This window comes from Hemicordylus capensis, chromosome 1 (assembly GCF_027244095.1).
Source record: "Hemicordylus capensis ecotype Gifberg chromosome 1, rHemCap1.1.pri, whole genome shotgun sequence".
NCBI lineage: Eukaryota > Metazoa > Chordata > Lepidosauria > Squamata > Cordylidae > Hemicordylus > Hemicordylus capensis.
The window spans coordinates 125,880,558-126,165,527 of NC_069657.1; the positions used below are offsets into that span (position 1 = coordinate 125,880,558).

The 284,970-nt window shown below is 44.2% G+C and overlaps 2 protein-coding genes and 1 long non-coding RNA gene across 20 annotated transcripts; all 3 read right to left on the reverse strand.

The window, feature by feature from the left end:
- Positions 1–2,827: 2,827 nt before the first annotated feature.
- IGSF22 (immunoglobulin superfamily member 22) lies at positions 2,828–59,834 on the reverse strand. 4 transcript variants are annotated; one of them, XM_053267607.1, is made up of 21 exons: positions 59,724–59,834; positions 58,478–58,614; positions 55,470–55,569; positions 55,222–55,261; positions 52,594–52,768; positions 51,235–51,348; positions 49,915–50,077; positions 47,977–48,249; positions 45,460–45,744; positions 44,363–44,487; positions 41,518–41,659; positions 40,088–40,384; positions 38,193–38,495; positions 35,434–35,607; positions 27,706–27,834; positions 26,111–26,407; positions 24,796–24,884; positions 20,840–21,032; positions 18,230–18,529; positions 15,171–15,497; positions 2,828–3,230 (listed from the first exon to the last, which is right to left on the reverse strand). In XM_053267607.1, exons 1-21 carry the CDS (start codon positions 59,806–59,808, stop codon positions 3,166–3,168), a joined length of 3,813 nt encoding a protein of 1,270 aa, XP_053123582.1. In that variant the 5' UTR covers positions 59,809–59,834; the 3' UTR covers positions 2,828–3,165. The 4 variants fall into 4 exon arrangements, with proteins under 4 accessions (XP_053123582.1, XP_053123598.1, XP_053123591.1 ...); XM_053267623.1 differs by lacking the exons at positions 58,478–58,614; positions 59,724–59,834 and adding an exon at positions 57,006–57,145; XM_053267616.1 differs by lacking the exons at positions 58,478–58,614; positions 59,724–59,834 and adding an exon at positions 56,668–56,976.
- Positions 59,835–71,311: 11,477 nt separating this feature from the next.
- Positions 71,312–208,872, reverse strand: PTPN5 (protein tyrosine phosphatase non-receptor type 5). 15 transcript variants are annotated; one of them, XM_053267460.1, is made up of 15 exons: positions 208,761–208,796; positions 169,276–169,376; positions 165,172–165,303; positions 136,231–136,412; positions 135,750–135,866; positions 131,698–131,781; positions 121,423–121,661; positions 115,623–115,812; positions 113,707–113,791; positions 108,577–108,656; positions 107,556–107,693; positions 101,348–101,458; positions 95,940–96,100; positions 87,651–87,764; positions 71,312–71,929 (listed from the first exon to the last, which is right to left on the reverse strand). In XM_053267460.1, the coding sequence occupies exons 4-15, from the start codon at positions 136,390–136,392 to the stop codon at positions 71,833–71,835; spliced, it is 1,578 nt and encodes a 525-aa protein (XP_053123435.1). In that variant the 5' UTR covers positions 136,393–136,412; positions 165,172–165,303; positions 169,276–169,376; positions 208,761–208,796; the 3' UTR covers positions 71,312–71,832. The 15 variants fall into 15 exon arrangements, with proteins under 15 accessions (XP_053123435.1, XP_053123465.1, XP_053123524.1 ...); XM_053267490.1 differs by having other exon boundaries at positions 169,276–169,373; positions 208,761–208,781; XM_053267549.1 differs by lacking the exon at positions 208,761–208,796 and adding an exon at positions 208,362–208,616 and having other exon boundaries at positions 87,651–87,759; positions 169,276–169,373.
- Positions 208,873–218,770: 9,898 nt separating this feature from the next.
- On the reverse strand, positions 218,771–223,219 carry LOC128339701 (uncharacterized). Its single transcript, XR_008313178.1, has 2 exons — positions 223,101–223,219; positions 218,771–220,551 (listed from the first exon to the last, which is right to left on the reverse strand). It is a non-coding gene; the product is annotated as an uncharacterized LOC128339701 (long non-coding RNA).
- Between the last annotated feature and the right edge of the window lie 61,751 nt (positions 223,220–284,970).

Genomic DNA, 284,970 nt, shown 5'->3' on the forward strand with positions numbered 1-284,970 from the left:
GCAAACCAGAGATTACTCTTGCACATTCTCATGTGCATCTCATATGTGTATCCACACAGAGGTGGTATTTAGTTAGGTAGGTAGGTCATTATTGCATTGATATCATGTCACTTTCTCCAGGGAGCTCAGGGTGAAGCACATGATTCTCCGTTCCTTTTATCATCACAGCACCCCTGCGAGGTAGGCTAGGCTGAGAGTGGCCCAAGGTCACCCAGTGAACTTCATGGCTGAGTGTTGAATTGAATCTGACTATCATAGTCCTAGTCAAGCACAGTGGCTCACCAGATGCCTCTGAGGTGCCCACAGGCAAGAGGTATGTGCATGCCCTCTCTCCTGCTGTTACTCCACTACAACTGGTATTGAGAGGTATCTTGCCTCTGAGGCTGGAGCTGGGCTATAGCCACCAGACTAGTAGCCAGTGATAGACCCATCCTCCATGAATTTGTTTTTTAAGGCCATCCAAACTGGTGGTCACCACCACATCCTGTGCCATAGATTAAGTCTGCACTGTGTGGGAAAGTACTTCCTTTTGTCAGTCCTAAATTTCCTGGCCTTCAGTTCTATGGGATTACCCGATTCTAGTATTGTGAGAGAGGGAGAAAAATTTCTCTGTCCACTCCCTTTACTCCATGCATAATTTTATGCACCTCTATCATGTGTCCTTGTAGTTGCCAGTTTTCCATACTAAAAAGCCTCCAATGCTGTAGCCTTGCCTCATAAAGGAAGTGCTCCAGGCTCCTGATCATCGTGGTTGCATTTTACTGCACCTTTTCCATTTCTACAATGTCCTTAAGATAGGGTGACCAGAAGTGAACACAGTACTCCAAATGTGGCTGCACCATAGATTTGTATAAGGGCATTATAATATTAGCATTTTTATTTTCAATCCCTTTCATAACGATCCCTAGCATGGAGTTTGCCTTTTTCACAGCTGCCACACACTGAGTCAACACTTTCAATGAACTGTCCATCACGACCCCAAGATGTCTCTCCTGGTCAGTCACAGACAGCTCAGACCCCATCAATGTATATGCAATGTTAGGGGGGGGGTTGCCCCAACATGCATCACTTTACACTTGCTTACACTAAACCACATTTGTCATTTTGTCACTCACTCATTCAGTTTGGAGAGGCCTTTTGGAGCTCTTCACAATCTGTTGTGGATTTCATATCCTAAATAGTTTAGTGTCGTCTGCAAATCTGGCCACTTCACTGCTTACCCCAACTTCTAGATCATTTATGACTAAGTTAAAGAGCACTGGTCCCAATATAGATCCCGGGGTGTGTGTCCGTCCCACTTTTCACTCTCCATTGTGAAAACTGTCCATGTATTCCTACTCTCTGTTTCCTGTCCTTCAACCCATTACCAATCCACACATGAACCTGTCCCCTTATCCCATGACTGCTAAGTTTACTCAAGAACCTTCGGTGGGAAACTTTATCAAAAGCCTTTTGGAAGTCCAAGTATACTATGTCAACTGGATCAACTTTATCCACTTGCCTGCTGACACTCACAAAGAACTCCAGAGGTTAGTGAGGCAAGATTTGCCTTTGCAGAAGCCATGCTGGCTCTCCTTCAGCAAGACTTGTTCCTCTATATGCTTAACAATTTTGTCCTTATGTATGCTTTCCATCAATTTACCCAACACAAAAGTTAAACTAACCAACATATAGTTTCCCAGATTCCCCCTGGATCCCTTTTAAAAAACTGGAATTACATTAGCTACTTTCCAGTCCTCTGGTACAGAGCCTGACTGTAGGGACAAGTTACATATTTTTGCTAGGCGATCAGCAAGTGAATGGAAGGAAGCATGTTGGCTAGCCATGCTCCTGCACTGACACCCTCTATGGCCATGCTCCTTGCTCCTTTTGCAGTCAGTGCTTGTCTACATACAAATGGCATAATAATAATACAACAGTACATTAGCTGTGGCCTAGTGTCCATTCTGATTTTATGGGGAATATGTGACGTATATGTAAACAAGAGGTGAAAATTTGCTCTTATTCTCCAGCTCACATGTTGCTATGGGAACCTTCAATGTTGAATGCATTTTCTTTCTATGGCTTAATGCATGCTGAAGTGAATGGGACTCAGGAGATGCAAGTTCAGTCCCAGATCTTCCATTGGATATGTACTAAACATTTACAAAGCAATTCACTGGCTGGTAAAAGCCTAGTCTCCAGTGGTGTTTCAGTGAGACAGAGATGTACTAAGTGATTTCTAATTGCACTTCCAGGCTTACATGCTTAAAAGCCATGACGACAATCCTGAAAGAGGTTGCTTAGAATGCCAGTGAAATCAAAGCCGACTTAATGACGCCAATAATTTCTTTCAGCTCAGTCCACAAACCAGATAAACCGGAGAATTTAAAATCAGAATGAAGTCTATGGTACTAAACTAGTTCCAATTGTTCTAGCTAACATTTGCGTGTGTGTGATTCAGGCTGATAGGAAGTCAGTGTGGCTCCAGTGCCATGCCTTGGGCTGCCCCTGACCATGAGGACAATTGCAAAGAAGAAATATGTCACACAGACATCCTGCATCCACTGTGATTGGGTTTTCCAGTCTAGGGCCTTTGATGCTTTGAAGATGTTAGACAAATGTTTCTCGGTTAGATGCAGCTGACATCTTTGTTTTTTCTCCACTCCATTGCAGGTTACAAAATTTAGTTTCCTCTTTTTAGCAAAGTGATGCTTTACTGTTTTTGTTCTGATCTTGGCACAGTGGTGGTATAGAATAGAAATGAAAGATTAGAGGTTGTGCCCCGACTTGCTCTGAGTCTCACCAGCATCAGCACCTACAAATGATAGGTTACATGATTTCGGTGGAAGAGAAAGGAGAACAAAAAGCTTTATTTGGCTCTTTATTTCCTAGGTAAAAGGTCTCCTAGTACTGACATTATTACTCACATATCGCTCAAAGCTTTGAAGGCAAATTACTACACAGCTGTCCTTGTGAAAGATACATAGACAAAGGGCTATGTGCCAGTTTCTCATTTAAAGTTACGGCTACAAGCAATAGTGCAGTCATAGTGATTAAGTCATGCATAGCAAAACTACACTCAATCTTAACTAAAAGGCTAAGAAGCAAAGCACACCAAAACTAAAGCATCTGAATTATTCTGTATGTTGAGCGGAATTTAAAATGTGTTGCTGTAGATGTTGCTCACATGAGATGTTTCCTCTGTAGGCTGTCAGTCACTAAATCTAGAAGACTTTTATCATCTTTGTCTAAAAAAAGAAAGAAAATTAAATATGAACAAATGATATTTTGTTGTTTGGAACCCTTGGAAAAATCTACTCAGGGTTACGAGGTCTAGATCCCAGGGCAGAGGGTGTGTGTGTGTGTGTGTGTGTGTGTGAGAGAGCGAGAGAGAGAGAGAGAGAGGTCTAGATCCCAGGGCAGAGGGTGTGTGTGTGTGTGTGTGTGTGTGTGTGTGTGTGTGTGTGTGAGAGAGAGAGAGAGAGAGAGAGAGAGAGAGAGAGAGAGAGAGAGAGAGAGAGAGAGAGAGAGAGAGAGAGAGAGATCTTGTACTGTTAAGATTTCTGTGGAAATCAGAATATTAACAGGGGACGAAGTAGGTGACCGTAGATCATATAATTGGGATGTGCCTCTGTCAGAGGCGTAACTAGGGAAAACGGCGCCCAGGGCAAGCACTGAAATTGCGCCCCCCTGCCCCCCCCCAACATACATCTGACTGATACACATGTTTCAGAAAACTTTTATTTAAAAAATTTAAAAAATTACCAAAATTACCAAAAATTTCAAAATGCACTACATACTTAGGTTTTTCCTCACAACAACCTGTGAAGTTGGCTTGTATCTCAAACATCAGAATTATGATGCAATGATGATTATTATGATGATGATGCCCCTCCCTCACGCCCTGGTTCTGTTCCTGACTTTCCCTTGTGAGTGACTGTATTTTAACAAAACGGAAACCAAGGACTCCAAAGTAATTTGAGGGACTAGGGTGATAGTGCTAAAGACTCCTTATTCTCCCGCTGTTAAAGAAAGACTCCCCTTTTCTAAAACCGCACGCTATTTACACCAGAAAAGGTTTCAAATGGAGGGGGAAGCATTTATGCATTTATGCTTTGTTTTATGTTACGATTTCAAAGTTAGAAAAACTATAAAAGGGCCATTTTAGAGAAGATATGCACTGCCTTAGTTGCAAATCCTGCTTTTTTGAGATTCCCTGCAATTGAATAAAGCAATAATATACAACTTTGCTATTTAAATTGGTTGGAGAGTATTTATGACAATAAAAAATGAAATGGCATTTCAGATGCAACATTGGTTGCCTAAGACCACTCAGATTTAACTAATCTTCATCACATTGACAAAAAGAGCAATTAAAATTAAAATCCATGACTAAAACCAAACCACTTTGGGGTTGTTTTTAATGAAAGGTGGTATATAAATTTAACAATAAATGTTTAGAAGTATATACTTTCACCCCCTGCCCAACCTACAATTAATTCCAGCTTATTTTCAAAGGGCTTCAAGTTTTATTTACAAATTGCTTGGCAGCACCAATGTTTAAGTAATCGCTAATTGCTCCTAATGATAGTTTTACTTATTGTTAAATTTATATACCACCTTTCATTAAAACATTCTCTGTTCATCTGATTTTCAGTCTGGTTAATTAAATCGGTGGAGGTTTAGACTTTCCTGATGGGCTGAAACAGCTAATCCATTTTGATGATGACATATAATTAAATTAGCTTGCATTACATAGTGAAAAAGTCCAGGAAGGGAGAGATAGGGGGATGTGGAACCCAAGGTTCCGCATCCCCCCATCTCCCCCTCCCTGAACCTTTTCAGTTAAAACGTGGTTAGATTATAGGGGAGGAAGGAATTGAATGAGCAAAAAGGGGAACTGGTTCGGGCGTTCAGGAAGTTGTTCAGAAGAGGGAGTTGTTCAGGAAGTTTGCTCTGGTGCGTGTCCTCCTCTCGACGCATGCGCGACTGGTGGCGGGGCGGCAGGGCGCGCCGGGGAGTGAGAGTCAGAGACTTGGACTACGAAGACGCCGTGGTGCCCAGTGCTGGATGAGAAATGCCAATGGGGGGGGCCCCCGCCGGGACCGGGGGAGGGGGACTGCTCTGCCAAAAATAAATAAATAAATAAATAAATAAAATTTCCCCGGCAAATCGCCGGGGGCACTTTTTGGCGCCCCCTGCCAAGTGGCGCCCGGGGCACGTGCCCCCCCTGCCCCCTATAGTTACGCCTATGGCCTCTGTTTTTAATATGCAGATAGAGGTAGTACAGGGCTCTGGTTTGGAATGGGATTGCCATAGGGAGTAGGGGGCTGCCCCTGATGCATCCCAATCCAGGCTGCAACCCCCTGTGGATGCAATTTTCAAAAGAAAAAGCTGTCATTGGAGCCAGTGTTTAATCCGAGGCTTTCCATCTGTTGTTCTGCTACAACTCCTATCATCCCTAGCAGCAATAAATTGCAATTTGGGATATGGGAGTAGTAGTCTAACAATGAGAAAGGCTCAGGTTGGCCTCCCTGTACCACAGGACAGCAATGAAGCTGTCCATGCTGGAGACATGAAGCACCTGGTGGAGACTTCTCTTATATGTAACTCTTAGGCCATGTTCAGACATAATGGCAAATCATAGGCAAATGTGCCAGAGGTTCATGTTTGTGGTTGTCCAAATGTGTGAAACCAGTTTCGCTACCCAATTGCAGCTCTGTTTTCAACCCCAACCCTGAATTTGAACCTTCGGTTTGAAGTGAGCTTTGCTGTTGAAACCTCAGGTTCTGAAGGGCCATTTTTTTGTCTGAATGCTGCTGCCACCGTAACCTGAGTTTTGTGCTCTCGCTCCTCCCAAAACCATAGAGAGGGCAGCTCAGAGCAGCCAAAAAATGCGTTCATTCTAGGGCGGCCACATTTCTCGCTGGCCACCTCTTGGAGCCAATGCCCTACCCTCTGCTATCTCTTTTCTCCTCCTGCCGCTACTTGGCAATAGAGACGCTGCGTCCCTGCAGATCCTGTATTTAAAGGGAAGAAACACATTGGTGAATGCCTCCTTTCCACTGTGTCTCATGGGCCCCCCCTTGTCCATCCCCAATAAAAGGATGAGAGGACAAGACAGGGGCAGCAAGAGAAGTCTGTAGGACTCTAGTGATTTGGGCACAAACACATGAAACCCTGGTAACACAACAAATTGAACAACTAGAACCACAAAGGGCACATATTCCAGGCTGTTGGAGGAGTGATACTCTGGCGCTTATCAGAAATAATGTGCCAACCCTGTGCACTGGGGGTGGGGGGTGGGGCTCCTATCAAAGCGACATAAGGAACATACCTGTGGGAACCCAGGCCGTGACAACCTTCCTGCAATCCAGTCAGTTAAAGAGACAACATGTAGCCCCACAAATCTGATGTCTGTCTCTGTCCAATTTTGCACCTACCCATCAATAGTGGGGCATGTGTTGGGAGGGGGTGGGAGGCCAGCAAGTCAGGCTTTCTGTGACACTTCTCATGTGCTGCAGTCTGAAAGATAAGCATTGCAAGGGTCCGGCTGGGCAAAGCCTGACTTGCCCTGAGGAAGGGTGTGGTTGGTTTCTTGTGTGCTTGGCACAAAGAGGGATTGAGGACTGGATTCCTTGAGCAACCTGCAATGCACATCTTTGCACATTGTCCGGCATATAGGATCTTCACTTTGAATTACCATAGGAAACATTTTGACAGCTTTCATCTGGGGAAGGAGAAGAGGCACATGCTCAATGAAGCCTTCAGTTCACTAAACACCTGATCTAGCGCAGCTGCTCAGTAAGGCATGATGACATTCTTTTAAAGGTGTTTCATGTGTTGTCTGGTTGGGCAGCAGGACATTGGTTGTCTTGCATGCCTGAACATGCCTGTATTTTAAAGTTCCAGTGCACAGTACTGCTCCCTTCGACCCCAGGCTGTGTTTAAAGAAAGCTCTTGGTTTTTTCAGTGATCCTGTTCTATTCTTTATACCAGTTTGCAGGGGAAGGGTGGTCCAGCCCCTTCCCCTGGGGTGCAAGCATGCAGTCTTGGCCATACCTCATGAGCGGAGCAATCTAATGGGACAAAGGAAGTGAGCTTGAGAGCCCTGTGCAACAATAACAGTGCAATAGATGCTTATGCCTTTCTCCCAAGGACCATTCTCTCATGAGAGTGCCGGCCATAGAGGCATGCATGTGTGTTGGAGGGCTGTTACTGCCCAGTCCAGTTGCTAGTTCAATGCAAACCCCGGGGAAGGGTCCCTCAGCGACACCTTTTCCGGTTCCAGTGACTGACACAAACCAAGAGTGTGAGCACTTCCTCTGGCAGTCTGGTATCCCCGTAACACACATCCATGCCTTTTCTTTTCTTTTCTTTTCCCCACATCGTCACTTGGCTGGCCAGGGCTCTCTCTAATCTGCAGGTACCCTGTGGCTGATTTACATATGCTACAACACTGGTCCCAGCCGGCCTGTTTAGTTCTGGTTGTAGGATCCAACCCTGATCTTTCCTAACTGCCCACCCCAAACCACTTGGACACATTAATAGCACTTCCATTTATATACCGCTCTATAGCCGAAGCTCTCTAAGCGGTTTACAATGATTTAGCATATTGCCCCCAACATTCTGGGTACTCATTTTACCGACCTCGGAAGGATGGAAGGCTGAGTCAACCTTGAGCCCCTGGTCAGGATCGAACTTGTAACCTTCTGGTTACAGAGCGGCAGTTTTACCATTAAGTGGACCAGACTCCTTGGAAGTCTGGAAGGGTTTGACTGGAGAGGGTTAGGGTTAGAGTACAGAGGATGAGTTCTATTATTAACCTGAGATATTGGGAGCCCCACATCATCAGGGCCCCCTATGGCTAGAAGACCTACCTCATGAGAGTACAGTCCAACAGAGAACTAAAGCACATGGTGCTCTGTTGTTCCCTGATGGACTGGCCCTCTCATGAGAAGGCTAATCCCTGGCTGGCAAGCCGGCACGAGGGCAATAGTGTGTTGAGGCTTCCTGGACTGATTGGCCCAGGTCTGCAAATCCAAGAGCATCCTTTGTCACTGTGAGCTGAACCCTGGGATCCTTTGCTGACCCTCATATACATATTCCCTCCTAGGGAGTTGGTAAGATCCCAACTAGCCTTGGACCCTTCCTCTGGTCCAGCACCTGGGGTCCTCCCCCGGGATTCGTTGGCATGTTCCTAGGTCCAATTCCTCCACCTCTATGTACATTTACACAGCAGAATCAAAGTGTCAAATATAAATTCCATTGCTGCTGTTCTCTCCCCTAATACCCCATTGCCCTCTGCAAGTCCCCCCCCCCACACACACCATATCGATAATTGTGCTTGTGCAAGATTGCATAGCTGCAGCGCTCTTGCAAAAAAAAATGGTGCAAGTGGTGTGAGGAAAGGGTTGAAATGTCTTTTCCCTGGTGAGGGTGGACGATCAATGATGAAAAGGCACGATCTCACTGAGCACGCCCTTTCAAAGATCGTGGCCAATGGTTGCTGCTTTACTTATGTCCTGACACCTTATCCACAGTCTGGCGATGTGAGTGGTATGGAGCTTTCTCAGATTTAGATTTGGTGGATCAGGAAGAGGGAGGGGTCCCTCTGCCCAGAAGCCGCAAGTTGCAAAGCTGTGGTTGAATGATAATCTGGGGAATGATTCCTGGCTTCACAGATTAACCGCAGGTTCGTCTTCCCATCTACTTCAGGAAGAGAGCCGGTCTTGTGGTAGCAAGCATGACTTGTCCCCTTAAGCTAAGCAGGATCCACCCTGGTTGCATACAAAAGGAAGACTAGAAGTGTGAACACTGTAAGATGCAACCGGCCTTTTGGCTGGGAAAGCATTCTCTACTAAAGTCACTGTAAGATATTCCCCTTAGGGGATGGAGCCAATCTGGGAAGAGCATCTAGGCTCCAAGTTCCTTCCCTGGCATCTCCAAGATAGGGCTGAGAGAGATTCCTGCCTGCAACCTTGGAGAAGCCACTTCCAGTCTGTGTGTAGACAATACCTATGGTCTGACTCAATATATGGCAGCTTCCTATGTTCCTATGTACCCGAGGTTTCACACAATGTCTGAACTGGCCCTTAAAAAGAACAGGCACCCCCTCAGGGTCTGAATCAATGTGATGAAATCATCTATCTATTTTCACCCTCTTCCTGTTGTCACATTTTCTGCTGTGGTCTGGGGTGTTCAGGTAGGATATGGCAATGGTCTTTTCCATCTGGTGTCTGATTGGTGACCGAGCTATGTTATTCCAATATGTGTGAAGCTACCAAGTGCATTTAAAGCTGGCTTTAACATTCAAAAACTGCAGGGATTTCAGGAGGGTGAGTAATGCATGCTTTTGAACTCCATGTAGCTTTTGAAACAGGGACTCCCATATCCCAGCACAGGCTTGAGATGACTAAAATTATCACAGAACAGCCTGCCTGTTATTACACAGTGACTCATGATAAGTATTTATTTTCATCTTCTAAAGCCAATGGGCATTAATAGGCTTAATGGCTCTGGCCCAGTAAGAGGATAGGCTATTTTCACAGGTGGTCTGAAAAGGTATAAAAACATAAGAACAGCCCAGCTGGATCAGACACAAGGCCCATCTAGCCCAGCATCCCGTTTCACACAGTGGCCCATCAGATGCCTCTGGGGTGCCCACAGGCAAGAGGTATGTGCATGCCCTCTCTTCTGCTGTTGCTCCCCTACAGTTGGTATTAGGAGGCATCGTGCCTCAGAGGCTGGAGATGGCCCACAGCCACCGGAATAGTAGCCATTGATGGACCTAACCTCCATGAATTTTTCTAAGCCCCTTTTAAAGCCATCCAAACTGGTGGCTATCACCACATCCCATGGCAAAGAATTCCATAGATTAATTATGCGCTGTGTGGGGGGAAAAACTTCCTCTTGTCTGTCCTAAATTTCCCAACCTTCAGTTTCATGGGATGACCCCTGGTTCTAGTGTTATGAGTGAGAGAGAGAAATTTCTTTCTGTTCACCCTCTCCACTCCATGCATTGTATACACCTCTGTTTCCCCTTCATTGCCTCTTTTCCAAGGTAAAGAGCCCCAGATGCTGTAGGCTAGCTTCATAAGGAAGGTGTTCCAGCCCCCTGATCATTTTGTTTGCCCTCTTCTGCACCTTTTCCAGATCTACAATATCTTTCTTCATATACAGTGAGCAAAGCTGTACGCAGTACTCCAGATGTAGCCGCACCATAGATTTGTATAAGGGCATTATAATATTAGCATTTTTATTTTCAGTCCCCTTCCTAATGATTCCTAGCATGGAATTAGCCTTTTTCACATCTGCCACACACTGTCGACACTTTCAATGAGCTGTCCACCACGACTCCAAGATCTCTCATCTGGTCAGTCACTGACAGCTAAGATCCCATCAGCTTATATGTGAAGTTGGGTTTTTTACCCCAATGTGCATCACTTTACACTTGCCTACACTGAACCGCATTTGCCATTTTGTTGCCCATTCCATTCCATTCCATCCAGTTTGGAGAGATCTTTTTAGAGCTCCTCACAATCTGTTGTGGATTTCATTACCCTAAAAAGTTTAGTGTCATCTGCAAATTTGGCCACTTCGCTGGTCACCCCAACTTCTAGATCATTTATGAACAAATTAAAGAGTACTCGTCCCAATACCGATCCCTGTGGGACCCCACTTCCTACCTACCTCCATTGTGAAAACTGTCCATTTATTCCTACTCTCTGCTTCCTGTCCTTCAACCAGTTACTGATCCACACATGAACCTGTCCCCTTATCCCATGACTACTAAGTTTACTCAAGCACCTTTGGTGGGGAACTTTATCAAAAGCTTTTTGGCAGTCCAAGTATACTATGTCAACCGGATCACCTTTATCCACATGCCTGTTGACACTCTCAAAGAACTCCAAAAGGTTAGTGAGGCAAGACATGCCCTTGTAGAAGCCATACTAGTTCTCTTTCAGCAAGGCCTTTTCTTCTATATATTTAACAATTTTGTCCATAAGTATGCTTTCCATCAATTTACCCGGCACCAAATTAAGCTGACCGACCTGTAATTTTCCAGATCCCCCCCTGAATCGCTTTTGAAAAACCAGAGTCACATTAGCTACTTCTTAGTCCTCTGGTACAAAGCCTGATTGTAGGGACAATTTACATATTTTTGCTAAGAGATTGGCAATTTCACATTTGAGTTCCTTCAGAACTTTTGGGTGTATGCCATCTGGCCCTGGCAATTTGCTAATCTTTAGTTTTTCAAGACAGTTGAGAACATCTTCCCTTGTCATTTCAAACTGGTCCAGTTCTTCAGCCGCAAAACCTGAAATGCTCAATTCTGGAGAGGGTATATGGTCAGTATCCTCCGTCATGAAGACAGATGCAAAGAACTCATTCAGCTTCTCTGCAATCTCCTTATCCTCCTTAACAATCCATTTCACACTCTCATCATCTAAAGGGCCAACTGCCTCCCTGGCAGGTTTTCTACTTTTGATATATTTAAAGTAGTTTTTGTTATTCCCCTTGAGACTGCCAGCTATATGCTCTTCAAACTCTCTCTTTGCATTGTCTCCTCTCCTTGCATTTCTTTTGCCAGAGTATATGTTCCTTCTTGTTCTCTTCATTTGGGCAGGACTTCAATTTTCTGAAGGAAGTCTTCAGGTATCCCTGTTTGTTCTGGAAATATAATGGACTGGAGGAGGCAGTTCCATGAGATGGCCTCTGCTCGCTCTCCTCTCTTGGATCCTTTTAATTGCAGTCATGATGCCATTTGTGACCTAAAGTTGGAGTTCTCCATTTTGCAGATGACACAGAACTGAAACTGCAGGCTGTTCATTGCCTCTTGTCAGCCAGTTGTGCTGAAGCAGTGGCCACAGAGACAAAAATAAAACTGAACAATTCAGCCAAATACAGACTCTCATTATTTGGTGCTGTAAGCTGTCCCTAGTGCTCTCATTTTTGGGTGCTTTCTAAGCTGTCCCTGGAAACATCATTCTCAGATTTCACTTAAAAAGGACAAACACATGCCATGGAGCCTGGCAGCTTGTGCATAGAGAGGATAAGGAGGATCGGGCAGAATGCAATTCACTCTGGATAAGAGAGATCACATGTAGCCTGCTTCCTCTTTCTCCTGGGACTTCTTCCCAGTGCATCTAAGTGCTGTCATCTTCAAATTATTCCTTCCTCTTCCTTCAAATTCTCTCTCAAACCTCAGCTTTTCTGTGAAGCCTTTGCCCTAATCCCTCAGTTCTCATGTCTCAATTGAAACAGCTTAAGCATGGGTAAATTCGGCAGAGCACAGCCACCCCCTTGTTATCCTGCCTTCTCCCTCCCTTTGCTGTCTCCCTCATAAGGTCACCAGTTGGACTGTAAACACCTCGGGGCAGGGACCTGTCTTTGTTGCTTATGTTACTTTGTAAAGTACAATTGATGGCAGAATAAATAAATGAAACAAGCAGATTGTCAATAAAGGAAACAAACATTGATTGCCAGTAAATAGAGCATAATCTACTGGCAAGCTGTGACCAATTCGGCTTCTCTGCATGAGGACATGTAATGGAATACACGTCTGTGGGTGATAAATTACACTCCGTTTGCATGATATTTCTCACACAGGATGTGGACATATGCTGGTCCCCCCCCCCAATAATATTGTGGAGACTTCCTTCTGTTTGATATGCACAGGTTGAAATCATAGTTTGATCTGAGTGATTAGATTACATATGTATAAGCCATAAATATAAACCACATTCCTCAGAATAGTTGCCACTGATTGTGACAGGGTGAATATTTCTCTAGGTCTAATGTACATCCTCTAGGAGCAAGAATAAAATTCCATGTTCAGTATATATCATGGCACACTAATGCTTAATCTCAGAAGGGGCAATCCAACAGTTGTACATTTAAGGGACTGGAGGGAGGCATTTCCATGGATGCACACATGGGAAAACATTTCCTAAACAGAGCCTCTGACTATGATAGAACTCAAGTGCAATATTTAATACATATTACCCTGGTTGGGGATGCAAGGAAACATCAAAGGGATATCAAGGACATCAAAGAGATATTCAAGATTTGTCTCACACAACTTATAAATCAGTGTTCTTCACTGCAAGGCCGAGGATCCAGTGGCGGCCCCTATCAACCTTATATGCGGCTCCTTGACTAATGGTTTATCGGACCTGTGCAAAGCTTTGGCCAAAGTTGAATACTCTGCACAGTCCCCCTGGCATAATGCGGACACAACCATTCTCACTATGCGATCCAGTGCTGCAATTTGCTCAGGGGGCTCCTTTAAGGTAAATGGAGCCCTCTCGAGCCTCTGTACCATCTTGGAAGATGTGCACAGAGTGCTGGAAGTTAGCCTTCCCATCCCAGTGCTTTCCCCAAGCGCTCTGAAGACAGGACTCCATCTCTCTTAAAAGGTCCTCCCAGCATGGAGGGAAGTGCAGTACTGAGTGGAAGTCAGCACAGTGTTAACTAGCTCTACAGTGAAGATTTTCTGCCAAAGTAGCCCTCACTTGAAAAAATAGTAAAGATCACTGTTCTAACCAAAGCAGATTTTCGCCTTGAAGAAGACACTTTTGATACAAAGAAGATACAAAGCAAGAGATACTTTTTCACCGTTTCATGTGAAAATGCCCAACCATGATGCCTACATTGCAAATATTCGCTGATTTAAAAGAAATTAAACTGTCATGGCTTCTCCCAAGAAATACTGGGGACAGTTGTGTGAAAGTGCCACAAGTCCTACACTGCTTTTGGCCAAGATATTTGAAGGACTGCCTTTTCTCACAGGAGCCTGCCCACCCACCTTGATCTTGCTCTTTGTCTCCTTGCCATCAGAGATCCTTTTGGCTGGGAGGAATGAAAGGGCCTTCTCTGTTGTGGCACCCTGACCTTAGAACTCCCATCTTCAAGAAGCTCATATGGCATCCTTGTTAGGGCACCTCATTGGGCAGCTAAACATTTGTTTTGTCAAACTTTTAGTCGTGTGTGTGTGTGTGTGTGTGTATACACACACACACATAGAGAGAGAGAGAGAGGTTGCTAGGATGTTATGGCTGTAATCCCTGTTTTATTGATGTTTTTATTATATCGTATTTTAAATTAGGTGGTGAGCTGCCTTGGGAACATCTAATGGGGTCAAAAGGTGGGATACAAATAGTTTTAATCAAATAAGCAGAGTTCTTTGCAAAGAGATGCATAGTTCTATCACAGAACCAGAATTCTTAATTACTCAGACAAGATCTAAGATGTCTTATAAGGAGCAAAATGAGTATACAGGGAATAGTGAAAGATTCCAAACTCATTCTGCTTCTTACAAGACATCTTAGGCTGCCTTCCATGTCAGTCTCTGTTCCATCATGGCTAGCATGGTATTGGTGCTAAATGCATTTTAAATGTATTTTAGCATCCCCCTGCACTGAGCAGGGGGTTGGACCAGAAGATCTCCAAAGTCCCTTTCAACTCTATAATTCGATTATTCCACTAGAATTAAAACAGTGGCGATTCTTTTGAGAATAGTCACAAGAATGGAAGCAAGTTTGTAATGCAGGCAAATCCTAAGAGAACTGAAGGTTAATTTCTTAATGTAACTGAATAAATCTTGCCCCAAGAGGAATAAAAAAACCCAATTGCCTATTTTTGCTTAGGTGAGGAACTTATATTATATAAAATATTAGAATAGGATATATATGATTAAGTTAGTTTACTGAAGCCAAGCAGACTTCAGACATAGAGGGCAGAGGGCAGACGGAAAAGAGTAGGAAGGGGAAAAATACAGAAACTGCATAAAAATGAGGAACCAGCTGGATTAGTGCAAAGGCCAGAACAGATGTTCTTGTGATCAGAACCACAGAGTTAGGGAAAAATATATCACCAGACAGATAAGAGGAAAAGAGAAGTCTAGTAGTCAGCTCTTGGACTTTACCCATACTCAGAGAGCATAGGCTGAAAAAACAGGTAAAGTTAATGAGGAGTGGAACACTCCTGAATGGTGTAAAGTTATGAGCCATGTATAGAGTTGGGTGTTTAGGTCTCTGTCAGTTGAAGGATGAGGACTAAGAGGTTACGGCCATGATGCTGACATTGCTTTCACCAAGTGCTGGCCCAGGCCACTCTGGATCAGAGGGCTGGTTTGGACAATAGAGCCAACCAGCAAGCCTCACCAAGGAATGAATTCAACTTACCATACACTGTCAAGGTGCAGCTGCATTTCTCCTGCCCAAGCTCATTCTCAATTAATATGGAGTAGTCTCCGCTGTCCTTGGCTGTGCAAGTGGGGATCATCAGTGTGCAGACCCCACTAGTTGAGTTGTACCAGAATTTAGAATTGGCGGTGATGTTGACATTGCCTTTGTACAACGTAACGACAGGGCGTGGGTTTCCCAAGAACGCACAGCTCATGGCACAATCATGGCCCCGGCGTGCTGCATGATTCTTTAGTGGGGTGATGAAGCGGGGGGCATGGCGCCAGTCTCGCTCGTGATATTCTTTTATCTTGGCATGGAAAAGTTCTGTTGATGAAATACAGTGATCAATAGTGGGCCCAAAAGATGTTTAGTTTTCAGAATTAGGGTTGCCAGAATTAGGGCTGCCAATGCTTGCACAGTTGGAATAGATCATTGCAAGCCCGTGATGTCACGGGCTTGTGACAATCTATTCTAACTGCGCAGGTGCGCTGGAGCGCCTCACAGTTCTCAAGGGCTGTTGGGCCGGCCAGACAGGCCCAGCGGCTGCTCTGCCAGCCACGGTTGCTCCCCCAGCCACCACTGCGCTGCTGCCATGGGGGTGAGGCCCACCCCCTACCCCCTGGCCGTGCACATGGCAGCTAAAATTATAGAAAAGATCAGCAGTTCGGTGCGGCAGGGCAGCGGTGAGGTGGGCGCAGGGTGGTGCAGACCTTGGAGGCCACAGCCCAGGGCCCTGAGGCATGGGAGTAAGAGCGCCTCTGCAGGCAGGCAGGCTGCTCTCTTCTGTGTTTCATTGCTTGTGCTTGTTCTCCCTCTTTCTCTCTCGGTTTCGGCTCACAGACTACCCATGTTTGGCTGTGTTTGCCTCACATCTCTGCCAATCTAAACTTTGAGCACTTGACATTTTTTGGTTCCAGGTTGCCTCAAGGGCTGTAATATTTTTGACTGTCATAACTGCCCATTTCTGACTGTTATCCATTTCTCAGTTAGGAACTGGGAATCTTGAAGTTTGTCCTTAGGATGAAAGTTCATGGGCCTAACTCAAAAGAGGAATACAATATTCCACCCCTCCACAGACCTGTGAAGAGTCAAGCTGTCATCAGATGCTTGACACTCTCTCTTCTATGATAATTGACTCCTGAATAAATAATTTCCTCAGAATGCAGAGCTCTAAATTAAATGACTTTTCCTAGATAGCTCTGGTAATCCTACACTGTAATGTGGCAAGTGAAGGGGAGACTCAAGTTCTGCATTTCTCTTCAATTTTCTGGTTTTTTGGTATGTGGCTGTGTCACAGGATATTTCACAGCATATTTTACTGTTCCTCATTCTTGTATCTCCCTCTTCCCTCCATCGCCTGCCCCCTTCGACACCCCAGCTCTGAAAGCAGGAATGACCCAGCTGGAAGAAGAATGGCCTTGGAGCAATTGCAGGGGAGTATCAGCCAGGGAGGAAGAGGCTACCTACCCCTCCTTCCTGATGATCTCCTAACTCTACCACAAGATGTGGTGATGGCACTGCCTTAGATGGCTTTGAAAGGGGGACAAAAATATTAATGACTAGCAGTCTGGAAGGCCAGCCTTGGGGTTCAGAGGCAGGGCTCCTCTGAATACCAGTTTCAGGGGAGCAATAGTGAGAGAGGGGGAATGCCTTCACTCATCTCCTGCTTGTGGGTTTTCCAGAAGCATCTGATTGGCCCCTAAGTGAAACGGTATACTGGTCTTGATAGAGCTGGGCTCTGATCCAGCAGGGCTCTCCTTATATTTTCAGATAAGTGCCCCTCCTGCTCCTGCATTGCTGTTACCTTGGAAACGCAGGCCCGAGAACACATGCTTGTCATGGCAACAGAGTTCAGTCCACTCTCTGTTAGCGAAAGGCAAACTTCCCTTGGTTTGATTCTGTACTAGCTCAGTTGTTATGAACTGCTTGACTCAGAATTTTGGTCACCAAGTTCACAGCAATCATTGAGAGCTCACCAAGAGAAAGGGGATAACTTTGAAATGCTTTTGTGCACGAACCTACAAAGCAGCTGGATTTTTAGTTCACATAAGCCCTGTCCAGGTGTTTTCAAAACTAGGGGCACTGCACTCACACACATGTCTCGGAGAATGCACTTCCAAGCCCCACTGATACACTCAGACAGCCCCACCCCTGCTGACAGCAGGGACAAGGCTGGCTCCTGAGTGCATCTGTGGGACCTGTAAGTGTGCTGTCAAGAGGACCACTGTCTGTATGCATACGACACAAGTACAGCATCTCCCGTTTGATAACACCTGAGCAGGGCTATGGCTTCACAGTAATCAATGAGAGTTCAGTGAGCTTCACTGAGAGCAAGCAGCTAATGTCTGTGTGCGTGTGCCTACAAAACAGCCCAGTCAGCCTGAGCACTGACTGCACATGTGCAGAATCCCAGTTGACATTCCAAGCTGGAGAAGACTCTTAATTAATTGTAAACCATCCAGAGATGCAGGTTTGGGGCAGTATAGACATATTTTAAACAAACAAACAAACAAACAAACAAACAAACAAACAATAAATAAATTCATAGATCATGTGAGCATTATGAGTTGAATCCATTCAGATCTCAAACAAGGAAATTACAGATGTTGGCAACTTATCGACTTTCAGCTCTCTCCACTGAAAGTACAGCAAGTTGAAAGATGCAATTTTTACAAACAGAAAAAAATGAAAGCAGCAATGACATTCTGAGTATGTCATTGCTGCTTTCATTTCTCCCCCCTGTTCATAAAGTAGTCATTGCAGAGGGCCCCAGAAACCCAACAAAGGCAACGTTTTTTGGGTGTTTTTTAAAAACATTTTATATCCCGCTCTTCATCCAAGGAGTCCAGAGCAGTGTACTACATACTTAAGTTTCTCCTCACAACAACCCTGTGAAGTAGGTTAGGCTGAGAGAGAAGTGACTGGCCCAGAGTCACCCAGCAAGTATCAAGGGTGAATGGGGATTTGAACTCGGGTCTTCCCAGTCCTAGTCTGGCACTCTTACCAGTACCCCACGCTGGCTTGTTACCAGTCTGATTCCAGATGTGCATGCTTACCTTTATCTTTATTAATATGCCAGGAATCCTTGGAATCTAGAGGATCACTGTCCCCAATTTCATTACGAGCAATGACTCGGAAGAAATATTTCCTGCCAGGCAGCAGGCCTGTGACCGTGTACTTGTTGCTGTGAACTTTTTCTGCTGCTGTGTACCAAGTGGCAGTGCTGGTGTCACGTTTCAGGATTACATAGTGGGCGCCCCCATCTTCCTTCACATCCGGAGAGTGATCCCATTTCAGTGAGACAGTGTTTGGCACCTCCTCATACAGGTGCAGGTTAGTAGGAGGCCGTGGGAAATCTAAGGCAGAAATAACACCAGGTATGAGCCAGTGTTTCATTTCTTTCTATCTGTGATCATCCATCCTCTAATTTTGGAGCAGTGTCTCTCATGGGTAGGATAGACCATGCTTTTCAGCAGACCCATGCAGACCAGATCCAACTAATGTGAAAGGCTAAAGCCATATGGGCAGGAAACCATCCATCTATTCCTCTATCAGAAAACTCACTTCTATCTCTCAAATTAATTATACCAAATTAACATCAGTTATGTTCATTAGTGTGCTTGATTTAAAACCGCACCCCGGTTAATTGGGCAACAGATTTTTTAAAATGTGTGTTTATTTCTAACACAAAGGTTAACAAATGAACATGAGCAACTGGCATCAACAGAGGAGAGGCCGTCACCCTTCTTTCACATAGGAGAGAATGAGGTTGTCCTCATGACCAGCCCTACCTGGGTAGGACAGGGCTAGCCCATGTAGGGCTGGTCACGAGAAGGGCTGGGATCGCTCCCGATCCCGCCGCTCCTCCCTGGGCCACCCTGTTTCAGAACCCGGGCCAAACACAAGGTAGGAGGAGAAACGCACACCTCCTACCTCACTGTGTGGTTGTGTGCTTGCTTGGGCCGCTGGCAACTGCTCCCAAGCTGCCAGATGCTATCTGCACTATAGAGGCCAGGTGAAGGAATGTCTTGGCAGCAGCCAGATTTTCCAGTACAATGTGCTGCTCATGTTGGAAGTTAAGGACTTTGCGCTGTCTCTTGTCTAAAAGACAGTGGAGGACAGACTAGTGAGTCAGAGGGCTAGAGGGTCAAGACATTGGTCATCCCTTCTCTACTGCTCTGACACTATCCCTTTGGAATGTAGATTGCTAATCTCGGGGTCACTTCCTCTCTTCTCTTCCTGTTCCTTCTACCTTGCAACATGCAAGCAAGCTCCTCTCCCTGCGCCATGTGTGCAGAGATGCAGAATCCATCTGCAACCAGCTAGCTAGCTAGATTAGAGATCCTAACTCCTCACTTTCTTATCTAGAATGGAGTTCTCTAATAAATGCCATATATATTGATTTGAAACTATGAACTGGCTCCAAGTTACTTTACTCTCAGCATACACACATGCCTAACTAAATCCGCTATGTTGTGCCTCTGTGCACTCTGCTATAATGAAAAAGGGTTTCTCTACCAGAGAGAATTCCCAACAGCTCATGCAGTGCATTGTGGGATATCTGGTAGCCCAGTGGCCTCCCCTCAGCCTCCTGCTTGCCGCTGTACTGCTCATCTGCATGCACTAGTGGGGGAACCCTGTTCAGGCCCTGGATCACATGGGGGAAGGCAGGTAGGCTCCTGCCCACCGCCAGCCTTGTTTGTCATGAGAATGACTTCAATGCCTCTTCTAAGGGCCAATCCGGTCACCAGCACTTGTGTGTTTCTTGAGCAGAAATAACAGGTGTGTGTGTGTGTGTGTGTGAGAGAGAGAGAGAGAGAGAGAGAGAGAGAGAGAGAGAGAGAGATGGGGGGGGCAGCAGCAAGACCAGTGCTGTGGCAAGGAGATGACTCTAAATACATGCTGCAGCCCTGACAAAATGGCCCCTCTGCAGCAGCTATTTGCCTTGGAAGAAAAGGGGCCACTGGCAGCAATAGTAGCTACCCTCCCATAACAGGTAAAGGGGAAAGGGAAACATTTTAATTGGGACCACAGCACAGGGGTAAAGGTTTACTCCTGCCACAGTTCCCCTGCCCAAACCTCCCCGCTGCCACAGTTCTAATCAGACACCTTCTACAGCTGCTATGTCTGCCTGAAAATGTACACCAGCAAAAACGACTTGCTTACAACCTCGGAGAAACTGCTGCCAGGTAGACAATACTGTGCTAGCTGGACCAATGGTCTGACTCAGTATAAGGCAGCTTCCTATGTCCCAATCAGGAGGGTCATGCAAGAGATCTGCTTCCAAAAGGTGACACAGACATTCCAGAATGGCTACTGCACACATCTTCTCACTGAAACAGATGCATTTAACCCCCTTCTTCCGTGTATGACAATAGGTGCACTCTTATTCTACAAAGCACGGGCACCCCGCTTAGGCCCCTGGAGCAATGGCATGCCTGCATGTGCTCTCCTCTGACCCAGTTGAGCAATTTGGTGCTAAGCCAGGAGATCTTCAAATAAGCAGGGTCAATCATATGACAGAGGATGACACCCCCTCTTGGGCTTATAGGGAAGGTGCACCCCCTGCAGTCCCTTTCTGCTCTACAGATGAGCAGAAGAGGAGCAGCACAGGCTCAGCTTCACCAGCTCATCCAGCCCCAAAACTTGATGGTCTGCTCTCATACCTGCTACTTTCACGTGGATGTCGTAGTGAGCTTCCCCAAAGTCATTTTTCAGTACGATACGATACAGTCCAGAATCCATGCGTTTTGTGCTGTGGATGAGGAACTGGGAGTGGTTCTTGCCTTTCGTGATGCTTTCTCTCCCTCTGGTGGTAAGCCCATCCTTTTGCCAGACCACAGTTGGCGGAGGGGAACCCTGCAAGAAACAACACAGGCCAAATGTGTCAAAAACTATTAATTAAGTAGGAGGCACAGCAGGGGTAGCTTCTCCCACCTTACACAATCCTTTCAGCTGCCTCTTTTCTCCCCTGCAGCCTGTGACATACCTGTATTCCTGCTTGCTACACCTAGCAGGGAGGGACCAGATTTAAGGAATGGAGAAGAAATGGGCAGGAGAAGTGATGGCTACCTATTCTCCCACTTAATCAGTAGTTTTATATTGGTAATTCAGGCTGCATGCTGACGTTGGTGCAGCCTTGATGCTCTGCAGTACAGGATACTCTGCAGTACAAGGGCGACATTATGTGCTCTTGGACCTTGTCTATCTTGTATTAAATAAGCTGCCCAAAGGGAGATGGCTGGATGGCTGAGAGAGATCATAAATGTATCTTTGAGGGAGGAGAAGGTGCCATCTCACCTTAAGGAGGCAGTGGCTAAACTGCTGATGAAGAAGCCCTCCCTCCAGCCCTGACAATTACTGGCTGGTTTCTAATCTCCCCTTTCTAAGTAACTGACTGTGTGGTGGTGACTCAACTCAAGAGAGCTTTGAATGACCCAGACCAACCTGACCCATTTCTGGCAGTTTTGGAACAGAACCTGCCTTGGTTGCCATGGTAGATGACCTGTAGGAACATAGGAAGCTGACTTATACCAAGTCAGACCACTGGTCCATCTAGCTCAGTATTGTCTACACAGACTGGCAGCGGCTTCTCCAAATTGTAGGCATGAGTCTCTCTCAGCCCTAACTTGGAGATGCCAGGGAGGGAATTTGGAACCTTCTGCATGCAAGCATGCAGGTGCTCTTCCCAGAGTGGTTCCACCCGCTGAGGGGAATATCTTACAGTGCTCATATATGTCTCCCTTTCCAATGAAAACCTGCTTACTAAAGGGGACAATTCATGCTTGTAGCCACAAAAGACCTGTGCTGGGAACAGGACAGGTGAGGCACATCCCTGTTCATCCTGCTCAACTTCTGGGCAACTTTCAGTACATTGGACCACGGTAATCTTTGGGATAACTCATGGGGCTGGAAAGTCAGGTTCCAGACTGGTTTCAATCTTATCTAAGGGACTGGGTCTAGAAGGTGCTACTGTTCAGCCCTTTGACCACTGGCCTATGGGGTTCCTCGGGGTTTGATCTTGTCCCCCATGCTCTTCAGTAACTACAAGAAGCTGCTGGGGCTGGTTGTCTGGAGATATGGGCTGCAGTGCCATCAATATGTTGTTGATACCCAGCTCTGTCTCACATTGTCAACAGATCCCAGGTAGAAGGTGGATGCTCTGAACCTGGGACTGGAGGTAGTGATGGGCTGGATAGGGCCAGTAAATGGAGGCTTAATCTAGATGAGATGGAGGTGCTGTTGGTCAGTAGGAAAGCCAAACAGGGTTCTCCCTTGAGTTTAACTATTCTGGATTGGGTTGCACTCCCTATGAAAGAACAGGTATGCAGCTTGGAGCTCTCCTAGGTCCTGCTGTTTCACTCTTGAATGTCAAGCTGGTGGATGCGGCCAGGACTGCTGGTGACCAAGCTAATGTGCCAGCTCTACCACTACCTTGGGCAGGCAGATCTGGTCACTGTTATAAGCTTCAGCTAGTGCAAAATGCTGCAGCCACAGTGTTATCAGGGACCAGATGGTGTGACCATATCACCACAGTTCAGAAGGAATTGCACTGGCTGCCAATGCACTTCCAGGTCCAATTCAAGGAGCTGTTTCTAACTTCCAAAGCCTTGGGCCCTGAATATCTGAAGGACTGTCTGCTCCCAGCAGTATCTGTGCACCACATGGGATTGGTTGGCTGGGGTGTGTGTGGGGGGTGCTACTTCAAGTGCCAACACCAGCTGAGGACTGTTTGTCATGCACACCTGACAGGGTCTTCCTGTTGGTTACCCCTTAGGCTCTAGAATGTCCTTTCCTGAGACATTCATACACTCTAGACCTTTTCTGTTTTCTGCCACCCCTTCAAGACCTTGCTCTTTATCTAGGCTTTTAAGGTTCCATTGGATTAATGTTTGGAATCATCTGCTCTTTTAAGTGGTTCTGTTTCTGTCCTTTGAATAATAACTGCTGCTGCTTTTGCTTTGCACATTGCCTGGGGTGGCTTCATTTAATTAATTAATTAATTAATTAATTAATTAATTAATTAAAATTTATTTACTAAATAAACCCGCTGACCCTAAAAACAGTAAGAAGGAAAGCCTTTGGAAGGCCACTGTGTCAAAATAGCCCTGGAAATAAATGGAAAAGGGCCATCTCTTCAGCTAAGTTATTCCTTCCAGCCCTGGGATATTGGTGAGCATCACCAATAGCAGAATCTCACACAGAGGCAGACAATGAATCCCAGATAGCATCTCAATAGTAAAAATCACTTCAGGGAGGCTTGAGGATTTTAATGAATCCCCATCACGTAACCCACTATTAACAGCTGGATCTCACCAATAAAGCTTCATGGCAGGGAAGTGGAGATTACAGGGTTCATAATGCCATGACTAGTCTGGCACCCCAATCGTCATTACTCTGTATAACTGTGATTACTTTAACAGAGATGCATCGATGTTTTAAACACTGCCTATCTCCTGGTAGTTAAACTGAAATGGGGGAGGTTTCACACATGTGAGCTCTCCTTCTATCTGCATGGTCAGTATGCAACCTTGGGCATGCAACCTGTCCATAGACAGGGCTTGGCTGCTGTGAGTAGTTCCCTTCTCCAGCATAAGTGCATTTTCCACAATCGACCCTTAAAATACCTAAATTACTCCATAGCACTCCATGCTGCCATAGCTACTGATGACAATTACTCTGAGGGCAGTTTCTGATATTCCTGGAATAGTGACAGTCAGTGATCACTGATGTAGTTGCAAATTCAGAAGTGCAGGCGCTCCCCATGACAGCCCCCATGGCCATGCCGACCCCAATAGCCAGAGAAGGTGAGAAGTACTGGTGCTCCATCCCTGCACATCCCCCCTGCCCACCCACTACACCCCTGGAAACAAGAAACACAGCAGGAAGGACCTTATTAAGGAGAGAGTTGCAGTTCCAGGAGTTTAGAGCTACCATCGCCATTTGGGCACAGGAGAATGTATTACAATGGTTAGTATAATAATCCATTCACTATTATTGACACAGCGACATCAGTGTGCCTTCCTCACTGGTGCCGGGCAAAGTCTGGCTTTTTCTTTTCTTACTTTTTCTTTGGCCTTTTGGTGTTGAATTGGTTGCTTAATTTTAATCTGTTTCTTATCTGGCTTCGGTTTACGTGGACTCATGTTCTGGTTTTGGTGGCATTGCTAATTGTAATTTGGCATTACAAATTACCCTGCATTTGGTAATTTGCTCTGGATTGTCAGAGAATGGAACAGAAATTGCACACGCATTCCTGATCATATGCTTTGTGAATAATCAGTGCTTTTGATTCAAAGTACCCATTGCTTTCAATCCTACTGTAGTTCAGGGCTTAGTGAAAACAAGGAAATCGCAGAGAAGAGTGAGGGGGTAGGATTTACAAAGGGTGTTGTTAGGTACTTAAAAGATCCAGGTCCTGGGCCCACATTTATTTCTCCCTCAATTTTGGTAATCAAACCTTTTAATGTTTTCTAAAGGAGTCCAACACTCTCTTGCAATTTTTGAAGCCATTAATCACCAACACACTTTTGTTATAACTGGTATAGTTGTCTTAATTTCTGAACTTCTAAAGCATAATTTCCCTGATGAAGGAGTCAATTACAAAGAGCAAGCGGCTTACAGTAAAGGAGGCATGAATACAGAGGGCAGTCCCAGCACGAACAACCATGTGGCTCTTCAGCCTGGCACTCAGATCAAACTTAGGAGGAGCTGAAAGGCAGACCAGCCAAATGAGAGAGAGAGAGAGAGAGAGAGAGAGAGAGAGAGAGAGAGAGAGAGAATTAAAACAATTTGTCAGAACATAGGAAGCTGCCATATACTGAGTCAGACCATTGGTCTATCTAGCTCAGTATTGTCTACACAGACTGGCAGCAGCTTCTCTAAGGTTGCAGGCAGGAATCTCTCTCAACTCTATCTTGGAGATGCCAGGGAGCAGGGCTGTCCTTAAGGCATGGCAAGCAGGGCCACCACCACCTCTTTTAATTCCCATTATAATTAACTGGAAGGCAGAGCAGCAAATATACAGGGAGGGGTTGCTTATATGGTGGGTTTTTTGTTTTTGTTTTTTGCAATTTCTCCCAAGTACAATTACCTGCTAACTGAACTGGCTTTCTTACCCTTCCTGTAGGTGAAAAGATATCAGCTCCATGCCCTGTGGTGGAAAAGGAGACTTGGGGGAATTTTAGCTGACCATGGTCCACAAGGAAAGGCTTGTAGGATTTGTTGTGTGGCATGCACCCTGCCTGCAGCCAGCTGCACTACAATCAGGGCCAGGTGTCGTATAATTAGCAGTACTGGCGGCAATGCAAGGCGGCTATGAACTGCAGCATTCAGGACTGATTTGTGTTACTGGTTAAGTTGTGCCATCAAGTCGGTGTCGACCCCTGGTGACTACACAGCCCTTTGGTTGTCTTTGGTAGAATACAGGAGGGGTTTACCATTGCCATCTCCCATGCAGTATGAGATGATGCCTTTCAGCATCTTCCTATATTACTGCTGCCCAGTATAGGTGTTTCCCATAGTCTGGGAACATAGTCGTGGGAAACATACCATTGGAGATTCGAACCAGCAACCTCTTGTTCCCTAGGCAAGTTACTTCCCTGCTGCACCATTAGGTGGTTGGTTTGCCTTATTGCTACTACTTATATACCACTTTAAAAGTTCACAATGCAGTTTACACAGAAAAAGGATAACAAGGAGAGATGGTTCCTTGTCCCCAAAGGGCTCACATTCTAAAAAGAAGCACAGGGTAGATACCAGCACCAGCCGCTGAAGGGGATGGATTGGGCCTGCTGCTCTCCCCTTGCTAAATATAAAGATAATCACCAGTCTGAAAGGTGCCTCTTTGCCCAGTTGCTAGCAGTTTCTTCCACCTCAGACAGACTACAGTCCTAGTGAAATGGGAGACTGTGCATACTGGACCATTTAACCATTACCTGGAGGGGGCATGGCCAGAACTCCGTTCTTCAACTCAATCGGTTCTCCCACTCCAGCTTCATTCACAGCTCGAATCCGGAAGTAATATTTCTGCCTCTCCTGCAGTCCCCCCACTGTGTAGCTGGTCCCAGAAATTGGAATCTTAGTGCACTTGGACCACTCCTTGGTGTCTGCAGCTCGCATCTCCAGTATGTATCCTGAGGGTGGATCCCCTTCGTCAGGCTGCTGCCAGGTCAAGGAAATGCTGGAGTTGGAGGAGTCCGCTACCTGCAAACCCTTCACCAGTCCAGGAGGCTCTGAAACAGAAGCAAACCATCAGTGACTGATGTACATGGCTATAAAAACATTCCTCCTTATTAGTACCACATTCAGGCCTAGACTTTGAAAAGTAATGTGGCTAGTGATGCTATAAACACATCTGTCTCTTGGGTGTATGAAAAAGCTACAAAATCTGAGAGACACCTCATGGTGGAACATTTTGGTGCAAGCCCTATACCTGTTCACACGGAAATTGCTCCTACAGTGTTCACAGGAAGCCTTTTTCAGCCTCTGGGCTGGTTCATACATGCATGTTCCCCATGTGATGACTAAAACGTCAGGCAGTGACTTAACAAAGTAAGAACCTTCATATTGCCTCAGATCACCCCAAACACAATCAAAGCTTTGTGAATCTGTAAACCACCTTGAGCATTTGGGAAGGCATCACAGAAAATAAGCAAGGTGGGCAGCATTTCGGTTTCAACCAGGGATGGCCAATTTCTGTATTCTTGTGGCACACTCAATCTTTCAGATAGTGGACCAGGGACTGGAGGTGTATTTGGCCCTCACAAGTGGTCAGGCTTCATACTAAAATTGACACTTTAGGACCTGCTAGCTTCTGAGGTGCAACTGGACTTCCTTGGGTGGGGGAGAGCCCCCTGCAGACCCCAGTACATGCAGGGACCAGTAGGGACTCTGGGACAGTCACTATGAACCTGCTCCCTTAGATATCAGCAATCTAGGAACTCCCACAATAATCCTGCAGATCCCAAGAACAAAAATGGCAATGAACACCTGTGTTGGTGGGAAAGGGCTTTGGGCTGAATCAATCAATCAGTCAATCAGTTGATTACAGTCATTGACCAGTAAGATCACACAGTAACTATGGGCTGTATTTGGCTTGGAGGCCACCAGTTTACACTCCTTGATAAACAATGCTTTGCTTATAGAACAGATTGTGCATGGAAGATCATGGACTTCCATGATGTTTACTGGCCTAAATTCAAAAGCAGAGTGGCCACTGTGCCAGTTCAAGGGTATCTGAAAAGAAGGTCACCTTGCTGCAAGCTGAAATTTAGTTGATTAGGGTATTCGGAAACTAGCTATGGAAAGTGACAGGTGCAGAAGTCTTTTAGGCTGGGGTTCCCAAACTTGGGCCCCCAGATGTTGGGCTACAGCTCCAATAACCTCCTAGGTAGTTGTAGTCCAACAGCATCTGGGAACCCCTGATCTAGGCAGAAGAGCCAATGATCCCTGTGTTCTGTGTACACAATGAGCTTTCCATTCTGGAATGTAGTTACTGAGCACTAGGAATAGATTAAGATTAGAAACATACTGATGGGATCTCTTGCCACAACTGAGTTCGAAGCACTGCTGGGCTGTCCAGGTCCTGCTCGGTTCACAGCTATGACTCGGAACTCATATTCCGTATCTTCCAATAGCCCGTCCACTTTGCACTTAGTATCTAAAAATGGAAAGGGAGTTTCAAAAATGCACAGGTTTAATCATTACCAGCAGAAAATCTTTCTGCTAGAAAGAAAAACTTCCAAGCAGTCATCATCCTTTAAAATTTCTTCAGCAGGGACAGCATTTTAACATAATTGTCACACATTGTGGCTTTTTGCTGCCATCTGGTGGACTCAGTTTCACACAGGCAGAGGGCCAAACTGCTTAAACTGATTTAAATTATTTTTATTTTTTAATTGTTGTGTTTTTAATTTTTGATACCAATTATATAAACTGCCCAGAAATGCATAGGTTGGGTGGTAGAGAAATATGCAAAATAAATAAATAAAGTTTGGCCTGGTGTCATATTTTGCTGTTAAACCGCAGCTGGGGATGAGGGGTGGGGTTGTATTGGGAATGCAGCACAGGGGGAAGGAGATTCAACAGTTTATTCCCACCACCATCTTAATCTGGATCGGAGCACCTTACAGTTGCTATTTGCCATTTTGAATTAAACCCTCCCTCCTTCAGTACCATTGTCCTATTCCAGATTGGGACCCTCACAGCTCCTGTTTAACAACAACATAAACCATATACCCAGGACCAGACAATGTGTTCAGTGTCACATCTTGTTTGGCTCAAAAAGGGCTTTGATGCATTCTCACACCACCGATAACTGGCTTGCAGGCCGGCGAGATGTAGGAAATGGACTGGCAGCAAAAGCAGTAAACAGAAGAAATGGTGCAACTACGGCATTGTGTACAGATATTCATATTTCAAAAGATCACGAACAGATTTGGTAACACAATCATGCAGTTTCCTACTGCATTAAAAATGGCTACATTATTCACAGAAGCTAATGGGTGACATATCCCTAGCCCTAAACCCTGCTAACTTGGCAAAGAGGCACCTTTTAACGTGGTGATTTTCTTTATTTAGCAGGGGGAGAGTAACTGGCCCTATCCACCCCCAGCACAGTACCTCCAGCGACTGTTGCTGGTGTCTACCTTGTGTTTCTTTTTAGATTGTGAGCCCTTTGGGGACAGAGAGCCATCTTATTTGTTTGTTATTTCTCTGTGTAAACTGCCCTGAGCCATTTTTGGAAGGGCGGTAAAGAAATCGAATAAAATAAAATAAAATAAAATATCCTGACTAAGGAAGTGCCAGTGCAGTTAGAGGATCAGAGTAGCAGGGTTTCCAGACTAATTGTACTGGTGCACCAAGAAAGGAAGAGGCCATTTTTACTACCTCCCTTTCTCCAGGAAGATCTCAACTTGTTTTTGTTGTTGTTGTAAACCGCCCAGAAACGTATGTTTTGGGCAGTATAAAAATATGTTAAATAAATTTTAATATAAATAAATAAACTGCACAGCCCTCAGGGGGTTGAGGGGGTCTGAGCTGTCAGTAACTGACCAGGAACGGGATCTTGGGGTTGTGGTGGACAGCTTTTTGAAAGTGTTGACTCAATGTGCAGCAGCTGTGTGGAAAAGGCCAATTCCATGCTAGGGTCATTAGGAAGGGAATTGAAAATAAAACTGCTAATATTATAATGCCCTTATACAAAACGATGGTGGGCCACACCTGGAGTACTGCGTACAATTCTGGTCACCACATCTTAAGAATGACATTACAGAAATGGAGAAAATGGCAACCAAGATGATCAGGGGCCTAGAGCACCTTCCTTAGGAGTCAAGGCTACAACACCTGGGGCTTTTTAGTTTAGAAAAAAGATGGCTGAGGTGAGACATGTTAGAGGTGTATAAAACCATGCATGGAGTGGAGAAAGTGGATAGAGAGAAATTTTTCTCCCTCTTGCATAACACTAGAACCAGGGGTCATCCCATGAAATTGGTTGCCAGGAAATTTAGGACCCACAAACGGAAGTACTTTTTCACACAACACATAATCAATCTATGGAATTCTTTGCCACAAGATGTGGTAGCCAACAGACTGGATGGCTTTAAGAGGGATTTAGATAAATTAATGGAGGACAGGTCTATCAATGGCTACTAGTCCAGTGGCTATTGACCACCTCCAGCCTGCGGCACGATGCCTCTAAATACCAGTTGTAGGGGAGTAGAAGTAGAAGAGAGGGCATGCCCTCAGCTTTTGCCTGTGGGCTTCCCAGAGGTATCTAGTGGGTCACTGTGTGAAGCAGGATGCTGGACTTGATGGGCCTTGGGCCTGATCCAGCAGGGCTGTTCTTATGACATATTTTCAGGTGGCACAGAAGGCTTTCTGTGGAAGGGGAGGTAATTAAAACATCTCCTCTTCCCCACTGTACAGTTCAGTTAGCCTGGAAATGCTGTTATTCTGAACATGTCACTGCACAGGAGCTTCCTTTGGCAGGAAGTCAGCCCCTATTTTTTATATATTATATTTTTTATATTCCTGTTTTTTAACAGTGGAACTACAGTAGTTAAAGGAATGCTGTGTGTGTGTTTTTAAAGGGTGACTGAAATAGATCTGAATGGACTAAAAGAGAATAGGGATGTGCATGAACAGGTTCGAACACCGGGAGGTTCAGATGCTCGAACATGGGGGAGGGGACAACTTTAGGGGAGGGGAGGGTGCACTTACCTCCCCTGTGCTTTCCCCTTGCTGAGATGGGTTTGTAAAGATTCCATCCTGTTCCCTCCTTGGCCAGAAGTGTCCAGAAATGCCGGGTGCTGTGCGCATGCCAGGCGCATGCGCACCCGGCACTTCCGGTCACTTCTGGCCAAGGAGAGAACAGGGCGGCAGGAAGGTATGCTGTTGCCCCGCCCCTGATAGGGTCTTTACAAACCCAGCGCAGGCAGGGGGAAAGTGGAGGGAGGGGTAAGTGCACCCTCCCCTGCCCTTAAAGTTGTCCCACCCCCACCTCCGAACTGGCCCCTGCCGCTTCCGTGCACATCCCTAAAAGAGGAAACTAGGGGTTTTGTTGTAATCCCTACCAAGAAACCAAAGGCTGATTCACTTGAGTTAGCATACTTCTTACATCATCATCATCATCATCATCATCATCATCATCATCATCATTTCGCTTTTAACAAAGGTTCTCAAAGCAAAAAGAATGATAAAATTGTCCCCTGTCCCAAAGGGGTTCAGAATCTGGATGCTTTGCTGGGCTGAATAGGGACAATGGCTCTTCCCCCACTAAATATAAGAGATACACCATTAATCTAGTCCTCAGCATGACTAATATACTTCATATGCATTTCTGTTCTGGTCAGTACTGGAAAAAATGAAACAGACTGAAATTTTATATTTAAAATGAAGGTGGTGTGGCTGCTGCTACCACCTGCCATATGTTTAGAGCCTGGTAGCTAAGATGCCTGATTATTTAAGGGCAGGAGCACCTGGGAAGAGAGAGCTAGATATTCTGCTCACTTACATGTTACCACTTTCTTGCTTCCCTTTTCACTCCTGCTAAAAACTAATCTAGAAAGCTTAACATGAGGCAGCAAACATCTAAGGGAAAATGACCTTATCCACATGAAAATAGATTCCCACATAATAAGCCTCTTTGCCAGAGCAGTGACATCTAGCTTTCTCCCTGTAGTGTACTGCCTCTTTAAGGAAGAGGCTTCAGGATGAGAAAGGCCATGTGTTTGTGTTTAAGAGGCTATAACATATAAGTACTGTATTCTAAACCTACACATGGTGCTTGTAGCAATAGCAATAGCAATAGCTAATAGCTAATAGCAATAGCAATAGCAATAGCACTTACATTTATATACCGCTCTATAGCTGGAAGCTTTCTAAGCGGTTTACAATGATTTAGCATATTGCCCCCAACATTCTGGGTACTCATTTTACCGACCTCGGAAGGATGGAAGGCTGAGTCAACCTTGAGCCCCTTGGTCAGGATCGAACTTGTAACCTTCTGGTTACAGGGCGGCAGTTTTACCACTGCACCCCCAGGGGCTCTGCTTGTAGTGGACTAGATGGACCTTGGCTTGATCTAGCAAGGCAGTTCGTATGCACTTAGGTACTTAATGGGCTAAAGTTCAATTTCTCAGTCATTTTACCCCCCAGTATAGTTGTTATTTTGTTCATATATAATATAAGGGGACACAAACTGCTGACCTTCAGAGATGGGCAGTATCTAAAATACATATATTTGAAAATATGTATTTTCAATACTTTTGTATTTTGTATCTAAAATAATTTTCAGAACAGCATTTTGTATTTAAAATACATTTTCTCAGGTATTTTGTATTTTTAAAATACATTGCCCAAACCAAAATACATCAGCCAATCATTGCTTTGGTTTTTTGCTTCAGGAGCTGCCTTTTTATTGCAAGCAAGCAAGCAGCCCATTAGCATCAACAAGTTGAACAACCCAGTCAGTCCTGTGTTGTCCTTGCTGCAACTCAGCAAGTTCTTAGGAGGCACTCATGGCCCTTTCACACTATGATTTGTTAATTAGGAGGAAAGCAAGTGATAACTGGTTTGACCAGTTATTTTCTTTCTGTTTCTGGGTTGCCATGTGCTCATTGACTGTGAGCACAAGTTGGAGAGCTGCTGCCAGTCAGAGTAGGCAATACTTGTCTAAGTGGACCACTTGTCCTGACTCAGTACAAGGCAGTTTTCTGTGTTCAAGGAAAGCTTATGCGCTAGAGCCCCTGCTGTGCATGCAGATTGGGCCAGATTCCTCCCCAGCATCTCCAGGGCGCTTTCCAGACTAGAGGCTCATTAGCAGCAAAATGCCTCCGTTTGGGCAAGTCGCATTCGGGCCGTAAACAGCAGGGGGAGCAGTCTCCCAGCAACGAACAACCCCACCCCCCACCCCAAAACCCAGCAACTTTTCCACGCCGGATATATGGAATCCTAGCTCTACATTGCAGGGATTAAATTCGCAACAAGGCACTGGAAATGTGAACGGCACCCTGCTGTCTGCATAGGGACTGCAGTGTCATGACGCAGGAAGTGTGGAAGCACACGTCCGAGATGCGTCCTGACCCCATTGCAGGGTCTAGTCTGGAAAGCACCCAGTAATGGATTCTCAACCCAGGTAGCTGGGCTGGTCCCAAGAAGTCTTCCTCACACTCCTCTCTGGCTGAGCTCCTGGGCTACCGACCAAGCACATTAAACAGGATTTGGCTCAAGGCAGGGGCTCATCCTTATGGTCTGACTTGGTACAAGGAAGCTTCACATACTATACTTAAAAGCAGAACCAGTTTTAAGTCCAGCTGTGTTAGCTGAGACCAGGAGGCCTGGCTCCTGGGAGCATGCAGACTTCACCACAATGCAAGCTGTTTTCTGACCTGCAACTTAAGAGTTCATGCATATAAATCGGTGATAGAGGGGAGGGGAGCATCTGTGATGACAATGAATTGCTAGATAATTCAATATGCATTAATCAAGCCTTATTAAGTGCTACTGTGCTCAAGTTTAACACTGCAATATATTGTATTAAGAAAAATGTCATTTATCCAAGTTCTCTTGTTATATCTAAATATTTATTAAGGGCAAAAGTGTGCTTTTGGACTCTTGAGAGACAGGTGTGGAGTGAAGCTTTATTGTGAAATGTGAAATTTTATTACATTTATTCGACATAGATTCAGAAAATTGCAATCTCTGTTGATTTTAACTACTTCAATATAAGTGCCTCAGGCTGCAAATTGTTTTTAAAGCCTATATAACCTGCCCCCCGACTTTTGCAATTCCCCCCCAAGACTTTTAGGCTGGCTACAGGCCTGCACAGTGGCTCTGAGAAGCCTACAGGCAAGAGCTGAGGACATACCCAATCTCGCTATTGCCCCCGCCCGCAACTGGTATTTGGAGGCATCTTGCCTCTGAGATACCTAGACTGGAGCTGGCTACACACAACCTTGTAGGAATAAGAGAAATGCTTCTATCTGTCATGCTAGATTGCAGAAATGCTTTGCTATGCTTTTTGCATGTTCATTTTATGATAAGTATTTGGGGATCCTGTGTATGTTTTGTACTTTGTTGTGCTATTCCTAGTATGCACCACTATGTAGGCTAAATGATGAGTTGTCTTGTATTTCCCAAAACTCATTGGTGATGTTAAGCCATCCTGACATTCTAGATGTTGTGGGTTGTCCCATTCTCAGCAGAATCCAGCAACAGAACACTTTCCCCAGAATGGGGATGCCACAGAATGGGCCTTTGTTTGGCTTAAAAACACATTCCAGTTTCTCTAAATTCCAAAAGCCAATTTTGGCCTGGTCCCTCTGCTTTTGGGAATTTCTTGTCACTCACTTATCTTTCAGGGATCTTGCTCCTATTGTTTCAAAACATGCTACCTTGAGGGAGAAACATTAAGCTTTTGATTGTTTTGCCTATCTCCAAGAGATGTTAGTTAACTACAAGTTAGGTATGGGGGAGGACTCTTGAGGTGTTAGTTTAGCTTGAGAGCAGGCTGCATGGTTCCTGAGAGTGTGCAGACTTCACCATGATGCAAGCTTTTGTTTTCTGAACTGCAATTTGAGACCTAAGAGCTACCAAGCCTCCTGTCTAACACCAGACAGGAAGAAAGATACCTTGCTTGTGCATTTTTACCATTTTGCTTTGGTTGCCTGTGAACTGTCCTACTTTTTATATCTACTTATATAAACTAGCTTTTGATTGTTTTAAACTTGATCTGGCTGAAAACATGCTCCACTATGTCTCCCTAAGTCACTGCTCTAGCTACATGCTGTTTAAAGAGGTTTTAAGGCATTTTGGCTATATTTTGAGTTCACTCTGGTTCTAGATAGAACAGGGAAGGTTTTGATGTTAGTTTTGTCTTATAGGAGACTGGTGGCAGCTCTACTGGAGGATTCATTTAATTCATGTTAAACATTTCTTGATTTTTATTTTAGCCTGTGGGCTTCAATTTACAGAGTGAAAAATATTCTATTTTTAAAAACTATGAGATCATTTATTGATGAATGACAGCAGCTTCTGACAGCAGCTTCTCCAAAATTGCAGGCAGGAGTCTCTCTCAGCCCTGTTGCTGCCAGGGACGGGAAGGCACCTGGAACCTTCTGCATGCAAACTTACAGGTGCTCTTCCCAGTGGTCCCATCCCCTAAGGCAGGCCTGCTCAACTTTGGCCCTCCTGCAGATGTTGGCCTACAACTCCCATAATTCCTGGATATTGGTGGATTATGGGAGTTGTAGTCCAGAAACAGCTGGGGGGGGCTGTTGAGCAGGCCTGCACTAGGGGAATATTTTACAGTGCTCACATATGTAGTCTCCCATTCAAATGCAAACCAGGGTGAGCCCTGCTTAGCAAAAGGAAGAATTCACATGGTATCTGAGAGATTTGAGTTCTAAAGATCAAACTAAAATGTTTCTGTGAGAAACACAGCAAAAAGAAACAGGACATTGTGTTTTGGAATTATTTATCTGATTGTTAGAAATCTGTTGAGAGCAATAACAAAATATGATTATTATATATAAATTGTTAATTCAGGTTTTTAGTTTGCTTCATCCTGTTCTATTTTATTTCTGCTTTATGTATTTTATTATAGTTCCTATATGTGTGTGTATATACATCTGAAATGAGTTTGGATAAGTAACAAACATCTCAAAATGTTTTCCTTTTTTCAGGCATTGTGTTTCTAAAATACATTTTCTCAGGCACTTTGTATTTTGTATCTAAAATACAGCCCATCTCTGCTGACCTTGAATTGGATCTTTGGACACAGGGACCCAAAGGTTGCTGCCTTTTTTCCTCCTTTCCACAATGTACCCCATGACTGGTGAGCCGCCATCTTGGGCTGGGGGATTCCAGGTGATGGTCACAGCTTCCTTGGTCACATCAGTAACTTGAGGTTGAGAGGCCTGCCCAGGGGGATCTGGAATGAATGTCCACAAAGACAGATCAGAACAATGGCAGCAGGAATGTCTTTCTTTTTTGCTTTCCCATCAAAGTATACACAAGGCAATGTAGAGAACAAGATTTAATGATTTTAAAGAAATCATTAAATTAAAACTTTAAAATACAGTTCTTTTCATAATGTTTTTCCAGAAAGCTAGCATGGTGTAGTCACTAAGCCCAGGCCTTTTAGATGAAATAGTTATAGTGCTGTTTTAGTGCTGTGTCTAGTTTTGTTGTTTTGCTATTTTAATTATGGTTATTGATTTTATTGTACATCTGTATTTTTTTTTTAAATAGAAAAGTGACCTTAAAATATCTTAAGTAAGTAAGGAGTGTAGGACTAGGGGAGGGGGGAGGATCATGAACTTAGCCCTGAGCTTGGAGGAAGGGCATGACAGACATGACATGAAATGAAATAAATATAAAAACAAATAGCAGAACACTTTTGTACTTAGGTAATGAAACTCAAACACAAAATATCGCAGAAGGTGACCATTATTTTAGAAGACTACCAAAAAAGAAGAAGAAGAAGTCAGAGCAACATTGACCATTTGAAGTTCTTCAGGGACAAAAGAAGAAGCAGATGTGCCTCACACTTGCAGTTTCTGCATTTCTCCATAACATCCAAAGTGGAATTTTCACATCTTTCTTACTGTAGGATGTGCAAACTACAGATGTGAATGCAGCTTGCATATACCACTGAGATAGAAGGGAAAATGGCAAAGCTGCACTTCAGACATTAAAGAGAAATGTGGGGAACAGGAAGCATGAGACATTAGTATATCCTGTTCCTCCAGTATTTATGCATTGTTCAATTTTTATTCCACCTTTCATATAAAACATCTCGAGGTGGTTTATAAAAGTTAAAATACAATAAAACTCCATTAAAAAAACACATTTTAAGACCTTAAAACCAGTTAAACAGGAAAAACCATAAAACACCAAAAAAAACCAAAAAACCCCATAACAAAGACAAACAGTATCACAAAATATTACTTTTAGTAATGCTTGGTTCTTGTAATTTCAGTTCTCTCGTAACACTGATATTATTGGGCAGGAGAAAGAGAGAACATAAACACAGAATCATGTGAAAAGCGACTGCTGACACTGATAAATGGTTGGGAAAACACCATAGCTACTGTCATTTGGACGCTGTGAAGATAAAAATGCATATTTCTGTATATATAGAGAGTGTTGTAATGATTATTAAAACATTTTAGGATTGTTCTGGGGTTCTGAATCCCAGGGTTCCAAGCTCTAGGAAGATTGTGTTCAGGCAGGTCAATTTCTACCTAAGCATATCCAACATGCCATATATACAGTATAGCCCGTAATATACAGAACAGTTGTAGAGATCACAGTGGATCAAGGGGCACCATAATTAATGTAAGATTATCCTGGATAAGTTAAGCAAATGGCTCTTGTACTGTATTGTATTGCATTGTATTTCTATACTGCCTGATATAGAAATCTTCAGGCAGTGTACAGGTTAAGATATAATATAAAAACCATATACAACGGTAAAAATTCATAAAACATTAAAATCTCAAAAAATAAAACACACATAGTATGAAGCTACAAACTCAAGATGAGTCCCTTGCCCAGTCAGTGCATTCCGGTACAAGCCACAAGGCATCTTGAACAAGGGACTCTAGTAGCAGGGCTCAACCCCACAACTCCCTACCACCACCACCACCACCACCACAGCAGGTCCCAGGCAGAGGAAGTTATTAGCCTGCTCTCTGCTGCAGAACATAGTGTTATAATAGGCAGAACCAGCACTGTAGCTCTTCTTCAGCCACGGTGACCTGAGAAATCAATAGACGGGACCCATATAAGAGTTGCTCCAGACTTGGTTTCTTGGCCCTGAGCAACGGCACTTGATTGATCAACAGCATGGCCTTCCCTTGCTTCACCTCATCAGGGCTCTACTTGGTACTTTACTCCAGCCTCTAGCACTTCTGGTCTTCACTTCGGATCAAGTACCTGGCCCCTTTGGCCCTTGTCTACCTGCTCCAAAATTAGAACCCTGCTAGCTGTAGCCAGACTTGAAGCCAAGCCAAGGTCTGGCACTCTTGTCCCTGCTGGTACTATATCGGGCAGCAGCGATATAGGAAGATGCTGAAAGGCATCATCTCATACTGTGCGGGAGAAGGCAATGGTAAACCCCTCCTGTATTCTACCAAAGAAAACCACAGGGCTCTGTGGGAGCCAGAACATAAGAACACCCCTGCCGAATCAGGCACAAGGCCCATCTAGTCCAGCATCCTGTTTCGCCCGGTGGCCCACCAGATGCTGCTGGAAGCCAGGAGTCGAAATCGACTTGACAGTACACTTTACCTTTGTGTTGGGCCTACCCAGGTCACGTGAATATTCCTTCTTGACAAGTATGTGTACACTTGCATCTTGAATATCAAATTAAAATCTATGAATTGAGCCTCCATAAGGGAATGTTAATGCAGTTATCCCGTCTTGAGATGAGGCCAAGCTAAAATATACTCTGTTAAAAAAAATTCAGTTCATACCATTCAGTAATCCTATCCTACATACTACGATGCTTACCAATAGGCTCTCCAGCAAAAATTTCTTCTGTCTCCAGTGGCTCACTCAAACCCTCAGAGTTCACAGCCAGAATCCGGAACTGGTAGGCCTTCCCTTCCTCTACCTTATCTGTGGCAAACGTGGTGTGTTTGCTTTCGACCTCCCCGACTTTGATCCACGATTTCTTCCCAACCATTTTCTTTTCAATGATAAAGTGAGTCACCTGTTTGCCTCCATTATCTTTGGGTGCTTTCCATTTCATTTTGACACACTTCCCAGATTTCTCCAGGAATTCCACTTTTCCTTGTGGTGGTTTTGGCTTGTCTGAAGCACAGCAAGATAAAAGTGAAGAACAGAAATAAATAATGCAGAGAGCCTAATCAAGTTTTTCAAGACCTCAAATGGTGATTAATTAATTAATTGATTTAAAATAATTTAATTGTATTTAATTAAGCTGCATTAATTAACCCTCTAGCCTTTAGACACAGTGCACGGAGATAAATCTGGTTGATAAACTATAGGATCATCAATACAATTAGGTATTATTTTTTAAGGGTTACCATTATTTAGATGCCCTTGATCATGATAGGAGACTGCTGTGTTCAGACAACAAATCAAAGGTAAGTGAACATATGCATGAGTGGAGCAGAATTGTGGTAATTGGTCCTGCTCTTGAGTCTTGAGCTATGCTCACTCATGGATCATGTGAACAGACCCTGTGTACAGTATATGCAAAAACTGTATGTGCACAGACTCTGAGGCTATTCCCACAATCCACGGAAAGCAGGCTAAGGGAGCTTAGCCCACTTTCCATGGATAGTGGGAACCACTGGGCTCGCAGGCGAGCCCTGTGCTCCCAAGGCGGCTACCCCGCCTAAAACACCCTCCCTTTAAATGAGGTTAACGAAGCGAGCGCTCCGTTAACTTCATTTCATTGCTCGTGTGTCGCCGTGATGTGCAGTGACCCACAAGTAGATCCCCGACCGGGAGGCTGCAAGCAGCCTCCCAGGCTCGGGGGTCTCTCCAGGATGCCCCACGCACTCACACGGGGCATCCTGGACCTTCTGGGGGCTGCACGGTCCCCGATCCCCGCAGCCCCCACCGTGACAGAGCCGGCAGCCGTGTGGGTGACCGATCCAGCTGTCCAGCTACAAGTGGCTGCAGGGAGAGTGGGCTAAGCGGGGGAGAGTGGGCTAAGCCCGTTCTCCACGCAGACTCAGAGGAAGCTCTTCTCGTGGATCGTGAGAAGAGCTTCTCTGTCTCCTCCAGGGTGGCCAACCCTGGAGCTCTCTAGTCATCATTGGACTACAACTCCCATCCTGCCCAGTCACAGTTGATTGTGGCTGGGGGTGATAGGAGTTGTAGTCCAACCTGGAGAGCCTCAGCTTGGCCACTCCTGGTCTATGCATTCAGGAACCCTGCAAAAAGTAGGGTCCCCAGGTGGACAGAAGCTGCTATAGAATGCACTTAGTTTGACGTGGAGCCTGTTGCCACAACCCTGCTCCCTCACCGCTCCAGGCACATTTGCTCACTCTGGATATGTTGTCTGAACAGGGCTTAGGGGGAAATGCCTTGTTTGTGCAAGCCGTCCTTTGCATGAAATTGGCGTCCCTAAACAACATACTTCCCTCACGCTGTGATGTAAACAGAAGTACTACCATTGCCCCTCTTCCCCCAATAATAAACAGGTCTAAATCACAATTTCTAATAATAAGAAAAAAGTTGGGTGTAGACAAACATCAAACACACTAACTGACATGAGGAGGAAAACTAGTCACATTTGCCTGGGATTTGATGTGCATAAGAGCAGCTGTGGCAGGCTGTTTTTCTTTGGCTAAGCAAGTTTGGCCAATGTTGCTTATCTTACTACAATTAAGATGTACTGCACTGCCTTAGAGCGTGATCTCAGGACATACCAAGAACATTGAGATGCAAGTGAGCAATAGCTGATCCACAGTCACTTTTCAGCTTCAGCATGATGCTTCCACTGTCTTCTCGCACACAATGTTTTATTGTGAGCAGTGCATGGTCATTTGCTCTTTCCATTGTCACCCTCTCCTCTTCTGTCACCTCGATACCATCCTTGTACCAGCTGACTTTGGGTAAGGGCTTGGCCTTGAATGGTACCTTGATGTAAGCTGTCTGCCCTGCTTTCACAGTCACTGGGTGTGCAGCTAATGCTTCTAGGACAGACGGATCAATTACAGGGGGATCTGGGAGGACAAAGAGAAAACATCTCTTAGAACTGCACTCACAAGTACATGTTGGGAGTATTCACACATGTATATGTATCGCTGAACGGTCTTTGCCGATGACAGCTTAGTCCATCATATGTTTGTTTATTACTATAATGTAGGTCTCATCTTTCTACAATAGAACTACTAACAATTCAAAAACAAAAGCAGCCAACAATTCAAAAACAATACTACAGAAATCATGCTTTTAAAAAAATGTCTCAGAAAGTGGAATTCTGTCACTGCATTTTGCGTTTTCCTGCCGTCCCACAGAATTGCAGTATATACACAGACCCAGTTGTAGCCATCAAGTCTAGGAATGTGATAGGGCTGCTTGAATATGTGAGCACCCCTTACCATGTTAGAACAACCCCAGTTTGTGGTGGGAATAATCCTCCCAACCCTTAAGCAGGCCCTTCCTTGAAGGATCCATGGCTGGCAGCAGTCTGTGCTCAGCCTTGGGGCAAGGTTGAGTCCTGGGCCACCACCCCCTATGGCACACCAGTGACTTCCTCATGGCAACGTCAGACCGGCAAAGAAGGGGCTCTGTTGTGACCTTTGGCAATGCCTCCTTCCTGCTCCTTCCCAGAGGCTGAGAGTGAAGAGGAGGCACTACTGAGGCATTCAGTGGTGCCTCCACCCCAGTTCCACCACCAATCAGTCCCAGGCCTGGACAAAGAGGCCTTGGAGTAAGCCCACTGGCTGATATGGGGATCTTTGCCAGCAGTAAAGACAGCAGTGGCTGTGCCAGACTGTACCCGACTTGTGCCACTGCTGCCTTCACAAGGGGTCCAGCTCCCACTTCTCAAACCAAATAGGGAAGGAGGAATGTAGATGCGGGAGTGGGCTGAGGCCCCTGTGGGGTCTCTCTTCAGCTGCAAATGACACACAAGTATAATTTCTTATCAGGATTCATGGGGACTGTAGTCAAGCCCTATGAACCCTGGAAGGAAGAGATCCTCCTGTGTTAGTTGCTGCCAATCATTGGGTTCAAGCAACATCCATAAATGATTGGTTGTGTTGTTGAAAATGAGGCCTGGATAGGAGGCAGAGAAGGAAGTGGCCAAGGACAAGGAGCAGGTGAATTCCAAGGCGAAAAATCAGTACTGTACCTGCAATGCTGACCGTGGCCTCACTCTCAGCCCCTTTTGCTCTAAAAGTGTATTTCCCTTCAAAATCTTCCCCCATCTTGTCAATGATCAGTTTGTGGACTGCCCCTTGCTTGACAATCTGGATTCCTCTCATATCTGTAATCTGAGGGAAAGGTTAAAAACAAAGATGCTATACAAAATCCTAGTAGTAAGTTGGTGGCTGCAGGTAAGGTATCAAGTTTCAGGATGTTATAATTCTTGGATAAATCTATATATTTAATTCTCTAAGGCAGTGTTTCTTAACCACCAGTACATGGACCGGTGCCAGTCCGTGAGGAGCTGAGTGCCGGTCCGTGCCGGTCCATGAGGAATTGATCCCCCCACAAAACATTTTCAAGCCAGTGGGGGGCCACCGCTGCTGGGAGCTCTCCAGAGCTCATATCTAGGCAAGCAGCCTTCGCTGCTGGGATCGCGTTCATTTCAAGGAAGCTAAATTTCCCTTGGTTGGGCAAGGTGATTGAGAGGGTGGTGGCTGACCAGCTCCAGGCAGTCTTGGAAGAAAGTGATTACCTAGACCCATTTCAAACTGGCTTTAGAGCTGGCTATGGGGTAGAGACAGCCTTGGTCGGCCTGACGGATGACCTTTACCGGGGAATCGGCAGAGGGAGTGTGACTCTGCTAGTTCTTCTGGATCTCTCAGCAGCATCCAATACCATTGACCATGGTATCCTTCTGGATCGCCTGGGGGAGTTGGGGATAGGGTGCACTGCTTTGCAGTGGTTCTGTTCCTATCTCTCAGGTAGATTCCAGATGGTGGAGCTTGGTAACAGTTGCTCCTCAAAACGGGAGCTGTTATATGGAGTCCCTCAGGGCCCCATTCTGTCACCAATGCTTTTTAACATCCACATGAAACCGCTGGGTGAGGTCATCAGGAGGTTTGGTGCTGGGTGTTATCAGTATGCTGATGACACCCAAATCTACTTCTCCTTTTCATCTTCAGGAAATGGCACTCATTCTCTAAATGCCTGCCTATAGGCAGTAATGGGCTGGATGAGGGAGAACAAATTGAAGCTGAATCCAAGCAAGACGGAGGTGCTCATTGTGGGGGCTCAGAATCTGAGGGGTGAGTTAGATCTTCCTGTGCTGGATGGGGTTACACTCCCCCAGAAGGTGAGCAGCTTGAGAGTACTCCTGGACCCAGGCCTCACCCTGGTATCTCAGGTGGAGGTCATGGGCAGGAGTGCTTCCTATCAGCTTCGGTCGATTCAACAGCTGCGCCCATTCCTCAAAGAGGATGACCTCAAAACAGTGGTGCATCAGCTGGTAACCTCCCGGCTTGACTATTGCAATGTGCTCTACGTGGGGCTGCTTTTGTACATAGTCCGGAAACTTCAGTTAGTTCAGAATGCGGCAGCCAGATTGGTCTCTGAGGCAACCCAGAGAGACCATATGATGCCTGTTTTGAAACAGTTACACTGGTTGCCGATATGTTTCCGGGCAAAATACAAAGTGCTGGTTATTACCTTTAAAGCCCTGAACAGCTTGGGTCCGAGATATCTTAGAGAGCACCTTTTTTTAACATGATCCCCACCGCATGTTAAGGTCATCTGGGGAGGTCCGTCTCCAGTTACCACCGGTTCGTTTGGTGGCGACTCAGAGGCGGGCCTTCTCTGTAGCTGCTCCTGGGCTGTGGAATGAACTCCCAGCAGAAATTCATAATCTTAATTCTTTACTGACCTTCAAGAGAGCCCTTAAAACCCATCTGTTTGGCCTGGCCTTTCAGGGCTTTTAATTAGTTTTAATTGTTTTAATGTTAACCTGGTTTTCAGGGTTTTAATTGTTTTGATAGTTTAATTGTTTTTAAAGATGTTTTTAAATTGGTGTTTATATTTGTATTTCTGTTTTAATTGTTTTTAATGATTTCTGTTTTTTAATTGTAAACCACCCTGAGCCAGCTCGTAAGGGCAGTATAAAAATCAAATGAATGAATGAATGAATGAATGTTATCCCAGCAGCGAGGGCTGCCTGACTAGAAATGAGCTCTGGAGAGCTCCCAGCGGTGGTGCCCCCCCCCCCACAGCTTGAAATTGTTTTCGGGGTGCCTGGAGGTGGGGGCGAGGGGGGGCGACCCCTTTACTAACTGCTGGTCCAGGAAACTGTGCACAAAGACTGTACCGGTCCATGGCTCCAAAAACGTTGAGAAACACTGCTCTAAGGCATACCCGTGGCTAATCCCATGTGTGGCAGCTCTCATGAGAGTTTGTGAGCAAAAGCACCTGATTGGGTAGTAGGGATTCCATATGCAGATAGGGAGGAGGAGCCTGTGTTGGTTAAGGTCAGTTGGAATGCAACTGTTAGTGGTCGGAAAATGTTCTTGATTGTAGAGGGGAGGAATCTATATATAGTGGGCATATATAGTGGGCAGGGGTCTACGAAGAGAGGGGTTGTGAGGGATTAAATAGCCCCTTCAGGAGAAGGAGTCTGCCGTTGTGTGAATTAGAAGAGGAAACAAGATGAACAAGATCTGTTAACGCGGGGGGGGGAGGGATATTGTGTGTGTGTGTGTGTGTGTGTGAGAGAGAGAGAGAGAGAGAGAGAGAGAGAGAGAGAGAGGCGAAGACAAACAGAGGCTCTTCACAGTCTGAGGTAAAAATCTGAAGTCATTACTGCATGTCATGATTCAACTTGGTTGGCCTCCTCCACACACAACCCATTCTCACCTTCCTGTGAGAAGCCAATTCCTATTTTAATTCTAACATGGTTGATAATGTTTCTTTCACATACTGACTCTACAACAGCTGGCATCCATTAATCAAAGGGTTTCATACATATCTAGGCAGGTTCCCCTCGTGGCACCATTCCTTACCTCTTTACCATCTTTCAGCCAAACGCCTTCCACCCTCTCATCATTCAGGACAACGCAGAGCTCTGCTGGAGACCCTGTTGGGCCTTGAACATCTGACAGGCCACTTTTTACTGTAGCAAATCTCTCTGGAAGGGAAACATCCTCAGTTAGATAAATAGTTGGTGACAGAGGGGGATGGGGACAAGCGACCACTCCCCAGATAAGGACCTCACTCGACACTTGCCCACTCCCATTGCTGGACTTGTTGATAACTCATAAACTTTTAAATGTAAAGATATCATAGCAAGGCTGCAATCCTAAGTATGAATACCTGAAATGTGACTCAGTCAAAACTAATGGGACTTACTGGTACTTTAGAGTTGTATATGTGGGCAGATGGGCTAATAACTATTGCAAGATTGCATGAACATTGGTTTCTTGACTGTCACCCCAACACCCAACCTCTATTTTATCTAAAAGAATAAAAGACTTAATTTAAAGGGGGTGGGGTGGGGAAGAAAGCATCATGTTCAATCGATGTATTTTATTTCTAGTGTTGCCCTTGGCAATTGACACAGACATTTCAATTTTGCTTTACAAACAGAAAAAAAAAGTTGAGGTGTATAAAAAGAAAGCCATTAGCAGAGGTGCTCTTACCCCTGGACTTCCGGGTGGAAGTCCAGGGCCTCCACACCTCCTGGGGACCTCCAAATTCTCTTCAGTCTGTCCCAGGTGGTGTGGTCACCGTGCCACCTGTTGAAATGTTTCTGCTAATGGATACTTGCATAAATACACCTGTTTTATATTCTTACATTCTTGTGAGTTCAGTTGCTGTGTGTGACCTCAAGAACCCACTTGTTAAAAATATTGCATGTGTCACGGTGTGTGTGTGTGCGCGTGCGTGTGTGTAGGGGGATGCTGCTTAACTTGCAAGGTGGTGGGGAGGCTCCAAAGGCTTTTAGGTCCAAGTTCCAAAATTACCTAGGTGCACCTCTGGCCATTAATGGCTTGCAAATAAAAGCCTGATGATGCCATCTCTTCCTTCTCTGACATCCCCCCACCCCCATCACTTAGAAACAGAGACCTTCTGCTCATTCTACTGACACTTTTTACCTTACCTTCCACAGTTACATTAGCATTGCTGTAGTACTCCGTGGGGTCATTTTCTTGCATGGCAACCACCATGTATTCTCCTGAATCACCGAATTCAGCATCATCTATGATCAGTTCTGCTACTTTCCCTTCATGGGTCATGGTATATTTTTTAGATCTCTCAATCACCTTTCCATTCTTCAGCCATTTCAAGGTAACATCTTTTGAGGTCAGTTCACATTCCAGGCAAGCTTTGCCCTTCTCCTTGACTCGGACATTCTTTAAATTTCTGATGAACTTAATTGGAGTTCCTTGAAAAAGCAGAGGAGACAGAGATTGCTTGCTGTAAACTCTGTACAGCCAAACAGCCTTTGAAAGCCAAGGCCAATGAGCAGCCTGGTAGCTTAGCAACCACAAATTGATGTGCAGCTGATATGGAAAGGGAGAGATAACCCAGGCTTGTAGTTGGTGGATGATGATGATTGAAGTAACATTCTCATTGGAAAAAGAGAACAACTCTTTAAATTTAAATTTATTTGCAGTCTTTAAAATGCTCATATTTATAATGGTAGAGTACTTACAATCCAATGATATCACCCAGCATTTCACAGCTATACTTTTAAACTAATATTCCACTGAAAGAGACATCTTAGGGCAGCTCCACATGTTACAGAGCAAACCTTTTTGTGGCAGGAACTAGGGATGTGCATGAAATGTGATTTCGGAATCCAATTTATTTATTTATTTATTCATTCATTCATTCATTTATATACCGCCTTCCAAAATGGCTCAGGCCATGCCACATCATGCCATATCTCTTTAAAACAACTGCGGTGGTCATGTGCGTGCCAGCATCGTGCGGGGGCAGCTGAGGAAGAGCGCTGCTGGTGCACATTGATAACTGAGGGGAGCATTACACTTAAGGAAATGGCGGCGAGCATCGGAGCAGCTGGTATGGACTTGCACTCCTCCGTGTTAAAAGGGGAAATGGAATCCCCTCATTGTAAAGGGATGTGAAACTCCCCCCATGCTAGGGGAGTGTCACAAGCTGAAGGTTTTGTGCACATCCCTAGAAGGAACATGGCTGCTACACCGCTGTTTCCTACAGAAACCATGCAAAGAGTGGAAGACATACACATGTGCACAGACATATCTTTAAATACTGAAGTACACATAATTGGGGAGCCTAGCCCAATCAGGGTCCCCAGATACATGTACTCAGGTGTTTAAAGATGTGTGTACTACACATGTGTATGTCAGCCACATGTTTGCTGCAGGAAACACAAATACACATGCAACCAACCAACATATTTACTGCATAAAATGTGGGTCTGCTCTTAAATTGCTTGCAGCATCTTAAAATGCTGTAGCTTTCCCATAATATCAGTTCAGATTCTCTTTGAAATCCCATATTAATTGCTATAAAGAATTCTGGAGTCTCTCTAAGGGCCACAGGAAGAATTAAGCCACTGGATCCATGTGGATCAAGTGTTTAAGATAACTCTTTCACCAAACCAAAACAATTCCACTATATTCTATGGTGATGCTATAAAATAAGTGAAATATTGGTAAAATAACTCCTGGAAGATCTTTCAGTGTGCATTAGAGCCATATAATATCATATACTTTTTAAGGATTGTTTTGTTTTATTATAAAGACACTTTGAGTTGTATATGTAAGGAAAGGGGTATATGTTTTTAATAAATAAAGCAAATAAAATAACATGCACGGTAATCATTCTACTGTCTTTTGAGATAAATCAAAACTGAGTGGTCCAAACCACTTCCTTAGTTGACTTCCTTGCCCCCATTTTCCTTTGTTTTCCTCTTATGTTGATCAACGAAAGAGAACAATTAACAGGATATTCTTCTCTTACATAGCAAAGTCTCCTTTGGTACTTGCTTTTCCACTTTGAATCAGATCTAGATTAACTGAACTTCATTAGTAAGGGTAATACGAAAACAGGAATGAGCAGGACATAACAATAATAATAATAAGGAATAAGGAAACAGAACTATTTTTCCCCAGGAACCAAAATATTATGCACAAGCACTGGTTCAAATTCCTCGCTTTGAGTAATGCAAGTGATAGAAAATGGACAATCTCAGCATCACTTTCTCCCTCTGACATAACACTAGAACCAGGGATCATCCCATGAAATTGATTGCCAGGAAATTTAGGACCAACGAACGGAAGTATTTTTTCACACAACACAAAATCAACTTGTGGAATGCTCTGCCACAAGATGTGGTGACAGCCAACAACCTGGATGGCTTTAAGAGGGGTTTGGATAACTTCATGGAGGAGAGGTCTATCAACGGCTACTAATCTGAGGGCTATAATCCACCTCCAGCCTCAGAGGCAAGATGCCTCTGAATACCAGTTGCAGGGGAGTAATAACAGGAGAAAGGGCATGCCCTCAGCTCCTGCTTGTGGGCTTCCTAGTGGCATCTGATGGGCCACTGTGCGAAACAGGATGCTGGACTAGATGGGCTTTGGGCCTGATCCAACAGGGCTGTTCTTAGGTTCTTATGTTCACTTACGCTGAATGAGAAGTTCAGCCTTTGTAATTAGATCTCCAGTTTCAAAACTAACATCACCCACGTCGCTTGGGCGAACATCTTTAATTTTCAATGTATGTGTTAATCCATCTTCTGATGTGATGATCTCATACTTTTCATCTCGCTTTAGCTCTTTCCCATTGAACTTCCAGGCAAAGTTGGGCACCTTCTTAGAAAGACGGATCTCAAACACAGCAGTCTGCCTCTCAGTTATTTTCAAAGGTTTTAGATCTGCCAAAAACTTTAGAGGCTCATCTGTTAAAACAGAAGACAGATAATAATCTTCACTGTCTATATTTGTCCTTTAAAACTGTGATGCTTCTTCAGTAAGGGCCTATCCTAAACTTGTGTACCTCAGTGTAGCTCTGCGGAAGTAATCAAAACTATTATGAGTTATACAAGTTGAGGGTATTGTTGTGGCCACTCTGACTACAGCATTGGACCCAGAGTTACCAACCCAGAATTATATGGAACCCAGGCCTGTGTCTGATTCCATTTTATTAAGGAATCAATTAATGCCTGAATTCAGATGAACTAACCAGTACACGATACCCAGATCTCATGACTGCCTTGGGTAATGGATTTGTAAAGAAAGGGGCAATCTGGCATTGTTTATCAGTGTTTGTGAAACTCACAAGAGACACAATGGGTCAGGCTTGATTACTGGTCTCACATGTATCCTAGAGTTAAATTAACATGCTTTTAAGTAATCCCCTACCTCCACTGACAGGATGCTTCTGCGTTAGTCAAATGTATTGATTAACTTGCCTCAAACCATGCACCCCTTTTGCTGTTACTTTAAACATTCTTTTGTTATAATTACACACTAGATAGTTAATTGCTGTCTCACACAAATAGATCTGATTTTTTCACTAACTCCTCTGACTTTTAACATTCTTGGGACCAAGAGAGGCAAATTTGCTTCGGAAATGACAATAGAACAATACTCTGCTAACAGGAGATGGAACTCAGATCCTGAACTGACCAAATATCCTAAGCTAATTTTGATAATTAAAAGACAATATCCAGAGGATAACAGGAATGGACTTCAAATGAAGAAGCAACAATGGAGCTCACCGAATAAAGAGGCAGCAAACTTTGCCTAACCAGCGGATCTGTGCTCAAGAGCCATCCCAGAGTTTGCTGCTAAAGTCGCGGGGCTAAAAACAGGAACTCTTTCCATGGACAAGAACTGTCTGTGACTTCTGCTGCGCAGTAAGCAGTAAAGACTACCCAGCCATGGTGCTCTTGCTCTCTGCCTCGCTCTGAGAAAACTACCACCAGCCTGCTTGACTGCTTGAAGCTTGCATCGTTCCCAAGCTCCTGCTCTCCATCTCCAGTTTCTTCTTCTGTTGAAGCCTCACCGCTCTCAAGCTTCTGACCCTGGTAATATGCTGCTTCCACAAGCCTTGGATCCCTCTTTCCTTCCCCCTTCTTCCCCTCCTTCTTCCCCCTACTAACTCTTGATGCCAACCATGCCACTCTTGTACCTTCCTTGCCTCCTCTCCCACCCCCATCTCTATTTGAATTATGTTAGGCTTTAGGAAGATTTAATACACACAAACAATAGTTAGGAACACTGGGTTAATGTTGTTGCTAGCTGTGATTGAAATATTGTTAGTAGTACTGATTGATTGTTTTGTTTTCTGCTCAGTTAGATTGATGCTGTTATTCTTTTATACTCAATAAAGCCCATTGAATAATTTAGGAGTGTTTTGGGTCTTCTTTCTACCTTCATGTCCAGACTATACATGGTCACTGTATAAAAGAACTGGTCACTTTGTGACACTGATGAAACAAGACTAATTTCATATGCTAGCTCCGGAGCATATTTGGTATACAAATCAGGCTTGGTTCACAACAGTATGGCTGCCTGTTTCATTTTTTATTTCTCATATGCAATTAAAAATCAAAATTTACCTATTACACGCAGTCTTGCTGATAGTGTCTTATCACCTACTAGGACAGAGTATACGCCCATGTCACTGTGAGTCACATTGGTGATGTGAAGCATAAACTTAGTGCCCATTTGTTTTGTGTCATATTTCCCAAGGGAATACTGAAGACGCAAAGGTTCACCGTCCTGGAAAGGGAGAATATGGATACCTGTGTGACATTTCTGCAAAACCGAAGCCTTTTTGAGGAGTTCTGTAACTGTGAATGGTATACATGATTACAGCACCAAGTGGAGCATGATGGAAAGCCCTGCCTGCTCCTGCATCAGTGCTCTCTTTAACTGCCTCCTGCCACCGCTTTCCACAGTCTCCTGCTAACTGAGCAAGAGGCACCTTTTCAAAGTGGTAATCCTCTTTATTAAGCAGGGGGAGAGCAACTGGCCCTATCCAACCCCAGCACAGCATTTCTCCAATGGCTGTTGCTGGTGTCTATCTTATGTTTCTTTTTCAGATTGTGAGCCCTTTGGGGACAGGGAGCCATTTTATTCCTATCTATCTATCTGTAGATATATTAGGTATATAGATATATTCGTCATATTCTTATAAACAATTTTTGTTTGCAGAGAAGGTGAGAATACCCAAGAGGTGGAGGCTTTCTTCCTAAATGCAGTGTGTATGTTTCTGTAGACAAAAAGGTATATGCACGGAGAATGAGAGGGTGGTGGTTATGGAGCAGGGCTTGCTGGAGGTGTACTCCCATGGGTACTATACCTGGTATACAAAATCCATTATTTTTTCATGCCTGAAAAGGCCTAAAGTAAACAGTTGTATATACATGTCATGCAAAATGAAAAGAGAATTGTCTAAAAGATGGTTTCCATATGCATACACATCATCAGAGCTGACATAAAAGCTCTTTCTATTGTATATTGCAGTGATGTATCAAAATAGCAACAGCAACGGTGAGCAGCATCCAGACCAGTGCTGCCCTCACCCCTGATGGCCCCCAAAAACATGTTGTGGGGGGGCCCTCTGGGACATGCATAAGAGGCAGAAGAGTGAAAGGGGATTGGGGAAAATTGCTGTGCACAGACCACATTCTATGGCAAAGGTAATGTTAGCTTGGATGCTGCTCAGTGAGATAGCACTTTTTATTTTACATGCATTACACAGTGCAACTAAACTGCCGTTTACCCTCTTAGAACACCAAATGTACTGCACTGAATTTAATTAGTTTGCAGTAGTACTTAGCCAACACTGTGGTTTTTGAGGCAAATCTATGTGAGCAACCCCTTACGCTCATTACTCTGAAACCTCATACACCAGAATGAGTACAGAAGGCTACCTTGGACCATATCATCTTCATATTGGGGTCCTTGAGTTCCAGAATAGTGTCAAATATTGCTGTAGTGTCCACCTTAGCAGAAACATCCTCCAGAGGTTTCAGAATCTTTACAGCCTGTAATATATCAATTGATTTAGAATCAATCAAAATGATGGATCATTCCCCACACTTCAGCCTTATTTTTATCTCCCTTGAAGTCCACTTTTGATTTGTAGATTTGGTTACTGATACTTTGTACTGGTTGCATCCTTACAACATTGTTTTACTTTATTTTCAGTACTATTTGTTCTATATAACTGTTATGTGTTTTTATGGCTAAGACGCTAACTGAACTTTGATTTGGGGTGTGTGTGTGTGTGTGTGTGAGAGAGAGAGAGAGAGAGAGAGAGAGAGAGAGAGAGAGAGAGAGAGAGCACAACAATAAGGAGTCATGCAGAATTTTCATGCATAACATATTTATTTTGGTGGGGATTTTTGTACGATGACTTATGCCATAATAAAGTTGTCATGTTTAAAGGGCCTCTGAATTCTTTAATTATTGCTCCAATGGACTAACACAGTTAGTCTTTGAATATGACTGTTCTTTATAGCTAGGCTTTTGCGTAGGTCCTTAATTTTGGAACATTCACCCCAGTCTCTGATTCAATTAATCCCATTCATCTTAATACAGTATATAAATAACTAGAGTTGGGCAAAAATTTGTCTTCAAAGCATCAAAGTCTAATCATTTCCACATCACTTCAGCCCTGCAGGGAGGTAGTGGCTACCAGTAATTACCTCCATGCAGAGCGGTCCTCTGCAGTTTTCTGTGCAGCACTGGGGAGGGCCATTAAAGGGATTTGGAGTGGCAGGAAGTCCCTTGGAAAGTGTGCAGAAAGGCTCATGAGGAAATGTAACCCTTCCCAGAGTTTTCTTCAAAGAGCTCTATGGGAAAAGCACTGGGGAATGACCTTATGTTTTAATTTGTATTTCTAATATCTGGTGGTATAGAAATACAATACATAAATAAATTTCCCAGCACTCCGTGTGCACCTAGCCAAAAGCCTTCCAATAGGTCACTTGCCTTCCCCACAGCTCTGAATCTCTTTAATAGCCCTCCCCAGTGCTGTGCACAAGAGCGGGAGCTGCCTCCTTCCTGTGAGCCCAAAGGAACTTGCAGATGATTCAGCTTTGATGTTTTGAAGCCTGATCTTTGTACAGCCCCATAGTTAACACTATAAATATGCAGAGATCATACTATAGATAACAGCATTACTGGGTTATGACAATACGGAATACATTACTACAGTGCAATTAAGCATTTTTATGGAACAGAAATGCATGTCGTCTCAGCATTTTAAAGTCAGGTGGCGCACGAACCTCAACTTCTACTTTTTTCTTCATCTCCTTCAACTTTTTTAGAAGCCCTCGGAAATCTGTGAAGCCATATTCCATACAGACTTTCTCAAAGTCCTTCTTGGGTACCTTGGAGAGGATCTGCAGCATTTCTTTCTCATCAATCACCTTTTCTTTTTTCTTTGGAGCCGGAGGCCCTCTGAGCACACATGAGATCACATGGCTGTCATTTTGCATACTGTACTGAGGAGAATTCTGACAAAGGAAACATCCTCACAAAATGGCAGCCCCCAAGGCTTTTCAAGGGAGACCATGTTAATTAAACCAGTTTGGAAGTCTGAAGACAAGCCTTTCCTAAACTGTTCTCCTGTAGCTCTCTAGCCATGGACATGTTTCTCCACCCATCTCTTCCTTTCATCAGAGAATGCACTGATCTGTGTGAATGGACTACAGCCTATTTCCAGGCAGGTGGGTTTGGGGGCTCTATGAAGCAGTGATAACAACTGAGGCAGGCTTTCTCCTCATATCCTTGATTGATATTTCACTGCTGCTGTTGTTGTTGTTAATTCAATTTCTATACCGCCCTTCCAAAAATGGCTCAGGGCTGTTTACACAGAGAAATAATAAATAAATAAGATGGAACCCTGTCCCCAAAGGCTCACAATCTAAAAAGAAACATAAGATAGACACCAGCAACAATCATTGGAGGTACTGTGCTGGGGATGGTTTTTGAGCAGGTTTGTACAATACAATCCCCAGCACACAGTTGGGAAGGGGATCTGCCAAGAGTGAGCCTATCCTCTCGTCTTCCACAGACATCCCAACACTCTCCTGGTACATCCCTTTATTGTCTGTGGGGTTGTTAATTGAAATGGCTCCTGAGCTCTAGATACTTGTTTAAACAAGTATCTAGAGCACGTGTCAAGGGGCCATGAGGATGAACAGCCCCCTCATGTAATAAAGGAATGTGCTGGAAGGATGTCAGGAGGACATCTCTGAAAGACATGAGGACAAGCACACTCATGGCAGATCCTTTGGGAAAGTATTGTCCAAACCACCCATTCATATTTACATAGACTTTTAATAAGTATGCAGCCCCTTGAGTATGTTTCGCTGCTGCTGGATTTAATCTTTATTTCAGTGCAGTTCACAATTGGTTTTTTAAACTGTTGTTTAATCAGCTGTTGCAGTGGTGGAGGAAGCCAGCCAGTGGCTCGTGTTCCTCCCGCCAGTGACCACCCCACCCCACCGGCCACGTCCCCTGCATCTGACATCAGACGCAGGGGCTGTGGCTTCGCTCACAAACAGGGCTGCGTAGCATTCCCCGTTTGAGAGCAAATACCGGCCAACACTGCGTTCACCTTTTAAAGGCAAGGAGAGCGTTCCTGGCCTCGCTGTGAATGTGACGCTGGCTGGAATATGCTCCCAAATGGTGCTCCCCACAAATTCTTTCCCCCTGTCTAAGGTGGATGTAATGTTGTGAGCCGCCCCAAGCAGTAACGTACTGGCGGGGCAGGGTATAAATGTTTTAAATAAATAAAATAAATAAATAGCGGAGTGATTCTCCACTTGAGGCCTACTAGCTAGGACGGGCCCACAAAAGACAGTTTGCTAAGGTCCCTTTGAAACCTGGAATTTAAATATTTACATATTTTAAAAAAATAAATGACCTTTTCTTGTAGGGATTTGGCAAATGAAATAGCCGGGCCAGCTCCAGGTTGTGATTTTAATAATTGTGAATTTAATTAACCATGTTAGGAACTTAGGAAGCTGCCATATACTGAGTCAGACCATTGGTCTTTCTAGCTCAGTATTGTCTTCACAGACAGGCAGCGGCTTCTCCAAGGTTGCAGGCAGGAATCTCTCTCAGCCAAGGAGGGAACATGAAACCAAGGAGGGAACATGAAACCTTCTCTGCTCTTCCCAGGGCAACTCCATCCCCTGAGGGGAAGATCTTCCAGTGCTCACACTTCTAGTCTACCATTCATATGCAACCAGGGCAGACCCTCCTTAGGTAAGGGGACAAGTCATGCTAGCTGCTGCACATGCACAGAGGCCATGTGTGTGCTACTGCAGCACCAGTGCCACAAGAGGGGTGTTGGGGAGTATGCTGCCACAACACCAGGAAGCTGCAGTGAGCGGTGAAAGAGCAGGTATGGACCTACTATCCTCACTTTTAAAGGTGCCCAGGTTGAGCTTCGAATCAGTGATCATCCCTAGATTTTAATACAATTTAAAATTCCTAGATGTTAATACAATTTTGTTAGTTACTTTGGAAGGTTGGAGAGGTGGGATAAACATTTTTTTAATAACTAAATAATCCTTTCATTATTTGCATCCCACATTAACCTTGGGAGAGGGCTATTTGTCTACCTGTGGGCTTCTCAGAGGCATTGGTTTAGACTACTGTGGAAAATGGATGTTGGACTGGATGAACCTTTGGTCTGATCCAGCAGGGCTCTTCTTAAGGTGTTTTGACCCCTCACTGTGATGGTATCACTTGTGTATTGGAACAGTCTCCTGTTAGAGCAGCCCCTGCTTCCTGCTCACCTTGTCATCAGTCCAAAAGCCTACTATTTAGAAGAGCTGAACATCATTCCTTGAGAAAGTGTGCTAACTTTAAGTATACTTTGGTGGGGAAATGCATCTCACCTTTTTTTCAACATTTTTTTGAAATCCAACTTTTCTTGACCTTTAAAAAAGTGAAAGAATGAAAATAAGAAAATTAATACAGACCACCATGTGCTGCTTATAGTCAGAGATCTGCAAGTCTAATTACATGGTTATCATAGGATTTCCATATGCTTTAATCCAGGCCTGGTGATACCCCAGGTACCTTACATTTTCCCCTTATGTGATGCCTTTTTCAATCTCTTGTTGGGTACATGCTTGCTACTCACCTTCAGCTACAATCAAGGACACAGTATAGATGATATCAGCATGGTCATTGGAAACAACACATTTGTAATTATCTGCATCATCTGATGTGAGGCTCTCCAACTGCAAAGAAGCATCAACACTCAGCCAAAATGGTCAATAAAAGGTGCCTGCAGACTTTGCACAACCAGCATAACTTTCCCACTAAACACAAAGGGACCTTGTCCCAATTTATGTTGACTAAAAGCAACTGCTTCCTGATAGAGACAGGCCCATCATTTGGTTGGCTCAGGCAGTTGTACCATGATTTTTTAAAAGGGAAATTCAGAACTGAACAATAGTATTCCACAACAGCAGTAGAGAGGGCATGCACAATAGAATTGCACAACAACAGGAGGGAAGGCATGCCCTCATCTCTTGCCTGTGGGCTTCCCAGAGGCATCTGGTGGGCCACTGTGTTAAACAGGATACTGGACTAGATAGGCCTTGGGTCGCATTCCATGACACCATGCAGTGGGAGAAAATTCTCAGAACTGGGCATCTGGCAGCACTATTGCAGAAACAGGGGCAGAGCCATCACTGCGGAATGGGTTCAAAGAACCCAGGCTGCCTCCCTTCAGGAGCCGCAGCTCATGCCCCATCCATGCCCCCTGTGCCTGACACCAGGCGTGGGGGCTGTGGTTTATCTCGCAAACGGGGCCATGTGGGGCCACGCTTTCCCTGCCTTTTAAAGGAGGAAGAGCCGCTCCTGGCCATGCTGCAAACGTGGTGCTGGCCAATTTTGCTCACAAATGAGGACGCACGGGCCCATTTGCAAGCTAAACTATGCTCCCTGCATCTGACATCAAGATGCTGACATCTGACACGGGGGCTGGGCTAGGGGAGCTGTGGTGGTGGTGGTGGGCTGAACCCAGGCCGCCACTGGCCTCCTGCAAGGAGCGCCTCTTCTCACACTTCCTGTAAAAGCATCAAGAACATTGTTTTTACATTTTAAATTGTTTTAATGCTTTAATTTTAGAGACAGCTTCTGGCAACCTTTCCTCCCTCCTGCCCCCCGTTTATATTCAAAGCTTGCAATGATTGGTTTTGAAAGGATCTGGTCCCCACCAGGGGCATGGGGCAAGCAGCATTTTGCACCTTGCCACAGTCAGTAGCAGCTGGTGGGCATTGGAGCAGGGTGCGGGGGCAGGAAAGAACCTGGGCACCAAGGCAGAAGCTTACCGTCCCCCCCTTTCCTCCTCGCTAACCGGCTTGGGTATTTACCCAAGCCTGCTGGCACTGAGGAAAACAGAGAGAGAGAGAGAGAAAGCAGAAAAGCAGGGACAAACGTAGAAAACAGAAATGTTTTGTGGGGTGGGAGGAAAAGGCAGAAAGCAAAAAAGCCAGGGCAAAAGGCAGAAAGAGGAACTGAAGGGAGAAAGCAGGGACTGCATCCCCCTCCCACCAAACAAACAAGCTAGTAAAAGACCAGACTTTCCAGTAGCCAGAGAACCCCTCCAGGGCAGGGAGCTTCCTCCAGCCCCTCCTCCCCTGTCTGCAACTTCCTATTTTGGTCTTACTGGCTGGAACAGCTGCTATTCAAGCTGCTCCAACCAATCTGATTCCTAGGAGGCTCCTCCTTGCACTGCCCCCAGGAAGAAGCCGGAATTGTATTAAAAATATACTCCCTGAAGCAACCAGGAAGTGCATTTTAACCCATTATTTTAGTTCTTCCTGGGGGCAGTGCCAGGAGGAGTCCCTAGGAATCAGATTGGCTGGAGCAGCTTGAGTAGCAGCTCTTCCCACCAGTAAAACCAAAACAAAAAGTTACAGGCGGGGGAGGAGGAGCTGGAAGAAGCTCCCTGCTCTGGAGGTTTCCCTGGCTGATGGTAAGTCTGATTCTTTATTAGCTTGTTTGTTTTTGTTGCGGGGGGGGGCACTGCCCTTACTGACCAGCCACCACTGGCCACAATATCATGGGACACCCCTGCATATATTCAACCCACAACAGTGTCATGTTTCCATTCAGTGGCGCTATTCTCACGATTGGCAAAAATCAGGCTTACAAGCGGATCACCCGCTTCTGTAGCCATCTCTTTAGGCTGGGTTTGCGGTGTGAGCGCTCCTCAAGCGAGCAAGCGAGCACTCCGCAAACGAGCGCTCCACAAACGAGCAAGCGAGTGCTCTGCAAACCTGGGCTATTTGATTGTGAGTAGCCACAGTGCAGCTCCCGGCTCCAGGGGTCCCCCCAGTATGCCCTGCGCACTAGTGCAGGGCATACTGAAGCTTCTGGGGGCCGCATGGCCCCCAAGCTCCCCAGCCCCGCCTGCTCCATCACAGAGCCAGCAATCGTGTGGGCTCCCTCCCTGCTCGTGCGTGGGGAGAGCGGGCTTAGCCCGCTCTCCCCGCGCACTTACAAAAACCAGGTCTCATTGATTGTGAGTTATTCAAAAATGTCCAGTGAGTTATTCAAAAATGGTCAAAACCAGAGTCTGCTATTCAGGAGCAATTGGCAACAGAGGTGGCTGTAATCACTGCTATTTGAAGGCATTGCCAGAGTAGGACTACTGCAAGCTGCTGTGTTCAAGATAACTGTTAGGAAATACTATGACATGGAGGAGAAAAAGAAGCTATAGTGAGAATTTTTTTTAAAACATCCATAAAAGAGCCAGCATAACGTAGTGGTTGGAGTGTTAGTTCAGGACTGGGGAGACCCGAGTTTGAATCCCCAATCAACCATGAAACTCACTGGGTGACTCTGGGCCAGTCATGTATCTCTTAGCCTAACTTACCTCACAGGGTTGTTGTGAGGATAAAAATGAGCATGTACTCCACTCTGAGCTCCTCGGAGAAAGAGTGGGATATAGATATAAATAAATAAATAAAACCCTTAAAATCTTATTTTGATTATTACTTTTATATCCCACATTTCCTCCATAATGGAATATAGGCAGCATATACAGTCTAGGGTTGCCAAGTGATCTCCTATTCAGGCACTGATCAGAGCCAGACCTGCTGAGATTCAGCAAGCTTGCTGCATCATCTGCCTTACCTTAAGAACATACTCCTTATTAATACTGTCAAAAAACATCTTTGATCCTTCCTTGATTGGTATTCCGCTTTCTCTTTTCCAGGTTACATGGGGCTTTGGGTTACCCTTCACTTTGGCTCGAAATACAGCTTTGTCTCCTGTAGTAGGTTAATGTGAGAAATAACAAATAAAATTCTGGTTACAGTCTCTTTGATGCCAGTCTACCTCTTTTGTGCTGGGTTCACTATTTGATCTGCTCAACCAAATCCTTCTCACACTCAGCTGCTCTTTAGCAATCTTATTTCATTTTTGTGTGGCTAATTTCAACTTTGGGGCTTAAAGTTGGGCTTCACACTTCTTCCACAGTGCTACGAGGGCAGAAGATGGGTTCCGCCCTCACAGAGCAGTTGGAGAATAGCTGTGTGACCCTCAGAGAGATATTCCTGGAACTGAAAAAGGTTTTTGGACTGAGAGGATCAAAGCAAAAGTTGCTTCCCCTTCTGCTAGACTGCAAAGAAAAGCCTTCAATGCATCTATTTGCCTGTCACTCTGTGAGGGCACAGCCTTTCTTCTGCCCCTGTAGCAATGCAGAGGTTGAGGGCCAATGGGTTGTATCCTAAGAACCTATTCTGCAAAACAGAAGCAAGGGGGTGATACTTTTCTTGCCCTCTGCAGCTTCTTGTGCCCTGTGAAAATCTGCTTCTGAAGAACATAAGAACAGCCTTGCTGGATCAGGCCCAAGACCCATCTAGTCCAACATCCTGTTTCGCACAGTGGCCCACCAGATGCCTCTGATGAGCCTAGAGGCAAGAGGTGACAGCATGACCTTTCTCCTATTGCTACTCCCCTACAACTGGTATTGAGAGGCATTATGCCTCTGAAGCAGGAGGTGGCCTACAGCCACCAGACTAGTGGCCATTAATAGGCCTGTCCTCTATCAATTTGTCTAAGCCCCTTTTAAAGCCATCCAAGCTGGTGGCCATCACCACATCCCAAGGCAAAGAATTCCATAGATTAATTATGCACTATATGAAAAAATACTTCCTTTCGTTTGTCCTAAATTTCCCAACCTTCCATTTCATTGGATGGCCCCTGGTTCTAGTGTTGTGAGAGAAGGAGAAAACCCCTCTTAGGGAACCGCCGGTATACAGGGTGCAGGGGACTATAGAGGGGAAAATCAGGTTCTCCTGCACAAACTTTATTTTCACTTAAAGTGAACACTTCAGAGTTTGTGATGTTCTGTTCAGAATAAATGAATGTTGCTTACCTTCAGGGGCTGTCAATGGATGAGGTTTCTCTACAAATTCTGGGATGCTCTCTCCTGGAGGGATATTCACTGAGCGGGAGATCATGCTAAAGGACTCCACAGTGGCAGAAGTTTTCCTAGACACCACCTCCTCTGTAAGGCAAAAGCATTCAGTGCAGGGTGTTATCAGTTATCAGTACACTGATGACACCCAAACCTATTTCTCCATGTCAGCATCATCAGGAGAAGGCATAACCTCCCTAAATGCCTGCCTGGAGACGGTAATGGGCTGGATGAGGGATAACAAACTGAGACTGAATCCAGATAAGACGGAGGTACATATTGTGTGGGGTTGGGAGATTATTTTGATCTTTTCTTTGCAGGAGCCCCTGGTGGCGCAAAAAGGAGCCCCTGGTGGCGCAGTGGTAAAACTGCCGCCCTGTAACCAGAAGGTTGCAAGTTCGATCCTGACCAAGGGGCTCAAGGTTGACTCAGCCTTCCATCCTTCTGAGGTTGGTAAAATGAGTACCCAGAATATTGGGGGGCAATATGCTAAATCATTGTAAACCGCTTAGAGAGCTTCCAGCCATAAAGCGGTATATAAATGTAAGTGCTATTGCTATTGCTATTGCTATTGATCTGCCCATTCTGGATGGGGTCACACTTCCCCAGAATGGACTAGTGTACAATCTGGGAGTGCTCCTGAACTCACACCTCTCTCTGACATCCCAAGTTGAGGCGGTGGCCAGAGGTGCTTTTATCAGCTTTGGCTGATATGCCAGCTGCATCCGTTTCTTGAGATGAACAATCTCAGAACAGTGGTACATACACTGGTAACCTCGAGACTTGACTACTGCCATGCGCTCTATAAGTTTCCAGGCAAAGTACAAGGTGCTGGTTGTAACCTATAAATCCCTAAACAGCTTAGGCCCTGGGTATGAGAACAGCTTAGGCCCTGGCCCTGAGAACCACCATAGCATAGTGGTTAGAGTGTTGGACTAGGACCGGGAAGATCCGAGTTTGAATCTGCATTCAGCCATGAAACTCACAGGGTGACTCTGGGCCAGTCATGTATCTCTCAGCCTAACCTACTGTACCTCACAGGGCTGTTGTGAGGATAAAAAAAATAACCCTGTACCTCGAGCTCCTTGGAGGAAGAGTAGGATATAAATGTAAAAATAAATAAAATGTCGTCTTCTCCATGAGCCCCATTGCTCATTGAAATCACCCAGAGAGTTTCGCCTGCAGCTGCCACCAGCTCGTCTGGTGGCTATGCCGAGACAGGCCTTCTCTGTTACTGCCCCGACACTCTGGAATGCACTCCCTGTCGAGATGAGAGACTCCCCATCTTGGACAACTTTTAAAACGCCATTAAAGAATTAGCTTTTCACCCAAGCTTTTTAATTTAATTGTGAATTTAAATTGTTTTAAGGTTTTTACTTTTGTGTTTTGGCTTGTTTTTATGTTGTTGTAGACCATCCAGAGACGGAAGTTTGGAGAGGCATACAAATATTACAGGGTTAGTTATACAAAGTGACTATCCAGATTTCAGAACAATTTTTCAGAAGTACATGTAGTGTGCCCAGGTGTTTAATTTATTTGAAAAAGAATTCATTTCCAAGTGCTACTTTCACTTTGCATATTTATACAATACTCACCAGAGATAATGGTTCATGTAGCGCTTTATAGTGAAACAAATCTTGGTAGTGATGGGCTTGCCTAACCCTCCCCTCCTGCCATCATTATAGGTATAGGTATGGATATAGTATGCATGGCATACCTTAAGAGGATCAACACTACTCTAATGTGATTAGGGGAATGATGTCAAGTGAGATGGGCTCTTCACCATTAATTGTTTGTTCATGCTGAGTGACTCTGGGCCAGTCACTTCTCTCTCAGCCTAACCTACTTCACAGGGTTGTTGTGAGGAGAAACTCAAGTATGTAGTACACCGCTCTGGGCTCCTTGGAGGAAGAGCGGGATATAAATGTAAAAATTAATTAATTAATTAATTAAAAATGTGCATGTCAGTGTTCCCTCTAACAGGGATTTGCAGATGTTGTTGACTACAACTCCCATCATCTCCAAGAAAAAACTATTGCAGCTGAGAATTCTGGGAGTTGTAGTCAACAACATCTGCGAATGTCTGTTAGAGGGAACACTGGTGCCTGTCCTCAAATGGTTCAGTCTGTCTCCAGTTCTTAATAAGCCAATAATCTATTTTGATCTTTACAAAACAAAACAAACAACAAATATTTATATACCACTTTTCAACAAAAGTTTCTGCAGCGGATTACATATAGAATGAATGAATGAATGAATAAATAAATAAATAAATAAATAAATAAATAAATAAGATGGATTATGAGTCCCCAAAGGGCTCACAATTAAAAAAAAGAAACATAAGATAGACACCAGCAACAGTCACTGGAAGTACTGTGCTGGGGGTGGATAGGGCCATTTACGCTCCCCCTGCTAAATAAAGAGAATCACCTTGTTAAAAAGGTGCCTCTTTGCCCAGTTAGCAGGGGCTGATCTTATGAGATGAAGAGCAGTACTGCATAAATGCACCATGCTGGCTTGTTCTGCACTCTTGGTTTGACAATTTAGCTTGTTTGCTAAATTGTAAGGATAGGTACCCAATAAAAGTGGTACCTGAAAAACTCAGGAAGGTGTTTATCGTTTTATAGGGATATTCTGTACTGTGTGGACTGTCCAGTCTCATGGTTATCATAGTCAATGGTTATAATGTAACATGGTTATCATGGACAAGTTTGGACAGGTAGGAGACCAGTGCAGATTGGAAGTACGGATTCATGTGGGATACAAGGAATATATTGCTTGCTTGCTGATGACCATCTGGATATGTACTAAGTTATTACAGGAATAGCCACAGGGATCACATTCTCAAGACATATACACAATTATTCCATGATCTGAGAAAATATAGATGCATGGACACACAAGTCTTAAGATGCATGAAAATGTTGGGAAGGTGCCCATAGGGGGTACTTCTGAAAATAGACATGCATTATCTTTCCCTTGCTTTCATACACCTTAAATTTATAACCATTATGCACAAATAAAGACATTTTGAAAAATTTTCAATGGAAAAGTAGAGAAATGACCTGGAAGATTATCAAAAGGAAGGAATAAAGACTGTATACAGTATGTACAACTTATGTTGAAGAATTGATTGTGTGCAAAACCAAATGGGTTGTAAGTTCAGCAGGGGAGTCATTAAGACAAGGCAGGGAGTATTGCTCTCCCTACATGTTGCAGACACTACAGCATGTGATTATTCCTCAGGAGCAGTTATTTCTGGCCAATTCAGTGCTTCCACACACTGAAGATGGAATTACACACTATAAGAAACACAGGGTAGTCCTCCGCTGAGGTTCCTTCTCCCACTCTGTAATTTCTAGAATATAATGTATCTCATGTTCTGATGTAATTCTGCTGTGTATTGCCTCGTTCCCACTAAATGAAATTGACTGCCATTGTGAGTTGGGAAGTGCCCAACATGATGATGTCAGGACACAAGTTTTCCACTACATATAAGGAGTGGGAGAACTTCACACGATTTTTAGTAGTAGTCCGTTTTTCCTGCAGGGTGCAGTTTCACTGATTATTGTTATGAAAATGTCAATGGACATTTTCATTATTAGGTATTAGGTATGCATGCCTAAGACACAAATCTCTTTTTTCATGAAAATTATGAAGGACCCATGTAGTTGTAGTAGTAGTAGTAGTAGTAGTAGACCTCTGTTGATAAAATTGCAGTAGATATCAGATGTATGTTCTTAATACATTTTTTTAAAAATGGTAATTTAATATGTGATATGTCAGTGCGTGAGCTGTCATGATGAAGGTCTTAACTTCCCCTTACAGAAATCTGGAATAATGCCCCGGTAGAAAAACATGTGTGGAGCAGGTCACCAGAAGCTGGAGTTCCAAATCAAACACTGGATAGGGAGAACAGTGTGTTGCTTTGCTTTAGCTTATGAAAGCTAACTATCCTGTACCATATACTAAGAGAACCATCAACAAACAATTCAGAAGTATAAATTGATGAATGGAAATAACATCAACATCAACACAAGATGATCCCAATCTAGTGAAAGCTAGTTGCAACTAAATACTATAATGAGGATCTTAAGACCTATTTCTGTCTATGAGACAGAGTCATTTTACCTGGATCATAGTTGATGGATTTGGTTTATGATTTCAAAAAATTCTTTAATATACCGTGAACTTCTGGATACTTGCCTCCCATGATTTTGGTAGTCTGAGACATATGCTGCATTGAGCTGGAGACTTCCATAGAGTGATGCTCATGGACTTTGGTTTCCATACTCATGACTGAGGTTGCCATAATGAGCGTCTTTGGTTTTCTGCAGGTTGCTGTATATTTGTATGAGCTGTGGAATAAAAAGCTTGATCATTATACTCAGTCAAGATGAACTGCTTTATCTGTAACCACCTTTCTATTTTTATTTATTTTTAAAATACTGCTAAGTTTCATTCTGAACCAGTTTCTGACATCTTGACCCACTGGACAATGCCCAGGAACAGAACTCCAACATGAGGGCATGCCACAAAAACAACAGGGCTAAGTGGGTAGGGACACCTCCAAATCAATTTAGAATAATTAAGTGATTCTAAATTACTGGGGCCACCAGGAGCAGGATTATCCTCCACCCTAGTGGTGTGTCTGATTCACTAGATTATATTGACTTTCCCAATAGGAGTGGATGGCAAAGTGCTACACTTGAGGGCACTGGTATGTAGGGGTGTGCATAGAACCGGTAATTGCACTCCCAAGAAGTTGTGTGCGTGCGGGGTGGGCGGGAGAGTTGCTTTAAATGACAAAGAAGGCACTGCCTACCTGTCAGCCCCCCGCCCTGCTGCTTTCCCCCTGCCGGCGCTCTCTAAGAAAGCGGGTGTGCTGGGCTGCAGCATTCCTGCTTGCCGCCCCAGCAGCATCGCTACGCTTATGGCCAGCGTGCACATGCAGGTCATGGGCACATGCAGTATGGAGAAGGCGCCCTTATATTGGACAGCCTGATCCTCAGGATTCTGAATGGCAATGGTGGAGGGAGGGAGGAAACACCGTCATATGGATTCAGACTTTACATTCTTGCCTTTAGTGGATGAGCTGCAGTGTACAGGTAGAGCACCTGTTCTCCATGTAAAAGGTCCAGGTCCAATCCCTGGCAGCTCCAGGTAGGTTACATAATATTTTTTCCAGGCTACAAGTTTGCTTTCTTATTTATTTAAAATTCCTAAATCACATTATTATTGAGACCCACCCATCAAGTATATCTATTGCCTAGATCAGGGGTTCCCAACTTTGGTTCCGCAGATGTTGTTGGACTACGGCTCCCATCATCCCCAGTCACAATGGACTCCAGTTGTGGCTGGGAATGATGGGAGTTGTAATCCATGGACATCTGGGTCCTCCTGGCCCAGACTGCAGATAAAGTTTCCATGACAACATTGAACATTACTGGTGGAGGCTGTCGCTCGTATGAATATTGGCTGTGTAATGCAGGTGGTTCTGAGCCGCCCACACCACTGCAGGCATAGAAACCATTGCCTGCAGTGTTGTGGAACAGGGCTGGTGTGCTACTACTTACAGTTCTGCAGTTGTCATTTCCCCAAAGCTACGGCCAGTATTTCCAATGACTGTAGCATTGCAGAAATGCAATTGTGCCATTTTAAATGGTCACACACCAGTCCTATTTTACAATTCCACCATTGTTTTAGATGCAGTGCACGCGGTTCAAACCACCCATATTACACTGCACAGAATGTCAGCCACTGTTTACAAGGTTAGGGCAATTGACATGGTGAGCAGGTCTCAGACATTATGGCTTTTGCATGGTATTACTCCCTCTTGAAAGCATTTCCACTGAGTTCCATGTGTGAACCAGCCCTCATTTATCTAGTTCTCACCACTACCCATGACAGCATTTCAGTTACATGGATGCAACTTCTTCTCTGTTACTATCTCTTTTAGAAGAACAAAATAAGCCCCATTGCTTATTGTGTATTTTATTTATTTATTTATTTATTTATTGTTAAATTTATATACCGCCTTTCATTAAAACAATCCCAAGGCGCTTTACACAAAAATGAAAAACAAGACTATAAAAATGACACAAAATATTAAGCGAAAATATAAAACATGCATGTATGTCATGCATGTAGATATGTAATGCATTAGAGGTATGATGTATTTTAACATTGAGGTGAAATGTTAGAAAGAAAAACAGATCATAAGGAAGGTGCCAATACCACCTTCCCCTGATTAAGCTAGTTAACTCTGGCATGGCAACAGTCCTAAAGTAATATTACAGAAATCTAACTTGCTTGCTGATTAGCTATTATAGAGGATATTCATCTAAAGAATAAATAAGATTGTGCTGTGCATTAAAAACCCCCCGAAGAAACACATTTTTAAGACGAAGCATTTCAATGGAATGAAATATGAATTTTTGCCAACAAAATGTATGAGAGAATAAATGAGGCTAAATGGTACCTTTTCTTCTAGCTGCCACGACTGTTGGTTGTCTCTGTTATGAAAGAGAAGTTTCTGGACTATCAGTGAGTTCTTCTGAGTCCCATAGCAGATGTGAACTGGCTATAGCGTCTTGGCAGTCTCGGGAAGACAGCTGGGGCCCTCAGCATACCTCAAATATGGCTCTGTCTAGTTCAAACTTTAAATACACACTGGCCCCTGGTGGGCTATGTGGTTACATCCATTTCTGTAGCTTCAGCAGTTCCACATAGTTAAGAGTAAGAAGACCGACCCGTAGGGGCAGCAAGAACTGACTTGGGGAGGGAAACACACACCACACACACACACAGAGCAAACAGTCACTAAAGCTTAAATACACTCTCTCACACAGAGAGCTCTAGCGTAGGATTTTTAAATAGTTTTTTTCACCCATCGCTGACTATAAAAAGTGTTTTTTCTTAAATCTGTAATATGACTGTAAAACCTACGTTTACTAGAGCATCCATTTTAAAATTGCTTTAGCCTACTTTCTATCTTGTATTAATAACCTTCACTCAAGAGTGTTGCTAGGTACTTAAAAGTTCTGGAGTCTGGGCCCACAGCTCCCCCCCCCCCCCCACAATTAACCCTTTTCATGTTTTCTAAAGGCCTCCAACACTCTCGTCCTATTTTGAAGCCATTTATCACCAATATACCCAATGCAAGGCAGTGCGGAGGACCAGGACATTAATTGTTCCGGGGCATGTGCCCAAGCAGCCCAACACTGTCAACAACCCTCCCTTCACCCATGCAGAAAATGTCACTCAGATACAGAGATGCTCTTACCCTTGGACTTCAAGGCCAAAGTCTAGGGCCTCCACCTCCCTTGGGGGCCCCCAAATCCTCTTTCTTCTGTCCTGGGTGGTGTGGTTTGTGCCCTCAAGAACCTACGTGTTCAAAAATGATGCTTAACTTGCAGGTGGGGTGGGGCTCCAAAGGCCTTTAGTCCAGGCTCCAAAATTACCTAGGTGCACCTCTGCTCAGATGCTTGGTGTTGCATGTGGAAATTACACCAGATAGTGATAACACATCTAAAATCTTTTGAGGCAATACTTTATTTTTTAAAAAAACCTACACAGCTTTATGCCATGCCCAGATCCACAGTGACCTCTTAAATAAGAGCCTCATTTGTAAAAGATGCACGCTTCTGATGATACCCCTTGTTATATTCAGTGTTCTGAACAAGATGTCTCTGGACCCATCTTCACTGCTGCCCAGAGAGCAACTGCAGGTGAGTGAGCAGGCAGAGGTCGCCGTTGCTAGGAGTGGGCAAGTGGGTGTCAATGGCAAAAGGAGCAACAGCAAAGCCAGCAGCCTCTGCTGGTCAGCTGCAGGTCCCTGATGAGGCATGGCATGCCCAGTGATGCCAATCGCCGATGCTAACCCTGCATACTGTTTTCATATGTGCATATTTTGAAACACAGTCATTGTGCACACCACTTTATTTTGTAATCATTAACTGTTCCTCTTCTGGGAAACTTGCCTTTCATTTCGGGCAAGATGGTGATTTATCAGACTCTCCTGACAACATAAAATCAGGATGAACTGGCGATCTTATCTTGAGAGAGAGATGCTCTTTATTTTGACAGTTTATCAAGGCGTATATGGAACATCTTTTTACCTTACAGTTATCCACCTGAAAAACAGCAACAACCTTCGTGTCCTCCTTCAAAGGAGAGCATGACCATATGGTGATGTGCCAAATGTGGTTATAGAATGGGATACAAGGAAATGCAAACTCTTATCAACATTGTGTGATTAGTACCAGCGCAGCAGGGAAATGCTTGACTAACAAGCAGAAGGTTGCTGGTTTGAATCCCCGCTGGTATGTTTCCCAGACTATGGGAAACACCTATATCGGGCAGCAGCGATATAGGAAGATGCTGAAAGGCATCATCTCATGCTGCGTGGGAGGAGGCAATGGCAAACCCCTCCTGTATCCTACCAAAGAAAACCACAGGGCTCTGTGGGCGCCAGGAGTCAAAATCGACTTGATGGCACATTTTACCTTTAATACTAAGCAGCCCAAACTTTATTGTACAGGTGCCAGTTAGTATTCTGTGATTGGCTTTCTTCATGTATAATTTAGTGCAGTAGATACTGTACTTGGATCCTTCCTGTTGTTGCACTGCTGCTGCAATGTTCTGCTGGAAAGATTCAGAAGCTAGATCTGCGGCAGAACCTTTCACATTTTTCCTGCACTAATCTTGTTGGGATCATTATTGGATTTCCAATCATGTACAGATAAGCAAAGTGCCTGTGCACCTCAGTGACTCCAGGTGCTGCAATAGCAGCAGCTGTTTGGACTAGCTCATGAAACATTTTACAGTGCTTCCTGTAATGCCCCGTATTTTGGACAAAGATCTCACCAAGTCCTTCATCCTGGCCACTGTCTCACCCCTTTCTCCAAAGCTACCAAAAATATAAAAAAAACTACAACCAAAAAGTTCTAGCATGGACACACATAAGACAGGATAGCTAAGTGCCCCTTGAAAGATACAGCTCTTAGTGACATTATGTCTGTCAAAATCCTCACACTAAATTATTTATTTCCAAAGCAAACTGGTAGAAGACTGACCAAAAGTCTTCTGACAGAAAGAGAACATTATAGGAGGAATCTGTGTGCTTCCAAGCAGACTTATTATTTTAACATGGGCCTCTTAGGGTAGATCTTTCACTTATTAAGATATTCTGGAGAGGACCTCTGCACATCTCTTCTGCTGAAAAGCAGTATATAAATATTCATCATATCTGTATCACTCATAATATGAAGTTCTATTCTTACAGCCAGAACATACCCACAGGTGTGTTGTGGTTTTTTTTTTTTTTTAAACACTCCTCATAACCGGACTTGAAACCTACTTCCTCTCTGATCTTCCCTAAATGAACATAAGAGAAACCAAGTAACCATTTTTTTCCTTTGTTCAGTGAACGTTTATTATCTCTGCTTCATGTTGGAGCCTTTTTATTTATTTATTTTAAGCTCCTATAGCCTATTTTCCTTATGCTCATTTTAGTAAGAGACCAGATGACTCTGCAGAAAGAGCTGCTCAGGGTTCTTTCCATCCCCTCCCTGGGGGTGAATTATCACAGAAGCCTTTACCTTATAAGAGTAAAGAAGAAGTCTCGCAGCTGCCACTGGGACTTGAAGAACTCAGGTCGGATGTAATAATAAAATCTTGACTCAGGCAAGCACTACAAATCTTCTCTTCAAGGCACATGCTGTTATAGGAACTGCCTCTCTCTCTTGGGTTCTCAGGTGTGTATATATTTAAGAATAAAGCCTGGAAGCAGGTTGCTTTGAAAGAAAGACTGTGATTGCTAGCACGAGAGATAATATTCCCTTCCCTTCTGTCTCTGATTTTAATATTTAACATTCCTCAACAGAACTCTGGACAAGGAACATTTTATACAAGTAGTAGGAAAACCACTTGGCAAAGCCTTTGGAAGAGGCTCGGGGACCTGTAGTGGTGCTGAGAGTTGCTTGCATTAACCCTCTCACACTGGTGTCACAATGAATGTGAGCCATTGTACATTTGAACATGATTGTATGCTGCTTTGGGGGCATCTGTTGCAAAGTGAACAATATATTTTAATAAACCTTGTAAATTACATAAAGTAATTTTTCTGCTTTGGGCAAACAGGCTCTACAGCCCGTGTCATATCAGCTATATAAATAACACTTGAAAACATGTGTAAATACATCCAAAGCCCAACAGTTAACTCTGGTGATACCTTGACAGTAAGTATCAATTATTTAAGGGGGGGGGGGATCTGTGAAGATGCATCTCATGTTAAATGTTCATTTTTGAACAAAGCGTAAGTTTTAACTAGAGGTATCCATATGGGCTCTCTCTTTTGCTGTACAGAAATTTAAAAAAATCTGGCTAAGGTTTTCAAAAGTGATTTGTGATATTACTGGTTTAGGTAAAAACAAATGCCTTCACCCCCTCAATAAGGAAAGAAAGTTGACCATTGCAATACCAAAGGGGGAGAAATAATGGACATTGATGTAAGTGATGCTGTCCTCTACACATCACAAAAATGGATCTAGGAGCACTTTTGTTAAGCTAGCTCTTAAGGCTCAGATGTCACATGAGAAACAGCAAACGAAGGATTTGGATTTGCAGTGGTGTCACCAGAAACTTCACCTTAAGGATTTTAAATGGAAAATGACATATAAATATTAAAACTCTGTGACATGGCCACCTGTGAAGTTGCCCTGTCCTGTAAAATTATGGTCTGATCAATTCAAAGAATCAATCTGCTAATTTCTGTTCAGTGGTAATACATGGATGGAAGTCTAATCACAGAGTTTGGTCAACTCTTCTAGACAAATGGTTACAAAAGGATAAGGAGGTCATCTGCTCAAGCCACTTTGTACTTCAGAAAGTCCTTCCATACATTATTGTGAGTTACAAGCAAACAGTAGAACACATAATACCAATGTATGCAGATGGCGTCAGATAACCCAAATATGTCAAGTCACATCCGACAGGGAAAACCAGCATTCCTCCTATGCAGGTTGGTAACCAATTTGGCCAGAGTGAAAATCCACCACAAATATGTTGATGAGTTAGACCAATTAACTTTATGGGTTTTGTGGTTTGTGTGGATCCAGGCTCAAGTCATGGTAAAGTGTTTGAGTGCTTATTTATTTGCCCGTCTCACAACTCAACCCATTGTTATTGTGCCACTACAAAATCAAGGCATTATAATCAAGGTATTATAAACAAAATCAAGGTATTATAAACAAGACTGGGAACATGATGAGGCAGACTACATACTGAACTCCCATAGTACACTCAAAATTCATACTGCCATTTTGCTTGGGTGAACTGGCCCTAAGACAATAAAGCATATTCCATGCACTGAGTCCACCCAACAGGAAACCCCACTCCCCTGTCTTTCAAAATACTAAGAAATGCTGTAATGACAAGAAGAACAGCAGATTCAGAATAGTTTCTTTCCCTCTCATTTTGGACTGCAGCTACCTTGTAGGCACTGTTTGTTTTTAATAAGCAAACATATCAGGCTTGAAACATGATTTCAGTATGAATCCACTTGAATCCTTTAATGCAGAGGTTCAGATCTCATGATATACACAGTATCCGGTAGTTTAAAATGTAAAAACAATCAGAAAAAAAAAGGCAAGAGTTACTTTTCAAGCTTAGTAAACATACATTACAGACTTCAGCAAGACATTTATCAAAGAATTTCACACTGTATTTGGATCTAGTAGCAATTCTGCTTTTGCTTAAAATAGCAAATCTGACAGTGAGGTTTTAAAATTTTGTAACAAATGAAGCTACTGATCTTATTTACAATATAAATAGGCCTTTGTTTTGGGGGTGAGGAAGATGATATCCTGTCACATGTTGAAGACAAGCAATATTTTAGCTCTTAAATGCAAAATAAAGCAATATGAAAGTAAAACTATATATATTTATATATGTATAAATAAATATCTTCTTCTCTGAAATTTCCACGTGTTTCTTCTGAGCTCCGTAATACATACAATTCTGGTCAGAGTTCTGTTGATTTGTGTCATAACAAAGTTTTCTGAATCTATTCTTCTGCTGCGGCTCTAGAAAACTGCTTTTCAAATAAGCTCATGACATGATGCACAAACTGATACTGTTCACTGGTCTGGATCATTCCTCCCCTGGAAAGAGAAACGGGGGTGGGGGTGGGGGTGGGGAATGAACACAGTGTCACTTTTGTAGCTGAATAAAAATGACAAAAGCCAGACAGTGCAAATGGAATCTGATCAAGCGACTGATTGAAAATCCAGATAGGAAGAAAATTTCATTATACTAACAACCTGATTGCTATCTGATCCTTTAGAAACAATTATCAAGAACTACAGGTTACTCACCTGTAACGTTGGTTCTTCTAGTGGTCATCTGTACTACACATATGGGCTATGCGCCTGCGCAGAGACCACGTCGGAATCTAACAAGCTCGATTTCTCCTGCTTTGGGCGGAAACCCCGCCCCCCAGCCACTATATGCGGCTGCGCCACTCCTCATCCCCTCAGTCACAGAGTCAAGCTTCAGTGACCCTTGCAGGGAGGACCGGAGGGTGTGTAGAAGTACAGATGACCACTAGAAGAACCAACATTACAGGTGAGTAACCTGTAGTTCTTTGACGTGGTCTCTGTCTTCTACACATATAGGCGCATAACAAGCAAGCACCCAAGTGGGGCGGGGGGGGGGGATGGGACAGAGGCAACAGGTAAACAACCAGGAAGAATTTATTTCAGGACCAGCAGCTCAACAGAAAATCGATTGCAGGACACTCCTGCCAAATACAGCATCATTACGAGCTCTAACACTGATAGCATAATGCTGAATAAATGAATGGGGTGAAGCCCAAGTAGCTGTCTGACAGATAGCGTCCAACGGGACTGCCCGATCAAAGGCCACAGAGGCCGCGGCAGACCTAACAGAGTGAGCCTTCACAGGGGGAGCAGCTGCTTACAGGCCAGTTGATAACACAATTCAATAGTGGAGACGATCCACCAGGACATGGATTGAGCCAAGACCTGAAACCCTTTCCGTGGCCCATTGTAAAAAACAAACAAAGAAGGGGACTGCCTCCACTCAGCAGATCTCTGCACATAAAAGGACAGAGCCCTAAAAGGACAGGCAAAGTGAGTGGAGATGAGTGGTGAAACATGGACACTTAGGCAGGCACTTGACATCCGTCCTGAGTACTACTCTGTCCTTATGGAACTGCAGGTACAGTTGGTCAGCCCGCAGGGCCCGCAACTCACTAACCCTCCTGGCGGAGGTAGCGGCCATCAAAAAAGTGACCTTCCAAGTCAGAAGACGAGGGTCAATAGAAGTCAAAAGCTCAAAGGGTGGCCTTAGCAGACCAGCCAGAAATACAGACAGATCCCAGGCAATGACATGACCGGATCGTCTGGAAACAAGTGTTGCAGACCTTTCAGGAAACCAGATCTTCAGGACCTTTCAGGAAACCAGATCTTTGAACCATGAAATCCGGTCAGAGGGAGAACGGGCCACAATGGCAGCCAAATATACCTTAATGGAGGCAAGTTTCAACCCAGATTCCTTAAGGGACAACAGATAATTACAAATGTCCTTTCCAGACGGATTACAAGCATCAAGCCCATGCAGGGTGGCAAAGGACACAAAGCGAGTCCACTTGTGATTATAAGACTTCCGTGTAGATGGCTTCCTAGCAGCCACCAACACCTCTCGCAGTCTCAAGGGGAAGTTGGGAGGACCCGCCATGCAGTCAAGTGGAGGGACCGAACATCCGGGTGTAGCATCCACCCCTGTTCCTGAGACAACAGGTCCGGCAGGACAGGCAGACGTCTCAAGTCCACCGCTAGGTTCATCAGGGCCAGAGACCAAGGACTCCGGGGACACTACAGGGCAATCAGGATAGCCTTGGCTCGATCCACCCGCAGCTTGCACAGGACTCTGGGAAGAAGTGGGAACAGAGGGAACACATACAAGAGAGGTCCTGCCCAGGACCAGACAAAGGCATCTCCCGCAGAGCCCTCACCCACTCCCCTTCTGGAGCAGTAGAGGGAACATTGTGCAGTTTCCTGGGAAGCAAACAGGTCCAGACTTGGAACTCCCCAATCCACAAAGATGTCCCTCAAAACACCCTGATGCAGCATCCACTCATGGGAGACCACGGTCAACTTGCTCAGGGAATCTGCCTGAACATTTAGGACACCCTGGATATGCACTACCAGGGGTGACACCCCGTTGTCCAGGCATCAATGCCACAGATCCATGGCCAGAGACAGAAGGCTCCTCAAGGAAGTGCCACCCTGGTGACTGAGGTAGGCCTTTGCCGTTGTATTGTCAGTTTAAATTAGTACGGACTGGACCCCCAACAGGGGCAGAAAACCTTTGAGCACGTTGAAAATCGCCAACAGCTCCAGATAGTTTATGTGTTGAGTCTGTTCTTCTGGAGACCAGTGGCCACTCAGACAAAGGCCATCCAGGTGAATTCCCCAACCGAGCTCCGAGGCATCCATCGTGACCACTCGGGAGGGAGGAGGTGCCTGGAAAGGGGCACCAACGCTTAGGTGCCTGACCTCCGTCCACCAGTGAATCGCTGCTCGTACCCCTGGAGGGAGCGAATGCTGAAGATGACCCTGATCCCGAAGAGGATCGAAGACATCCAAAAACCACCTCTGAAGGAGGCGCATCTGAAAATGTGCGTGAGGTAGAACATAAGTACTGGACTCCATGTGGCCCAACAGGCGTTGTACAGAGCACAAGGTTTGCGGCCCTCCGGCCAAGAAGACCACTGCCAGTCTCCGAAGAGTTGTGATACAGGCCTCCGGGAAGAAGACCTTTTCCAAGGCCATGTCAAATATCCGTCCAATGAACTGAATCCGCCAAGTAGCATCCATCTGAGACTTTTGAGTTGAGGGCATGCCCTCTCTCTTGCTGTCACTCCCCTGCAACTGGTACTCAGAGGCATCCTGCCCCTGAGGCTGGAGGTGGTCTTCAGCCCTCCACCTAGTAGCCGATGATAGACCTCTCATCCATAAAGTTATCCAAACCCCTCTTAAAGCCATCCAGGTTGTTGGCTGTCACCACATCTCGTGGCAGAGAATTCCACAAGATTATGCATTGTGTGACAAATTACTTCCGTTTGTTGATCCTAGATTTCCTGGCAATCAGTTTCATGGGATGACCCCTGGTTCTAGTGTTGTGTGAGAAGAAGAAGAATTTCTCTCTATCCACTTTCTCCACACCATGCATGATTTTATAGACCTCTATCATGTCTCCCCGCAGTAGTCTTTTTTCTAAACTAAAAAGCCCCAGGTGTTGTAGTCTTGCCTCATAAGAAAGGTGCTCTAGGCTCCTGATCATCTTGGTTGCCCTCTTCTGCACCTTCCCAGTTCTACAATGTCCTTTTTTAGATGTGGTGACCAGAACTGTACACAGTATTCCAGGTGTGGTCGCACCATAGTTTTGTATAAGGGCATTATAATATTAGCCGTTTTATTTTCACTCCCCTTCCTAATGATCCCTAGGATGGAATTGGCCTTTTTCACAGGTGCCGCACATTGAGTCAACGCTTTCAATGAGCTGTCCACCACGACCCCAAGATCCCTCTCCTGGTCAGTCACTGACAGCTCAGATCCCATCACTGTATACTTGAAGTCGGGGGTTTTCGTTCCAATGCGCATCACTTTACACTTGCCAACACTGAACTGCATTTGCTATTTTGTCGCCCACTCCCCCAGTTTGGAGAGATCCCCTTGGAGTTCCTCACAATCAGTTTTGGATTTCACTATATGAAAGAAATTGGTATCATCTGCAAATTTGGCCACCTCGCTGCTTACCCCTACTTCTAGATCATTTATAAATTACCTAAAACGCACCGTTCCCAGTACAGATCCCTGGGGAACCCCACTTCTTACTTCCCTCCATTGTGAAAATTCTCCATTTATACCTACTATCTGTTTCCTGTCTTTTAGCCAGTTAGCAATCCACACATACTTGTCTCCTTATCCCATGACTGCTAAGTTTCCTCAGAAGTCTTTGATAAGGAACTTTGTCAAAAGCTTTTTGGAAGTCCAGGTATACTATGTCAACTGGATCACCTTGAGCCACACATTTGTTGACACTCTCAAAGAACTCCAAAAGGTTGGTGAGGCAAGATTTCCTTTTGCCGAAGCCATGCTGGTTCACAACCAGCAGGGCCTGTTCTTCTATTTGCTTTACAATTTTATTCTTGAGGATGCTTTCCATCAATTTGCCTGGAATGGACGTTAAGCTAACTGGCCTGTAATTTCCCGGATCGCCCCTGGATCCCTTTTTGAAAATTGGTGTTACATGTTGTTACATATCAGGATCGAACATAGTCGGAGCAGTTCGAGCTGCCATCCACTCGGTAGCGATCATAGGAACCAGGGTCCCAATGCCAGGAGCTGTAGACACACTCCGATTCCAAAAGAGGGGAACGATGCTCCATGGTGTGATAACAATCCCGATAATCTCAGACAGATCCTGCCGATATGCCGAGGATTGCTCTTCTTGGTATCGACGTGGAGGTGATTTACATCTAGGAATCCACGAAGCATTGGGATTCAACTCAGGTAAAGCGTAGGCTTCTTCCTCAGCCGAAGCACAAGTCGGGTTCCCCCGCCACAACCGAGTCCAAAAGCCCCGATGGCACAGGGGAAGCAGGATGCATTGATACTGAGGGGTTTTGCACCAGGCAGAGCAATGCCGTCTTGGCCTTCTTAGAGGTCGGGCCCAACGATCCCTTGGCGTCCATTGATCCCTTCCACTTAGGGGCCTGGGTTTGATCTTGATCTGTTGGGGAATGCTTCTGAGACTTCTTCTTCCTTGTCTTTACCCCTGACGAATTCGGAGGAATTGCAGAAGCCGCCTGAGGCTAGTAAAGAGGGGAGCTCCTCTGACCGCGCCCTATTGCTTGATGCTGCCAAAGGCCGAGCGTCCAAGGGCAATGATCCTGATACTAGGACCTGGTCCTCCATAGTATCGACAGCCGATCAGTCTGCCGACATCGAAGCACCCATTTTCAGAGTCTGTTTAATTTTTAAGGCTTCCGAAGAATGGAGAGCCAAATCCCACAGGGCAGCGTGCAAGCGAGAAGCCCTATTCCTGCGAGTCTGCTTAGTAAACTTCTGGCAATGCGGGCAGGTAGCGACAATGTGGGACTCCCCCAAACACAAGAGGCACTCTGCATGCATATCAGGGGAGGGAAGCTTCGATCCACAATGGATACACTTTTAAAAGTTCTTCGTACCTGGCATACACACCGAGGGCTGGCAGACCACCATGCTCCGTCCCAGCCGGGACCAGAGCTCAAAGGAAAGACCATTAAAAGAAAAACACAAAGGCGAAAAAACGCAACTGCACGAAGGAAAAAAACAAAGGGAAACTAGAGAGCCAACGAGTTGCAGAGCTGAAAGACACCATGATGTTCGCTGAAGCACAGACAAATAAAGACTGAGGGGATGAGGAGTGGCGCAGCTGCATATAGTGGCTGGGGGTGGGGTTCCTGTCCAAAGCAGGAGAAATCGAGCTTGTTAGATTCCGACGTGGTCTCTGTGCAGGTGCATAGCCCATATGTGTAGAAGACAGAGACTACGTCGAAGAAACATCTACCACAGATTCTGGAGTCTAAACTCAAGCACGTTGTCCTACAGAATTATGGCTGTGGAGAGAACTCAAACAACTCAACAGAAGTGGCTTAGAATAGCCAGCAGTTCAGTGACTAACTGGACACTAAAAACACATTATGTTTAACATACATATATGCTGTGTACAGTGCATGCATGTACAGATATGCACACTCGTACAATTATTCTCATTTTATGTTGAATGCATGTGTAGCAGTCCACTTCCGATATGTGCCTGCATTTAACAAGATATATACCTAGGCTCACTTTTAAAATGAACATATATACAGTCATTTAGGGATGCACATGAACCGGCGTTTGGACGGTTCGGTGGCAGGGGAGGGTTACCTTTAAGGAGCACGAAGGGTGCCCCATCCCCCCCCCCATTTCCTCCCTGGCGCTGTCACCAAAACCACTGATGCGGGGCTGCTGCATACCTCCTTGCAGCTCCGGTCAGCGTTGTGCCGGAAGTGGTCAGTGCACATGCGTGACGTGCACATGTGCACCGGCCACTTCTGGTACGATGCTGACTGGGGCTGCATGGATGTATGCAGCAGCCCCGCACCAGTGGTTTTGGTGACAGCGCCAGGAAGGAAATGCGGTGGGGGGGATGGGGCACCCTCCCTGCTCCTTAAAGGCAATACTCCCTGCCACCGAACCGTTTGAACACTGGATCTCTGAACCGGTTTGGCGGTCTGTAAAAGGACCACCAAACTGGTTTTTGTAATCCTTACAGTCATTCAGACAAACATATGTACATGTGTACAGACACCTAAACACATGTACAATGTAACATCTGAATAGGGCTTGGAAGTGTAGGGAACTGTCCTAAAGGACAACAGATAACATTTCCAGGGACACCACTCATGCTTATTCCAATAAACCAGCAGTGATGATTCAATGCTGGTCCCAAAGGAGACCTGTGTGGGCAGAAACCATCCTTCCTGCTTTCTGGCTGCATGTGTCAGAAGTCCTGGAACAGTACTGCCAGTTCTTAAATCAAGGTCCATCAGGAAGTTTCATTCATTCATTCATTTATCTCATTTATTTCATTTATAAACCGCCCCATCCAGAGGCTCTGGGCGGTGTACAACAACATTCTTTTGATGCTGAGATGGCTTATAAACAAACAAACAAACAAAAATAGAAGTTGCACACATATTCCCAAAATGGACAATTACAAACTCAGGTTTCATATTGCCTGACGTTGGCATAAACCTTGCTAAAAGAATCTAAAATAGACCACAGTCCTTCCCCTTCCCCACTTTTTTTGTGATGGACAGAAACCACAAATGGAATCAACAGCACTTCCCTAATGGCTTCTGATGTCCTGGAATAAGTATTACTAATGCTTGCTGGCTAATCCCCCCAAAGACTTTGGCAAGTTAATTAAAACCTAAACAAAGTGGACTACACTCCCCTCTGACTGCCCATCCTCATGATAGGTTGCTCTTCCTTAAGAGCCATCTCTGAAAGAGCAGTAGAAACAGGCTGAAAAGGAAAGGTTCTGCACCACACATCTGGCCCAGAATTTCACATTCTGAAAACTACTGATCCCCTTTTATTTTTAAAAATGACATTTTTAGATCTTGTGGCTGTGGGGGTAAAACTGAAAATATATGTGTAGTACATGGTTAAAATCCCAGGAAGAAGAAGAAGGCTAAGCAGGACTTTAAGGGATGGGGCTTCTTGTTCCTTTTGCATGGCTGGCAGATGGATGTAGCTATCTGACAATTAAGAGAACCTTTAGGCATCCTTTTCCAGGTGCCTCCTGGGTGGCTATTTGACACAGGGCCTTTTTCTATGCTGGCACTCAAATAATGGAATTCTCTCCCTAGACATGTTCGTCTGTGAGTCTCACTGTGTTTTTGCAGGCTTCTAATGGTACCTGAGATCCTTCAATAGCCTTATCTAATATGCTTATCTTTTTATCTGCTAGTTTTGCTGTCTAATCTTGTTGGGTGGAACTGAATTATTGTAAGATGCCTTAGGGATTGTTTATGCTGAATGGTGGGGTAGATACGTTATGCAAAGTATGAACATGTGCATCAAATTGCCATTATTTAGGTGGGGAAATGGGCATTGCTTTTGTGCAGAATTTGTTCTTAAAAAACAACAACCCAACCCAACAAAATATAGACTATGATGAGCACAAGTTACATGTTTCAGAAAGAATAAAATAATATTTTTCTGTGACTGAAAATTCTTGGAAACAAGAGATATCACCCAAGGTAGGCTGGATTTCTTTCTTTCTTTTTTTAAAAGTGAAGCCACGTAACTTACATTCCTAGCACCAGCCATTAGAAGTGGGTCAAGCAAAGTGGAAACACAAGGCATTTCCAAGAAGTCGCACCACTTTTAGCCTACTTTCCTTAAGGAAAGTAAGCTTATGAGATCACCCGACATCCTATGTGTGTGTCCATGTGGCTGTGTGTCCTCCCATCAACTTCGCAATGCCTGGACCAATATGAACCAAATCTACAGTTGTAGGGACAGATTGTGACAAATGCAGACCTCCATCATCTTGAAGCAGAGCATCACCTCTCACAGACCCTCCCTTCACTAATCCCCTAATCTTATCTGACACAGGAGATAGGGCTGCTTTGCATCTCACCACCCAGAGGGGAAGAAATTAGCATACTCTTTGAATTACGGACAGGTGTGAGACCCAGTCGGCTGGGAGCCAGATCCTTCCCTCTCTCATGGCTTAAAGCTAGATGGCAAAGGCCTGGCCCGTGTTCACCTGATCACCGTTCTTCATCTGCATAAATGGGTGTTCAACGGGAGAAGCTGTAGAGATTTATGCTCTCTCAGCCAAGGACCTGCCTACTGATAGACTAAGGTAAACTCAGTGCTTGTCAGTCAGTAAATGCTTTTTTGTATTTTCTTTTCAATTCCTGTATTCCTTTCTTTACTCCCAATTCTACCCTATTCCCCCACAGTTCCTTATTCTGTGTGCCACCCTTGTGTCTTAATGTAGTTTATATACATAGAAGTGGCTTCAGTCTGATTTAACAGGTTCTGGAGGGTTACTTGCAAAGCTCTTCCCCATGTGCCGTGTAAGGTCATTCGCTACTATTGCGTTGTTTTCAGCATTTTGTCTAGGGCTGGGTTGTGTGGACTCTGGCTGTACAGTGCCTGTAAGTGCCAAGCCGGACAGTTCTAGGTTGTTGAAGCCGTGTCTAAGCCTGGTCAGTGGCTTTAGTCAGTCTTCAACTGGTGGCAGCCTACCCTGAAGGAGCAGTGTGCTCCTAGATTTGGGATCAGAGCAATCTCTCTACTGAGGATAGATCCCAGGAAAGCATAGAGTTACCCCCGTTTCATCACACACATCAACAGCTTAGTTTGTGATGATGTCATTCACCCCAATTCAAGATGGTGGACACATAAACATTTGAGGTGCAAGTGAACCTTGCCTAACCAATTTGCCTAACCAAAACTTGTGAACTGCCTTATTTGAACCAAATTTGCTACAGCTGTAGGGAAACAAAGGGACACTTTAACTGTGTAGTTTGTAATGATGTCATTCACCCTGATTCAATTTAGTGGATGCATGAATGTTTGAGGTACAAGTGGGCTAACTTATGGACCATCTAGCCGATTTGAACCAAATTTGGTACAGTTGTAGTGAGTGACACATAGGGATACCTCAACGGTGTAATTTGTGAAGATGTCATCACCCTAATTCAAGATGGTGGATGCATGAACATTTGAGGCGTAAGAGGGCTAGCTTGTGAACCACCAAACCGATTTGAACCAAATTTGCTAAAGCTGATGGGACACCTCAACAGCATAGTTTGTGATGATGCCATCCACCCCAGTTCAATATGCAAGATGTGTGAACATTTGAGGCATAAGTGGGCTAACTTGTAAACCACATAACTTGTGGAAATTTGAAATTTGAAACAAATTTGCTATAGCTGTAGGGACACATAGAGATGGCTCAAGGGCATAGTTTGTAAAGATATTGTCCACCCTGATTCAAGATGGCAGATGCATGAACATTTGAGGCTCAAGAGGGCTAACTTGTGAACCACCTAACTGATTTGAAACAAATTTGATACAGCTGTAGGGACACATAGGGATGGCTCAAGGGTGTAGTTTGTAATGCTGTCACCCACTCTGATTCAAGATGGCAGATGCATGAACGTTTGAGGTGCAAGTGGGCTAACTTGTGAACTGCCTATCCGATTTTAAACGAATTTGCTACAGGTTTAGGGATACATAGGAACAGTTCAATGGCACAGTTTGCAATGATGTAATCCACTCCAATTCAAGATGGCAGATATGTGAATGTTTAAGGCTGAAGTGGGTCTAATTTATGAAGATGGTAATTATCAATTAAGATTATAGTGAATGTAGGCAGATTAGTTCTTACCAGAACAACTTGTTTAGAACTGTTTCCATCCAATACATCATTGTCAAGTAACCTTATTTCTCTGCTGAATGTGGTACTGAAAAATGTATTTCAACCAGCTCATGAACCAAAAGAAATGTTAGTCATCATTTGTGGTAATTACTGTTCATGCAAACCCATCAGTAGCAAAACTATTGCACCCTGAAGTTGAAAAACAGAAACAGCAGGATGGCCTTCTAATTACAAAACCACAGGAAATGAGGTTTCCTTTTCTTACACTGACTGCTAGGATGCTGCTTCCTCTCCTTACCACATTTATAAAAAGCCATCTCTCTGCTTGCTATTTCACAGAAATTAGGTGGGGGCAGCGGGAGGGAGAGCGTCAACATTTCCCTACTATTGTGTGCCAGAGGGAAGAATTCTAATAGAAGCTTCAACAGCTTTGAGGGAAAATACTGAGCATTTTTAAGTGCTGGGCCAAAAGGCCGTTAGAGAAAAATCCTGAATATCTCTTCTTTATCTAACATGTGCATTTCTAAAAGGTTGGCACTGTACTTTTTTTACAAAATAGGGCCTTAAAAAGGGTGCTGGAATCCAAATAGCAGCACCTTGAAGAATAACCTGAAGAACAACAGTGGTGGCCATTGCATGAGACGAGGTGAGGCAGTCACCTCAGGCAGATGACTAGGGCACTAGCAAGGTGGCAAGAGGCCATTCTGCCACCTGCTTTTTTAAAATGGGGGGAAGCAGAGGAGGAAAGTGCACATGGAAGTGGGGGGGGATTTGGCACCCAGCCTCAGACACATTGAGGTTTTGAGTCACCACTGGTACCACAGTGGGATTGTGAATACCACCCTTCCTCTTTTGCACAAGCAAATTTGGACTAATGAAATCAGGTAATACATTAAATCTACTGATCACACTAGCAAAGCTCGAAGTCCCTTTTCCATAAGGGTCACTGGAATCTGTACTTTATCCCTAAGCTTTGGAAAACTTGAGGCATCCTGACATTTTGAAGCAAAAGGGATTTTCCCCTTAAACACTTCCTCTGCAAACAGAGAAGTTAAAGTTATTTTACTATATTTTTAGGGTTTTATGAAGATTGTGTTCACACAGGGAAGGAGAGCGGCCCTCATTTTTTCTACTGGGCCACTGTGTTGACTGCCCTGACGGCAACTAGTTCAGAATGTCACTAAGCTGGGAGGAGTTAGGTGCTTAGTCTGAACTAAGAATTCTCACTAGAACTCTATTTCTAATGGTCCACATGATGCGCAGTGCAACAGCAACATTGCCAATTGGCCAGCACTGCTGCACATGTTGCAGGCAGCTCTGGTGGTGTTGCGCAAGAAGGCCATTTCTCATGGAAGTAGTGCTGCACAACTGTGGGCATGCTATGTTGCACAACTTCCCGCTTATGAAACACTGACAGTGCTGCCTGCAATGTGTGCAGCAGTTCTGGCTGATCAACAACACTGCTTTTGCATCACAAATTGTCTGGGCCAATGTCTGGGATCAACCCTGGTCAATGTGGAGAAATTATATTAGAAGAAGAAATCACATACCACCTCTCTGTCAGCACTGCATAATATGAATACAAATATGATGAATATTTATATACCGCTTTTCAACAAAAGTTCTGAAAGCAGTTTCTAAAGATATCCTCTCTAATAAAACCCTTGGTGTCTGTCCGTGGACGGACACCAAGGCGTGCGTTCGTGCCTCCCTGGCCTGTTCTGGGCATGCGCACAGCGCATGCCCAGAACAGAGCAAGGGACAAACGAACGACAGGACCCGGCGACCATCTTGGGCAGCCAGAAATGGCTGCCCCGAAGAAGCTGGGTAAGCGGCGGTGGGGGACACTGGCCGAGGCGCGGCTGAGGCGGGGGGAGGAGGCGGCGGGGGAAGCCAGCCGAGGTGGTGGCGGAGCCGCTGCCGCGGCCTGGCGCCACCGCCGAGGCCTGGCGCCGCCGCCGAAGCCGGGCGGCTGAGAGACCTTAGGGCCCTTGCCCGGCCGGGGAGACCAGCCGGGAATGTGAGGCGGGGGCGGCCCGGACCGGCAGCGTGGCCATGGAGGTGGTGGCGAGGGGAAGACTGGGCCCGGGCCCACTTTCGTCAAGTGAGTGAAGTTGCCGGGTGGGTGGGTGGTGGGTGGAGCGCAAGAGTCTTCTGGGCAGGGGGGAGGTCAAGAGGGAGTGGGGGAGGTCAAGAGGGAGTGGGGGAGGGCAAGAGGGAGTGGGGAGGGGAGGGCAAGAGGGAGTGGGGCAAGAGGGAGTGGGGGAGGGCAAGAGGAGGAGGGGGAGAGCAAGAGGCAGTGGGGCAGGGGGGAGGAGAAAGGGCAAGAGGGAGTGGGGCAAGAGGGAGTGGGTCATGGGGGAGGGGAAGGGCAAGAGGGAGTGGGGCAGGAGGAGGGGAAAGGGGGGGAGGAAGGGAAAGGGCAAGAGGGGGAAGGGGAAGAGGGAGTGGGGGAGGGGGAAGGGAAGGGCAAGAGGGAGTGGGGAGGGCAGGAGGAACTGGGGGAAGAAAGTGGGAAAGAGAGAAGTGAGGAAGGAAGGAAGAAGAAAGAAAAAGGAGAAAGGAATGAGGGAGAGGGACAAAAAAGGGGGGGAGGAGCACCCAGCCCCAAAGAGCGAGCCCGTTAAAGGAAAAAAAAGAAAGAAAACAGAAAGATGGGAGTGAGAAGAGGTGGAATAAAGGAAAGAGACGGAGAGGGAGGGAGAAGAAAGGAAGGAAAGAAAACAGAGAAAGAGGGAGAGAAAAGGAAGGAGTGAAAGAGAGAGAGAGAAAGAAAAATGGAACGGAGGGCGAAATAGAGAGGGAGAAGGAATAAAGGAAACAACAACAACAAAAAGGTACTAGCGCCCGTTATTTTAACGGGCTTAAAAATACTAGTAAACAAATAAATAAAATGGCTCCCTGTCCCCAAAAGGCTCACAATCTAAGGAAGAAATATAAGATAGACACCAGCAGCAGTCACTGGTAGGATGCTGTGCTAGGCATGGATATAGCCAGTAGCTCTCCCCCTGCTCAATAAAGAGAACCACCACTTTGAAGAGGTGCCTCTTTGCTCAGTTAGCAGCAGGGGCCTATCAGGCCTTTATACCTTTGGGATTTAGGAGTTTTCACGCCAGATGGAAGGTCTTCAGAGCTTTCAGCCGTAGCAGGTAAGACAATACATACTTGTAGCAAGACAATACATACTTGTAGCAAAAATGTATATTGCCCTAGTTCAAACTGCTTTTAAAAAAGAACACATTTTCTTAAGAGCATATAGTGGAGAGCATCATACATACAAAAACAATGTGGGATGTGTGACCCACAGGAACATATCTTTGCATGTGGAAAGGGATTTTCAGGGGAGAGGAGAAATACAAAAATGGCCCCATGCCTCCTTCTGTGCCTGATCTACTGCACAAGAAGTCTTCAGCATAGGGACACTGAAGACTCCTTGGGGACCCACAACCCTTCTTCCATCCCCAGAAGGCTGTGGATCATGTGGGACACTGGGATTTACTTTGTAAACGAAATAACCTTGCATAGGTTATTGTGTGTCTATTACAGTGATTGTACCACAGAATTCCTATAACAGCTGGGGCTCCTTTCATGCAACACCTTCCCTCCCACTTCCTGTTTAGAGATTTTGTCAAACCACAAAGGATACTTTCAAGGGTTCTTATTTGACATCTTGCTCTTGGCTCATGTGAATGAACACAATTTGCTGTGGGTTCCATTCATACACAGAGCTATCAGCAATGGCATTCATACCCAGTGAATTTTATTGTATTATGAAAACGTAATAACTTTTGGCTTGGATGCACCAAGGTCCTAAAATGAGTAGAAGGCACTTCTCTCTCATGCAAAGGAGGGGGACAGCCTGCACTTCTGCTGACTCCCCCCAGCCCCATATCACACACCATCTCAGAATGTCTACTGACCCTCAGAAATAGCTTTAGGAGTGGAGTATAAAGGGCTACAGCCCAATTGCATGAATGGAATTGGGCTGTCGTTCAACGAGAGCTGTGGTTCTTTGGATTCAAGCACTTATTTGAAACTTAGTGGGAATACATTTATTTCTCCACTGGATGCGCTGGCATCCACTACAGTAGACTATCACCAGAGATTCGGCTGGTCTGCATCTCTCCACAGTGGGGTAACAAGCATTTCTTATTCTGCTTCCCACTGAGCATAATAATTGTTCCTCTGTAATAGGTTTTAGTATGAAGTTGAATGTATTTAAATAAAATAAAAACACTTTGGTTTATTTTTCATGAAAATTCTTTACTTGCTTCTATTCATTAGCATTGTTGGGTAGAGTAACACAATGTATTTCCCCATTTTCTATTTCTTTCCGGAACATCCTAGCAACTCTTCTCAAGGGTCTATAGTAAGATGTATGAGAATCTTGATGTGCCCAGTTTTTATTGCCGGGGATGAAAACTGCAGGTGCATAACATCTATGCATGGTCACCCTGTGGGAAATATACTATGCCATGACTTCAAAGGAGTCACACTGGAAGATCAGAACCTTTTGGGAGTGACACTGGTGCTGGATCTTCTGTGTCAGACTCTTCTGCCTTTGAAAAACTTCATAGCTGTTTTCTGCTTCTTGCCTCCTTAGAAAAGTGCAGAAGCATCAAATTTCCTGCCACGTAATTTCTAGTCTTCCTGGTTGCAGAGGTAGTGGCTGTGTATGCCCACTAGGTGGCATTCTGGCTACAGTAGTTACTGAACAAGTGCTAGTTTTTCCAATCTAGGCTTAAGGTCACTTCTCATGTTCTAAGTGGAAGACAGGATCCGTGCTAGTTTCGAAACATCTGTAAAGATGTCTTTCCAGATCTATGTGTGCTTCTGCATGTTTAATTTAATAAGAGCATTCAGAGTCTCAGAGGTCATTTTACTCACCCAATATCATTTGCCCACTTATCACATGGTACCAGGGAACTCGACTAATTTAATCTATTTAATTCATTAAAAGTCTAATCTTGAATTTAGTGGGGCATATACCAAACGTACACAAGATTGTGGCCTAAAGTTTAATTTGTTTTATGTTTTTTGAGAGCAATCCTAAACATTCTATTAAGTCAAAGACCAATGAAGTACTAAGCTGAATTAGTTCAGCTCACCAAATCAGTATTTTTGAAACTATGAATATATTTATTACATGTCAATGCATGAGTTTGCATGCAAATTCACATGTAATTAATTTAGATCTCTATATATAATTCTCTTAGACATACCCGTCGCTAATCCCATGTGTGGCAGCTCTCGCGAGAGTTCGTGAGTGAGGGGAGGGGGAAAGCGACGGTGGCAGTGAACATAAGGCCAATGGACAGGCCAGTGAATGGGTGGGTAGGTGGGCAGGCAGACGGGCGGGTGGAGAAAGAAAGCAGTGGTGGCGGCTGGTGGGGGCGGGGTGAAAGCGGTAGAGGGAGAAAAAGTGGCGGCCGGCCAGAGAGAAAAAACATTGGAGGGGGGAAGAGGAGCGGGGAGGGCTGGGCATGAGGGGCCAAGACTGAGGGAGAACTAGAGGCACAGATGCTCTGCGCCTGGGCCAGCTAGTTTTAATTAATTCTTTAAAAGCTGGTTTTTTGTTTTTATTCCACTGATGTCCCCAAAAACTATAATGTACCCTTTTTTATTATCATCATCATCATCAATAGAATAAAAACTGTCTTCAAGAAAATAATTTTAAAAGGCAAGAGTGAACACAGCCTTAAAGTGAGGATTAAAAGTCATCCTTTCTGTTGTGTACCTAGCATCCATTCCCTATAGCACTTTCCATAGAACACTTTGGACAATAGCCAGCTTGTTCATATGCAATCGAATTCCAGGGCACCAGAGCTCCTTTTTCAAATAACACAAAGAGGCTTCTCTTACCTATCGAGCCGCAGCTGGCAGGTTGTTCTGAGTATGTCAACTGCACCCTCATTCTTCAACTGTTTGCAGCAAATACTTGTGGCAATAAAGCAGCCAGTCCTCCCAATCCCTGCACTGGCCAGAGGAACAACAGAAAATGAGAGGAAAATCTTCAGAATGAGCATTAACATTTATTTAACTATTCAAATTAGGTCTTCGTCAAATGTATAAAGCCAGCAGAACAACTTAAAAGCAAACAGGCATGAGTGTTCAGATATCTACACAGCTAAAATGTGCACAATAGATTTAGCCCCCTTTTTCAGGATATGCTTCCAGTGTGGCTCTTTGTAAAAGACAACTGGCCCACTCTGAGGCATGGGATAAAAGTAAGATATATATCTATACCAAAGAAGGGTCCCCCCACCTAGTCAAACACAATGTGGTATGGTGTCGTGCACAACACCTGCTTTGGACGGGCTTGCTTAGTAAATTTTAAACAGACTGAACCAGAGTCAAACTTATGTGCTTCTCCCAAACAAAGGAGACACCTGATAAGTAGGGGTGTGCAATTCAGATTTTCGGTGTTTCCATTCAGATCTGAACCGAAACACCTCGTTCTGTTTTGTATCCGAATATTGCCCATCCGAATCACCCCTGATTTGATTCGGATCCGAATTAATCAGAATCCGAATCAATTCGGATTAAAAAACGGGTCCTGGGGCCAAAAGAGTGGGGTGGGGTGGTAGTGCCCAATGGGTGGAGGCTACCACCCAAATTTCAGGGGGATTGGCCAAAGGGCTGATTTTTGGTGAATTTTTGAAGTTTTAGTGTTTGGGGGGCAGATTGGGGGCATAACGTGGGATCTGGGCCAAAAGAGTGGGGTGGGGTGGTAGTGCCTAATGGGTGGAGGCTACCACCCCAATTGCAGAGTGATTGGGCAGAGGGCTGATTTTTAGTGAATTGTTGAAGTTTACGTGTCTTTAAGGTTTCCCCCCTTTCGGTATAATGGAGGGTGTATTGCTTCACGTCGGGGAAAGGGGTGGCCTAGAGCAGTGTGGGGTTGGTGGTAGTGCCGGGTAGGGGCAAGGAAGCTACCTGAATTTTTTCAAAGGATTTGGGCAGAGGGCTGATTTTTGGTGAATTGTTGAAGTTTACATGTCTTTAAGGTTTTTCCTCATAAGGTATAATGGAGCTTTCAGCAGCCCCATAAGTGCACTTGGGGGGTGCTGGGGTGGCCCAGAGCGAGTGGTGGTGTAGTGCACATAGGGTGCCAACCACCCCCATGGGTTGCTAACCCATGGTGTACAGGGTTCTGTTGTTTCTGAGGTATTCTGAGTGTGGATTCTATGATAGCAAATGAGATTTTCAATGAGACACCATGAATCCTCCCTCTCCCTCTCCCTCTCCCTCTCCCTCTCCCTCTCTCTCTCTCTCTCTCTCTCTCTCTCTCTCTCTATATATATATATATATATATAAAATTTTGAACAGCAGCTGAGAGAGCCCCTGATCTAGATGGGATTCTGACATGCAAGGTTAAACTTTTGCCCCTGTGGCTGAGCTATTTTCTCTGCTGAGTCATCCTCCCCAAAAGCTGCTACGTGCCCCCAAAGGGGCTACTTGCTCAGCACACTTGAGCAAGTTACTCCCTTCTCAAACTAACCTACCCCACAAGCATTGCTAAAATGGAACAACCCCATGTATGCCATCCTGACCTTCTTGATGAAATAGCAGAATATAAATGTGGTGAATAAACATAAAACATTGTAGAATATTCCATGGAGCAATAACCATTATGAAATGCAGTTGATTCATTGTTAGTGTTCAGTTTGGTGGGAAATGGGATTACCAACCAGGCTGGATATGAACTAAGCAGACTTTCTAGAATCAGACCTGGCTGTCATGCTTACTCAAGCACATGATGGCAGAAACAAACACTTGTTAGGACAACAGAACTGTGTTTAGATAAATACAGGGGAAATATACTGGATTGCTTATGGACTCATCTGCATTCTGGACCAAGCAAGTGAGCTTTTCTAGACAGACGATGAGGCTATTCTCATATGCAGCCTAACCCAGGCTAGGGAAGCCCAGCCTGGGTTAGGCTCCGTGTGAGATCAGCTAGGATGGCCCAGCCGCCTAGCCCAGCCTTTTAGCTGGCCATTAGCTGAGGTTAAAGGAGCAAGTGCTCCCTTAACCCAGGCTTGCTGCTTGTGTGGAAGCCAGGCTGCTTCCAGCCTGACTGCACACAGAGACAGGCTGCTAGAGTGCCCATCTCCGATTGGCAAGCGGTGTATTGTGGGATTCCCAGAGACTGGCCTCCGGAGGTCTGCACTGCAGCACGCAGCAAGGATCATCTGGGAGCACAGTCCACATTCCCAGAAACTACCCATGCTAGTCTGGGGGGAAGATGTGGTGAGTACAACCAGCCTTGCCACCTGCCGCTCCATCCACTCAGTCATCTAAGCGACCTCTATATGTGAATAGAACTATAGTTCCAGGGCTGCAAAGAATTTTGGAGCAGACCATGGTCTCTGAGGAGATCTGGCTGGTTCATACACTGCCTTGAAGCCAAGAAAGAAGAAGCTTTATACTTTCTTTTCATACATTGCCTAGAAGCATAGGGAAAAAAGAATTACCCCTTCATCAGCCAAAGAAAAGCTGTTTTACCAAGGTGCCCACTTGTTCAATTCCTATGCTCACTTTAGTGCACAGGAGAAATGGAAACTGTCATGTACTGTAGATACACATCCTCTTAAGATGGAAATGGGGCTGTAGCTCAGTGATGGGGCATCTGCTTTTCATGCAAAACATCCCAGATTAAATTTCTGGCATTTTCAGACAGGGCTGAGAGAGATTCCCGCCTGCAGCCTTGGAGAAGCTGCTACTAGTCTGTGCAGACCATACTGAGCTAGATGGACCAATGGTCTGACTCGGTATGAGATGGTTCCCTATGCTCCTAAAATGGGCATTGGCCTGCATTGCTGCACATAAGCAATTGTGCTTCCTGCTGCAACACTTCACGCTGCATCAAAGGCTGCTACCATGGCCCCATGATCTTCTAGCCAGGTCTGGGGTAAGCAGAAGAGGCAACAGTGAAATGGGCAGGTTCAGAAGTCCTAGAGTACAGAAAGACGTTCTGCCTGTGGCCCTTTGGTCTTGCCATGTTTTCTAATTTCAGGCGCTCTGAACTGAATAGTGCAGTTAAGTAGAGCAATAACAGAACTCTTCGTCATCCCAATGAGCTGGAAGTGTCAGCTTAGTCCAGGCCTGCTCAACTTCAGCCTTCCTGCAGATGTTGGTCTACAACTCCCATAATCCCTGGCTATTGGCTACTATGGCTGGGGATTATGGGAGTTGTAGTCCAAAAACAGCTGGGGGGGCCTAGGTTGAGCAGGCCTGTTTTAGAAACATATAAACATAGGAAGCTGCCATATACTGAGTCAGACCATTGGTCTATCTAGCTCAGTATTGTCTTCACAGACTGGCAGCAGCTTCTCCAAGGTTGCAGGCAGGAATCTCTCTCAGCCCTATCTTGGAGAAGCCAGGGAGGAAACTGGAAACCTTCTGCTCTTCCCAGAGCAGATCCATCCCCTGAAGGGAATATCTTACAGTGCTCACACTTCTAGTCACCCATTCCTATGCAACCAAGGTAGACCCTTCTTAGCTAAGGGGACAAGTCATGCTTGCTACCACAAAACCAGCTCTCCTCTCCTAGGACCAGCTATCAGTGGCCCCACATCTATTTAAACTCATATGCAGTTTTAGTGCTCTTGCTTCCCACTTAGTTCTAATTTGGTCCCAAGTCATTGAACAAGTGTGGGGTGGGGGGCTGGTGGGCCTCTGCTCCAAAATAAGTGTGAAGATGAAGCTTCACGGTGGTGCTGTTCCTTAAATGTACAATTCTGTGTGTCCCATCAACTGAGTTTATGGCCAATCCATTGTACAGAAAGGCAGTTTAATAAGCTGATGTTATCCTGTTCAGAATATGCAGTTCTCATTTATGTGAGAAATGGGCAAAGACAGGCAGGGGGGAAATGCTGTAACCATCAGCCCAGTATTTTTTCAATGAAAGATCAGTTAGATTAGAGGGAAATGTTACAGGGTACAATGCCAGGCAGATGTTAGGTGAGCCATCTGGCTTCTGTCAGGCCTGATATGTCAACATGTCACTTTAAATAACAGAAGCAGCGAATAACAATTATTCCTTGGTCCAAGAGCTTTCCCCATTTTGCAGGTCTCAAACCGTGCTGGTAGCTTTTCAGTTGAGCTTTCATTTATTGTTGCTTAAATAAATCTGGACAGCAGCTATACCCCCAGGAATAATAAATGTTGCTTGTGCAAAGCCATTTCACCTAAATCTATGGATTTATAACAGGATATAACATGAGCCATCTTATTTATTTATTATTTCTCTGTGTAAACCGCCCTGAGCCATTTTTGGAAGGGCGGTATAGAAATCAAATTAATAATAATAATAATAAAGATCTGACTACTGTTGTCAAAAAAAATCCCTCAGACCAGATCACTGAAAAAATATTGGTCTTCATGTTAATATTTGGCTATTAATTTTGCATTGCATTTATGGGTGCCAATAAGTTTAGGATTTCATTTATTATTTTAATGAGAAATTAGACGCAAAGATGGCAAACCTCCTGCAGGCTGTATAATGGAATAGTTATTTTAAGGACAATTGCTCTGTGCATTTTACAGCAACCTCTTCTCCCTTTAGGTTAAAACACATACTGTCTCTGAATGGCTAGAAAAGGGGCACTGGAAGAAAGAAAAGGCAGTCATCTAAACCATCTGGACATTTAAAAGGATCAGTTAAACATGCTATTAAGAAAACTGTAGATTAACATTGTAGGAGAAATAGAGAATTCAGATAAGATACTTTAGAAAATTGGTTTTGTTGCACCAAGCAAATACATTTTTAAAATAACCAAAAGTAGCATAGTATACTATTACTTTGTGCACTGATATAGCACGTTGCATTCTCATTTGTGGTTTATGTTTATTGAAAAGATTATAAGAAGGAATCTCAATGTTCCTTTTCCTCCCTCATATCACCTATAGGCTGCTTGTGCAAGAGAGGTTTACATTAGGTTTTAAATGTCTCGGTCTTGTGTCATGACATTATATGAATGCTCATTATGCACGATTAAATGCATAACCACTTGTAGTCTTAGCAAAAATGATTTTAGCTTTAAAATGGAAAATGTTCCTTGTTGCCTAACAAAGTCTAGTTGTATGTAAATAAATAAGATAAATGTAAATAAATGTAAATGTAAATAAAATAAAATGTAAATAAATAAAATAAATAAATAAATATTAAAAAGTCTGAGACTTATTTGCAATAAAATAAGAGCCAGTATTGGGCTCCATTTACAGAATGTGCAGATACAATCTCTACAAAGAAATATTGCAATTTATACTTATTGGGCTGGATCCAAATAACAGTGAGCAGAAGTTAAAAAGACACTAGTGCTGTTCTGAAAACATCTTACAAATGAGTTCATGAAGTGCAATATAATAGGCAGGTTCTATAGCTGTTTTCATGGTCCTGTTAGTGCAAGAGGTTGCACAAGGTCTTGCACTAGCAGAGGAGCAGATCTCTTCCCCATTTTTCCTGTGCAGCATTCTAGCACCAAGCCAAAAACAGTCCTTCAGTCAGTGGAAGGCATATAGGCTGTTCACACAAGCAGCCCTAACCAGGATCCTGGTGCTCCTGTGGAGCGCCAGGATTGGGACTGATGCCAGCGCTGCCCTGCTGGACGGCCTGGGTTAAAAGTGAGGTAAGAGGACACGCACACACCCTCCTACCCCACTCCCCAGTTGTATGGCAGCATGAACTGCCTGCAGCCTGTTCTACCATTGGGGCTGGGGGAAGGAGCATTCTGGCCTCTTGAATGACTTCGATGAGCAGCACAGTGCATTGTGGGCTTTCTGGAGGCTGGGTGACCTTCCCTTGGCCTCTCCCTCACTGAGCTGCTTGCTGTAGCAGTGATTGTGACTGTGTGGTGCAGCGGGAGGGAAATCAATGGGCGGTCATGTGGGGAAGTCCACTCTTCCCGGCCCCAGGATAAACAGTCGTGAGAATGACCTTATTTTCTGGATGCAGAAGGGAACCTTTGGATCCAACTCACTGGTATAAGTGCCTGAACTCATTCTACACGAGCATGTTATAACTATTTTTTGCTTTGGAATTTTAATTGCAATTTGCTTGTGCTTAATCTTTTCTTCATTTTTCATGTATGCTTATCTGTTCATAAACATTAAAATAAATATATATTTTAAAATGTTTATCATTTTTATGATAATCAGATTCCCAGGAAAAGTCCAAGCAAGTGTGAAGCTTTCCTATGATAAAGATGATCAGTGACTAAATATGTGAATCTTTAAGACTACACTTTGGAGAAAGAAAGAAGGAATGGGAAAAAACCATGTCAACCAGATTAAAAAATTAATAGCTACATTCTGAGAGATGGTGGTTCAGTTGTGATAACTCAGTTCCCACGGTGGGGAAGTGGATGCACAATTTCTGTCCACCATGCAGCTAATGTAAATTCTGACGTGGGTATTCATATGGACACCCATACTGTATGTGTTAAGGCCAAATTTATTTTATTATTTTTTCAAAAGAAGAGGGGGCATGTGTGCAAATCAAACTTACAGGTGTAGAAGCCTCTTTACATGTTGCATACATCACATTACATTAGATGCATGGTGAAAGAGGGGACATGCCCATTAGGGGTGTGCACAAACCAGTTCGGGTCAAACCACTTTGCCATGAACTGGGCCAGTTTGAACAGTCCGATCATGAACCAAACTGGTCTTCAAGAAGGCTGGTCAATCCACAATTGGACCAAACAAGCTCAGTTTGTGGCAGACCAGTTTGGCAGGCTTGTAAAGAGGAATCCAGTGAGGATTCCTCTTTCCAAGCAAAGGGAAAGCCTTCGCAAAAGGCTTCTAAAGGGTGGCTGGGGGGCGGCAAGACACACTGAAAAGTAGATGATAAGTTCCTCTACTTACTGACCCTGCCCCACAGCGGAGAAGCAGTGCTGCTTCCCTTCAGCAGTCCACATGTGACAATGAGGCTTCAGTAATTCAGCAGTTCTGCACGCGTGGAGGCCATTTACGTGGTCAGCTCATCGATGGAGATAGCAATAGCATAGCAATAGCACTTACATTTATATACCGCTCTATAGCCGGAGCTCTCTAAGCGGTTTACAATGATTTAGCATATTGCCCCCAACATTCTGGGTACTCATTTTACCGACCTCGGAAGGATGGAAGGCTGAGTCAACCTTGAGCCCCTGGTCAGGATCGAACTTGTAACCTTCTGGTTACAGGGCAGCAGCTTTACCACTGCGCCACCAGGGGCTCTTCATTTGCATGCACAGAGATGGCCTCTGTGCATGCAAATGTTGACTCGCTGACCACACATGTGCCACACACAGGCTGCTGAAGGGAGGGTGCACCGCTGCTCTGGAGTAGGCGGTAAGGAGAAGACCTTATCATCTACTCTGAGGTGCGTCTTGCCACCTCCACCCCCAGCCACCCATTAGAAGCCTTTTGTGAAGGCTTCCTCTTTGCTTGTAAAGGGAAATCCTCACAGGATTCCTCTTTATCAGACCGCCAAAATGCGGAACCATTTTGACCTGGTTTGGCTGACTGGATCAGACCGCCCAGTCGGTTCAACTGAACTGGGTCATGGAACTGTTCAAATTTAGGTTGAACTGCGGAAACTGGTTCCATGCACACCCCTAATACCCATAGTTTCACCTCACAAACTGGGCCACTGCCTGCCCAGTAAACATATGAAATGTGTCAAAAACCGCTGTTTCCATGTCTCATTATGCAGTCTAAACTAGTCCATATTCCTCTGGCACAGCAGATTAAGTTGGGTCATATTCTGGTGTTTTGGTTTGTTTGGGGTTTTTTTGGGGGGGGGGTTGTTGGTGGGTGGGTGGGCACAATCCAAGTAGCACAAGTTACCACAGGATTGTCACGTTGCACTACTTTTTTGGCAACCTCTCCTGAAGTTCCAGAGAGGAACTGTAGTGACAAAATGGAAGATGTGTCTCAAAAGTATCACTACCTCAGCAGGGGCAGACTGACAAAACAGCAGTTAAAAGTGTAACACTGCAGGCAAAATGAAGGTGAGTCTTATACAGGACTGTACTGTCTACATCAGTACTGTGAGAGAAGGATCCTTGAAGGAATTGCTAGCAGAATGTTAACTGCCTAAACTTTCACTTCTCTCTCCTCTAAGAAGATCAGGTAAGCTTAATGAAGCATAATTCACCTACCTGCAGTGAACAATTATTGGAGCATTTTTCTCTTCTGCACACTGTATGGCCTCCTCTACTTCCTGAACCAGCTGCAGCAGGGGCGGTGCTTGATCAGGGGTCTTCTGGTCTGGCCAAGATGTATACCAGTAGTGTTTCAGACTTCTTACTTCTTCACCCTTCTGTGAGCCATTTACAAAAATAATAAGAAGCAGTGCAGAACAAGCCCCTTTATTTTCATCTCCAGAATTTAGAAGGCCTTGCCTGCAAGCTGTGTGTCCTATTTGGACAGTCAGGAAATATATTTCCCAGAGGTGAGACCTTATAATAACCTGGAATGTTTTAATCCTCCCTTGGAGTATGCAACACAGCCCATTAACTTGGGTCATCTGGTATTTGTTTACTAGCTTTATTCCTCATTGTATAGGTAAAGTGTGCTGTCGAGTCAGTGTTGACTCCTGGCGACCACAGCGCCCTGTGGTTTTTCTTTGGTAGAATACAGTAGAGGTTTACCATTGCCTCCTCCCACGCAGTATGAGATGATGCCTTTCAGCATCTTCCTATATCACTGCTGCCTAATATAGGTGTTTCCCATAGTCTGGGAAACACCTATAGTCTGGGAAACATACCAGCGGGGATTCGAACCAGCAACTTCTGGCTTGGAAGTCAAGCCATTTCCCCGCTATACCATTAGGTGGTACCTGGATATATATTGGTCTTCTGTCCATACATCTTGGTCCACTCTAGACTATGGATGACCACCAACTGTATTTTTCTACCCAACAGCTAGGATTATTTGGGTGTGGAAGATTTTGCTGAGATGTAGGAAGTTGGACAAGATAACATTTAGATCCATTCTGGTCCTAAACCTTTCCTCCCTCAATGTGTACTACCTCCATCTAGAAAGCTGGTAGTTCTTTTAAATCCAAGTCAGCTTGCCCTTTCTGCTGATACTGACTACCCTGGTTCTAGAGATATGCATAGTTGTGGCAGAACACAGATCTATAATGCGCTAAAGCAGCAACAGAAGCATCTTATGGTAGGGCAAAGTTACCCTGCTATGCAGTTTGTCTACTGCACTGCGATAACCTTTCATGAAAAAATACTAGGTACACACAGGTTGTTCAAATGTAGCTAGCCAGGCCTTTGAAACGCTGCACAGGTGAGCTGTTTGCATAACCAGTACTTTCTCTGCCTCCCTTCCTAGCCCTCTCCACCTCGTTCTGTGACACATGCAACTGCATTAAGTGGCAGGCGGCTCTCTCTGCTCTTCCCCTGACACGACTTCTTGGATTGGCTCACAGCACCAGAGCAAAATCACGGCTCATAGTACTGTACTATGTTGCCACAGCAGCCATCTCACCATTCTAAGCATTTTAATTGTCATATGCTCATGCTGTTATGCAATTAACTGAAGAGCTGTGTTTGAAGAATAATTGTATTCTTAATCATATTGGCTACGTAGACTGTCAAAAATCATATTTATATCCCGATAGACAGATAACTATTTCTAATTGCATATACAGTACCACATGCCACCTTCTGTGAAAGCAGAAGGCATAAGGCTTACTTTTTTTCCAGTCCTCCTGAATCAACAAATATGCTGCTCAGTTCATAGGCGCGCTCATTAATTGTGCATGCTTCCTAATGTGGTTGCCTAATCTTGTGCCTGATTGGAGCTATAGGTCACTGGATTGTTTGCTTCAGACTTTTAGCCACTGACTGGGGCAGTTAACACTGTGCTGAACAATTATCTTCAAATGCAGCATCATCTATGGAAGGATCTGAGAAAACCAAGTCAGTCCGTGTAGCCTTTATTTAAATAAAATGAACTATGCAGATTAGATAATCAAAAACTATTTGGGGTGATTGATTTTTGGGATCTATAGTCTGTAATACTTAGTACTACTCTTTCGAACCAAAACAGAAAAGCTGCATTTTTGTCAATAATGAAAATCCAAAGAGAAAAATAATCAACCATATTTAACCTATAAAACACATAGTTGTGACAGAAGATGGAGTAGCTAAGGCAGCATTGGTACTTACAAAGTGGGAGAGATTTACTGGCTGACATCCAGACTAATGTTGTGCCAATGCACCAGTGTTTTCTGTTGCAGAGCAGGAGAAGAATGGTTTTCAATGATATTTCCCTTACTTCTGCAGCTGCCTGTGCCTCCCAAACATATGTCCCTGAGGGTTGTGCAGCTCTCAAGGATAGTTTCAGAAAGCATAGGTGGCTGCAGAGGGAAAGCAAAGTAGTTGAAAAATCACCCATCCCCCACTGAGCAACAGAACACGCTGGCATACTGGTGCAGCATTAGGATGGATGTTACCCAGTGCTTTAAAAAAATATGCAGGATTGCAGACACAATTCATCCTATTGCCATTAAATTGTCTGTAGGATGGTTAGCAGGTGGATGAGAAAGGATCTTGTTTTCAGCTGGCTGCTCTCTATGGTGCTGAGGAAGGGTGCTGTACAGCACCACTATGTTGCTGGTACATAAAAACACTGAAAATAGTAGCTGCACACGTGTAGTTGGGATTCAGCTCATGCCACAAATGCTACAAGAAGTGAAAAATGGCAGCACTAGTCTACATTTTGTTGCAAGTGGAACAGCAGGGTTTCTTAACCTTGGGCCCCCAGATGTTGATGGACTACAACTCCCATCATTCCCAGCCACAATGGACAAGGCTGGGGGTGATGGGCATTGTAGTTCATCAACATCTGGGGCCCAAGGTTAAGAAACCCTGGAATACAGGATCATCAGGCTGCAATGTATATTACTCAGTAAGAAAATACATAAAAGCAACTGAACATTCTAGTTCCTAGCCTAAAATATAATTTGTTCTTTAATTGCCACTTTAAACTAAATAAAATGGCATATAGTTTCACTTTTAGAAATTCTTTAAAATAATCCAAAATCTTTATTGATAAAAGGTTCAGTAGACCTTGAGTTAGAGTGGAAGGAAGCAAAGTTTAATGCATTGTACAAAGCATGACGCCATTAATGGCTTTTTGAGCGACCATTATGAATCACAACCAAATCCTTTCTGTGGTCTTTGAAATGGAATTAAAAAAAAAAAATCTTATTTGAGAACCCCCTTTCAATACTTCTGCATCTCCATCTCGAAAGCATTATGATAAACCACACCTGACTGTTGCTAAGAAACATGCACTGGGGGTGGAATGCAATAGATAAAGAATCACAAGAAGCTCCTAAAACATTTAACTACTGATATATTCTGCTTTTGTACAAGAGAGGGAATAGTCACAGAACTAGGAGATTACTGCAGCTGATTTCTATGGCTTTCATGGCACTTAGAGGAAAAGTTTAGACCAGTGATTCTCAAACTTGGGTCCTCAGGTGTTATTGGACTTCAACTCCCATAATCCCCAACCAAAGGCCACTGAGGCTGGGGATTATGGGAGTTGAAGTCCAATAACACCTGAGGACCCAAGTTTGAGAATCCCTGGTTTAGACAAAGGTATTTTATATTTTCTATATATTTCTAGCCTCATGAAATTATTTATTTATTTATTTATTTATTTCTCATAGGGCCAGTTCAGGCCACATGGTTAAAGCCTGGTTCCGTACAATGTCCCTGAGCCTTGGAAGCATGTGCTCCACATTCCTGCCCATATGAACTTCTCGAGAATTCTATTTCTGATTTAGGTTAGAAACAAACCAGGATCAGTTGTGATGTCTGAATCAACCAAACTTGGTTAATTCTAACCAACTTGTTTAAAATATAGGCCACTTCCAGCCTCGGAAGCAAGATGCTTCTGTATACCAGTTGCAGGGGCAGGCAACAGCAGGAAAGAGGGCACACCTTCATCTCTTTTCTGTGGGCTTCCAAGGGGCATCTGGTAGGTCACTGTGTGAAACAGGATGCAGGACTAGCAGGACCTTGGGCCCGATCCAGCAAAGTTTGACATGGGTTTTGTACCTAGGTTTATCTCAAGCATGTTGGTTAGAATAAATAAAGATCAGTCAGTTCAGACATCACAATTACCTTGACTTCTCTTTTATCTAATCTGGAAGCCATGTTGGTTTAAGTACTGGCGCAATCTACAGTAGGTGGTGCCACATAGTGCTGGCCACTACCCTTAGGCTCACCACATCTCGACACAGATGCCAACGTTTTGGGGCTAGGTCAGCTGGGCCTACTCCACCCCACCTCCACAGCATGACACTTTCCCCTTATCCCGCCACTTACATTCTGAGTGCACATGGATGATGTTTTAAAACACCCTGTGCACTCAGAAGGATAGCAATGGAAAAAGGGGAAAGCAGCACATAAGACATCGCCTTCCCTTTCTCCCGCTAGTTACCCTCTGAGCAGGTGGGCATGGGATTTTAAAATCTCATACCCACACCCCCAAAAGATAAGCAGTGGGAGAATGTTACAGTAGTATGGGGGGGGGGCAGTGGCATGTGATTGAGGTGTCGCCCATAGGTGGTGGGGATGAGATGTCCACAGGCACTACTTGAGACGGTCACCTCACCTCGCTTCATTAGTGAGCCACCCTGAGAATTCCTGTGAAGTTCACAGGGGAAGTAGGATCACAAACTCCTAAGTCTTGGGGATGTCATGAAAAACCAGGCAGAACCAGGCTTTAATTGTGGTTTCTCATGACACCTGAACCGGACTTCTCTGTGTTCTGGAAAAGCTGATTCACTGATACTTAAAAATAGTAATACTATCAGATTGAAATAGCACATGGGAAAGGAGCTCTTCAGTTCAGCAGGAAAAAAATCCTTTCAGCAGGAAGTGATTATTTTAGATTCCAGGTGCTCTTCTGTACTGTGATAATATTCACATGTCCTGCATGCTGGTTTCTGGGCTACAGCAGGAAAAGGTTGTAATGGTCATAGTAACACCCTCAATTTACCACAGATTTGTGCCAAAATTAAAGCTGGCGTGCCACATATAAACATTGCAAAATCTGTATAGACAAATTTGAATTAAAAGTTGAAAACATAGCTAAATTTGTATAGATAAGAGTTGAAGCTGGGATAGTATGATGCAAACATTATACTTAACCTAAAGCCAATACGTCTAGGATTATTTTTAAAGGTGGATAAGGGTAGGTAAGAAATTATTACTGTGAGAACACGTTGTGTTAAATGACTAGTAGACATTTGTGTAAAATGACTCTCTGTGTCCTTCCAATGGATGAGGACATTTGTTTTACAAGTGGCCAGAAAATCTTCAGATTGCACACAGTCCATCTAAAATGCCTGACTGCTTACATTATTGTATTGCTTACATGTTTGGAAATCTGACAGAGGCATCATCAGTGCAGTAATAAAAAGTGATATTTCAACTGTGCTGAATAGGCTGGATATGATTGGTGACTTGACTGTCCATGAGCAGCCCTGGATGTGATTTTTCAAACTGCTGCACATACATCTGAGTGAACTTACCTTTAGGGTAATAAGCCTTAACCGATAATCATCTGCTTGTATGACTCTGTTAACTGTAATTTCAATTCCTTCATAGGTAACCTGTTCTTCTGGCCAATATTCTGTACATTTCTGGACAAAAATAAAGCACAGTTATAATACAGATATTTGAAAAAAGTTACTTGTTGAACTAAAGCTGAATAATGCATATACTTGAGTAAGTTATACATGCAGATTTTCCCAGAGAGCAGGATATCAGTTATGGACTTCATCTACCAATAGTGACAAATCCAAAAAGCTACTTCAATGTGTTCAAGGGCTTGCTTGTTCCTGTCCAAATGTCATATCAACAAAGTTCTTCTGAAGCTCCCAGGTTGCCAGCTCCAGACCCTGTGGGTTCTCCTACAGGGCTGTGCACAGGCTGTGATTCGGAAGCTGCTTTGAAGATTTGGAGGGGCATGTGATTCAACTTACTGCTTTGGCTTCAAATTGCACTTTGTTTTGACCCAACTTGGCTGGTTGATTTGACTTAGAGGAGATGCTTTGGCCTATAATAAGAATCATGAAAATGATGATAATTTTTCCCTTCCTTGGAAACATGGAACAAAATTTGCACAAACCATTCTGAGGGCATGATGAAGCCTGTGAAACTTCAGTGGGGGAAAAGGTGAAGGAATGTTTGTGCAAGGATATTTTAAATCATATCTTTTATCATGCTAAACAAAACTTCAAACTATATTGATAACACACTAAAATGCCTATAATATTTTCATTTCTTAAAGGAGTGTATTGAAAAGTGCAGGGATGGTAGCCCCTTCTGAGGGCATAAAGGCTGCCAAATTGCAGACAAATAGGTGCGGGGGTTCTGTGCAGGGACACTTTAAATGTTGACATTTCCATTGGGGGAAAAAAAATCAAAACTCAACTCCAAAGTGCTGAATCTGATCCAAACTGAAGTGAGCCAATTCAGACTGATTTGCTTCAGTTCCATCCACTTTGGATAGTAGCTGTTTTGAGTCTGTATGGAAGCAAATCTATCTAAACTGGACCATTTTGATTCAAATCCAGTTTTAGGTCCAGAGCACCCCATAGCTCTTTAATTTAAAGAATGGCATGTAAGGATTACATAGAAGGAAAATCTCATTTGATGCAGTTATTCTCACCTTAATATTGTACGGATGGAAAAAGCCATCCTAGGAGCAATTTTTCAACCAATGCAGCTCAAATAGTTGCACTCTATTATGCCATCAAAGCCGGTTATACACATAACCAGCTTATATACACATAATGAGCTTATATACACATAAGCTGATGGTTTTTACTGGTACTACTAGTTTTGTTAGAGTGCTTGGATTTTACTGTCCTGCTGGATTTGTATTATTTATTTATTTCATTACATGTATGACCTGCCTTCCTTCTAAGGTGGAACTTGAGGCACCAAAAGTGGAGTTCCCAGACAGTCACCCCTCCAGGCACCAACCAAACCTAGACTTGCTTAGTTTTGTTAAACTAATAGGCAGTATAAGGTGTTTTTTTAAAAAAATTACATATAATAAATGAAAACGCTCTTTGGGGTAACCAGAAGCTTCTCACAATCTGGATCTGGCATTCATTCTGTCCTATGCATATATATGCATAACACATTTTTCTGCCCTGAAAAGCTTTGAGAGCAAAGCAACAGTTTACAGCATCCACATTATGGGATGTAAAAGCAGATGGGTCCAATGTACGCACCAGTACAGTCTCCTGTTTACATAATCAAGGCTGTTTCAGAGGTGATTAATCTAGAATGTTTTAGCAGGAATCCAAGGATATTTAGCTACGTAACCTTGCAGTCTGTTCTGGGTCACTTCCAAGTGCTTGCTGCAAGTTGTGAGCTTCAGAGAACTTTACTGGATACTGACTGACTGTAGTAATTGTTACACTTCCTACTCCAGTGCTTGACTGCTTGATATGCAGTGCAATCCTGTTTACTCAGAAGTAAATGAGACTTGCTCCTTCGTAAGAGTGCTTAAGATTGCAACCTTAAACTCACTGAATGTGGAAATCACATATGATGCCTATAAAAGCAATTTCCCTTTATGATTGCTCTAAGCCTTGGGGTGAATAAAGCTGCTCATTCAAATGTTCCTAGAACTTTAGTTATGTCTGATGGGTTAGGGTACACACTCACAGTATCTTACCAAATTTCCAAAATAAACGTGAGAAGGAGCTCCCTTCCCTTGTGCCTCCAACCTCCAAAGTTATTTCAACTCAACAATCTGTCATCTAGTGGCCACAGTACCTGCCTATCATGATTGTGGACATCTGCAAATGTGCCATGTCGTCAGTGGACATTCCATTTCCTGGTCACTCTAGGCCAAGAATGGTATACTCCAGCTCTGGTCCTCCACAGAAAATCCTAATGAAAGTTCAGATTGAAAGGCAGATATGGGCTGCTCATTTTGCTCATCCATCTCTTGAAACTCTCTCTGAATCATGGCTGAGTGGTAGAGGTGGCTAGCTGTTCACCGTTCCCTTTCAGAAGAAAACCCCCAAAGGCAGCACTGTTGTACTGCAGTCCTATATACCCTGGAGTAGAGAGTATAAGCCTTTCTCTGGGCTGCTTTGGACAATATGTCCACCAGAATCTGCATCATTTAGGGAACAGCGTTTCTGCACACATTTCTCCCCACGTCTGGTTGCTGCATAATCATGTGGGGAGGGACAGTATGCTCAAACTTCTCATGTATTCTCCTTAGTATTAAATTGCTACGAAGTATTTAATACGATTAAGGTAGTATTTAATTAGCATGTTGAGAGGCAATTCAGTAGTGGTGGGATGGCATGTAAAATGTGGGCAGGGGTAAGCAGAGACATCTGCACACACTCCATTTCCAAGTGATGTGGAGGAGTCAGCAGGCATAGTGTATCTTCTGAACAGTCCTCTATATCAGGGATTCTCAACGTTGGGTCCCCAGATGTTATTGGACTTCAACTCCCATAATCCCCAATGAAAGGCGACTGGGGTTAGGGATTATGGGAGTTGAAATCCAATAACATCTGGGGACCCAACATTGAGAATCCATGCTCTATATTATACTCAACACAGGGAGGCTATTCCCATGATCAACTAATGGAGCTTACCCCGCTTTCCGTGGAGCATGGGAACCATCGGGCTCGTGGGCAAGCTCGTTGCTCCCAAGACAGCTAGCCCACCTAAAACACCCTCCACTTAAATGAGGTTAATGGAGCGAGCACTCCGTTAACCTCATTTCGTTGCTTGAGTGCAGTGCGTGGTGACACATAAGTAGACCCCCATCCAGGAGACTGCAAGCAGCCTCCCAGGCTCGGGGGTCTCTCCAGGATGCCCCATCCACTTGCACAGGACATCCTGGAACTTCTGGGGGCTGCGTGGCCCCCGATCTCCTCAGCCCCCCGCTGACTCCATGACAGAGCCGGCAGTCGTGTGGGCAGCTGATCTGGCCGCCCAGCTACAAGCGACTGCTCATCTGCGGGGAGAGTGGGCTAAGCTCATGTCGTGTGAAGCGCCTCAGGGACTGTCACCCCCAGGGCAAGTTTCCTCACTCCAGCCTTAGAGCTAAGTATAATTTATCACGTGAGTCATGCCTATATCATCAGGAGTTTCTGCCTGCAATCAATGTTAATGGCATTTGCTAGAACAGGTAGGGAAACTCACAATGTGATGGCCCCCACTCATATAATGAGTTGTATTCAATGATTCACTCTGGGGAGTGGAGGGACAATGTGGACACTGATCCCAGTGGTGAGAGCAACCTATAGATCACCTTTGGGCTGGTCTATAAGAATGAGGTGGAGCCAACAACCCACCCACCCACCCCCAATTTATTACTTCATGTCATTTATCCCCAAATATATGCCAGACTGCATCTAAATCTCTTAGTGGCAAAGCAAGATTGTGCCTCTCCTGCATGTTCCGTTCCTTACAGGGTCATTTAAAGACTTCATTGTTCCCTGCATCATAAACTTAATGAGCAGAGGTTAAACAAAATTCAGCTAAAGGAGATAACACTTTGAGGAGTCAAATTTTGTGTTGGGATGCCACATTACCTGGTTGCCTGTACAGCCCAGTGGAGTCCAGCAGGGTGCATGCGGAGTGTGGTGTCCCTCCTTTGGGACTGCTGTCTTCCCCCTGAAGGGAGCGGGGGTGAGATGGTTCCAGGCCTGTTAGGTCCCAGTGGGGATGAGCAGGTGAGGTATGGAGAGCTGCAGGGAACAGCTCTGGTGGGGCCATGTTGGGAGAGGGAGGATGCAGGATGTGAGGCCAGGGTGGGGGGAGGGCTTGGAATAGGCTTCAAGCCCTGTCAGCTCTATACTAGGGCATTTAAAGCCAAGGTAACTGAAGATGAGGGCTGCTCTTGAGAGTAGGAGCTAGAATTCCCCAAGAGAGGGAACCAGCTGGATGTAGCAAGCCAGGAGGACAATGCAGGTGATGAAGTAACTTCCTCCTCTGGCTTACTAGGAGGCTGACCTTGGCTGTTCTCACCCAGGACTGTGGAGTCAAGAAGGGCCAGGAACACACTTCCTCCCCCTTGGAGTGTGACATTTTGATTTAGCATAAACTATAGCAGCTCCTTGGCTGTTCTCACCCAGGATTGTGGAGTCCAGAAGGGCCAGGAACACACTTCCTCCCCCTTGGAGTGTGACATTTTGATTTAGCATAAACTATAGCAGCTCCTTAGCTGTTCTCACCCAGGATTGTGGAGTCAAGAAGGGCCAGGAACACACTTCCTCCCCCTTGGAGTGTGACATTTTGATTTAGCATAAACTATAGCAGCTCCTTCAAAATCAATGGTGTGTCACAAATTTAGCCCAGCCAGAGAATTCATCATACTATTCCTTGCGTCATTTTCCCCACCATTCTACACCCTGCTACAGCCCCTCCATGCTACAACAGCATTCATTGTAAAAAAACTGTCAAAAGTGCTAGTAGCTATCTATAGCTCAGACTCTGAGCAGCTAAAATGAAGTGGAGTAAGAACACCCACACATTTCCATGGGCTGTCTGTCACTTCAGATTAGACCTGACAAGAGTGCTGGAATACCGAGCCACTAATATTTGTATTATTGGAGTTAATGTATATAGCAGCAACACAAAGACTCTTTTTCTAGCTTCACAGCAGAACAAAGATTTCAGCTCTTTATCGACATATTTTTAAGACACAGTGTTCATACTTTAATTTGAAGCTGGGGGGAAGAAGAATATCAGAGCAGGGATGTTAAGTAAGAAGGAGCTTGTAACATATATTTATATCTGAGTCTCGTGGCACAATTTAATTTTTGAAATAAGAGGTATCAATGGGGAAACTAGACTTAATTATATCATTTATTAATACAGAAACTGATGGAATCTACTAGGTATTTGTGCATTGATGAAGGACTTGTAACCAAATATGTCTTTCAGAGAAAGTGAATGTGTTCATGTCTAGATGTACAACATCCCTAGCTTCTTGGCAAAGTAGTTTTCAAAGCAGTGCTGCAGAGTTTTGATGAAAAGTCTGGAATTAAAATGGTAGCTGACCACAATCCGTCAAGCTCTCTTGGTTGGATAAGAACCGATATACAGGGTTTATTCAGATGGTTAGTCTAACTGGGCTATGTTAGCTCAGTGTGAGACAATCCCTCAAGGGCTAGTTCAAAGTTTTCATGCAATATGTCCATGACTAGCATAGGAGGTAGGAACTAGAAGACCCTTGGGCCAAATCCAGTCCCGAGGGATGCCAAATGCTGCCCCTGCTGCTCACAAGTATGGCCAAAGAGGTCTGGAGAAAGTGATATCAGTGGTAACAGAACTTGCTGGGAGACAACTTTATGGGACAAGGATTGAGGCAATGTCCTGCCCCCCTCACACACTTGTTAAAGTTGCCCTTGTTGAACTGGGCTCTAGTGTAAATGCATTCAAATCCAGCTTTCATTCTTGTAACAGGGCTCACACTTTCCCAATAACAAAATGAAATCCTGAGAAGAATGCAATATCCAAAATGTGGATGTGTCTTCCTCAACCTAGGGCCAGGGCTTACATTTGGTGGACATTTTGCCCGTGAAACCTTTGTATTACACATCAAACACTGACAACTAAAGTGAGCTACAGAGCAAACTAGCTCCATGCACAGAAGCATGTTCCATTCCATTATTTCCTATGGCTCAAGGCATCCATTGTGGGGACATCAATTACACCAGGGGGCAGAGAGTGGGGACACAACCTTACCTCATTCATCTCTTCTATATTGGTAATCATGACAATAATTGGAGAACACTCCTGCCACACCATTCTCCAGAAATCACTGACAGTATTAACTATGGGTCCCTGAGTAGCAATGTACACCTTTTCTTCTCCTCCATAGCCCTGCCAACAAAACAACAAAGGTTCATTAGTATTAAAACTGCACACAGACTTCCAGACCTTACCCAAAGAGTGTTAGAAAATCAGAAATAAATATGCTTGCACACTCTGCCCCCCCTCCACACTTGCATAAAGATAAGCATAGGCCAAGGGCAGAAGGTGCAACTTCAGTTTATACAAGCAGCAACAGTTGCTATGGCAATGGAAACAATTTATGCTACGCAAGATACATGGTGAAACCAAGCTGGATTCTACAGGGATTAGTCTGGCATAATACCCATTTTGGTCTTGCTGTAACTCAAGCACTGTGGTAGAGGCAGTTAAAAAGGCTCGGTTTTACTATCAGACTGCCAAAAGATAGCATTCAGAATCATGGCAACTGTATTTTAAAGCTTTGAGATAAAATAGTGTGTGTGTCAGGGGCAGGCACTGCAGATGGTGGCGGAGTGGGGGGAGGAGAGGGCAGAAAACGAGCCTCAGGTGTGTTGCTCATTCACCCTTCCTCTCCCTGACCAGGCTCCCCACCCCAAACGGGTCTGCTCCACATTGAGTTACAAGGGCTATCATTCGCCCACTTGGGGATAGGAATCCTCATCCCTGTGACTGGGGATTTCAGTCACAAAGTTAGAGATCCCTGTCTCCAACTGGGCGAATGATGGCCCATGCAGCTTGAAGCAGGGCAAAGGCAGAGAGAGAGATAAGTAGCCTGGGCAGGGAGAGGGTGAACAAGCAACACATTTGAAGCTCATTTTCCACCCAGCCACCCCCAGCAGCTATCCCTGGTGTGTGGGTGTAAGAGGAGATTTATGGAATGCCTCAGCTGGTCACAAATAATTAAAGCCTAGTCGCCTACACAGAAATCCCCATAGGTTTGCTTAGCTCTTACCCGGATGTAGTTGGCATTGATGTAAGAACTCAGGGGATCATCTTGATCATCTGAGGTAAGGCACACTCTGCTGTGGGGATCTGGAAAATGTAAAGCAACAGTGGACAGTTATACACTGCAAAGAAACATGAGGAGCTTCTCATGAGCTGTCCACAACAGCAGAGAAGGGATGGGCAGTAAAACCTATACTCTGAACAGCCACATGTGACCTTCAGAATATTCTAACCGTGACTCAAAACCTTAGATTGGGTCTTCAAACTAAATGGATAGCAAACACTATACAACTGCTAGAGAAGCAGGGTGCTCCAATATCCACTATAATGCCTTGATGGTCCTGCCTCTAGTCCTAGTCTAAAAAGTCCTCGAATTCTATTCCTACACTGCACAGAGTCCTTTATGGAGCATTAGCACATCACAGCAGTAATGGGTGCTACTGCAGGCGGACATCCCCGAAGCCAATATTGCTACAAAGGCAGAGATGTCTCCCTGTACTACTTCCCATACCTGTTATTGAGTTCTCTATTTTTCTACCACTGGGCAGTAGAATCTGGCTTCAGGCCACTGGAAATCATTTTCATCTGGTTAGGCTAGCACTTCTGAAGACATAACACACAAAACAACCAATTTCTTCAAAAAGACACCACTCTTTATTAAAAAAAAATTACCCACAACAAATCTGTAAATCTGCAAAAGATATTTCCGACAAAAGAAATATAAATTAGCTGAATTAAAGACTATTATCATTTCTCTCACTAACTGCAATTAACTGTAGAGTTGCAGGCAACTGATCATTAAGTTAAGTGCCTGTTTACCTTTCAGTTCTAACTGGAGTGAACATCTGTTTTAAACAACCTTAGATATTTTTAATTCTTCCCCCCCCCCCTCACCCCTGCCACATGCCAAGCAACACATTCTGCTTTGCAGGCAACTTTTCTAACCATGTACTTCTTGTTCTTTAGTATGAAGATGCAATTATAACATGATTTATGATAAGCTATGTAAGCAAAATAGTGCAAGTCTTTAAAGCTATCTACATGACCTTTAGCTACACTTCATGGCCTCTTCCTCACACCGTCATGACGTGCAGCTGACACTGTGACTTACTGACACACGCCGTAGGTACCAGCCTAAGGCTAAGGCAGATTGTTGTTTCCTACAAGCAAAACTGATAATAAGGCTTGATAACATGAGTATGTTTGGGCAACCATCACCCCTTGTTAATCATGCCTCTAGCTCTCTCTACACGTATCAGAACTACAGCTGTCTGATCCTTGGTCCAGGGATTGCTTCTTCTTGATTATGTTATTTTGTAATGCACCCCATATAGTTATGATTGCTTCAGGGGCATAGGGACTATGGAGCAAGGGGGGATGATTGTCCTCTGGCTGCCAGGGTCTGGGGGAGCCACCAAAGCTCCCCCTCGCCCTAGGCCAGGGTGTCCCCTGGCCTCCTCCCACACCCAGCCGGCGAATGAAGTGCTTGCCGGCTGGAATCATGAGGCACAGCCCTCTCTTCTCCAACCCGTGTTTCACTGAAGTGCTGGCTATGCTGGGGGTGGGGGGTGGGGGATATAGCCAGCTAGCGATTCAATGCCTCTTCAAGAAGGCAGGGAAATGAGCTCCCTGTCGGGGATTCCACGAACTGTGATTGGGAAGGGAAGCTCTGCTGGGGCTGACGGCCCTGTTCTTGGCACTGGCCCTGCCCCCTTGCAGCTGACGTCAGGCATGCACAATAAAACCTAGGGGGAGCCGCCAAAGGATTTTGTCCTCTGGCCGCAGCGAAGCTCCCTACTCCCCTGGATCACTTAGCCAGGTCCACCTTCCTAACCCAAACATGCTTCTCTGTCCAAGAAACACCAGAACCTGCCAAAAATATTTATATATCATTTTTCAACAACAACAACAAAATTCCAAAGCAGGTTACATTATGGTGCAATCCAAGCTTGCAGATACTGCTATTAAAGATTTGGACGTTATCTGGATGTTACAGCTGACTTCCAGACCAAAGTGCATGTGTAGTGACAGGGGAGGGGCAATTTTAATCAATCTCCCTTTTCCTCTGTAGCGGATTGACTTCCAAAAATATGATGCTGAGGGTCACAGCCCTCAGGAACTTATTTTTGGAGTCCAACTATATAGGAAAGGGGAGACTGACAAAAATCGCCCCTGTAGCATGTATTGTGTATTCTTTGTACCAGTGCTTTGTTAATTTGGATGTCAGACTATGTTTAAAAAACCACATATTTTATTAAGGAAGTTGTAAAGTGCTTGCCACATTTTGGATATAATCCCTGATCATCCTTTCCCCTTCCTTGCATGTGAATGAGTAAACAAAATGAAATTAAGGTATCCTCATCATCATATTTCATCTGCATAAACTGGGGGAGAAATTAGAATGAATGAATAAAACAAAAAAAAATGATTATATTAAATTGTGTCAGTTACATGAATGGGATTTGAATATGTTACATCAGTGAGGTCTGCAGCTTTCAGCCTAGGCCTCTAGATAACTCAAGAGGGACTTGTAACTTGGAAGTAATGTTTTAAATTTTTTAATTGCTGTAATTTCTGAATGTTTTAATTTTTTAAATTGTTGTTTTAATAGTTGGTTTTATTTTGTCCCTGTTGCGTTTATTTTTGTGAACCACCTAGAGTCTTTGGAGTCAGGCAGTATGTGAAATAAATAAATAAATAAATAAATAAATATTCATATTTTCGAGGTTTGTGGACCAAATCTGTATTTGGCTGAGCCTATTACATGCTAGGGAACATAGAAGGGAGAGAGGGAGGGAGGAAAAGCTACTGCATGTATAAGAGTCCTGGTTGAATCCCCAGGGCCTCTTATCATTAAAAGGTTTCTGGCAGTAGAACTGGGAACATCTCTGTCGGAGACTCTGAAGCACTGCTACTAGCAAGAGGTGAGAGTACTGGTTTAAACAGACCAATGGCCAAATTCAGTGTAAAGCAATCTCATACAGGTTCAGAGTTTTAGGCAAGGGGTCACAGCTCAGTGAAAAGGCACATGCTTTACATACAGAAGGTCCCAGTTTCCTAGCCCTGCTACCTTGAGATTTTTTTTAACTGGAGATGATGGGATTGAGATACCTGGTGTCGACTGAAAATTAAATCCAGGCAAGATAGAGGTGCCTCTAATCAGTAAAATAGCCAGTCAAAGGTTAAGTGAAAGACTCTTCTGGATAAGGTATCACTTCCGCTGAAGGCTCTGGTGTGTAGTTCATGGGTAATTCTGGACCAGACCTTGCTACTGTATACTCAGGGGGCAGTAGTTGCTAGAGATGCCTATGCCCAGCTTCAGTTGGTGTGCCATCTGTGCCCTTATCTGGAGATAGTAGATCTGTTCTGGGTCACCCATGCCTCAGACCAATTAAGGCTTGACTACTATAACATGCCCTGAGTGGGGTTGTGCTTGAAAAGTGTTCAGGTAGTCCAAATGGCAGCAGCTAGGCTATTCTCAGGATTCTCTTTGTCCCCTGCTAACTAGGCAAAGATGCACCTTACAAAGTGTGAATCTCTTCTATATAGCAGAGGTGAAGATAAGGTGACAGTTTTGCCAAGGTGTGCATGAAAGAAGACTTGACCTGGAAGGATCCAGCTTAGGTAGCCTAAGTCAAGACTGACAACTCTAAGCCATTATTTTCTTTTAAGCCAAGTCAGCAGTCTGATGGGGTGAGAACAATGCTACTTTTTGGATGGGTTAACACTGGTGTATGGACGTTTCAGTGGAAGCTAGTGGGAAGACCTTAACTGTCTTGTTGCTGCCTGAACATAAGCTACCATGGGAGATACCATGGGTCTAGATCCTTCTTGGATACAAAGCTTCTTGATACATTGTTTGTATCAATCTGAGCTTGCTTGTGTACCCACACTGGAAAATTTAGGAAGAAAAAGGACATTATTTGAAAATGACCTGAGTCATGACTCAATACTGAACTTATTCTATTAATTAATATGAATATTGCTAGGTTGGCAAGTGAATGCAGTCAATGGGAGGCCTGAAAGAGTGTGGTGATTTGGCTGGAGGCCTAGTATTGATTGATTGATTGACTGATTGATTGTTAAATTTATATACCGCCTTTCATTAAAACAATCCCAAGGCGGTTTACAGCAAAATTTAAAAACAAGATTGTAAAAAAGACACAATTAAAATATTAAGCTAAAAATATAAAACAAATTTGATTAAAAATTTAAAACAAAAGCATAAAAGCAATGCAGAGTATGTTAAGGAATTCCTTTCAGGGCCTTTGGGCTTTTGTTTGACTAATAGTTTTTCAGGATGAAGAGAAACTTCTTTGAGAAACTCTTTCGTCTTCCACCTTTCCTTAATAATAAAGGAAAGACTGATTTGATATTTGTATTTGGACTTTTAAACCTGTAGTTGTGACTTTCTTGGGAAACTACCTGTTTTATAACCTCGCCTATAACATCCCAAAGGGGTCTCTACAGAGCCCGCTCATAAAAAGATGATTCTTTGATCTGTGGATGAGAATGGATTCTGCATAAACTCTATAGAATGGTCATGGAGCTCCTCCCCTGCGGACTCAATTCTGGGAATTTGTGGATATTATAAATGGCTGTTGAGATGTGAATGGCTGCTAAGGCAGAGTGAACACTTCAGTGCCTAGATCTATTTCAGTGAGAATAAAACACATTTCAGGAAGCATTAAATTTCCCCATCATCCTCCACACGCTTTGTAGGCACATTGTGACCAACCCACAACGGTCTTACTAGCAACTGGTCTTAACTGGCCACTTGGAAATACCATTATGAGCCACCAGGAAGCAATGGAAAAAATATACTATTGATTTCTGTATCAGTAGGTAAATTTCTAATTCCTCCTGATCTTCCCCACTACTCTCTTGTTCATGTTCAGGCATAAAACTTGTTTTGTCATAAGTCTTACTACCTCCTGCTATGTGTACAAAGATGCCACAAATGAAAACAGCATGAGACATTAAGCTTAAGGAATTGCTTCCAGCATGTCTTAGTGGATTCCAGCTTATTTAAACCAGTTTTTGCAGAAGTTAACAAATATGTAAAATATCAAACACTTCAAAATAATAAATGAAAGTTTGGTTTGAAGGTAGGCTGTGATAAGAATCTGGTGCTTACTTGGGAGAATTGTTTTATAGCGATTCTTCCGTACCAAACCTGGAATATCATATTCTTTAGGATCAATAAAGTTCATTGGGATTTCCTGTTGAAACATACACAACAGAAACCATCAATAAAGTCATAAAGGGCAGAGGAAAGCAAATCCTATTATATCTTGAATTACTGACAGCAGTGAAATTAGTTGAAACTCATAATTCACCATTTCTACTAACTCTTTTATTTCCCAAATCACATTGATGTATTCCTGCTTTGAGTGTTGTAGTTTTCCTTTTGAAATTATAAATATCAAAATATGTCTGAAAACTAATTTAATCAGTAAAGTACAGGAATAACTCATTTTAGCTATAGGGAGTCTACTGTGACTAAATGCATTGAAGTCAATGGGATTTAAGCAGCTTAACTATGTGCGTGATTGCAGCCATAGTTCTTAGGCATGGGAACAGTGGATGGTAGGTAGTATGACTGCTTATCAATAACTCTGGGTATTTTAGTCTGTTGCTAGAGCATTAGTCTGTAGCTTCTGGACTGTAAACCTTACTCACATGTACAGAGGTGTAAAAACACCATCTGTCAAGTTTCAGGATGTATTCTCCCTGTGCAATTCAGACACACCCTTTTGGGTCACACAGTGCTGTCAGTGTCAGGAGGCCAGCATCAGGGAGCGCACGAGCCTCAACTCAAGCCACCGCTGCCCGTGCTTAATTTTTTCCTTGGCAAAAGTAAAGTAATGATGGGTGAGACTCAAAGAGCTCTTGTGAGATTCACTACTATGAGGACAGTCGGCAAGATACAGACAAAATCAGTCATATCTAAGTACCACTGAAAGCAATAAGATAAGTTAGTCATTACTAACTAGTCTGAATGCTGCCCAGTGTTTATAGATCTGAGGCTGGAGAAGACCAACTCATGCATGAGATATTATAATCTTACTGCTTTTCCATATCTTCAACATGTGGGGACAACATAGAGAGACTACATAGCTATCAGTTCCTCATCCAATGTATGCAAGTTTCATAGTGCAAGATCTGCAACCCATTCCAGTTTTCACAAATAAAAATAATTGGGCCTATGCGAGATGGGCTTGAGGATCTATGGACACATATAATTCCACTGCCTAACCACAAGTGGAATCTGCACACAGCAGTTATGTGAGAACAGCCCTTAACAATGAGGCAGATTATGTAATAGAACATGCCACTCAAATACTGTGTGTGTGTGTGTGTGTGTGTGTGTGTGTGTGTGAGAGAGAGAGAGAGAGAGAGAGAGAGAGAGAGAGAGAGAGAGAGAGAGAGAGAGCGCTATTACAATGAGGTGGTTGTCATGCCAATGACATGTTGGTTATCATCTAACATTCTTCACTGGAAGTAATTAGGAATATCATCAGACGACTCCAAGACACACTTAAAGGAGATCATACATTTCAGCAAATCTCTATATCCACTTTCCTCTAGCCTTCAACCAATCTTTTCATCCTCTCAGATCCCCAGAAATCAATCCACTCTTGAGCAAAATAATGGTTACACTATTAACTGTGGGCTTCTCACTGCTTTATGTCTGCAAAGTTACAGAAAGCGGTACAGATTTCTGCCCTGTCTCAGAGTTGATTCACATCACTGTCAGGCTTATGGCTTCCTGTTTAATAGTGAAAGAGAATTATCCAACTTATTCATCTCAAGCAGGCTTCTGGTTTTGCATGCCACCACTTAACTATTGTTCCCTGTACAATATGCAAGATCTGCTCATCGATGACTATCAGACAAGCCAATTGCCAGGAGCATGAAGTTTCTACTACTTTTAGATAGATAGATAGATAGATAGATAGGTGCAGGTGCTGTGCAAAACACAAAGCCCACATTGTGTCCAAGAAAGAGGCTACAAATCCATGCCTTAAATTGGAATGTCAGAATACTCACAAAGAACTCTGTCTGGAGTACGAAAGAATCCAATGCTTTCTTGTGCAGCTCCTCTTCAGTGAGAACGTTTGAAGCTGTCTGGAGATATTCCCGTGCTGATTCTTCCCTTGGAGACATGATATAGCCAAACCCTTGTTCAGTACAGCCTGGAGTGCACATGTCCAGTGTGAGTGAAACATTTGAACCCCTCCTGCACAAGACAGTGGCATATGCAGTTATCTGTCAATGCTGGATTTTTTCACAGTCATTAATTGCTTATTTATTGAGATTATTTGTATACCTCTTTTTAGGCCAAAGCTTCTGAAAGTACATTTCCTTTGTTCTCTGGGTAACACACACAATCAAGCAGTTGCAAGTTGTAAGGAAACTGCCTGAAATCCAAATTCTCTAAATGCTATGTAACTCCAAATATCAATATACTTTTCATACTAAATTACTTCCTGACATGAGATGCAGAAATAATACATAGCCCAACTGCTGGAATTGGGTCTAGTGAACGCGAAAAGAGTAGTGAAACAATGCTTTGTTGATATTGAGATCCAAGAAAACTGGGCTGCGCTTCCAGAGTTTGATAGAGGTATAAGAACTAATATGGATCTTTTCCCCGCAAAATATCTGTCGACAATTACTTTCTCTAAGTTTCGATGGATATTCACAAGAGTAAGGGTTAATTCCTTTCCATCCGCAGTTCTAGCTGGGAGGTTTCAAGGTGTGCCTTTAGAAGAACGACACTGCCGTTGTGGATCAGGAGATACAGAAACTGTCGCACATATCCTTCTCCACTGTAATCTCCATTTGTATCCCAGGGAACGCCTTATTGCTCCTCTAATATGTAAACTGGCAGATCAATCCGATGCTAACCTTGTAAAACATCTGCTTTCAGACAAAGATGCTTTAATTTCTATTCCTGTAGCTAAGTTTAGTTATATTGCTTTTAAAAGGTATAATGGGATATCACCCCAATCTTAAACTGTATATATGTATATACATATTTTAATGTTTACTGGTTTTTACACTCTGTTTGGTCAATGACTGTAAATAAAATTACATTACATACATAGTTTAGGTTATCATGAGAGCAGAATGCCTTCACAAAAAGGATCAAACGTTAATTAGCAAAAACATATATATAAGATTGCTGGTTTCCTCCATATTATAACATGGATGATGTACTTTGTGTAGCTGCATCCGTTATTTATTTATTTATTTATTTATTTATTTATTTATTTATTATATTTGTATATTGCCCCAAATTTCTGTCTCTGGGCAGTTTACAGCAACATAAACAAATTAAAATGGAAGTTAAAACCTTAAAACAATTTTAAACCACAAGTCTAGTTAAAAAGCTTGGGTGAGTAAATGTGCTTTTAGCAACTTTTAAAAACTTGTTAGAGATGGGGAGGCTCTTATTTCAGTAGGGAGCACATTCCAGAGTCTCAGGGTGGCAACAGAGAAGGCCCGTCCCTGTGTAGCCAGCAAATGAGCTGGTGGCAACTGCAGACCGACATCTCCAGATGATCTCAATGGATGATGGGGCTCATAGGGAAGAAGATGTTATCTTAAATACCCTAGGCCTAAGCTGTTTAGGGATCTAGAGGTTATAACCACTCCAGCACCTTGTATTTTACAGTGTAGACTACCACTGCATCAGTCAACAGAACTTACCTCAAAACCTTGTTTAAGAGCTAAATCCAAAAGTGCCACTGGGTAGTGATGAGGGGACTGCTTTCAATATCGAAGATGTGGTGCTCTGGCAGAGGGTGCCTCATGGCCTTTACTGATATTATTCCCTCCAAGTTGCTATTAACTCTATGAGAGTGAAGGGTGAGGAGGAAGACATGAACAGCATCTGCACCAGTCTATTTTCCTCTGGGGACCTAACAGCAGCTTTAGAGGCGAAAGGCTGTGAAAGGGCTTTGAAGGAAAGGGTGAAACACCCTCTGCCACAGCACCATATCCACATTTTTCAAAGCAACAACTCCCATGGGACTGCTAATTAACAAAACCAAAAATCATGGGAGATCCTAATCACAGATCTCCCTGTCACTCCTGTTTAGGTCCCAATTTTGATAAAAGTTAAATTCAGTGGATGACAACCGATGACTATTGTTCGGTAGTACAGCTTAAAAAAATTAGATCAAAACTGTACTTTAAAAAAAGATTAACACAGAATAGTTTCTTCCTAACAGGATTTTACAGAGAGCATTATAAAGATAATGAGGGAAGAGGCCCGCATTTGTTTGTTATTTCTCTGTGCAAACCACCCTGAGCCATTTTTGGAAGGGCGGTATAGAAATCGAATTATTACTACTACTACTACTACTACTACTACCACTACTACTACTACTAATAATAATAATAATAGCATCCAGATACAGAAATAACATAACAAAGGCTAGCAGACCAGAGAAGATTCATAATAAGAAATAAAGTATTCACAGGAGTTAAGCTGGAAGAACTGCAAAGAGCAACACAGGCTCAAGATACGGAAGAAGAATTACCAACGGAAGAAGTTGCTCAGGCGCAGGTGGAGGAGGTGTTGGAAATAGAGGATGCCACTGTTGCTGACCTGTTTCAAAATCAAAACAAGGCAACCTCCCCTTTGCCTTCACCTAAAAAACCCAAATGCCATTTAACAGAAAAGCAACAAGAACTAAAGCAAAAAATAACTGAGCACATGAACCAAAGGATTCGACTTCCAGCTCTAAAAACAGTTGCCAAAAGACAACTTGCTCAGGCATTAAAAGATGTCAGTGCTGCACTTGCAGAAATAACAACCAATAATTTGCAAGAAACAAACCGACTAATGTACAGTGCAGCAACAATAACAACACAAGAGCTCAGATATAAGATCAGTGGACCTGTAAAAAAAGAAAGTAGTACATCACCTAAATGGAAGATTAGATTAGAAAATAAAATCTCCAGGCTTAGATCAGATGCTAGTAAATTGAAAGATATGAAAGACAAGAAGCTGAAGAATGAAAACACCAAACAGTATCTGATCCAAAAATACAACCAAAAATACCAAGGAAAATTAGAGAAGTCCTGGAAATAATAAAGCAGCAAATAACAGCAGTGTCAAGGAAGATTAGCAGATACAAAGCCAGAATTACACAACACAGGTAGAATCTCCAATTCCAGTCGAATCAGAGATGTTTCTACCAAAGCATAGAAGGAGAAACTGCAAGAAATGTAGAAACACCAAATAAAGAAGAAACAGTGCAATTCTGGGACGATCCAATATTGGATGGGACGATCCAATAGATTATAATAAAAAAGCAGGCTGGATGAAAGAGGTCAAAAAATGTAACTAACAAATGCAAGATCTAATAATAACACCAGAATTAATAAGTGAAAGAGCAAAGAAAATTAAAAATTGGACTGCTCCAAGTGACGATGAACTGCATGGCTTTTGGCTTAAACACCTAACAAGCCTTCATAAACAACTATCAAAAGAGTTCAATCACATTTTGCAAGGAGGTGATATTGAACAATGGCTAACAACTGGGAAAACTCATCTCATCATGAAAAACCCAGTAAAAGGTGCAGTTCCAAGTAATTATAGACCGATAACCTGCCTGCCAACCATGTTCAAATTATTAACTGGAATAATAGCAGATGAAGTGATGCAACACTTAAGTGATGCAACACAGACAGCTTCCAGTTGAACAGAAAGAAAATTGCCCGAACACCAGAGGCACAGAAGACCAGCTGCTGATTGACAAAATGATTTTAGAAAATTGCAAGAGAAGAAAAACAAATCTAAGTGTTGCATGGATTGACTACAAGAAAGCCTTTGATTCATTGTCTCACGCATGGATACTAAAATGTTTAGAAACAACTGGTATCAGCAAAAACATTCAGATATTTATTTAAAAAGCAATGAGCATGTGGAGTACACAGTTAACAATCAATGGCGAGACACTTGGACAGGTTAGCATTAGAAGAGGCATTTTCCAAGGGGACTCACTATCCCCTCTGTTGTTTGTAATTGCCACGACCCCACTTACACAAATACTAAAAAAAAACCAGGCCTCAGATACCAAACATCTAAAACATCAAGTAAAATCAACCATCTGCTGTACATGGACGATCTGAAGTTGTATGGAAAGTCCCAGTCAGAAATTGAATCACTGCTAAACACTGTCCGTATATTCAGTAGCGATATAGCAATGGAGTTTGGACCAGACAAATGTGCTGCATTAATGATGAACAGAGGAAACATAAGAAAAACAGAAGGAATAGAACTGCCCAATGGAAGCAACATCAAGAACCTGGAAGAGAAAGAACATTACAAATACTTGGGCATTCTCCATGTTGATAACATTGCACACACTGAAGTTAAAAGAAAAATTGGAAGTGAATACATCAAAAGAGTCAGAAAAATCCTCAAGTCCAAACTCAGTGGTGGGAACACCATACAAGCCATAAACACCTGGGCTATACCTGTTATCAGATACACTGCAGGAATAATAGACTGGACCCAGGCAGAGCTAGAGACGCTACATCATAAGACCAGGAAAATCATGACCATCAATCATGCTCTGCACTCCCGCAGTGATGTAGATAGGCTATACCTCCCTCGCAGCTCTGGTGGAAGAGGAATGCTGCAAGTCCATCAAACAGTAGAGGAGGAGAAAAGAGGCCTTGAAGAATATATAAAGGACAGTGAAGAAGATGCACTTCAAATGGTCAGTAATATGAAACTATTCAACACCAATCAAACAAAGCAGGCCTACAAGAAAGAACAAGCCAAGAATCGAGCAGAAAAATGGAGAAATAAGCCACTGCATGGTCAATATTTGCACAATATAAGTGGAAAATCAGACATCACCAAGAACTGGCAATGGCTTAAGAATGGCAACTTGAAGAAAGAATACTGGCTGCACAAGAACAGGTGCTAAGAACAAATGCAATAAGAGCAAAAGTAGAAAAGTCAACAACAAACAGCAAGTGCCACCTTTGTAAAGAAGCAGATGTAACTGTGGACCACCTAATCAGCTGTTGTAAAAAGATCACACAGACTGACTACAAACAAAGGCATGACAAGGTAGCAGGGATAATACACTGGAACATCTGTAAAAAATACAAGCTACCTGTAGCCAAAAATTTGTGGGACCATAAAATTGAAAAAGTTGAAGAAAATGAAGATGTAAAAATATTATGGGACTTCTGACTAGAAACAGACAAACATCTGCCACACAATACACCAGATATAACTGTAGTCGAGAAGAAAGAAAAACAAGTGAAAATAATCGACATAGCAATACCAGGGGATAGCAGAATAGAAGACAAAGAAATAGAAAAAATCACCAAATACAAAGATCTACAAATTTAAATTGAAAGGCTGTGGCAGAAAAAGACCAAAATAATCCCAGTGGTAATTGGCGCCCTGGGTGCAGTTCCAAAAGACCTTGAAGAGCACCTCAACACCATAGGGGCCACAGAAATCACCGTCAGCCAATTACAAAAAGCAGCTTTACTGGGAACAGCCTATATTCTGCGACGATATCTATAACAATTGACAATAAAATTCAGCCAACCCAGGTCCTTGGGAAGGACTCCATGTCTGGATAAAACAAACCAGTCAATAACACCTGTCTGACTGTGCAAATAAATAATAATAATAGATGATCCACCAATGCAAGTATATGAAATTACTACTGAACCTAGAACCTAGACCTTTTGCTTCAAAAGAAAATAAATTAACTTGGTTAGGTTCTTAAGTGTTTCACTCAGAATTCCTAAAACTCCATTTTTCTGTGACAAGCTCCTTGCATTTCTTTAATGGTTATCCTACCTTTCTTGCAGTCCCACAGATTTAACTGTCAGTGTTGCTGGATCTGTTTCTGCTTTCATGTCCATTACACAGTCAAATACTGGCGTCTCTGGCACTGGATCCATATCAAGAAAATCATCTTCATTCTTGTCCTCTGTCCATTCAGAGTAGGTGAATGAAGGCTGGCGGCTTACAGATTGTCGCCTGTCCTCTTGGAGGGGGAATGGAGGACCTGGAGGAGTCTTCACAAGATACCAAGCCTATGGGGGGAAATACAGCCTCTAAAGCTTTCTACATATAAGGTCAAAGACTGCTATGCATTTCTGAAAGAGGAGTTGCCTTTTTGGTGACCAATGGCTTCATTATACTTCTGCACAGCAAAACTGCACTAAAGGGAACAGGAAAATGCTATACAATGAACTTGTTCTTGTGAGTGTCATAAGAGAAACACCTATTATATTTTTGCACTGAGGCAGAGGGCTTTGTAGAACTTGCTAGGCTTAGGCACTGAACGCACTAGAGGCATTCCATGCTTGGAAAGGTTGTATTGATGCCAAATGTGAAATCATTTGCTCCTCTGTATAGAGATCGACTTTCACTACATTCACAAAAATCACATGTAGGTCTGGCTCAAAAGAGATGACTCCTCCCAAACTGCATGTCTTTAGCCCTGTACTCAGGATATTTTTTTCAGTTTGACGAATCGTTGGTTTCCCAAGGTGGACATAGACATCCCACTTTTGTCTTTGATAAATACATTTTTCTTCATATATTATAAACATTGCTTCTAGAACCTGCCTAACCTGTTTAGCAAGAAGTGATGAGGAACAAAAGAAGTGCGGGTGTATTCTATACAAAGCAATGCCAGCACTCAGGCCACTTTCAGCTCTCTGGGCTTGCAGCTGATCACAAGCTGAACACGAATCAGAAGTATGATGTGGATGCAAAAAAGGTGAATGTGATGTTACGCTGCATTAATAGAGCCATTGTCTCCAAGTAATGAGAAGCAATAGTTCCAACTGTATTCTGCAGGTCAGACCTCAACTGCAATGCTGTGACCAGTTCTGGTAGGAGGAGGGCAACAAAGCTGGTCAGAGATTGGAAAACAAGCCCGATACTATGAGGAAAGGTTGGATCCCCCCTTATCACAATTTGCAGTCATCCTAAATTTCCTGATTTTGATACATTTTCTTGAATACTTAGTGCTATTGGACACCATGCAACTAAATTAAAAGACCACTACTATTTGGATAAGCCAATTGATTTAGATCCGATATGGGAGAGGTTTATGAGTATGCGTTACTCCTGGCTGAATTTCCTAGAGTTTAAGTCTTTTATTTTTCACTATAATATATTATATATTATAGCAATATAATATATTGATATAATAAAGCAAGCTAATAGAAAGCTGACTAAGTTTGAAATATTAATATTAGAAACTTCAAAGTCCTCTAAAGGCTTTACTTCTAAATTGTATGATATTATAATAAATCAAATAAATAATCCTTTAATTGGCCGTAAGTTTACTAACTTTACTAAACTTTTCCATAGGTGGTATATGACCCCTTCCAGGTTAGCTTATATGAATAAGAGCATTTCCTCTCTCTGTTGGAATGGTTATGGGTCTAGGGGAACATATTTTCACTTATGGTGGTTATGTCCTAGTGTTCCTTGTTTTTGGACAGAGGTTGTCTTAGATATGAGTATTATTACATAGCAGAGGTTAGATCTGAGACCAGAGTTGGCATTATTAAATATATTTTCAGGGGTCAATTCAGAGCTGTCATCTAAATAACTGATAGTATTCATTTTAACAGCTGCCAGATTGTCCATTGCACAACACTGGAAAACAAAAATATGATTCGTCATTTGGTACCAGCATATGTGGCACATAGCCATTTCAGAAAAATTGACCCACACTATTCATCTTTGATTGGGTCAAGCTAATTCCAATGCTTTTTTACCATATGGTCTGATTTTATTTTATTTTATTTATACATCAGGAAAATTTTGCTCATTCCCCATCTTCCAACTATATTACTACCTGGAAAGATTGTTAAACAAGACTTGTATAATTAAGTAGAAATGGGAGTTTATGTGTTTGTAAAAAGGGATATTATTGCTAGTGATGCTTATTGTTTTTTCTATAAATGACTGTTTGTTTTGTATCATGCTTTAATAAAATTAAATTTAAACCAAAAAAAAAAACGGAAAACAAGCCCTATACTATGAGGAAAAGTTGAAAGAACTGGGTAGTCTGGAGAAGAAATCCTCATAGATCTTCAAATACCTAAAGGGCTGTCACACAGAAGAGAGCAAAGACGTGTTCTCTGCTGCCCCAGAAGATAGGACTAGTTCTAACAGGCTTAAGTCACAGGAGGGCAGATTTCAGCTGAACCTTAGGAGAAACATTTTAAGGGTAAGAGCAGCTCAACAATGGAGCCAGTTACTTGGTGAGTGAGTTGCGGAGAGACTCTCTCTTGACTGAGGTCTTCAAGCAGAGCCTAGTCAGTCAACTGCTTGGGATGCTCGGGCTCTGGGTTTCCTCCGTCAAGCAGGAGGTTGTATTAAATGGCCCATAAGATCCCTCCAAATCGATATGAATTAGGTACAATTAGCCTGTAGAAATTGAGATTTTATATTGACAGTTTTCAAGTATTTAAAACCTCTCAGGACCAAGCTACATGTTGAGTAAAGCATCCAGTTTGGCCCTGGCATGCTTTGTTTAAGATAGCAGCCCTGTGGACCCAATCCGTATGGGGGCCATGGTGTGCAGGAGAGGTCAAGAACTCTTTATCCCTACCATGGTCCCAATCCAGACCAGGCATCTGACAAATGCTATTGTTTCTGGGAGAGAAGCTCCCATTTACACCGACTGCAGCTCTGTGTGTGTGGCGGAGGGGGGAGGGAGCTGATCTGGATCAGGACCATGGTGAAGGTAAAGGGTTAAAACCCAACACACACATACACACACCCCTTACTTCATGGTCTAACACAGGTTGCACCCCATCCTACCACCCTCTCTGTAGCCACCACTGCGCCCCATCCCGCCACCAGCAGCGGTGATCTTTAGGGGTAAAAAGGGGGACCTTCCCCTCGTCCCCCCTCCCTGCAGCTACTGCCGCTGCAGCTTTTAACAAATAATTAATTAAAACCTGTTGAGGTGGGGGCTTGGGGATGGGGGGAGTCCCGTCTCTGCCACTGCCATTGGTAAGTTGAGTTAAAATGCTGTCTCTCTCCCCTGCTGCAAGTTAATGTCTTGGATGATATCAAAGTTGGTTAGCATACTCCTGTGGGTGGATTCTGTAGAAATAGCTTAAACACATGGAATTATGGCTTTCAACTGTGGTTCTGAGCCTTTCACATTTTCAAATGTACATATATATTTTTGAAGCCTAGAAAATTGTTTGGATTCTGTGGATGCTAAAAGAAGCCTGTAGGTTGTGCAAAAACCTCTCAGGCACTGTTTTTGACATTTAAAGTCCTCAACTTGGCCCTAAGCACTTATCTGAAGGACTGCCTACTCACTTTATTTATTTACCACCAAACTGTAACATCTCAAGGTGGTTTGTTTCCAGAAAAAACAGTTGAAAATGGTTTATAAAATTTATTTTTACAATTATATAATTTATTTAAAAAAATAAAATTTATTTTAAAATTATTTTAAAAATTTTATATAAAATTTATTTTAAAATAAGTTTTAATTCTTTTTCATTATTTCTCTCTGTGTGTGTATGTGTGTGACAGTTATGTGTGCACACTGCCTTGATACTGCTGCCCAGAACAAAACTCTTTCTGCTCACTGATGATAAAAATTAGAGGGAACACTGATCCTCACCCATGCTATTTGCAAAGGAACTCCAAGCATGCCTGGGACAAACTATGTGTTCAACATAACCTGCAGCTTGTTCCCCTGGGAAAGGTCTGCAATTTTATTTATTTATTTATTACATTTATAGACCGCTTCATCCAAAGGCTCTGGGCAGTGCACAACAATTTAAAAAGACATAAAGCAAACACCATCTAAAACACACTACTTAAAACAATATAAAAACCAATTAAAAACCATTAAAAACCATTTAAAACCAATTAAAATAGCCCCAATTTAAAAGCCTTGGAAGGCCAGGCCAAACAAATAAGTTTTCAGGGCTCTCTTAAAGGCCGACAGTGAGCCTAAACTGCAGATATCTGCTGGGAGTGCATTCCATAGGGCAGAAGCAGCTACAGAGAAGGCCTGGTTCCGAGTTGCCACCAGACATACCGGTGGTAACTGGAGACAGACCTCTCCAGGTATTCTACCTATCCACAGAGAACAGAAGAAGCAATGCTTTTAAACTACAGTGAACTAGGAAATGCAACATTAACCTCAATCTAACTATTAACACAGTTCAGCCATGGAACAAGCAACTCAGGGGCCAAAATGCATTCTACTCCCTTGGAAGCTCTACAGGACAGTTAAGAGAGAGTTGGGCCCACTAGATTGCTACAAATCCTGTGGTCCTATTACTGTACATGAAGCGTTTCCAGAAAATGGAATTAAAATCTTATTCAGATTTAAGCTGCTAAATACACACACCATCTTAATTTAATACCCTGTAGGGATAAGCTCAAGCCTGCTTTCTTTCAACGTAAAACATGCACAATTTAACAGCTTGCTACAGGGGCTCTACTGTTTAACACACCATGCTACTGCTAATCTCTGGTAAAGTGCCAGGGCTTCAGCTTCTTCTTGCCCTTTAGGGGGTATTCAGACCAGCAGTTTGTCATGTGATTTGCTAAAGAAAATTACACAAAGAGGTGACGCACTTTGGCACAGCATTCCATGATCTGTCATCATTTACATTCTACTTCCTGTTCCATGCAAAACTTGCTTCTCATAAAAAAGAGAGAAGCTTCTGCATGCTTAGCCTGAGACAAGTCTCAGCTGTCCCCTTTCCTGGCCACTGTCCTTGGGTCTCCACAGTGGCATGAGAGCTGGTTTTTTGGTAGCAAGCATGACTTGTCCCCTTAGCTAAGCACGATCCACCCCGGTTGCATATGAAAGGGAGACTAGAAGTGAGAGCACTGTAAGATATTCCCCTCAGGGGATGGAGCCGCTCTGGGAAGAGCAGAAGGTTCCAAGTTCCCTCCCTGGCTTCTCCAAGATAGGGCTGAGAGAGATTCCTGCCTGCGACCTTGGAGAAGCCTCTGCCAGTCTGTGAAGACAATACTGGGCTAGATAGACCAATAGTCTGACTCAGAATATGGCAGCTTCCTATGTTTCCTATGTTTCCCCCTCTGCTCTTATTATGAGAGTTCCCCCCCGCTTTTGCTTCTTTTCTTTCTCAAGGATGAATTTCTTGTTAAGCATGTCTTTTGATTTTTTTTTTTAATTAAAAGTTAAATTTGGGTTTTTTCATGGCTGATATGTGCAGAAAAATATAATTACTATTGAGACAAAGCACACCAATGAAATCAAATGAAATGTGTGCTTCCCTGCAAATGCATATCAGTTATATACGAATGTATACCAGTTTTATGTCCCCCCGCCCCCAATTATGCAAATAGTAGTTTGGTGAGGTGCTGAGGATTCAGTTAATGGTCCCCCAGTTCCCTTGAACTATAATTACAAGAATTCCCTAGAAGGAAGGAATGATTGAAAAATAAGTTTAGAATTGCAGTGTCAATATGTCCTTAATTGATTAATATGCTCCATTGAGGGATACAATTTTGTGCTTTCTTGGCTTGGTGTTAAATGATATGAGCACCATCAGAACTAGAATGCTATTGCATAATCACATCAACCCTCAGGACTAGTGTAATACATTGGTATTTGAGTGGTAGTTGTTGAAATAAGTATTAAGTCACAAAGAGGAGATGATGCACATCTCCAAAACACAGAGTGAAATATGCCCAGAAGTTGGAGCCAATCACTGGCCTTGGCATGTGTCCAAAGCATGTCCCCTTTCCATTTTCCATATTTACCAGAGTCAGAAACTAATGTACTTGTGTTATGTAGTACTGTCAGGAACTCACCCTGATGCCCCTCTCAAGTCTAGGAGGGTGATTTGTTTTTATATTGTTTTATAACAACTTAGTCTATAGGTGCTGGGAATTTATTCAGTTTTTACTTTCTTTCACTGCCACCATATGATTACATATTATCCTGCACTCAGTACTCAACACCTTGATTACATAGCCTCGCAAGCCCAGGATAGGCATATATGTCCAGTGTACAAATGAAACAAAACTTGAAGTGTAGAACAAAAACAAGAATAAATTTATTGTTTACAACTAATTGGAATAAAGATCTCTGCAAGGTAGGACACATAAACCTCTCTACAAAGTTACAAAGTACATCAGCTGTTTAGCTCTCTGAGTGGCTTTTTTCTTCTTGATAACATGTAACGTTTAGAGAGGTGATATAACTGGGACAGAGGTAAATAAAACTTGTTTTGAAGACTTAGTGAATCATCTCAGACTTTCCTGTCTGTCACCAGGAGGTTTCACTTCTAGGCACCTTTCAGATTCAAAGTTTCTTTCCCAGGCTTAACAGTCCCCACTGCCCCAGTACTGCTGGGAGTACTGCCCCAGTGTACTGCTGGTTCCATAGTCTCCACACATTCACCAATCAAGTGTCACACAAACCCCTGAACAACTTCTCTGCTACGCTCTGTCCAACCTCTCACTCCTAACTCTCACCTCCAACACTCCAACACCAACTTCAACTTACTCCCAACTGTCTTCTCCTGACCAACTGTCCTCCTTTTTAAATCCCTCTCCCGAACATTCCATGCCTGGTTACCATGGCAACACACACTCACACTCCAGCTCCTATAAGTGGTCTTCCATCACAACTACTCTGAGCACACAGTCTCAGAGGGAGAGAAGACAGTGTGATGATGGACCTTGACCTTTAAAGCTCTACACGGCTTGGGACCAGTGTACCTGTTAGACTGCATTCGCCCATATGAACCTGTCAGGGCCCTCCTCTCATCATCTCAGGCCCTGCTCATGGCCCCCACCACTAAAAGAGATCTGGCTCGCAGGGACTAGAGACAGGGACTTTTCAATTGTGGCCCCTCTGCTTTAGAACACCCTCCCTAAAGTGCTCACCATGCTCCCTCCCCTCAGTGTTTTTAAAAACAACAACTCAAAACACATATTTTTAAAGAGGCTTTTAAATGTTTCACCTGTTAGTTATATCTGGTAGGTTCTTTATTATTTATTTATTCAATTGCCCTTCCAAAATGGCTCAGGGCGTTTTACTTTTTATAATTCTTAGTTTTTCGCTTTTTAAATAACTTTTAATTTGAAACTTTAAAAACTATAATTCTGACTGATGCTTAGCTTGGATTTTTAACTCGTTACAAATTACAGAAAAGAAACTGTTCACAAGCACAAGTGTCAAAAGCAGATCTGGAAGTCCCACCCCAGCCTGTCAATTATCTTCCTGCTACGCAGCTCATGGTTACATTAGCATTTGTCTAAAGCGGTGAACACCATGTCCACAAATTATTATTTTTTATTTATTAACATTTTATATCCTGCTCGTCCTCCAAGGAGCCCAGAGCGGTGTACTACATACTTCAGTTTCTCCTCACAACAACCCTGTGAAGTAGGTTAGGCTGAGAGAGAAGTGACTAGCCTAGAGTCACCCAGCAAGTATCATGGCTGAATGGGGATTTGAACTCGGATCTCCCCGGTCCTAGTCCAGAACTCTAACCACTACACCATGCTGGCTCTCTAATGGCAGGGGTTTCCGTGATTGGGAAGCTGGGACACCAATCATGGAAAAAGGCATGATCACACTTATGGTGTTTGCCTTTTCAGATGAATGCAATGGAAAGCCTGAAGAACACGGGCAGCAGGGTAAGCGATGGGCCAGGGGTGAGACTTCCAATATGCTTGCAGCCATATAAGCCTATACTGCAGTGTTTTATTGAATGTCTGAACAGGGTGAGGTATGTCTTGGCACAAGCCATTTAGAGACACGGCTTTAAAAAGAATAGTGATTATTCTTTCTTTTCCCAACTTTGAAAGGGATCTTGACTGCTCTTTTGTAGGGGGCATGTGAGGAAATTTCATCTGCCTGTGACTCCCACTCCATCATAAACCTGAATGAAGGAATATGGGTGTGCTAAGTAGCTATAACATTCATGACAACTTCTCTATTGTTCAGTCAGCATGGGTGTGGGAAACCTGCTCTTTGACTTAATTTCCAGTATTTTGCTAAGTTGAGTTTAAATGCAAAAATATTTCCTGGAGAGTAGCAATTTTGTTCAGGGTTTCTTGGAAAGTAGCACGTTTGTTCAGGGAATGGGTTATTTCCATTCCCACACTGAAATAATGTTTTTTAAGGATGCAAAGGGTTCTTAACTCCAAAACACTCCTACTAGGTAATGCAGGAGGGTCATTACCATTATTATTTAACAGATGGTGTTAAATAAAACTTCCAGATTGTGAGTCCTTATATGTCTATTTTATTTTATTTGAACAGCTTTGAATCTCTGGGATTGGGTGAGATATCCAATTTAATACATACATAAATAACTTCAGAGAGAGTAAAATTGAAATAAAAACCACTGACAGTCAGGTTAATGAACATGATATTGCTCCTAAAGCCAGGCTGCAATTCTCTGCATACTTACTAGCGAGCAAACCTGATTGGACTCAGTGAGATCTATTTCTCAGCAAATTTGGTTCAGGATCACATTGTCTGCCACTTTGAGAATCTAGTCTGAATCAGTTCCAAAGACACTCTGAATTTATCTTATATGATGACTTTCACAATGTAACACTCAACCGAGGTAGAAGGGGCACAGTGCAGTGGGAGGGAAAAGCTGAATGGAGAAGGGAAACGAAGCATGTGGCCGACTCACTAAACCTGGTTTATATGTGCATCTGTAGTAGCCTTTTTTCAGGTCAACTTTAAGATTGTGGGACAAGAAAATGTAATGATCATATATTTCATATATTTCATAACTCACTGGAAGATAGTGGTGTTGGGGTGGGGGGGATCTCTTTAAGGACGGGAGAGGGTGCTCAGACTCTGCCTACCACATTTTCCCCACCAGCACTGCCTTTTAAAACAGTCTGGTGGGACGGCAGCGTACCTCCTTCTTGCCTCGGTGCCTCCTTGGACCGGAAGTGACTGGAAGTTGCCGCTATGTGTGCGCTCAGAGCACCCTCCCCCGTCCTTAAAGAGATCCCCTCCTTCAAACCGGCTGAACCGCCCGTCTTTCGAACCAGTTCAGTGCACATCCCTACTGGTAGACTGACAGTAATGGAACTTTATCTTCTCTGAAGTGTAGTGCAGATTGTTAAATTCAACAAATTAATATTAGAGTATTATGCCGAAGTTGGCTTCTTATTCAGGCAAGAGGCAACTGCATTACTACAGAGAAGGGTGGCCTTAATTAGAATAGTTTTGCCATAGGGACATTTTAATAATCTAGCCCCCTGTAGTGTTTACTGGCTGTGTATTTTGATGACTGGCTGACCAAGTGAACTTTTATAGCATAAATGACTTCATAACAACCAGTTAACATTGCAGTATTGTACACCTATAATCAAACGAGGGAATGATTTTGCAGTACTGTATACCTATCATCACACCAGGGAAATATTTTCTTCTACTATTTTGTTTCCTTGTTGCTGTTCTTTATTAAATCTGAGAAAGGAGAACATATAAGTTGGGGAACCCAGCAAGAAATTCAGTAGCACCAATCACAATGGGAGCATCACATGGTGCTTCTTCTGATTTTGGCTAGTTCTATTACTTGAAATGGCTCATTGTACAAGTGCCTTGGATTTTATACAGTTAACAGTCAATTTAGAAGTCCATTCTTTATGCGTTAATATTCACAAGAGCACTACTCTCTAGAAGCTTATTATTTAATCACACAATATATTTGGCTGAGAAAAGCCTTAGCAAAAAGGCAATTGCACAATTGCCTTAGCAAAGGCAATTGCACAGCAAAACTAATCTTGCAGCCCACACTGGAATTCTTATTCACAGCAGTATTAACGTTAATTACCATGCCTAGTGAATGATTTTTAAATACACTTTCTGCAAAGGTACCAGAGAAAATCCTGCAATTGTCCCATGCCGCAAAATGAGCCTAACCACAGTGTATACATAACAATGTTTACTTGCTCAAACCATGTGCATGTGAATTGCTAATGCTTATTAGGGCATTAGAAAGTATTTTTCACCAAATGCAGTAACAGAACATTCTGAAGGTACTCAGAAGGTGTCAATTTATTTAGCAAATCCTTTAATCAGAACTGAATATATTCAAGATGTCAGCTTACCAATGTTCCTATGAGTAGCAAGGCAAGGGAAAACAAAGACAGCAGGAGGTATGCCATAGTAATGCCCCCAACTCTGATCAGATCCTGTAGAACAATACAAGCCCATAGTTAACACAGGAGGTATTTAAAGGCCTAGAGTGGCATGTGAGAGAATGTTCCTGGCATTGCTGTGAAATTAACTATCAATTTTACAAACAAATTAATCGCTATTTAATCCCTCAGCTAGAAATCAAGAACCCTCACTATATGCAAACTTCTCAAACTTTAATAAACGTTGCTATTCAAACTTAGATCCCTATCTATAATTTATACAGTTCCTATGACCAAACTGAAGAGTTAAACATACCCCCCGCACACTTGCTGTTCATGATTCTGATCTAATCTGAGCCCACACAGCTGTTTAAATATATAAATATATAAAGGGATGGGAGACCCACAATCATGGATTTCCAAAGTCTCACATCAGGAAATCATGCACTTAAGTTCTTTATAGCTGTCTTCTAGCCAACAAATAGTACAATACAGCAGAAAGTGAGAGGTAGGAAAGGAGGAAAAATGGGGATCCACAAAGAGATATATAGTTAAAACGGAAGGGTGCTGGGCTACTTTATTCTAACCTCTAAAGCGTGTCACAATATCTTTGTGCAAATGCTTTAACCTGCTGGGTTAGCAGAGTTTGAAAATGTCCTCAGTAATATTTTTTTAATTCCCCCAGACTGTTTAATATATTTATTCAGCATGGAATGCCATGCCAGTGAATAACAGGGAGGCATGAACATACACAGACATGAATCTCACTTCATTTTTCCAAGAACTACCATCCTCTCTATTGAATCCATAGTGAGGGTTTAGTCTAATCAAACTCATGTACAATCAGAACTGAAGGCAAGAACCTGATCTGGACTGATTCACTGTAAATAACCTGAAGATAATCTGAATGCCTCCTGCTGCACAAGGAGTTTGTGATTAAGCATAATGAATCTAATTTAAAAGATCACACAAAAATTCCACTTGTCCAAAGCAAATATAAGGTTATGTAATGTTTGGACTTCATAAATGTGGTTAGGTGAACAAAGGAAGTAGTTTTTACTTTAAGTCAGCTGATACATGAAAGGCAAAGGAACAGTAAGGCCACTGGAAAAACTAAGAGTTATTCACCAGATTCAGTGACTACCTGATTGAGCTTGACCAAGTAACTTTGACTGTCTGAGTGCAATCCAAAGGAAGTTAAATTTATTATTTATTTATTTATTTATTTATTCGATTCGAAATAAGCTTAAGCCAATATGAGGGGGTGCTGAAAAGTTCTCAGCCTGACCCACTTCCCCAAATCAGAGCATAATATTGTCACTGTTGCTGGAAAGAGTGTTCTTTTATATTGTAAAGTGCCAATTTGCAGTATCATAGCGCTAGGTTTTGAATCTTTTTCAGATCACTGAAAGAACCATGTCAACAAAAAGTGTGGAATTTTCAAGTGTTGAACTCGGGGCCGTCATGAAGTTCCTGTTCCTGCAAACTCCAAAAACTCCAAAGGAAAAAAAATACTTTGGAAAACTCCAAAAGAAATCCACTAGTTGATTTTGCAGCATTTTGAGTGATCTAGTGATAATTTTTTGGAACAACTCGTTACTGTTGATAAAACATGGTTACACCACTATGATCCGGAGACCAAACGACAGTCCTTGCAGTGGTGGCACTCGGATTCTCCACGGCCTAAGAAATTCAAGACCCAAAGGTCAGCAGGAAAGGTCATGGCCACAGTTTTTTGGGATAAGGAAGGTATTTTGATGACTGACTATCTTCAGAAGGGCCAAACAGTTAATGCAGAATACTACTCTAACTTGCTGTGCCGATTAAAGGAGGCGTTGAAAGAAAAACAGCAAGGGAAGCTGTGGAAATGTGTTCTCTTTTTGCAGGACAATGCACCTGCTCACAAGGCTGGCAAGACGACGGATGTTTTGAGGAATTTGGGGTCTGAGTGCATAGACCATCCACCCTACTCAGCAGATCTTGCTCCATCTGACTATTTCCTGTTTCCAAACCTTAAAAAGAGTTTGAAAGGGAGGAGATTATTGAATGATTTGGAGGTGATAGCAGCAGCAGAGCAATATTTCAGTGACCAGACATCAGATTTTTTTTTTTTTTTTTGGAAGGGTTAAAGAAACTAGAGAAACGATGTGCCAAGTGTGTTGAACTTCAGGGTGAATATGTGGAATAGCTTATAAGTTTCATGGCTCTAGGTCATTCCCTTCTTGGCTGGGCCTCGAACTTTTCAGCACCCCCTCATAAGATTTTTTGTATTGTTTCCAATGTATTCCATTTCCAATGGAAATGACAGATTAGTAAAGTGGGCTGGGAGCAAATAGAGATGAGGCTTAGAGAGCTTCATTCACCCCCACATTGAAATCTCAGCAGGGGCGTAGCAAGGTTGGAGTGGGCCCAGAGACAAGATTTTAAAATGCCCCCCCACCCCACTGAAGCTCAGCTCATGAAGTAAAGAAATCTTAAATGAGACTGAATAGTGGTAACAAAAAGCATAGTAAAATTTATATATATATATATCTCCTATATGCCACAATAGAACATCATCCTAAATTATTTTTTTTAAGGTTTTGTAAATTGTGGACGATGCAAGTCATTTAATGGTACAAGAGGAAGACATGCTGCTCTGGTAGCTCCAGGTCTTAAACACTCACATCAATTTCAGAGGATGAATACAACTGAAGGAAGCCCGGGCAGGTGCGCAGCTGGGGGAGTCAGTCATGTGACTTGCCTCTGGCAGTGGGCCCCCAGACAACTGTCTCCCCTTGCCCTATTATAGCTACGCCCCTGAATCTCAGGCCTTTCACTAGAAAATATCAAGTCATCATTTACTCTAGGTTTTTTCCTATAGGTTACCAATTTGGTGTTTTTTTTCAGATGGCTACTCTGAACATCTGTCACACAAGAACAGTCCTGGCTAATCTGAATATCTGTAATATTTGTCTGTAACACAACAGTCCTGGACTGATGCAATCCAGGTTTGATTTGAGGAGTGTGAAAATGTCAAGGCATACAGGAACATAGTTGTAATTTAGATATTAGTTTGTGCAATCAGAATATCCATTTATGCTTGATATATTTCAGGAAATGACAATATCTAAAATTGATATTTTAGCGGGGGGGAACACCTCTTTGGGAGTAAAACAACAAAGATGGGCTCAAAGTGGATAATTTTATTTGATCGATCCCTATAAATACCATGGTGAGATCCTAAGCACACTTATTTGCAAGTGTTGCACAACCACCATTTATTCAATGATTTCTGTCTGAAGCTAAATTAAATTTTGGGGGGAAATTAAAGCTGATGTGGTACAGCAGAAATGCTCTCTTAATTCATTATGAACCAGAGAAACTGCACGGTACACCAAACACTATGTTTTGCACCACATCCATTATCTATATACTTAATTCTCCAAGATGTGCCTTTTCACATGTGTGGAGGAACTCACATACGTGGCGGAACTCTCGCGAGAGTTCTGCACACGTGGGCAGCCAGCAGTTTGGGCAGGCGGGTGAAAGCAGCAAGGCCAGACCTCACTGGGCCAGGCACAGAGGAGGCATGAGGAGGCGGCCAGCCAGCAGACAAAGCCGCACCGGCTTGAGGAGGCAGCCGGTGGGAGGAGGTGGTGGTAGGCCAGCCAGAGGTGGCTGGCAGGCAGGCAGGTGGGAAAGGGGAAGGGACTGGGAGGGGGAATGGACTGGAAGGCAGCCGGGTGGGTGGCGAATGGCTGAGGATTTTTTGAAGTGGTGGGGTGGAGAAGCGGTGGTGGGCAGGAAAGAGAAGCCTGGCCACCAAATGGGGAGGGTGGGAGTGGGAAAGTATTGGGGTGGGGGGAGAATGAAATGGGGCCAAATGGGGGGAAGAGTCAGGGAGAAGTGAAGGAGAACTAGGGGCGCAGATGCTCTGTGCCCCGTCATCTAGTTTATATTTAATTCAAGAAGATATCAGCATTTCCCAAGATGACTGACTGTTGTGCTCCATTAAAGCATAGATAAGTTACAGGATGTACCTTGATAGAATCTGCAATCAGCTGTCCAAATGGAGTGAGCAAACTGGACATGTCATAAGCATCCTGAACCACAGGGATGGTCTCACAGCCACCGCACCAAAACATAAAGGAGAAAACCTGTGCAGTCAATCAGATAATTAATAATGAGCTTTCACAATCAGGAAGATCATTTTTTTTAATTTTAATTTCAAAGCTGCATAACCAACTAAATAATATTTTTAAACACCATGTTTATCATCTTTTGTATTTTAAATAGTCAGGTATTATGCAGACTGCACACATTAACTAGAATAAAAAGACAAACAGATTTGTTACCTGGTTGTAAAATGGCACAGCTTTTGACATAATTTCAGCTATATCAGCATATATGACGTGGGAAATCTGGCCCCTAAAATGTATGAATCTAAAAAAAACAAAAGCAACGTTGTCCTTTTCTTTTTTTAGAAAATGATCTCCATCTGAGTTAAGTCTGAATCCTTACCAATATCTGTGATAGGGCGAACAGATACACCATTCCTCCTGTTGTCAATCCATTCCACCAGGCCACCCAGCTACACTGTGATGTTCCCTCAGAACCTTTCTGAGGTTGTTCTGTCCTGCTTTGTTGCTCCTGCTGCCCATCCGCTTCATCCAATGGTTCCATTACCGCCGGCTTGGGAAGACCTTCAGGTACGCAAATGAAAAAATCAGGAGACAAGCAGCCATGTGTGCTTTTCACTTCTTGCTGGGGCTGCAAAAACTACACAGGCAGACAGCAGAAAAAACTGTAGGACCCCCTCAGAAACCACATCAGCAAGTGCAACTGGAGATATGAACATCACACTTCAGTACAGCAACCTTTTCTACCTTCATCAGAAAAATGAAGTGTGGGTGGATTCCTTTCTTTCTGTAGCAAAATAATCTGGGTTTTGCTGTTTGCTTATAAGTCATTCACATTGTTTAATACAGAAAAAGATCCCAGTCCTATTTCTCCTCTTGCCCTGCTTAGTTTTCTGTTCTCTCCTTTCAGCTGCATAACTCAGGATGAAGCATTGTGCCTTGCTTTGAACCTTTACACAGGCTTGCTGCAATGGTAAATCGAGCTATTCGTTTCAAGATACTCACCTAGTAGAAATAATGTTTGCAGTGAGTATTTAGTCCTTTATTATGCTCTTGTAATTTTACACAGACTTAACAGCATTTGGGAGGCATGGCTTTTCATATTACTTTCTAAATGTAATGCTGTCAGAGATGTGACACATGCTACATATTCCAAGGAAGTAATTTAAATCCACTAACATTCCTATCACATGAACATTTATTCAGTAATAAGTTACACTGCAGGATCCCAGGTAAACAAGCATAGGACTAAAGCCCGTACATTGTCCAATATGTTAAAAGACCAACAAATCCAATTAAAAAAAATTAGATTTCAAACCATGCACATAATTTAGAAAAATCGGCAACTGTTCAATCTTTAACACTCAAAGATCTGTCATTCTGGGTCTCAACAGGATCTGTACAAGCACACTGCTTACTACTTAATACAAGCCTTCATAGCTAAAGCATGTGCGAATTCTGTGTAGAACTGGGCTGTAACTTTAAAATAGGTATTTGTTTTATTATAAAAATAACTGATCTTTAGATGAACCAATTTGCTTGAATTTCCTTGAAGCACAAAACACAACTTTCCTTCTCTCTGATGTTACTTTCTGAATAAATTCACAGATTAACCTGCTTAAGAACTCTCCTCTGCAATGGTGAACAACACTGTCTTCCTCCTGCCTCCTCTCCTACCCAGTCCCACCCACCAACGGCCTATTGCAGTCTCCGGGTGAACTAAAGAGGAGCTGTGTGCCAAAATGTTTGAGGAGATTGCTTGACTTTACAGTCATTGCTGAGTCACCAGTCCTCTCCACATTAATTTTCACATTGCTCCCACACAGTCCACCTGTCATTTCATATGGAATGAGAGATGGAGAGAGTGAAATAATGTTCTCTATTTCTCTGTAGTGGACCGTTTTTGCCAAGGGGCCATTTCCCTACCCTTGGGATGAGGCAGATGCAATCTGACTAGAACTCTTTTGCCTAACATATGCATGTAACTAAAACCTACTTTTCCTAGCAGTGAGCAGGGAGAAAGTTAAACACCACCAACTCTTGTTGCTTCTCTTGAAGGATGTCACACGCATACATGTAAGCTGTAGTTCTGCCCTCAGGCTCCAGCCTGCTCATCCGCAGGGTGGAGGTAGGTAGGTAGGTAGGAAGGAAGGTATCTGCTATCATTTCCTTCATCACTGGGAGTTTTATGTGGAAAAACTCCCCCCCAACACACACCGCCCAATAAAACAATTTTAAATCTCAGAGCAAATCTTGCGTTTCAGGTGGTATAGAAATGTATTAAATAATAAAATAAATTAAAATAAATAAAATAAAATAAATTAAAATAAATAAAATCTGAAGGAATATTGGAGAAAATCCCAATTTCTCCCTAGCTTCAAGAATTCTCACATACAAGTGTCACTCTGAGGAAGAACAACACTTTTTGAGACAACAGACTCCTCCAAAAGATAAAAGTAAAAGAGAGCCAGCGTGGTGTAGTGGTTAGAGTGCTGGACTAGGACCGGGGAGACCTGAGTTCAAATCCCCATTCAGCCACGAGACTTGCTGGGTGACTCTGGGCCAGTCACTTTTCTCTCAGCCTAACCTACTTCACAGGGTTATTGTGAAAGAGAAACTCAAGTATGTAGTACACTGCTCTGGGCTCCTTGGAGGAAGAGTGTAAATGTAATAATAATAACAACAACAACAACAACTCTGAAGTTTAATTTCCCTATAAGAAAAGGAAGGAATATGAAACCCTGAAGTTGAATTTCTTATAAAATGAAGAAGAGATTTTGAAATCATCTTTTGAGGTTAAAGCCCTTTTTAAACGAAGGACGTGAACATTTCCTCTAAAAATAATGCAAGACTGTATAAGACATAGGCAAGGCTTCTGAGCTTTCCAGAACTGAATGACATGACAAATTCAACTTTTACAGCCTCCCCGCTAAAAAAAATAGGACAATAATGCTCTCTGGAGGTAAATGAATGTTCACTCTAGGGGAAAGGACTACAGTATAACATTTTTACTGAAGGAAGAAGTTCTCATGTACTTCCAAGAGACTTGGATCAGGGCTCCTGCCTCCCTGCTTTGGTTATTTGGAATGCATAACCAATGTGAGTGTCCTTGCAGACTGCAATAGAATGCACCACATGAAAAGCTTGCATGCACAAGTTTCAAGCACAAGTTTACTTGCCCTCCACACACTTCTACAAGCTTCTGTTCTCTTCACAGCACAAACTGATGGTGTGTTTGGACGCAGAGCAGGGTCCTTGCCAGCTTTTGCTTTCAGAGAAGAACTGATTACTGCTTTTCTGGTTGATGGGGGGGGAAGGCTGGTTCTTCTCCGGTGTTGATGCAAAACACCTTTTGCAAGTGTTGGCGCAAAAGTTGCACAAGGACTCTGCTCTATGTCTGAACACAGCATTAATTTGCACTGTGAAAGAGAACAGAAGCCTGTAGGAGTGTGTGAAAGGTGAATAAACTTGCACTTGAAATTTGCATGCAAGCTTTTCCCATTGCTTATTGCCATTTGGAAGGACCCCGAAACAAGAAAGAGGCAGTGAGTTACCTGTTCAGCATAATGAAATGAAAACTGCATTAATACAGCTTTATGAAGTTGTAGATGTAATCATATCATCTATGTATTTATTTCTCTTAGGTGTACCCGTCGCTAATCCCAAGCATGGCAGCTCTCATGAGTGAGCTGCGGATCAGGGATGGGAGGAGAAGCAGGCGTGGAGCAGAAGTGGCGTCTGCAAGGACGGCCAGCCATGCAGGGGAAGCAGCCGCCACCAGGCCAGCAGAGGGCTGGCTGAGGAGAAGAGGTCAGCTGATGGCCGGCCAAGGAGAAGCGGTGGCTGGCCACTGAGGAAAAGCAGCCTGGCCACCGAGGGAGAACGGGCTGTGGAGGGGAGAAAGAATTGAAGATGGCGGGGGGAGAGACAGGGAGAACTAGGGGTGCAGATGCTCTGCGCCAGGTCAGCTAGTTTTTATTACTCTTCTGGAAATGAATTGTGAAGCAGGGATGGGATGACATATTTCAGTGTAGCGACCTCACTAAAATTGTATAGCCCTTTTCAAATTAAAAAGTACATTATCAGTAGTTTTGTAAAAAAAAAATTACTTATAACAATTATAAATAAACAACAGAAATAAGGGAAATTAGAACATACACAAAAATATTGTTTCTCTAGACAGTATAATACTATAGGAAAGAAAAGGGGCTTCTCACAATTAAATTATGTTCCTGTTACACTTTTGGTACACAATATTCAAAATAATTCTATAGTCTTGTGAGAAACAGAATGGATTATAACTATGCTAGAAAAACTATGGATAGGGTGGCGGGGAAGTAGAGCTATATATTTTATTTTTATTTTTATTTATAAAAACATTTTTATACTGCCCCAAACCTACGTCTCTGGGCGGTGTACAACAAAATAAAAACAAAATAAAACATTCGTTAAGACAAAAATGCGGGGGGGGGGACACATCACAACAATTTAAAAATCTAAAATAATATTTTAAAACAGCATTAAAACCAATTAAAACAACATTAATTAAAAGCCTGGGTGAAGAGGTGTGTTTTTAAAGACTTTTTTTAAGCTGTGAGAGATGGGGAGGCTCTTCTTTCACTAGGGAGCGAATCCCAAAGCCTCGGGGCAGCAGCAGAGAAGGCCGGTCCCTGAGTGGCCACCAGACGAGCTGGTGGTAAATGCAGACGGACCTCTCCAGATTATCTCAGTAGGCGGTGGGGTTCATGCCTAAGAAGGCGTTCCCTTAAATACCCAGGGCCCAAGCTGTTTAGGGCTTTATAGGTTATAACCAGCACCTTGTATTTTGCCTGGAAACATATAGGCAGCCAGTGTAGCTCCTTCAAAACAGGAGTTATATGGTCTCTCCGAGATGACCCAGAGACCAGCTTGGCTGCCGCATTCTGGACCAGCTGTAGTTTCCAGACTACATACAAGGGCAGCCCCACATAGAGCGCATTACAGTAATCCAGCCTGTAGGTAACCAGCAGGTGTACCACTGTTTTGAGGACATTCACCTCAAGAAACGGACGCAGCTGGCGTATCAGCCAAAGCTGACAGAAGGCACTTCTGATTACCGCCTCAACCTGGGACACCAGAAAGAGGCTCAGATCCAGAAGGACTCCTAGACTGCATACCTGTTCCTTCTGGGGAAGTGTGACCCCATCCAGAACAGGCAGACCAAAATCATCTCTCGAGTTCCGACCCCACACAATGAGTACCTCCGTCTTAGCTGGATTCAGTCTCATTTTGTTATCCCTCATCCAGCCCATCAGCGACTCCTGGCAGGCATTTAGGGAGGTTATGCCCTCTCCCGATGATGCTGACATGGAGAAATAGATTTGGGTGTCATCAGCATACTGGTAGCACCTTGCACCAAATCGCCTGATGATCTCTCCCAGCAGTTTCATGTAGATATTAAACAATATTGGAGACAATATGGAGCCCTGGGGAACACCATACAAAAGTTCAGATTTTGAAGAACAACAGTCTCCAAGGGAAACCATCCATGATTTGATTCCGGATGAAGGTGCCAACCCAGTATATATTACAGAGACCTGGCTAGAGGAGTCTGGGGGCCCAGTGTGGTCCCAGCTTCTCCTTCCAACGTACTCTGTTGAGGAGCGGGTGAGGGACCGTAGGTGGGGAGGTGGAGTGGCTGTGGTCTATAAGAATAATCTTTCCCTTACCTGTATCCCTGTTAGAGTGTTGGACCATATCTAATATGTGTACTTAAGTCTGGGGACCAGAGATAAGGTCTTCTGTGACTTCTGTTGGTGTAACCCTAACCGATTGCCCCGCTGCTCAACAGAGTCCCTAACTGAGCTGACGGACTTGGCCTCGGACTTGATGTTGGAGTCGCCCAGGCTTGTGGTATTGGGGGACTTCAATGTCCACTTTGGGACCAATTTGTCCAGGGCAGCTCAGGAGCTCATAGCAGCCATGACGACTATGGGCCTATCACAAGTGGCCCCGGGGCCGACACACACTGCTGGTCACAAGCTTGATTTGGTCTTTCACTCTGATCAGGGTGGTGTTCCGTGGGTGGAGAATAATGTGATTTCCCCATTGTCATGGATGGACCACCATCTGGTTAAGATTGGACTCACAATCACTTCCCAGCTTTGCAGGGGCGAGGGACCTATTAGGTACGCCTGAGAAGGTTATTAGATCCAATAGGATTTCAAGAAGCCTTGGAGGGATTTAGTGTTGGCTCTGCTGGTGATCCTGTTGATGCCCTGGTGGAGAATTGGAACAGCAAACTCACTGGGACAGCAGACACCTCTCCGACCTGCTTCAAAACTGACCCCTTGGTATACGGAAGAACTACGGGGGCTGATGCGGCGAGGTAGATGACTGGGGCGCCAGTGGAGAAAGACTCGACTTGAGTCCGACAGACTGCAACATAGAGCTCATTTGAAGACCTATGCTCAGGCGATACACGCAGCAAAGAAGCTATTCTTTTCTGCCCGTATTGCATCCGCAAGTTCATATCCGGCGGAGTTATTCAGGGTTGTTAGAGGGCTAGTATGTGCCCTTCCTCCCTTGAATCAGAATCTGGAACCATCAATTACTTGCTGTGATGTGTTTAACGAATTCTTTGTGGGGGGAAATCTCTTGTTTTCGGGCCAACTTAGACTCTATTTCCTTACTTCAGTGTCTGATGTGGAGGTGTCCAGCGACTCCTCTTTTGTGATTAGGTTGGATCAGCTCCAGTTTGTGACTCCTGAGGATGAGGACAAACTGATTAGAATGGTGCTGCCTACCACCTGTTCTCTTTGACCCTTGCCCGACATGGCTTATATTATCTGGCAGGGGGGTTGTTGTAGAAGGCCTGGTAGAGATTATAAATGCATCTCTTAGGGAAGGTAGGATGCCTCCTTGTCTTAAGGAGGCAATTATTAGACCACTTCTGAAGAAGCCTACCTTGGATACCTCAGAGTTGCGCAACTACAGGCCTGTCTCCAACCTTCCATGGCTGGGCAAGGTAATTGAGAGGGTCCAGATAGTCTTAGAGGAAATTGATTATCTTAACCCATTTCAAACTGGCTTTTGGGCCAGCTATGGGGTGAAGACTGCGTTGGTCGGCCTAATGGATGATCTCCAATTGGAAATGGACAGAGGAAATGTGACTCTGTTGGCCCTTTTGGACCTCTTGGCGGCTTTCGATACTATCGACAATAGTACCCTTCTGGAGCGTCTGAGGGGGTTGGGAGTTGGAGGCACTGCTTTGCAGGTGTTCCACTCTTACCTCTTCGGCAGGTTCCAGATTGTGTCCCTTGGAGACTGCTGTTCTTCAAAATCTGAACTCTTGTATGGTGTACCTTAGGGCTGCATATTGTCTCCGATGTTGTTTAACATCTACATGAAACTGCTGGGAGAGATCATCAGGAGATTTGGTGCAGGGTGCTATCAGTATGCTGATGACACCCAAATCTATTTCTATTTTATTTTTATGTATTTTTTATTATATTTATTTATTTATTTATTTATTTATTTATTTATTTATTTACACAGTCAGACAGGTGTTATTGACTGGTTTGTTTTATCCAGACATCGAGTCCTTCCCAAGGACCTGGGATGGCTGAATTTTATTGTAAATGTTGTTGCTCTTGTTATAGATATCATAGCAGAATATGGGCTATTCCCAGTAAAGCTGCTTTTTGTAATTGGCTGATGGTGATTTCTGTGGTCCCTATGGTGTTGAGGTGCTCTTCAAGGTCTTTTGGAACTGTACCCAGGGCGCCAATTACCACTGGGATTATTTTGGTCTATTTCTGCAACAGCCTTTCACTTGCAATTTGTAGATCTTTGTATTTTGTGATTTTTTCTATTTCTTTGTCTTCTATTCTGCTATCCCCTGGTATTGCTATGTCGATTATTTTCACTTGTTTTTCTTTCTTCTCGACTACAGTGATATTTGGTGTATTGTGTGGCAGATGTTTGTCTGTTTGTAGAAGGAAGTCCCATAATATTTTTACAACTTCATTTTCTTCAACTTTTTCAATTTTATGGTCCCACCAATTTTTGGCTACAGGTAGCTTGTATTTTTTGCAGATGTTCCAGTGTATCATCCCTGCTACCTTGTCATGCCTTTGTTTGTATTCAGTCCGTGCCATCTTTTTACAACAGCTGATTAGGTGTCTAATCAGCTGTTGTAAAAAGATGGCACAGACTGACAGGTCCATGGTTTCATCTGCTTCTTTACAAAGGTGGCACTTGCTGTTTGTTGTTGACTTTTCTACTTTTGCTATTGCATTTGTTCGTAGTGCCTGTTCTTGTGCAGCCAGTATTAAACCCTCTGTTTCTTTCTTCAAGTTGCCATTCTTAAGCCATTGCCAGGTCTTGGTGATGTCTGATTTTCCACTTATATTGTGCAAATATTGACCATGCAGTGGCTTATTTCTCCATTTTTCTGCTTGGTTCTTGACTTGTTCTTTCTTGTAGGCCTGCTTTGTTTGATTGGTGTTGAATAGTTTTGTGTTATTGACCATTTGAAGTGCATCTTCTTCACTGTCCTTGATATATACTTCAAGGCCTCTTTTCTCCTCCTCTACTCTTTGATTGACTTGCAGCATTCCTCTTCCAGCTGAGCTGCGAGGGAGGTATAGCCTATCGACATCACTGAGGGGGTGCAGAGCATGATTGATGGTCATTATTTTCCTGGTCTTACGATCTAGCATCTCTAGCTCTGCCTGGGTCCAGTCTATTATTTCTGCAGTGTATCTGATAACAGGTATAGCCCAGGTGTTTATGGCTTGTATGGTGTCCCCGCAATTGAGTTTGGACTTGAGGATTTTTCTAACTCTCCTGATGTATTCACTTCTAATTTTGCTTTTAACTTCAGTGTGTGCAATGTTATCAGCATGGAGAATGCCCAAGTATTTGTAATGTTCTTTCTCTTCCAGGTTCTTGATGTTGCTTCCATTGGGCAGTTCTATTCATTCTGTTTTTCTTATTTTTCCTCTGTTCATTATTAATGCAGCACACTTGTCTAGTCCAAACTCCATTGCTATCTCACTACTGAATATACGGACAGTGTTTAGCAGTGATTCAATTTCTGACTGGGACTTTCCATACAACTTCAGATCGTCCATGTACAGCAGATGGTTGATTTTACTTGATGTTTTAGATGTTTGGTATCAGAGGCCTGTTTTGTTTAGTATCTGTGAAAGTGGGGTCATGGCGATTACAAACAACAAAGGGGATAGTGAGTCCCCTTGGAAAATGCCTCTTCTAATGCTAACCTGTCCAAGTGTCTCGCCATTGATTGTTAACAGTGTACTCCACATGCTCATTGCTTTTTTAAAATAAATATCTGAATGTTTTTACTGACACCAGTTGTTTCTAAACATTTTAGTATCCATGTGTGAGGCAATCCATGTGTGAGGCTTTCTTGTAGTCAATCCATGCAACACTTAGATTTGTTTTTCTTCTCTTGCAATTTTCTAAAATCATTTTGTCAATCAGCAGCTGGTCTTTTGTGCCTCTGGTGTTCGGGCAATTTCCTTTCTGTTCAACTGGAAGCTGTTTGTTACTTAATAAGTGTTGCATCACTTCATCTGCTATTATTCCAGTTAATAATTTGAACATGGTTGGCAGGCAGGTTGTTGGTCTATAATTACTTGGAACTGCACCTTTTGCTGGGTCTTTCATTATGAGATGAGTTTTCCCAGTTGTTAGCCATTGTTCCTCCAAGGAGCCCAGAGCGGTGTACTACATACATAGGTTTCTCCTCACAACAACCCTGTGAAGTAGGTTAGACTGATAAAGAAGTGACTGGCCCAGAGACACCCAGCAAGTATCATGGCTGAATGGGGATTTGAACTCAGGTCTCCCTGGTCCTATTCCAGCACTCTAGCCACTATACCATGCTGGCTCCAATTTCTCCATGTCAGCATCATTGGGAGAGGGCATAACCTCCCTAAATGCCTGCCTGGAGTCAGTGATGGGCTGGATGAGGGATAACAAAATGAGACTGAATCCAGCTAAGACGGAGGTACTCATTGTGTGGGGTCGGAACTTGAGAGATGATTTTGGTCTGCCTGTTCTGGATGGGGTCACACTTTCCCAGAAGGAACAGGTATGCAGTCTAGGGGTCCTTCTGGATCCGAGCCTCTCTATGGTGTCCCAGGTTGAGACGGTGATCAGAAGTGCCTTCTATCAGCTTTGGCTGATACGCCAGCTGCGTCCGTTTGTTAAGGTGAATGACCTCAAAACAGTGCTACATCTGCTGGTTACCTACAGACTTGATTACTGTAATGTGCTCTATGTGGGACTGCCCTTGTACGTAGTCCGGAAACTACAGTTGTTCCAGAATGTGGCACCAAAGTTGGTCTCTGGGTCATCTCGGGAGGTGGCGAGAGTACCGGTACGGTAAGCACGGCGGTGGCGGGCGGGAGTGCGCAGAGTGACGCCGAGGCCTGCCGTCTGGCCCGGTGTTGCTTCCCGGCGTACTCTCACCGCCTCCCGCCGCCGCCGCGCTTACTCTCGCCGCCGCCCGCCACCGCCAGGAGGAGAGGAGATTTTTGAGGAGGAGATTTTCTGAGGAGATTTTTACCGTACTTCCCTCTACCGTATGCCTCAGCTTGCAGCCTGCCACCCCTACCGGTATCGTTACGCCCCTGTCTATGGGTCTCTCTCACCCCACACACACACCAGTAAAGCTGCTGCTCCCCAACACTGACCAGCAACAGTCTGTGGGTCTCTCTCACCCCACACAAACACCAGTCTCACTGCTATTGCTCGACATGAAAGATTGGGGCCAATGGTTCTAAAGGAAATGGAGTTGAAAGAAATTCAGGATGGACTTCCGGGTTTGGAGAGTTATGACGATGTTCCAGAAGAAGATGACTTAACTATAATTGAATAAATGTAGATTGTTGTACCACACTTAATAAAAAATAAGACATCCCCTGAAAATAAGCCATAGTGTGTCTCCTTGAGGAAAAATAAATATAAGACAGTGTCTTATTTTCGGGGAAACACGGTATGGTGTCTCCATCAGTTGTTACCAAAGAGGTCTCTTTACCCCTCTCATCAGATAGTGATGGCTCTCCCACATACATTCCTATAGCTCTGAGAATTCTGCTTTTATCACCACACCAAACGCAGAGGCAGTAGGACACATCATAGCCCCATCAGGACACTCCTCAGGAACAGAATTTGGTCCTTTTAATTGAGAATAAAGCTCTTTTAGGAATACTGGGCTGGAACTCACACTTTCCTGCAGGACTGTTTCTGCCCCTAGTAAGCTCCTGACCAATGTTGATGCAACACTCCAGGTTAGATACCTTGATCGAGGTCCTGCTACTGTATTTAACTCACTCTTGCCATCTCTGGCTCTAATAGTGTGCTGACCAAGGTGTAGACTTTGAACTATTGCAGCATGTGTCTTCCATAGCTCCCTAACCTCTCCAAGGTATATGTTCCTATTACCTTGCTTCTGTAATCCAACTAGCACATACCTCTCCTCCTTCCTGAACTTCATGATGTCAGTCTTTTAGAAGATATTTCAGATTCCACAATCCTCCAAAGATTGCACACATTTGTATAATATACTCTTAAGTATATCGTTTAGCACAGATTCTAAGGTTGCTCTACTCCAGAAACAGTAAATAAAGTGTTATCTCGAAGAAATCCCTTCAACATTAAAAACAGAAAATGCTTTAAACACTGTCAATGCTATTGCTAATGATTATTACCAATTTCTCCTTCAGGACCTTTGTTTATTGCATTAAAAAGACAAATATCAGTTGGTTGTAAATACAAACAAATGTTTCAACTTCTATACATCAGCCTCAGACACAGCCTCTGATGCTTTTCCTCGGCCCACCGGCCGACCCGCCAACAGCCGCTTCTCCTCAGCCTGCCAGCCGGCAACCACTTCTGCTTGGCCCGCTTGGCAGCCCAGCAGCGGCCGCTTCTCCTCCGCCAACTGGGTCACCCGTCCTTTCACTAATTGGCAGCTATCTGGCGAGAGCTACCACACATGGGATTAGCAACGGGTACGTTTACGAGAATGATAGATAGATAGATAGATAGATAGATAGATAGATAGATAGATAGATACTAATAATCCTTACAACAATCCTATAAAGTAGCACACACAGCTTAACACAGTAGACATGCTGTTAAGGGCAGGTTCTCACAATCAGAGTTATGTCTGGTAACGGAAAACCCAAGATCCTGGTGATGTGCATGCTCCCATGAAGTGTGTCATTAGAACCTAGGAAAAATCAGTAATCTCAGATTGGCACTGCACCAACCTGCCCTTTACCCAGGATTGTTAATCTTAGATCTGAACTCTGGCTATTGATCCTGAATTAATGTCAGGATGGCGCAATGACAACCCAAGATCACTGATTCTTCCTAGGTTCTGACTACACACTTCATGGGAACAAGCACACACACTGTCAAGATCTTGGGTTTTCCTTTACCAGATATCACTCTGATCATGAGAGTGATCACAAGAACCCTAAAGGCTTTTTTCTGGTGTTTTTCTCCAGGGGTATGCTTGGGCATCTCTACATGTTCTCTTCTTTGTGCATGTGCTCCTAACTATATGAAGAAGAGAGGCACTTTGCTTAATTTCCAATACTTGTGTGCCTCAAGGTTCTATATTGAGACTCCTTTTAATCTATTGCCCCTTGAACCTCTTATATGTTCATTTGGTATTTCACTTTTACACTGAAGATATACAGTTATATTTTTCATTTCCAGATCACAATTTATTGATTATTGCTAAACTTTCTGCCTGCCATGCTTCTGATATTTTTTGAATGTTCACTAGTTCACCAGGTCATGTCTTCAGAGTTCAGTTCATAATAACATAGGAAGCTGCCATATACTGAGTCAGACCATAGGTCTATCTCCCTTAGTGTTGTCTACACAGACTGACGGGAGCTTCTCCAAGGTTGCAGGCAGGAATCTCTTTCAGCCCTATCTTGGAGATGCCGGGGAGGGAACCTGGAACCTTCTGTTCTTCCCAGAACAGTCCTATCCCCTGAGGGGAATATCTTACAGTGCTCAGTGTGGTCTCCCATTCAAATGCAAACCAGGGTGGACTCTGCTTAGCAAAGAGGACAATTCATGCTTGTTACCACAAGACCAGTTCTCCTCCCATCAGGAGGAGAGTTATGCAGTTCAGTTGGCTGCCTAAAGATTTCAGGATTCTGCATCCATGTACTAATTGCTGAACCCAGAAGCCTACGATGTTTCAAGCCTAGCTGACTTCTCCCAGTCCCTTGGGGACAATGAATCAGCAATGCACTGTGCAGGGGCATAGCAAGACCCCTGGGGACCAGAGGTCAAAGTCTCCTTAGGCGCTCCCCTTCCAGTACCCTAAGCCACTCTCCCTGCATCTGACATCAGACACAAGGGGAGGGGCAACCAGCATCTCCCAGCCACTGCCGTCCCTGCCCCCACTACTTAACTGTTGGCCTGAGTGGCGGTGGGCACTGTGGCTGCCTAGCAGGCCTTTCCTCTTCTCTCTGGCTGGCTGAACTGCGCACCTGCACAGTTTGAGAGGAAAGACCCTCCAGGCAGTCACAGAGCCCACGGCCGCAGGGGAGTGGCCTGCCCCACTTGGTTCACACATACACCCCACCGCCCGGAGGCCAACAGTTAAGGAATGGCGGGGTCAGTGGTGGGGCGGCTTCCGGGCCCAGGGACATTTGTCCCTGTTTGTCCAATGAGCGCTATGCCCATGGTACCGTGAAAACGGTGACATGCACAGGCTGCAACTGGAATGCAGCTCCTTTTTAAAGCTCTACCTAAGGGCTGCACTGTGTCCTTCGTATAGTTATGTCCTAACTTTGGGCTCTCTTTGCCAAGTCCTGGTGCACTCTGCGATGACAGACTGACTTTTATCAGAGAATGTTTAACATATGGTTTACAAAAGCAACAGTGAATAGAATTTCCCGATAAAGCACGGCCGCATACTAATGAACGTGTCAGCATTCTGATCCACGGGAGTGTGGCTTGTGCATCCAATGGAAAGAGACAGGCACACAATTTATGCCAACACAACTTCCTAGTGACTGTTCTCCTAACTGAATTTTCTCCTAACGAGCTCTCCAGTCCATGTAGATATGAGATCTCATTGTTGCAAAGAAGACAATGGAATACAGAGAAAATAATTGACTAAACGTGGGTAGAACACTGGCCTAAAGCTTGAAGGTCATGCTGTGTTTAGATTGCTCAAAATGAAATCTCAGAGAGGACAGAGAGTATGGATAATTTATTTAACATAGTTAATTGTTTCCCCCCTCTGTAGCACTGCAGAATTTCTTTGCATTTCAAAAGAAAAACAATTCTATCTTAAAATGGAAACACTGGCCTTTGAAAAAGCAGCAAACAGTATGTTACACAGCACAAGTATGCAGTGATTCTTTTATTCTGCTCACTCTGAACCCTAAACAAGCTTTGTTGATCAATGCTGTATAGCTATAGATTGTCTGTTCACCCCTTTTCTTAATATTTTCCCCGATATGGATAGATCACCAACACAATCAAGGTAAAGAGATCCAGATGCATAAACAGCTTTGCATATCAGTTGCTGGTTTCAGAATTACATTCAAGTGAAGATGTAATATATCTACATTGCATCCTTTTGAATGAGTTGCACATTCCAATGTGCAGGTCAATACACACACCCCAATTCACATGCTTGTGTAACTAGTGGCATGTCAACACTTTGCTTACAAGTAACTAGAGCTGTGCTTGCCTATATTTCTTCCAAGCTGTCCAAAATGAGGAGAAGAATTCCATTGTAATTTCTAGCCTACTTTCCAGTAGGCTTCTGAGATCACCCGGCATTTCGTGTGTCCTTCTGTGTGTCCCCACCCCCCATCAACTTTGTAATGCCTGGACTAATATGAACCAAATCGGGTACAGTTGTTGGGACACATAGTGACACCTCAATGGCGTCGTTTGTGATGATGTCATCCACCCAAATTCAAGATGGCAGACGCATAAACATTTGAGGTGCAAGTGGGCTAACCTATGAACCACCTAACCAATTTGAACCAAATTTGGTACAGCTGTAGGAACACATAGGGACACCTCAGTGGTGTAGTTTGATGATGATGGCATCCACCCCAGTCCAAGATGGTGGTCTCATCAGCTTCTGAGGCACAAGCCAGCTAATTTGTGGACTGTCTGACCCATTTGAACCAAATTGGGTACAGTTGCAGTGAGTGACACACAGGGACACCTCAATGACATAGTTTGTGATGATGCATCCAAACCAATTCAAGATGGCAGACACCTAAACTTTGGAGGCACAAGCGGGCTAACTTGTGAACCACTTAACTGATTTGAACCAAATTTGCTACAGCTGTAGGGGCACAAAGGGACACCTTAATGGGATAGTTTGTGATGATGTCATCCACCCCAATCCATGAAGGCAAACGTGTGAACTATTGGGGCACAAGTGCACTGACTTGCGGACTGCCTAACCAATTTGAACCAAATTTGCTACAGTTGTAGTGAGTGACACACAGGGACACCTCAATCATGTAGTTTGTAATGATGTCATCCTCCATGATTCAAGATGGTGGACTACGTGAACATTTGAGGCGCAAGAGGTCTACCTTGTGGAGCTCAATTTGAACCAAATTTAGTCCATTTGTAGGGATAGTGAAAAGAAAGTAGGCAGATTAGTTTTTACTAGAACAACTTGTTTGTAATTTCAAGTGTACAGTGCTTTCATTACTGCCTGACTCCATAAAAAAGTGAATTATTCTATTCTTGCTTTGTTTTAGAATCCCATTGGAGGCTTCTATAGTAAGAATTTCTCAGGAACTGATAGCTTCCAATGCCTGAAGCAAAATAAACGTTTTTAATTGTACACGTTTAATTGTATTTAATTGTTTTTAGTACAGTGCAAATTATGACTGCAGCTGTGAAATCACTTATAAGACTGAAAATGCTTCAATTAGATTTAAATTAGACAAAAGGTGTGTCAATGACAGCCACTTTTTCTATTCACATATTTCATTGTTTTCACAATTTTCTTTCATATTCTGCACTTTATTCCATACTATTAAGCACTCCCCACTTACCCAAGCAGTGAAAAGTCTAGGGGGCTCACAACACGGTTTAGTTGCCTTTGGATGAGAGTGCACATGAGACATAGGACATTTTTTTAACATGTACCTATTTACAAATACACACACAGGGCATACAGGAAACAAAACAGACACAGAAGTCAAGAAAACTGCTGACCCTGCATCACATTCTCAAAGGAAGCAATGACACCCCAAGAATGCCTCAGTTTTCACCTACTCTAGCCAAAAACTGTCAGCCTTCTGCATTCAAATTGGGCTCTGGGTCATCTCAAGGAGACCATATTACTCCTATATTAAAGGAACTACACTGGCTACAATTCCAAGCCCCAATGGCCCCAAGCTTAGCGCTGGTAGATCTTCCCTTTTGGCCCCACAGTCTCTCCCACTGCCGCCAAACTCCCTCAGTCCTTCAGTCTCGGCACTCCGAACATTTCCAAGCCCCAACAGCTCCAAATTTCTGCCCCTTTCCACTCCTCTAACTCAGTTGCAGCAGACTGCCACTGGTCTGTGTTTCCCGCCCAACAATGCCGGGAACTCTCACAACCTCTCGCAAGAGTTCCGCCGCCAAATCCAGGGCACGCATGCCGGCTAACCGAATTAAATATATAGCTATTTTAAGATTTCAGTGGCACTCTCACAACCGCAATTAATGATCAGAGAAGGAAAGATGGGATGAAAGGTCCCAGACATGGAAAGGGTTACATCAGTACAACTCCCCAATAACTCATTCATGGATTGCAAAGAAGGTGGTTTTTCTTAGAGGGCTATTCCCTCTGCATGTTCCCCACTGCACTGACCGTAACCCACCTTTCTTCTTCCTTCTTCTGTTCATTCCCTCCCCACTTATTTTAAGCTTCCATTGTCATGGCAGATGCAAGACTGGCAATAACACAGTTCTGCTCTTTTGCATGAATCAGGCCTTTCTCCTTTGAAATTCCAGATCCTTCTGGTTCATATCCTGTGGCATGGATTGTAACAGCTGGCTTTCTAGCTCTACATTATGGGCCAAACATATAGTCAGGGATGAGGACTGGAGGGAATTTCAATTACATTGGAGTTCTATAGATTTCAGTAGTAAAACAGAATGCCACATAACCCTTTGAATAGAACAGTTATCATACTGAGAGAGCAAGGAATGGAGCATCAGATATAAGAGCAAGCAGAGCATATAACATACACAGAAACCATCCGGACTGCATTTTCTATTGGACTACATCCCAACCTTGAGTCCCCAGATGTTGATACGGTAGACTAGAACCCATCATCCAGCTATCATGGCCAATCCCTGAACTATATAGAGGTTCTGTAAGGTAGAACCTCATATCGCTTGCATGGGCCTTTCTTTTCTTTGCTTGTATAAATACTGCGAATTGAAACAATCTGCAGGACTACTAATCTGTAGGACTACTGAGGGTTCTGAGCAAGTATGTTGCCTCTGAGTACCAGTTGCAGGGGAGTAACAGCAGGAGGGAGGGCATGCCCTCAGCTCCTGCCTGTAGGCTCCCAGTGGCATCTGGTGGGCCACTGTGTGAGACAAGATGCTGGACTAGATGGGCCTTGGGCCTGATCCAGCATTTTACAGATACCTTCCAGTCTTCTTTCCATTCTCTTATAGTCTGTGCTGAGCATGTTCTGTTCCATTGCTGTGATCTGTTACAGTGGGTACCCAGTTCCTCAATATGGAAACTTAGCAGGAATATGGAACTTGGTGATCTAAGTGGCTGTGTTTATAAGCCCAGAAGAGCCATGTAATGCTGCACTGCCTTGAAGGCCAAGGAGAATGCAGCTGGCATTTACTAGGCAAACTGTCCCACTGATTTATATTATTCAAAAAGCCAAAGTGTTGAAGTTAAATTGAGGCTTCCGCACTTAAGAAAGCAACAATAAATTGGGGGAAATTACTACTACTACTACTACTACTACTATTATTAACAACAATAAGAACACCCTAGATGCACAGAAATTGTAGGCCACTTCAAACAAAGGAGAAGTGGGACACGCATGTATTAAACTACAAATAAAAAGAGGAGAATGTGCATGGTAGGAATAATTCAAGACACTACAGGAAGCATATACGGTTCAGTGGGTACAATGGCAGCTAATAAGTTCAGAGGCTAAAGCACACTGCTTGTTTTGCAACTTACTCCTCAAGTGATACTGAATTAACTAGGCTGACCTCAATTCAACAGCCACACTAGAGTGAGCATTAATCAGTCTCTTACTAATTGTTATGTACACAGCAACTCCTGATTAATAATGATCAGTGTGACAAAGGAGAAGAGATAAGAAGCTTTATAGATAACAGTCTCTAGTTTGCTGTTTCTTTTTTCCTCTATGACAAACACGAAAAGTTGCATCATTAAAATCCCCAGCTGCTGATTCTTCCCTCTGCTTTTGCTTTCAATGTCATAATCAAATTATTATTTCACTGTACTTTCTCTGCTCCACAGCTCACAAACTTGCTAGGTGTCAGACAGCCATTCACCACTATATGGGATATATAAGAGCCAAGTTCTGTAAAATCAAGTAAAGAAACAATATTTCTAAAAGTGGTGTTAAGAAGACAACATTTTGAAGCTATTCTCACGATGGGGGAAAACCAAGCTAAAGAAGCCCAGCCCAGTTTCTCCCCATTGTGAGAACCAGGGGGCTCACAGGCGAGCCCCGTGGTTCTCTGGCAGCTAGCCCGCCAAAGTAGCCCTCCCCTTAACCCGGGCTTTTCCGATCATGTGCTGCCAAGGTGTGGCTCCACACCATGGCAATACATGAGAAGACCCCCGCCGGGAGGCTACAAGCATCTCTCCAGGATGCCCTGCGCACTCGCGTGGGGCATCCTGGAACTTCCGGAGGCCGCACGGCCCCCGATCCCCACAGCCCCCGCTGGCTCCATAACAGAGTCGGCAGTCGTTTGGGTGGCTGATCCGGCCGCCCAGGACTGCCTGTTGATTGTCTGCGGAGAGAGCGGGCTAAGCCTGCTCTCTCCACCTAACCCCATCTGGCGCTTCACACCGATCATGTGAAGCGCCTCTTTGAATCCATAGTATTAAAGATGGTTGTTTCAATGATTTATCAGTGTGACTAAGAGTTTATATGGTGCCACTGATTTGCATGGTGATCCTGCTACCTTCCATGCAAGCACAACCTGGAAAACATTTTGCATTTCTTTTGCAAGTGGTGTTAGTGGCTTGAAGCAGGAGCACCACCACAGGGGGCGGGGGGCAAGGGGCAAGAGGGACCTTTTAGCACAAATTAATAGGTGCTTACCTTCGCTCCGGCTCCAGCTGCAAACTACTCTGAGCAGCAGTGCGCTGCCCGGAACTCCCTGTGGCGGCAGATCAGCCCTGCCAGTCACCTGGCCACTGGTGGGGGATGGGCTCCGTGGCAGCCAGGTGAGTGGTGGAGCTGATCTGCTGCCGCAGGGAGTGCCAGGCAGTGCATTGCTGCTCAGAGTTTGCAGCTACAGCTGGAGTGGAGGAAAACACCTATTAATTTGTGCTTACAGGTGTCTCTCGCTCCCCATCCCCAGTGCCCACACCAGAAGCTCCTGGCTTGAAGGAAATGGGACTGTGAATGAACGGTATGTTTTCTTCGAAGTTAAGACCTAAAATGCATGAACAGGCATGCTAGACCTCTCAACAGTTACTAAAAATAGAACACTTCACAGTCAGTGACAGAAGAGTAGGATATGCAAAACGTTTCAAGCACCCCATTTTGTCTCAAAATGTTTCAAGTGTTTTGAGTGCCATTTTGGTCGGCTGTTTTCCCCCTCCTAATTGGTTTTCTGGCACTGGCTTCCAATTGGTTTGCCATCTCCTTACTTCTTGATTGGCTTGTTAGCATCCAAATCGAGTGTTGTCATGGGCAACTGTGCCCCCACTGGCACAATTCAAAATGTATTCAAAATGACTGGGAGACAGAGAGAGAGAGCCTCTCTTGAAGAATAGGATGCCTCAGGACAGGAGGATTTGTGGTTTTCTTTTCTCATCACTGAGTATAATATGCTGTGCTACTATTGCTGGTATAGTAATAGTATACTGGTATAGTATAGTATCCAGCAAAACTATCTGGTTTTGCTGGATCTCAGATTGACAAAGGGGGGACAAAAAAGGAGGGAATTTCAAAATGTATTCAAAGGGACTGGGAGGCAAAGAGAAGAAAGAACCTACATCAAGTGAGGATGAAGGAATCAAGGAAAGTTTGATTTTGTGGTTTTCTTCTCTCAGCACTGAGTATAATGCTGGGCTTTTGCAGATATGACTATCTGGTTTTGCTGGAACTTCGACTAACAAAGGCAGAACTTGGTGTCCGCCTTCCTTTAGTTGTGGTTTGCTTTGTTTGTGAGATAGTGTTGTGGTGAGAAATGGACAGTGTGTGTGTAATATTTCTTGGTGATTACTCCATGTCTGGCCTTGAAACTAACTTGTGCTTCACTCTCTGCTCTGCAATCTGCATTAAAAAGTGTACTCAGTCAAAATATGACGAAGTTGCTCTAGTTGAGCTTATGCCTATGCTTGCTGCTAAGGGTACTACTGTGGCAGCTGTTGCAATGCTAGGAATATAAAGAGTCATAACTGTGTGTGAGAGAGCAACTTGTGCCAATGATGTTACTGAGGCACTGTGGCTGGCAGTGGATTCTGAGTCAGTGATTCTTTTTTGGCCATTTTTTGGACTGTCTTTGAAATGTGTGTTCTGTGTCAAAGGGACAGATTCCCTTTTACTGTATGCTTCTGCAGTGTTTCAAGGTGGGGTTGTGAAATTGTGTACTCTGCTTATTCGGGCCGTAGAGAACAATGGGGGACTCGAAATGTCTGATTGTTCCTCATGGGTAGCTCTTAGGGATACCAAAGTAGGTTGGGTGGTAGGGCATGGTTGGTTGGCATGGTTGGTTGGCATGGTTGGTCTCATGCTTGGTTCCTGAAAGACACAACTTTTACGGATTGATTATTATCCTTTCTGACCTTGGATTGTTTTCCTGGCTATTCTTTGCCTCATGTTCTGGTCTCATCTCTATGAATCTCTATGAATTCAAAAAATAGTTTAAATGCTGTTCATCTTGCCATGGGACTCTCTCCTCTTCAGATAGGCAAGACCTCTGCCTGCTTTGCTTAAGGGAAAACCACAACTCATGCTCATGCTTTTGCAAAATTTGTCATTTTCAAAATAAACATGGAAGAGCAGGGAATTGCATTTGAGAGCAGCCCTTTACGAACAAGGCTTACACCTGCTGACCCAAATGCCCCGATGCCCTCTATTGTTGGCACCATCAACGGTGACACTATCAAAGTTGGGCTTGACTGAGAACGGCACCTCAGGTGTTACCAATCAAGCTACCTTCAAAAAAAACCCCAAAGGTGTTTCTAAGGATGTCTGCCACAGCCATGAAAACATTGGGAGGAGGATAAAACATTGATGTCCAAATGCCAAAAGACCTTGTCCTCATCTTTGGCATTGGCATTGACATCGACAGCTGTGGGTTTGAGCACCACAGTAAGCTCTACTCCTCTGCCCATGAAAGTTCATCAACTATCCATGTTTCAACCGCTGTCACCAGCGGCTCCATCAACATCGACGTCCCGCCACATGAGACCTTAGACACTTGCCTGTTGCCCATCTATTTCATTGTTGACGATGGTGATTAGATGGCACATGCATCTCTACTACCTCTTCCTGCCCTTCCTTCTTCTGTCACGTGTCTTCTGCAAGATCTTAGAACACAAAACCAAATGTAGAATACACCATAATGGCAGAGACAGCCTTGGTTTCCCCTCCTCTTACAACTATCTTGAGGCTATGGACTCTCCAAGATAACCCAGAGGCCTGGTTTCCCCTCCTCTTATGACGATCTTGAGGCTATGGTCTCTCCAAGATAACCCAGAGGCCGACCTGGCTGCCGCATTCTGAACCAGCTGTAGTTACCGGACTACACACAAGGGCAGCCTCACATAGAGCGCATTGCAGTAATCCAGTCCGGAGGTTACCAGCATACGTACCACTGTTCTGAGGTCGTTTATCTCAAGAAACGGACTCAGCTGGCATATCAGCCAGAGCTGATAGAAGGCTCTTCTGGACACTGACTCAAACTGGGAGACCAGGGAGAGGCTCGGATCCAGAAGCACCCCCAGACTGCATACCTGTTCCTTCCGTGGAAGTGTGACCCCATTCAGAACAGGCAGATCAAACTCATCTCCCGAGTTTCGACCCCGCACAATAGACTCTTCATTTCTTTCTGTGAGGAGAGCTGGTCTTGTGGTAGCAAGCATGACTTGTCACCTTAGCTAAGTAGGGTCCACCCTGGTTGCATATGAAAGGGAGACTTGAAGTGTGAGCACTGTAAGTTATTCCCCTCAGGGGATGAAGCTGCTCCGGGAAGAGCAGAAGGTTCCAAGTTCCCTCCCTGGCTTCTCCAAGATAGGGCTGAGAGAGATTCCTGCCTGCAACCTTGGAGAAGCCGCTGCCAGTCTGTGAAGACAATACTGAGCTAGATAGACCAATGGTCTGACTCAGTATATGCCAGTCTGTGAAGACAATACTGAGCTAGATAGACCAATGGTCTGACTCAGTATATGGCAGCTTCCTATGTTCCTATGATGGGTGCTACCTACCATCCAACCTACAAAAGAAATGGGCATGTGGGCAATTTTAAGCTTTTTAAAATCTTTTCCCCAAACCCAATAGGATTCTTTGGGGGTCTGGTAAAGTGTGCTGTCGAGTCGATGTCGACTCCAGGTGATCACAGAGCCCTGTAGTTTTCTTTGGTAGAATACAGGAGGGGTTTATCATTGCCTCCTCCCACGCAGTATGAGATGATGCCTTTCAGCACCTTCCTATATCGCTGCTGCCTGATATAGGTGTTCCCACAGTTTTAAACCCGCATCCTCTGGCTTGATAATCAAGTCATTTCCCCGCTGTGCCATTAGGTGGTTTTAGGGGGTCTAGGGGAAACTACAGGTTACTCACATGTAACGTTGGTTCTTCTATTGATCATCTGTACTTCTACACAAATGGACTATGCGCCTGCACAGAGACCTCGTCTGAATCTAACAAGCTCAATTCTCCTGCTTCGGGCGGGAACCCCGCCCCCAGCCGCTATATGCGGCTGGACCACTCCTCATCCCCTCAGTCACAGAGTCCAGCTTCAATGAACCCTGCGGGGAGGATGGGAGGGTGAGTAGATGTACAGATAACCACTAGAAGAACCAACGTTACAGGTGAGTAACCTGTAGTTCTTTGATGTTATGGTCTCTGTCTTCTACACAAATGGGCGCATAACAAGCAAGCACCCAAGGACGAGGGAAGAACAGAGGCAATATATAATCAACCAGAAATATTTTTATTTCAGAAACAAACATATCAATTGAAGATAAATTGCTGGACACTCCTGCCAAACACAGCATCATTCTGTGCCCTGGTATCAATTGCGTAATGACAGATAAATGAATGGGGTGAAGCCCAAGTAGCTGCCTGACATATAGTGCCCAACGGGACCGTCTGATCAAAGGCCACAGAGGCCGCCATTGATCAAACAGAGTGCACCTCAATAGTTGCAGGCAACTGCTTATTAGCCAATTGATAACAAAGTTCAACTGTGGAAACTATCCACCTAGACATGGATTGGGCCAAGACTTGGAGACCTTTATGGGGCCCATCATATAGAATGAACGTCGTGGCCCACAAAACTCTAGGGCATAGCCCAGGCATATAACCATGAGGACCCACTGGTCCATAGTCACTTTTTCACAGCTCGCTGAGAACCAGACAGGTCCTGAAGCGCTCCAAGTCACTGTTTCTTCTGGGGGATATTTGAACACAGTTTTTGAAAGGCCGGTTTACTGGGCTGGCCACCCGACTTGTATCTTGGCTAGAACTTATTGCCACAAAACAACCATTCCAAAGATGACTGTTGCTGTGACAGGGCCTTCCACGGTTGATAAGGCGACCACTTAGCAGTCCTCTGCGTCTTGCTAGTCAAGAAAGCATAAGACATGGAGCTCCTCAACTTCTGTACCTTCTGGAGCATACATCGGTCTGCTCAGAGAAGAGGCTAGAGCTTTCGAAGGGCAGGTCCTCAACCCTAGCCCGGGCCTCATAGTGCAGTAGGGGTGTGCACGGAACCGCAGAGCTGCAGTCCGGCACTGGGGTGGGGGGTTCCATTAAGGGCGGGGGGGCTTTACTTACCCCTCCCGCGCTTTCCACACTCTGCCGCCGTAATTATTGAAAAAATTGCTCCTCCGATGGCTCCTCCTCCGATGGCTGACTGTTCCGATGGCTGACTGTTCTGATCAAAAAAATGGCCGCCCCCTTGAAGCCCCAGCCCCCTGCTGCTGCCTTGAAGCCCCCTCCCGCCCCCTTAAATCTCGCCCCGGGCCCCCGACCGATAACTCTTCAGAAGCGGGCGGGCGGCGGGGAGATGTCCTCCCGCCCCCTTCCCTGCTGGGCTGCAAAAGACTTTAGGGAGGCTTCTGCGCGCGCACCAAGTGGGGATGATCCCAGAGAGACCACCTCAGAGTCCTGTGAGCTATCATTGCTCCCATATTCTGGTTCCAGTGGAGTTCCAAGTGTCCTGTGGCATGGGCGTCGCACCCGAAGGGGAGCCCGGCTTGCTACCTTGAATGTCCGGTACCGAAGTGGAAAGTCCTGTTGGCGGCATCTGGGAAGGCAAGGTGGCCTGAGCTATCACCGGAACTGAAGGGGGTGGTTCGTGACACTCTGCACGGCTCCTCGGGGAGCGCTGCGGTGAGCGGGAACGCGGCCTCCCTTCCAAATGTGAGGGGGGTTCTTGCCAACCCCACATAGCCAAGGGTTTCCCATATGTGGGATCCTCTGAGCGGGCACAATCGGAATAGTCAGATCGGTAGTCCACTTTGTATTGACCATACGATTCGCAGTCCCGGTGCCATTCACCGTACAACGGTTCAATTGTGCTCAAAGCGGAGCGATACTCTGTCGCCCGGTATCAATCTTGATAAGACTGTTCACGCCGGTCCCAGGCCTAGTCTTGTCTGTAAGTTGAGGAGCATTCTTCCGGTTCCTAGTGGGTACCATGGTTCCTAAGGGGAATGCACTCCTGTTGGGCCTGAAAGGGTGACCATCTACTAGGCAGCCATGAAGTATCTTCTGCAGGCCTGGTCAGCGAATACACCTCCTCTGACAAAGCATATCCTGATTCCTCCGTCGCCACCGAAAGTTCTCTACTCGACTGAGTTCTATCATGGGCCACGTTGAACAATTCCATCACCACAGGCAAGCTAGGCCGCACCGACATGGACGATTTTTGCACAGTACGATTTAAGGCCACTTTAGTCTTCTTGGCCACAGGTGCCTCCGATGCAGGAACCTCCTCCACCTTCTTCTTCTTGGGTATAGGAGGGAGATGACAACCCACTGGCAAGTCTCGATGTAATTTCAGTTTTTTCTTTTTCAACTTCAGTACCGATCCCGAGGGATCTGGGGAGGATTTAGGTACTGTAGGCACCGGGCACTGATGAAGATCCTCAGAGCACACGAGCTCACTCATAGTTGCTGACATTTGAGCGGCAGAGGACGTTGAAACTGGTACCAAGGCTGAGTTTTCATTCTTCACACATTCAGATTGCATTGACGAAGCCAACTTCATTGACCACTTCAGCAACAAGGCTTCTAAAGAACAGAGAGCCAGATCCCACAGGGCTGCGCACAGGTGAGAAGCCCTATTCTTGCAAGCCTGCTTCGTGAACTTCTGGCAATGAAGACAGGTCTCAACAATGTGGGATTCCCCCAAGCACAAGAGACACTCGGTATGAGTATCGGGGGAAGGGAGCTTAGATCTGCAGCGGATACATTTTTTAAGTTTGTTGTACCTGGCATAAATGCCGAAAGCCGGCTGGCCACCACGCTCTATCCTGGCTGGGATCGAAGCTCCAAAGTAGAGGAACCCCCCCCCCAAAAAAACCCCACAAAGAACAAAAAATGCTACTACACCGAGAATAAAGAAAATAAGAAAGAAATCAAAGAATCAGGAAGAAAAACAACAAGGGGTTAACTGAATCCTACTTGTTGCCAAACTGCAGACTCCATGATGTTCACTGATGCACGGACGAAGAAAGACTGAGGGGATGAGGAGTGGTGCAGCTGCATATAGTGGCTGGGGGCGGGGTTTCCACCTGAAGCAGGAGAATTGAGCTTGTTAGATTCTGACGAGGTCTCTGCACAGGCGTATAGCCTATTTGTGTAGAAGTCAGAGATTACGTCAAAGAAGGTTAAATACTTGTTTACAATTGTTCAACTGCCCATTTCTTTTGTGGTTTGGGTGGTATTAGCACTGATTATGCCCTACCACTCAACTCACTTTGATGCCCCTAGGAGCTGCCCATGGGGGAACAATGGGATTTTCCAAGTTTCCCCATTATTCCTTATGGCCGAAATACTCAAAAAGGTTTCAAGTCTGTTTCATCAAAACAGCTGCTCTGCCACTGTTTCAATTAAACGTTTTGAGAATTTTGCATTTCATTTTGAGCTCAAAACAAAATGCAAGTTCTATTTCATGCACACCCCTAAAGAAGAGGTCAGTGTCCATTGTGTAAGACCCTTTGACTCCTTTAGTAATATGTGAGGAGATACATTATTTGGCCTGGAAAAGAGAAGGTAAAATAACGTCAGTCTTGTGTAAAGCAATTTCCCATCATCATTAAAATGTTTAATAATGAGATGTGGAGGTGGAACAGATCCAGTTCCACCAGTCACTAATGGACAGAGAAGTGATGCAACTAATACGAGGGACATCTGCTGTCCTTCCATATTTCTCCCACTTATTTCCTCAATAAGCATGCCAGTTTCTCTTTCCTAACATTGTGAGGGTTGACAAAGCCCAAAATGCCAGTCATCCTTAATCAGAGTTTGCACACATACACACACAATGTAGAGTTGGAGAATGAAGAACATGAAAGGCAATGAGAGTGGAGACAATAAAAAATCAGGATGAATTTGCATATTTCTTTAAACTTCCTTTCCAGTCTCAAAGTTAGAAAACACAATTTCCCCCACATTTCATGTTGCCCCTCAAATATTCTTGAAATGAAAAATTTCAAGCACTTGATCTTCTCAGTGCCTGAAATCTATAGTTACACCTTTCTTTCACAGCACTAAGTGTTGCGTTACAGAGCATTACAACCTGTTAAGAATGCATGTAAACTCAGCTGAAATACTGGCTGCTAAAATCAGTACAAACTAAGGAGACAGGACATGAAAAGGGAGTGGGGGGGACTGGAGTACAGAAAAAAGGTTAAATCCAAAAGGCAGACCCATACTGTAGAAACTATTCACACTCAGATCACTCGATTCAATATATGACAGAGTTCCATTCCTCAGAAGGAGATATTCCAGCAGCTGCAGCTTCTCTCACTTCTGTAGCTCTCTTGCAATACTACAGCTGTATTGGATAAAAGTCCAAGCTGAACAAGCTGTATTGGATAAAAGTCTACAGAACTATTAAAGGCATAGGAGACCTATCCCTTATGGATTCTGCCAACTCTACATTCCACCCAGAAGTGATGTGACCAAAAGACTGACCATACACAATGAAAAAACTAACTTTAAATAACTCAAAGGTTCATGAGACCTATATTCAATACTGTCAGTTTGATGCTCTGAGTTCATATGTAATGCAGAGCTGCAATTTACTTCAAAACAAATGCAGAAGCTTTCACTCTTCTCCACTTGCATGCAAAAGAAGAGAAGAGGGGGAGCCCTCCCAGATTCCTTCACATAGTAGGAAGTATAGTTTTTCAGTGTGTCTGAACCTGGACAATGTGATCACTGCTTCCTCGCAAGCATGAGCCCAGCCAAGCACAAGACAGATCTGCAAAGCAATTGATTGTGTTGTACAGTATATTGTAGGCTACTCCTGGGAATAATATAAACTGGTTACTGGTCCAAACTGAAGTTTAGAACTCTATCAGCAGATCTGGTAGAAATCTAATCTTTCCACTGAATAGCGGAAAAAGCATTGCATTTCAAGCATGAGCAAGCATGCTCAAATTAGCTGTTTTCTTAAAACCTGATCTTCAAACAACTGAAAGCACCACTGCAGTCAAGGGCTGCAATTAATTCCAGATACTTATCTGAAGTATAGTATCAGAGATGAGGTGTTCTTAACTTCAGCATGCAACTTGGCTCTGGCTATTTGGAAGATCAAGTTCTGCCCAAACAGCTGATCACAAATAGAGCCAGTTGCGTGTATTCCATTATAGCTTTTTGTTAATGGGCAGATCCAGTATGATGCTTCTGGCAAGGGCCATGAACACTCACATCATGATTACACCACCAAAACAGGTGAGAGGGTGGGTCTCCCTGCCACTACTAAAACACACAAACTAAATCTGCTGTTTGGTGGGTGGGTGAGTCAACAAACAGATAGCAGCTCCTATCCTTGAGAACCTCTCCCCTCAACCTTTTCTTGGCTGCTTCAAAATTCCCTCTTCTTATTCATAGCTCTTGCTTCCCTCAATATGATCCCAACAGGGAACACGAAGTCAAAGGCGTTTCTTCCTACTCCATTCACCAGACTCAAAGATCACTCCTTTCTTGGGTTCTCCAATGAGCTGGGTGCACTTGCCATTCAACAGCTTTTCTGCTGTAGCTAAGTAGCTAAATTTCCCACTCAGCTATGGACAGAATATATTTAATGAGTGGTCAGAAATCCCCCATTTGCTGTCCCACCATGCTGTCCATGGTGCTGATACTTCAACCCACCCAGCCAAATCTTGTAAGGTAAAGGTAAAGTATGCCGTCCAGTCAGCAGACTATAAAGTTTTAGAACCAGTTTCATTAGATTTCTCTCCATGCTGAGCCACAGCAGAGAAGTTGGAAATATTTTTGCTTCTGCTTTACGTTGCCTGTATTTCTGAAGTTTATTTGTGTTTTAATAATGAGATCAATTCTTCAGTTAAAAACTTTAAACTAATATAAGTCTGCAAACTCACTATTTATACCTAAGAATTTCAAATTCAGATAATCAGCTATTAGTGTGAAGATTCATCGTGTACAAGAGTGGACAAGCTTGGATTACAGAAATGGAATAGCAGATCTTCTCCCAGAACACCCCCTGCCTAAATCAAGGCTTCAAGCATGTACCAAATGCATGAGTTGTAATGTTTCAAGTGGCTGTTGTAATGAGTGTTTTGGAATATTTTCTCAAGAGCAAAGGAAAAAGAGTTTTGCTTTGTTTTTTAAAGTGGGATCTGTAATAATGCACTCACCATCTCTGACAAGCAGCTCAAATTCTCAGTCACATGGTTAGCTCTCCCAAAGTTTTCTCCAGTACTCTTCTGATTTAAATGTTACCTTTTGGACAATGCCTTGTATGTGCAAATGTTTTGTGCTTTAAAACCCTTTAGGGGGGAAAAGAAGAAAAGGAAAGGGAAAAAGAGGATTTAGTTCCATCATTTTTTAACAATAGCAGCACCCTGATTTAAACACATTTATTTAGAAGAAAGAAAAGCTACAAATAACCACCAGTTACTGGGTTTAATTGTTTGCACAGTGGTATAAAAAAATCATAAAGGTGAGCAACTCTGTGAAGTATATTATAAAGCTAATAATATATTATTATATAATATATTTATATAATAATATATTATAAAATAGTTTATAATAATATATATTGTATATATTAATAATATATTATATATTTTATAATATAAGCTTTATAATAATATATTATAAGCTTTATAATAATATATTATAAAGTTACCTCAGTGGAGGTAGGTGAAACTAGAGAAGTGCTGTGTAGATGGCATCCAAACTTTCTGATTTTTTTACAGGCCACCAGCTTTATTCATTTCTGTGTCTCTTAATTTTCCATTAAACCATTTAATGAAAATTTAAACACTTGTTCTCCTTGTTAACCTATCCAATAAGCATTGAATTAATTCAAAGAATTTGCATAGGGACTGAGATCTACTAGGTTTATCTACTCACAAATTCTTTCTAACAGCAGCTCCTTCAGGCAGCTCCATGAGAATGGACAGTGGGTCTTTAGGGACATAGTGAGACTGTTCACACAACCGAAAACTGGATAGAACAAGTGTCCTACCTAGGTTTGGGAGCTGTGAGTGCTCCCAATTTTTACAGTTGTGTGGGAGCAAACAACTGGGTAGAAGGAGGGAGAAGTGACTGTGTGGGAAACAGGAGCAGGGTAGGACAGTGCCACCCTACCCAGCTTCCATACCCTGCACTTGAACAAAGTAGGAAGAAAAGTTGTCCTACTCAGCTCCTATCTCCCATGCAATCACTTTTCCCTCCTCCTACCTAGTTGTTTACACCCACACAACTGAAAATTGGGAGCTTGCACAGCTCCCAAACCTAGGTAGAACGCATGTCCTACACTGTTTTTGGTTGTGTGAACAACATCAGTGTTTCCTTCCTTTGCTTTTTATCAGGGAAGGTTACTATATGCTCATCTACTATCACACTTATGGCACCTCACATATGGAATGTGGGTGCCAGAGAAGCTTACCTGGCACCCACCCCAATGTCCTCCCGGTGCTAGGCAAAGACTTGTATATTTGTAAAAGTATTCCAGCATGTTGAATAGCTGGTTTGAAGAGTTACCAGTATTTTATGGTTCGGCTACTTTTATTGAATGATGACACTACTGCTTGTGTGTTTTATCTTGTTCTGCCATCTTTTTATTTATTTTTATGATATGCCACTCTGGGAACTTATGCTATTTGGTGACTTATACATTTTTAAAATAAAAAAATTCACAAGTGACTAGTGTTCTCTCTAGACTATAAATTGTTCTGCTCCATTAGAAAATAAGCAACTTTCTATGGAAAGTTGAACCTGAGTCTTCAGATTGAGTACAACCCCATCCCAAACAAATTGTAGTCTTGACCCTGGATTAGCTGACTCCCCCAACAAATAATACTTCCATCTTATCTGTTAGTTTACCTTTCACAAATTCCAGGCACCAATTCAGAGTTTCTACTGCCTCCCAAGGATCAGATGAAAACAAGTGATAGGGTGGAATATAATCAACTTACTGATGACACCTCAGTCCAAATCCCTGGACAACTTCTTCTAGTGGTTTCACATACATGTTAAACAGCATGGAGATAAGATGGAACCCTGTGGCATTCCATAAGCCCATAGAACAGCATAGTAGTCTCCCAGCACCTTCTGGTATATAAGCTCCAGGAATGACTGGATCACCTGAAAACGGTTGCTACTAAGGAGATCCTTGCAAGGTAGCCCAGAAGGATACATGGTCAATGGTACCAAAAGCCACTGAGGAATCCAGAAGAGCATACAGGATCACATTCTCCTCTATGGAATTCTTTTCAGGGGAAATATCCAACAGCACATTTTATCAATGAGAGAAAACCAAGCACAAACCAAAAAGCTTGCTTACTTATCTTCAGAAGCAACAATTCAGTTGAAAGGGAGGAGCAACATACAGACCAATTTCCAAACCCATGTAAGCTAGCATATAGAGATACAAACCAAATTAGTCCAAATTCATTGTTACTGAATGATCATAATGATCAAAATTCTTTTTTAAAAAAGAATGAATGCACACCATCCATCCTCCTTGAAAATGTGAAAGAAAGAAAGAAATTTAAAGGCAAAACATTAAGGGACAAAAAACATTTAGTAATTGCCTATGGCACCCTATGTGGCAGCATAGCACATTCCCTGCCTACACTGATAGTGTGGGAGCCCTGTTAGTCATCCAATGTGCGTAGTTTATTGGCACCATGCCCTTGCTGTATTGTATGATAATCTTTTTTTATCAATTATTTTATTTTTACTTTTACGTAAAAGTCAGACAGCAATCTTCTCATCATCCTTTGCTACAAGGTAGCTGTAATACTACATCCAAAGAACATGGTAGGTAGGTTGTAAAAAAAAAAAAAGCAAGAATGCAAAGAGAGTATGAAACATCAAATTCCGCTCTGCAAAGGACACCTATTTCATACATTACAAAATTATATTTGGATGTCACTTCTATGTAGAAAATTACACAAACCCTGCACATAAATCATGATGTGTGATGTCACTATATGCAAGTGCATCATTGATATCCCTGCTAACTGAGCAATGAGGCACCTTTTTAAAGTGATGGTTCTCTTTACTGAGTAGGGGGAGAGCAAATGGACCTATCCATCCCCAGCATAACATCTTTCCAGTGGCTGGGGCTGGGGTCTATCTTATGATTCTTTTTTAGACTGTGAGCCCTTTGGGCACAGGGGACCATTTCTCTTTATTTACTTACTTACTTTTGTTGAAAAGCAGCATATAACTATCCCTCATATTCATATTCATATAAAGGATCTACACTATCATAATGTATTACAAACTATTCATTTCACTTGAAGCAATAAACAGGAGCCTGAACAAATCTCTTGGATTTGTTCCCTGTTTATACCAGGTCAGAATTAACCATCCTGTTTCATATCTGGAAAACAATTTCTTGCATATACTATATACTTACTAACTAGGGATGTGCAAAACGTTTCAACTCAAATGGGCTGTTTTGAGTGTTTCGAACTCAAAACAAAATGCCCTTTAAATAAAGAGCCTGTTTCGAGCTTAGAACAAAACAGCCCCATTTTGACTGAAATGTTCTGACATTTGCAGCGCCATTTTGGAAGCCTGCTTTTCACTTGCTGGTTGTTTTTCTGGCTCTGGCTTCCAATTGGCTTGCGGTCTCCTTGCTTCTTGGCTGGCTTGTTATCATACAAATCAAGGGTTGTCATGGGCAACTGTGCCTCCATTGGCTGAGGGGAGAACTCAAAAAGAGGGAATTTCAAAATATATTCAAAGGGACTGGGAAGCAGAGAGAACCCTTAAAGTGTGCCTCTCTTGAAGAGGATACAGCAGGAGAGGAGGAAGGAATCAAGGAAGGTTTGATTTGGTGGTTTTCTCAGCACTGATGTTATGCTGACCTATTATTGCTACAATTATCTGGTTTTGCTGGATCTCAGATAGAAAAAGGCAGAACTTGGGTGCCTTCTTCCCTTGTGCTGTGGTTTCGTTTGTGAGATAGTGTTGTGGTGAAAAATGGACAGTGGCAGGTCTGTATGTGTGTGTAATATTTCTTAGTGATTGCTGTGATGAGCTCCATGTCTGGCCTTGAGACTAACTTGTACTTCACTCACTGCTCTGGTCTGCTCTGCAATCTGCATTGCTAGGTGTACTCAGTCAAAGGCCGGGTTCATATGGAACACTGAATCAGAGTTAAATGTGGGAGAGGATGTAATTCCAGTACGTCTGAATGCGTGAAACGGTGGTTTCGTGACCTCTGGTTTGCCTCTGCAAACTCCCAATTCGAACTTTTGGTTTGAACAAAGGCTCACCGTTGAGACTTGAGGTTGGCTGCTGAGGCGTTAGGTCCGACTTTCTAGCCAGAATGGATGCTTAGATGAGAGGGAAAGAAGGCAGCAGGAGACTTGTCCTGCTAAGAGAAAAGGCCACAGATTTGTAGACCTCCTAAGCTGCCCTTGGCCTTTCTAAAGCTCACATCGGCTTCCTCCCATAGAATACATGATGAATCTGCCATTGATGCATTCCCCATTCATCTTTGCCCTTATCTACTGACCATTGCTAGCCCATTGTTATCAGAAATGAGGCAACCTAGGCCTGGATTTCTGAGCAGATGACTGTTGCTACCAATCGAATGCCAGCCGGTGCAAAGAGAGGCTGCAGCACCTCAAGAAAAAATTCAGAGGTGACCAAGTACAATAGGATGTCCAGAGTGGAGCCCAGGACAATGGCCCAGGGTGAGATGCTGGCCTTGGTGGTGCTGGAAAGGAGGGTCAACGGTGGGTACCAGGCACCCTAAACTGGACAGGAAGCTGAGGTCCAGCTGGATATCTGTACTTTCAGCTGTGCAGGGGGGTTGCAGGCTCTCTCCACCATCTTCAGTCATAGTAAGTGGCTGAGCAGCACTGGCCACCGCCACCCCTGCGACCATTTTCCCTCATGTGCCACTCCCCGCTTCCCAGACTCTCATGAGGGAGGCAACCACCTGCACCTTTGGGATGGGGCGACAGCATGCCACCCCTGCTGTGGGACTCTCATCCACTTCTGGATGGTCTGATGGTCCAGTGGCAACAACCACGGTGACCTCAGTGCCCTGCTTCACTGCTGGATTCACCAGGGCTGTGGAGGAGGGGGGTGAGAACAGTCTCCCCAGTACCGCACGACCAATGCCTTGTTCCAAACAGCCGGCAGGAGCACAAGGTGCAGGGGAGACCTCTAGGGATGCCAGGGGCCATGAATGAGTCCACATCTGGTTCGTGGACACCACTGGACACCTCATTGAAACTGACACATACGCCCTGCAAGCTGAGGACAAAGAGGATGATGACAACGCTACCCAAATTGAGGAACTGCAGGATCTTTACTCAGGGGACCTCTTCAATGAGGAGCCCAAGCTGTCCCTGCTGGAAAGTGGGAAAGAGTATTTGGGGGGTTGGGAGGTGGCGGTCTGTGTGACCCTAACTCCAAAAATGTTATTTCTTCCATGCCCATCGGGGCATGGTTATCGGGGGCAGAAGACCCTGTCCAGCTACTACTACCATCACTAGTGATGTGCATGGAACCAATGGAGGCCGGTTCAACAGCCACAGGGAGTGTCTTTAAGGGTGGGGGAGGATGCAGTTAACCCCTGCACCGGCCACATTTTGCCTGCCAGCACGTGATTTCCAAAAAGCCCATCAGGACGACAGTGTACCTCCCTGCCGCCCCGTTGCTACGTTTACCGGATATACCTGGAAGTACTGAATTGCCAGCGTGCAACGCACGCACACACCCAATGTGTATAAGCATGCGATGCGCGCAGGCACATCCGTACTTCTGGATATATCTGGTAAATGTAGCAAGCAGGTAGTAGGGAGGTACACTGTCGCCCTGATGGGGTTTTTGGAAATCACGTGCTGGCGGGGAAAATGTGGTCGGGGGGAGAGCATCCTCCCCACCTTAAAGGTAGACACCCATGCCGTCGAACATTTGAGCCAGCCAGGGTTTGTGCACATCCCTAGCCGCCACAACAGCCAGCCGAGCCAGCCCTGCCCGCCGATCCCCAGCTGCTGGAGGACCAGCCCCACGCAGGCCCATGATCAATGCAGGGCATGTGGCCCAGCTTCACAACCATGGGTGCACAGACCAGCTCCAGCTAGCAAAGGACCTGGTGGCACAGCACGCCAAGACCTCAGGCAACCTGTGAGGTGCTGGGTGAGTTGGACATGAGAGAAGGGGAAAGATGGGAGGAGGACCAGTGTGTCTTTGAGCAGGCCATGGAGCGGGCTACCGAGTGCACTGTATGTGCCTATGAGCACACGAGGAGCCTACAAGGGAGGTGGCCAGTGCCCAGGAGAACACTGAGGGGGAGGTGGTGGCTGCCGTTAAGTGCTCAGATGAGGCTGCGGAGAGGTGGTTCAAGCACTACACATGGTACCTCAAACAAATGGCCCGCTCCATGGAATGACTTGCCAAATAGCCACCAGCCTTTGTCCCCCAGCACTGCTGTACCAGCACCAGATACTGATGCTGATGCCAGGGCCCTACCTACCCACCCACTATGCACCCGCAGCTGCTCCTACCTCCTATGCACTCCCCCCAGCTGCTCCCGCCTCACAACAGTTGTTTATCCCCCACCCCTGGAGCACACAACAGCCCAACAGCCCACATGACCCCAGGCCCATCACAAGTTACATCAAGGGCACTGCAGGAGGGCTGTGTATTGTCCCCACCTGATACTTCTGAGACACACACACACCCCAATACGGGTGTCTGCCAGCCCTGTTGATGTTTGAGCATCAGGCTTCCACCACTGTGCATGCCTTGGGCTTGTTCCCACCACCAGCCCCTCTCCACAAAACACCTCAGGGTAGTGGGGAAGCAATGGAAGGGTCCTCAGGTGCAGCCCCGATGCTTCCACCACGGAACATCCTAGCCAAGACAAAATACTAGCGGAACTCAAAACCACAGACCAGCAGCCTTTCATCCAAGGCTTGACAAGGACGGGGAGGAGGACATATACAGATATGTGCTGCCCTCACCCACTCCTCCCCTAGAAAGAAGCAGCCATCAGTGGAAAGCACCCCTGCATGGGCACACTCATGCCTGGGCCACCCTGGCAAAAAGGGAGAGACAGGGGAGACAGAGGGATCTGGCCATGAGCAGGCCACTGAAACTAAAGGGCTGAGTGGGGATTCTCAGGACACTGCCACCAAGCTGGCCACCAAAAACTAGGCTTGCCACAGCTCCTCTTGGCACCATGGTACAGCCAAAAAGGTTGCAAAGCAGTGGGCATTGTAAACCCCGCCTCCAAGTTACCTGTTCGTTGGGACACTTTTCCAAAGTCCTTCACACCCACTCTATTTTGCACATCCCAACACCTCAAGCCTTCTAGACCCCACTAAGCATGCATTTCAATGCCCATACATCCAAGTTTAAAACTCCCCCAAAGCTGGCTTTGCTCCCCTAAAAAGCTTGCAAAGAGGATGTTGCTATTGTGCCTCTTAATAAATCAGGTTTGTTTGTTCTTCAGTCTGGTGTTCATTTCATCTGTTGCACCCCTTTGGTCCATACCCACTGTCCAAAGGGAGAGGGTGGTGGGTGGGTGGTCAGCACTCCATTCAGGGTAGTGTGCACCCCCTTAGCTCATTTCAAGGTCTTTGAGGGTGCCCCTAAAGGAGTAAAAAGGGGGTGAGCAAGAGCTTTCCAAAAGGTTTAAAGGGGAGTGAACAAAGGGGGGAAATCTGGCCCTCCAATCTTTCAGTTTCCAAAATGCTGTACTCTTAAGGAGGGGTAACTAAGCCCATGTTGCTCAATTCGTGTGGGAGATGAGGGCGGGGCTGCAGCAACGGCAGAGAATTAAGGCTCTTTATAGTGTTTAAAAGAACCAGGGGCCATTTCCTCCAGTGTAGCCATAAACTAGGCATCTCCTGGCACCCCCATTCATGGTGGGGGCATTGTAGCTGCACCTGAGGGCTCTTCAACTGCTTCCCCACCACCCTGAGATGTCTGGTGGGGAGGGGCAGGCAGCTGGGACAAACCCTCAGCATGCACAGGGGTGGAAGCCTGCTGCCCCAAAACTCTGCACCACACCATACAGGCTACTGCCATGCAGATGGTCCTCAGCACCATGGAGGAGGAAGCAATAATCAGAACCCAGCAGCGAAGATGCGTCCTGCATGCCCCATGGGGCCCCATGGTGCAGCTGCGGGCCGTGTGTAGGCTGCAAGGTTGGTCGGGTTCTCCATGAAATGTGAGGGGCTGATTGCGCACTCAAGGGTGGCTGTCAAGCCAGCCAGCTGGGGACCATCTCCTCCACCATCCAGCCCTAGATGACAAGTGGTCCAAGGGAAGGAGGTGGGAGCTGTTCAGGCACAACAGCATGCAGAGGTCCATGGAGAATGCCAACATGTGAGGCGATGAGCGCTTTCGGCAAAGCTTCAGGATGTCCAGAGCGACCTTCAACTACCTGGCAAGTGAGATGGAGCCTGTTTTCCGCCAGCAGGATATGGTGAATCACTACATGTTCTCTATGTGGAGGAGGGTCACCATAACCATCTACAAATTGGCCTCCAACTACCTGACCCTCAGCAACCTGTTTGCGGTTGGAAGATCAGCCATCTGCAGGATATTGAGGGAAGTGGTGGACCTCCTGGTAGATGTGTTCATGGAGGACATGATCAGTGAAGGTGGCCCAAAGGAGATGGTGGAGGGATTTGAGTAGAAGGGGTTCTCAGGTGTCCTGGGCTGTATAGACAGGACACATGTTGAGATTTTGCCCCACCCCCGATGGCATGATGAGTACTATGGGAGGAAGCACTACTACACCATGACCCTGCATGGTGTAGTGGACTCCACAGGCTGCTTCATAGATGTCTACTCTGGGATGTCAGGCAGGAGCCACAACATGGCAATTTTCTGGACCTCCCCTCTCACCTCTAAGCTCTGAACTGGTACCTGGGTAAATGTGACACCCATATGGGTGGGCGGGAGAATGGTGAAGCTTGTGATATTCAGGGACCAGGGATACAGCCTGCAGGAATGACTGGTCACCCCCTACCATGCACCCAGAAATGCCTGGGAGAAGAACTTCAACCACAGGCACAGCAACATCAGGATGATGGTTGAGTGGGCACTTGGGCAGCTGGCCAGGTGGCGCACCCTCTACACCTTGCTGGATATGGAGGAGGATCTTGTGCCCTATGTGCTTGTGGTCTGCTGCATTCTCCACAATTTCTGCGAGATGAGGGGAGACACCCTGCTAGAGGAGCCCATAGACCCGGCTGCACAACCAGAGAGCGAGGAGGACAGTGTGGGAATTGGAGATGATGTTCCAGCAGATCCAGGGGCACAGCCCGAGGATTGCTGGCAGCAGAAGGGCGGCATGGGCTGCGTGAATAGCCTACTGGGACCATCTTCCTCCAGCCCACTGCTAAGGCGGGCAGGTACATGGTGCCGGAATGGATCGCCGCCCTTTTAACCGCTGATGGATGCACAGGGCCATAGCCTACACCTGCAACAACAGGGCATCAGGAGATTGTAAGCACCTGACACCGCCTTGCTAGTGAAAGGACTACAAGTTTGTGGTTGGCAAATAAAGTTATACCTTTATTTCCCAAAGTGCTGTGTTCCTTTCAGAAGAAAGTGCCAAGGTGCCCCACTCACACCTGGCCATTGGTGGCAGGGATAGTGACAAGCGGCTTTGGAGTGTTGGATGGGTAAGGAAAAGACCTGGGATCCCCCTTGCATGTGGCATGGAGGGCGAAGACAAGTTTGATGTGAAGACATCCTGTGTTGGGTGTTGCAGCGAACACAATCAGATGCCCCCCTTTAGGGTGGCAGGGAGGACTGCTGCCATCTTAGGGGTGTTGGATGGGGAAGCAAGGAACAGGGGATTCCCCCTTGCATGTGGTGTGCAGGGCAACAACCGTTCTGGGGGTGGGGTGTTGCTGAGAATGCTATAAGGTCCCCCTTGGGGGTGGCTGAGAGGGGGGAAGGAAGGGACATGGGATTCACCATTCATGTGGCCTGCAAGAAAACAATCACTTTGGGAGTGTTGCTGCAAATGGTGTCAGATCCCTTTGGGAGTGGCGGGGAAGGTAGCTTGTAGCCTGGGTGTTGGATGGGGCTGGTGTGGGGATGGGATCCCTCACCCCAAACCCAGGCTCACCTGGGATGGCACTTTCCACGCTGGGCTTTTGAAGGTGTACAGGGAGCTTGCTTCTTCCCAGTGTGGATGTGGGTGGGCCTGTGGGTGGCCCCATGCTCTGCGCGGTGGGCATGAAGGGAGCGGGAAATGATTTTTCAGGGCAGACGTGCAGGGGAGGAAGGCAAGAGGCACCACTCGGGGTAACCAAGCCTGACCATGCTCCCATGCCATACAATGCCATGCAGTGCAGCACAAGGAGCTTAAAATGCAAAGGTTCCCCTACCCATGACCAGAAACCGCCCACCCCTCTGTTGCCATGTATTAGCCCCGTGATCCACTTTTCTGCTTCAAGTTTATTAAGGCAACATAGCTGGGAGTGGAGTGAGGAAGGCGTTAAGTTGTCATTGGTGCAAGTAGGCCAGGCAGTAAAGCCAGAGCTAGCCAAGCAAGTAGGACATGCCCCCTTAGAGATCATAGCCAATCATGTCCGATCAGTAGACGTGGTGACACTTTGCCCACAGATGGACCGTGAAGGTTGCTGGGAGCTGCCTTGGCGGCCGAGCAGCAGGGAGGGGCTCCCCTCTCCTGGAACTGCAGTTTGGCAGGTGGTGGTTTGACTGACATCTGTGGTGCGATTTGGAGTTACAAACTGAAACTGTGGGTTCTCTAACCTCTGGTTTTACATTACTTATGAACTAGACCCAAAGGTGTCCGAAGTTGTTCTAGAGCCGGGTCTCACGATCAGTGAGACCCGGTTCTTGAGAGTGCGTGGGGAGAGCGGGCTAAGCCCCTCTCCCTGCACATGAGCAGGGAGGGAGCCCTGGGCAGCCGAATCGGCTGCCCACACGATTGCTGGCTCCATGACGGAGTCGGCAGGGGTTGGGGAGCTCGGGGGCCGCGCGGCCCCCGGAAGCTCCAGTATGCTCCGCACAAGTGCGCAGGACATACTGGGGAGACCCCCAGTGCCAGGAGGTGGCTTTTCGTCTCCCCTCCGGGGGTCTACTCGTGCGGGAAGCCCAGGTTTGTGGAGCACTCGCTCCGCAAATCTGGGCTTTGGGAAGAGCTACAAAATTGGGCTAGCTGCTTGTAAGCCACCAGGCTCGCCTACGAGCTTGGTGGTTTACACGATCAGCAAAAATCAGGCTAGGCTCTCCTAGCCCGATTCTTGCTGATCGTGAGAATAGCCCCCTAGTTTAGCTTATAGCTATGCTTACTGCGAAGGGTGCTGCTGTGGCAGCTGTTGCAATGTTAGGAACGTAAGGAGTAATAATTGTGTGTGAGAGAGCAAATTGTGCCAGTGATGTTATTGCAACACAGGTACTGTGTCTGGCAGTGGATCCTGGGTCAGTGATTCCTTTTTCGCCATTCTGGGACTGTCTTTGAAATGTGTGTTCTGTGTTAGGAGGGACAGGTTCCCTTTTACTGTGTGTTTCTGCAGTGTTTCAAGGTAGGGTTGCAAAATTGTGCACTCTGCTTGTTCCAGCCATAGGAAACAATGGGGAACTCTAAACACCCCACTGCTCCCCTTGGGTAGCTCTTAGGGACACCAAAGTGGGTTGGATAGTAGGGCATGATGTGTGCCACCTACCACCCAACCCACAACAGAAATGGGCAAGCAGGCAATTTTAAATAAATATTTAACCTTTCCCCCAAACCTCCATCGGATTATTTGGGGGTTTGGGGAAAAGATAAAAAATCTGTTTAAATTTACCCACTTGCCCATTTCTTTTGTGGGTTGGGTGGTAGGTAGCACCCATCAAGCCGTACTACTCAACCCACTTTGGTGCCCCTAAGAACGATCCATGGGGAACAATTGGGTGTTTCAGGTTCCCCATTGTTCCCTATGGCCGAAACACTCAAAACTTTTTGAATTTTGTTTCGTTGAAACAAATGGTTAGGCCGCTGTTTCGATGAAAAGTTTCGGCCATCCACATTTTGTTTTGAGCTCAAAACAAAACACAAAATCTATTTCGTGCACATCCCTATTACCAACCATTCAGTAATTTATTCTACCACAGTTCCAGGATTTCCCCAGCTGAATCATCAGTTACTAACACCTTCTCCTAAGGCATGGGGTGGGGGACCCAGGGTGGGGGGTGTAGGGAGAGAAGGTAGAGTGCTCTTCAGTGGATATGAATAAGAAATGCATTTTAGAAGTTAAAGAGCAACTCACATTTAGCTGAATCAAAATGCTCTTGTACATTTTGTACATAGAGGGAGGACTGCAGAAATTACAGAAGTGAACAAAAAACAAAAGCAGAAGCCACTTGCAAAGTTGCTAGTGAATTCCTAGAAGAAAAATCCATGAATGAGAAGTCTGCACCCCAGAGATCTCTTAATTAATAGCATCACATAAACAGTCTTGCCCAAGGGATCCACAATGCATACTTCTGTCCTTTGCCCCATACGGAATAACATGAATTGTTCAAACACATGGACAATTCTGTCTACAAAAAGCTGTTCATTACACTGGAAAGAATACGTTTACAAAGCATAGGGGAAAGCATATTATTATTCTATACAGAAAGAGCAACATTTCCAAAGCATATATGTGACTCAGGAGGTGACAAAATAAGTCACACTTTCAAAAATGACTCATAAAATTAAGGGCATAAGCTTTATTCAGAATAATTGGCTGTGCCTGACTTTGCAACAAGGAAGACTGTAGGACTTTTACTAATACTATACCTGGATACAACAAAGCCATTATAGACGTAAATAATTTAACCAGGAATTAAGTAGTAACTTATAAGGAACAAATAAGGAACTTAATTGCGGGTGGGGGTGGGTGTCCCACAGAAATTATGGTGGGCAGATAGTACTAGTTGCATTTAAGTATCCATTCCATTAAGGTACAAATGTTAACACTTGCAAGAAACAGCTTTAAGCAAGGATATTTACTATATACTCTGATTCATCTTATGGCTAGCACACATGGCTGTAGTCTGTATAAAAATGGCTAATATGCAGCCTAATGTCATGCTGGTGGAAGAACATTTCTTGCTGCATGTAGGAGAAGGGCAATCTTCACTGAGTCCCCTCCCCATTCTTCTGCAGTTGCCTGTGCCTCCTGAAAATATGCCTCTGAAGCACCCTCCATGGACATAGTTCCAGGATGCACAGGCAGTTGCAGAGGAATGGAGCTGCGGGGGGTGGGGGGGAGGTGTCAGCAAAAATTGCCTCTTCCACTATGTGTGATGGTCACTCTTTCACTAATGTGATGTTAGTCTGGATGATGGTCAGTATTTATTTATAGGAATATGAGGCAATAATGTAGATTCCGTCTGCATTATCCAATGACCTCTGACTTTTTCCAAGTGGAGGAACTTGATCTCTGTCTAAAGCAGAGTCAGCTACAAGTAGCAGTTCATTATAACCTGAAGGAATAATTGAGACTTTTTCACAAAACTGGTCAGCCCCTTAATTATAAAACCTAGCCTACTTGTGGGCTTCCCAGAAGCACTTGGTTGGCCACTATTAGAAATGGAATGCTGGACTAGATTAATCCCTTGGCCTGACGCAACAGTGCGGTTCCTGTGCTCCTGAGTAGCCTACTACAGAGTCAAATAATGGAGACCAATCAGCCAATATGTGTATGAGTCAACCCACCCTTCAAAATGCAATGAAGGAAATACCTGCAATCAATTACTATTACTTATACATTTAAGCCAGCTTCTAGGAAGTCCATTCACACAGATTACTTCACAAATAAAACTATGAACACATCTACTGGCAATTTAAGAATGACCTGCATCAATGTGCAAGAAAAGAGTGTGAGCCAATTCAGAAATGGTAGTGTTTTCTCTACATGACCGTGCCAGGGGATATATTTGCCTGGAAATTTTCCACACCCGGCTTTTAGCCTGCATCTCCTCCAGAATGGAAGGGGTGCATTCACATTTTGGCCAAATTTTCCCAAAAGTCCCTGTGAGCTTTCAGGGAGCACTTCATACACAATTTGAGTTTTTTACTGCACATTAGAGCGCAGCCCAATCGATAACCGGGGTAAAAGAATCCACTGTTTGTGTTGGGTTTGGGGGGGGGGGGGCAGCTTCAAACTCACATAAAAGCCTCTGCTGTCTAGAAAAGCTCCAGGTAACCTAGTGTGTGATCCAGCTCTTCCACAGATATAGTCACATACTTCTGGAAGTTTTTCTGAAACAGTGGTAACAACATGTTTTTAATGCCACATTCATATGAATTCTGGAAAGCTAGACTGATGCCACTGGAGGCACCAGGGCACATGTTGTTATATTTATTTATTTATTTATTTATTTATTTATTTATTTATTTATTACATTTATAATAAAGCCCCTGGTGGCGCAGTGGTAAAACTGCCGCCCTGTAACCAGAAGGTTACAAGTTCGATCCTGACCAGGGGCTCAAGGTTGACTCAGCCTTCCATCCTTCCGAGGTCGGTAAAATGAGTACCCAGAATGTTGGGGGGCAATATGCTAAATCATTGGAAACCGCTTAGAGAGCTTCCAGCTATAGAGCGGTATATAAATGTAAGTGCTATTGCTATTGCTATAAACCACCCCATCCAGAGGCTCTGGGCGGTGTACAATAACTTTTAAAAAGACATAAAACCCACAATCAAAACAATACTAAAACAATATAAAAACAATTCAAAAATGATTAAAACTATTTAAAACCGATTAAAATACTTTTAAAAACAACAATACTTTATATGTTAGGTTCACCATGCAAATGTTCCCCCTCAAAGAGATGGAATGTATTACACAGATAACTGAAATAACTGAAAGTTGATGCGAAGCAGCCGTATCTGGGGATGTGCCAGACCACACATTACATCTTTTGTGCTAGCAGGTGAATGGCCATGGCTGGGGATGACCTGAGCTCAGTCACATGGAGGAGCATTCAACCCTGAGAACTGGTCCCAAAAGAGATGCCTCCAGCTTGGCAAATCTGGAAATCTAGCTTTAGCTCCTAATTTAGCCAACTGTCAAGTAGTGCTAGTGAAGCTATTTAGGGAGCAATTCCATTTTATAGAAATGTACTTCCATATTTCTTCCAAGAGAGAACTGCTGGAGGATTTCTCTGCTATGTAAACATAGCTAGTCTGGCTAAATATTGCAGAAGGAAAGCCAAGAGTGTCTGTTTTCCATCCATTTACAATATATTCGAGTCAGTTTCTCTTCTATATAAATTTCTTCAAGACCAACATGATTTAGCTATCTGAAGAAGGATTCTACTCTCAGACTGGAAGACATGAAGAGCTAAATTAATGAATGATATAAACAGCATACTAAATTATAGGTTTTATACTCTATTCTAATATTATAATCTAATCTAGTTGTTTTACTTTTTTAAAAACTGTTTTAATTATTTAATTATGTTTTTAAGTGTTGATTTAAAAAAATTTGTAAACCACCTAGAGATATTGAGTGGGCGATTAAAAAAAGGAATGGATGGATGGATAAATAAATGATTTAAAATAGGTATTCTGTTCATGTGTTAATGTTATTAAGCATTAACTATTTTGTTGTTCATTGGCATATGCCTTGTGGAAATCTTCTACTAATCTGCAAAGCTATGAAGAGTGTGCCCTTAATTATAAAATATCACAAATAAACAATCACTCTTTATGATCTTTTGAAAAGAACCATAATTTTAACTACCACAAATGAACAAGACTATCAACAAGCATAAATAACTACTAACAGACTAATATACTGGAAACTGACAAGACCAGGAAGTGGGAATAAAAATAATTTTTTGGTGCATCTTTTAAAAAAGTTTGCATCTTGTTGTCACCTCTTGGCTACCCGCTGATATAAAGGATTTTGTTTAAAGCTTTTACACAGTATATATAGCAGCAGAAGCAAAAAGCAAAATGATAACCACAAATTTAGAGTTCAACACTTCATGACTTGTCATGGATTAATCTGCTTTGACAGATTAATATGGTTGTTGTGAAGGAGTAAACTTTCTAAAGTGCTGAATTCTTTGTTTCAGAATTTAAAAAAGAAAAGGAACATTCTCTCAATTGCTTGTTTACATCTTCCACAAAATACTCCTTGAAACATGCTCAGCAGTGACCATCATTTCCTTCAGCGAAGTTTTATACATCTCACTAAACTTCTAGTTGCTCAAGGCACCATCATAGGCTAATAGTCTGTAACAAAACAGTCAAGCAATGTCAAGCGCAATAAAGAGGAAACGGGCTACACACACGGCAGCAGGTTCCACACTCCTAACACCTCCCACTTACTCCAGTTCTGAGGCTGGCTTATACCACTGGAAGACAACGATGGTTACAAATGAAGATCAAAATGAATGAAAGTTCTATATAAACAAAACTGTTCAACATCTTATCACTGGATGAGAAATTTAGAAAAGGTTCTGCAAGTAATCCAGTCTAATCATCTTCTGCAAGACAAATTATTTTAAATATAAACAAAGTACCACCGAATAATTATGGCCTTATTCTATATATTTTCACAAACATACACACATAAACAACAATCACCAAACCAGATTCCACGGCACACTCCAAAGCACACTCAATTATATTGCTGAACTGTCCCTACAAATTGGAAATGTCCCAAGGTTAAACTAGATTGACTACCCTGTAGTGAAGGGGTAGGCAACGTCCAGCTCTCCTGATGTTGCTGAACTATAACTCCCATCACCTCCAGCCACAATTTATTACAGCTGGGATGATGGGAGTTTTAGTTCAGCGAAATCTGGAGAGCCACACATTGCCTACCCCTGCTGCAGTGTGAAACTCCAGGAGCCTATTCTCATGAACACCCAAAAGTGGGCTAAGGTTGCCTAGCCCGCTTTTGGGAGACGTGGCTCCCATGTGGCTCCCGGCAGCAAACCTCGCTAAGTACCCCTCCCCTTAGACAAGGTTAATGGAGCGAGTGCTCCGTTAAGGTTGAGGTTGCTCTGTTAACCTCATCTTTTTGCTCGTGTGTTGTCTCGGCGCATGGCGACACACAAGTAGACCCCCGACTGGGAGGCTATAAGCAGCCTCCTGGGCTCAGGGGTCTCTCCAGGATGCCCCATGTGCTGCAGGATGCCCCGAGCGGAGCCGGCAGTCATGTGGGCAGCCGATCGGGCCGCCCAAGGCTGCCTTTGGATCATCTAAGATCCAAAGACCGTCTAAGCCCGCTCTCCCCGCAAACCCCTTTACGGCTCTTCACACTGATCGTGTGAAAAGCCTCCATGTATCTTATCCTCTGGTTCTTGGCACAGGGCCCAATCACTTGTTTCATGAGCCCACCATATGTCTGCCACCAGAAAATATTTGTGTTTCAGCCCCTGTAGAATGTGCATATGGGGTGGTGAGGCTGGGCCCATAAGAATTGTCTTGCTAGTTCAGATCAGTCCAGTCCAACATTCTGTTCCCAAGAATAGGCAGCCAGAGGCTTCAAGAAGAAGCATTCTCCTTGTAGACAGCTGCTAAATATTAACAAATCAGTCATTAATCTTATTACTTCCAAATATCCAGTTTCTTCAGCTTTCCCCCATGTTACTGATTTATTTGTATCATTTATTTATTACATTTTAATCTCGCCCCTTCTACAAAGAGCTCAAGAGTGTGCATACAGTTCTTCCCCACCCATTGTTGTCCTCACAAAAAATCTGTGAAGAAGGCCAGGTAAAAGGGTGACTGGCCCAGTGTCACCCAGTGAGAGTCACAGCTTAGTGAGAATTTGAATGTTGGTCTCCCTGGTCCTAGTATGACACTCTGAGTGCTTTTCAACCAGTTCTATGGCTGGTGGTAGTTGTCCTCACTACCCCAGGGTCTGTACGGCACTGCTCTAGTGGCTTGATCCTCTGGAATCAGAGATGACTACGGGCAGCAAGGCACCAGTAACAAGTTCTGGCTATAGAGAGCATAAGAGACACAGGTTGGGCAAGGAGGGTGTAAAGTGAAGAGATCGGGAGACAGCAGCAATCAGAGAGACTGCTCCCTCACTGCGTGGGCAACTATGGCCCATTTCTGTGCACAGAAGTCATCTGGTGGCAGTGAATATGGTACTAGGGGCGGGGGGCGGGGCAGGGTGGACATGGAGTTTAAGAGTCCTACTCTGATTTCTACATCACAGTGGGTCTTCAGAACTGACAGCCCTGCTGGATCAGGCCCACCAGATGCCTCTGAGAAGCCCACAGGCAAGAGCTGAGGGCATGCCCTTTCTCTTGCTGTTGTTCCCCTGTAAATGGTATTTAGAGGCATCTTCCTTCTGAGGAAGGAGGTGGCCTATAACTACCAGGTTAGTAGCCACTGATAGACCTGTCCTCCATGAATTTGTCCAAGCCCCTTTTAAAGCCATCCAAACTAGTGGCCATCACCACTTAAATATTATTAAATAATAATAATAATATAAATAATAAATTCTATAGATTATTTACAGGCTGTGTGGGGAAAAACTTCCTTTTGTTGGTCCTAAATTTCTTGGCCTTCAGTTTCATGGGATGACCCCTGGTTCTAAAGTTGTGAGAAAAATTTCTCTCTGTTCACTCTCTCTACTCCACGCATTATTTTATACACTTCTATCATGTCTCCCCATAGTCACCTCTTTTCCAAACTAAAAAACCCCACATGCTGTAGCCACGTCTCATAAGGAAGGTGCTCCAGGCCCCTGATAATCTTGGTGGCCCTCTTCTGCACCTTTTCCAGTTCTACAATGTCCTTCTTCAGATACGGTTACGCAGTACTCCAAATGTGGCCGTACCATAGTTTTGTATAAGAGCATTATAATATTAGCATTTCTATTTTCAATCCCCTTCCTAATGATCCCTAGCATGGAACTGACCTTTTCCAGAGCTGCCGCACACTGATTCAACACTTTCAACAAGCTGTCCACCACAACCCCAAGATCTCTCTCCTGGTCAGTCACTGGCAGCTCAGACCCCATCAGTGTATATGTGAGGCTGGGGCTTTTTGCCTCAATATGCATTACTTTATAATTGCTTACACTGAACCACTTTTGCCATTTTAATGCCCACTCACCCAGTTTGGAGAGGCCCTTTTGGAGCTCCTCACAAGCTGTTTTGGATTTCACTACCCTAAATAATTTAGTGTCATCTGCAAATCTGGCCACTTTGCTGGTTACCCTCAACCTCTCAATACTTCCCAGTCAGTCAACAGTCCTCTTCCACTGTAACAAGCCAAACTGTGTTTAGCATGTAGAGAGATACTATTGTTCACCAAAGCCTGAATAGGATGCTTCTGTTGATAAAGTCAACAATGGTATTCGTCTTTTCTGTTTTAGAACTACAGCAATGAATGATCTTGTGTTTTACTGTCGTCAAGGAACAATAGTTTAGTATCTATGATGAACTCAACAGTTTTTCAGCCAGAAGACAGAAATGCATGTATTTACCTTTATAACCATGAAAATATATGTTTCTTACTTTCTATGACAATGGTAGAACAGGTCTCTTCCAAATCTGAATAATGGGTAGAAAACATAAAACACCTGTACAGTTCACCCTAATACTTAACAACGTCTCTACTTTAAGAATGCTGATGGCTTGTGCTACAGTATTTACGTTGGGGGGGGGGGCTGGCTATGTGCAACTGCCAGGTTAGCAGGTTTAGATAACCAAACTTTCCAATCAACCATATTACTTCAATCACCCAGAAAATATTCTTAATTCACAGGATGTGATTCACACTCAGAGATACAGTAGTTTGCTCTTTAATAGAGGTGGGTTTTTTTAACCAGATAAGTCGTGACTGTACTGTCTTCGGAAAAAACTAATGTTTCCAAGTTAAAGTGCCTATTTTTAAAAATTCATTAATGTGCACCATGCTATACTAGAGGAGGTTTGCAGTTACCTACAACAGTAGACACAGACACGGTCATTTGGGGGGTCTTTTTTCCATAGAAAGTTGAGCCCCTGTACCATCCTGGCCCAGTTCAGAATTCCAAGGGCATATTTGCCTTCATATTTGCCTTCATTTGCCTACCCCTGCTAACTTGGCAAAGAGGCACCTTTTAACATGGTAATTCTCTTTATTTAGCAGGGGGGAAGTAAATGGCTCTATCCACCCCCAGCACAGTACCTCCAGTGACTGTTGCTGGTGTCTGTCTTATGTTTCTTTTAGATTGTGAGCCCTTTGGGGACAGGGATCCATCTTCTTATTTATTTATTATTTCTCTGTGTAAAGTGCCCTGAGCCATTTTTGGAAGGGCGGTATAGAAATCAATCAATCAATCAATCAATCAAATAAATAATCTTCATTTATTCCAGTGGATGGAGCTCATCAACATGTGGAAAGGAATAAACATGGAAGTTGGTTCAGTAATCTATGGGAAATCTATTTGGTGGGAGGAACTTAAAGTTTCCATGCCTATTAAACCCACTGGAACAGGACACTCACCAATAGAATTTAAATACATTGGCTGATATCTTGACTAAATTTACTAAAGAAAGTCCTATTGAAAATTAGTAGCCCTTTAGAGTAATTCCTGAGTAGTACTACTGAATAATTTAGTCAGAATGTCAGCCATTAAATACAATTTAAACATGTACTTAATATTCTGGCCCCAATCGATTTATTCAGCACAAAGCTAAATCTCTGCAGCCAACCTGAGGCCGTGTGTCTAATGTCTGAGAATATGGGGATTTAACATAATTGATGTAAATTAAATCTGCTCAGTGAAGTTCTGACCCAAATTTGAATTGTTCATATTTTCCCATGTGTCTGCTGTATGCATCTAACACTAATTCAGTGTTAGGCTTAAAAACTTCTTTCTGAAGGCTGGCTGTGGATAATCATTCAGGTGATAAAAGATGTAGGCCAACACTACCTCCTCCCTAATAAAAAGAATAATAATAAACGAACAGTTCTTCCAATGTCAGGAAGAGACTGAAAGAGAGGAATGAAGAATGGTGGCTGTAGCAGTTCATCATCTAGAAAAGGTGTAGTAAGAAGAGTAAGAGACACTACAACCACAAGAAGTAGCTTTAGAGTTGGGCTGAATGTTCAAGCAAATAGAAAAGAAAGTTTTCACAAAGGAAAAAACAAAGATACCTATAATGCTAATGCTATTCTTTTTTCTAAACACCAAACGTTTATATCCATTATCCACCCTAATTTCACTTTAAAATAGGTCCACTGGATGACATCAATTTTTTAAAGAGAGATGAAACAGATAAAGTTATTACTCGATCTCTGGGCTACTTCAGATGATACTCCAAATGGCCCACATAAACACATGTGGGAAGAGTGTGCACATGTATATCTTGTTACTAGCTGAGCTTATTCTGCCTGGCTTTCAGAAGCCGCCCTGTTTACAGCTGCATCTCCAGGCTTGGAAATTGCACTTTCGCTATGCTCAGTAGCTGCATCACAATGTGAGCTCCCGGTTTATGTTATACATGAGGACAAGTCGCTTAGTAAGCAGCAGACTGGTCGCCCCTAGATTTGGGCTGCAAGTAACACAGATTGCAAAGGGGATTAGCTTCACACACCCTCTCCCTATGTGGGGGCCTGGCTAAGCAGACTCCAGAACTAGCTATTGCAAGTTATCTGGCATCCAAGGTCATTTTGGACCCCCAATCCTCTCACAAGAGAGATAACACCTAATGCTAACAAAGCAATTAGGCCAGGAAAGGAAGGCAGATAAGACAAGTGCAGCAGCAGACTCTCTCACAATAGGGAGAAGCCAGTGATGTAACTTTGAAAAGGTGCCCATCGAAACTTTTGATAGAATTATTGGGAGAGTCAGCCCCAACACAGGATATTTGTGAACCGCCCTGAGACCTTGGGTTAGGGCAGTATAAAAATGTGCTAGATAAATAAATAAATAAATAATATTCTTTGATGCACCTGCACACTCTGATTTTCATTGCTATCAGCCTTGAATACAATAGGCGATTCACACACCTTCCTACTCAGGAAGGACGATCAGACACAATGCATTCTAACAAAGCCTGTCTGGTCTCTTCTAGTCAGCAAAATATGACAAAAGAAATATGCTTCCAAGACACATTTTGAGATTATAAATATCTCTAACTCTATGACCCAGTGTGCTCTCCCGTGTCTATCACTGTAGACTCCAACTGCATAACACTGTAACAAGTGTGCTCCCTTGTGCTTTACACTGGGGACTCCACTGCTACAAGTATTCCCCTCTCCATTGGGGCCATCGAGCTGAAATCACTACCTGCCTGGGCAATTCACTGCCCTCATGCCGAGACTCAGCTCATTGTGCCTGGTTTTAGATTGGGCCCCTTGCCGATCTATCCAGCTGGCCTCACGCTGGAAATCTCCTCGTGAGGAACCCCAATAACTCATTCAACTCTCCTGCTTTCCACATCGCATCCCCGGACAGACGCTAGTCTCCAGCTGCCTGAGTTGGATCTTTGTGAGGACAGGTGATATAGCCTCTTGCCCAGCTCCTTCAGGGCTGAACTTTCTCTTATTAATCACTTTCTCTTATTAATGAAACTTTGCCCTTCCATCTTAAAGTACCTCTCTCTAGCCTGCCTGGGAATTTACACATAATTTGGAACTTCAAGCAAAATGTGCCTTACAATAGTCTGTTTTTAAACATATTTGTATTGCTGTTACGTTAGGACTACCTAGTAACTTAGTCTTATTACTTTTATTATGTTTTCTTTCAATAAACTCCTTTTGTTAATTAAAACCTCTCCCCCAAGCCGGTTTTCTTGAGTTCAGATGCTTGCACAAATTAAAACTGCTTGTAACTGTCTCCACTTTTGAGCTAAATTCCCCACATTCGCCCAAACTGAGGGGTGTCGACCAATCATCCCCAAGGCAGTTCCATCAACAATTTCCCTTCCACAATGCGTGGTCATGCCATCACTTACCCACACAGGGGTGTTATCCAAACTGCCTGTGCACTGTTCTAATACTACTTTAAAGTACTATTTGAACAGCCCATAGTGAGGCAGTTCAGACAAACTGCCCCACCCAATGCAATTAGTCCACAATGTGCTGGCTCACTGTATGGGGCAGAGATGTGTCTGACCATGCTCCCTCCCTACCCATTTACAGAGATTGTTTTGGAGTATCATCCAAACCAGCACTTCTTTGCTTGCTTTTCTCAGATGTGGTGATCTGTTGGGTGGCTGGTCAAATGGAATACTGGTTTAGGATTTATTCTGATAGCAAAGGTATATATGTATGAAAGGTTGTTTACTTACTCAAAGCTAGCAGAGTGTGCCTTGCCAACGGAACACACAGAAGGCATGTAGACTGCCATTTTACCTGACATCTGAAGCTGATGAATAGCAAAATCCTGCTGACCACTTGGAGGATAAAAGTGAAAGAGCTGACTAAGCTCCCACAGGTGAGTGAGCTCACCTTGAAACAGTGTGGTCATATTTTATGGATTCAGTGACTAACAGGGTATTGAATAGCACTGAAGAAATATGCTAATATTAAGAAATCTCAAAGGGTGGTAAATACATTAAGGCACATTAGAAAATACAGTTCTAAGGGGGAGGGGACATGATTTTACCTAATGAAGTCTGCAATTGGAAATAGTAGAATAGCTATTTCCAAACACATCAATGCAATGAGAAGCCATGCAGCACTGTTGTTGTAGAAGTCCTTTCTTGCAAAACCCTAGCAGAATTAAATCCCAACCTCAGTTTTGAAGAGGGAAAAAAATTCAGCACAGTAGTGACTTTTAAAAACTACAATATATCCGCAACCCCTGTGTTTTCATGGATATTTTAAATCAGATTTTTATATATTTTAACTGTTAAATTATTAGTTTATTTTATTTTATGCTGTAAACCACTAGACACTTTGGTAGTGGATGGTATACAAATTCATCAAATAAATAATGGAGGGGAAAAATAAACGTTAAGGTCCTTTTCCAAAATAAATTTGTTAGTGGGATTTTGCAAGGTCACTGCAATTGTTCAGTGGCTGAGAGCCACATCGTTCGTTTCTGCTGCCACTTAGCTCTCTGTGGTTTGATATGTCAAAAAATGTTACAGCACCTCAAGTAAGATAGACAGGAAGACCTTGCACTGGGTATAACTCTGCCCAATCCAGAAAGTTAAACTAGCTTCATAACCATTTCCTCTTTTCAAGCAGTGTATTCATCTTGCTCTCTTGTCACAATATCACTTCTGGTCAAGAGATTTTGCAGTTCGATTCCCAAACCTGTTTACCAGAGGCAAGAATACAGGTACATACCATAAGCACACCAATCCCTTTTTCAAACCACCTTCAACCCTTAGGGGTAATGGAGAGGAAACTGTCGTCTCTTCATCCCAAATGTAGCATTACCTCTCACTGGCAGAATTTCCCCTTGCAAATTCCAGAGCTGGCAACCATCAATATGATTCAATCCTACTGCTCCTTTTTAAAAGTTTGTTCTAGCTAGTACTGGCAGTAAGCAATAGTGCAAGATGTATTGGTTTTGGCTCCTCCAAATTACAGTTAACATTTTTCAGACGCAGCAGGCACCAAGTAAAATAACTGACTTCCAGAAACTCTAGATGTTCCCTAGGTGTGCCAGCGTTGTCCTAGAATGAGTCTGGCTGTTGGGTAAAATATCAAATGATCTATTGTTTGAAAAGCAGCAAGTCCTCTCTCTAGGAAATTAGAATTCTCTGAACATATTTTCTTTTGGCCAAATTAGGCCAGACATGCTGTTTCCAGCTATCTTCTTCAGAACAGAATATCAGAATTACAAATCTCTTAGAAAGGGTGGTGGTTTGCATCCCATGTTTGCTCCTGTCTCTTTAAAAACTGCACAACAACCAGAAATTCAACAGGTGCAGGTTTTCACATCTACATACTGTGAAAGCAATCCCTGTTGAATGTCTGACTGTCATGTAGCTTTTAGGAACCCTGTCAGAAAGAGGTGGCAACTATCACCAGAGGCATATTCTTGATCCACTAAACTGTCCGAGCAAGCCCCAGGACAGATCCACAAATCTTGTAGCACTACACTAAATGTAAAGTTGTGCCATTGAGTCAGTGTCGACTCCTGGCAATCACAGAGCCATGCGGTTTTCTTTGTTAGAATATACAGGAGAGGTTTATCATTGCCATCTCCTGCACAGTGTAGTGACTAGCTGTCTCTGCAGAGTAGCCATGCGGGATTCTGTGTCTAATGTCAAGCTTTTAATTTCTGACATTAAATCTTCATTCTTTTCTGTCAAAGTTCTGATTTTCTCTTCTCTTAGATCAGCTTGTTCTCCCTGTTTGCACACCAAAATTCTAAGGAGACTCATTAAAGCAGCCCGTTTGTCTTTGTTAGTGGGAGCTACCTTAATGCAATATCTCTCAAAGACTGCCTTGCAATCCTCAAGAGTATTGATCCTCTGCTTTACAAATGCCAAGTTGGGGAAGGGAATAGCCAGTTCATCCAGTGCTTGTTCCCAGTGTCCCTTCCTAGGTCCCTGAAATGCCAGATCAATATCATTCTCCTCCCAGGACTGAATTTTGGGTTTGCTCTCTTTCTCCTTACATTTCCAGAAAGCCATGGTTTCACCAATATCCTGCTGACTATGCCATAATATGTAGTGAACCAAGCCTGGTTTTGTGCTTAGGAGCTAGCAGATGAAATTAGGCTGGCTTCACCAGTGTCACAAAGTGACCAGTTCTTTTATATGGTGACCATGTATAGTCTGGGCGCAAGGAAGAAAGGAGATCAAAGCAATCCTAAATGATTCAATGGGCTTTATTGAGTATAAAGGAATAACAACATCAATCTAACTGAGCAGAAAACAGAACAATCTATCAGTATTACCATAGCCAGCAACAACATTCACCCAGTGTCCCTAACTAACATATGTGTGTGTATTAAATCTTCCTAGAGCCTAATAAAATTCAGATATAGGCGGAAAATTGGGGGGGGGTAAGGAAGGTTGAGGACTGGCATGGGTTGGGGAGATCAGGAATTAGTAGAGGGAAGAGGGGAAAGGAGAAGAAGGGGAAAGGATAGAGGGATCCAAGGCTTGTGGAGCAGCATATTACCAGGGTCAGAGGCTTGAGAGCAGTGGGGCTTTCAGCTGAAGGAGAGAGGCTGTAGCTGGAAACAGGAGCTTGAGAGCGATGGTCAAACAGGCAGTTTGCTCAGAGCAAGGCTGAGTGTGAGAGCACCATGGCTGGGGAAGTCTTGACCTCACTGCACAGCAGAAGTCACAGACAGTTCCTGTCCATGGACAGAGTTCCTGCTTGTTGCCCCGCAGCTTAGCAGCAAACTCTGGGATGGCTCTTGAGCAAGTATGCTTGTTAGGCAAGATTGCTGACTCTGTCCAGTAAGCCTCATTCTTCATAGTTGTATCTTCCTTTGATCTCCATAGAGTCTATTCAAAATATCCTCACCCTTCCTGGGTCCCCCAAAAGGTGACAATTTGCTGTTACCTTCTGGATAATTATTCAGGATATTAGCTCAGTCCAGGGAGATCTGAATCCCATCTTCTGTAAACTGCTTCTTAGGGGAGAGACATTCTAATTTTGCCCAAAGCAAATCTGCATCTCTGAGCTGCAAATGGGCATCTTCTCTTGTCCCCAGATTTCTGGTGCTTGGTCCCAGAAGGTGTTAAAAGGTGTTAGTAGAGTAACAATTAAAATCTATAGGTGTTTTCTTTGTGTGCATTTACCTAGAGTGGAACTTCTATAGACAGCAATTGAGTATCCCCTTTGGGCATAGTAGGGCAATCATTGTCAAGGATTAACATAGACCTTGCAGGAGGAAGTGAGAGCTCAGCTTCTCACTTCTTCCAGACATTGTCTGATAGTGGGCTAGATTTTAGCATTTTGATCGCTCAGGCCTGGCCTTTGTGTTTCTTTGAGTACCCATTTCACAATGCAATGCTGGATTGCCTCTTTCTTCACAGAGCAGTTAGCAGAGGCAGTCATGAGACTTGGGTGTCAGTTCACCTTGAGTTCAGGCATTAATTCATTCCTTAATAAAATGGAATCAGACACAGGCCTGAATTCCATATAATTCTGGGTTGGTACCCCTGGGTCTAAAGCTGGGGTATGGGTGCTCCCAACAATAGTATGAGAAGATGCCTTTCAGCATCTTCCTATATCGCTGCTGCCCGATATAGGTGTTTCTGGAAACATACCAGTGGGGATTTGAACCAGCAACCTCTTGCTCCATAGGCAAGTAACTTCCCTGCTATGCCATTAGGTGGCTAGCATTACACTAAAAGCATGTACATCTAACTAACATCATGCACCAGATTCCTGTCACATTATAAATCTTTAACCGTAATTAAAACTAGATCCTGGCCATCTTTTAGAGCTGGTTTACAAAAGTAGGGCTACCTATGATTGTTGACTCAAGGTTAATATCCTGCATTAGCAATTGCTATCTGTATGGACAATGTTGTCCAAGATGTTTCAGTTACATTTTCTAGTCCACTGTCTTTAACAAGTCACGGGTTTGGAGTGGATTCTGAAACTGTGAACAGAAAATATTCTCACATTTTTAGCCAATTCTGCTAGGCCACTGACAAGACTAGTGTTAAGCACAAAGCACTAATAGGCTTTGCCCCATAGTAGGGCTCTGAGTATGCCATGTGCTCCATGTATGCTCCACATGCTCCATGTAATCATGGACTCAGATATCTGCCATGAAATAGGGCACTCAATCCCAATTTGTGAGAGGCTGATTGTGGTTATTAGTGGTGAGAGGAAAGCACTCTGTACAAACTCAAAGGCATTTTCTTTCTACTTCCTATGATCTAGGCCTGAACACAGGTCTAAGCCAGGGCTGCTCAACTTCGGCCTTCCTGCAGATGTTGGCCTACAACTCCCATAATCCCTGGCTATTGGCCACTTTGGCTGGGAATTATGGGAGTTGTAGTCCAAAAACAGCTGGGGGGCCTATGTTGAGCAGACCTGGTCTAAGCTATGGGGAGCCCTCACAAAATTAAAACTTGCTCCAACATCCTACAAAGATTCCTTACCTTGATTACCACTGCCTCCCTACTATGAACTTAGTTCTACTATTCATCCAGCCTACAAACTCTGCATTACCTCCATCTCCCTCTGGTTAGCCAATTCTTGCCCAAAAGTTCCAAATACTTTGTGGGAAAAACCTTAAAACTCCACAGGCAGAATTCTGAAAAGTACATCTATGCAAAATTATATTAGTTTTAAAATTCTGCTCATTTATCAGTGTCATTTATTTACAGCACTCTGGGCTATTTTCCGCAGGCTGCTCTCTGTGTTGTGTGTATGTGCATAAAATACATACAGAAAATTTCTGAATTCTACTTCATAATGGAAGCGAGACACTCCAGGCACTGCATTTTAAGGCAATTATAGTGTTTCGCTGGTGATAAAAGCCATTTGGTCTACCTTTTAAACATCAATGGTGGCAATGGTGGCATGGTAACAGCCTAGCAATGAAATCGCCTGGGGTGCTTTACAGCTAAAATGGTTTCCAAGTGTTAATTTGTTGATTTTGGTTATACAGTAGAAGGAATGGATCACCTTCAGGTTTACAGAAGTTGTGCATACAGTAGTTCTATAAAGTGTGTTAATGGCTTTTAAAATGTCAACTATGAACATAGGGCATTTTTATTCTTTTGGACAAAAGACATTCAGCAAGAAGTACTAAACTGCTGTATGCCACCTTTTTAATGGACAGATGTTCTGAGTCTTTAATTGTCCCATGACAAAAAAAAATCAACAGGTAACACTTTCTGCATCACAGCATTTTAGTACCTCGAATCTCTATATGAATTTATATAACCCCAACAGCTGAATCTGTTGAGGTCATTGTAATAGGCTAATTTTCTGGATTTCCACCCCCACCCCAGGAAAAAAGTCTTGCTGATATTTACTTAGATTTTTCTGTGCCAGTTGCGACCTAAAATTGCCATGTAAGACACAATTTTGACCTTTTAAAACCTCTCTCCTGCTCACTCCAGATGATTAGCTTTCTGTGCCTTTTCTTTAAATGGAGGACTTAGCAGGGTGCATTCCCACCCTTTTACTCCAGAATAATTACTCACAAAAAGTTTCAGGGGCTGGGTTTATCATCACAATCACAATTCATCCATTAGGTGTGAAACAACCACGGGATATACGAGTCATCAAAATCTAAGCAGAAAAATGCAATGTTTAAGGTTGATCTCTCTCCTTAGAGACTTGCAGTTTCATCTGTTTCCTAGTTAGTTTCAGCTTCACTACATGGCGCAAAGGGGAAATTACTTGATTAGCAAGCCAGAGGTTGCCGGTTCGAATCGCCACTGGAACACCTATATCGGGCAGCAGCGATATAGAAAGATGCTGAAAGGCATTATCTCACACTGCATGGGAGATGCCAAGGGTAAACCTCTCCTGTATTCTACCAAAGAAGACCACATGGCTCTGTGGTCGCCAGGAAACTACATCAACTCGATGGCACACTTTACCTTAACATTCTAATAAATAATAATAATAATAATAATAATTCAATTTCTATACCTCCCTTCCAAAAATGGCTCAGGGCGTTTTACACAGAGAAATAATAAATAAATAAGATGGATCCCTGTCCCCAAAGGGCTCACAATCGAAACAGCAACATCAGATAGACACCAGCAACAGTCACTGGAGATACTGTGCTGGGGGTGGATAGGACCAGTTACTCTCCCCAGGGGCGTAGCTAGTTATAGCTACGCCCCTGACTCTCCCCCTGCTAAAAAAAAAGAATCACCATGGTAAAAGGTGCCTCTCTGCCAAGTTAGCAGAAATTAATTAAAACCTTAAAACTGTGGTTGTTATATCAAAAGCAAAGAACATTGCAGTGCATATAAACTTAAAATAAGCCTTTCAAAGATCAGGTTTTCCCAGCTGATGTGCCCGGGACACTAGTGGGCCGCAGGACACTGGCTGGTGTGCTACATGGCTGATGGTGTGCCACCCAGGTGCATAACAGAGAAGTCTGCTCTAAGTGCAGGCTGTTTGTAACTCCCAACACTTGGGGCTGACTTCACTCCACTATGCACTTGGACAGCCAAGGCACAGTGGAGCAAAGTCAGCTCCAAGCGTGAGGTATTCAAACTCCCTACACCTGGGAGTTTAGCACCTCATGTTGCACCTGGACAGCCAGCCAGGTGCACATGAGAGTGAAGCCTGTTCCAAGCACAGGGACTGACACTTCCTGGTGTATATGGGATGAGGAAAGGATGGGAAAGGCCAGTCCTACCAGGTGCAGAATAGAGTGATTTCAGCTCCAAGCACTGGAGCCGACTTTGCTCCTTTATGCACCAAGCAGGACAAGCCCTTCCTGGTGCATCTGGGGCAAGAAAGAGGGGAAAGGGATGGTTCCACTGGGCGCATATGGGAGTGGTGTCGGCTCCAAGTATGGCCAAATTATGCAACAGAAATGGAGCATAGTGTTGTGAGCATTATTCTAGATGTATTGCCATCTACATACTATTTTCTTCCCTGGCTTCTTATGATGCTACAGCTTATTGACTGCTTGAGGGCATGCCCTCGACTCCTGCCTGTGGCTTCCAGCAACATTTGGTGGACCACTGTGTGAAACAGGATGCTGGACTAGATGGGCCTTGGGCCTGATCCAGCAGGGCTGCTCTTATGTTCTTATGCTACTTCTAAGCAGCACAGAATAGCTTCAAGCGCCACAAATCTCATTCTCTACTGCCCACAGGTTTCTCTCTCTGAAGCGTTCCTCACTAGTGAGAAGGTTGAAAATGTGTCTGACACTCATTGCAATGAATTCTGAGGGCTGCCCATTTGTCTTTTTAGCCAAGTTTGCTTTGAGTCAAGAGGGTATAGTTCAATGGGGGTTCTTAGCTGTGTTTCAAGTACGTTTAATACCAAGAATGAGAGTCCACCCTTATTTCAGCAGCCGATCTTTAAATGAAGACTTGCATCTTCAAAGACCAAACTTAATGAAGAGCCTGGTCCCCTCAATTCTGACCACATTGAATGGAAATGAATTCCAGACATCACTGAGATTTGTTTCATGGGCTTTCCTCCCTCCCTCCTTTAGGGGGTACAAACATGTCAATTTTCAGATCGTTCAAAAGCTTAGCTCAGTTGAACTCCATACTTCGTTCACCAAAAGAGCGGAGAATCTTTTTATGTTAAGCAGGGGAAGAGCAATTGGCCCTGTTCTGACCAAGCAAAGCATCCCGCTAGTGGCTTTTGCTTGTGTTTCCCTTGTGTTTCTTCTTAGACTGTGAGCTATAGATGCACACGGACCTGTTCAGAGTCCCTTTTATAGGCCTCCGAACAGGTTTGAATGACTGGCTGGTTCAAAGGCGAAGGGGGGATACCCTTAAGGGTGGGGAAGCATGCTCTTACCCCTCCTGCCGCAATTCCCCTGCTGGTGCTGCACTTTTAAAAGGTTCAGTGGGGCAGCAGTGTACCTCACTGCCGCCCCGTTCACTCCTCAGACCGGAAGTGACAGGAATTACCTGACACACATGCGCATGTTGGGCGCATGCAGCGTACACACGCTCACGCTGATGTGCATGCGTGCGCAAGGTACCTCCTTTTCCTTCCAGTCCGACGAGGGAACAGGGCAAGTTCAGCACCGGTGGGGGAAACATGCCAGGAGGAATAAGAGCACCCTCCTTCACCCTTAAAGGTATGCCCCCGCCTTTGAACCAGCCCCCACCGGTTCTGTGCACATCCCTACCGGAAGCCCTCTGGGGACAGGGAACCATCTTATTTCTTTTTCTGTCTAAACCACTTTGAGAACTTTTTGCTGAGGAAAAAGTACATTGATGGTGAAGATGATGATGAAGATGATTATGAAAAAAAGTACATTGATGATGATGATGATAATGATATTGAAGGAAGACATAAGTGTAAACAAACAAACAAACAGTTTAGCTGCCTTACCAAAGGGGTGTCTGTGTGCCCCTAATTTTTTTTTTAAGGTAAGTATGCCTTAGGATGAAAAAGGTTGGGAAACACTGTTCAAGATTAAAGCAGAGCTCACCATAGTTCCTTGGCAAATGTATGCAAATAGTGAGGCTGTTCTCATGCGCAGCCTAACCCAGGATAGGGATGCCCAGCCTGAGTTAGGCTGCGCATGAGAACCACTGGGATCGGGCCTGATCCCGGTGGGACAGCACCACCTAGCCCGGCTTTTAAGCCTGGCATTAACTGAGGATAAAGGAGCACACACGTTCCCTTACCCCCAGCTACCTGCTGATGTGCAAGCACGGGCTGCTTCCAGCCTGACATGTATCACCCACTGCATTGTGGGATTCACGGGGGCTGGGACGAAGAGTCCTGGCCTCAGATCAATCCACCCTGCTCCATGCTGTATGCAGAAGGGCTGAACGTGTGGGTGCAGGGAGCTTGCTCCCACCAAGCAGCGAAGGATCATTTCGGGAAAAGGCAAGGTTTGGGAAGCCTTCTCCCCGCCCACCCACCCATTAATTGGTCATGTGAATGGCCCCAGTATCTGTTAAACCCAAGCATCATAACTTCTATCTGTTCTTACCATAGGTATCCATGCAAGGCTTTAACTCCTTTCAAGCGAGCTGAACAGGGGAAGCCTGTTTACAGTTTACAGAATGGGGCTTAATATCTACTTGTGCCACCTTAAAGCACTGCAATCTGAAACATCTCAATATTTTTATTTTTAGTCTATATTTAGTAATTAGAAGAAATGCAAATGTTAAACTCAGTGGTAGAGTACACGCATATGCTCTAAAGACCACATTCTTTGCTTGTAAAAGGTCCCAGCTTCAATCTCTTGCATTTTCAGTTAACAAGATTGGGGAAAGGTCCATACCAGGGACTCTGGAGAGAAGCTGCCAATCAGAGCAGAATAGGAGTGTGCATGAACCCAAAATCGCAGTTTGGTTCAAACTGAATTCAAAGCCAGCATGGTGTAGTGGTTAGAGTGCTGGACTAGGACCGGGGAGACCTGAGTTCAAATCCCCATTCAGCCACGATACTTGCTGGGTGATTCTGGGCCAGTCCCTTCTCTCTCAGCCTAACCTACTTGACAGGGCTGTTGTGAGGAGAAACTTAAGTATGTAGTACACTGCTCTGGGCTCCTTGGAGGAAGAGCGGGATATAAATGTAAAAATAAATAAACAAACAAAACCACGTTCCCTGTTTAAAACTCGTTGCAAAAGAAAATGGCCACAAGACTCTGTTCAAGCCTAACAAAGAATTTTTGAGCATTTGCATGAATCCTGATCCTATGTGTATTTACTTGAAAGCAAACTTCAGTGGGTTCCATGAGATGGTCCCAAATAAATGTGAACAGGATTTGAACTTAAAAGTTGAGGAATACTGCAACACTCCTATGTTAATAAAGTCTAGGCTACTCAAAAATAGCCAAGCAGCAGAAAACTAAGTTTGGATGAAATTTCGATTTTAAAAAGTTATTCAGTTGGTTTACATAGCAAAAGGAATAATAAGGTAGCTCCCTGTCCCAAAGGGACTCACAGTCTAAAAAGAAACACGAGGGAGGCACCAGCAACAGACACTAGAAGGAGTGCTATGCTGTGCTGAACAGGAACAATTGCTATTTCTCTGACAAATAAAAGAGTAACCATTTTAAATGGTGCCTATTTGTCCAATTAGTCTTAACTGGTTTATGTTCAGCTACCTGAACAAGAATGAGATGTTTCAAATGAAAGAAAAAGCTGTTTGCCAGTCTTCTAATTTCCCCTCTCCAAACTGAAAGTAATGGCACAGGAGTGGTATTGAAGCACACAGGATTTTTAGACGGAGGAAATGTAAGAAACCTTTTCCTAAAGTTAGTTTATGTAAAGGCTGAAGGTTGTGGTAGTCAAGGTGGGAAATTACCAAAGTGTGAGCATGAGTCTTCACTGAGAAAAGGCAAAGAGGAAGAGCCATATTTCTGTAACATTGTGCAGAAATAAGTGCCTCGGTGACTGACTCGATTTGGGGAGCCAAGAAGATGAAAACTCAACAGTTCCAAGAACAAGTTCACCATGGCGCCTGGAAATTTAAGTGAAGCATCTAAGCCAAAAGATGGAGAGATGTGACCAGTAGGAGGAGTGAACAAGCAAGATGGTGGCAAGCAAGGCAGAGAGTCCACCACCCCTCTTGAAGTCGGGGGCATTGCTGGAGGCAAGTGTAATAGGCAGATTAGGGGGCAAGTGTAATAGGTTGATGTGGCAGAAAAGAAGGATAATAGCAAGAGATGTGGCATCCAGAAGCTGGAAGGGCATGGGATCAAAGGGAGGAACAGAGTCAGACAGGGGGTGGGGAGGAAAGGACTGAGGGAAGTGAACAGAGATGTGAGGTACAAAATGTTCTACAAAATTTTCCCATCATTTATTTATTTGAGATACAGTGAGGGGAAATAAATATGGTAGATGTATTATTTGTATTGTATAAATAGGTTAAACAACATGCCAAATCAGATCACAAACTGATCAGGAAAATCTGTATAATTTTGTTTTAAAAAGAAAAATAATAATTCAAATGAGTATGACATTTGCATGGGAATTTTTTCCAGCAATGTTTCCAGTTCCAAAATTTCCAGAAAACCCAGCTCTCTGGAAGTGAAATAGGAGAGCAAGCTGAAAGAGTAGGGGTAGATTATGGAACAGAAGAAAAGATATCACAGAGGATAGTACTGATTCTATCACTGAAAGAGAAAGCAGTATCTTGCGCAGAAGTGAAGCAGTGAGGAAGAAAGCAGTGAGGAAGTCTATAAAAAGCAGAGAAGAGGATTCCTTCAACTGGGACAGATCAGGAAGATGTAACCGCACTGCTTATCCAGAAACATGACAGAGGAGAAAATCTATTATATATTTTGAAGAATTGGTTGGTTGGTGCAAAAGAAAGTCATACTTCCCGATGGCTGAGATACCAAATTTTGCATACATAATACTGCCACTGAAATTAGCTGAATGCACTACTTTTTACATCAGAATATTCTTGGGGAAAATAATTCCAAAATGACATAATGCCCAAGAGAAGCATAAGATCTTTCTCAGATTCATATTGAAATTTACCATATATGGTCATTATTCAATAAAATGAATAATGTTTGAAGTTGAAATCCTCTGGATTTCAAACTGCTTTTTAACTTCCATTTTGCAAGCACATTAATAAAAAATTCCATTACATATATTTAATTACTTGAAATTTCCTATATGTGTAATCTATGCAAAATGTCCAATCAATAGGCCTCACCTACTAGTGAGTTTATAAAAGACAAACCGCCCTGGGATTGTTTTTAATGAAAGGCGGTATATAAATATAACAATAAATAAAATAAACTCAGCTAGTCAGCCAGCTCTTTGGTTCATTTCCAGAAACATTTAGTTGCATGAGAGCATGAATGGAGATATAAAATGGAAGAAGTTAAATAAGAATGGGGATTAGAGGGTGAATGTTTTATTGAGAGAGCAGGCAAATGAGTCTCAAGAGCTGAGATTAACTGGAAACCTCAGTCTAAAGAATGGGCAGAAGCAACTGAAGAAAGAAAAGGACACAACACTTCAAAGAAAGTCCTTGCATTAAAGCACTGCAGGGCATGCATACAGCAACAGGAATCACCCTGCACACCAGAAGACAGAAACATTTATAGTCTGCAGCCAGAATGACGCAGGTCAAGATTCAGGCCCTCCCCACCATTTCCAAGGAGTTGGGGTAGCAGGGAAGAATTAATGACTGTGCATTATGCAGCTGAACTCCCATGTAAAAATCACTTGCATGCATATAAACCAACTTGCCAAGGTCAAGAGCAGACATCTCTATTTCAAAGTAACTGGTATACAGGCGACGCAATACACATGTTGGATCTGTGATTGTGTTCCTCTCCAGACCTTCTTTATTGCATAAAATAAAATTAACACATAAGTAAAACTTAAAACAAACATTTAAACATAAACACGTCAGCCTCAGTGTTCAATATTCCACTGTTTAATCTGCATTCTTATACAGTATTTGAAACTCTCCCAAATCAAATCAAGAGACAGATAACACAAAGCTATGCCTGCTTATCACTAACAAGGGAAGAAACAAGGGGGGAAAGGTAAGAGAACAAATTCTTTTATGCACCCTTTAATTATCTACTTACTTCAGAGTTTCTTTCAGTTCTTCCTTGTCAACCTCAGGTCTCAGTTTGTCTAAATATAACGCTTCTCTAATCTTTCTTTTACGCATGCAATGTTCTGACTCCAATCAAAACATTTGTTTTAAGTCTTACTTATGTTTTAATTTTATTTTATGCAATAAAGAAGGTCTGAAGAGGAACATATTTCAAAGTACCAAATAACTATATGGAAGACAGACAGCTGGATTCAAATGACTGACTGCTCTTATTGCAAGATGTTTTCTATAGCCACCTTTAGCCAGCACCCAGGCTGGTAAATACTCATGTAGCCTGGTTGCTTGCAATGAGCAAAACTAGCTCCAAGTGACCAAACAATAGTTATTTTATAAACTGAAAGCATAACTTGGTTTGGTTTTCTTTCGGGTTCTAAATATACCACACGTTACTAATACAGGCATATGTGGCCAGGAGTGGTAATAAAAACTTTTATGGGCTTGCTATCCTTGTGGCTTTATTTGTGAGACTATGCATACAGTTCCACTGCCACTGCAAATCAGCAATCAAAAATCTCCTGGTGGCAGAGAAGAAGTGGCGATCTGAATCCATTCCAGTTACACACAGATACCCTTTTACAGGCCACAAGCTATGAAACATTGGCCTAGGATAATTTTATTGTTATTTATTATTATTATTATTATTATTATTATTATTATTAATTAAGCATTAATAATAATAATAATTTGATTTCTATAGAACATGTATGTACTGCTTTTTAAGGGGGGGGGTTCTCAAAGCAATTTACATAGAAAAAGAATAAGAAGATTGTTTTTGTCCCCAAAGGGCTCACAATCTAAAAAGAATCACAAAGTAGACACCAGTAATAGCCACTGGAAAGTTTCTGTGTTGGAGATGAATAGGGACACTTGCTCTCCCCTTGCTAAACATAAAAGAGCCATCATTTTAAAAGTGATGCCCAGTTAACAAGGGTTAAAGTGTAAGTTAATAGCACATATCATAAACAATTCTGAAAACCGGGTGTAATGGCGCAACTATGTGATGCATTTCCTGATACGTTAGGCACCGTAGTAGTTAGGTGAGCGCTGCATAATAGCTTTGGGTTTGTGTTCTAGCAACTGTACTAGCAGCATGTATGCATATTCTCCATAGTTCAGAACTGCCAAGTATGCAAAGCACAGCTGCTTAAATCTATGAATCAAGATTTCCTATTGCCTGGGACTTCCCTTGTGTTAAAAAGAAAGACTGCTCATGCTTGTGCCCTTTATGCAAAGTCTGTGGAGGTTATAAGGAGTCAACAGGGATTAAAAAGGCTAATTTTGTGATTTAAGGGACTTGGCTGCAAATTCAGGCAGGCAGAATTCCGACTTTGCCCTGACACTCTTGCAGATCTACAGTGTGCTGCTTGGCATCAGTCTGTTTCTCTCCCATCCCACCACACACAGGGACTGAAAGCTTCACATGCTAGAGGAGACTCAATAGCTAGAGTACTTATTGACAAACGTTATAGCCTGCCAAATTTTGACATATTCAACAATGTGTTTTAGTCAATGTTACAGAGAACTTGCTTGTCAAAAGGCACATTGTGCTACACTTTATTATGTCAACCAAACTGGAAATAGCCGAAGTGTGAATGGTGAATGAAGTACTCTGCCGGAATTACAGACAGTTGGACCGAAATTTGGTAAACAGTCATAAACCAAAAATAAAAATTAAACAATGCACATCAAAATCAGGCTTTACCAGGAAAACATACGGAACTTCACACAGCCTTGTACGATTGTTTCCACACCAGTCCCTTCTACACAATGCCTTGTTATGTAACAGCAGGAGTTTTTCTGCCCAACTGCAAATGAAATATGAACTCTGCTTCACTAAGTTGTGTCTTACTGAAATGCGAATTCTATTGTGAGATGCAAAATCAAAACTTACGCTTAAAAAACTTACTCTGCCTTTTCTAAGGCGTATTTATTTTTATTATAATCTCATGACATCTTAAACAATCTGTTAACAGAGAACACCTAAGACATTTTGGTTTCCTAGGCAAAGTATAAGTTTTGTGCTTCCTCTGCATTGGATCCTGAAGCTTCTGGGCCAAGCAGTTCCTCCACTGCCACCACCATCAGGGGCCCTCCACATATTATGTTTTTAGGTGAACATGAATGAGTTGTTGGCTTTTTAAGTAGGAACAGGGGAACATAGGAAGCTGCCATATACTGAGTCAGACCCTTGGTCCATCTAGCTCAGTATTGTCTTCACAGACTGGCAGCGGCTTCTCCAAGGTTGCAGGAAGGAATCTCTCTCAGCCCTGTCTTGGAGATGCTGCCAGGGAGGGAACTTGGAACCTTCTGCTCTTCCCAGAGTGGCTCCATCTCCTAAGGGGAATATCTGAGGCTGTTTCTGGTGTCTCCCTTGTATCTCGTTTGAGTCTCTATGGGAGAGGAAACTACCTCTACATTTTATTGCTATGTAAACTTTGAGAACTTTTTTTTTGTTGAGAAGCAGCATATATTTACATTTATTATTATAATAAAACCAGCCAGTACATAACCGCAAAAACAAAACAAAACAAACCACCATAAAACTACAAAGCACTTACAGTACTGAAAGCATATGAAAGAGACAGGATCCCTCCCCAAAAGCTATCCTAAAAAGGAAGGCTTTTGCCAGCCTACTGAATACCTTAAGAAAATTTGCATGGTGAGCCTCTCCAAGAAGAGTTTTACAGCTAATGCCATCAAGAAATAGACCTTCCTTTACCTTCCTAAGAGCCACAGTGTGAGAGAACTTCACAGAGTGCTGTACTTTGTCCAGGCTGGTGCAGCCCTTTAAGAGAAATTGATCTCTTTTGAACCCCAACACCATCCTGGTAGGTGTGCATGGAGCACTATGAAGTAAGGTCCTTCTCAGTGCTTTCCTCATAGAACTCTATGGAGAAAGTGCCAGGAAGGACTATACTTCCCAGTGCTCTATGCAAACCTTCCAAGATGGCGCTGAGGCATGAGAGAACTCAATTTCTTTTAAAAGATCCCATCAGTCCTGTACAAAGCGCAGCACTATACGATGGCAGCAGTAGCATTTGCAGGCCCATTGCCAGCTGGTGGCATGGTGTGTGCCTGCCACACCAAAAAATTCTCTTTCCTCCCCAGCCTCACTGACTGTTTTCACTGAACATTTTATAACCTGCCTCCCCTGTCTTCTGCAATCCCCCACAAAAAATTTTTGAGGCTGCCTACAGGCCTGAGCATTTGAGCAATGCCAGGGGCCTGCACAGAGTATTCATCTTGGCTCAGACTTGGACAGACTGACACAGAGGGCAGAGCCAGCACCAGGAAGTGGTGACACACAGCCCCTTCCCCGCTCCCAGCCAGAACTTCTTTCACCAGCTGGGTGCTTTATTTGTCTCCCTCTTTCCAAGCAAAAGAAAGCACTCAGCCAGTGAATGAAGCGTCAGCTGGGAAGGACCAAAAGGCTGTGCCTTGCGCTTCCAGTTTGTGAGTGCTTGGTTTATCGGCTGAGTGCAAGGGGGTGCAAGGGTGCACCATGGTGGTACCCAGGGACATTTGACCACCCCCACCCCCTTGTCCAGTGCTGGCTATGCTACTGGGCAGCTTCATATGCCCCTACTAACTGGGCAAAGAGGCACCTTTTTAATGTGGTGATTCTCTTTATTTAGCAGGGGGAGAGCAACTGGCCCTATCTACCCCCAGCGCAGTACTTCCAGTGACTGTTGCTGGCTGGTGTCTGTCTATGTTTCTTTTTAGATTGTGAGCCCTTTGGAGACAGGGGGCCATCTTATTTATTTATTATTTCCCTATGTAAACCACTTTGAAAACTTTAATTGAAAAGCAATATATAAATATTTGTTGTTGTTGTTTGTCCAAAGAGCCTTCACATGATATTTTACTTCCCTGTCATTGCTACTAACACATAGTACCACTGTACACATGAGAGGTGGGCAAAAGGCAGATTGAGATCTACTGGCAGTAGCTCTCTTGCTGACTTGCAGTTGATCGCCAATGGTTTCCCAAATGTTTAACAATAAGCAACAACAAGAAGTCTTTTTTTCCCTAAGTTAGGCTGATGAAATGAAGAAAGCTTGGAGAGAAACCAGGAGTGGATCTTTGTGTTAAAGAGACTCTGAGCTTTGTCCAAGCACTGAAATGGAATTACTGAGCTGTGTATGTGCTTAGAGGCTGCAAAATCCTTAATTCTAAGTATATGTCTGCCCCTCTGAGCCACTATTTTGCATCTGGCTCTTTGGTGAACCTTGGAGTTCTAGTGGGGAGGGAAACGAGGCAGGTCGTGAAAACCAGATCTGCACCCCCCCAGTCCATATGAATTTTCAGCTCTGGTCACAACAGGTCATACTACCATGGAAACTCTCCACATTAGAATCACATGATGTGGGTGGTGCTACATGTCATGGTGAAAGCAAGGGCATGTCGATGTATGGAAGGCGTTAAAGCAACCTCTGAAAACAACAGTAATGCTTAAACCAGACTTGAGATGTCTACCATGGTATAGCAAATAGCAGATATAAGACGTAATTGAGGATAGATTTTCTTTTTCCAAATAACCTGCTCTCACTATAAAATAAGCTCTTGTTTCACAAATGTGCAGGATAGATATGATAGATGAGCACATCCCAGAAGTTATAGTAGAAAATATGGTTGTTTAAACTGGGTTTTTAAAAAATGACCTAATTTTTAGTCTATCACAAGAACATATGTGGTTGCTGCGCAAAAAAAAAGGCTACCAGACTTTCATGCTCCATCAAGTACTATGTCCAGATTGCAGCTCCTATTGCAAAAACATAATGGATGGGGTTTAAATTTGTTAATTAACAGAAACAACTCCACATTTATTTTCAATACCAATAATTGACAATAACTTAGTACTACAACAACAACAAAACTCAGTGGATGCCCTGCCGTGTCCTTCCTTCCCTCTCCCCCATTCAAATATTTCTAGATCTAGAGATTTTCTTTAAAATAAAGGAACATCTGGACTACAAGGGAACATACAACAGATAGGTTGATATTAACAGAGGATATAAAGCAAAATCAGACTAAGAAAGGCTCAAGAACAGTGAGATCTGGGTAAATTAAGATGTTACTCTTCTCCAACTTTATTTATTTATTGTTAAATTTTTATACCGCCTTTCATTAAAATAATCTCAAGGTGGTTTACAAAACATTTAACACAATATCTTATCACAGCAAGAGATATTTTCCCTGCAATCAATTTGAGATGAGTCTGGAATTGAAGCCATGGTCTGATATAGATCTCATTCACTTGAATGAGATCACTGTAATTTCTGCAATCTTACCAGGAATCCATAAAAACATTTTCAACTGACTGAAAAGTCATCCCTGATTAATTAGACAACTTTTATTTTTAATTTTAAAAAATAACTTTAATTTTAAAAAATAAAATTATTTTAATAAACATTATATATATATATATATACACACACACACACACACACACATTAAAGCTGCATATGATAGACAGGTGAGGCATTCCTCCTTCACTCTCAGAGAATGCCTCTCTCAAGATGACACCTTCTCAATTAGAATTGATTTGATGGGTCAACTAAAATGTCTTTGTGTGTGCGACAGAACTGTGCTTAGATCTTCAACTATGGAGGTAAGTAGTCCTATTGCTGAACACAGGGTGCTCAAAGTTGCAGCAAGACCTTGGGTTCAAATTGGCTCATGGCTGTGAATTCTTATTTGCTTCAATGGGAAGCAGACTAGTATAATGGACCTCTGCAGTCTAAACCTAGCACTGTTTGCAAACCTTGCCCTCTCAGCTAGGGGAAGGCAAAAGCATCACACAACTAGGGGAAGACAAAAGTGTCACCTTATTTATACAGCTTCCATGAAAGGCAGATATTTTAAAAGGCATTACCAAAAGTGTGCTCTTCATACCTAGCCCTTTGAGTCTTTGCAGTGCTACTGCTTGAGCTCCAGCGCTGTTCTAAACCCTTACCTACTACAACACCGGAGAACAAGCAACAAGACACCACTCTTTTCTGAACTGTTCACATTAAACAAGGTGGAATTCTGCTGAAGTTCTGCACTTCTCTCCCAGAGGACAGGAAGGCTGTACCAAGACCTTGCAGCTAAATGGACACAATTCATTTCATACAATAAAAAGCCTGACCATAATAGCAAAAAATGAAGAAAGTATATAAAACCCAAGGAGCAACTGATCTGGCCCAGTAGGAAAACAACAAACAGAGACATTCAAACCAATTCGAACAACTTTGCCCCAGCACGCAAGCATTTGAATGAGAGAAAGATACTACTGTAAAAGTGGGAGGAAGAGAATTAAGATCACACTGTTGCTCCTCCCAAATGAAATGTCGATTATTTCATCAGAAATAAACAATTTTTTGGTCAAGATGGCCTTGTGGACAAATGAGGGTAAAATCATTTTTGCTCGGGCAAGCAAAGAAGCGAGCCTTTGCCCGCCGTCCCCCGCATCCCACCCCGCCACAGGCATCCCCGCTGGCTAATCGGAAGTCAGTTCTTTTAGGACAAATCCTCCCTTTGCACCAACCACAGCCGCACAAGGGTGCAGCACCACAACCAGCTAGATTTCCATTACCTGCACACCACTGACTATGCTGTTCTCAGCAATACCATCTTAGCCTAGCAGAAAGTGATGGGCTACCATGGCGACTTCTGAGTGTCTCATCATCAGCTCGGATTTAGTCACTCCGTGTTATTCCAGGAGAGCATCGCAAAAAAGCTGTTGCCATTGTCCGTATTCTACCGCAGTCAGGAAGCAGGGATCAGGTTCGCGACTCAATGCAGCGACCTGAAAGCCCTGGGTCTCTCCCTTCCCCGGACGGATCTCTTGAAACACACGAAGTATCCCCAAGCCCCCAACCCGCTTCCATCAAGAGCACGCCGACCGAGTCCCCTCTCCTTCCTCCTCGGGCATAAGAGCCTCCACTAGGTATTTTGTGCTCAGGGGGAAGGAAACAGACCAAGAGAAAAGGCTGATCTCCACCGCTGGGGGATCGCTCCGGGCTGCTTGCTTTTCATGCCTCTCGCCTGTGAGATGACAGACAGTGCGTGGAAATGTGGACTGGAGTCGCGCATGCATGCTGGCCCTGCTCTCTCCTCCGCTCCCACCCACGACATTTCCCCGATGTTGCATGCAATCGTGTGGCTCGAGGGTTGCGTTTTTGCTGCCGCTGGCCAAGCTCGCCTAGCCGCCGCCCCCCCCCCTTCCCAAACCTCGGTTTCCTTCCTCCCCAGGATGCTGCTGCTTGTGGGGCATCTCTCACCGAAGCCACGCCACCGCAGGCTGCTAAGAACAGCCAGCCGGCCGGCCAACCTGCCCGCGAAAGGAGAGAAGCAGAGCAGCTCCGCGCGACCCGGCCGCAAACCAACCCGCGCAAACAGCAGCAGAAGCCTCGCTGTGCCTCTCAAGCCGCCGGCGGCGGCGGCGCTTGTGTATCCGGCCAGCTGCCGCCGGCCCGCGCGAACCAGGCGCCTTGGGCTTGCCTTGCTCCTTTTGCCAGAGCTTCCCGCCCACCGCTTTGGCGGAGCTGCGCGCGCGCGCTGCCTTTCTGACAGCCACGCCGCCCCCACCGCGAGCCCCCCGCCCGCCCCCACCTGCTCAGTCCCGCCGCCGAGCCTCAGGTACGGGGAAAGCCGGCAGGAGGGGGGAGAGCGAGACTCACGCTGCGGAAGAGACCACCAGCGGCAGCAGCAGCGGCAGCCCGGCGCGGCGAGGGGAGGAGGTGTGCGCGCGCTCTCTTTCCCCACTGCAAAGCCCCCTCCCTCCTGGCTGAGGCAGCCTAGCCTGCAAAGCCCCCCCACCCAGCAACTCCATGCTGCTGCAAAGCTCCACCACAGCCCCCGAACGCTGCAGAGCTCCACCCCGCGGCACCCGGCAAAGTCCCCCGACGCTGGTGCACGGCGCCGAGCGGAAAGCCGCGCAAATGCCGTTTCCCTTCTGGCTGCTAGAGCCTTGCAGAAGAACTGCGGCGAGCACGTTCGGAAGCCCCCGCTAGCGCCGGCAAGCAACTGCGCCCTGCAGAGTGCCACGTCCTGCTGCTCACCGAACGGCAAGCCTGGATTGTGAAGTGGGCTATGGTTATTCGCTGGTAAGCGAAAGGCACTCTGCACATGCTTAGAATCACTCCCATCTTCCATGACTTCAGGCAGGCCAGAGGTGACACCTGTGAAGACTGATTTGGGGACTAAGCACTGGGCTGGCCGCCCACCCAAACCCCCAGGCTCATTTGTGGAAAGCTCAATTTTACAAACTCTCCACTAACATTCTCTGTTTCACTATGCAAGCTTTAAACACACTGCAGAATTCCAACCCAATAATGTACAGCTCAGTTCTCTCTACATAATGAGAATTCTGGCCAACACACACACACACACACACACACACACACACACACACACACACAATGCCCCCCCCAAACTCAGCTATTTGTACCCCTGAATTTCCCTCCCACACACACACTGTGCCACCAAACAGAGGTGCACCTAGGTAATTTTGGAGCCTGGACCTAAAGGTCTTTGGAGCCGCCCCCCCAACCGCCCCCCCCCCCAGTTAAGCATCATCCCCCCTACACACACACACACACAGAGTATTTTTATCACGTGGGTTCTTGAGGGCACAAATAGCAACTGAACTCACAAGAATGTAAGAATATAAAATAGGTATGTTAATGCAAATATGCATTAGCAGAAACATTTCAACACCTAAATTAACATATTCCCATTCCACATATTTCTTTCCCCACTCCTCCCTCTGTCTCTAAAGCATCCGGCTCAGTTCACAAGCATACTTGGCAGTCCAGGGGCGGTGCAGCACAGTGACCACACCACCACCCAGGACAGACTAAAGAGGAGGGGGCAGGGGGGCCAGGAGATGTGGAGGCCCTGGACTTCAGCCCTGCCTGAAGTCCGGGGGTGGGTAAGAGTGCCTCTGCACCCAAACCCACCTATTGGTACCCCTGAATTTAATACACCAATAAAAGCCTACAAATGTAAATAGCCCTCTGCAGAGTTAAGACTCCCCAGTCTTAAGTTCCCAACTATTCACCAGCCTGATAAAAGCCTCTAGATCCCTCGCCAGTTATACATACCAAAGCCCCCTGACCATTTTGCAGAATGCTGTGCCCAGCCCCGGCTCCCATCCCATCCCCAGGATGTAGCTGAATTTGGGTTTATGGAGTAACCATTCATAGTAGCTGTCAAAGGCAGTTTCCATTAATGGTCTTGCCCCCACCCCCATTCCTTTTCTTGTGCCGGGTCCTGTTTTTGTGGCAAATGAAGAGATTTGGTTGTGTCCGGGGGTGGGTGGGTTTGTTTTTAATGGTGAAAGTCTCGCTCTCCGTGTGTATGCACATGCCCCTGGGAAGGGCTGCATGGGTGGCTGGCGGCGGCACCAACAACAGCCGCCCACATCCCCCATTAAAACTGCTCTCCCCCATATCTCTGTCTCTTTTCAGCTCAGTGGTTTGATTGACAGAAAACCTTTCAAAGGCCGCCCACGCACACGCTCGCGCACAGACACACACACAGACACGTTTCTCTGAAAGAGCTTGGGAGATGGTGGTGAAGGCGAGAAAAACCATGAATGAAATATTCAGGCTGCAGAAGTGCCCAGAAGCAAGAGAAGGCCAGGGAGACAGGCGGGGTGGGGGAAGAACCAGCTCCCTGGAGAACAGGAGCAGCATTTGGAGATATCTCTTTTCTCTTCTAGGCAGCAACAGTCTCATCAACAGTATATCTTATTCTGCATGAAAGACCAATGCATGCACACCACAGAGACACAACCCAAATACATTGCCGCATACAACATTGCTGGTGAATGCCCAAAGAAAAGGTTAGATGTGTTAGAGAGCTTGGAGGAGAGATTTCTTTATCTACCCCAGCTGCAACAGAAATAAACAGTTAAGGAGAGCACTGCTAATTAATATTCTCTGGAGACATGGAGTCAAAGTTCTAAATAAAGTAGTTTATTTAGGAAACCTATCAGGGAGACAGATAAGGCCTACATGCCTGATTGCTTACTTCATACAGGAAGGGGGAAGGGAGAAGAACAAAGTATCTTTCTCCAGGTGAGAGAATGAAACCTGAGACTATCAGTCTGAGGGAAGGAATTCCCTTGCTCACTATCTCTACCGGTGGTCATTAGGGTTTCTGGTGCTAAGAGTCAATGCCATCAGGAGCTGCATCTCCAACAACCCTTCTAATTGTCTCGTACACTGATCCACGACTCCCATCTTCTCTTAAAGAATCTGGAACCGCTCTCTTCGCAGCAGGTTGGTCAGTCCTTTGGCTACCATGCAGAGGTGCTCTTACCCCTGGACTTCAGGGCTGAAATCCAGGGCTTCCACAGCCCCTAGGGCCCCTCAAACCATCTTTAGTCTGTCCTGGGTGTTGTGGTCGCCCGGCGGAGTATGATGATGCTTAATTTGCCGGTGGCATGGGGCGGGGGGGGCGTGCTGCAAAGGCCCTTAGGTCCAAGCTCAAAAATTACCTAGGTGCACCTCTGCAACCATGTCTTGAGTTGGGAAGTACTTCAGCTTAACTAGCCCACTCTCTTGTGACTCTCAAACATAGTGGTGCTTTGCAACTATGTGCTTTATCCAAGACATAGTCCTTTCCATCAGAGAGAGCTGGATACACCCTTGGTTGTCCGCAAACATCTTAGTTGGCTTTAACTCATCAAATCCCAAAGTCTAACTGTGACTTGCGTAGCCATGTGGCTTCTTGACATGCTTGGCCAGCTGATAGGTACTCTGCTTCTGTGGATGAAAGCACAACAATTGACTGCTTCCGGCTAGTCCAACTGATGGCTCCACCTCCACAGAAAAACAGGTGTCTGCTTGCAAACTTGCGATCAGTTCTGTCTTCAGCCCAGTCTGCGTCCATGTATCCCACTAGTCTGGGGTTGCTGTTTGCTGGTATCATATGTTTAAAGTGTGCTGTACCCTTCAGGTATCTTCCCAGCCTTATGCTGCGGTCCAGTCATTCTTGGTTGGCTACTAATCTGGATTTGTAGCACTCAGTGTCTCCTGCATTGTATTTGGTTTTGAAGACCTCTTGACATCCAACTGACTTTCTTCCAGCCAGTAGTTCCATGAGTGTCCAAGTTTTATTTTTGTGTAGAGATTCTATCTTTTCTTCTGCAGCTTTTCTCTAACTTTTAGTTTCACATGTTGGCAGTCTTTCAGTGTCTTACCATGTGCAAGATTCCTGGTCTCTTGCTTTCTGGCCATGTAGGAGAGTCTCCTGCAGGGGCGTAGCTAGCCCGCCGGCAGCTCGTGTGCGGCCGCGGCAGGCGCCCCATAGCCCTGCCCCCTGCGTCTGACATCAGACGCAGGGGATAGCCACGCCCCCGCATCTGATGTCAGATGTGGGGGGAGTGGTCTGGCTCCCGAACGGAGCCTTGAGGCTCTGTTCGGGGGAAGCTGCAGCAGCACATGGCCCCTTCAGCAGTTAGAGGAAGGCTGGTGATGCATTCGCAGCGCAGCCCAGGAGCGGCTCTTCACTGCAGGGAAGAGCCGCTTCTGGGCTGCGTTGCGAACGCAGCACCAGTCTTAGCTCCTGAAGGGGCTGCGCGGCCCCCGCTCGGGAGCTAAACTACTGCCCCCGCGTCTAACGTCAGACGCGGGAGGGGGGTGTCAGGGCCGCGAATGGCAGCTCCTGATTGGGCACGGCCTGGGTTCTTTGAACCCGTTTGCCCAATGATAGCTCTGCCCCTGGTCTCCTGGGTGGAACCCCTTTGTTGGGTTTTTGTGAGCGTCTCACTTCTGGCTCAACTTCTGCTTCCCCTTCTGGTTCACTGGTTAGCTGAAAAAGTGTGCTGTTGATTTGGTGTTGACTCCTGGCGACCACAGAGCCTTGAGGTTGTCTTTGGTAGAATACAGGAGGGGTAGCTCTAGCTTGTGGTTGCCATTGCTAGACAACAGTCTATACAAAAGAGTAATTGGGAAACTTCTGTACATAGCAACTATCACAAGGCCATGCATGTTGGAAGTGAAGGACTTTGCACTGTCTCATGTCTCAGTGACAGAGGGGGACAGACTAGTGAGTCAGAGGGCTAGAGAGGTCAAGACATTGGTCATCCCTTCTCTACTGCTCTGACACTATCCATTTGGTATGTAGATTGCTATTCTTAGGGACTTTCTTTCTTCCTGCCTGGCCAGGCCACTTCCTCCTCCTTCTTCTTTCCTTTCTTCTTCCTTGCAACATGCAAGCTCCTCTCTCGCTGCACCATGTGTGCAGAGATGCAGAATCCATCTGCATCCAGCTAGCTAGCTAGATTAGAGATCCCATCTCTCCACTTTACTATCTAGAATGGAGTTCACTAATAAAGACTCCTTATATTGATTGGAAACTATGAACTGGCTCCAAGTTTATTTTACTCTTAGCATACACGCATGCCTGGGCAGACTCCACTGTTAGGAGTGTGCACGGACCGGTCCGGGGCCATACAAAAGGCCTCCGGAACGGTCCAGAATTCGGCCGGTCCAGCGGTTTGGCGGTGGGGGGAGTGTGTCTTTAAGGGGGGGGTAGTACATGCGTGGCGCCAGCTTTTTCTGTTTGTTAACTTTGAAGACAATGACGGGGGCAGGGGCGGCAGGGAGGAACTCTGCCACCCCAAGAACATTTTAGGAAAGGCCAGCGCTGGAGGGGGAAGAGCGGCGGGGGTGTGTGTGTAAGTACTACCCTCCCGCCCTTAAAGACACACTCCCCCCAGTGCCGGACCATGCCTCCGTGGTTCCATGCAGATCCCTATCTGCTGTGTTGTGCCTCTGTGCACGCTGCTATATTAGAAGGATATCTCTTACCAGAGAGAATTTCTAACAATGCATAGCTGCAGCAGTGGAAATTCTAAGCAGAACAGTAAATGCGCCTCGAGCTGGCTTGCACATGAGCCTACTGCACCAGCCACCAATACCATGTGCCCGGCTTTGAGGCAATGATCCTCCTATGCTGTTGCTCACCCTAGCAAACTCTTATTCAGAGGAATACTCTCTCTGAACACAGAGGTTCCACTCAGTTTCCGTGGCTATTAGCCATTACCGAAAAACATAAGAACAACTTTGCTGGAAGTTCTTTGCTCAGTCCAAGGTTTATCTAATCCAGCACTTTGTTCCCCACAGTGGCCCACCAGATGCCTGAGAAGGGATGGAAACAGGAGATGAAGGCATGCCCCCCAATCCTGCCATTGCTCCCTTGCAACTGGTAGGATCATAGGAAGCTGCCATAGACTGAATCAGACCATTGGTCTATCTAGCTCAGTATTATCTTCACAGACTGGCAACGGCTTCTTCAAGGTTGCTTCTTCAAGGAATCTCTCTCAGCCCTATCTTGGGGTCTCGCTTTTCGCTCTGCGTTGGCGCAAGTCAGCATGGGGCATAGCATGGTGGGGGAAAGGATCTTTCAATGGTAATATCACACAAGTATTAGAAAGAGAACACTCGGACTACTTGAGAGATTTGTTATTCACACTTAAAAAATGGAAGGTTGAACCGGATCTATTTAAAGGATCTCCTCAGTTAAGCAGCTAAGGAAAACAATTTATGGAGAGATTCTAGAAGTGGGTTTCTTAAAACCTGATATAGAACGTAAACGCTACAAACACCGCACTTCACAGTACTTGTTGCAACCCGATCACCCTATCGCTCTCTTTAAGGAGAAAAAAGTCCCTTTCCATTTATGGGAAACAAGGTGGCGCCAGGGGCGTATCTAGGGTGGGGCAGACAGGGCACGTGCCCAGGGCGCCACTTGAAGGGGGCGCCATTTTTAAAAATTAATTTTTAAAAAAAAATGGCCACTGAAAACAAAATGGTCACCATGCATGCTCAAATGGCCTCTGTGAGGCCCTAGGCCATGCCAGGCCTAGCAGAGGCCATTTGAGCATGTGTGGTGGCCATTTTGTTTTCAGCGGCCATTTTTTAAAAAACAGTTTTTTAAAAAAATGGCCACTGCACATGCTCAAATGGTCCCTACGAGGCCCTAGAGGCCAGTGGGGAGAGGGGGAACCTTTGCAGACCTCCCCATGACCTTTAGGAAGCCCCCCAAAGGGGCTACAGGTAAAAAAAATATATAATATGTCACTGTACACATATTCAATTTGGCACTATGTACAGAGAAACAGGGCTTTTGAATACTGAGCTGAACTTTATGAGCTAGGATTGTATTCATTTGCTCTTACTTTGCTTCTTGTGATAAGTGAGTTAAATGTGATGTCTTAATAATATGGCTATTAATGATGAGTTTATCTTTGAATCAGTGTGAAATCCTTAGTATGAAGGGCCACTGGGAGTTTCTTGCTCTCTTTCTCTCATTTTAACTGTCTTTCTGAAATTCTAGAATATATTCCAAGCAGTGACACAGTTTACTCTGCATATCTTTTAATTATTTTCAGAGTATCTGGGAAAAGTCAAATTCTCCATTTATTTTTAAAACTTATGTAATAGTGATGCTACAATGCATAGTAGAGAATTAGACAGGCACTTCTGTTTAGTTTTTCAAGTATACCTCCACATAGTATTTGGGTATTTCATGAGCCCCAGCATACTCGAAATTTGTAGTTTTCCAGCATTTTTTGGTCTGGCTACGTCCACTGCTAAATACTTTTTGAAATATTAAAAGTTTAATGAGCTTGACTTGTATTTTTCAGCTGATATTATGGTAAAGTTATCTTAAAGATGGGTGTCAGATGTTTGTACAGGGGGCGCAATTTCAGTGCTTGCCCTAGGTGCTATTTTCCCTAGATACGCCTCTGGGTGGCACTTATACCATCAAGTACTACCACTTAATGCGGCTAAGCCATGGCTCCCAGAGGACCAGCAAGAGTGCCCTAAAATCACTTGCAAACAGAAAGCTAGTAAGCTAGGTAAAACATTCAGTGAAACCCACTCACATTTCTTAAAAGAGTGTGTGGTAGCCAAAAGAGTGTGGCAGGGTGTAAGCAAGCTGTTAGAGTGGCCTGATTTGGAAAAACAGACTTGGGAAGAACTAACCTCGGGTTTGAGCGATAGAACCTCCTTTCAAGGTCCCAGAAAGAAACCTTCAAGGAAAGGGGATGGAACGGGTGCCCTCATACTAGGGAATTGGAACGTTCCCCTTCTCGTAATCAGGTTAGTAAACCTGTATGTCATTTATGCAATGCTCCTGCATAGGAATAGGGAGGGAAGACGCGACCAAGAGGTTCACGCAGATGAGACAGTAAATCTCTTCTGGAAAAGTTTGTATGGTTATGTGCAAAAAGACAAGAGTATCTCTTCTAAACAGCAATGGGACAAATTGTGGAAATGGATGTCGGACGTAACCCCACCCCCCATTACCTGATGTGCCTTGAAATCCCCCACCCCCGAGTTACAGTACTACCTGCATATACTTCATAACCTTGTGGGTTTCCAAATCCTTGTGTGTAAATCTTTGCAGATATATTATGTACAAACAACCACTTTGTATATAATTGTGCTTTGGCAACGTACTGTATGCTTTGGTAGTTTGTTGGTTCAATTAAAAAAATCTTGTGCTATAAAAAAAATCAAAAATAAAAAAAATCTTTTTCTATCTTGGAGATGCTGCCAGGGAGGTAACTTGGAACCTTCTGCTCTTCCCAGAGTGGCTTCATCCCCTGAGGGGAATATCTTACAGTGCTCACACATAAAGCCTCCCATTCATAGGCAACCAGGGCAGTCCCTGCTTAGCTAAGGGAACAAGTCATGCTTGCTACCATAAGACCAGCTATTCGGATGCATCCCTGCCTCTGAACATGGAGTAGCCTATGTTCATAGACCTATGCTCCATTTATTTATCTAACTATGCAAAACTATCTAAGAATACAGGAAGAATCCTGCTGGATCTGACCAAAGGTCCATCTACTCTAACACCCTGGTTCCTACAGTGACCAACCAAGTGCTTCTATGACTGTTTTATAGTCTTAGTTGTTTTAAATTGTTTGTTTGCTTGTTTAGCATGTTTGTATACCACCCAGAACACAAGTCTCTGGGCGGTTTACAACAAAACAATAAAAACAACAAATAAAAATGTTAAAACATTACAACAATTTATAAAACTATTAAAAATAATCCAACAATTAAAACAGTTTTGTAAACCATCTTGTGATACAGTGGCGTAGGGAGGGCATAGGTGGCCCAAATTCAGGCCACCTGACACCCCTCCCAACCTGGTGACCCCCCCCACCTGGTGTTCCCTCCCCTGGGCGGCACCGCTTCTCTCCCCCCACCGCCCGCACACGTGGTGGAACTCCCTGACCAAGCAGCCTGGGGTAGGCTGCCCTGCCTCCTCCATTCAGCTGGCTGCTGTGCAGGGCAGCCTACTCCGGGCTGCTTGCTTAGAGGGGAGGCAGCCACCTGGTGTCTGTGACAGGGAGAGAAGGGGTGTGTGTGGGGGCAGGTTGCCACCAGGTGCCCATCATATCATCGGCTCCAGAAAGAGCAGAGGTGGCCCCGGCGGCAGCTACGCACAGGTTTTTTAAATCGGTGCACACAATTAAAACTCTGCCCCTGTTGAGAAAACTCTGCCCCTGTTGAAATTTTGACACTAAACAAAAAAAAGTCAACATGCAGCACCTTTCTCCTGTTTGTCATCAGTCTTTGTTATTCGGACGTATACTGCCTCTGAACCTAGAAGTTCCATTCAGCTATAGAGGCTAATGGCCCATAGCCAGATATTTGATGGTGGAGGGGTCAAGTGAATTGCAGAAGAGCCAGAACATTAATGGTGGCATAATCTATTTAACTATCATCTGGATTTTGGGATGGATTCCCCCCCCACCCACCAGCTGCATAAAATAGGGATGTACACAGAACCGTGGCGGGGAGGCTCAAAGGCGGCGGGGGTGCTGCTTTAAGAGCAGGGGAGGGTGCACTTACCCCTCTCGCCACTTTCCCCCTGCCAGCGTCCATTTTATTCCAAGCCCATTGGGGTGGCAGCGTACCTCCCTGCCACCCCATTGCCCCCGTTTTGACTGGAAGTCTCCAATGCGCCTGCATCACTGCTGCCCTGATGAACTTGGAATAAAACGGACACCGATGGGGTGAAAGCAGCGGGAGGGGTAAGTGCACCCTCCCCTGCTTTTAAAGTTAGACACCCCCCACGGTTGAACTGGCAGAACCGCCGGTTCTTTGAACCGATTCGGAGGCCCATAAAGGGCCTCCGATCTGTTTCCGTGCACATCCCTAGCTTAAAGTTGCATAAACACACAAACCACTGTACTCCCACTATGCTCTTGTTGTCAAACTCTTATCTGCACTCTGGTACACAATATATCCATAAGTAAGTATGACCTTCACCCATTATGATATTCATATTATTAATAAAAATATGACACAGAGTAGAAAACTACCCCCAAATGAATGGGCTTTCTGTGGTGGTGTGGTTTCTATCCCACTCCCATTATAAGTCAATTGAGAGAGAAACTGCTCTAGAAATGAATGGGCTTTCTATGGTTGGGTGGTAGCTATCCCATGCCCATGTAAAGCCATTGGGGTGAGGAAGAACATTATTAATACATGTTAAATTATGTTAAATTATTGTGTGTTCTGTGGCCTGAAAAAGTAGAGGGCATCCAATGTAACCAACAGGACTACTCAGTTCTACTCATGTGTAAATAATCATTACTCCGGATGAGGGTTAAAGGTATACATGACTGAACACACACACGGAACCAATCCAATTGAAATTAATAGGGTTTACTCTTGTGAAAGCATACATAAGTTGGGCAAGTCTCCCACATCACTTGTGTGTGCATGTGTGACCAGAGGGGAGAAGAAATAGCTGGGCATCCGGGAGCAGAAAAACTGTAAACTGTAATAATGGCAAAGGACCAAGCAGCTGTCTTGCTGCTAGATTGTGGGTGGGAGATCTAATCCACCAATCCTCCATGTACTGGGCCCAGAAAATCCTGTTAGTACCCCTGTGTGCAGATATGTAAATATTAATTTTATACATAGCTTTTCAACCAAAAATTTTGCAAAACAGTTTACATAGCAAAAAGAAACAAGAAAATAGTTCCCTGTTCAAAAGGACCTCATATGTTGATGGACTACAATCCCCATTATCCCCAGTTACAGTGACCAAAGGGGATGGTGAGAGTTAGTCTAACAACATCTGAAAACCCCAGGTTGGAAACCCCTGGTCTAAATTATGAAGGAGACACCAGCTACAACTACTGGAGGGATGCTATGCTGGACTGAATATGGAAGTCGCTCTCTACCTGCTAAATATACAGTAGGAGAGCTACTGCTTTAAAAGAGAGCCACCTTTAAGAGAGCCATCTCTTTTTCCATTTAACAATCCTGCTAACTGGATGAAAGAGGATTTGATTCTCTTATACTGTATTTACCTGAATCTAAGAATAGTTTTGCCCCAAATGTTTTGGTATTAGAAATTGAGAGGTCATCTTAAATTGGGAGCCATTTTCCTTTTGAGTAAATGCAGGGTATTACCTTTATTTAACCTCTCCCTTTTATGGAGAGTTTTTAAAATATATAATTTAAAAAATATATTATATTTATTGTTATTATCCAACTTAGGTACTCCAGTCAGTCAAACCAACATTTGTACATCTCTGTTGCAGCAGTGCTAGCTCCCGTACTGCTTGAAACACTATTGATTGAGTGCCGTCAAGTTGGTGTTGACTCTTAGCAACCACATAGATTCTTCCCTGGTTGATCTGTCTTCAACTTGGTCTTTAAGGTCTCTCACTGGTGCATTCATTGCTGTCGTAATCAAGTCCATCCACCTTGCTGCTGGTCACCCTCTTTCCTTCAACTTTCCCCAGCATTGTGGACTTCTCAAGGGAGCTGGGTTTTCACATAATGTGTTTGAAGTATGATAGTTTGAGCCTGGTCATTGTGCCTTGAGTGAAAATTCTGGATTGATTTGTTCTATGATCCATTTGTTTGTTTTCCTGGCTGTCCATGGTATCCTCAAATGTCTTTTCCAGCAACAAAGTTCAAAAGCGTCAATACTTTTTCTGTCTTGCTTCTTCAAAGTCCAGCTTTCACTTCCATAGAGTGTCACGGGGAAAACCATGGTCCAAACTATTCTAATCTTTGTAGGTGTAGACATGTCACAGCATCTAAATATCCTTTCTAAGGCCTTCATTGGAACCCTGCCAAGTGCTAGTCTGCAGCGTATTTATTGACTGCTGGATCCTTTACTGTTGATGGCCGATCCTAAAAGGCAGAAGCTATCCACCATTTCAATGTCTTCATTGTTAATTCTGAGGCTGGCTGTTGTACCCATTGTCAGTAGTTTAGTCTTCTTTACATTTAGTTCTAGTCCCATTTTTTCACTGTGCTCCTTGACTTTCATTACTAGTGCTTGCAGATCATCCACATTCTCAACTATCAGAGTGGTGTCATCAGTGTAGCACAAGTTATTGATGTCTCTTCCTTCAACTTTAAAGCCACGCTCATCTTCTTCCAATCCAGCTTCTCTCACTATAGAAACCTATAATACCAGTTTGACCAGAGAAGATGACAAGGCAGAAAGAATGAATGTGAATAGCATGGGCAATATCAGTTCTATGAGAACCTTGAATGAAATACTATTGCTTATAAACAGCCTAAGGCAGCCAGATTCAACAGGGATCATGGCACTGATTTTGGCAAATACACTAAGAGGGAAATGTACATTTGCCAAAATTATCCTTTCTATTTAAGGACTGAAGGTGGAGGAGTCTAATCCTGGCTGGTTCTGGTAGTCCTAAATAGAATCAGCAACTCCTTAATATCCTGACTCACTAAGCATGAAGCACAACGGGGGCCTATTCTCATGACCAAAAGGCAAGGAGGAGACGCACTCCCTCAGCCAGCATTCCAGACCTGTGTAAACTCCCAAGAATTGGTTGTGTGTCATCTAAAATCGAGGTAGGAGGATAGGAAAGTAAAGTGATCATGTGCTAGCCATGATATGTTTGGCCTGGCTTTTCAGGGTTTTTAAATTTTTAAATTTTAAATTTTAACTTGATTTAGGGGTTTTAATTACTTAACTCCCCCCCTCCTTGGCCTTGTGCAGAGGGGAGGGAGTTTGTCCCAGCCTTCTCTGCACGAGGCCCAAGAAGGGTTCCGATTGGCCCTTTTGGTCAAGGGGCGGGGTTTCGGCCAGGATGGGCCGATCCCCGCCCCATTCTCTTTTCAGTTGGGGCCAGGCAGTCACAGGAGAAGGAGCTCTTTCCTCCCTCCCCCCCTCCCTCCCCGGTACAGAGCGGGTCTAGCGACTGGTCGCCTGAAGGGGCCGAGTAGGAATTTTTTGCTCCCAACGCATTGGCCACTGTTGGGGTTTTTTTCGCCTACTCTGTTCTGTGTTCTGGGTGCGTAGTTAGAGTTAGGTTGGCCACAATGGCAGTAACAGTGTGGGCGGGGTGGTAATTTGAGGGTTAGAATATCGGTGAGCACCCTTGGATATGTAAAAGGGTGATTGGTTAATCGCTCCTTTGTGGCCTGTGCAGCACGGGGAAAATTATTGCCATGAAACCTGCTTCAGGACTTCTCCAACCTTTGGGCTGCGCGGTCCGGGGTGGACGAATGCCTAGAAGTATCCAGATCCTCTCTTACAGAAGGGGGGGTTGGCTTTGAAGGAATTGAGTGGGGCGTACCTGCCCATTCCCGAGCCAGGGTGTGTCGCCCAGTAGGGTGATGGGTAGGACTTCAGAGTTTTGACCTGCTTTTATTGGCCCGCACTGTTCTCTAAGGGTGATTAATCACCTGGTGTTCCAGTCTGCCATGCCTGTGTAATAGTTAATAAAGTTGTGGCCCTTTTCATCCATATTAAGTCTGCGTGTCTTCTTGAGCTGGGGTCTGGGGACAATGTTTAATTCTTGTTTTAAAATATTTTTAAATTGTTAATTGTTGTGTTATAGTTTTTAATTTGTTTTAGCTTTTCATTGTTTTACAAGTTTGTTTTAATTGTAAACTGCCCTGAGCCATTTTTGGAAGGGCGGTATATAAATCAAATAAATAAATAAATAAATATGTGTAGGACAGAGGGGGACATGCTTTTCCTTTACCCTAGAGAAAATACTGGGTAAACAATCTTGGTTGGCCATGCCATCCTACCCAATTGGTAGCTAGCATGCAATCACTTTCCTGTCCCCCTTCCTTGATTTTTGCTGACACTGTTGGTTCTCGAGAGCGTGCATGAGTCTGGGATCCTGGCTGGACCCAGCTTTTGGTTGTGAGAACATGTTTTCTCAAATTGTACAGCACTTCTGGAGTGTTCAGAAACAGTGGAAGGTAGGTGGCTAATCAAAAGGTATGGCGGAGGTTACATACAACAACTTATCAAAAACTGTGCGCTCTGCTGATTCATGTTAGTGTAGTTATGCTGGTTTAAACCAGCTGCAGCCTCCTCCGGGTCCCCCTCTACCAGAATATTATTTGAGCAAAATAATATTCTAAACAGTGTGGGTATTAAAACACAGCAAACCATAGTGCAATGTTATTATTGCCTTTTGAGGCCATATTGCATTGGCTGTAAGTTTCATAGATCTAATTCGGCCAAATCTGCCTTCACAGATAAAATATTATTCTAAGAGAAGCTATATAACTGCACAACTTGGATCAAATTCTGATACTAGGTTGGCTGGTGGGGTGGAAAAAGGCATTTGCACTTCTTAGGAAGTTATTTTCAGATATCATATCCAATAGTTAAAAGGATACTGATATAATACAGCTGGGCTTTATACCAGACTCAGCTCTCAAAAGGGCTGCAGGTGTACCCCAAGGGTTCCCAAAATGTCCTTCAGAAACTTATTTTGGAAAATTTCCAAAATGTTATCTCCTTCTAGACCCCAAACCTCAGCACTTTCCAGAGCTTGGGGATTAAGTGTTTTCTCCAACATTTCCATAATAGCAGAATCTGCTTGCCACTGTGCAGTTTTCAGAAATGAATGATCCTGATACATCTTGCTCCAACCTCGGTTTGATGGCATGGATGTGATTAAATCAGCTTCCAAAGAAGAGAATCCCTAGATAAGTCAATGCAGAAGAATTTGCTACCTGTGCCTAGAGGAAACTGCATGTTGTCATAACTGAGGAAACGTTTGTGTTGTTCTCCAATTGGGGTTACAAAAGAGATCCAAAGCTGTGAGAAGTCTTCATCATCATCATCATCATCATCATCAGAAGCATTATTTCACACAGCATCATAGCATTTCACACAGATTTTTGGTGCCAACTTCTGGCCTGCAGAACTCGCTTCACCAGAAGATCTGACTGGTTTCATCCTTGCCAGTATTTTGTCATTTTGCTAAAACAAGCCGACCCCTGCACAGAGCATCTGTGCTTTTTGAGGGGCCGCAGCCTCTCCCCCCCCCCCCCCCGCCCCAGTCTCCAGCCGGGCCGCCGCTGCCTTCTCGCCTGGCCTCCGCGCTGGGCCGGATCCTCCACCTCTCTCCCCCCGCCCCAGTCTCCGGCCTGGCCGAGTGCCGCCGCCGCCACGGCCAGGCCCGCCGCCGCCTGGCATCCGGGCCCGCTGCCACCGCCTCCTCGCCTCAGCGGCCGGGCCGGACCCGCTGCCTGGCCCACTACTTCCGCCGCCGCCGGCCTCTGTGTTCAGGCCAGGCTCGCCGCCGCTGGCCTCCGCGGCCAGGCCAGGGCCCCCACCACCGCCGGCCTCCCCGGCCGGGCCAGGCCCGCCGCCGCCCTGGCCTCCATGGCCCGGCAAGGCCCGCCGCCGCCTCTGTCCTCCACCACTGAGACGCGCCTCAGCCAATCAGGTGCGTCCCTCCGCTCCACTGCCCAGCCAATCAGCTGGGTTGCCAGGACACATCCCCACAAAGGCTGAGGCACGTCTAGGAAAATTAAATATATAGATCTTTTTGTATTGGCTGGCATTTCCCCCTCCCCTTAGCAGACGTTTCTCTATTTGTTGTTGTTGCTGCTGCTGCCGTTGCTGTTGTTTATCCTACATTTCTATTCCGCTCTTCCTCCAAGGCTCTCAGAGCAGTGTACATGGTTATATTTATCCTCACAATAATCCTGTGAGGTAGGTTAGGGTGAGAGAGACGTGACTGGCCCATAGTCACCCAGTGAGTTGCATGGCTGAATGGGGATTTGAACTCAGGTCTCCCTGGTCCTAAGTGAACACTCTAACCACTACACCACACTGGCCTCTGAGTCTTTGATCTGGCCTTATATTTTTTTAATGTTTTATTTGATATATTGTGATTTTAATTATTTTCTGAAAGCTGCTTTGCATTTAATCCCCCCCCCACACACACACACACAACCCAAATAGTTCATTATCTCAGCCATTGAATCCTTGTAAGATAACTGTATCCCCATATTACAGCTGGAATGCTGAGACTGGGAGGCAGAGACTTATCTAAGGTCACCTAGAGAGTTTATGACTGAAGAGAAATTTGAACTGGGGATTTCCTGCTCTCAGTTCAGTCTCTAACTACTATTCTCAGAGCTGGGACAAGGCATTTGTGTACCTTAGTCAAAGTTTGAAAATTACACCTCCAATGCAAGTATGAAGTACACAGTATTAGCTCTCAAAACCTAGATCTCTGGTTCCTGTGCCAGATTCTGAATTTCACCAGAGATTCTCTACTCGACTTGTCACTGACATTTGAGTTGGGTGGAGAATCTTGAGTCTGGTGAAAGGTGGAAACCAGCATGTGAGGTTGGTGGATTCAGATGGCACACTCGCTGGAAAATGTGCTCCTTAGGAACCTCCAGTTCCGTTTTACTTTCTTTCAGGCAGTTAGGTGAACCAGCCCTATATATATCTTTTCTGCCATAAACAATATCTGTATTGCTTTTTTTTGTTTTGGCCATTGGCTGTAAATAAAGTATCTATCTATCTATCTGTATTCCTTTCTTTAGAAGTCGTCAGATGGTGCATACATTTTAGGCTGCAGGATTAGTTAATTATTGTTGAAAGGAGGGAGGGATTTCAAATCAAATCAAATTTATTATTATGGTCCATATCCAAAAAAGAGGAAGGAATTTTTGTTTTATACTGGAGCCCACCTTTTGTAATAGTTTGAGTAACTCCTCCCTCCCCCATACTGCAAATTGCCAAATATCGGTGTGGTACTATTGAATGAAAGGCTTTGGGTTTCATTTTAATGCCTGAGACTTGAAGCATCACAAAATATATTCCATGAAGGGAAGAATTCTCTCAATAGCAAGTTACTCCTGCTAACTTGGCAAAGAGGCACCTTTTAATGTGGTGATTTTCTTTATTTAGCAGGGGGAGAGTATCCTATCCACCCCCAGCACAGTACCTCCAGTGAATGTTGCTGGTGTCTATCTTATGTTTCTTTCTAGATTGTGAGCCCTTTGGGGACAGGGATCCATTTTATTTATCTTATTTCTTTATTATTTCTCTGGTAAACCGCCCTGAGCTATTTTTGGAAGGGCGGTATAGAAATTGAATGAATAAACAAACAAACAAACAAACAAATTGCCGGTTGTTGTGCCTAATGAGTGAGGAGCCCTAGGAGACTCTTGTTGGCCTGTCCCTTGTCCGACTCCCAGCTCTGACTATGCCACAGTAGCTCTCTTGAACAGTCATTCAACAGTGGTGGTCATCTTAGGGATCTTGCTGAATTTTAGGGATTTTAGGGATTTTGGCTTGTTTATGTCATGGACCAAGACCTAACTCGATCGGCGATCGGAGGCCTGGTCTACCCGCCAGGAAGAGGCCGGGTAGACCGGGCCTCCGGTGGAAGTTCCATCAGGCGTCCTATCGTGCGCGCGCACGCACGCGCCCAAGGCCCCAGTTGGGCCCGAGACTTTGCCGAGAGAGGAGCTCTGTTCGCGAGCTCCTCTCTTTTTTGGAAAACAATGTGGTGAGCACTCGGGGGGGGGGGGCGGTGGGTGGGAGGGAGGGGGGGCGGGACGGCAGTAGTTTACTTTTGGCCCTAATCCACTCGCGGGGGTGCGGCGGGGGCAGCTGGTTTCCAGCGCCACAATTATACAGTAGAATACGGGCGCTGGAGGGGGCAAAGAGGCGAGAGGGGTAAGCAAGCCCTCCCGCCCTTAAAGGAAGACCCCGGACCCGGACCGGCCAGGTCCGAACCGGTCTGGACAGTTCGGAGGCCTTTAGAATGGCCTCCAGACCGGTTCGGACACACCCCTACATCCAGGTTGTTGGCTGTAACAACATCTTGTGGCAGAGAATTCCACAAGTTGATTATGCGTTGTGTGAAAAAGTACTTCCGTTTGTTGGTCCTAGATTTCCTGGCAATCAATTTCATGGGACGACCCTGGTTCTCGTGTTATGTGAGAGGGAGAAGACTTTCTCTCCCTCCACTTTGTCCACTCCATGCATGATTTTATAGACCTCTATCATGTCTCCCCACAATCGTCTTTTTTCTAAACTACAAAGCCCCAGGTGTTGTAGCCTTGCCTCATAAGAAAGATGCTCTAGGCCCTGATCATCTTGGTTGCCCTCTTCTGCACCTTTTCCAGTTCTACAATGTCCTTTTTTAGATGTGGTGACCAGAATTGTACATAGTACTCCAGGTGTGGCTGCACCATAGTTTTGTATAAGGGCATTATAATATTAGCCGTTTTATTTTCAATCCCCTTCCTAATGATCCCTAGCATGGAATTGGCCTTTTTCACAGCTGCTGCACATTGAGTTGACACTTACAACAAGCTGTCCACCACGACCCCAAGATCCCTCTCATGGTCATCACCAACAGCTCAGATCTAATCAGCGTATACTTGAAGTTGGGGGTTTTTGTCCCAATGTGCATTAGGCATGTGCCCAAAATGTTTTGGAGGCTATTATAAATGCCTCCGAAACGTTTCAGGCTAGGGGCCGCTTCGGCGCCGGCGGGGTAGAGCTTTAAGGGCGGGGGAGGGTGTACTCACCCCTCCCGCTGTATTTCCCCCGCCGGTGCACTGTCAGTTTTAAGCCCCTTGGGGCGGCAGCGTTCCTCCCTGCCGCCCCGTTTCTGCCCTCGGCCGGAAGTGGCCGGAAGTCGCGAGTGTGCGTAGATCCCTTTTTGAAAATTGGTGTTACATTTGCTAGTTTCCAGTCCTCCTGCACAGAGCCTGATTGCAGGGATAAGTTATATGTCTTAGCAAGGAGGTCGGCAATTTCACATTTGAGTTCTTTGAGGACTCTTGGATGGATGCCATCTGGCCCTGGCGATTTGTTAGTTTTCAGTTTTTCCAGACAGTTTAGAACATCATCTTTTGTCACTGCTCTCTGACTCCATTCTTTAGCCTCCATCCCTTAAAATTCTGGTTCAGGAACAGGTATATGCTCTGTATCCTCTGCCGTGAAGATGGACACAAAGAACTCATTTAGCTTCTCCATATCCGCCTTAATAATCCCTTTCACTCCCTCATTGTCTAATGGTCCAACAGCCTCCCTGACAGGTTTCCTGCTTCTGATGTCTTTAAAGAAATTTTTATTATTCTCCTTGATACTTTTAGCTAAATGTCCCTCAAACTCTCTTTTTGCCTCCCCTATTGTCACCTTGCATTTCTTTTGCACCTTGCATTTCACTGCCACACTCAACTTTAGTCAATTTTTTGTGGTTTTATCTGCCATGTTCGACTTTACTCTGGATTGTTAAAAAAACGTTTTCATTGGCTCGGTGAGTGACTAAAGTTTCGAGAAACTACTAAACTATGTATCTGAAATAAAATGTCATTGATTTACAAAAGATTACTGTAAAGAGCAATACAAAATATTGATAAAACTTCAGTAAAAGATGGCCATATGTAATGATGTCTAACCTTGAAGATGAAATATTTTTCTCAGTCATTCCTTCTGTTGCGGCTATTTATAAGAAATTATAGGCAGTGTAACTGTTTTGTTTTACCTTAAAAATTCCAGAAGAAAACTTTTAAAAATTTAAATAAATATTAAGGTATAAGTAAATAATTTGCTTGAGTTTTAATGTCTTGTTAGTTAAGCAATGAAGGGGGTCGAGGGGAGCACCATTGTTGGGCTGTGCTTAGGGCATCAGTTGCCCTTAATCCGGCCTGGGCTTCCATTCTGTACCTAAACAGGCTCCCCTCTCTCTCCTGATCTCCTGCTAGTTCTGCCCTTCCTTTATCCCTATACTCTCCCTTGCCTCACCTCCTACTATCTTCTGTTGGTTCTCCAAATTGGCTTCTCCTTCTCTGGTTACCCATACTCATTCGGGTGCTTGTCTTTCTCTCCCTCAGTCTCCTGCCACTTCTCCTGACCAACTTCTCTTTCTGTCCTTCCCTGAACTCTCTGGGTTCTCCTCCCTTCCCACTAAGCCTCTCTTGGCTGGTTGTGGTACTGACCCCTCACTCACTCTCCCCATCTTCTGCCGGATTCTTTCACTGATTCCTTTTGCTAAGCAGAGTCAGACCATTCACCACCTCCTCCCTTCCCACATCTCCCTCAATAATAAACATTCATTCAGTAACTGTATAGTAACGCTAAAGTAACAAGCCCAAACACGTGGATGTCTTGCATGTTCTGTGTAACTGGGAATACTATGTGTCATCATATAGCCAAAGCTCTACTTTCTATTCAGTATAATATGTTTTTATTCAGACTTCTAAACGTACCCCTCATAACACTCTTTGCTTAGAATATATTATCAACCAAGTCAGCCCTGGAGTAGAAAGACTTCTTGCTCCAAAGATTCTATTTGTGTGTGCTTCCTTCTTCTCTGAGGAGATTGGTCGTGTGTGTGTGTGTGTGTGTGTGTGTGTGTGTGTGTGTTGAGTTTTTTAAAAAGTTTAAATAGCCACAGAGGGGGCAATCAGACTCAGCACTGCAGTGCACAGAGAGGGAGTATTTAGCTCTTTTCCTTGTGTCACAGTCCTGACAAACATGTCCCCCAAAGCTGCCATTCATCCTAGGAAGGAAGCTGTTATTGGGGCACACAGAGTCCAGCAAGGAAGTTATGACTGGAACTATGTGGGTATCACAATGCAGTGGGAATTCTGGCGGTAGTGAGAGTGTGTTTTGTGTGTGGCTTTTAGGAATGTGGGGATATTTGGGAGTCACTTGGCTAGTTCTTCAGGTATCCATCTGCATGTTATAAAGTACTTATGTTCATATTAATGTGTCAGCATGACTCATCTACAGCACATATTACTGCCAGTGCTGTTGTAGATCTTGTTCTGAGTCAGAAAGTGACTTTGTGACAGAGAATTCTGGTGAGGCCAGTCCTAGTGATTTTCCCAGTGGGGCACACATTGTTAGTAGGTATTGGCATGCTCTGAGTCAGAACTCAGCACAGGGGGGTGAAAGCAGATTTGCACATGAGGAGGTAGGAGGGAGGGAAGGAAGGGAGAGAAGGAAGAGGATGTTCATCATCACGCTGACCCAATAATTTCCAAAAGGATCATTCCTGAACAGGGAACAACATTAATTGTACAATGAAAAAACAAACGCTCCATACTGAAATGTATGCCATTGGTGGCAACAAAGCCTTCTGGATTCATGCAATGTTCAAAGCAGCAGAACTACACAAAGCCTATTTACATGGAAGAGTATTCTGGAAAAAAGAAAGAAAGCAAACACCACATCTCTGTGAGATAAAGCCGGTGGGTATATCCTGCAAGGATCTCAATCTTGTTGAGTAGACATGATGTGTGTGTCTCTGTGTATGCGCGTGCACACACTTTTTGGTCATATCATTACTCCCAAAAGGATTCACAGTCAGGAAGAAGAGACAATAAAATAAGCATTTATTTAATCAAGTCAAATCCATTAAAAACTTCAGTCACAAAACCATTATTCCTGTTCCTCTATCTAGGGACACTGAGCAAGACCAATATTGCCCTAGTGCAGGGACAGCTTAACTTAATATTCTCAGGATCCACAGTGTTCTCCAGACACAGTATTTCAGTACAGAGAGCCACAAATATATTTTGCTGCACACACTGATATCTTCACAGATGCTGTAATAAAGCTGACACCTTCTAGCAGGAAGGACTTCACAGTTATGGAGCGTACATTTTTTTAAAAAACGGATATTTATATAACGCTCTTCAACCAAAGTTCTCAAAACAGTTTACATAGAAAAATAAAGAGTACATAGATAAGATGGTCCCCTGTCCCCCAAAGAACTCACAGTCTAAAAATAAACATAAGGCAGACACTAGCAACAGCCACTGGTGGGCTGTTGAAGCAAACATTGGGCTGTTGAAGCAAAACATTGAACCAGAGCTGGGGCATGACTCTAACCATGTAGTGATGCAACGTGCAAGTGCAGCCTCTTTCTGTCTCTTACAACTTGAGCATGTATGTTTTAATTGCCACTAGGGCTGGATCTACCCCAAGGGCCACTAATTGCCCCAAGGGCCATGTAAGTTAGTTGCCAGTTTCAGAGGGGAAAAAACTCTTCCTGGATATTTCCTGGGTACTTCCCCTCTTCGGTGATGCCTCCTAGTGATATGGTTGAGATCAAAATTAAACCGTGACCATGTCATGTTTATGGATATATCCTGACATTCATAATGGCTGTCTGAAAAACTCTGAATAACCTTTATTCCTTATATTAACTGCTGAAATTAAGGTTTTTGGCTTTTAATTTTAGTATATAATCTATGGCCTTTAATAATAATATAAAAGGTTATCAATTGTTCATCTAGTACGTCTACATACTAGAATTAGCCATTCATCGTTTTATATGCACTTCAGTATGAAATCCCATCTTCTGTTCTAGTTTTCTTCGTTTGCCAGCTTTCTCTAAAATATTTTCCATTTCAGACTTGTGATCTCAAAACAATAGCTCCCATACCTCTTCTAAACTGCAAGCTATCCATGTATGGTCTGTCTGTCTGTCTATCTACCTATACATTCTTTTGCAGTACCTTTATTGTCCCTGAGGACTCCTCTGGCTGGTTCCCTCTTTTAAGGTGCTCTTAACGTAGTCTTATTACTACATTTCCACGCCTACAATATACTCTACCATTTTAATTTATTCATTTGGGATTTCCTTATTTGAATTGTGCTTACAGTTCTATTTTGACTGAATGCATAAACTTCTGAAGGCAAAGGCAATTTCCCTCCATACCACACCACTTCCCTCACCCTTCCATAGTAATGTTTTAGCTATGGGGCCAGACCATTAAAATCTACAGCAAACAGCCTGACTTTAAAATCTACAAATGGTATACTTGATGTTATGGATGAAGTGAAAGCGAACACTCTTCCACATGTCGGAAATGTTGATTTGGCCATGTCTATTAAATATTATACGACACTGCTGGAGAGAGGGGCTCTGATGACACCATTCTAGTTCTGTTGTCATGGTTACTGTGATGTCATCAAAATGCCATGGTTACCAGGATCTTCATTTATTTCCAATATTAGAGGAAATGAGGAGGGGGCTTCCCACCCCCAAAGTTTGAGGCTATATTCTTTTAGAAGAATGTTGTTTTTTTAAAGCAGACTTCATTGTTATTTCACTCATTCATTGTTCACTTGTACAAAAGAAATTACTCATGACTGATTATACTAAATATATTGGTTATTTTGCCTCACTCTTTCAGGAAGGCTTTTAAAAATTCTGTCATTCTTTGGAGGCTGTGTACCTTAGAGAATATTGAGTGGGAAAGCAACAATCTACTCTTAGGTATGTAGCACTAAATGCTGCGATTCCAAACTGGGCAGGGGTTGATACAATGCATTACTATTTAGTGGTGAATTTTATTTTGTGAAAGGATCTAAATGAAAAGTGAAAGTACTCAGAAAGGAAGACATAATTTAGCATGCACAAGGATCTGTTGACCTGAAAGGCTTGATCCTAATGTGAGTCAAGAGATTACTTGGACAGATTATTTCTTGATCCAGATAAAGCCAAAGCTTGGAGCATGTTGTACTTGGATGTGATGAAATGGAATATGTCCATTTCATCACACCCAAGACCAACATGTATGCTCTGAGTGATCAGAAAATGTGAGATCCCCATAGCATTGAGGGAGGACATGCACAGCATGTGAGAAACAAGTGTGCAATTATTGCACCACAATGGACCACACAGAAAGACCCTTAAACTAATGTCAGCATTTTTATACCACACAAACTAATGTTAAACGCTCATGTGTCAATTCCTCTTCCTTTGACAGTCCCTTTAATTAATGTTGCTGCATTACCAGACTCTCACAGTGATTTCATTTTCAGTTATGGGATCTCTTGTCCCACAGTAGTCAAAAAGGCAGAAACATTCTAATCTATTGCATGTAAATGAGATGAACAAAGTAAAGTCAAAGGTTTGCAAAGACTAGAAAGATTTTTTAAAATGCTGAATTGAACAATTGAACAACACTTTTAACACATTAGCCCAGATGTGTGGCCATATTTTAATTTGAGTAGCTATGACACAGTCTACCAACAGTTATTAATTTCTGTCAGGAGTGCTTACATGTACAAACCCAATGTGGTGCATGTGAAGATGCTTCAGTGAGCAAAAAGTCACATTTCACTGAGCATCAGAAAACAACACCTGAAGTATCCATAACCAACATGTCTTTAATTGCCTCATGTTTATAGTTAGGCCTATCAAGACTGGGTTAGTATGAAAAATATTGTTGACTATAAGATAAATCCTCTGGACTTGTATCAGCTTCTTTGCACTGAGATCCAAAGAACCACTGGATCTGGTCCTCCTGGGATTTGTGGCTTTGATCTTCAGAGGGTGCTGCTGGTACTCTTGTCTTATCAAACTGTACACCATTTGGGGTGTAAATCTGAAGCAATAGTAAGTACTCTTTCCATGGGCAGTGGAAAAACTAAATGGTATAATCCTCTCACCTCATTTCCCAGAAAATACAGATTAATTTCTGCAAATATTCCTACATTGGGTAGATTCAGATCGCACACGGGATCTAAATTTCTGTTTCATACAATGTCTCTAAATCTTAGGAGCATATAATACCCATTCCCTCACCTCTGAATATAATTCAGAAGAATTATATTGCCAATTGTGGTTAGAAGCAAACCCAAATTGGTTGTGACATCCGAACTGATGGATCTTGATTTAGTCTCTCCAAAGTACTGGAAATAAACCTCAATTTGAACCCAAAGTTTGAAGTGGGTTTCAGGCTGCAGTTTATTTCAAGCACTTTGATTTGAAGGAATCAAGATCAGTTGATTCGGATATCATGACTGATCTTGTTTTGATTTTTTAACCAGAATCTTTCCATTCTTGAGCGGGCAGAGGGAGCACATGTTTCCATGATCTGTAAATATTGCCTAGAACCAAGATTTAATTGTGGTTTCTCATGCCATCTGAGACTGCTCCGCATGCAAATATGTAAAGAAATTACTTTTTATTTACTAGGGAATGTGGTGAAAGGATTATTCCATATAGATTTTACACTGCCCATGGAGAGAGTACCACGGTTCAGATTTACACCCAAATAGTATATGTGCAGCTTTTGAGATGTTGTATGGAATGAAGATTTAATCATGGTTCCATGTGACATCTGAACCTACCCAATTTGTAATACTGTTGAATTGCATTCTCCTTGACATTCTGTTGCTTTGCATACTGTACCCTGAAAGAAGCAAAGGAAGTTTTACAATAAACATTTGATAAATATGTAGAAGTCTATATTGCAATTCAGTAAAGGATTTTGTGGTAATGAAGCAGCTGCTGATTGTTGGTTGTGTTGCTCTAATCAATGCCACAAAGGAACAGACAAAGTGGTGGGGGATCTCTGGCATTTCATGAACTGCTCTTCTCTTAAGGGTCTCTAGCTGTCATTGGATGAGAGGATCGGACCCTAGAGAGAGAAGCAGAGTGAGCCAATGGAAGAAAAAGAGGTGGAAGCAGGGACTTGGGGGAAAGAGCAGGCCAAAAGAAGCAGGTTGTTTTATAGCTGCTTCTCTCACAAACACAAAGAGCCGGGTCTCACAATCAGTGAGACCCGGTTTGGGAAGGGAAGCGGGGAGAGCGGGCTAAGCCCACTCTCCTCGCACACAAGCAGGTCAGGAGCCCTGGGCGGCTGGATTGGCCATGCACATGATTGCCAGCTCCGTGACGGAGCCGGCGAGGGCTAAGGAGTTTGGGGGCTGTGTGGCCGCCAGAAGCTCCAGCGCAAGCACGCAGGGCATACTGGAGAGACCCCCAGAGCTGCGAGGCGGCTTTTTACCTCCCCTCCGGGGGTCAGTAGCCACAGCGCAGAGCCGCACTGAGGCTGCTCACGATCAGAAAAACCGGGTTTGTGGAGCGCTCGCTCCACAAACCTGGTTTAAGGGGAAGGGTACTTAGGCGGGTTAACCGCCAGGAGGCCACTGGGCTCGGCTGCAAGCCCAGTGGCTCCCACGATCATCCGAAATCAGGCTAGGCTCCCCTAGCCCGATTTTGGATGATCATGGGAATAGCCTCAAAGTATTCTTATATAGATTTAACAAAGATTTCATTAAAACAATTCCATTTTCTCTTCCTTTCTCTCCCTTTTCCTTTCTGACCCCACCCCCCACCCCCAAAACACACAGGATCTCACACCCCACACAGGATCCCCCCTGGACAAACTTCTAAACAACAAAACATAAAAGATACTGGATAGAATATAACACAAGGAACACAGTATGTTCCTGCATTTGCTTGAATCTGTTTCTTACACACATTGGCACTCTTTGTGTAACCATGATTTGGGAGTCGGGACACCAACACATTTAGGCAACTATCTTTTGAAGCTAGGGGGAGTGACTTGAGATGCTAGAGAGTGCAGTGGTGCACCCAGGTCATTTGTGAACTCGGACCTGAAGGGATTCAGAGGGGGGCCCCCATCGCAATGGGGTGTGTGTGAGGAAAAGGTCCCCCCCCTTTTGCAGTGGCTGAAGACCTATAATTTTACTTTAAATGAAAAGACAAAACTTTAACCTACTGACACATATCCAAATGGTAACAGAAGGACAAGCTTTGCATTTAATTGAAGTAACTCACTATTCAAGGACTGTATTCTCTATTCAAGAACTGTATTCTCTTTTGATTCCAAATAATGGCACACACCAGTAAGACAAATGACAAGCAAGTATAATCCACAAAAATGCATTTGATTGCATTATCACACATTTCCTGCCTCTGATTTAAGATATGTTAGTAAGACTGTTATACAAATTGTTGAAACAGATTTAACAATACAGAATACAGTTGTACTATGTGCTGTGGGAGTACGGAGCAATCCAGTTATTCTGTGTAGGCTGAAACTTTTCAAAAACATATTCTGATCTCAGACTTTATAACTCTAAGATCCGTTAAGACACATGCCCACCTGTTTTTATTGTGTGTTTCCAATAATGGGCAATGTAGCATGTTGGAGAGTTGGATTTTCCTAAGCACAGAACTCCTCTGATTGAATTGATGATTACTTGCTGTAAGCCTGTTTGGCTTGGGCAGCTTTATAGCTGGTATCAGCATTCTAGCAGTTCTTAAAATGTTTAGGTGATATATGTAAAATACAAAATGTCAAAAAACATTAAATTTAAAAAAAAAAATTCTCAGGTGAGTTTCAGTTTTGCTGGAGTTGAGCTTTCTGAGTTGTTTAGTAATTGTTTTAGGTATTTTCTACTTTTGACTACCTGCTGGCTGCAGACCCATTGCCAAACTGAGTTTAGTCTTTTCAGACATCTCTGCAGGCCTGTAGCAAGGACTCTAAGTAGGATAAGTGGGTATCTTATCTAGGACAGCTGGTCTTGTGGTAGCAAGCATGAATTGTCCCTTTGCTAAGCTGGGTCCACGCTGGTTTGCATTTGAATGGGAGACTACATGTGAGTACTATAAGATATTCCCCTCAGGGGATGGGGCCTTTGCTCTGTGTGCCGACATTAAAGGAAAAAAGGAAAGATAGTGCCGTTGAGTCATTGTTGACTCCTGGTGACCACAGAGCTATGTGGTTTTTTTGGTAGAATACAGGAGGGGTTTACCATTGCCTTCTCCCGCGCAGAATGATATGATGCCTTTCAGCACCTTCCTATATCACTGCTGCCCAATATAGGGAAACACACCAGTGGGGATTCGAACCAACAGCCTCCTGCTCTCTAGGCAGGTTGCTTCCCGGCTGCGCCATTAGGTGGCTGTGTCAACATTAAGAGAGGCTAAATTATTGTGCATATGGGACAGGGCCTTATCTGTTGTTGCCCCCAGGCTCTGGAATGTTCTCCCAGTGAATGTCTGCTCTTTGACAAATGTGGTTGCTTTTAAAAAAACAACTAAAGTCATTTTTATTTGATCAGACTTTTACCTCTTAGGTGCTGCCAGGTCTCTCAGCTTTCCTGTTTCTGTTTCTCTTTTTCGGGTTGTTGGGGTGTGTGTGTGGTGGGGGGGTTGTGTGTGTTATATAGTTTTTACTGATTTCAAGGTTTTAAAAGCTATTTTTATGGAGTTTGCATTGTATTTTAACTTTTGTAAAATGCCTTGGGATGCCTTATGAAAGGTGGTATGGAAACTGAAAAATGAAACAAACAAACAAACCCAGGCTTGCCTTAGTTTCCAGGTCCCCTTGGTCCTGCAGCATTGTGTTTTTCTGTCCTGGTTCCAGCTTGACTTGACCCCTGGCTTTGGCTCTGACCAGTGTTCCCTCTCAGGTGCACAATGTTCATACACACACATGTATTGTAATGTCCACTCCATTATTTTTAGCTCCCATTCAGGTTGAACCAGGAAGGACCCACTCCGAATGCACATGCAAACACACTGCCTTGATACTGCCACCCAGAACCAATCTCATTCCACACACACATGAAACAGATTAGAGGGAACACTGTTTCCTGCTCCTGGGTCTTGTTTGTCTGCTCAGCTTTGACCCTCGGTTTCAGCTCTGACTCATGGCTTGTCTCCTGATACTGGTTTGTCTGTTTGGCGCTGACCCTTGGCTGACCCTTGGCTCCCAGAAGCTACTCACACGACCAGGAGAAATCGGGCTAAGGGAGCCTAGCCCAATTTCTTCTGGTCGTCTGCTGCCATGGGAGCCACACAGCTCCCAGCAGCAAACCACCTAAAGTACCCTTCCCCTTAAATGAGGTTAATGGAGCTAGCACTCCACTCACCCCATTTGGCTGCTCGTGTGCTACCACGGGACAGCTCCGTGCCATGGCAACATACAGGGAGATCCCCCCTCCAGGAGGCTGCAAGTAACCTCCTGGGCTCTGGGCTCTGGGCGCTCTCCAGGATGCCCAATGCGCTTGCGCGGGGCATCCTGGGACTCCCAGGGTCTGCGCAGCCCCCGATCCCTGCAGCCCCCACCAGCTCCGTGACAGAGCCAGCAGCCGGGTGGGCTATGAGCGGCTGCCCATCTGCGGGGAGAGCTGTCACGCCCTCAAGCTCCGACAGCGAGGAGGAAGGGGAAGCTGTCAACTTTCCAGCCGATTCAGGAGTGTCTGAGGGGCAGAGCCCGGCTGTCAGCATTCATGAAACGGCTGTGGTAGATCCAACTAATGATTTAGAGCAGGCACAGCAACCTGAGTCAGCTGAAGGCGTGGGGGACCAATGCAAAGAAGACGAAACACCAATGACTCCACAACAGCGCAGGATCACGAGACGTAAAACGCAATTAGAGGCTGTTAGGAGGAGCAAACACCTCTTGCTGAGGGCTGATAATCCGTGAATTCCTACCAGCTGGGAGCTCTCGGCTTGCTCCATAAATCACAGCTCCAGCCTCCTACTCATTGCTGAGAATCAACGTTCGTCAATCATCCTTGCCGACAGCGTTCAGCCAAGCCGTATCCGATTTCAGCAGCTCCGCTTGCTTCGTGAACTTCCTTAGCAGCTGGCCAGACCTTGACAAGAGCAGGCTAAGCCCATTCTCCCCGCAAGCCTGACAGAAGCTCTTCTCATGGATCGTGAGAAGAGCTTCCTAGTTTACTTCCTGTCCTCAGTTCCTGATCTTGCTCCCAGTTCTCTGCTGAGTCCTCCCAGTCCTGACTTCAGGCTCTGTCCTACCCTCCAGTGGCTGACCGCAACCCAATGCTGACAGCTAGGCCATTAAGTCACAGAACACCTTACGAAGAGACAGTGTGGTATAGCGTTAGGATGCCGGACTAGAACAAGGGAGACCCAAGGTTTAAATCCCCACTCAGCCAAGAAGCTTATTGAAGGACCTTGGACCTCTTGCCTACTCTTAGCCTAACCTACCTCATAGGGCTGTAGTGATAATAAAATGGGTTGGAGGAGAACCATATATAGCAATAGCACTTACATTTATATACCGCTCTATAGCCGGAGCTCTCTAAGCGGTTTACAATGATTTTAGCATATTGCCCCCAATATTCTGGGTACTCATTTTACTGACCTCGGAAGAATGGAAGGCTGAGTCAACCTTGAGCCCCTGGTCAGGATCGAACTTGCAACCTTCTGGTTACAGGGCGGCAGTTTTACCACTGCGCCACCAGGGGCTCTCTGCCTGTTCCTCCTTGGAGGCACTATATTACAATTAATAATAAATAATTATAATTAATAACAAATACAAGAGCAATACTGAAATTGTTCATTGTGTTCATAGTCGATGAAGAAAAAGGAGTGTTTCCACTTTTTATTTCAAGGAAAAGCTGGAGCCCTTCTGTTTTACAGTCTTTGGCAGTTTATTAATAAGCAAACAAAAAGGCCATTAGATTCTGTCTAATATACATGGTACATGACTGAGCAAGGCATCATTGTTTCAATTAGTCACACCAATCTGAATTATACCCCATTTTAATTAAGTGCAGAGGGAGAAACTCTACATGAATATTAAATAGGTTCATGGGGATAAGTTTCAGTATAATGAATACTCAGTGAAATATGATGAAATGCTACAAAGAAAATCTCACGGTTCTGAGGGTCACAGTTTTTTTCTTCCTGTTTGGAGAATCAGAGTTACCTGATCCAAAACACACCTGGCAGGGAGGCAGGAGAGTCCCACACATGATCTCCTTGCCCTTCTAGGCTCCGTCGCTGGCCCGACACACGATCAGTGCTGTGGCAAGTGGCAGAGCAGGAAGCCAGAAGAGGAAGTCCTCCAGAATCCTTCAATGCACCACACAAGGAGTGCAGTGCATTGAGGGATCCTCCCTCAACTGGGTGCTCTTGCCACCTGGCTCTCTGTGTGCACGGGCCACCTGCAGGCCACCCCCCCCACACACACACAACCCCAAATCTGAAGTTAAGGGCACGCTCATGCCCTTACACCCAGGTTAAAGCTTGGGGTAAATTCCTGGGCTTGGGGCCAAGGCATCTCCAGGATTGGGATCAATCCCAGTGCTTCACACAGACAGCCAAGCTCCGGTTGGACTGCCAAGCATGGGCTTGGCTGCTTGTGTGAACAGCCTCACTTAGTGGCAAACAAAACTGTTGGTACACTGCGGTCATGCTTGGTCACTCACGAAAGTAGGGACAACACACTTGTGGGAAGGCACACAGATGAAATATAAAGCCACAGCAAAGCAGACCAGGTAGAAAGTAAGCAAAATTAGGAGAGTTCTCTTGGTTGTGTAGATTCCCTGCTGAATGACAAGGAATCATGGATGAATGGGCAACAAAAGGGCAAATATGGTTCCATATAAGTATTAGAAAGCGATGCACACTGGGGCAAAATCACCCAGATTTTATAAATTAACTGATAGAGTATGAACTTGTGATGACTAATCCAGAGACAGATCTTAGGGTTGTGGTGGATAGCTCAATGAAAGTGCTGACCCAGTGAACAGCAATTGTGAAAAAGGTGACTTCTGTTATAGGAATAGTTAGAAAAGGGGTTTAAAATAGAATGGCCAATATATTTTGAATATATACAAATCTATGGTACGGCCACACTTGGAATACTGTGTACAGTTCTGGTTGCTACATCTAACAAAGGATACTGAAGAGCTAGAAAATGTGTATAAAAGAGCAACCAAAATCATTAGGATCCTGGAGTATCTTTCATATGAGGAAAGGCTAACATCTTTGGGGCTTTTTCATTTAGGGGGAAATGTGACTTAGAGGGGACATGGAAGAGGTTTATAAAATTATGCATGGTGTGGAGAAAGTGCATAGAGAGTTGTTTTTCTCCTGGTCTCGCAACACCAGAACCAGGGAGCATCCAATTAAATTGATTGGCAGGAAACTCAGGACAGACTTCTTTACACAACACATAATTTGATCTATGGAATATGTTGCCATGGGATGTGGTTATGGCCACCTGCTTGGATGGCTTTAAAGGGGCGGGGTAGGGTTAGACAAATTTATGAAGGGCAAATCTATCAGTGGCTACCAGCTATAATGATTATATCCTACTTCCAGGTTCAGAGGTACTATGCCTCTGAATACCAGTTGCTGAGAAGCAACAGCAGGAGAGGGCTACTTGCCTAGATAAATTTTGGAGACATAAGTTTTGGGTGGTATAAAAATATGTTAAATAAATAAATAGACGTCCCTCTTCTAGTCTACCCAGAGGCATCTGTTTGGCAATTGTGGGAAACAGGATGCAGGACTAGATGGACCTTTAGTTTGACAACTTTGGGGTCTGATTCAGCGGGGCTCATCTTGTGTTCTTATGTGGGATTTAGAACTGCTTAAGCTGTCAGTCTCACATAGCTACATAGGAAACTTGCAGACCGTTGGTTTATCTAGCTCAGTATTGTCTACACAGACTGGCAAGGTTGCAGGCAGAAGTCTCTCTCGGTGCTGTCTTGGAAATGCCAGGGAGGGAACTTGGAACCTACAGATGCTCTTCCCAGAGCGGCCCCATCCCCTAAAGGGAATATCTTGCAGTGCTCACACATGTAGGACCGTGTCTCATGATCCGTGAGACCTGGTTTGGGGTGGTGAGCGGGAAGAGCGGGCTAAGCCCGCTCTCCCCACTCACGAGTGGGGAGGGAGCCCTGGGCAGCCAGATCGGCCGCCCACATGATTGCCGGCTCCGAGACGGAGCCAGCGGGGACTGGTTAGCTCAGGGGCTGCGCAGCCCCCGGAAGCCCCAGTATGCCCTGTGCAAGCGTGCAGGGCATACTGGGGAGACCCCCGGAGATCTCCAGGGGTCTACTCATGAGTAGGTGCAACGCGAAGCTGCACCGTGGCTACTCACGATTTAAAAAACCAGGTTTGTGGAACGCTTGCTCTGCAAACCTGGTTTTGGGGCAAGGGTTCTCGAGCAGGTTACCCGCTCCAGAACCACTGGGCTCGCAGCCGAGCCTGGTGGTTCTGACAATCGGGAAAAATCGGGCTAGGGTTTCCCAATTGTGGGAAAAATCCATTCAAATGCAAACCAGGGTGGACGCAGCTTAGCAAAGGGGACAATTCATGCTTGCTGCCACAAGACTAGCTCTCCTATGACTTCATGAGGATGCCAGAAGAAACAGAATACATATCTAATTTTTATTTACTTCTTCAAGTGTTTTTTTCCTACAGGAAGAATGAAAATAAGGCTGCAGGAAAGCAACAGAAATCTGCAAACCACCACAGCTTTCTGAAAAGTGTATCTATATGGTACATATTTGCCACATTCACACTTGATATGTTTAGAAGTATAGTGTAAACATTTTTAGATGTACACCCAAAGAACAATCTACTCATTGTCCTGGATCACATAATTGTTCACATCTAGGTTTAATGTGGTTTACTGGCATTAGTGTGCTTGTGTGAGCCCATGCCAAGGTGGTTTATGGTTCAAGATGAATCTGAAATTCCCTCCTTAACGTGGGTTAACACAATCATGCTAATGCTGGTAACTCACATTAAACTTGGATTCAAACACCTGTGTGAAACAAGCCAGTAGAGGTTTCCTACTTGGAGATTCCCCGTCATAAAAATCCGAAATCATCAATTTCAGGGTTAAGCTACATATTACATATTACAAGGTTCCTCCTTCACCTTTTTAAAAAAAAATGTACCAGCAACAGGCTTAAATCTTCAGGAGGAAAGTGGCGAGGTGCTTCACACAACATGTGTGAAGCACCTGACAGGGTTCTGCGGGGAGAGTGGGAAAAGCCCGCTCTCCCCGCAAACGAGCAGCTGCTTGTAGCTGGGCAGCTGGATCAGCCGCCCATGCAGCTGTCGGCTCTATCATGGATCCACCAGGGGCTGCGGGGATTGGGGGCCATGTGGCCCCCAAGAATCCCAGGATGCCCCATACAAGCACACAGGGCATCCTGGAGAGACCCCCAGACCCAGGAGGCTGCTGCAGCCTCCCGACAGGGGTCTCCTCATGTGTTGCCACCATGCAGAGCCACACCATGGCAGCACACAAGCAACCAAATGAGGTTAGTAAAGCACAAGCTCCACTAACCTTGTTTAAGGGGAGGGGTCCTTTAGGTGGTTTGCTGCCCGGAGCTGTGCAGCTCCCATGGCAGCAGACGAGTAGGAGAAACTGGGCTAGGCTCCCTTAGCCTGATTTCTTCTAGTTGTGTGAATAGCTTCGGTGTGTGTTGGTGTGTGTGCATGGGGGTATCTAACCTTTACCTGCTAGTTATTCTTCCACTCAGACAGGTCCCTGTATTTTTTCTCCATGGGGAGAAAAGTAGTTTTGAGTACTCAGTACTGAAAAGTACTGAAACATTTTTAATACTGAAAAGTACTCAGTTTTGAGTAGACAACTAGCTGGCAAGGAAAGGGTTAAGCAGCCCCTTTTTTCCTCCACTGGTCCTTCCCTCAAGATTCCATGTTCCTGTAGGTGCTTCAAAATGAATGTGAATAAAATGAATTGTGCAATTAAATGTAATGCATAATTTGGCCCTCAAATGGATGCTTTTGGGTTTTTATAATTGAATATTGTATTTCACTATTGACCCCCCCCCTTCGGGTAGAAAATTGTCTAGTAATATTATGAGTGAGTGAGTGAGTGAAATGGTCTAGGAGGCTTGCCTTCTAGTACTGGTTTCTACCACTCAGAAACCTGTGACTGCCAAAAATCACTTTAGTGCCCCAAACCATCCTGGGCTATGTTCATTATGTGGCAGTTTTCATGAACCCAAATGCTAATCTCATGGCAGAGCAGCTAGAAATCAGCTCGGGTTAGACGAAACCTCAAGCTCACTGCTCAGGAAATAATCTAGGGTGCTGTTTCACTGCTCTTGGAAGCCTTTGCAGTGACATTATAAGATACTAGCCATCAATCTGTATGGAAAAGTCAGAGGCTGAGCTCACAGCAAGCGCACGACTGGTTCATCACATAACTAAAGGCAGCACATATTTGCTCAGCCCACCTTCAACATTTTGTGAATCAGCCAAAACACTCTTTTCCCATACTGAATTAGTCTCTTGTGTTGGCACATCTGAAAAACGTCTCAATTTAAAATACCAGGCCTTCTTTCCTATTAGAATCATAGGTAGGAGAAGTTATTACACAAGTGATAGGAGTGATGAAATTATAATCTTTATGTCAATGAAATGATAGTATTACAAAGTATGAGTGATAGTATTACAATTAATGAAAGTAACCATTGAATTTTGAAATGGTTCAGTTGACATTTTTATGGACAAGGTAATTGTGTTGCCATTGCCATCTGGTGGCTGCTGGCAGAGCACATTCTTTTCAGTTTTGATTTCTTTTGGAGTACCTTCAGAGATCAAGAGTTCATTTTAACATTGCTTATATTTAATATTTAATAAACAGAAGCTTTTTTCATCCCTCGTTACTGTTGCCCCACTCATTCCTCTAATTTCCCTTCTGTATTTACCATTGCCTCTCTCTTCCTTCCTTCCCATCTGTTTCTTGTCTCTCTGCATCAGTGATCATAATCTCATTGGGCCAGGGACCCAGGGGCGGATCACTGCATAGGCAATAGGAGCAATTGCCTATGGTGGCAAATCTTGGGGGTGCGAGGAAGGGGAAGTTAATTTTTTTTTTCTTCCACTTTTAAACCTGTTGCTGCATGGCAGCACTGCAGGGATGCCGATGAGAGCTCTGCCTGATTCCCATACATGAAAGGTGAGATTGGGTGCTGAAGGTGGCAGAGACAGAGAAAGAGCTCCACACACAGACCACCTTCCATCCAAATGACACAAATCAGGCCAGTTTCAGGCCTCTGCGCACATGCGCATGTGTGCAGAGGCCCCAAATGGGCTGATATCAGCGCAATCTGTGTCATTTGGAAGAAAGGTAGCTCATGTGGACAGTTCTTTCACTGTCTCTCCCACCTCCAGCGCCTGACCTCACCTGTCATGGTTAGGGAGGTGGATGGAGCTCTCGCCACCATTCCCACTGTGTTTCTGCCATGCAGCAACAGTTTTTAAAGTAAGTGGGGGAGATTTAACTTCCCTCCCCCCAGCCCTTTACTTGTAAAGGGGAGCCCTTGCCCCTGGGGTGGCAAATTTTTGGCTGCCTATGGGCAGCAAAAAGCTTAATCTGCCCTGCTGGGTCCTCTCTTTTTCTGCTTAAGTTTTTATGTAATGTGCCATTGACATCAATGGAGGCCCTTTTGTGAGGCAGGTTGAGATGGCTGGCACAGGCACAGGCAAAAGGGGCACATCTGTTGAGGGTGTTTGAAGAAAAATTAAAATCTTCACACAGCAGGGTATGCTCTGGTGGTAAAGAGGTTTAGCCCAAGAGATTATCTGGAGACACTAGGTTGAGTTCAAAACACAAATAAAGATTTATTAAGAAGCTAAAACATCACATAGAGAGAGAGAGAGAGACATTGAACATACCCAAACATGCACTAGCCTTCAGCAACAACTGAATAGTTCTAACTAATTCTTAAATGACCAAGAGAGTTAACATAACTAGGAGTTAACATAACTCCTCATGCCTCTAGTGGCCAGAAGAGGTTACTGCAGTGCTTGAGCAATGCTTTAAAATTCTAACTTCTAATACTCCTTCTAATTGCCCAAGTACCGATCAAAATCTCTCATCATCTCTCGCAATGTAAGAAAGTGATCTCTTGGCAATGGTTTTGTGCGTACATCTGCTAACATCTTCTCCATTGGGTAGTACAAGACCCTTTTCTTGTAAATCACAGACATAATGGTGTTTTGTGTCAATATTCTTTGCTATGGATTTTTTATTCTCCATTTGTGAAAGCGAAATATAACTTTGATTGTACTCAAACAATTCAGTTAGTTTTGGTTCATCAGCTCCAAAGTCTTGCAACAATTTGTGTATCCATGCCACCTCCTGGCAAGCCTCCTGCAATATTCCCCTTCTGTAGAGGAAAGATTATTTTTGAGTGCATCCATTAATCACTCCACTTCCATAAAATAACATGTATCCACTTGTGGATTTACAGTCTTTTCTGTCTTCTGCCCAGTCTGCATCTACATAACCCACTAGCCTAGGATTACTACTTGCTGGCAATTTCAGTTTTAGATGGTCTTTACCTTTAAGGTACATACCCAGTCTTTTACCTGCAATCCAGGTGAGTGTACTCACTTTCCTGCTTAAAATCCCATAGCTCCAGCAATGTCTGGTCTTGTTACTGTGGCAATATATAGCAGTTTTACAATTACTTTCCTATATTGCCCATTGTCTGGAAGAAGCTCACTTCATCTTGCTTCAAGAAGTTAGCTTCTACTGGAGCACTGCAGCTAACTTCCTTGGCACCTGTAAGACCTAGACATTCTAACAAGTCATTTATCTTTTGTTTCTGATTAAGAGATAACCTCCATCTTGTTCTCTTCCTATTTGTATTCCAGGATAATTAGAAATGTTCCCCAGTTGCTTTACTTCCATTTCTTTGTTCAAATACAATTTCATGACTTTCTTCTCTGTTTTGACGACAATCAAATCATCAACATATATTAGTATATAAGTCCACTTATTGTTTCTAAACCTTGAATAAAGACAAGAGTCAGCTTTTCCTTGAATAAACCCTTGTTTAATTAACAACTGATTTAGCTTTGTATTCCAGGTTCTTGCTGCTTTCTTTAGACCATAAAAGCTCTTTTGGAGCTTACACACAAGTCCCTCCTTACCAGTTTCCTCAAACCCTGGCAGTTGCTCCACACAAATGTCCTCTTTCTCCATGTAAAAATGCAGTTTTGACATCTAAATGGTCTGTACATTTTCCTCACACTGCAATACAAAGGAACATTCTTACAGAAGAATGTTTTACTACTGGGGCAAACGTTTCATCATAATCCTCACCATATTTCTGAGAATATTGTTTAGGTACTAGCTTTGCTTTATAGTGTTGGCTATCTCCTTCTGCACCATGCTTCATTTTGAAAACCCATTTGCACCCTACAGTCTTTCTTCCTGTAGGCAGCACCACAAGTATCCAAGTATTATTTTTATGTAGAGATTGGATCTCTTCTTCTGCAGCTTTTCTCCAGTTGCAAGCTTGATCAGCTGGCATTTTATCAATATCCTCCCATGTACTAGGGATCTTGGACATTTTCTTCTCTGGTAATATATGAGAGTCTTTTTGCAGGAACAAAAGCAAAAAGTTGGTTCTTGCTGATCACCTTATATCTGACTGACCCTTTAGACCAGTGTTTCTCAAACTTTTTGGAGTCAAGGACCGCTAAATTCTTCGTGCAGAGTTTCAAGGACCGCTACATTCTTCATGCGCAGTTTCCCGGACCAGCAGTTAGTAAAGGGGTTTCAAGTCTGTCTATCTATCTCTCTATCAGACTTCTATACTGCCCCAAACATGCATCTCTGGGCAGTTTAGAATGAAAATAATATAAGCATTAAAATAATTAAATTTGGAATCTTTTGCAAACATGGAATATTAGGGGTTCTTAACCTTGGGTCTCTCAGTTAAACTCCCATAACTCCCAACAACAATGGCATTTGGCCATTATGGCTGGGGATTATGGGAGTAGAAGTCCACCAATGTCTGGGTACCCAAGGTTGAGAACCCCTGAATCTAAAAGCCTGGGTGAACAAATTTGTCTCCAGTATGTCTTCAGTATGTGCGGGGTGGGGGTGGAGGTGCTTCTGATTACTCAGTGGAGAGGGTATGTTGGGCCATTAGAAAAATTCAAAAGCTACATGGGGCCAATGAAAACAACATACAAGCAAGCCCCACTGATGCAAGAGGGAAACAGCGTTCCCTCTCAAGGTGCCTTGACCACAACAGGCAGCTGGGTTTCAATCAACCAACCTTTGGCTGCAAATAATGAGCATGCAGGAACCAGCAGCCCTTCAAGTGTCACCCACTGCCATACTTTTTCCTCCATGCCCCCGCACCGCATACAGTTTGAAGCTGTAAAGATAGGGAATAAGATAGCTGTAGGAAGATCTCAGCAGCACATGGAGGCAAGGCACAAGAAGGGTCCCATGCCTCTGTGATACTCTTCCTCTTCCTCTTCCGTGCCATGTGCAAAATTGAGGAAGTGAGTGCCTTGATTTCAGTTTGGGGGGGGGGGGTTGAATCCCAGTCAGGGACCGGCACTCAAGCCTTCGGGGACCGGCAGCGGTCCAGGGACCGGTGGTTGAGAAACACTGCTTTAGACCATAAAAGAAATTCTAATGTATTTCTATCAGCCAAGCAGCTGTTAAACACATTGTTGGGGTGTGGGAGGTGGAGAGCCTGTGGATGAGGTGTAAACCCCATAACAGTAAGATCAGAATTAGTTCCCGTATAAAGCACTTCTATAAACATGGTTAAAATGGAATCATACTGAAATGTTCACAAATACAACATGAAGTATGCATGCCTCTATTTGGAAAAAAACCCCAAAAAACTACTCAGCTTTCTAGCTGAACCAGAGTAATAGTACTTTCATACCCTCCAACATTTCGCCAGTGAAAACAGGGACTTGCCTGTGAATGTGTAGGGGGCATGACCAAGCAACCTAGGAGGTATGGTGTACGATTCTGACTATAAGCTTGCCTGCCATAAACAGAAAGTAAGTAATAAAGTATATGCAGAGTTACCAAAACTGATGAGCAAAGCCCATACCCTTCAACATGCTGCAGATGAAAACAGGATACATGTGTAACAACCAATACTAAGGATTACTGCCCAAGCCCCCACCTACTATTATAGGTTGCTGAAGACTGGATTCCACCCACTATATACTTTATATTGGATACTGCACCCATCATCAATGAGTGGTGCACTCATTGACCTGTAGGTGCACTAGAGACATGATATATACATCCATCCACTTAGATATTCAGTTTCTGAAGATTCGGAGGAGAGAGCTGAATCTTGAAGAATGACAGCTGTAGTCACTCACATGGGTGGGGAGGACCCTGAACATGGCATCCCCAATAGACAAAAACAGGGGCAAACTAGAGACAGTGATTTCCCAAGATGGATTCCAGAGCATAGACACTGACCCTGGTAAATAGGAACAGTTGGAGCCTATGTCCAGAGATAGTTCCAGTGTAAACCAGCATAAAGTGCTACTGTGAACACAGTGAAAAGGAAATCATAGTGAAAAGTTCACAAGCACAGCATGAAGTGTCAGTATCTCTGTTTGAAAAAACTGTTCAATTAGTAGAGTAATAACTGATTTCCAAATACTTTTCTTGGTTTCACAGCAAAACCAGGAGCACTGGTTCATCAAGGGAACTGTTGGGCATGGACCTGGGGGCCCAGGTCCACATGCCCACTCTCATAGAAGGCTCCATGATGCTTCCTAATGGAAAAGAGGGCCCCTTTTATATTTACTGATTGGCTTGTCCTACGGTTCTGAAATTTGACACAGATGTAGAACAGGTTATCAGGACTCAGTGCTTCAATTTTGAAGCAGATCAGTCAATTCGTTGATTTATAATGATTTTTTTAACTTAAAAAAACCCTTCAAACAGGTCTTATTTGTTTCATGGTAGAAAATTGCAAAAACTTCTGAACTGAGCCTCCCGCGCCCACCCCACCCAGGACCACCATGTGAAGAATTCTGCCCTTTGCCTTAAAAGAAAAGGGCAGCATGCCTTTCCTTTTTGTCAAAACCATTACATTTCTGAAATGGCTGGGCTTAGGGTTCTGAAATTGGGCACACATGTAGCCCAAGATGACAGGACTCTGTGTATTTTTATTTCAAGGAAATTGATCAACTCTATGTTTTAAATGAATTTTCCCCCACCACAGTAAAGCTGCCAGAAAAAGTTCTCTCTATCCATAGAGTACATCATGCCTAATGAAAGTGGAACTAACTGTTACATCTGAAAAAACAAACAATATTTTTTTAAAATAAATACACTATGCTCAAGTTGGCTTGTGATCTAAAGGTCAGCATGAGAACTGTGAAGTGTTGTGGTTTTAATTTATTTTCCTTATGAATTTCCTTATGTCCAAGTTGGTTTTGTGCTTGAACTGTGGAGCAAGAGACACATGCTGTGTCCAAGTTTGTGAACGGTCAAGAAGCTGCATGAATCCATTGGGGCTTGTGTAGTCTTTTTCCTTTTTTGGCAAATGCACTCTGGCCCAGACCAGTGAGTTTGTGGTGAATGATCAAGAAGATGTAGGGATACTTTGGGGTATCCATACCCACCCACCCACCCCACAAATGCGCTCTGGCCCAGACCCGAGGGCTTGTGGTGAAGCGTATATATATATGGAGAAGATGCATAATTTGCAGGGCCGTGGGCCTGTAAGCTCATATCCCGGGACCACAATTACCTCGCTGCACCTCTGCAGTAAATAAGGCCCTTGTAGCAATGGGTTACATCCAAACTTGTGCAAGCACAATGTAACCCGTGCAAGGGATCTTCCTCGTCCCCACTACAGTCCCCTGACCATAGTGGGTGCGAGGATTCAGAAAGATTCCTTTCATGGGTTTCATTGTGCCTGAGGAAGCATGGATGCAGCCCATTGCTACAAGGGCCTTATTCCCTTTGAGGGTCAAGAGACCTTTGGCAATGATGCGGGATGTGGTGTGGGGGATTGCGTTACAGTGGGGGAATTTCCTGGGAACTCAGTAGAAGCATATTCTGTTAATGGAAATTATAGTGGGCACTTTAACTTACGTTTCCCATGCTTTTTGATGCATGAGTGAATTTGTAGGCACCTTAACTGTTTTCTCAACACGGAAGAGTTTTTGATCCAAGGACTGCATCATCGTCAGATTGCTAATGTGTCTGGAGTCTTGCAGCCATGAGACCTTACTGGTCATTTTGTAAGCTTTCAAGCTATATGGCAGAAGTGGCCAGCCTGAGACGTTCCAGCTGTTGTTGGACTACTATGGCCAATTCCCCCAGCCACAGTTTATTTTTGGTCACCCCTGTGGGATGAGGCTGTAGCAGCAAGCAGATGGGGAAATAATGTAAAGCACCCAACAGTTATGCTCTTGTGTCAACAGGTGGTGCTCTTGCCTGTAAATAAATACTCTAGCATAAAAATTCTGTCCCTTCACTTGCTGTTCCATACACTGAAAAAAAGGAAGAGCGGCTGCTGAAGGGCTCAAGCTTATCTGGAAGACCTGCAGGCTTTCCTTAGCTTTGTGAGGGTTGGCTGTGGTGAATCAGCACGGGTGGGAAATAGAATCCCCGGAAATGTAGGAAATGGAAGACTGTAACATAGAAAATGGTGTGCTGTGGGCTTCTAAAGCCCTGGACTGGACATCCATCTCTAATTGTGTTGAACAGGGGTACATATCCCACACCCAATCAATTGAAGAGTTTCTCCTGCCCATTTTACTGAACTCCACTACAAAACATATCCTGCCCCCCTCCAAGTCTCTTTCCCCTCTGCTCTCCATATAAATGTAAGTGAGGAGTTGCTCCTCAGACTTTCACTCTGTCTGCACCCCTGGTGCTGAATGTGGTTATAACAATTTTTTAAGTTGTGAAAATGACATTATATCCCCCTAGAGGAGACCAGTCAGTCACCCTAGAAAATGGTTTGAGACCATCTTACCTGTGGTGAGAATACTTCCTACCTTCTGAAGCAATCTGCCCTTTGAAATCTGGTGGCAAAGCATTGCTGTGTGGGTGACTCATTTTATTGCAATGTAGCATCTGCGCAAGACCACAAAAAGGTGCTGTCTGTACTTTCAGCACAGAGGTAGAAGTTCTCTCCTCAAAGAAGTTCACTTTCGCACATCTCTGGTGATCAGGTTCTGCAGGCAGACGAAGACTGGGCCACTCAGGCAAGCAGATCAAGCTGCCTTAGGCTGAATCAGACCATGAGCCCATTTAGCTCAGTACTGCCTGCACTGATTCATAGCAGCTCTCCAGCATTCCAGACAGGGGTCTTCCCCAGTTCTACTTGGAGAAGTCAGGGATTGAACCTGGGACTTTCTCCATGTTGGTCCCCTGCTGCCAACTGAGCAAAGAGGCACCTTTTGAAAGTGGCAATTCTCTTTATTGAGTGGGGTGAGAGCAACTGGCCCTATCCATCCCCAGCACAGCATTCCTCCAGGGGCTGTTGCTGGTGTCTATCTTATGTTTCTTTTTTAGACTGTGAACTGCTTGGGGACAGGGAGCCATTTATTTATTTATTTATTTGTAAACCACTTTGGGAACCTTTGCTGAAAAGCAGTATATAAATATTCGTTGTATTCGTATATTCATCATAAAACATGTGAACTACTAATGAGTTACTGTCACTCTCTACAGTATGCCAGGCCATAGGCTGTACTGCTGGGTTGAATTATGCATTTATTGCATTTATCTGCCACCAGTTATTAGCTCTCAAATCAGGTTACAAACAGATATAAACAATCAATCAAAACCAATTAAAACAGTTAAAATCAATTAATAATGATTTAAACAATTAATTAATATTTGATCAAAAGCGGATTACCACAGAGGCAATAGAGGCATTGGCTACAGTGGCAAATCCTGGAGTAGTGGCAAGTTAAATTGTTGTTGTTTTTTTAACGTTCTTTTTTAACTTTTAAAACTGCCACTGTGCATCAGTGAAAGCTCCTAGCCCACCTCTCAAATCCTGTCAGGTGGTCTGGGTGCAGGGTGCTGCCTGCCTAGATGGCAGTGATAGACCTCCTCACACGGGCCCACCTTCCTCCCAAATGACAAAGGTCAGACCGCGGCAGCAAACTAGGGGCACAGATGCTCTGCGCCGGATCAGCTAGTTAATAATAAATAAATAAAACTGCCACTCCAAAGAAAATGTATTTACTGTACTCCTTTCTGTCAGAGGTTAAACATATAAAGGGGACATTATACTCATTGCAACCATGTTGTTGCTAAAATAGACACCACATCATTGTGTGTTTGTATTATTGCTGCTGTACAATTGGGATAATAGTTATCTTTTTCCCTCACTTGCTTCCTCATAAGTGATTGAAGGACTCAGTTTACAGGCTGTTCTTGTTTAATCTTGGTTATGATGAGTTGCGTTTTAAAGTATTGCTTTATTTCTTGTTTTTCTGTTGAACTCTGGACTCTGTATAGGGAAAGTTCATTTACCAGTCAGGTTAGACATTTGTTCCTGGTACAGCTTTGGGAGCAAGGAAACTTCTAGCATCTCTGGCCTCCCTGACCAATTTAATGGCTGCAGAAGAATTTGGGGTGGGGGGCGGGGAGACATGTTATGTGGTTTCTAGGCAACCCTAGCACACTCCCAGACTTTGTGCTTCTCTTCACCCACTTGACCTAGCAAGACAGCTGATCAGACCCAGGCTGCCACAGCTGGTGGCAAAGGTATCTAAGGGAAGGGATGAGGTGAGGTAAATGCATATTTGGGTTCACCCAGACACAGGCCCAGGACAGAATGAATCAGAAAAGAAGCAGAGTCCATCCTGACCTGGATCCTTGATGACAGCCCCCCCCAGATCCATCAGAGCTGGAGCATCCAGAGCCAACTACTCCCTCAAAGGAGTCTTGGAGCACTGAGGACCCAGTGCCCCATGGCAAGGTCCCAGCCCCTTTCCTAGAGCCTCCTCCATAGCTCCTGGATCTAAAACAGCAAGCCACTAAGGTGGCGAGGTGTGTGTCTCATTGCTTTTTTAATAAATATCTGAATGTTTTTGCTGACACCCCTATGTACTCCTATGTACCCCTATGGCAGGGAAGACACCTTGATCATGAAAGAGGTTTTCCCAGGGTGACGCTCATCCATTGCACTGCAGGTGTGCTGACCCCTGCAATTTCCCCAAATGCGGGAAACTCAGCTGCTGCATCATCATCATCATCATCATCATCATCATCATTATTACATTAATATCCTGCTCTTCCTCCAAGGAGCCCAGAGCGGTGTACTACATACTTGAGTTTCTCTTTCACAACAACCCTGTGAAGTAGGTTAGGCTGAGAGAGAAGTGACGGGCCCAGAGTCACCCAGCTAGTTTCATGGCTGAATGGGGATTTGAACTCAGGTCTCCCCGGTCCTAGTCCAGCACTCTAACCACTAGAGTGCTATGGCAAATGTGGTTCAATGTTGGCAAGTGTCAAGTGAGGCACATTGGGACAAAAAACCCAACTTCAAGTATACACTGAGGCTCTTCTCACAATCCGTGAGAAGAGCCTGCGGAGGGTGTGCGAGGAGAGTGGGCTAAGCCCGTTCTCCCCACAGACGAGCAGCAGTCTGCTCTGGGCAGCCGCAGTGGCTACCCACATGACTGCCGGCTCCGTCACGGAGCCGGCAGGGGCTAGGGAGTTCATGGGCCATGCAGTCCCCGGAAACTCCGCCATGCCCTGCGTGAGAACGCTGGGCATGCTGGAGAGACCCCCGAGCTTGGAGGCTGCTTTTGAGCCTCCCGGTTGGGAGTCTCCTCATGAGTAGCTGGGGTACGGAGCCGCGCCTACTCATGATTACAAAAACCGGGTTTGCAGAGCCCTCGCTCAGCAAACCCGGTTTAAGGGGAGGGGTACTGAAACAGGTGACCCGCTTACGAACCACTGGGTTCGCAGCCGATTTTCTGCTAGCCCGATTTTCTCCCATCGTGTGAATAGCCTCACTGGTGGGATCTGAGCTGTCAGTGACTGACCAGAAGGGGGATCATGGGGTCATGGTGGACAGCTCATTAAAAGTGTCGACTCAATGTGGGGCAGCTGTGAAAAAGGCCAATTCCATGCTAGAGATCATTAGGAAGGGGATTGAACATAGAAATGTTAATATTATGATACCCTTATACAAAACTATGGTGCGGCCACACCTGGAGTACTACATACAATTCTGGTCACCACATCTAAAAAAGGACATTGTAGAACTGGAAAAGGTGCAGAAGAGGGCAACCAAGATGATCAGGGGCCTAGAGCACCTTTCTTATGAGGCAAGGCTACAACACCTGGGGCTATTGAGTTTAGAAAATAGATGACTGTAGGGAGACATGATAGAGGTCTATAAAATCATGCATGGTGTGTAGAAAGTGGATAGAGAGAAATTTTTCTTCCTCTCACATAACACTAGAACCAGGGGTCATCCCATGAAATTGATTGCCAGGAAATCTAGGACCAACAAACGGAAGTACTTTTTCACACAACACATAATCAACTGGTGGAATTCTTTGCCACAAGATGTGGTGACAGCCAACAACCTGGATGGCTTTAAGAGTGGTTTGGATAACTTCATGGAGGAGAGGTCTATCAATGGCTACTAGTCTGAGGGATGCCTCTGGATGCCTCTGAGTACCAGTTGCAGGGGAGTACCAGCAAGAGAAGGGCGTGCCCACAACTCCTGACTGTAGGCTTCCAGCGGCATCTGGTGGGTCACTGTGTGAAACAGGATGCTGGATTAGATGGGCCTTGGGCCTGATCCAGCAGGGCTGTTCTTATGTTCTTATCTCCCACCTCTTCAAAGCAATGTTTTCAGTGAAGTGGAATTTACTTTAGTGACTGTGAATATGGAACCAGGAAAGGGGAATTTTTCTTAATTATTTACAAAAATAGACACAACCTTGTCTATTCTGCATATGTATATTGGGTGTAATATTCTTTATTCGCTTTGTGAGCACAATTTCCCTTTTGTGGATTACTGGAACCGTGCGTCATTTGAATTATATCTAGAAGCACTTCCTCATTTGTATTGTGCCAGTCCTGGCACCAGATCTGCCCTGAGTTCTTATTTTTGTTGGTCTAATTTAATAAAGTTCAAAGCAAACTTATTTACTTAGATATGTATATGTACTCCACTTTTCTGCATAAAATATTCAAGGTGGCTTACAAGTTTTAAATAACAAAGGTATAAAATGGGTTAAAATAATTAAAAACAAATCAATGGAAACAGATGGCAGTATCAGAAATGGAGAACACCACCAAAACAGAAAAAAATATAGCAGCAGAATTTAAATATAATAATCAGTGAAACATAAGAGGTGTGGTGAAATAAATGAGTTTTAAGTACTCTTTGGAAGACTAGTAAAGAAGAAACGAGGCAGATATCTCCTGTGAGGATAAGAAGAAGAGATGGTCAAATCAATTCAAGTCTAATTGATTCAAGCTCGAATCAGGCCGATTCAAGTGATTAGAAATCGAATAGAATTGCCCATAAAATAAAGGGCCTGATTTGAGTTAGAATCAAATCAATCCCATTTTCAACCTAAATCGATTCAAGAGGTGAGTGACAATTCAGAGGGCTGTTTTCCCCTTGCTGAATGCCTGCTGGCTTCTCTGTCTCTATTTCTGAAAAATCCTTTTAATTTTCAGTGCCAACAAAAGGTTTTATTTTATTTTTCTAATTTTTAAAAATTGTAACAGCAGCCCTCACTGGCTTTAACTGGGTGCTGCTTGGATTTATTTATTTTTAAATTTGCATTTCTCATTATTGCTTGTAGCCAGTCTCCTGTGGCTTTAAGAACTGGATCGCTATGCTGATTACCCCCCCCCCATTTTTTTAAATAGCTCCAGCAATTTTTTTTAATTGCTCCCCCCCCCATTTTTTCTAATTGCACCAGCCATCCCCAGTTGCTTTAACTGGTGCTGCTCTGAATTTCTCCCCTCATCTGTGCATTTATTCTTTGTAGCCTCCAATGGTTTTAAGAACTGGGATGCAGTGCTTTTCTTTCTTTCTTTCTTTCTTTCTTTCTTTCTTTCTTTCTTTCTTTCTTTCTTTCTTTCACAGCCCCAAGCTGCATCTTTGCTGCTGCTGTCTGTGTGTGTGGTGGATTAATTTTCAGTCTTTGTAGGCTGGTGTGTTCTGTCTGGTGTTCAGCCTGCCAGGCTCTTTCTGTTTCCTTTGGTTTTATTCTTCAGCATAAATAGACCATCCCTGGGCCCATAAACCTTTAAAGGTGCTTCTCTCCACCACCCACCCCCATCAGAGTTAGGACTTAAATTTTTTAAAACCTCAAGATTTCCGGGAGAGTGTAAAGCAGAACCAGGAGCAGAATAGCAAGCAGATGGAATGGTGATGCTGCTGGCCATGGTGAGCAACAGCGAGAGGGGCCTACTCCCTGAGTCAACCCCACTGATGTGTGCAGGCTCTCCTTTCTGGAGTAACCTGGAGTAACCCCACAGCACAGCCACTTGTGATCATGCATGGGAGAGGGGAGAGTGTCGGGCCTTCTGAGCACAGCAGCCCCTGACACCAGCATGCATTTCACTGCAGATCTGTGGACCAGTCCCAGTGGGAGGCATGCTGCTTTCCTGTCCTTCATGGCGCAGGAAAGGAGCAGGAGAGTGAGGTGACATCTGCTGCTTGTGGCAGGTCCAACATTCCCCATGCAGCAAAGCACAGGTGGGGTGTGCTGCATGCGCAGGTGCTGGACACTGACCATGTAGCAGATGAGCAGTTGGCGGCCATGGATCACCAGGTTGCGACAGACGACTGTCTTGGCAGCCAAACCTTCATCGAGGGTTCATGGTCACAGACAATGCTGCGTACATAACTAAGGCAGCAGAGCAGGGTCAGTTTGTGTCCATCTGTTATGTGGCGCACACTCTGAACTTGGTCATGTGGGATGCTCTTGGCCCTTCTTCAGCTGCAGCCAGGGGAGACGTCCCTGCTGCTGGCACTGGGTGCCATCCTGCTGCTGCTATGGCTGCTCTTGTGCAGAAGTGCTGCAAGAAAGCTTTCTTCCACTGGAGCAAAAAGTGTAGGCGTATGTGCAAGGAGAGGCACTTATCTGAAAACCTGATCCCTCACGATGTTCCAGCCTGGTGGAACTTCACCTTTCTCTTGCTCTGGCACTTGCAGGAGCAAGGGGTGGTCATCCATACCCTGGAAAGGAGGCATGGCTTGGAAGTGTGCAACCTATCCAACCAGGACTGGGCACTCCTTTCTAAGGGTGTCTTGGCCCTTGAGCCATTCTTTGCTGCCACAAAAGGCATGTGTGCCGATAGCAATGCTGAGCCAGGCTTTGACTGCCATTCTTCTCCTTGAGAAGATGATGGGTGTGAGCTCAAAACCATGCTGGCCACTCCGTAAGCAATCGCCTTAGCTGGTCAGCTGAGGACTTGGTGAATCAGCTCAGCACACCCTTGGGTGCATTGGCAGCACATGTTTTGTCCTGCCTATGTGACCCAAGGATGAAGGCAAAGTTGCCCAGCTGCCCAGGTAGAAGGACCTCCCGGTTGCAAAGGTTAGGCAAGCAGAGGAGACGAAGCTGGGGCACAACCAGGAGGAGGATGCTGGAGCACCTACTGCTAGTGCACATTCCACTCCTTGCAGGCTGCAGCAGCATCACTGCCACTTCCCGGTCCAGCAGCATAGTGTCCTTGGCAGGGCCAAGTGAGCCGGTGGTTCCACCTCTGCATTCCATCCAGTGGTTAATGGAGGGCTTCCTTGGCTCCTTGCCAGGGAAATGGGAGGAGCCCACTGAGCCTTTCAGCAGTGCGTACTGCAGTACCTGCAGGAGCTGAAGGAGCTGGAGGTGGCAGGCCGAGAGATGGAACCAATACAGTTTTGGTCAACACATCACCAAATCTGGACTGACATGGTGGCGATTACCAGACAGTTCCTCTTATGTCTGCCAGCCAGCGTCCAGAGTGAGAGGGTAGTTCTCCATGGCTGGGGGCACGGTGACACCGCATCATGCATGCATGGTGCTGACATGGTGGAGCGGCTGGTCTTCCTTAAGGCAGCCTCCCCCCCCCCGGGCTATTCTGAGCTGGCCATGGAGGGTGAGTGAATCATGGTCTCCTTCACCCACTGCAGCACTACTGGCAACTCATCCCAACCTGGCCAACCCGAAACCCAGATGTGTCACAGTCTGCCCATTAGTTTTGCTGACACATGCAGACATGAATGCATGTGTAGTGAGCAGCCACTCCTCCCCTAAAGAGTTAACCAGAAATGAACCCTGTCCTGACTGACAGGCTGGTAAACTCCAGGGCTCGGCCAATCAGCACACCAGGGGGGTGGGACCTGGGGACCTAGATAGCCATTGGGAGGAAGGTGAGTTTCTTTGTTAGAAGAAGCTGGCTGGAGTGCAGAGAGGAACACATGTGGCCAGGAAGGATGACTGCAGTTCAGATCTCAGATTGACAAACCTAGGTGCCTGCCTGCCATCCTTGAGTTGTGGTTTGGCCTATTTGTGAGATAGTGTTGTGGCAAGAAATTGACTGTGGCTGGTCAGTGATTCTTTTTTGGCCATTTCTGGACTGTGTGTTTGGCAAAGTGTGATGTTCTGAGCTGGGAGGGACGATGTGCTTCTGTACTGCAGTGTTTTTCAAAGCAGGGTTGCAAGATTTGTGCACTCTGCTTGTTTCGGCCTTAGGGAACAATGGGAAGTTGAAACATCCCATTGTTCCCCATGGATAGGTCCTAAGAACACCAAAGTGGGTTGGGTGGTATGGAATGATGGGAGCTACCTACCACCCAACCCACAAAATAAATGGGCAAGCAGGTGATTTTTAACCTCTAAAAAAACACCCTTAGGATACTGTGGTTTCCCCCTCAAAAAAATTTTTAAATCGTCCACTTGCCCATTTCTTTTTGTGGGTTGGTTGGTTGGTAGGTTGCACTCACCATGATCTACCACCCAACCCACTTTGGTGTCCCTAGGATGTACCCATAGGGAACAATGGGGCGATTCAGGTTCCCCATTGTTCCCTATTGCTGAATCACTCAAATCAATTAGAGTTGATTTGTTGAAACAGCCAGCAATGGCCACTGTTTGGACTAATCAATTCAAATATTTTGCTATTTGATACAAGCTCAAATTGAATTGCAAAATACGATTCATGCACATCTCTAAAAAGAAGATAAGAACAGCCCTGCTGGGTCAGGCTCAAGGCATCCTATTTCACACAGTGGCCCACCAGATGCCTCTGGGAAGCCCACAGGCAAGAGCTGAGGGCATGCCCTCCCTCTATATGTTCTATAATATAGATGTTCTATAATATAGTTGTTCTATAATATAGCTTATAGGTGCAACTACAGAAAGGGCCCTGCCTTTCATGGCCACCCACTGTATCTTTAATGGAGACAAAACAGTCTCTGATTCCACTCTTCAGACTCAGATAGGTTCATATGGGAGAAGGCAGTTCTTAATGTAGTCCCCAATTATTTAGAGGTCAAGACCAGCCCTTTGTATTGAGTCCAGGAGCAAACTGATAACCAATGAAGATGATGTTTTGAAGTAATATAATCTGATTTATATGTGATGGATATGAAGCCCTGGCAAGCTCCTTCTGATAACCAATGACAGCTTCCTACACAGCCCTACGTAGAGCATATTTGCAATAATCTCTAATAATAAACTGCTTTGGGAGGTTCACCTGAAAAGCAATATATAAATGTCAAAAATAAAATGAAATAAATAATCTCATCTGGACATAACAAAGATATGGATGAACTTAACCATCCAGCCCTTACCCACATCATGATTTGATTATTGCAAAGCAATTTACATGAGTTAATTGCCTTAGAAAAGCATTGTCAGAATTAGGAGAATGTACCTAAAGAAGCCACCATGGTGAAGGGGCCTTTGTGGAGAAGGGAAAATCATGCAATGTCATGTTATGGAATGGGACAGGATCAGCCTGGTGCTTCGGAATAACCATACTTGGGAAGGGGACTAAGAAACTGAAAGGGTTTTTGTAAATGTAAGAAAAATGCTTTGAAAAGGTAGGTGAACACAACAGAGTTGAAAAGAAGATAGAAAAGCTTATTAAAATTGGCAGGAAGGTATTGCACGAGTCAACAGGGGAGACATTTATGTTGTGATGTCCTTGGCAGTGATACCATGGATACTTACTCTCCATATGAACCCATGACACTAGTGCAGCCTTTATTCCTGTAAAAGGATGTGTAATAGTCACACTTACTAGTCCGGGAACTGCTCTTTCCCAGCGATTGCAGTCAGTGGCCAGACTGTGCTGGGAGAAATGGAATTACTGACAAGAGAGGTGCTTGCTGAGGTGACATTGTCTAGGCGGATTAGCAATGCCTTCAGTCTAGCTGTGAAAAGGACAGCATCTGGGAAGGACGGAGAGGAATCAGAGAGGAAGCTAGAGGGAAAAGGTAATGCTCAGGCAGGAAGAAAGGAGACCAGGAGAAGATTGGGGTAGAGGGTAGAGTTAAGGCCGCCTATCCCCTCTCCATTATCCTGATCCCTTGTTGGGGTGCGGTGGGTGCAATCTGACTATTATCGACTGAAAACCTAACTCTGTCAAGGCTAATAATGCATTAAATGTCACATGTATTTTGACCTTAGGAAATAATTCCTTCATTAATTATTGCACAATATAATTACTCACAAGCTTTCTAGTCCCTCCCATCTCTCTTGTATGGTAGACACTTTCTTTCTTGTACATAATTAAGCTATTCAAATCCATGCCAGCCTGTAAATGTATGTCTATATCCTAAAGAGTGTAGTGCTAAAATGAAGGCGGGGTGTGGGGGAACTGAAGTGTTTAAAGGGAGTTATGTGGGGGAAAACCTTGAAAAAGGAAGGACACACAATAAAAATAGAACAAAATTTCTAAGATAATGTCCCGGACAGCCCTCTAATTCATCACTAGCCTGTTCACAATCAAATCCAAAACACCGGTCACAAAGGCTAAGTGGAACAGCCCAAATCTCTGCTGATGAATTGAAGGAAATTTGCACTAAAGAAAATACATTGCTTGCAGTGAAAACCCACAGCACTCAACTAGCCAAGAATAACAGCATGGAACAGGAATTCCTTTAATATAACAATGCCATAATCTCGAGAGTTCATTGGAGGCCAAACAGTAGCATTATCAAAGGCACTATTAACACCTAGTTTAATAACTAGAATTCTGGCATCGTAAATATGCCAAATAGGTTTCCATTTTTAAAGGTGTGTGTGGTTTTTTTTTAAGTGAAACATTTCTCAGTGCAGTTTTTTAAGTGAAACATTTCGCAGTGCAGTGGGTCTTGTTTTGTTTTTGCGGAGAAGGGGAGGCAGACTTTGTTGGCCACAAAAGGTTCAGTTGCTGAAGCTTAGTTTCTCCCTGTTAGTCTGACTTCATAGATTACAAAGATGTCAACAAGCAAAATAAGTCATTCCATCATTGCTTAGTGGAAATCTGCGCATTAGTTCCACTGCAACCATATTTCCATCATACCAGGAAGAAAAGTGCTTGCTGCTTTGGGTAAATCATATGAAGCTGTGTTGTATTGTCAACAGCACTCTGACAGCAGTCTTTCCCAACCGTCCCTGGAGATACCAGGGACTGTGTCTGGGACCTTCTGCATGCAAAGCACATGCACTTTGAGCTACAGCTGTTCCTCTTAGATAGTAAGAACCATGGCCATTGCTCTCTTGTCTGTATTACACTCGCTGTCATTTGTCAGATAAACAGTATAGAAGAGGTAATGCTTGCTGTGAGAACTATCGCTCTTATCACAGTATGTAGAAATATGAAAATGTGCCATAAAAGACTGAATAGCTGACACAGCTGAGTATTGATTCCGGTACCATATTTACCCAAATAGAAGACAACCCTGAATTTAAGACAACCCACTTTAAAAATATGGATTAAATATCTGTCATACTATTTACCCAAAAGGAAGAAGATCTTAAATTTAAGATGCCCCTCCCCATTTCTAACATAAAACAAACTAGGAAACAATCTAGTTTCAGATTCAGGTAAATACAGTATTTTATATACTGAATACTTTATTTTGGTCTTTGACTCACAAAAATATTTTATGTATTTATTTATTTGTTATTTATTTATTCGGTTTATATACCGCCCTTTCAAAATGGCTCAGGGTGGTTTACAACAGGATAAAAACAATTAAAACCAGTTAACAATTAAAATCAAAACTATAAAAACAGAATAAAACCAATTTAAACATTCAAACAGCTGAAAACCCTGGAAAACCAGGGCAACCATTTAAAACAATTTAAAACATTTTGCAGTAGTTTAAAAGCCCAGAAGGCCAGGCCAAACAGATAGGTTTTAAGGGCTCTCCTGAAAGACAATAATGCACTCAAATTACAGATTTCTGCTGGGAGGGCATTCCACAGTCCAGGAGCAGCTACAGAGAAGGCCCGTCTCTGAGTCACCGCCAAACGAGCCAGCCCCAAAGTGGATATTGAAGTCCCCCAGCACCAAAAGTCTAGGACAGTGTTTCTCAGCTACCGGTCCTCAAAGTGCCGGTCCGCAAATTGTCGGTCCATGAGGCATCACTAATAAAAATCACCCCCCACACCCACCCACCCCCCCAATTTCAGGCCAACAGGGACTGCTGGGAGCTCTCGGGAGCTCATTTCCAGGCAGCCTTCGTTGCTGGATAACAAAATGAACATTATCCAGCAGCAAGGACTGCCTGGAAATGAGCTACGGAGAGCTGCCCGGAATTGTTTTTTGGGAGGTGCCTGGGGGTGGGGGTGGGTTGAGGGGGATGACCCCCTTACTAACTGCTGGTCCGGGAAACTGCACACGAATAATGTACCAGTCCATGACTCTAAAAATGCTGAGAAACACTGGTCTAGGAGACTCCAACACCAACTCCACGACTAGCTCCGTCAGCTGAGTTAGGGAGTCAGTTGAGCAGTGGGGTGGACGGTACACCAACAGAATCCCCAATCTATCCCTAGTTCCCAGCCTCAAAAATATGCACTCAGTATAAGTCAACTGTCTCACAGGGGCCCTGGTAAGGGAAATGGTATTCTTATGGACCACAGCCACTCCACCCCACCACCCACTTCCCCTGGCCTGCTCCTCGACAGGGTAACATGGTGGGAGAAGCTGAGCCCACACTGGACCGCTCACCTCCCACAACCAGGTCTCAGTTATACATGCCAGGTAAGCTCCCTCATCCATGATCAAATCATGGACAATTTCAGTCTTATTCTGAACTGACCTGGCATTGCAGAGGAGCAAGGCCAGACTCTGAGGGTCATTGGAGCTGTTCCCCGAGGCCTGAGAGTTGACAGAGCAGCTGGAAGTGGAAATAGTTCCTAAATTACTGATCTCCCTTCCCCTGTAACGGCCAACTGCTCTGCCAGCACCAATTCTTCTATTCCCCACCACTACAATAATAGCCGCCCCAGAACTGCTGGGCGCACCCCTAGCACCATCCCACTCAAGAGAGCCCAAACACATGCCTGCAAAAGGCCTGGCACAACCCAACCCCCTGCCAGCCCTCAGCCCCACCCTCAAAGGGCCAGCCCCTAACCCTTTACACACCCACGAGGGATCTTGAGCCAAACGGCCTGGCCCTCACCCTAGTTGTCCTCCAAAGTGGCAACCCCAAAGGGGCGACAGGCAGCGTTCCTATAAAGCCCAAAGCTGAGCAAGTGACCTGAGGACCAGGAGCTGGTCTCAATCCTTCACACACTCCCCACAGATATTATCCAGAGGCAGCAGCCCCACAGGGGAAGCAGGAGCAGGCAGGCAACAGCAAAAGGAGCCCACAGCACCTGTTACAGACCAGGCCTGATTTATATACTAGTATACAAATTTAGGTCTGGCTCATAAGTTCTTTTATATGGTGACCATGTGTGATCTGGGCGCATGGAAGAAAGGAGATCAAACCATTCCTCAAAGATTCAAAGGGCTTTATTGAGTATAAAAGACTAACAACATAATCTAGCAAAGCAGAAAGCAGAGCACCCTATCAGTATCAGCAACAGTATTTCCTAACCAGCACCAATTTTGTGTGCCTAACTACCATATGTGTGTGCAATTAAATCTTCCTAGAGCCTAATACAATTCAGATACAGGCAGAAAAGAAGGGGGGGGGAGGCTGAGGGCTGGCATGGTTTGGGAAGATTAGTAGAGGAAAAGGGGGGGGAGGAGAAGGGAGCAGGAAAAGGGGAAGGGATGGGGAGATTCCAGGCTTGTAGGAGCAGCATATTTACCCAGGACCAGAGACTTCTCGTCAGCTGAAGGAGTGAGGCGCTTGGCTGGAGACAGGAGTTGTTGCAGTTGCTTCAGATCATGGCTGAGAGCCGGAGCACCATGGCTGGGGAGTCTTGACTTCTCACTGCACAGTAGAAGTCACAGACAGCCTCTGTGCATGGGCAGAATTCCTGCTTGTTGCCTCGCGGTTTAGCAGCAAACTCTGGGAAGGCGTGGGAGCAGATTGCCCGTAGGCACAGAACTGCTTACTCTCTGTCTATTGGCCTCACTTTTTAATAGTGTATTTTTCTTTGATCTTTGAATAGAATCTATTCAAATCTCATCTTTTCCTGGGTCCCCCAAAAAGGTGACAACTCGCTGCTACCTTCTGGACAATGTCTTTTTTAATTATTCAGGATATTGGCCAGTCCAGAGAGTTCTTAATCCCATCTTCTGTAAACTGTGTTCTCAGAAGGGAGGGGGGACATTGCCCACAGCAAATCTGCATCTAAGATGCTGCAAATTACATCTTGCCAGTCTGACCCCAAAAAGGTGTTAAAAGTCAAGAATTAGTGAGAAAATTAGTTGTGAGACAGCAATTACATTATTTCTTGTGTACCTCTATCTAGTGTGTAATTATAACAAGAGAATATTTAAAGTAACATGAAAAGGTGTGTGAGACGTTCAATACATTTGTAGCATCAGTGAGGTAACATTTAAAGTCTACAGGCGGATCTCTGTTGAATCTCTATAGAGAGCAATTGAGATATCCCCCTTGGGCATAGCAGAGCCATCATTGACAACGATTCACATAGGTTTCTTCCAACAGAAGAGCAGTCTGAGTCACATTTTTAGCATATGAGTAGCATTCAGGCCTGGCTTTTGTGTTTTCTTGAGCACCTATTTTTACAATACAATGCTAGATTGTCTCCTGCTCCACAGATCAGTTTGAGATCTAGTATGCCAGTTCACCTTGAGTTCAGGAGCTAATTCATTTCTTAATATAAAATGAAATCAGACACAGGCCTATATTTCACATACTTCTGAGTTGGTACCTCTGGATCTGATATGTTATAGACCGTTCATAACACACCCACCTGGTCTCTCACCCCAGGCAGCACTGGTGGGAAGCAGCTGGACTCTCCCTCTCCTCTGCTGGGCTTCTATGTAAGATGCCACTTCTTCCTGTCTGCAGAGAACGTCATCACATAAGCTGGACCTCTACACTCATGGAATATATTGTGCACAGATATTTAATCTGTTCTTCTCACCCACCTTGGATCTTTGGAATGAAATGAGCTTTAAATCAAACAATGAATGATACCAGGCAGCTTTATCAGGCAATTAGAAGAAGGGCCCCTGAGCCAGAAGGAAGTACGAGTAAACCAGCAGGAACTTGCATTCCCTCCTGCTATAAATTAACCAGACAGATCAGGGAGGAGAGCAGAAATGTTGAGGGGCTTTCGAGGAACGTCGGACTGAGAGCTGCCAGCTACCCAATCCTTGCCAACATTCTGGGCAGCTTAGATACTAGCTCTGCAACAGAGAGTAAGGACTTGAAGAACAAATCTGACCTCTACAGAAACGACTTCCGCCAGCAGAGCAGGAGCTCTGTGGAACTATGAATGCATTGGGAGTTTGGTCCAAATTGCTGTGAATATCTAGATAAGATTAATATTTGGATAAGCTTAATCTAGATTAATGCATAAGGCTCAAGTCAGCTTGCACTTATAAATGAGAGTGCTACCTTTATGTGCTAGAATGAACATGCCTTTCCTCTTCGGCATGCTGTCCTGCATGATTGAAACATGGTGCCAGTGCACGTACAAGAGGCTCAAAATGGATTTTAGGGTTGTGTGAAAACATCCATAGTAGTGCCAAGAGGCATCACAAAAGGAAACAGGAGTAACAGGACATAGCAAGGTGAAATAATAAAATGAAATAATCATTTTTCTCCCCCTTTCACAACACTAGAACCAGGGGCCATCCCATGAAACTGAAGGTTGGGAAATTTAGGACCAACAAAAGGAAGTACTTCTTCACACAGCTCTTAATTAACCTATGGAATTCTGTGCCATGGGATGTACTGATGGCCACTAGCTAGGGAAGCTTTAAAAGGGGCTTAGACAAATTCATGGAGGACAGGTCTATCAATGGCTACTAGTCTAGTGGCTATAGGTCAGCTCCAGCCTCAGAGGCACGATCCCTCTAAATACCTGTTGCAGGGGAGCAACAGCAAGATAAAGGGAATGCCCTCACCTCTTGCTTGTAGGCTTTCCAGAGGCATTTGGTGGGACACTGTGTGAAACAGGATGCTGGACCTGATAGGCCTTGGGCCTGATCCAGCAGGGCTGTTCTTCTGAAGGTTAGTGGAGGAAAAGCCCATGCAGATGTGCCCTTATCCTTCGTTCTCTCTTCTTCAGAGTTGGAGGGGGGGGAAGCAAAAAGCAATCTATTAACCAGCAACAGCCTGACTCTCTCAGGGGCCCAGAGACATCTGTCCCCGCCCCCTTTTGTTCAATTTTAGCTTCCCCCCTGAAGAATGACTGGTGTTTCCTCCCCCCCCACACCGCACACAAACCTTTTTGTAACATATTTGCATAATCAAGCACAAGGCACTTTCACTCTAACATTTGGTTGTGTAGCAACAGGAGTTTACACATTCAGAAATCTTTGCATTGTCATTAAGATGATGTAATAGATGTCCTTACATGCACTTCTCAGTTTTTTTTTAAAGGGGTGGAATGTCCTATCTGAAGAAATTAATGTTACAGAATAGAAAACCGGTGATCACAGACTTCAGTTGATCAGCCTAACTCCGGAAACAGATGTATCCTCTTATTCCTAACATAAATTGCTGGCTTCGCCACCCCCACCCCACCCCACGCTCCTGAAGTCTCTAAGAAGCCCAGAGGAAAAGAATAATTAGCGTAGTATTAGTGTTATTATTTCCTGACATTAACTGCCTGCTACTTGTTCATCCTCCTGCTCCCATCAAGATTTACCACTTGCATGGCAATCCCTTTTCCTCATGCTTGTGTCCTCTGTCAAACAGCTGGATAGAATTTCATCTCCCTTCCTTTGCTTCTCAGGATTTATTCACTTGATCCTCTGGATGGATGAGGCAGGGCAAGAGCAGTCTGGGCATGTGGGTATCTAACCAATGGAAAGCCAGTCCTGTGTTTCTGCTTCCATGTGCAAGATTCAGCTGTAGGCAAGCACTAGAAATGATCCCCCAATGATGCTTTTGGTGTTAATCCAAATCCTACACATAATGGGAGATGCACAGAGCCACAGCTGGATGAGCAGGCTTTCCCACTGGCTTGTACATCTCAAGATGTTTGTGTAACTACTAGGCCCCAGCGATGGCAGCTGTAGGGGAGACCGGCACAGAATGGGCTGCAGTGGCATCTCTCTCTCTTCTCAACCAGTCCTAGCTTTAACTTAAGCTGCTTGGTCTGCTTATGTGCTGGCTTGGGGACTGAAATTCCCAACCTTGCGAATGGCCTGCCTACGCTGTTCAAATTAAAGCTGGGGCAGGATGGAGTGGGAAGAGGTGGGGGATAGCTATGGCCCAATCTGCACCCACTTGCCCCCCTCTGTCCCCGCCCCCCAGCCAGGGGTGTAGCTAGGGGAGAGGGGGCCCGTGTTCATCCCTCTCTCTGGTGGCCCCCCAGAGAGAGGGAGATAATGAAGAAAATAGGGAGGGATGGACCTGGAGGGCCCTCAGGAGCTGGAGGCCCGTGTTCTTTGAACTCTTTCGCTCAATTATAGCTACGCCCCTGCCTGGCAGCACTCACCGCCACTACTAGGCCTTCATTGTATTGATCGATTAAGACTTATATCCTATGTTCTTTCCCCTGCAAAACATTTTATTTGATATTTGTTTCAATATAACACAATAGAAGCAAAATATGAGTATAGTAACTTCACCCGTGACAGAAACATCTCAATAAAGATATCGCATTGTTCAAAATAATATTTTAACAAATATTTTTTAAAAATACAAAATTCAACTTTAAGTAGCTTATAACATCATTAACATATTACAATATTACAATTATTTTTATATCTTGGTCTATTATAATGGTCTATTATAATGATCATTATATACCAACTAGTATTTTGAAGCCCGTTATAATAATGGGCGCTAGCCTTTTCCTCTCCCCTTTTCTGTTTTTTTTTTTTTTTAATACTGCCGCCGCCGTTGCCGCCGAAGTCCCACCCTCCCTCCCTCCCAACTTCCGAAACCACCTTACCCCGGCCCGTGACAGTTGAGCAAAGGAAGTCCTCAATTGAAGAGGGAAAGAGGAGCTCGCAAGCAGTGCTCCTCCCTCTGCAAAGCCTCTTTCTGAACTGGTGCTTGGGGCGGAAAGGACGCCTCTTGCGCCAGTTCGGGCAGAGCCTTTGCAGAGGGAGGAGCACTGCTTGCGAGCTCCTCTTTCCCTCTTCAATTGAGGTCTTCCTTTGCTCAACTGTCACGGGCCGGGGTAAGGTGGTTTCGGAAGTTGGGAGGGACGGAGGGTGGGACTTCGGCGGCAACGGCGGCGGCAGCATTTTCACCTTTAGTTTTCTTCGGCCTCCGCTCGGCCCCCGGTCCCGGCCTCCATCTCCCTGGGCCGGTCTGGACCCCTGCCGCCATTCCCCCTCCCGCCACCCGCCGCGGCCTGCAGCTCCGGCTGGGCCCTCCGCTGCCCGGGCCCATTCCTGGCTTCCTGGGACGGCTCTTTCTGGCCACCCAAGATGTTTGGTGGCTCCTGCCGCTCGGTCCTTTGCCGCCGCCTCAGCCAGTCTCTCCCTCCTCCGCAGTCCCGGCTTCTTTGGCGCGGCCGTTTGTGGCCACTCAACATGGCCGCCAGGTGCTGGCGGACGTGTCTCTCTTGGACTGTTCTGAGCATGCGCTCCACGCATGCTCAGAACAGTCGAGGCACGAACGCACGCTTGGTGTCCGTCCACGGACGGACACCAAGCGTTTTATTAGAGAGGATTATAATGGTACTGTATATAAACCATTAGTCTGGTTTAATATAATATTTCCTACATTTGCCCATATTATTTAAAATGGCATCCAACATCCTAAGAAGCAGCATTTATACTTTGGCTACATAGAAACATTTAATTTATCATTTATCTTGAATCCCCTAATTCCATATTGGTTCATAAAGAAAAAAAGGAAAGATTGTGCCACTGAGTCAGTGTCAACTTCTGGCGATCACAGGACCATGTGGTTTCCTTGGTAGAATACAGGAATGGTTTACCATTGCCTTTTCCCGTGCAGTATGAGATGATGCCTTTCATCACCTTCCTACATCCCAGCACTTTATTTTCAGTGGATGTTATGTTTTCCATGATTGGTTTTTTTTACATTTATATCCCTCTCTTCCTCCAAGGACCCCAGAGCAATGTACATGGTTATCTTTATCATCACAACAGCACTGTGAGGTAGGTTAGATACACAACTGGCCCAAAGTCACCCAGTGAGTTTCATGGTTGAATGGGGATTCAAACTCGGGTCTTCCCAGTCCTAGTCCAACACTCTAACCACTGCACTATGTTGCCACATAAAACTTCACAATGAATACAAAACAAAACCCGTGAACAACCTTGGATAGGTCGAAATGTGAAAAATGCAGTATACACATGTAAAGGGTGAAAAAATACTCCAAATATAATCTGACCCACAAAACGCAAAAGGCATCAACAATACAGAGATAATATAAATACAGACAATGTGGGCTAATGAAAAGCTCCACAAACTAAAAGATATTGTTCTTGACAGAAATTGATGTAATGTTTGTAGTGCCAAATTGCTTGAAGTAGATCCTCATAGGTGAGAGGTAATAGTCCTGAACGAGAAACTTGACAGACTTCCTAGGTAAAGGTCACAGCAGCAATAAAAAGCAATATTAATTCATTTCTCAAAACAGGTTGTCATGTGTATATTGGTCAAACTTCAATGTCCCTTCCAAATTTCTCCATACTTTTCTTGAGGCAGCTATGCTTGAGTTCATTGTTGGCCTTCAAGAGAGCCCTTATACCTATCTGTTTGGCCTGGACTTCCAGGGTTTTAAAACTGTTTTAAATGTTTTAATTGTTAACCAGCCAACCCCACACAGAGCATCTGTGCGCGCTTTGGGGCCAGCTGTTTCCCTCTCCCTCTTCCTCCTGCCCCGGTCTCTCCCCCTTCCCTCTGGCCTGCGCTCTCCAGCCCTCCCGTTCCTCCCACACACTCAGAGCCAAGAAGGGCCCCACTACCACCACTTTTACTCCCTCCCGCCCGCTGCCCACCGCCACCTTTCTCTCCGTCCGCCCGCTGCCCGCCGCCGCTGCCTTTCTCTCTGTCCATCCGCCCGCTGCCCGCCACCGCCTTTCTCTCCCCTGCCCGCTGCCCGCCACTGCCTTTCTCTCCCTGCCCACTGCCGCCTTTCTCTCCCCCGCCCACTGCCCACCGCCACCTTTCGCTCCCCCGCCAACTGCCTGCAACTGCCTTTCTCTCCCCTGCCCACTGCCTGCCACCGCCTTTCTCTCCCCCGCCCACTGCCGCCTCTCTCTCCCCCCACCCACTGCCTGCTGCTTTTCTCTCCCCCCTCCGCTAACCGCCGGCTAGCCAGTGGCCACTGCTGACACTTTATTCCCCCCTCTCCTCCTCAGTCCTCACTTCGGAACTCTCACAGCCTGTTGGGAGAGTTCCGCTGCCAAATCCTGGACACGCATGTCCCACTCACCCGCTCTGGCGCCAGGCCAGGGCCAGTCCTTTCCCACTGCCTCCCGCCTCCCAGCCCAGGCGGCCCCTCCTCACAACGGCCGGGCCAACGCCCAGCCAATCAGGCACCTCTGCTGGCCAAACAGAGCTCAGTCAATCAGGAGCCTCCGCCGGCCAAACAGAGCTCAGCCAATCAGGTGCCTCCCTCACGGCACGCATTGCCTTGCCACATCTCCATGCTGGCTGGCTAAGAGAATTAATTATAAAGATGGTTTTAAACTGTTTTTAAATTGTTTTGTAACAATTGTTTTTAGATGACTTGTTCGTGGGTTTTATTGTTGTTGCTGTGCACCTCCCAGAGCCATTTGGATTGGGAGGTATATGAATGAAAGAATATTTGTATTTCTAGGGTGTGTTGAATACAATGAATTCCACTACATCTTATATTAATTTGTCATCACAACATTCACCTTGCACACATTCAGCTCTAATTTTATAAGCTGCAACCACTTTTATATTTTGCAGAATTACCTTTACTTTCAAGAATAAATTGTAATACTTGGTAAAAAATAAATAATAAAAATGAGAATACCTGTTAGTCAAGTCAAAAATCTTTTCCAGAGTGCTCTATAGAGTGGATCATATGATGTAGCTTGTTCACTGTTCATTTAGCTCCAATTTATAGGAATCTTTCAGTAGCTTTCTTCTAAATAGCCTGAGGGTATCATGTAGAAGCAAACAGCTTCCAGTGTGCAAATTATATGGAGGGGAAAAAATATTAATCCACTATGAGACAGTACGAGAATGAATGCAAGTCTGCTTCTGTACTTGAAATTGACTTACATGTGTGAAGATCAGGGTCTAATCATGGGAATTCCAACTTGTACAACATCAGTGCAAAGTTCCTAGTGAATTGAATGACTAGTGTTTAAAATGATAGCTCTATGGAGGCTGAGGAAATTGAAATTAGATCTCCAGAGTCCCATATCAGCACACAAATCACCAAATTATCTTCTCTCTTTAACCTAATTTTTAATACATCTCTTTGAAGTGAATCACAATTATAGGTTTGATCTTGCTTATCCATCTTTTCTGGTGAAATTGTTAACATTAATCAAGCAGTAACATAGCATTTTTACCATATTCTTTATGAAAGTGCTCTTCATCTTTGATCACCCAGCTGCTCAGCACCTTCATGCAGTATTTGATACTCATAGCAACAATTAAAAAGGGGCACAAATTAAATCCCTAGATTCTCGAGTGCTGGCATCACCCACTTAAAATAAATTCAGTTGCACAATTGTCTCAGTGTAACATTGCCACCATTAATGACTCTGTCTAGGACATAAAAGAATCTTAGTGCCTTTTTAGACAGTTTGGGTGTGGGTGTTATTACTCAGTTGTTGTAAAGGATCCAGATGTCTTTTCTCAAGGTCATCTTTGTGGCTGGTGGAATACTGAATGGCCCAGCACTCCAAACAGCAATATCTCATTCCATGGGAAATTAGATGCTTCTCCCACATTGCATAGTTCATTGTAAAAATGTCTTTGGTTGCTGGGAAGGTATTATGGAAATGCTCAGTGTTGCTTCTCCTCAATTCCATTTTTAAGATATTGAGAAACCCCCACAGGAGAAGGACTCAGAAACACATTTTACCAGGCCACTATCTAATCACATATTTGTATGCCAGAGCAGGTCATGCTTGTGTTCTTCTGTAGGCCAGTGCTGAAGAGGAGAGCTGGTCTTGTGGTAGCAAGTGTGACTTGTCCCCTTAGCTAAGTAGGACAAGTAGGGTGAGGGTCCTCCCTGGTTGCATATGAATGGAAGACTTGATGTGTGAGCACCAGTGGCATAACAAGGTTGGAGTCAGCCCAGAGACAAGATTTTGAAATGCCCACCCCCACCCCCTCGCTAAAGCTCAGCTCATGAAGTAAAGAAATTTTAAATGAGGCTGAATAATGGTAACAAAAAGCATAGCAAAATTTATTTGTTTGTTTGTTTATATATAACCTATCTGCCACAATAGAACATCATCCTAAATTATTTTTTTAAAGGTTTTGTAAATTGTGGACGATGCAACTCATTTAATGGTACTAGAGAAAGACATGCTGTTCTGGTAGCTCCAGGTCTTAACACTCACAACAGTTTTGGAGGATGAATACAACTGAAGGAAGCCCAGGCGGGTGTGCAGCTGGGGGAGTCAGTCATGTGACTTGCCTCTGGGTCCCCCCACAAGGCAGTGGGCCCCCAGACAACTGTCTCCCCTTGCCCTATTATAGTTACGCCCCTGATGACCACTGTAAGATATCTCTGGATGGAACTGCTCTGGGAAGAGCAGAAGGTTCCAAGTTCTCTCCCTGGCATCTCCAAGATAGGGATGAGAGCAATTCCTGACTGCAACCTTGGAGAAGCTGCTGCCAGTCTATCTAGAGAATACTGAGCTAGATGGACCAAGGGTCTGACTCACTATATGGCGGCTTCCTATGTTCCTAACATGCACAGTGAATAAAAGCTACTCTTTAGTTGGCATAGTAGTAGCCATTCAGAGACCCATCAAGTAAGCATGGTTTTTTTAATGTGTTGCCTTTATGCTACTGATTTAATTTTATGTTTTTATTCTGTGTTTGGTTGCATAATTATTGGCTGGCTTAATTATGATCTTATATCTTTTGAGTTGCCTTGGGCATGTTTTTAAAAGAAGAAAGATAGGATATACAGTAAATATTTATAATAAAGAAAAGTATGAATAGTTATGTATGTTGATTACTACAAGTAAAAGTCCCTGGTGTTGATGTTAGCAGCTGTATGAGAAAATCTGGTGTTTCTGCTGGTGCAGAACTTATTGATAGTAATTGCAGTGCTTATATACTGCTTTTCCAATAGCTCAGCAGCAAAAAAGTAGAACAAAAACAAAAACTAAAGTGCAAAAGTTTTTAAAAACCAAATAATCAAATAGCCACTCCACTGGACGACCATGCATATATTTTTATTTATTTATTTTATTTTTACATTTATATCCCACTCTTCCTCCAAGGAGCCCAGAGCGGTGTACTACATACTTGAGTTTCTCTTTCACAACAACCCTGTGAAGTAGGCTAGGCTGAGAGAAAAGTGACTAGCCCAGAGTCACCCAGCTAGTATTATGGCTGAATGGGGATTGGAATTCGGGTCTCCCCGGTCCTAGTCCAGCACTCTAACCACTACACCACGCTGGCTCTCGTATTCCATTTGTGGAGGAAATACAAACAGTCACATAGGTTGAAGAAGCCCCCAGAGGGTTGGGTGAATCAGCCATTATCAGAATTCCTTTTATTGCACTAGAAATATAGTAGCCCTTCTTTCTCCCATTTAAAATAAAACAGCATATAAGTGGGATCATATAGTTAGCAAAGAGAATAACGTCATTGGGTATACTTGACTATATGATCCCACATATGCTGTATTATTTAAAACAAATACTCTTCTAGGAAGTGACAGGCTTTTCATTTCTTTCTATACCAAGTAGGTGAAGTGATGAAGTTTTGACCCCAGGATGCTAACTATAAAGGCTGAAATGAAAAAGCCTGCCTTAATGGGATTGGGGAGGCTGCCTAGCTACATTTGCTGTGCTTTATACTAACGAGCCAGCCTTGTTCATTTCCTTTCAGTGGGCGTAGGGCTTAACATTCATTAAAGCCAAATCTCTCTTTGTTTCCTGCAGCCTCCCTTACTCTAATCTCCACAGGTCATTTTGAATTTTGAATCCATCCGCCTGTATATTTGATCTCCTTTTATGAACACTGCCCATGAGGCATGATCAGTAAAGCAAGAACTGAACCATGAAACAGAGATGCATTGACTTACTTTGGCTCTCATATACAAATAATTACAAATAGTTTGTGATGGGATTCATTCACTGACACAGTCCACCAATGAGTGGCTTAATCATAGATGATTAAAGCAGATTGATGCTTCATTGTGTGTGACTGTTTTGGTTCTCCCATAATACTTGGTTTGTCTGCAGCATTCACCTTTATCTTAAACCTTATCCAAGTTCCTTCAAGGATCCACAACAGACGCTATTTTGTAAGGAGGCATGAAAAATGAAGGGGGAAGCCTCTGGCAGCCTGCTCTTTCTGTCCAGTGTGGTCCTCTTGTATGGTAGAGCAGCAGGTAATGAATTCAATGTTGTTTAACATCTACCTGAAACTGCTGGGAGAGATCATCAGGAGATTTGGTGCAGGGTGTTATCAGTATGCTGATGACACCCCAAATCTTTTTCTCCATGTCAACATCATCAGGAGAAGGCGTAACCTCTCTAAGTGCCTGCCTGGAGGCAGCGATGGGCTGGATGAGAGATAACGAGACGGAGGTACTTATTTTGCGGGGTCGAAACTCGGGAAATGATTTTGATCTGCCTCTTCTGGAAGGGGGTCACACTTCCCCAGAAGGAACAGGTACGCAGTCTGGGGGTGCTTCTGGCTACAAGCCTCTCCCTGGTGTCCCAGGTTGAGGCAGTGGCCAGAGGTGCCTTTTATCAGCTTCGCCTGATACACCAGCTGCATCCGTTTCTTGAGAATAATGACCTCAGAACAGTAGTACATCTGCTGGTCACCCACAGACTTGATTACTGTGGGGCTGTTTTTGTATGTAGTCCCAAAACTGCAGTTGGTCCAGAATGCGGCAGCCAGGTAGGTCTCTGGGTCATCTTGGAGAGACCATATCATCCCTATCCCTATGTGTTTTTAAATAGTTTTAACATTTTAAATTTTAATTGTTGTAATGTTTTAATCTTTTTATCTGTTGCTTTTATTGTTTTGTTATAAATCGCCCAGAGACTTGCGTTTTGGGTGGTACGGTATACAAATGTGATAAATAAATAAAATTATAAAACAAATCAATGCCAGGTCACAAAGCAACTGCTTGGGATTGCTTTTCAGTTTAAACACAGTTTGCAGGGTGTATATCTAGATGCCTCCTTGCATGATCCGCTACTGATAATATTTACATAGAAAGAGGTGCAGTCCACCCTATGTCCGCCCTATGATTGCTCAGTGTTTTGCACTCTATTTCCTGATCTCCTTGGATTATGTTTCTTCCCAAAAGATACCATGACATCAAACATTTTGCATTATTTTGCATTATTAATTTGAAAAAGTCTCATGCTGTCTTCTCTTCTTAACCATTGGCTCACCACTCCTCCTGCATGATCAGAAAAAGAACATTTTCTTATGGTGACTTTGCACCATTGCATCCATGCATTCACTTACATCAAGTTACCCCTGCTAACTTGGCAAAGAGGCACCTTTTAACATAGTATTTCTCTTTATTTAGCAGGGGGAGAGTAACTGGCTGTATCCACCCCCAGCACAGTACCTCCAGTGACCGTTGCTGGTGTCTATCTTATGTTTCTTTGTAGATGGTGAGCCCTTTGGGGACAGGGATCCATCTTATTTATTTATTATTTTTCTGTGTAAACCGCCCTGAGCCATTTTTGGAAGGGCAGACTAGAAATTCTATCTATCTATCTATCTATCTATCTATCTATCTATCTATCTATCTATTATTATTATTATTATTATTATTATTATTATTACATCATTCATTGATTCATCATATTTTTATACCACCTGATATATACATCTCTAAGTGGTGTACAAAATTTAAAACAATATAAAATTCACAGATTAAAATAAAAAAACACAATAAAAACAACAGCATAAAACAGTTATTAATACAAATTATTAAAATTATTCTAATTTATTAATTTTATTAATAAATTTTATTAATCTAGTTATGATTTATAAAGCCCTAAATGGCTTAGGCCCTGGGTATTTAAGAGGGCATCTTCTTCGTTATGTCCCCCACGGCCCATTGAGGTCACTTCAGGAGGTCTGTCTCCAGTTACCGCCAGCTCCTGGTGGCCACAGGGAGACGGGCCTTCTCCATTGCTGCCCCAAGATTGTGGAATGCGCTCCGTGCTGAGATACGAATGATCCTCCCCATCTCTGACTATTTTTAAAAAACGTCTGAAGACCCAACTCTTCACCCAAGCTTTTTCAGCTTTTAAAATTTGTAGGTTTTAATTTTATGCTGTTTTTAAATTGTTAAACTATTTTAACCTTTTAAATTTGTTTTAATGTCATCGTTAACCACCCAGAGATGGAAGTTTGGGCAGTATATAAGTTAAATAAACAAACAAACAAATAAATAAAAGCCTGCAAGAACAGTTGATTCTTGAGGGTCTTCCTGAAAACAAACAGAGAAGAAGATGCTCTTATTTCAGCGGGGAGCATATTCCATAAGCAGCGAGTGAATTTATTCTAATAGTCTGTGTTAGCTAGCTAATGCTACAGCTTTTTACATTCCTGTATATCATTTTAGGTGCCCATGCAGTTAACAAATATGGTAGTTATAAAAGATAATGAACTGGATCATTTTTCAGCATCAGAGCTAATCTTCTTTGTGATCTAGTTTTAAAGTCCCCCTCCCTCTTTCCTCCAGGAAACTGCATCAAATTTATCAGATTATGTACAGGGGCGTAGCTAGGGGAGAGGAGGCCCGTGTTCATCCCTCTCTCTGGCGGCCCCACAGAGTGAGGGAGATAATGAAGAAAATAGGGAGGGATGGAGCTAGAGGGCCCTCAGGAGCTGGGGGCCCGTGTTCTTTGAACCCTTTTGTTCAATTATAGCTACGCCCCTGATTATGTATAGAAGCTGCTGTGCATAGAGTATTCATTGCATTGGCGATGGGCTACAGCAACCAGGCCAAGGAGCAGATTAAGCTCTTTGCCACCCCAGTGGCAAGGAAGGGGGGGAGTTTAATTGTACGGTGGCGTGAGCGCCTCATGCACCCTTGCATGCATGCACAGAAGGGCCCAAGACAGGGCAATCACTCTCACTTGAGAGGTAGGCAGGCTTGAGATAAGGCCTATAGCTGCCCTCTCCACCGCATTGGCTGTTGCTGTTTCCCCTTTGCATCCTGCACAGCAGGCAAACACTGCCTGCCGTCAAGTGAAAACACACACACATATGCATTAAAATGTATGTATATATATTCTTTTAAAGAATGCCGCTGGGGGGGGGGGATATTTGCCACCGTAGGCAGCTGCCTCCACTGCCTCTTCCGTACTCTGCCTATGACCAGGCCACAATTTGAACTAATGTTTAGAAAAGTCCAGCATGAACATTTTAGTTGCCCACTGGTAATGAAGGACTAGGGAGATGGAAACATGAGCATTCTACAAGGGAACAGTCTACAGGCAAACAGCCAGCTCTTAACACTGACTGCAGGATGATGAAAGCAATATGAATGCCACTTAAACTCCAGATTACTCTCAGTGACACTGATGGGCGATAGATACAAGGTTGACAGGCTAAAGCACTTCTTCACAGAATGCATACTTATTATGTGGGCTTCAATGCGACAAGATGCGGCAATGGCCACTAGCTTAAAATGGGGATAAGGAACATTCAGGGATGATGAGAGGTCTATCAGTGGCTATTAGTCATGACGACTAAAATGGAACCTCCATCTTTAGAGACAATGGCTGACATTCTGACTAAATTATTCGACAATAGTCCTATTGAAATTTAGGAGTCCTTTAGAGTAACTCCTGAATAGTACTATTGCATAACTTAGTCTGGATGTCAGCCAGTATGCCACTGATGAAGCAGTTGCTGGGAAACAATAGTGGTGTGTGTGTGGTGGTGTTGTTGTTGCTTTCATGCTTCCACCAGCTGGCCACCATGACTGTATATGTACTACTGTTACAGCATCTTTATTCAAGCCATCATTCAATATATCAATTGCTTTTGCTACTGTATGTATTAGCCTTCCCAACAGTCTCGTTTTATACAAGTCTGGTATCTGAGGCAAAACTCTCTTGTCCCATATAGAACGCTGTTTTTCCTGTATTATTGGCAGAGCCTGGGGCTCTTCCTCATCCCTCATTTGCACTGAGTCCTTTGAAGTGTGGGTGAAGTCCAGATTGTAATGTGAAAGAAACAACAAAGTTCACAAAAGAAAGCCCATTGCTCTGCAAACCTGCAAGAGCAATTGATTGGTCTATTTTCATCTTGCTAGTTGCTAATCATTTACTTATCAAATGTAAATAGACCAACAGACTCCTGTGTGTGTGTAAACCTGGGGGATTCTCTTAATTTTTCACTTGACTGACATGTGCTCTATGTCTAAGTGGGATTGTCGAACAAATAACTTTGTGAAATCATGGGGCGTGTGCTGTTTTGTTGTATGAGTGTATTGCTACTCATGCACCTGATTACCCCTGGGATGACCCCACCCCCAGATGACACCCCCACAAACATTTGTGTCCCGTATTCAGGCAATGGAATGTTGGCAACACTACATACAGGGAGAACACAACATATCAGGGAGAACACAACTGCAAAAGCAGGAAATGTCATTTAGTTTGTGTAACCCAGTGCTCTCTGGATATCAGATATCTTTCTGTCAAGATCATTACCTTGTGACATGCTTATCATTTGGAGCATGGCATATGGAGTGACAGTTCCCAAGTCATAAAACCAATGGTACATTACTGTCTAGCATAAACTGTTTATTCTTTCTTCCTCTTTGCCACTAAGGCTAAAATCCCATGCATACTTCCAGTGGCATACTGAGGTAATTTTGACGCCCAGACCCCACCACCACGAGCCCCCCCCCCCGCCACAAGCTCACCTGCCATGAGGCCCCCCCTAAAATTTTTAAAGTTTGGAAAAAAAGATAAGAAACCTGCATTTGGAGGAGGGGCTCCAAATGTCCTGGAGGGCCTCCCCAGAAGCCTGCCACCGCCCCGCCCCGCTGAATCGCTGATCTTTGCCATTTGTAGCCACCATGTGCGCGGCTGTGGGGGGTGAGCCAAGCAGGGGTCCCCTGTGGTGGCTGGCGCACTGACTGGTGGGCCTGTTCGGCCAGCCCAGCAGCCCTTGAGAACTGCAAGATGCTCCGGCGTGCCTGTGAATGGAGGGTCACAAGCCCATGGCACATGGCAGATACAAGGCAAAGATCGGCGCGGTGGAGCAGTGGCAGGGTGGGTACGGGGTGGCAGTAGGAGGCCTCCGGAACATTTCGAGGCCACAGACTGGCACCCCAAAGTCCGGGAGTAAGAGCACCTCTGCATACTTCTTTGGGAGTGAGTCCCAAATGAGATTTATGTGGTGTATGGAACTGTTTGGTGTAATAGGTTGCTGTTGCTTTAATAGCAATAGCAATAGCACTTACATTTATATACCGCTTTATAGCCGGAGCTCTCTAAGCAGTTTACAATGATTTAGCATATTGCCCCCCAACATTCTGGGTACTCATTTTACCGACCTCGGAAGGATGGAAGGCTGAGTCAACCTTGAGCCCCTGGTCAGGATCGAACTTGTAACCTTCTGGTTACAGGGTGGCAGTTTTTACCACTGCGCCACCAGGGGCTCAGAAGCACTCCCTGGTTGTGGAATTTGTGGTTAAAATGTGACTGGTAACAATTTAGTAGAGAACTGCAGGCCTGCTAGTTCTATGCCTTTCTTCCAGTTCTTGTCTGGTCTCCAAATAGAAGTCTTTAAGATCTAATACTGCATTGGTGTGGAGCCTGTTCATAACCTGTTCCGGAGTTAAGATGCATAGTTGCAGAAGTAACACAACCAAAGGAGGAAACTAAAGGAGGAAGATTGGCTGCATAGCCATTTTGCAGGCTTCTTACCCTTGCTTGTGCTGCAGTAGGGTATTATTTCTCACCCGCCTAATGGTGCAGCAGGGCAATGACTTGCTCTAGCAAGCATGAGGTTGCCGGTTCAAACCCCCACTGCCATGTTTCCCAGAACACCCGATAGCAGCAGGCAACGGGAGAGTCACCAAAGGATCATAATACAGCACTGGCAGGACACATTTAGTCCTGAATTTCAGTTTTGGATAACTGATACATGTTCCTCGTCAGCATTTGAACTGTGTTTTTCCTCAACAGAAAGGTAAAGAAGAAGAATGTGCAGCCCTTCAGTCCAATTTTAATGAATTGTTCATGTTTTGAAGAAATACATCCTTAGAAGGTGTTTCCTTCCTTTTTTCGCCCCCCTTTCTTTTGACTATGTAAGTATGTGTGTGTGTGTGTGTGTGTACACACACATCTATTCTTGATTATGTTATTTTCTTATTCAATGCTGTAATCTTTAGTTGGAACAAAAAGAAGTTTAAAACCCCTCCACAATCTTTTGTTTTCATTTTTGTTTTCAGTATATAAATATAAATATAAATATTTTACATTTATATCCTGCTTTTCCTCCGAGGAGATCAGAGTACATGAGTACACGAACCCTGTTGCCTATTAAGATCATCTGGAGAGGTCTGGTTAGGGTTGCCACCAGCCCGTTTGGTGGCAACTCAGGACCAGTTGGGCTTTCTCTGTCGCTGCCCTGGGGCTTTGGAGCATGCTCCCTGTCAAAATAAGAGCACCTCCATCTCTGTTTGATTTTTGGAAGATCCTCGAGACACAACTGTTCTCTCAGACTTTTAACTGAAATTCAATTTTAAACTATTTAAGTCTACAAAATTGTTTTTAATGTGTTTGTCCTATGAAATTGTTTTGTTTTTAATCTGTTTTATATTGTTTTAAATTGTGTACACCACCGAGAGATACACATATCAGGCAGTATATAAATATGATAAACAAACAAACAAATAAATAAATAACAGTATTGAAACCATACTCCTTTAAAGACCTTCTTTATTGTGTATATACAAAAGGAAATTAATCCAAAAGGTTTCTATAAAAGCAAACACTCAGAGCACTGATGATGACGTGTTAATGTCAAAACGTTTGCTTTTATAGAAACCTTTTGGATTAATTTCCTTTTGTATATATGCAATAAAGAAGGTCTTTAAAGGAGTATTGTTGCAGGTTTGTCATCATGTGTATTTCATCGCTGCTATACCAGCTGATTCGAAGTACTGAAACCATTATTCTAGGCAATTACTTAAGAGTGGATGCAGATGTTACATTTAAAAATACCCAAAGGGGCACCAAGCTGATAAACTCACCATAGGGGGTCACTGAAGTCAGTCTTTGCCAAGCATGCTATTCATCCTAGGGCCAGCGCTGTTCCTCACCCTAGTCTAAAAGGGGTGGCCTTACCATAAATGGGATGAAGACATCTCCTTCAGGTAGCAGATTCCAGAGGGGATACCATTTTCCTGCCTTCATCTCCTTCTTCAATTTTTAAATAGAAGAATGCACCACGGTCAGAGTTTGTGGGTGGAATCATCTCAATATATTGCTTCAGATGGGAGGAGAATACCTGGCATTGCTGAATAATCACTGTATTTGCATTCAGCCACGATATTAACTAAGTGCCTGAAGGCAAATTATATATTTTTTCAACCTGACAGGGTTGTTGTGTGGATAAGAAAGAATAAGTCAGAAAAAGCATTAAAGGCTGCTGTGGAAACAGTTTTTAAAATATCAAGAAAATATTAAATCGCAATTTACATCATCAAGCTGGCATGGATTTCCTCACAGGCCACACAATCGCCCTTTGGAATTGCACAGCAAGGTTATTAAACAGCAAACAGAAGCACCCTGCTAATGAAGTGAAGTGAGGCAGTCACTTCAAGTGGCAGATTGGCAAAGGCTGAGAATTGGCTGGACTTGCTGCTGGTACTACTGCTGCCGGCTCTGGCTACCTCACCCCACCCACCCACCGTTGCCCTCCAAAACAATTTTTTTGTGGTGCACCAGCTGTTGTTCTTCCTCCCCATTAGCCTTAATACTCATATTCCTTGGACTGCCCCTGACAAAACTTGTGCTTTCTTCAAAGAGTTCATATTAGACTAACTACTGCAGTATTACCCTCAAGAGATTCCAGTCGGAGCACCACCACCACCAGCACTGCCACCACACTGTCTTGAACCAAAGACGATCAATATACTGTAGCTCTTTAAACTTCATGGCACTCAGTAGGCGTGGCTATAATTGAGCGGATGGGTTCAAAGAACACGCCCCCCCAGCTCCACCCCTCCCTAATTTATTCATCTCCATCACTCCAGGGGGCTGCCAGGGAGAGGGGCACACATGGGCCCCCTTCCCCTAGCTACGCCCCTCTGAGGTCATCCCATTCAGGACTCCCAAGGCTGCTGGAATCGAATAGTTTAACACAGTATAATCTGAACAGAAAAAAATTCTGTTGTGTAAACAGGCCAAATGAAAAGAAAACTGAGTTGTCTGTTAATTAGTTATATGATTATTTGGGTGCTCAGGTCTACTGTCTTATCTGTTTTAAGAAGATATGTCTTCATTAGAGGTCTCTCTCTCTCTAAAGTCCTAAGGACCAGCGATTACATTATTAATAAAGAGTAAGAAATTGAAATGAAATATGAACAAATAGCATTATTTTATGTTTTCATGACAAAATGCCACTGAATTCTGCAGATTTGTGTATAAAGGGAGCCAGGCTTCCTTTTTTCTTTTTCTTTTTGCTGGAAAATTACAGCTGCTTTTGTAGACAAAATATAGAACACTAAGTCCCCCATATTATAATTTAGGCACTCAATAGGCTTCTTTGTTTGGAGATGCTGATTTAAAAAGAAAAAACCTCTTGTTTATGTGCTGCTTGACCTAGTAGCCTCCTCTGTTGTTAATAATAAAAAGTTCTTTCAGAGTCCTCTGCACAGTTGAAGTCCTCAGCAACTTTCAGGAAGGAGAGAGAGAGCAAGTAGAAAAGTCAAAAGGAAAAGTTAGAAAATGCCTGGTAGTGATGGCGGTGCTTGTGTGTACTAGCTTGGGAAATTGTTTAATTCCATAGGTATATCAAGTTCACAGCAGGTAGGTCAAGCCAAATAAACTTGGCAGGGCAAAGTACACAGAATGGAAAGGGGAAAGAACACCATCAGCATCATTAAACTTTATCCATATAGTTTTCTTTGGCTTGCTTTCAGGACCAGGATATTGATAATCTCTTCTAAACCATCACTGTACAAGTAGGAGGAAGTTGAATATTCACTTCATAAGTACAGACTATTTTTGGGAGCAGTGAGCAAGAGTGCCCAGATAGCAAACTCTTGAATCCCTACAAGTCAGATCTCCTGGAAGCTAATGGCTTGTATCAGCTTTATACTGGCTCATTGATTCTTTGTAGATAGTTCCTCACCTCCTGGAAATAACCTCCACCTTAACTTGTATTGGCTATATAGCTTCTGAATTCAATTTCTGTTTGTATTATAGGCCACTAACAAGTTAGGTATGTGTGACAAGCATATGAAACCGTTTTTTAAGTTAGGATCAGTTTCACAAGCATCCAGAAGTTATTCCTTTGTTTTCTTCAGCTGAGTCATAGCATTCCATCAAAAACAAGGTGTGGAAAAAACACATTTGAAGCATCTCAGTGAGCAAGATGGCTAAAAGAGGACTTCTTATAAGTGGTTAACGATTTGGCACAACTTCCTAGAACTATACACTGAAAGAAGACCATACATTTTCTAATCTCCTTATTGCTAATCCACCTAGGCACCCATATGTTACAGTAATTTATTTTCTTCTTTACTCTTTTTCTTTCTTCTGTTTCCTCTTCTTCTGTTCCTCTTATTTCCTTCATTCATTGGATGAATATGAGAGTGGGGATGGATAAGAGGGCGGAATACAATAATAATGGGGAACTGAATGTGCTATAAATGAGAAACATGTTCAATAAACTATTAATATCATAAATGCATCACTGAGGGAAGGTAGGGTGCCCCCCTGTCTGAAGGAGGCAATGGTTAGACCACTCTTAAAGAAGCCTTCCTTGGACCCCTTAGTGATGGACAGTTACAAGCCAATCTACAATCTCCCTTGGTTGGGCAAAGTGATTGAGAGGGTGGTGGCTGAACAGCTCCAGGCAGTCTTGGAGGAAACTGATTATCTAGACCCATTTCAAACTGGCTTTAGAGCTGGCTATGGGGTTGAGACAGCCTTGGTCAGCCTGATGGATGACCTTTATCAGGGAATCAACAGAGGGAGTGTGACTCTGCTGGTTTTTCTGGATTCTCAGCGGCGTTCAACACCATCGACCATGGTATCCTTCTGGATCGCCTGGGGGAGTTGGGGATAGGGGGCATTGCTTTGCAGTGGTTCCATTCCTATCTCTCAGGTAGATGCCAGATGGTGGAGTATGGTGACAGTTGCTCCTCAAAACGGGGCTGTTATATTGAGTCCCTAAGGGCTCCATTCTGTCACCAATGTTTTTTAACATCTACGTGAAACCACTGAGTGAGGTCATCAGGAGGTTTGGTGCTGGGTGTTATCAGTAAGCTGATGACACCCAAATCTACTTCTCCTTTTCATCTTC

Excerpts from the sequence above, each read along its gene's own strand:
- IGSF22 (XM_053267607.1), bottom strand. The coding sequence starts at position 59,808 with ATGATCTCCCGCTCAGTGAATATCCCTCCAGGAGAGAGCATCCCAGAA. Across the intron at positions 45,745-47,976 it reads GGCTGAACTTCTCATTCAGC|GAACTCCAATTAAGTTCATC; the intron begins GTAAGTGAACAT and ends TGCTTTTTCAAG. Across the intron at positions 27,835-35,433 it reads GTCCAAAGATCCAATTCAAG|ATACTAAGTGCAAAGTGGAC; the intron begins GTCAGCAGAGAT and ends TTCCATTTTTAG.
- PTPN5 (XM_053267451.1), bottom strand. The coding sequence starts at position 136,392 with ATGGAACCATTGGATGAAGCGGATGGGCAGCAGGAGCAACAAAGCAGG. Across the intron at positions 131,782-135,749 it reads TGATTGCAGATTCTATCAAG|GATCTGATCAGAGTTGGGGG; the intron begins GTACATCCTGTA and ends ATTGTTCTACAG. Across the intron at positions 107,694-108,576 it reads TCAATGCCAACTACATCCGG|GGCTATGGAGGAGAAGAAAA; the intron begins GTAAGAGCTAAG and ends TTTTGTTGGCAG.